At 40.5% G+C, this 230,743-nt stretch overlaps 5 protein-coding genes across 12 annotated transcripts; 3 read left to right on the top strand and 2 right to left on the bottom strand.

The window, feature by feature from the left end:
- The first annotated feature begins 22,174 nt into the window (after positions 1–22,174).
- Positions 22,175–44,079, top strand: CFAP300 (cilia and flagella associated protein 300). Its single transcript, XM_065645333.1, has 7 exons — positions 22,175–22,284; positions 22,759–22,840; positions 24,544–24,616; positions 30,415–30,581; positions 32,803–32,975; positions 39,557–39,623; positions 43,948–44,079. Exons 1-7 carry the CDS (start codon positions 22,175–22,177, stop codon positions 44,077–44,079), a joined length of 804 nt encoding a protein of 267 aa, XP_065501405.1.
- A 1,095-nt stretch (positions 44,080–45,174) lies between these two features.
- Positions 45,175–135,640, top strand: YAP1 (Yes1 associated transcriptional regulator). 8 transcript variants are annotated; one of them, XM_065650120.1, is made up of 9 exons: positions 45,175–45,782; positions 48,665–48,912; positions 93,009–93,124; positions 101,440–101,553; positions 114,210–114,391; positions 115,905–115,952; positions 126,503–126,633; positions 130,778–130,890; positions 131,518–135,640. In XM_065650120.1, the coding sequence occupies exons 1-9, from the start codon at positions 45,465–45,467 to the stop codon at positions 131,754–131,756; spliced, it is 1,509 nt and encodes a 502-aa protein (XP_065506192.1). In that variant the 5' UTR covers positions 45,175–45,464; the 3' UTR covers positions 131,757–135,640. The 8 variants fall into 8 exon arrangements, with proteins under 8 accessions (XP_065506192.1, XP_065506185.1, XP_065506227.1 ...); XM_065650113.1 differs by having other exon boundaries at positions 114,210–114,403; XM_065650155.1 differs by lacking the exon at positions 101,440–101,553.
- Positions 135,641–170,277: 34,637 nt separating this feature from the next.
- BIRC2 (baculoviral IAP repeat containing 2) lies at positions 170,278–180,724 on the top strand. The gene is made up of 9 exons (XM_065656338.1): positions 170,278–170,471; positions 172,022–174,102; positions 174,211–174,310; positions 175,531–175,609; positions 176,196–176,244; positions 177,267–177,509; positions 178,716–178,970; positions 179,115–179,156; positions 179,987–180,724. The coding sequence occupies exons 2-9, from the start codon at positions 173,229–173,231 to the stop codon at positions 180,178–180,180; spliced, it is 1,836 nt and encodes a 611-aa protein (XP_065512410.1). The 5' UTR covers positions 170,278–170,471; positions 172,022–173,228; the 3' UTR covers positions 180,181–180,724.
- Positions 180,725–187,557: 6,833 nt separating this feature from the next.
- Positions 187,558–205,979, bottom strand: TMEM123 (transmembrane protein 123). The gene is made up of 6 exons (XM_065626785.1): positions 205,840–205,979; positions 200,244–200,300; positions 198,112–198,177; positions 193,580–193,765; positions 191,983–192,136; positions 187,558–189,986 (listed from the first exon to the last, which is right to left on the bottom strand). The coding sequence occupies exons 1-6, from the start codon at positions 205,913–205,915 to the stop codon at positions 189,962–189,964; spliced, it is 564 nt and encodes a 187-aa protein (XP_065482857.1). The 5' UTR covers positions 205,916–205,979; the 3' UTR covers positions 187,558–189,961.
- Positions 205,980–222,334: 16,355 nt separating this feature from the next.
- On the bottom strand, positions 222,335–227,195 carry MMP7 (matrix metallopeptidase 7). Its single transcript, XM_065658310.1, has 6 exons — positions 227,088–227,195; positions 226,338–226,561; positions 226,083–226,231; positions 224,331–224,456; positions 223,640–223,801; positions 222,335–222,357 (listed from the first exon to the last, which is right to left on the bottom strand). The coding sequence occupies exons 1-6, from the start codon at positions 227,193–227,195 to the stop codon at positions 222,335–222,337; spliced, it is 792 nt and encodes a 263-aa protein (XP_065514382.1).
- Between the last annotated feature and the right edge of the window lie 3,548 nt (positions 227,196–230,743).

Genomic DNA, 230,743 nt, shown 5'->3' with positions numbered 1-230,743 from the left:
ATAGACATAATAACCCTTTTGTTTTTAGATTTCAGGATTTCAAGATAATGCATGATTCTGTATTGTTGCTACAAAAATACCCTGCTGCAAGGGGGTGGGGAGGTTGTCTTCATTTGAGGGGGGATCGTAGACCAAATATGGCCCAAGCCTGTTTGATAGTTCTCTTGTAAATGAAATGATGACAATCCTCTTGTGACTAGGAAACATTCCAGAGCCGGGGTGTAGGGTTACACAATGGTACAGTGTCTTGCCCTTGATTTATAATTTGAGAAGCAGATTGCGTTCAGACAGAATGTGAGCTGAACAATGAGGTTTCTAGTCCTGATCTCATTAACAGAGATTTATACCAAGAGGCTATTGTATCTTGTTCTTTTGGTTTGCCATGCCAGCAAACATTCATAAAGTTTTTTAAAAAAGAAAGCTTCTGTCACACACTTAGGTCAGAAAGTTCTCAGGAAAATAGCTAATCAAATATAGAGTGGTCTCAATCTGCACTTACTATGGCTTATGTTTCTGGCCTTGATAAGTCTCAGAATTATTACTGGATCAAACGCCACACTCAAGCTTATTACACGTAAAGATTTGTGGAGACATGGCTTAAAACGCCTTTTCACATATTTATGTTCACAGTTGTGTCACTCTAAGATACCTTATTATTTGCAAATCATACATAATCACCGCAAGAATGTTCTTTCAGTGCAGATGAACCATTAGTAGGCAGAACAACAGTAATATCCCGAGAGCTACTTTCCCTCCTGCCACTCCCAGAGCCTCTCTGCTGAATGAAAGGTCGTAAAGACGTGGCCTGGAACCTGCTCTTCGCTGACAGACAAGCGGTCGTTGTGCGCCCAGAAGAGGATGCATAGCACTTTAATTAATGTTTCAATAATGCTGCCAGGCAACTTGGCCTGACCATCAGTAAAAAAGAGAAGGGAGGTCCTTTTCCAGTCTCACCACGCTAGAAAACAGACTGGGCCCGCTGTGTGTGTTGACAACGCAGCTCTGAATAATCCTGCAGACCAATTCTGCTGCCTCAGCAGGAGCCTGTCTCGGAGCGTCACAGCAAGAGATGGAGTCGCACAGAGCACAGCAAAATCCAGCACGGCTCTCAGGAGATTAAAGAACAGTGTATCTGGAATACAGGAGGCATCAGATGCTTCAGAGCAACCAGGTGCCACCCAGCTGTCATCACCACTTTCTCATACTCCTGTGAAACATGGGCAGTTTATCATTATCAAGGCATGTGACTTCCCAGTTCCAACTGCCCTGACTTTCGTTGCTGTTGCTGGTATAAATAATCACACAGTGCCCTTAGCCCATTATTCACAGTCCTGTCACATATCGAGTGCTGCAGTAAGAGCCCCACAAGCTCTGTTCTCCCAGACAGCTGGTGCACAGGTCAGATGAGAGGCCACTCGAACCCCAATTCAATGGCCAGTTTACATATATCAAACAGCTGAGAGCAGATGAGGAGACAGGGCAGCAGAAACACATCAGGCAAATCTTCGGATGGCAACCAGCTCCACATCATGGAAAACTGCTGCTAAACAGCACCTACAGTTGCAAAGCACATGGGTCAGCCACATCATGTGTGGAAAGAGAGAAACACTGCACAGTGCAGAGTGGGGGCTGCGGAGATGGGCAGCGATGGCTGTGGGACACACAACTTTTGCTGTGAAAACAGGATGTGGTTCTCCCCAGTAAAGGTACAACAGCTGAGTCTGTTCAATTAGCAACAGAGATCATCCTTACACCTTGTTGTGGGACTGTAGCTAGACCTTCCTTCTGCCTGAACTCCTAGTAGAGATTAAAAGAAATAATGCAACATCCTCTCAATCAGCCCCTGGCCTCACTGCTATAGAAGAGAGTTGCACAGTATTTTTAACCTTCATTTTTTAAACAGATTTTGGTATGGATTCAGGTTCTCTCAGCTTCCTTTCCCCTCTGATGAGCCTGGGGAAATAGGAGTATCTTGCTCATTTTTCTGTCTTATCCATTGTTTTGCAAGTTTTTTCCAGAAGAGCTCAGACTGCACTGCAATAACAGCTTTTCTGTCTTGCTAACGACTTGTCGCTGAATGCCAGACAGCCCAAACATGGAATAATTAGGACAGTAATGGAAGACATTTTTTAGGCAATATATGAATGATAAGCTTTAACTAACTTTGGCAATCTTTGGCTTAATCCGCACCTTTTTTCCTTTGTCAGAACATTTGGTGTTAAGTGACAGAAAAATGTGAAGTGTTCCTTCTTTTTTTCCCCCAAATTTATTAACTATTCTTTATCTCCCACAATAGCCACACTTCCATGAATCTTATTGTCCATCAAGGAAGTTCTCCTTCACAAGTTTCCTATCCAAGTGTGATTGATTTCTAGCATTTTATGCTTCCTTTAGTATGAAGAGTTGGAAGAGACAACCCAAAGAATCTGTTCTACTCGAGCTACTTAAGTTCTGTCAAAGTGCAATGATCTGACAAGGCAATACTCACAGCAATTAATCCTTTGTTAAATCTTTGCAACCAAAAAAAACTTTTTCAAGTGTCTTCTGTGTTTCTCTTCTTGGAAAGCTTTCTCAGCACCATTCGCACCTTCTTATTGCAGTACCTACAACAGGATCACCGAGCCTTCCCTCAGAAATCTCCACTTTTCATGTTTCTGAGGACGTAACCCCAGAGTGAGAAAAACAGGGCTGGGTTTATGCAGGAGGACAGCATGCAAAATCTTCTGGCCTCACTTTGGAATCGCCTGGTGGATTCTTAAATCATATTTTGTATTCACACACTCCATCAAAATGATAAAAAAAGCCACATCATTACTTCCACACACTTTGATTTTGGAAAAGGTAACTTGAAGGAAGGCTCTTATTAGTAAGAGGAAATAATTATGGCAAACTCACTGTTCAAGAGACTGCTCTGACCAATAGACTCTTACACAAAAGGCAACCAGGGTCACCTCCTCCACCCCTTACCTTGCTCTGATGTGGGCTCCATGTTACATGTATCTGTCCGCTGTGCTTTAATGGTACCTCATTTTTTAGAGCACATATACTCAGGAACATGTAGATTTGGGCTCTCAAATGCCTTAGACCTAGGACTGATGCTCAGGTAGTCTGTTAACCTGAGGTAATAGCATTTCTGTGTGCGGGCAGGAACCCAGCTTTGGGTATGGATTAGGTACTGGACCATTGTCCTGATCTTATTTATCCACCTAGATATGTGCATGTCATTCTGAATGTCCTCAGATGTTAATATCCTTCAGAGAACTTCTAGTCACTCTAATATATTTATCAATAATCATAGCAGTTGTGCTATGATTATTATCTCAATGAAATGTGCTATCATTATCTCAATGAATTAGGACAGAGAAGAGGAACATAAAAGAATTCTCAAACCTTACAGAGGTTACAGCCTACCCTAATAAATAACAGCTGTCTCCAGCATGGTCCAACCCCATGGTCCAGTGCAGTTGAACACCTATTAAACCCCTTGCTCGTAATCTCTGGTAACTCATGTTGGGCCACTTAAGGAGTCACCGCCCTCATCCGTCCATCCTCCCCATCTCCGGAGATTTGCATCCCCATGGCTCAGCTCCACTTCAGAGCCCAGAACATATCATTTAACACCTGGGGTTGAGACCTGGGGCACCTTGGGGCTCTGACGCACAAGTCTCATCATGGATAGCACTGGAATTAGAAACACAACAGTGCTGTTGGCCAAGCTGTCCTCAAATGATATTAGACAGGGGACATTAAAAGAAGCAGTAACTACATAAAAAACACTTGCAGAAGGAAGAGCCCCTATATGTTCACAATACCCACCCACTTTCCCCTTTTCAGGGACGTGATAGATGTTTCATCCTCTTTCTGACCACGAGTACATGACAGGAAAGAAGAGGAGATGGCACCGTAATGAACAGTGCACAGAGACCACTTCCAAAAAGGAAACTGCACCTGGCACAGCATGTCAAGACAGTGGCTACACAGATACAGAGGTGATGGCTACATAGATGAATATCTTGAGGATTTCTCACTGCAATTAAAATAATATATTTTTCTTTTCAGTTTAGGTCTGTTTGGGGTTTTGTGGCTTTGGTTGTTTGGTTGGTTTGGATTGGTTTGGGTTTTGTTTTTTTGGGGAGGGGTTTGGGTTGGTTTGTTTGTTTGATTGGTTGGTTGGTTGGGGCTTTTTATCCTTTCGCTGTTATTGTCTTTAAATCCATTGCCAGATCAATACTTAAGGAAAATCATTGCAGTGCCAGTGGCAGAGACTTTTGGATCCAACCTTCATCAGGCAGGGAAGGGGAAGAGGAAAGGAGGAGGAGCTCCAAACTGAGCTGAGAATGGGCAGGGAGACGCAGCAGCAAGGTGCAGAGCTTGCTGGAAGCCATTTGAGCACTCCGGGTCATTTCAACAGCCAGATCTCCTGAACTGCCTCCAGCACAGCTGTGGTCTAAATGTATTACTTTATTCACCACATAGGGTCGAATGTAACATGTTCTTCATGCATGGAGAGAGAGCGTATTGTCTCAAGTTTTGCGTTATTTTTTACTGACATTTATAGGGGACTCAGTCTCATCTCTTCTGTCACCTGATTACTGAGAATGTTATGGGTTACATATTGTTTGAGAGATTCTGAACAAATATAACAATATTGCAGATAGCAACCTAAATGAGAACACCACCAGGACAAACGTTGCCTGAACAACGTACAGAAAGGTGTGCTGAAACTGTTTCAGGAGTGTCTCATCTCCACTCTTCATCTTGTACAAAACCTTTGAGATCAGTTCTAAGTTGTTGTGCATCTGTCGTTAGTGGAGGAACAGAGACCCCATACAGAAGAAAACCCTCGTGCTTCCAACCCGACACCAGAACAGCATGAAGGAACAGCAGTACTGTCTCTGTGCAGGTCTCAAGGGTCTGTTTTCTAAGGTCTTATATGGGCTCAATTATTCCAACAAGAGCAGTAAAAACTAAGATTCTTTCACCTCTATTTGCAAGTCATCTTTTCAGCTTGTATCATTTACACAAACAGGCTATTCCAGGAAAGTACTTTTCAAGTTCCCTATTGGTCACATCAAGCTTTTTAAAATAAACTATATACATGACAAAGTCTCTTGCTTAAAAGGTTAGATGAAGGAGATTATTGGAAGATACTGAATCTAAACAGCCATTTGTTATGTATGACTACATTTTAGAACAAATCAGGTAAAATAGATCAGATGCTATTTGGGGGTCTGGTATTTCCAGTAACTCAGAATCTGTTACTCAAAGATTTTTAAAACGTTTGGGATCAAAGTACACCACAGGGAGAGGGAGCATTATAAAAGCTACTGTGCAGTATTCTTATTTTATTACCTGAAAATATAGGTAATATATTTTATTACATGAAAATATATATAATAAGTATTATAGTGCACATACTATATTGTACACATAGAGTTACATGTAATATATGTTGCTAATAGTGTCATTACCTACTTATTTTTATACTGGTGTCTTCTGCAAGACGAGAAGCCAAGAAAACCCTTGAGTTTTGTGGCTTGCTGCACGCAGATAGGAATATAGAAAATATAGGAGGAGATTAATCGTCTTTTGAATGTAAGAGCTAGACAGTTCTGAAGGAAGTGGTACTAGTCTCTGCAGGATTGAATCATAGAATAGTTTGGGTTGGAAGGGATCTTCAAAGTTCATCTAGTGCAATCCCCTGCCATGAGCAGGGACATCTTCACCCAGATCAGGTTGCTCAGAGCCCCGTCCAGCCCGGCCTGGGATGTCTCCAGGGATGGGGCATCCACCACCTCTCTGGGAAATCTAGGCCAGGGTTTCACCACCCGCATTGTAAAAAATTTCTTCGTCATGTTGAGTCTGAATCTCCCCTCCTTTAGTTTAAAACCATCACCCCTTGTCCTGTCACCACAGGCCCCGCTAAAGTCTGTCCTCATCTTTGTTATAGGCCACTTTTAAGTACTGAAAGGCCACAATAAGGTCTCCCCAGAGCCTTCTCTTTTCCAGGCTGAACAACCCCAACTCTCTCAGCCTGTCCTCACAGCAGAGCTGTTCCAGCTTCTGATCATTTTGTCGCCTCCTCTGGCCCCTCTCCAACAGGTCTATGTCTTGCCTGTGCTGAGGGCTCCAGAGCTGGATGCAGGACTCCAGGTGGGGTCTCACCAGAGACTTTAATCTGACTGTTGTTTTATTGATAAAAATATGAACTCAAGACAAATATGCTGCCATGAAATCATTAAAACAAATGCCTTTGTTTTTTCATTTTTGAAGGAGAGAAGATCACAGAATCACAGAATGTCAGGGGTTGGAAGGGACCTCAAAAGACTATCTAGTCCAATCCCCCTGCCAGAGCAGGAACACCCAGATGAGGTTACCCAGGAAGGTGTCCAGGCGGGTTTTGAATGTCTCCCGAGAAGGAGACTCCACAGCCTCCCTGGGCAGCCTGTTCCATAAAGTATTCAGTGTACTGAAAGGAATAATTTTTTTGACAATGTTATAATAGTCCAAGGCTTTTAAAGGTAGTTCCAGAAGCTTTTGGTGGCATATGAAGGGACAGGGTTCAAACTTCCCATTCTTTTTAATGGAAATTGGGTGTCCACACTTTTCTAGCAAATTTTAAAATCTCAGGTATGATATATAAACCAAATACAAACACATCATTTGAACAGAACCTTTCTGCAAAAAGAGCAATACATGTACAGAACACAGTGAAGCAGACCAAGGTCAATCCAATGGAAATGCCTTGTTCAGCTCCTGAATACCAAAGTGTAAATCCTTTCCAGAAGTCATATAGAAGAGACTTTAAAAATAAAATAATTCTTAAAATCATAAAGATTTTTCCTGTCTGCCTGGGTCAAAGTTCTCTTTCAGTGGTACGGCGCTGTCAGCTGTATTACCTGAGAGCTGACTACAAACATATAACTTCAGGGCATGGCTCTTACAGTCCTGAACAGTCCTATCAATTTAGTTCGGTATTGCATGCAACATCTGGCCCATAATTAATATAGCATTTTAATATCCTTCTGGTACTATTAAATGCAAAGTATATTAAAGCCAACAAGTCTAAAAGTTACTCTGATTTTTTTTTCTGGGGAAGAGAAAAACTGAAGGGTTAGGGAAGATGGAGTTATTAACATACTTTAAAAAGCTGGAGTACCAGATTTCACATCTCTTCCTGTTCCTCAGATCTCTTTTGTCCTTAATAAGTCAGTACTCACCCATAAGTGTGTGGAGTATCAGATGGTCCTTTTGTGCTTATTCATTTCCTATAAAGAACATAAGTTCTGTGGCCGCTCACGTTTCCTTTGGCAGCTGAGTAGCCAGAGGTTTAACATGCTGTAAATGTGCAGCTGTAGCAGAGCGCAAGTCCCACGAGGTCCATGGCTCCTGTGGTTGCTGTGTGCTGAGGAGGTCCCCAAGCTGTCCTCCGGGCCACCGTGTGTCACCAACACCCCACTGGGGTCTATGTCCCTATTCTTCACCACCTGGCCACCATGGGGGGACTAAATGGAACCCAAAAGCTACCTCTTGATTACCCGCTGCTGTTATGTACGGATTTATTCAGAAAGGTTGAAGAAAATGTGAAAAATAATTGTAGGTACCATTGCAGAGAGGAATTAGAAGTTTCGTAGACATATAGAAGTTATGTGTGAGATAATTGCCATGTGCTTCCTTTGTAACAACTGGAGAGAAACAGACAATGTTAAGGTACGATTCATCTGTCACTATATACCTTAAAGAGGTCAGATAAATAAGTCCCTAACAGCACCTGTTTGTCTCGAATGACTTGAGAGCTTAGAGACTGGCTCAGATGCAACAACTGTGTAGAAGGCAGATGATAGGAATGCTGTTGTAGACAGGTCCAGAAGAGGTCTATTGACTAATTTTCTTCACTTTTTCTCTTGGCATACTGGTTTGTTGGTTGTTTTGGGGGAGTTCTTTTGTTTTGTGTTGGGGGGAGGAAAGAAGAGGTTTGTTTTGTTTTGTTTTTTAGCTAGATCTCAAGCTGAGATTACCAAAGTTAGTTACCAAAAGATGTACAACATGAGAACCTGATCATCACCAATTCATCCTGTGGCATATCCTGGACAAATTGGTCATGTCCCTGCAGATACAACTTTGTCCATTTGCAGTCAATTCTCCTTTATCTGAGTAACAGGATTCCATGAGTAAATGAAAAAATACGTTTCCAAACCTAAACTGAGTAAGGTTGAAATCTCTGCATCCTAATTCCTAACAAGGCCAGTGCAACCAGTACACTGAGTGTACAGAAGCTAAGCTGACTCTGCACAGATCAGTTTCACTATATCTCTATCAGTAAATAAAATGGGCCAGAGATGATTCTCTAGCTCCAAAAGCAAGTGGTATGCTACAGCTTGCAACCACACAGCTGAACTCTGTTTGCACATAGAGTAGGTGGCTCATATTGTGTTTGGGAAGAGTCCGAGGACTGTGCCAGGCCCTGAGCTGGGCTTGAACATTGTCTAGGAAAGTCCTAGCTGGCACAGGCCATACCATGCCAGGGACTGTGCCACCAGTTAAACTGTACAGACCATTAACAAGTCAGTGTCTAAACCCATCCCCTGCATTACTTATGTTTCCAGTGTAGCTATAGAGGCGGTTTGAGAGTCTAATAAAATATATTGGCTCAGACGTACTGAATGTGGATTATGGCTTCCATCAGGCAGCCAGATCATATGTCTCTCTGCCTAGGTTTAACCTCAACAAAGATAATCTGGCCATCAATATTGGGCAATTTGCTGTATTTTCAATATCACATCACATTGTGAGTGTGCCAAGGCAAAACAATATATTGCAGTAGCACGCTAAATACTAAACTGGAGAGGAGTTTTGATATTACACCTTCCTAGTCTCTAGACTCAATATGTGAAGGCAGATTTTTCAATGTTACCTAAATAATTTTCCCAATTCAACCACACCAACTCTGCTATAAAGGTTTGAGTTGCTCTAGGTGGAAGATTTAACACACAGGAAAAAAAGTTATTTCAAGTTTAGTAACCAAAAAGTACATCTATACTGTCTTGTTGGTGTCTGCTACAGTTTTGTGCCTGAGTCTTTTCTCCTGAATGTCCATGCTGCCTAAGTGTTAGTTTACCCTCAAGCTCCATTCTGGAGCAAGCTCAGTTTTTCTGGGCTGGGAGGAACTAGGCAGAGACAGAGGGGTGGTGTGTGCCCATGTCCCAGCCTCACACTGCATGAAGATACAGTAGGAGTGTGACTCATGTGGGATTTGGCTTCTCCCAGACTAACCAGTATTTCAGCAGGCCTCTCAATGGCCTCGTGTCCTAAGCCGCCCTTGGTGTTAAACAACAAAAACACACACCTGGCAGCCTGCGAAGCAGCTTCCCAAGAGCAGCCCAGGGCAATATCTTGAAAGGACCATACCCAGAACAATGGCTCCATTGTCAGGAAGATTTCTTAGCAGCAATTTAAAACTGAGTGCCATAGCACAAGCTGGTAAGCACTGGAGAGCACTGGAGAGCAGTGCTGGTCCTATTTCATATGTCTATCTATCTATGTTTATGCACATGAATTTTGTCTCCCATATGTATATGCATGTGTGCATACATGCAGGAGGGGTAACCAGCCCTTGGGTGCAGGCAGGTGATCCTTGTAAGCACGACTGCAGCAGAGTTCTTCATGAGCCGTGATTGCTGTGACCATGATCTCGAGAAGTAGGTCTCTGCTTTGCTTCTCCAGACACAAATATTACTGAGAATCCTAGGGAGGAGCCCTCAGCCCATGTACCCCTGTAGACTCACACATCTAATGGATTCATTGTCACTGTTCGTCTAGTCCCTTGTTTTTAAGTTTTCACAGCAACTGGGTATTTTTTCTTTAGGGTGTATCTATACTGCTAAAGCAAAGAGGACCACGGAACGAGCTCAGGCATCCACATTTATTGTCACACAGCTCAGTGCTCTCCTTGACACTGTTTTGGACCACTTCAGCTGTCACTAAGAGATGTCAGTTGTAGAGGGAGTTGACCCTCTGGAGTGTGGACACAGGCTAGTCGGTCCTATTCAGCCTCAAGGCTTGAATCAACTCAGCAATATAAACACAGCCAAACAGTCTGTATGTTCAATGAGATGAAAAGGAGCAAACAATTCTGATTCCATTTAATGCCAATTTGGGCCTCTTAATATCGCCTTTCCCACAAATCAAGCTGTTGTATTGTCTAGCTCAGGGCTTTTGTCCAATGACAGGATGAGAGTTTGAGAAATCTGTCTCTGCTGATAATGTTGCAAGGAGTGCTCAGGTTTACTATCAATGCTTCACTGGGATACAGCCAACATGTTGACTTTGGTAAAATAAAAGTCTGGAATAAGGAAGACATTCAAAATAAACAGGATCCTAGGAAGGGCACTCACTTTAATTTTATGTTTATTTTTCCCCAGAGGGGAAGAGGTAGAGCTTGCCAACCTTTAAAGTTGCTTGCTAGCTGCATAATGAATGAGGATAAGTTAACGCTGACTATGTTTTCAATTTCCTAAGGGAACTAGATGCCAATGCGTTTGAAGTTTTCTGCTAACATCTGAATACTTCTATGCAGGGGCCACCTTACGCATCTAACACAACCTTCGGTGCTTCCAACTTCACCAAATTTATAGCCAGATGATTTGCCAGAATTACAGTTCCTGGGATATCTGGCATCACTGATCAGTTATGAGAAATAAGAGGGTATAAATACGTAAGTATAAAAAATTGCTTCCTGAGACCCTTTGTTTATTCATTGAACACTCTACTGTTCCCTTATTAACTCTCAATGTGTGTTCTAAAACTAACTTTTAAAAGTATGTTCTTTAAAATTATATATTAAGTTTGAAAAATAAATTATCCACCAAAAGTTATATGCTTGCATCTTGAGATATTCACATAAGAATAATATGTATGACTCCAGTCCTTCTGCTGTTGAACTAAATGGCAGAACTCAATAACTGTAGTGGGAATAGCATGTGAAACATTTTCAGAGACCTAAAATGAAGAAGAGAAATGGCTAGCAAGAAAAGAAAACAAACAAACAAAACCAACAACAAACAACAATAACCAAACCCAAAAACCAATACAACCAAAACCAACCAAACAAACAAAATCACAGTAGCAAAGCTTGTTTATGAATTAACTTAAATTTACCTTTTAAAAAAACAAACACACCAACCAACAAACAAAAAACTTACAGCCAGTTCCAGGCTTGACAGGCACAGTAAGTTCTGTTACAACAGTCTTTTGGAAAAATTTTGCATCTCTTTCTGAAATGTATTGAGATTTCTAGATAGAATTATAAAGCATCAGATTGTGTACCATTCTGAATGCTTTCAAAAGATGATTTTTGTAAACTCTGAAGGAAGTGATGGGTTCATTAAGAGCACCTTATCCTTTCCCTTCTTGTTATGTCTTGGGTACAGGCTTGGAAGTCCTTAACACCTCTCCTTCAGATTACAAACTCTTTTATTGTATGCAGATGTCTGGCACAACTAGTCTGTATTTTGGCAAGGATCACTTGGTCTATTGTTATATAAATAATTTCTCTAAATGTTGCTTCCCTGATCCATTTTTTTTTCCTAAGAGGGCCTTAATACCCAAACATTTACCACTCCAGTCTAAATATTCCTCAGATGAACTACAGCGTGATTAGGAAGACAACTGCAAGTTTAGAGAAAATGGCAATGATCACATCGTTCCCCCTGGGAGCCCGACCGAGAACTGTAAATCATGCATCCTTCAGAAGAAAAAACCCTCACATCCTTCTGTCAGGACTTCTGATTTTGGAGTTTGTAGGTTGAAACCCGTAGCAATCACTAGCCCAAGCTCTAGCAAGAAGAATTTTAATTCAGACATTGAAATACAGAAAGTATTAAAATAAAAAATAAAATGTTGCCACTTCTCTGTCAGACTCATTGCAAGGGAATGAAAGCAGATTATCCATTCTTCATCATGTCAGCTGAACAAGAAGGACAATACAGGCAATTTTGCAAGGGATGGAACTGATTGGTTTCCATCAATTTTCATAGTTTGTGGCTCAATTTGTCTTCTTGTTATTCCAAGGAAAAGGTATATACCCTTGGAAATACTTTAAGAAAGTATTTGCATATCATTTTATTCAAGTGATACTGTGCAGAATAACAAATGAGTGAGACTTTTCTGGCCTGTATCTTGGCATGGCTTTGTCATTTCCTCATCGTGACAATACTGCTTTAGTGTCTGAGCCATACGCACTCATTTGGAAGGCAAGAGTAAGCTCATCTCTTTTATGCTGATTCTTTCAGAATGGAGTCAAAGGGAAGACGGGATTGCTGCTGATGTTCTTATTATACAGCATGTTTTATAAGACCTGAGGACTGAAAGGAGGTGGAAACACCTGGTAGGGAAGGAAATATAAGGAGAGATTCTAGAAAAATTTTTTGCACTTGCAAAGTACGCAATCCTGCTGTACTTACTGTGGATCTGCAGCAACCTTCTTGTTCAATTGTTTTGCAGGTGCAAATTTATTCTTACTAAATAAATTACAGAAGCAAACTAGTGTACATATCTTCTTATCTATTGGCACCTGTAGACAAAGTGGTGAGCTCTCTGATTTGGTTTCCTACCAGAGGACATGCAGAAGATTTAGGCCACGCATTTCATACCCATGAACAAGAGCTCCATGCTCTCCTTGCAGTCCTGGACCTGCATCTGGGGAGAGGAATTGCTTCCTTCAACATGGATTCTGAGGCATATCACTGTCAGAAGATCAGTATTTAACACTGAACAGCGAATCGCATAGCAGCTTAGAATAGAAAATAGAGAAGAAAAACACTGACTGATCCAGGAGGAGGAGTTTGCAAAGATAACATAGCAATCACATTCTCTGATGTGTTATTTCATTCTGTTTTATAACTGGAGGTTTTGGATAAGCAGGCTTTCATTAGATAATCCCAGTTTGTATGAATCAAAATGAACTTTACCAAAACTCATGCAGAGTTCTGAATAAAAACGCTGCTAGTTTCCTGCCACAAAAAAAACCCCACTGCTTGGTAGGCTAATCAGAAGCTTGATCTTCCCTGGCCTGTGAATTCAAGGCAGATCTATTGTGCAGATGAATCTGGATTTCTAGACTCTATATTGTTGTTCCCAAAGCATAAAATTTCTAACTCTAATGAGGGGCTTCACCCTGGCACTAAGGAAGAAGCCTGGATACTTGATGACCTCCATAATTAGCTGTGGAACCCAAGTTTTAGACTTTCAGCTCTGGCCTGGGAGACTCCACGGGGTTTTCTGGGCTGCTAGAATCCCTGTAGACTTCTCCGACACTGACAAACAGCCCCACATTCACCAACAGGTGAGAATTAACCACTGAATTCCTGGAACTCAAACCAAAATGGTTACCTATTGTCAAACCTATTTCCTGTTTCTTCTGTAGGAAATGTAGAAATGTCAAGCTTTTGTTGAAACTGGGTGACGGTTTTTGTTTTGACAACACCAGCATTTCCTAAATTGACTCTATATTTGTTGACTTCAGGCTGTGCTGCCTTAGTGCACCCAAAACAGATATCCTTGAAAAGCTACCCTCACTCATCTATTAGTTCAGATTGCTGTAGCGTGACTCTTAGTTGGAGTGGAATAACAAGAATCTTTTTCTTCAGATGTTTACATGGGTGCCAATCTGCTTCCAGGTACTTATTATCCCTAGGTCCCTAGACAAGTTTGTCTGTCCAAGAGTTGAATTTGCAGAGGTGAACAAGGACAGTCATAGTGCCTGATGCTTAGCGAGGAACCCATTATCACCAGCTCTCTGGCAGAAACTTAATCTCACTTTGAGCAGGTCAAATTGCATGAAACACCTCTCTTACTCTGCTTTTTCTATAACAGGAGGTAGTGGCATGACATTCATAAATAAATGTCTCGGCTGATAGTCTATTGGCTGCTGTGGAAGTCATAGTTGTGAGGAAAACAGCAAAACAGTCAGTTGGAAAATTTCAAATAAAATGAAAAAAAAATCCCCCCCCAAAAAACTTTTCTTGGTATTTCCTTTATTTTTGTGGACAAGATTACAATGACCTTACTCTTGACTTTGTGGAACACCTGTCCTACACCTACGTAGCATCAGGATTCAAAGCATAGACTTTTTTCCGTAACCTCCCAAGCCCAATTCAGTAAGCATCCCCAGAGCTGTCATGGTCAAGAGAATCCTGCACAAAATAAGAGAGCCAGTGGCTGTGTTGCCCTTATCCTTTCTTCTGTGTGGGTAAAGCTGAATTTTATCCATAAGGGAAATATGTATTCACGTATCACATTTTATAACTTCCAGATCAGAGGGCAGTAGAGGACAGATCTCCATCAGTCTTGCCATTGAAACTGTCTCTCTTCGCATACAAGTGTAATACTTGTTGGGCTGAATAGCATAAAAATGATCGTAGAATTAGTGGCCAGAGTATTCAACTGAAATCAGGGAGACCTCAATCCAAGGGCACGCCTCAGTAGTCATAATTCACATGGAACTTGTCCTTTTGTCAGATACTGTTTCCTGACGACTAGTGTAGGCATCTTTTTGCTTAGAGTGGGGCTTGTGTGGGGATATCTGTAACTATTCATGTTTTGATATCCCAGACATGTAACTAAGAATCTGGATCCCAATGAGTATCTCAGCCCAACAACACTACCTTCTATGTCCTTTGTGGGTCTAATGCTAAATTACTTGCTTAAATTGCAGTTGAAGCTTTGTGGTCACATTGGGAATGAAGTTCTGTTCTACATGGCCCAAAAGAAGAAATGCAGAGTGGAACTCAGCTTTTCGTCCCCTTTCTAGAAAAATAGACTAGATTTCCTTATGTCATTGAAAACAAGAGAATGAAAAAATCTGCACAGGAATTTAGATGAAATAGTTTAAAATAAACTCCCAAACACCAAGCATAAGGCATTTTATAAAGGTCAAAGAACAAATATTGCAGTTCAGGAAAGACCTCATCATCTAAGTAAGCAAATTTGAAAACAGAGCAATTTCTCCACCTTCCCAGGCTGGTTCAGGATTTAGATTGCCAGCCTCTCAGCTGGCCTAGGTTAAGATTCATGATTATGCAATGAAGGATGCTTGTCAGACTGAATGGAAGACGACATTTGGGTACCTTATTTTATAACGCTTCATAAACTTTGTTTAAACAGTATAAACACCAGACAAAGGAAACTGGATTTTGCAATAAAAGCTATTTTTATGAAAGCAAAAGTCACATGACCTCTTACCCAGCTTTTAAGAGAGCAATAGAATTTGCTTTGCCTGCCAGCCCTGAAAAAAGACTGAATTTAATGTCAAAGACAGAGGTCTTGTTAGGCAACCATACTGCATTCCAAATTCTACATGTTTATAGCTTCCCCCCTTGCCTTAACCCCACCCTCTTGATGAGAAAAAAAAATGCAGTTAGGCTTAACCCTTCGTAGCCTTTGACTTTTACAAAAGCTGAGACCACTCTGATTTTTCACTGGGTAAATTTTTCAAAGCAAAGTATGTTGCTGGGTAGCTTGCACACGTGAGACATGTTTGTAAACATTCAGTTCACATGCACTGCACGAGAGAAATCAAGGTCTCTGTGGGTCCTAAATATCCTCATTTCAAACCATTCACATCAGGCTACCTTGAGATTTGTTGCTGGTGAATCCATCTCAGTGTTCAAGTCAATACTGTGGGCAAGACCATGCATGTTGATAGATAATTTAAACACAGACACATTTCTCCAAAGTCACCCTAACAATATTTTTGGTAAATATATCCTGCTGGAAAACTGCACTCAGTTTCCTTCTGAAATGAAGCTGTCCTTTTTCCTCACTGAAACCTTTTATAAACTCCTCAAATGCTGTATCACTCCCTGTAAAACCCTCAGTCCTGGCTGAATTTTGTATTTGGTTACCCTAAAATGGAAACCCTATAAAATCCCATTCAAGAAGGAGAGCCAATGAATTTCAAGATGAATGAGTAACAGAATAAGCACTCAAGGAGTATACATTAGTGATACGCTTATAACTCATCTCTAATTCAGTAGTCCAATATAAAATACGTAAATCCTTTTAAATTTAGTAATAATTTTGTATATAGCCTTTTCAGAGAAGAAAAAATGGTGAAAAATATAGTGGTGATATTTCTGCTCATTATTTTTAATGAAAGTCAACAACTGTCTGGCCTTGGTATGTACAGTGAGGGAGCCGTGAGCGAGACACAAATGCTACAGCACAGGATGCACAGATCCCTGGGAGGAGAGGGGACAAAGAACCCAAGGTTGGGTACAATGTGGTGGGAGACAATCGGGCACAACTGGTGGGAGAGAGTGAGGAAATGTGCACTGGAACTGGGGTCCTGGAGACGGCTGTAATTTGCTCATAGGTAGGGGGGAGTGGGGCTAAACTGAGATGTACAAAATACTGGTGGGGAGGATAATAGTCTTAGATATTTTATCAAGAGTATAGGTGGAGAATAAGGTGTACAGAGCTAAAAGGGATAGTAAGTAAATGTACAATAGAAGGGACAGCTCTTCTTTCGCAGCCACTCAGCCAGCACCTCCACAGCTGGAATTCATCCCTGAACCCTAATTTGAAGTGCCTGATGGGTAGATGTATACATGTAACATGAACATTAGGTATACATGCAACCATACACTCAATAGAGTTCGAGTATGGAGTTCAGGATTATTTGAGCTCACCTTATGCTAGACATCTCATCAACTGAATAAATTTGTTGACTCTAAAGACAGTACTGACTTGGGACTCAATTCAGATGTCTGCATATGGCCACCAAGTTCCACCTGAGACAAAGCAGAGTCTCGCCTTTATGGAGCTGGCAGATATATAATTATGTAGACTCAGCCACCAGCTGCTGTTCCACAAAATCAGAAAAGGGGTATCTGGGCCAATCTGAAAGGTACCTTGGGCGTCTGAAATGCCTCTCTGCGCAACTAAATGGAGATCTTGATCTCCCCTGATGATAATGGAACCTTAGATGACATGTAAACATCTACAAGTAGACACCTAAAATTAAGTCTCTGAAGCTGAAACACACGCCCAGGTCTCAGCTCTCATCTCCAGGTCTAGTGCCATTTGAAATGCCCACCTGACCCCCAGCCATCAGTCTGGAGGAGCACAGGTCTCCTCTAGGTCTTGTGTCATATCTGACAGCCCCATTAAGATGTTCCAGTCCCTTGAGGGATCTTAAATGGTAGCAAACACCAAGTTCAAGCATCTAGAACTTCAGCCACTCCTACAAACACCTTGACCACTGTCTACAGAAAAACAGCACATCCTGTAGCCTCGTGCTGCTGTACTCATGCACATAGAAGGGAAAGGAACTGTTACACTTTAAAGGAATTTGTTTTCAGCACGAGAGGCGTGAGCATCAGAAATCAGTGAAGTCAAACGCATGTCTATAGGCAAAATTTAGTTCTGTGTTGGGTCACTAACAGAACACCTTGCAGTATGGCTACACAATTGTCTACAAATAATAATGAAAACAAACACTTTCCCCCTCTCCCCTTAGTCAGAATCAATAAAAAGCATCTAAAATTGGATTGCTGAAGCATTTCAATGCCTAAATCCAAGATTACTTCAATATTTCATATTAGGCAGGCAGTCACTGGATTAAAGCAATAAACAGTCCTTGGCCCTTGAATGGACCCCAGAGTTGTCCCTTTCTCCTAAAGGCCCTAGCCAAGAAGTTATAGAAACAAATTCATGTTTATGTTCTCCAACTACTATAGTAAAACTTTATTTTCTACAACAGAGAAACAGTTTCTGATATACAATTACCCAGATGCCTTGTAAGCTTTTGTATGTAAACTGTGTATGAGAAGCATGTATTACGTAAGCTGTGTGGTTTTGTATTGCAGTCTGAGAAGAAAGGGAGTATATTGCTGAACTCTCAAAGTGCAGGGTGAAATTGAAACTGGGCTTCTCAGTCACTACTAGTGTATATGAACAACACAGATATTGCTTGGAGAGAGGAACAGCAGCTCAGTAACCTTTCTCTCCTGGATTTAAAAGAAACAGCAACCTATATCTGATTTAGAGACAGGGTGTTTAGATACCAGCCTTCAAAGTAGAGATTTAAGGCAGTGAATCTCCAGGGAAATAGTAAATTGTAACAGCGAGATGAGACTTAAGTGCACAAATCCTCTTTGTTTCCCTCTCAGATAGGCCTGGATGGTGTCACACATGCTGTGTTGAGTTTCCTGGGACTCGCTCTAATTCTTACTGTGCATCTCCAGACAGCTCATGTTTCTTTTTCGAGGACCAAAGAAAATTTAGGCTCTGCAGTAGTTGTTGTTTTGATGCCCAAACTCACTTTTAGTGTTTAACCTCACATACTTTCTTTACTACAAATCTCCAAATACTTTTTAATATCCAAATTGTAAATTATCTGTTTTGGAATCACTTTTTGAACAAAACCTCATAATAGGCTGTAGCGCACATATAAAGCCATATATCACATGTCCTTCAGAAGCAGAGGTTGTTAATGAAACAGTCACTCAGATACACCAAGTTGATTAAACTGAAACAGGCAAGATGGACAAACCCAGTATAAACACAACTGTCTTTCTACCACACACGGTGTGTCAGGCAGCAGCAAGTGGGGGGCTGCTCTATAAGATGGGGTGAGCTGGGAGCTGAGGGTGACAGCCAGGCGGTAGGGCAGTGGCCTCCCTGACACAGTCCCGTCCCACAGCACCCCAGCCAGAACAGCAAAACGGGTCTGGTGACAGCGATCACATTCAGCCACGAGTCCAGATCACCAGGTCAGCCTGCAGGGATGGGACAGGCTGAGTCTGAGGTCAGGCTCAGGATCGGTGGAGGCCATGGCCGGGCACAGACATGTTTGCCACACTGCCCCAGCAAGGAGCAGGGTCAACAGCTGGGGCTGAAGCACAGCTCCCAAGCCAAGAGGACGAGGCTCCCATCGAGGTGCCTTGCAGCTCTGTCTCATCCAGCTCTTCTCCCAGCTGTCTGATCCAAGGTCACAGCAGAGCAGGCTCTGAGTGCAGGAAGCCACGTCACTGGGAAAAAGTAGATTCTGAGTCTCTACAGGGTCCTAACACCGTGATCCAGAAATAAGCTTGCTGGAACACTGTTGGGTTAACTCAGGGGACATGACACCAACCCTAGTAGTTGAGGCACTTTAGATGTAAAAGTTGTGAGCTTGGACTTTCTCATGCCAAAAGAGGCTAAAATCCCAATTGCCCTCTTCCTGGGCTCTAGTTGCATGGTATGAAGGTGGCCATCATGAGCGCTTTGGTTGTGTTTTAAAATAAAACCTGTGGCAGTCCTCTGCAAGCAGAGGCATTGATCCCTGTCTTTACCTGAGAATCCAGAGCCCAGCTCTGGAGCAGACAAGGACTCCTGCCTTGCAGCCTTGGTTTACTGAAGGACAACACTTGGGGTGGAAGGGGAGAAAAAGGGGGAATTCGGATATGCCACACTCTTTCCTATTTGCTAATTTAGAGATATTTTTAATTGGCTTCTAATTGGTTTCTGTCTCTCTCGCAGACCTGAACCTGAAGTCCTTTATCAGTGCAAGGGCCTAGAATTGGACATGGATACTCCATAAATCTTTAGTGGGATCTGAGTTTCACCATAGCGTACAGAGCTTTCTGTCCTGGAGGGGTCTAGTCCTCATTACAGACAAGATGCAGGATCTGGACTTTAATTTACTCTCCATCAGGCTTTTCCTACAGCATTTTAATACTGAAAAGACTAATTTATTTCACAGATGTATACTGATAATTATACCTTTCCTCCTCCATTTGGCTAATTCATATGGCTTAACTATCCCTCAGCGATGCTGAAGATCTCTGCAGGAGGGAGGGAGGAGCTGCTCTTCAGGTTCCCCACTGGAACCTGCTGCTGCTCCCTCACCAGCTGACCTTTGCCTTAAAGACTGATGCACTTTGCAAAGGTACAACAGGGCTGGTCCTCTGTAATTTGATTTTTGTTTACCATGGAAAGGCTAGTTTGTTTGCTCAGCACTTAAGGCCCACAGTTTATTCAGGACTGTTAAACTCTTCAAAATCACATATAAGCAAATATGTGAAAAACAAACAATGCTGAAAATTAGTCTGGTCAAAAGTGAGAGACTACTATTGCTTAATAATATGTACTTACAAGACTTCATTCTGCTGCAGAAAAATATATTTTCCATCCTCTGAATATTTTCTATGAGACCACAAAATCCTTAACTTCAAAAAAAAAAAAAAAAAGTTAAATGTTTGTGTTTAAGAGAGTACTGTGCCTGAATTTCTACTTCAGGCCATTGTGAATGACATCAGTGGATAATGAGGTCCGCGTTTAAACTGAAAGTCCCAGCTTAACTTTTATTGTTGTAAATTGCTTAAAACTGGAAATGTTGAATTATAAAACTCTGATAGGTAGATGGCACAACATTAAAGAAGTTAATTCCATAGTTAAGACCTTCCTGTCCTGATCCTCCTGAGCCAGTCCTGAAGTCCTTACTCATTTCCTTACTCCTGATTCATCAAAGCATTTAAATGCTCTAGATTTCAGTGGGATTTAAGCATATGCTTGTTGAGTCAACACTTTAATCAGAGAAAATCCTCACTGAAGTCAGTAGGAGTTTTTGCTGCAAAAGACCTGAAGTTTCACTATTTTTTTTTTAATCCTGTATTTGAGTCCACACAACTCGAAACTGAGAATTTATGTGTTTGTTAGTTGTTGCTACGCGTCACTCCCTGCCCAAACCAGTTCTTTCACTCTAGCTATTTAATCTCTGGCTAGTAATACTAGTGGCAAGAGGAATTTAGCACATGGGGTAGTGCAGGAGTAGGTAGAGATGTGCTGAGAATAAGGTTACAATAATTTGTTTCAGGTGTCTCCTTTTTAAATTGCATTTAAATACTAAGAAGAAAGGCACACTTTTTCTTTATCCTATCTTGTACTGTCTCTACCATTTAAACATCTTGAAGCATAGCATAACTTTATTTTCTATTGTTGTTTAGGTGCAAGGAAAATTTTTTGGACAAAAAATGGAAGTGTGTGGGAAAACACCCGGAGAAAACAGAATGGAGAAGAAACGGGGGAATGGCTCCTTAAATGTCACATAGGTGCTACACAATAACTTGATCTGCTGAACTGCAGCCCACTGGTGTAAGAATGCTATAGCAAGCAATGAATGCTACTGAAACTATGCTAAAACAGAGTTTCTTAACAGGCTCATGATATCTATTTCTTCTGGATTCCTTTGGTACCAGGCTATTTGACGAACATGTCTGACAAGTTAAATCTGCAGGATGTCTTTTAGAGGCTGGTGAGACCAAGGAGTGCATGTCAGGTGCATGTCAGCACTTTCGGCTTTGCTCCCCACCGCCGTGGCACACTGCATCTTTCTATTCTGCTTTCTAGTCAAATTGAATGTGATTCAGCTTATTTTTTGTTGGTTGGTTGGCTGGAGGGTTTTTGTTAATTAGAAACAAAAAAACCCACTGCTAAACTTCTTAGAAATGGGTCTGCTGTTCAGTCCAACCAGCCGATTAATGGGAAAATGATATTTCCGGATTTTCTCAGCAAAGCGAGAACTGGTTTTGGAGGAGGGGGTGGATTGCTAAAGGATATAGCGTGAGATGTGCCGCAGCCTTAAAGTCTCATTGCTTTCCCTGCAAAGGGCAGGAAATTCCCCACATTTTGCAAGGTGTCTCTTGCTTTACTGGACTTTTAAAAATAACTTCCTTAAGTAACAACGTACTTTCCTTAAATTTTCCACTGGGAAAAGCCTGAAAGCACGGCCTTGCTGCTCCCCAATGGCTCAACACCCTGGGAAGCAAGAAGCAGCCCTGATTCGTTAGAGCTTCGTAATTCATGACTTTGTGCTTTTCATAAGTGGTTCTGGCATCACATTATTGGAGGTGGCGTTGATTAAGCCGGCAATGGTGGTCTCCGCCTTTGCAGCTGGTCTGCTCGGCTCTCCTTTGACAAGCCTGGAAGAGTTTTCCTGCCGCACAGGCACGAGCAGAGGGGAGGGAGGCGAAGACCTATATATAATTAGGGGATTTTATAGGTAAAAACCAAAGAAATCCTGTCAGAAAGGGGACGGGCGTGTCTTGCGGCCCTGGCGGGGCCGGGTGAGCGGCGGAACGCGGGTGAGCGCCCGGCCCGCGCGGCCCCGTTTCCACGGCAACCGGCAGGGAAGATGTCCGCCGGGGACCGGCGCTGCGGCCAGGCCTTCGCGTTCCGCGCCCTGCCCCAGAAAACCTTCTCCTTCCTGGAGGACAGGGAGATCGGAGACCGACTCCTCAAATGGTGGGAGTGGGAAAGGCCGGTGCCAGCGGCGCCTCCCTGGGGGTGGGGGAGCCGGAGGGGCGGTGGGAGGGAGAGGCGGGCGGGGCTGGGGGCCGGGGGCGCCCCCGCCCTCAGGGCTCCGCTCGGGGCGGCCGCGGGCCCGCGTCTCTCTCCCCTCCGCCCCCCCCGCCGTTAGTGAGGAGCCTCCTCAGTATTTTTGAGGCACGTAAAACGCTTGTTCTGGGGTGCAAGGAGTTTAATCTCGTCTTCCAGAATTAGCCCGGATCCATTTCAGGCTTGCAGCGTTGTTCTGATGCTGCTTGAGCAGCGGTTGTGCCGCCCCCAGCCCTCCCTGCAGGCGGCTGAGAACGAAAAATAAAAAGAAAACGTAGATCGGTCAGAATAGAGCTTCATGTAGTGTACCTAGGCACATTTGCAGAGTGAATAAGTACCTAGTATTTCTGCAGAATATTTAATCTCATCTTTCCATTTCAGGTCCATGCAAGGCAGGATCACAGCACAAGCGTTCGGTTTTGACCAGCCGTTTAAGCCCTATCAAAAGGATGAATTTGTTATGGTAGTTCTAAGTCCTTTATATTTTAAGTTGACTTTTTTCCATGAAATTATAGCTGTTGGAAAACTGCGTAATGGCAAACTTTGTAGCAGTGTTAATTTGCTATTTGCCTGCTCACTGTCTGTTTGAAAGTAGGTGATTTAGTTGTGGTGGACAACTCTTGCTTTGTGGGTTATCTGTCAAGTAAAAATATTTTAATCTGTGCTAATGTCACTCTTTTTTAAGAGGCAACAATTTAGTCATTCCAGATTCCCAAGAATTGGAATCTGACCTGGATGCTGATCTTGGCCACCACATTTAATGCTGGGAAGTCCACCCGAGAGTAGACTTCAAATGGTGTAAATGCAGTCAGTACCTTTGCTCACAGCTATTACTGCTTTGTCACAGTAAATACACCAAGCAATTAGATGTGCATATACACCACATATCTGAAAATTCAAGATTTAAAAATTAATTGAGTACCATTGGCTATCAGCTTTGTGAGACTCAATTCTCTTGCTTATTTGTGTCCTCTGCTTTTGTCGTCTGTAAAGTCAAATTTGTTCATCTATTTGCAGACAGGAAGAAAAATAGTAATCTGTGGTTTTAAAAGCAGTACGGTTTTTACATCTGTTCTTGAGAGAAAATACTGGAAATGGGCTTACTTTGCTTTTTAGAAAATGACATAATCTAAGTTCATTCAAATACTGTATTTATTCCCTTGCAAGCAAAAATGTTAGGGTTTTTTTTGCGGGGGGGGAGATATTTTTGGATGCATAATGTAAGTGGGGTTTAGGTAGGTTCTTAGGAACCTCCCTTCTCCTCCTGATAAACATTTCAAATGATTGAAGTTTACAAGGTATGCATTTACCTTCTCAATGCTTGTCTCTTTTCAATTAAAAACAAAAATATCACTATGACCTGATCAACACTGAGTAACTGTGAATTAATTGAGAACAAAGGGACCATTGCATTATATAGTCTGATCTCTCCATATCCCAGAGAGGTGCTAAAAAGATTTGGTGATGCAGAGACTGAAAACCCATCATTTTCTTAGCAGCTTCTCCAATGATTATTCACTCGTCTTGTATGCACGTACATAACTGTGGGTTTTCTTAATTGGCTTATCTATCATTTAAACTTGTCAGCTACCAACATTACTATGCATGTCTCCTTTTTTTAAATTCATAAATCAGTAAGACTGAATACTTCAAAACTTACTGTGGGTCTTCTCCATCTCTTCAGTAACCTATGGATTTCTTCTGTATCTGTTTAATATTTTTGTGTGTCTCTACACTTCTCCAAGCTTCAAATTTATTTACAAAATGTAAATTTTACAATCATACTTAGCATTTCATTTTTTACTTCAACAACATTGCATGCAGAGATAGAATTGTTTCAATTCTTCTTGCATTTTCTGTACCCCCAAGGATCTAATACAACCTTTTTGTGTGTTCTTGGTCTAAAAAGTGCTCTGTGGTGAAACCTTAATACTGCCTATATAAATATGTACATGAAGATATCTTGAATATATAAAAGATACTTGCTACACAAACTTCCAAACCATGTATTTGGTGGTGTGATATTTAGTATCCAAGCTGAAAGATCATACAGCAGCTACTTAGTAACTGGATTCTTATAATTTGCTTTGAAAGTATCCAAAGCACTATAAATGATGATTCCTATTTCATTTTGTTAACTTGTATTCTTTTATTTGAATATTATAGGCATTTTTTAAGGATCAAAATGTGAACTCCAGTTTAAGGTTGCTCTCAGCTTCAGGACAATGGACTACATTGGGTAAATTTAGAATAAATTAATCTTAAATTAAAAAGTCTGTATTGTAACAATTTTTATCTAATTTATCATTTTGTAATAATGACAATTCATATACATGTATCTTCATATGGTGGACATATCTTAAAGAATGACTTATTTTACTAAATAATAAGAAAATATTCTTACCCAGTTTGTTACTAAATTGTCACATTTTGCACTTTTTTTTTCTTTGACCCCTGGATCAATCTATAAATCAAGCTACTAGAAGTGTTTTTAGTGATCTGTGACATCCAGTTGACCTGGTCATGTGTCCAGACATAACCAACTGCATTAATCGTGGAATTATAATATTATCTTATGCAGATAATATCTGGAGAAAGACACTCTTCTGTAGGTGCAACCCCCTTATTTAGGACAGGTCTGATTATTGCTGTGTTACAAATGCAAGTTGAGAGAGCAGAAGATGAGAAAGAGCACACCCCTGAGCTTGTGCGACTGTAGCGTCTGCCCAGCAGAACTGACTGGGGCGTAGAAAGAGCCATGCGAGAGGTTGCTCCAGTTGCAGTCACCGCACAAGGTTGACTTCTACTTTGTTGCCATATCTTTAACCACGTATAACACTCAATTATGTCTGTACATGGAGATGAAAGATTAAAAGCAAACAGCACATGAGTTTATGGCATCACTTTGAAATTGTATTTTTGATTATGTAAATGACACACAAAATTTCATGGAAATTGCATGTGATAATGTAATGGGATTTTATGTACAATGTGAACTCTGATATTGCCAAAGTGATTATCCTTAATAGAATATTTTAAAATGGGGTAGTGCGAAGTCCTCAGTTCTTTTGGTTTGTCTGCAAGTACTTCACTGTGTGTAAATATTTAATGGAGCTTTGGGAATTTTCTAACTTTTCCATTTCAACTCTCTGGAACTGACATAGGTTTTCCCCACTATATACAATGACACTAGACATTGCCACCTTTTTGTCAGCAAAATCCATTTTCCAAACACTGTATCCAGCTGTTAAAACAATTGAAATATATAAGATGCAAAAAAATATATCACGTTTCCCTTCAGGTACTTCTTTTTCACTCTGGCAAGCAAGAAGAAAATAAATATATTTCAAACCATGGGTAAACCTTTTCCTGCTTTAGGCAAGAAATTTTTTAGGCTATCCGTCTAGCCCATGACTTGCCAGTCCCTGTAGCAAAGGTCAGTAGGTTACATACCTCCTGTTAAGAGTGCAGGGTCACTTGCCAAGTATCCCAGCTTAGCTCCTGATTCTGCTCAATCGTCCGCTGCACAGAAGCAACGTGTTTTGTTCTGAGGACTGGAAGGGTTCCCTTGCTAAATCCTGAACAGCTGGTATACCCCATTTGCTCTTAAAATTTCATCTTCCCATTCTTTGCCTATTTTTGGTGAGGAATGTTGGCACATTTTTCTATACTTAGTCTTCATGTGCATTTTTTGAAAATATAGTAAGAATTAGCTTTGAGTAGGAGGAGGTAAAAAATAATCTTCTAGTATTTTCTTCTTCAGACATGCCCATATATGAATCCAGATATACCATTTACTTGTCGCTGTGGAGTAACTCTTTTAGAAACAAGTTCCTGTTCTTGAGAGAAAATACTGGAAATGGGCTTACTTTGCTTTTTAGAAAATGACATAATCTAAGTTGATTCAAATACTGTATTTATTCCATTGCAAGCAAAAATGTTAGGGTTTTTTTTGCAGGGGGGGGAGATATTTTTGGATGCATAATGTAAGTGGGGTTTAGGTAGGTTCTTAGGAACCTCCCTTATCCTCCTCACCGTGAGCTTGGGCAGAAAGTATTTACAGATCCACAGAAAGGTGTCAGCATTATATAAAGCATCAACATAATATTACTTTACGAGTGTTTGTTTTCACAATCCTTTTGTCTTTTTCCAGGCTGTGTTCCCCTTTTATCTTCTCACTAAGAATTTTTTTTCTTTTTATTTTAATGGGTGTGGTTTATTTATTTCTACCTCCTCTCTGTTACTCGTCTGTCTCTTTTTCCTAAAATCCGTTTCTAAAAGTTATTTATTACTTTTTTCTCCTCTATCTAGTGTCATTTTTTTCTTCTCTTGACTGCTTTTCATCTGCACCTTAATGTTATCAGACCTTACAGTTCTCAGTCTCCATCTGTTAGATCAAAAGGTGGTATAAAACATGCGGTCCCCGAGGAATGCGACATGTTCCTCTCTCCCCAGCTCCCCCACTTGTTGAGATTCCTGGTAGAATCCCACAATAGTACATTGTCTCAAGGACTTCAGCTTTAAAATTACTTAAAATTTAACATTTTAGGTAAACAATACACAAGGTTATTCTCTAGTCTGCTTCATTTGATCAGACAGATACTTAACTACCTGTTCTCACATCACTCTCTTTTTTGTGTTGTAGTAGGGTTATTTTTTCCTCTTTCCCTGGCTGCATGGCAGAGTACCTGATAGTTCTGACACGTGCTTTAAGTCCTCCCTTCATCTCTTACTCTCATATTTAACTAGAAGCAACAAGAGGAACAAACTTGATGCATACCAACTTACATCTTGAGTCTTGTATTTTTAAATAGCTGCAATGAAAGCTAAATAGTAGTTTTTCCTTGGACACATTACTGGTTTTGCACCTGTCAGCAGTCTTGGGGAAGCAGGAGTATATCTGCTTAAGCTCAATTAACACTTGAAAAGTTATCTTCAAAGGGATAGGATTACTGCCTTTTTTTTGTAAATAAAAATTTAGCATTTGCCTAAGAAAGATTCTTGACTTGCTATATGTACATGAAGATCTAACAATTGCTGACTTTGGAATGGAGTTTTAAAATCTGGAAGGTAATCTTAACTCAGCAATTTGTTAGGCTACTGTCATAGGTTATCATTTGAAAAAGATTTAGATGTCATTTGAACCTATAAATCATCAGCCTGCACCTTTTACTTTTGAAATACCATCTTTTTAGTACAGAGCACTGAACTTGCATTATGTGTGTTAAATATGAACTGTTTTGTAAATAGTAAGTTACAAGAGATTTCCCTGAGGTAAAAATCTTTCTTAAGCTTTGAAAGAATTCTAAATATACCTAAGCTGGGGCTTATCTGCCTCGTAGTAGATATGCAATGATTTAATTTAAAAGTATATTGGCAGCACTTTATAGATATTCCAGAGCTGGCTGTTATAAGAAGCTTGATCTGCTTCAGTACTTTTCAGCTCCTTGTTTTCCAATTGCAGAGTTGTGAGGGCATTTCTTCTTCCTATTTTATTGCTCACTTTTACAGCGTTATTAAAACTGGTCACTCTATTCCAGGAAATTCTGAATCTCCAATTTCAAATCTCACTACTGAAGTGGAGAATAGGAGCTTCCAGTATATTTAAACTTTTACATTTATAGTTTAGTTTTCTGAACTACTGAATAGATTACAAAGCTCTTGATTTCTTTTTCCTGATGAAAGTTTTCATAAAATCTTGCTTCAGAGCAGAAGTGTGTCTCCTTTCCTCTCCCTCCCACAATAAAATCCTAGCAATTCAAAGGCCTATAAATAGCTCAGTTTCTTACACTTTGAGCTCAATAACCAGGAAAATGTAAGATGTCTCTTTTTTCTCAAGTCATTTGACATCTGATTTTTATTAGTCTGGACTCAGTTTTTGAATCATAGGTCTTACAAAATCATTTCTATGTTAGAGGCTGATTTAGCTCTTATTAAATCTCTTATGAAATAAAAATTCTATCCCTTGGAAAGGAAGCTAGACAATTAGAAGAGTCTCATGATTGGGGGGGGGCGGGCAGGTAGGAAGCATAAATAAATAAAAATCAGTTGCAGGTTTTTCTTTTGTTTTGTTGTTTGGGTTTTTTTTTGTTTCTGTTGTGGTTTTTTTTGTGAGATTTTGTTTGGTTGGTTGGTTCGTGTTTGTTTTTTGTTTTGTTTTTTCCTTAGTTTGTGAGGCTGTAAGTCATGGGTTTTTTTGATTTATGATTTTGGTTACATAATTTGATTATTTTTTTGTAGTCACTATGTGGACAGGTAGAAGAATGTCCTTAAGCTTTTTTCTTTAATAAAAGGTACTCTTTTTCATAACCATATCTGTAGATGTGAAGCAAAGCAATTAAATGCCAGGATTTTCTTTATAGCCAATTTTCTTTACATCACATTGGCCCAATAAAATAATTATAAGATTTCGGTCCAGTATTTTTACCTTAACTAGACACACTTCCAAGCCATCAACTTGTAACTTCTCATGAATTTTTTTATTAGTGTTGATCAGGTAGGTGGTACTGTTTACATGGAGTTAGATACCAAAATGCCAGTCCAAATTCACCTATGAATAAATAATCTCTGTGTAATAATATATGGGAGAAGTCCCAAAGACTTTTTGGAAGTGTGGCGGCAAGAGAAATTTTAGGTTTTGCTATGCTTGCAAAGATTAAGATCTGAATGAAATGATAGGTGCTCTTGGAAGCATCATGGCTCATACATCACTTTTTGGCATGTTTCTATTCCTGAAGTAGTGTCACCTAGAGTGAAATTTGGATGTCTCCTAAATGCTAGTCTTCAGTGATCCTGTAGGTCAGTTTGTCAAGACACTGCTTAATTTTATCTTTAATTGTGTGGGCAGAAGCCTTTTGATATTGTGATGTTGTTGACCAGTCTCCTATCAAGGGAACCTACAGAGGAGAAAAGATAAGAGTAAAGTCATGTGAAGCTGGAATGCTGAGAATATGATTTCTGCCGAGACGCTTTGCCCTGGTGTTGCTTGCTCATTCTGCTCATGCTCACTCGTGGCCTCCTCCCCTCTCCCATTCAGAAGCACTTTGAAGGGTGTTCAGGGGGACTTGGAGATGAGAACATGGTGTAACGTTTGGTCTGAACACTTGGACTATAGAGAGCAGATAGAACTGGACTGAGTCCAAAGCTTCTTAAACATGGAATCTAATGCTATTTGAGATGCCGTAAGTTATCTAACACCATGCATACAGATTTGTAGATGTAACACTGTATAGAGAGAAGATATGTGCCCTTATGGACTGATACCCCACTAAGTAAAATACTGTAGGGTATCTCAAATGGCAATAGATGTCCATGAGCAATGGATGACTTCCAAGTACAGAATTTTTTTTTTTTAAATATATATATATATAGAGAGAAGTGCACTTAATGATTACAGAGATAATACTCATGATTCATACAGGAACTGCTGATAGCACCTTTTTCAGCTCCTGAAATAGCTGGTTAGTAAAGCTTATGGCTCCAAAATAATTTTTCAAGAACTTCAGATATAGTACTTAACAAAACAAAAATTTGGCTGGGCTGTGTTCAGTTTGATTTTCACTTTGTGGGGTGCTGCTAGCAGCTATTGACTTTTGTACTTCATCGTGCCAGATTTGGTCTTTGTCTGCAGACTCTGTAAGTCTTAAGCTGTGGAATATGATTTTCTAAGGGTGTGACATAATGTGACGTTGAGTTTCACATGGTGTTTCTTGTATTACTTGTTTCAATTGGTAGCATTGCCAACAGAGGGAGCAAACATATGAGCCTTAATAGAAGGTAGTATTCAGATTAATTTAATGTTTTCTTTATGCTTGTTTCTTTCTTAGCTTTCTTTTATTTTTGAGGGACCGTATGATTGAGTCATACTTATGTGACCTGTATTGTTTTAAAGAATGTGCCTCACACAAACATTTAGAGAAGTTGAATATTTCCACACTGTATCAAATTATGAATTATTGTAAAACTCTTAGTACATGGAAATTCTCCTATTTTATTTATTGCAAGAGACTTGAAGTGAAGGCTTCCTATATATTCCAGGTTCCAAAGTGACAGATATTGAAGCTACAGTGGTGCCCTGTACACAGACTTCCATGTCATTTTTCGATCGCCTATACTCTGAAGGAGTTGTTAGAGAAACTGGAGACATTGTGAAATGTTATGATGACTGTTACAATGATATTCTCATCTCTGATGAATTAAGGAAGGTCAGTATAGCAATGAATAATTTCTTACTCTGTTAGGTACCGTAAAGACATATTTTTCAGGGTTTGTTTGTTTGTTTTTTTCTGACGATGCATACTTTCCATGCTAAAAATGGGCATTGGTAATCATGTGATAGAAAAGACTGTGGCACTGCAGTGCCTGAATGTGTGAAATCAATGGCTGTTTTCTAGGTGGACCCTCTTTACTTTTTAGGTGGGAGAGAAAAGTAAAACATTCTTCTGCCCACTCTTGTCTCAAGCAGTCAGTGCTTGTGGGGGGCAGGGGAAATGCACCAGCTCATTTGCCCAGGAGGGGAAGACAAGTGGTGCTAATGGACATGTTCCATGAAACTCAGAGCTGTGGGTCCCCCCAGCCTTCCAGGTAGTGGATGACATGGAATGTACTCGTAGCTACATCCTGAAGTGTTCTTGGCCGGAATGCTGACCATATCATATGTGAAGGCGTTTAAGGAAAAGCATCCTCATGTATTTTCACTGAAACAAAGGAGAGGAAAATATGAAAAGTGAAATTATTTTTCGGTGTAACACTGGAAAAGGACTAAATATAACTCCCAAACAGGCCTGCAAGGTAAAGACTGTTTGTTATACTCCAGTGGATATGTTAGAGAGCAGATTATTCTGAAAAAGAATCTGACGGTGACACCTTCTTAATCAACAGATGTTTTCACTGTGTTTCTTTTGACTTCAGAACCTAAACCATTTTTTTTTACTTATGTTTGTTTAGCATTAGCATGGTGTGGGAGAACTGGATTTTGCTCTTCCTTGTATATATAATCATCATAAGTACTTAATAATTATAGAGTTGCACTCATTTTCACTTGGCAAAGCCTTTGAAGGCAACGTATTTGAACCAGTGACACTGGTTACAGGATGTGGCCTGAAATACTGGTCTGTCTTGTAAAGTTCTGGGAAAACGAGAGAACTCAAGCTCATGTTTGAATTTCAGCTGTGGTTTGTAGCCTAGCAATTCAAAATACTTTGTATTTATTTATAAGTTGGGTATGCGTGAAATGTTTTCTGAAAATTAAGTATATTGGATGTAGGAAAGTTAGAGGCAACATTTAAAATAAGCTATCATTGGAGTTTCGGTCTCTTTCTATTTTCCTTCCCTTGGAAGGGATGTGTGTGTCCGCATTTGCTAGTTGAAGGATTCACATTTGTTTGAAATGAACGTGATTCCTGCTTGTAAGACATAACTTGGCAGAAAGAATGAAGAGTGAAAATCTTCCAGGAACTATGTCAAAGCTTGACATTAAACCAGTCAGCGCCTCAGGAGGGCAGTCTGTAGGGGGCAGCAAACTGTCTGTCTCCTGGTGTCAGGGGTGGCCTTCAACCTGCGAAACTCCAGGTTTCTGCCCTACTTGCCACATCTTTACTTGCTTCAATGAAGAAGGGGATTGATATCCATACCAGCAGCTGCTGCCCAGATCCTTCTTCACTCAGGTTGTGTAGTGATGTTATGAAGAGGGCCAGAGAGTGGGAAGCTCATTTCTATCTTTGACCAGTTTGCCTGGGTTGGCATCTGCAGCTTGGCTGCTGTGACTCAAACATCTTGTAGCTGTACTGAGTTACAATTCCCGCCCACCCTTACAGCGGGCAGTGTTGGGACTGACCCAGCAAGTCCTCTCTGTTCACATAATACGTATGGAGGCAGCTGGACAGCACGTCTGATTTATCCAGGCTACAGATAAAGGCTCCCTAGAGTCTGCAGTGAAGAACGGTGTGACTTTGAGTGATCTTCTCTGGGAGATCGTTGGGATTCCTTCACTAATGTGAGATAACTGTGTAAACTTAGAGTAAAAAAAGCAAATGTAGGCAGAGTTACCAAAGACAAACTAATTGGCACTGTTTGACATACCAAGTGTAGCTAGATTATATTCAGATTATTGATTGTTTTGTTAGTGTGATGGGCAATTAACCAGTGAATAACAAGACTCTTGAAAAATCTTCCCTTACATCTTGTGGACACAGATCTGACAGTGATTCTTCTTTATATTGTATCTATAAATTTTGTACATAATTGCGTCATTGGAAGAAGGATTTAGAGAGAATTACTTACTTATTTCCATCCCTAGTTCATATATTTTATATGGATGTAAACTCTGTGTGACATATAGCTAAGTAGTTGCACTGTTTATAAACTTAATCTCAAATAAGAATTTTTCCTCTATTTGACTTCTTTGTTATTTTCTTGTTCCACAAGGTCTTGCTTCTGGAAGATTCAAACCATTATGACTTATTCAGTCAATTGGATCGCCAGGAATTTCTGTTCTGTCTTTTTAAGCATCTTTGCATCGGAGGAACTCTTTGCCAGTTTGAGGATGTAGTTGACCCATACTTAGAAACTACAAAAGCTTTATACAAAGATTTGGTGAGGTAAGCGATTTCTGTTTTATACAATTGTATATGTATGTGCTATGCATAGATACTTTGTGTTGATTTGTGTAAATGCATTGTGCATTATTGCTTCAAACATGGAGCTGTTATTTAATCAATCTACAAGCTTATTTGTGTTCAACTATCAAAATAACAGGTAATAATGGAAGTAGTACAATAACAAAATATATGCAATCTTAATGGCATCTATCCCACATAAAAACTTTTAAAATATTACATATATGAACATCAATGTTTTGTAATTCACTCCTATTTTAAAGATTTTTGTTTCTGTAATGGAAAACATGACATGGTGCTGGAACCAGAATATGTTCCCATTGCCATTGACAAAATATAAACAATTCAGTGTTGGATGTATAGTCTTGGACTACTTTCAAGCTGGTTTTGGCTTAGGATTTAAAAACTGGAATATTTAAGTTGACACACATTTTTTGACAGGTCTGCTGTATGGAGTTGTTTGGAATTTTTTTTTTTTTCCTTGAGATTAGAGGTGATTGATCAGGGGTTCTAGTTCAGGAAAAAAAAAAAAAAGGCAATTTTTTTTCCTGGTTTTGATATATCCATATGCTGATTCTCTGACTGACAACATTTCTTATTTCCTGGCCAGTGGGAAATGGAATGTAGTTGTTGGTTATGCAAAGACTCATTCCTAGCTAAACTAATGGCAATATGAAGATCATAAATGATATTACTAAAATTTTATGTTATATTACACTTTGCCACTAAGTACTTGTGGGATAGTATAAAGAACAATATTAACCTAAACAATGGAAAACAATTGCAGACCTCTGAAATGTGAGCTGGTACAAGAACTCTGATAGAGAAGATACTAAGTCATGCACCGGAATGTACACTAGAGAGGCTTCAAATTGCTTAATGTACAGATTGGTATTTTTCTTCCTTCTCAGCTCTCTTTGGAATGCCGTGATGACCAACTGTTATTTCATCTCCTATTTTAAGATTATACAAAAGCATATTAGGAAAAAAGTCATGTAAGATGTATTTGTCATGAAGTCTGTTCTTAAAATATTTTTGGTTAAACTTAGGAGTAAAAATTATATATCTGAACAAAGATACAGTGAAAGGATTAGACCCAGTGATTCTTAATCACCTGAATATTTCTTCACTTCTGTAGCACTTGTGTATTGCTTGCTGTATTCAAGCAAAATATTTAAAATATTTGGGGGTTTTTTTGATTTTTTTTTAATACTTAACAAAGAAGCTTACAAAACTTTAATAACTTCTAAGCAGCTTTCAGATTTTCCAGTGGTCAGTACTTTTGAGGGTCCAAGTTGATTTAGTCATAGGCTGTTTCCCAGGTTCATCTGAAATATATGATTTAAATAGGAGTAGAACAGTTTATACTTTCAGAGAAAACACTGAAACAGAGAAATTGAGCATTATCAGTATTCCAGTAAGTTTTTTTAGAAATAGCAAACTTGGATTGCTGCATTTATTCATTTGAATATTGTGGTTAGTCACCAAAGCTTTCCATTTAGTGTAATTAGTTTTGATATTTTCATATCATACATAGATGGAAATCAAGTGGGTGCTTTAGAAATAGAGTATGACGTAAAAGGATCTATCAGTGCTTCAGCTCTACCCTCCTTTTTCTCTTAAATTGTTCACCCTGCACTTGAAGCGAGCTGTTTTTTACCCTAATCCTTGGCTTTAGTTGACTCTGCATTGACCACAGCTGCTTCTGCTCTTGTGTTATTGAACTGACCTAGGACAAAGCGCAAATCCAATCAGTTCCTTCACTTCATTGCTTCCTGTTGCTGTTGAGTTGTTTTCTAACAGGTTCAAGTTTTGTTCTAAGCCACTCCTTTTCTTTACCTTCCTGTCTCCTTAAACCTTTCCCCTTCTTTTTCCTTTTCCTGCTGTAAAACCTGATAAGGATGTCAAGTAGTTCTTGTTAATTTTAAAAAAAAAAAAAGCAGCTGCCAAAATCTTGCCCACAATTTCATCCTGCTTTCAAGGTTTGCTTTCTCTATACCCTCAACCTGTTCCCTATTGGCCCTTCATATATTTCTGTGATTTTTTTTTCTTGTATGCTAACTTCTTTCCTTTATACAATATCACAGAAAGCTTTTCAAGTTTCAAGTCCATTCCTCTGTTTTTTGGTGTTTGGGTGGGGGTTTTTGTTTGTTGTTTTGTTTTTCCAGTTGACAGCTTGCTTCGCATCCTCCAAAGTTTTAAAGTACATCTACACAGTTCATGTGACATAACTGTTCCTCAATATTTATCTACCACGTGTCTCTCCATTTCCATGCCTATAAATGTCTGCTGGTTTCTCACTGCCAGTGGAGCTGGCATTAACACTGACTAGCAGCTGAAAAAGAAACTCAAAATTTAACTAAGTCTTTTATCTTGCTCCTTTGATATTAAGTTCTCTGTTGGTCCCATGAAAAAAGCTTTTCATCTTGACATTTCAGACTTTCTCTCCCCCTTCAAAATCATGGTTATCTCCTGCTTTGCCTCATTTCCCCCTGTCTCCAGTTTATTGAAAATGATGTTGCTGTTTTATTGCCATCTTCTTAAGAGAGAAAAGGCCAGTGAAAGGAAAAACAATGCAGCTCTGAAGAGGGACACTCAGGCCACAGTCTTGACTTAATTTCAAATTTCTAGTCCATGTCGTGCACTGTGTTACTTACTTCATTTTTGCACAAATTGCACCAGAAAATAAAGCAATGAAAACTGTTTACCAAACAGTTCACCTTCAAATTCCTGTTGAAAACCAACTATTATTTAAATTCTTCTATTCTAGACTGCTGTCCTCCATCTGTTTTCTTTTTATCTTGGATTGCAGTCTCATTGATACTTTCTACTCTTTATAATGCGATACTAAAAACTTTTTGTGGGATTAAAAACTCTGTATTCTTCTTAAGCTTTAATTATGTCTTGAGGGCTCAGAAAGCTGGGTGAAAAACAAATGGATAGTACATTAATTATTAGCTGCTAGCTGATATGCATTGAAAAATTAGCCCCCACAGATGAACTTGGACTAATCATTACAGACTCACAGAATGTTAGGGATTGGAAGGCACTTCAAAAGATCATCTAGTCCAATCCCCCTGCCGGAGCACGAACACCCAGATGAGGTTACACAGGAAGGCGTCCAGGCAGGTTTTGAATGTCTCCAGAGAAGGAGATTCCACAACCCCCCTGGGCAGCCTGTTCCAGTGATCTACCACCCTCACCATGAAGAAGTTTCTTCTCAAATTTAAACGGAACCTCCTGTGTTCCAGTTTATACCCACTGCCTCTTACCTTATCATTGGTTGTCACCAAGAAGATCCTGGCTCCATCCTCATGACACTCACCCTTTACATATTTATAAACATTAATGAGGTCACCCCTCAGTCTCCTCTTCTCCAAGCTAAAGAGCCCCAGCTCCCTCAGCCTTTCCTCATAAGGGAGATGCTCCACTCACTTCGTCATCTTTGTTGCCCTGCGCTGGACTCTCTCCAGCAGTTCCCTGTCCTTTTTGAACTGAGGGGCCCAGAACTGGACACAATATTCCAGATGAGGTCTCACCAGGGCAGAGTGGAGGGGGAGGAGAACCTCTCTCAACCTACTAACCACACCCCTTCTAATACACCCCAGGATGCCATTGGCCTTCTTGGCTACAAGGGCACAGTGCTGGCTCATGGTCATCCTGCTGTCCACCAGGACATGCTTGTAGAGATATAAATCACCACTGCTTGGTCCTGTAACAGTTTTTCTCATGGAAAAGAGCCTTGGTATGAAGAGTTCCACAAAGTGTCTCTAGTGCCAGAGTGGCAAACCTATTACAAGCTTTTAGCACTTCTTTTTCATACAGCCTTTTTTCTAGCCTTTCCTGAGTTCTAGCTCCAGGGCACTGGCAGTCAAAGTAGTTCCAAAAGGTTTGAGATTTCATTTTATTAAAGCATTTCCATGTATATTGCTTTATTATGAAAGAATGCAATAATCTTTTGAAATTAACCACTCTACATATTTTACAAGCACAGCTAGGGAATTCCAAATATAACTCTTAAAGTGCAGACATTTTCTCCTTTGTAAAAAAGATTAATAATTACTTCCTAATGAATTCATGCACAACTTTTTGTCTTTTGCTAATCCAGCAGTAATTAGTCTGTGACCAGTTAAATCCATCCAAAATGTTAGTGTTATGTCATGCTGTGTAACCTAAATAATTTCAAAATCCTTGTTGTAGAATTTTTGGTTTAGTTGAAAAATACATATAACCTCTGAATACATATAACCTCTGAATCTTTGCTGCTAAATCTTGTCTGTGCTTAACCCTCACAGTGTCTCTCCATGGCGACAGCCACTGTAGTCTCTTGTAGGCATTGTTGTCTTCTTCCTTCTGTGCCATCTCCATGGCATTTCTCCCATAATAAATGAATTTATATGAAAGCACTGAGTTGTTCTTTTAATGTTTGGAAACCTTAATAAAATATTGCTAGTAAGGTTAGGTTATAAATAGAACCCAAAGTGAATTGAGAGATGAAAAGGAACTTTGCTTTTCATAAAAAGAGAACAGATGCACATTAAAACGATGAAGAAACTACCATATTCAATAAACAGTTTAGAAGTTAACAGTTTGAAAGAAGAAAGGGGTGTATTAGGACTATTTGTAAGGAAATACTATAATCTTCAAGAAGGCAAGGTAGTTTTTTCTAAAACCTTTTTTTGGGGGGGAAAAAAAAAGGAAAAAGAGCAAATGAACTTGTCAAAGGCAAATTCCTGGTTTCTTTCAAGTCAGGAAGGGAAGAATCCCATCTGATTTTGGCAGATATATTATTTTGCCTTAGAAATTAAGAAAACTACTAGAAATAAACATTCTGAAAAATGGCTCAGAGGAAGCTAACGACAAGGGGAAATTTTCTGAAGGCAGTGGAATAAATAGGAAGCCTTATTCTCTGTCACCCCTTACTTGGGTATCCTAGATATAAATCATAGAAAAATTAAGAAACCAGAAATGAAAAGTTTTCATTTTCAGACACAGGAATGTGAAACCAGAGTAACTTAAACACAACTGTAGCTTTTGGGGGTGTTGATGTAGAGTAGAAAGTGCTGATCCCACTGACCCTCTCTGCCTTGTTCTGAAAGCTGTCACTCTTTCAGCAGAGACATTTAAACAGTTCCTGAACTGCTGCAGTTTACAGCCCGGTACGTTACCATAAACCCACATCCACTTTAGTTTATGTTAATGTGCTGGTCTGTAAACTGCAGTGGTGCAGGAGCTGAGTCATGAACCAGCTGAGCTGATCCCAGTTGGGAAGGCAGTCATCTCCAGAGGCATGGTGAAGCAGACAACTGTGGCCAGCACCAGTTTCAGCAATGCTGCCTTAATCCACTATTGAGTATATCAACATGTCAGTTCCAAAAAAAAATTCCAGGAAAGCCTCGTTACTGACTCACCACAAGAAAGACCAACTTCACAGTATAGACTTAATTCATACACGACTGTGTCATTACTTTAGAGATGAAATCAGTTAATCGGAGACTCAATTTCTTTTATTGGATGGAGAGATTGAATCAACAAAGAGAATGCTGGGTTGATTTGGGGTTTATTCTTATAAAAAGAAGCTTTGCAAAAGCAGCAGTAATAGGGCGGTTGCTGTCACAGACAGCTTAGAGCTGGTGTGATGCACAACTGGGCTGTGTTGGACACACATCTTCAGCAACCTGGCTACATTGGGACCTTTCCCGGAAACAGAACCTGTCTATGACAAGGCAGGTTTTGAGCTATGAATTTCGTGGAACTGTATCAGTATGGAATTCATGAGGATCAATGGCTCCTCAGTGAGTTAATGTAAATAGGAATCTGTGAAATTACATAAATTAATAAAAGTGACATGATCTAATTTATGAAGAAAAGTAACTATAACTTAAAGCAGACCTGTGGAAAAATGATACTTTAAAAATACTTAGTGTTATTAGTAATTGTAATGGAAGCAATGGCAGTCTTCACAACAAACACAGTCTAGAAATACAAAAATCCAGAACTAATACCATCCTAAATTGCATAGCTGTTTATATATACAACAACCCAGAGGAGGAAAAATGAACCTAAACTATAATTATATTCATTAAAAATGAGCTAAAGTCTGCATTTCTTCATCAGTACTGTTGCTGCTTCTTGTGGTCTGTATTAAGATGCAGTTCACTTTGCAGGTTTTTTTCTCAAATAATATGTGAAAAGTTTTTTACAAAACGTTTAGCTGAATAACTTTTCATAGCTATTAAAATGCAAACTTTATGTTGGAGTCACGTAGGCCTGGGTAATATTGCTCTGATTTAGTAGCTGAAAACAGTGAAACCAACTCAGATTACTAGATACATTCAATAGTTTTCAGTACAATGTCTTAATATTCACATTGTCTAACAATGGCCAACGTACCTTTTCATGGTCAATGTGGCTTGAGTTGAACTTTTAACTACTAATTTGAACTTGATCGTATTTGAGTGAAAACATGGTGCATATGTTAAAAAATTGTTTATTAAATGAAGGATTCTAATAATCAGTGCCTATTGTATGTATTAAGTATGCATTATTCCCTTGTATTTCAGTGTTCGAAAGGATCCTGAAACAAAAGAAATACATATTATTTCTACAGTCTTCAGAGTGTCTGCATATGTAAGTATGAATAATTTTTTGGTACAGGAATTTACTGGAAGTAACATGAATAACATGAAAATAACGAATTGACATTTACACAAAAAAAGCATAATATTCCATTTTAAAGGGTTATTTTTCTATGGTTGTTGTCATTTTTTAATATGAACTCTTTCCCTGATCTCATCCTTTCTTGTCTTCTTTACTAACTCTTCATCAGTAACCACCAACTAAAGTTGGCTCACTAACAACAGGTTTACTGGATTACACTTGAAATCATAATAGTCATCCAGAAACTAGTTTATGAAAAAAACATATATTTGGGTCTGAATAATTCTGGGGTTTGATCTACTTGAGATAGGAGGGAGGTTTAAGAATCCCCTCTTGACTTTGTATAGTTCCGTTTTCAGCAGTGTCGCTGGAGCTTTCTGAACAGTTTGTATTGCATCTGTTTCTGTAAAGACTGCAAGGAAGTTTAGTGCACAACAAGGCTGGGGGGTGAGATGACTGCTAGCTGCTTTTCCCCTCCCTTGCCAAGTATCACTCCTATCTATTTCTCTTGCAAAATCACACATTTACCATCAAGATAAGTTTGCGAACTGTCTGCATGTTTACGAGATTCAGCATATCTGTCATTTAATTGTTAGAGTAGGATGAACTACTACAAATTCTTCTTGAGTAACCAGAATATGTAATAATTAAATGCCAGATAATGTACCCGCTTTCAAAAGAACTGGCTGATGTCATTTCAGACTGCACAAACTTCCCTGTAGGTTGCCAATAGATGTGTTGTTCATCTGTGGGTCATCATCTAAGTACTATGAGTGATACATAAAAGGCTTTTGAAAGGTTTTGAAAATAAGCACTTTATGGGTGTATCAAAATGTACCTTTCTACTAAGCTGCAGACAGTAATAAAAATAAAATAAAAAAGCAAAAACCTGATAACTTGGTGTTCTTCCGTTATCACTGTTTCCTCCCTTTCTCTAAATCAAATGTATTGATGAGAGCTTTGCAGATTTCTATGTTTAGGTAGATGCATGATATTTTAAAACTCCCATAACTGTCTCTGCCACACATTTAATAACATCAAGATTAAAAACAAACAACCAAAGAAAAAAAAAAACCACAAACTTCAGCAACTTTTTTGAAAACAAAAAAAACGGGCAGACAAAACAAAATCCAGCATAAATACAGAGCATGGTATCCTCCCTGTAGCTTTGAGGGAAAATTGGGCTTTACTGCATATTCTGAAAACCTGTGAGGTGAAGGCAAGTTCTGAAATTCTGGTTTCCATTAAAGAACATCCTGAAGAATATTATCTCAGAATAGAGAAAGATTTAAATGGGTATGTCTAGATTGTGTGATGGCTATGTGGATCAAAACTCTTTAAACTCTACTTGGAAATTACATGAAGGGCATCTACTGGAGCATAAATGTCTTGTGCTTGTGATGAAAAGTTTCTCTCAAGGAGATAACTACTGCAGTAGGTTTAGTTTCTGAGTTCATTTGGTAAATAACTGTAGGGTGTGTTATTGTAATCTGAATGTTGAGCTGACAACTTTAAAGCCATGTTTTCTTGGTTTGTATCTGACAGAAATAGACATACCCTCTTAGCCTGATATAAAGTAACAAAACAACAAAAAAAGCTGTTCTGGTAGAAGTAATGTGAAGAGCAGCTGAGAAGCTGGAAGAATGCTCATTTTTGCCAGCTGGATTAATCAATGGACAAATAAATATATTTGTATATTTGCACAAGTACAAATGGCATCAGGAATTAAGAACTTTATGTAACACGATCATTTCCTTTTTATTTGGTTTCTAAGCTGTGGTTGAGAAACCCTTGTTTTGGAAACAGTATCTAAAAAAGCACACTATCAGAGATGTAAATATTGCAAGGTATTAAGGTGTAGTTGTAAATGTCTGTAGAACTGTTTAACATCAAAATTCAATGGATCTGGGCATTACAAGAGAAATAATTTAAAATCTTGTGACCAAGTAGTCTGTGGAACTCCAAGTACCCTTGAGAACTTTGAGGCTTGCACATAACGAAACATTGTTACAGCTGAAGTATTTGGATGCCAACTGGTATTTTAGAACTTTATTTACCTGAACCCTAAATCTGGCAGTTTTAGAAATCAGTGTAATACATAGTTTATGCAAAATGTATTTTGAAAAATGTTGTTTACATGATGTAAATTTGAGAGGTTCACCAGTATCTTTATTTCTGTATTATGCTATGCATTATTCTGTGCATACGGACTCTTGGATCATCAGCTGATTACCTGTGTTCCTACAAAGAAAAAATAAAATGACGCTACTCTAACATTAGTAAATCAATTATTACACCCCTGCATATCTGAACTGAAGCCCACACTGCAGATGGAATTTGTATGATTCCTAGTTCATGTACATGGACCTTATTGCTCTAAAAAACAGAGTACATCTGTGCAAATTCCAGAGCCTTTATGCTCAAGTATTTTAGTGTTTTCAAGACCTCTTATACCAATGAAAATAAATTTAAGAACCCTTTTCATTTAGTTAGATTAGATTTATTATTTTCCTGATACCAGGTTTGGTGTATTCTGGAGTTCCTTGAAGTGCCTCATCACCAGAACTTGACTCCATTTTGTTCTTGAGTTCCTGAACAAATTTTTAGCGAGCTAACACTGCCTTTGTGGAGTCAAAACCTTAACCGACATTGGTCGATTCCATAAGGACTGCTAGAGTGGGATCTCCAGTATCAATAGGAAAATAAGTTTAACTAGTAATCACATCTTGATGTAGGTCTTCTTTTGCTTTTTTTTAGTTTTGTGCATGAGCTCAAGTTATTTTTGGATCCAACTCCAAAAGCATTGTGATGCTGAGTACTGGAAAATCCTAAAGCTTGCTCTCCTTGCTGCAATTGCAAATCCAGTGTTTGTTACACATGTATCCCTAAAACACACCCGAAGAGAGCTAGGCATCTTAATATTGGACCTACAGAACTTGTATGCTGCGTTGCTTAAAAACAGAATGCTAGTTTTAGTTTGTAGCATTTGGCTGCCTTTGGAAAATGCCATGAATAAACATTAACAAAACTCTACCTGTCTTAAAGAATGCTTTTACGGTGGTGCTTATCTTAATTTAAGATCTATAATCTGGAACAATCCCTCGAAGGAAGAGACCAGAATATGTAGTATGGTGTTCATCCTCTTTGAAATAACAGGAGAAAATGGGGCGCTAGTAGCAGCTATTGGATAAATTCACAAATGGTCCTTGGGGTAGAAATTGGAACCCAGACCTTTTCCTTCTGAGCTACTTTAACCACTGAGAGGTGACAGTTTTTTTGTTTCCCTGGTCCAAAAAAATGATGGATTATTTTATGCAAAGGAAGACAGCTTCAACAAAAGAATGTGAGAGATGTGCCTCTAACCTAGAGTAGTCCGTAATCCAGGAGTTCAAAATTTTCCTGGAGAAAATGGACAATATATGCAATATAGCAATTTCCCTCAGGAAAAAATAATGGGATAGAACCTACATCTCTTCAACTGTTGTATAAAGTGTTGGGGAGCAGGAAGAAACTGTTACATGTTTTAAAAGAAAGGAGGTATCAGCTATGTATTTGTTGATGTAGATGTAAATCAACCCTCCATCTAGTATCCGGATCCCTTCTGGATTTGAAGTGTGTGTCGAGTTGCACTGCTCTGACAACACTGAAGATTTATTGACATGTGCAGACACAGGATGTCAAATTGAAGAGCCCCATTCTTGTGTTGGTTCTTAGCTGAGCCTGTTCTTCCAGAATGAGGATTTTGGGGCTAGGTGCCCAGATTCCCTTCAAAGCCTTTCTGAGGATCGGCACACAAACTGTTTTCAGTAACAGTTGAAGTTGTTAATAAGAGCTGTAATTAGGGTTTTCCTTAAATGCAAGTATTTAAAACTGAACAGATGCATTAGCAAAGGTTAAAAGAATTACAGATAGAACAGCTTTATGTATTAACATAGAATCCCTAAGTTATTTTGTTTCAAAGGAAATTATTGGACCTCTGTATACTTAATCATCTGTATTTTAGGCTCTAATTTTGTAAACACATACTTATATGTTTAACTTTACACTTTATATTAATATTACATTTACCTCAAGGTTATTGGAACTATTTAGACAGAACGACTGTGCATTTTGTAGTGTCAGGATCCTCATGGAGACATAATGCTACTCAAATAAACTATGACGCATTCATTCTATTTTGCCGTGAAAAACTGATACAATTGGAACAAAATGATCCATTTCATTCAGATGTTATGACTTCTCTCATGGGTATCCATGTTGTCTCTAATACTGGGGTGTTTTTACTTCCTCTCAGGATGATCATGGCCTGTGCTACCCTTCGAGCAAAAGCCACGAACAGACTTTCGCCTACTTGATTGTGGATCCCTGCAAGCGACACGTGCACACTCTCTATCACTGCTTTGGTGGAGGCTTATTTACTAAATAGATATCAGCCTGGCTCCTCTCCAGTTCTGTATGGAGGCGGCCTGCTGTCTGCACGGATTCCAGCAGAAGTTCCCGGGTGGCTCAGGAGGCAGGACGTGCTCCTCCATCACACGCCCGGAACGGCTACACCGTCTCGAAGACGTTGCGATGGGGGTAGCGATAAAAGTTTTGTGTAACTTTTCTGTATTGAAAAAGCATACTGATCGAAGCCGTTTTCCCGGCAGTTTTGTCCTCTCTTCCCTCACCCGTTTTATCTCATAAAAGGTTATTTCTCCGATGTCTCGTCCCTTTATGAACCAGCTTTTCAGATCCACAACACGCTAAGCGCGGGGGCAGGCTCTCGAGTCAACGATATCTCTGTGGGATTGCTACAAAGTGCGTCAGGCCCCGCGCCGACCGACCGACCGACCTCCATCCCTCTCCCCGGCCCCGCTTCGTCCCGCGCGGTGACAGCCCCGGCAGGCCGGGAGGCCGGTGCCGCCCGCGGCGCGCCCGCCCCGCCGCCGTCAGGTGAGGCGGGGGCCGGCAGGCCGGGCCCGGCCTCCTCCTCACGCCGCGCAGGGCCGGGCCCCCCCGACCACCTCCCCGCCTCGGCCGCCCTCGCTGCGGGAGGGCGCTGGCCGGAGGGAGGCGTCCCGGGCCGATCCCCCCTCACGCCCCGCGGGCGGGACGCGTGTGAGGCGCAGCCCTGCCCGGCGGCGGATCCCGCGGGGGCGGCGGGGGCACCCCCCTTCCGGGCCCGGGGGGGAGGGGAGCGCGGCCGCCTGGAAGTTGGGAGAGAAGTTCGGGAAGGAGAAAAAAGTTCTGGTTGGCGGCACCGCTCCGTGGCAGCCGAGGCCGGGCGGGCGGGAGTTGGGAGGGGTGCGGCCGGACGCGCAAGGAGGGGCAGCGGGGCGGCCGGCGAGCCGAGGCGTGAGGCGACTGCGGGCCGGAGCGCGGCGGGGGGCCGGGGGCGCCGGGCAGCGCCCCTCGCGCCGGGCGCCCCTCGACGGGGAGGCGGTGCGGGCGGGCGCGCACAGGAGAGCTGCGCGGCACAGGCTGCTTCGGTCGGATACGGTGCGGGCGGGCTCAGGAGGGGCGGAGCCGGCGGCGGAGAGTGATTCGGGCGGGCGTAACTGCGAACTTTTGTTTGGTGTGTTGTGTGAGTTAGTTTCCGCCGCCGGGACAGAGGCGCCGGCCGGGCTGGGCCGGGCTCGGGGAAGCGCCGCACGGTCAGAGTTGTTTTGCCAGTTGCTGCGGCCGGGTCGGTTTCCCTGCCGAGGGGTGAGAAGCACCGGCAACAGCAGGACGAGCCGCGGCCCGGGGAGCGGGGCATGCGGGGCTGGGAACTCGGGCTCTGAGCCGCCGAACCCCGCCAGGGAAGCGCCGGGGGGTCCCGACGGAGCCATGGATCCCGGGCAGCCTCAACCGCAGCAGCCGCCGCAGCCAGCGCAGCCCCCGGCCTCGCAGCAGCCGCAGCAGCAGCCCCCGGGCGCGGTGTCGGGGGCCCCGGCCGGCGCGGCGCAGCCCCCGGGCGCGGGGCCCCCTCCGGCGGGGCACCAGATCGTCCATGTGCGGGGCGACTCGGAGACCGATCTGGAGGCGCTCTTCAACGCCGTGATGAACCCCAAGGGCGCCAACGTGCCGCACACGCTGCCCATGCGGCTTCGGAAGCTGCCCGACTCCTTCTTCAAGCCGCCCGAGCCCAAGGCCCACTCCCGCCAGGTGAGGGGGAGGGGGCGGCCCGGCCGGGCGGGAGCGGGGGGCGGCCCGGCCGGGCGCTCGGCCTCCCTCCCCGCCGAGCTCCTCCCGGGGGAGGCGTGCGGGGGAGGGGGCCGGAGCGGGAATCCGCCCGCCGCGGGGTGAGCGGCGCGGGGGGCGCCCGGCCGGGGCTGCCGGGGGGCTCGGTGCCTTTCTTCCTCCCTCGCCTGGCGGGGGAGGCCGCCCTCCTCCTCCTCGCTTCCCCCCGTGGTTGTTCTCCCGAAGGGCGGGGGCGCCGGGAGGCCTCTCTCCTCCGGGCGCTGAGGGGAGCCGGCGCCGCGGCGGGAGGGCGGCCGGGCGGCCCTTGTCCCCGGCGGGGCCTCGGGCTCCACGTCCGCTCCTGGGCGAGACCCGCGGCCGCTTTCTCGGCTTGGCCGGGAAGGCGGCGGTGGTGGCGGGGGGAGCGCTTAAAAGTTGCGCGAAAGCGTTTTTCTTGGGATACCGGGCGGCTTTGTCTCTGGGCTCTAATCCTCCTGGGGCTGCCCGTCTGCTGAGGGGGTAACGAGGTTGTACCCAACTTCCCCCCCGCCCCGTGCCATCGCACAACATGGATGTGGCTCTTCCACCATTTCATTACCGCGCTGTTCCAGTGGGATCAGCGCCCTCCGCTCCCCGTCGCATTTCAGAGTTAATTCCCGAGCGGCCCTTCAGGTCCCACGGCGTCGAGGGGCCGCCGAGGTGCCGCTGCCCCCGGGACCCGCGGGTGCGGCTGCCCGGGCCCCGGGGATGCGGGCAGGGCCGGCCCGGGGCCTCCGGGAGCGCTCGGGCGCTCAGCAGAGTGACTTGTGTGCCAAGAACTAAGTGTTGGTGCGAATACGACTGGAGGTTAATGTTTAGGCTGCTGTTACCAACTTTTTGGAAGGCGCCTGTGCCTACTCGAGTGTTTTATTAAGTAATGAGCTTTGTTGCTAAGCTATAAAGTAGGTTTTATTATTGGCTATTGTCACTTTATCTGTGCAGTCAGTAGGAGTGAAACTTGCTCTGTGCGCTGGTGCCTGGTACTCCTGTTGTTAAGGGTCGGTCAACATTTCCATTATTAAACGTCCGTTTTGAAGGATTTATAAGTTGGCTTCAGAAGTTCACTGCAGGCTGAACCTTGGCACGTACTCGCTCAGCCCAGGAGTTAATTCACTTTCCAAATACTCGAAAAATCAGTCTGGCCTTCACATTGCAAGACTGAAAAGAAAATAGAAAGGGGTGGGGCCGAGTTGCTTCTGTCGTTTTGCTTCTGGTTTGCAGACCTTTAATGACACACTGAAATCCAGCGAGGAATAAGGTTCTTACGTATAGTTTTTTTCTAAACTGCAAATCTTACCGCGGTTCCATTGTGCACAAATGTGAACTGCTATACATCCAGCTAACACTTGGTGCTGTGTCTTGTTGAATACAATAACTGCAGTTAAATAGTTACCGTGTTTGAAATGCACTTAACGTGTGTGAAATTCATACAACTTGTACTTTTAAGCTTAGCATTATCTCGCTTGTGTATGTTACTCTTCATCTGCAATGCTTATTTAGTTGGATCACTGTTCCTTGTGCCAGTTGATGTTTCCTAAAGTATAAATTTGAAATCCAGCTGAAGCCAGAGAATCATTTGCTTCGCTCTTGGACTTTTAAAATAAGACTTTTTTCGTTTTCCTTTTTATATAGTTGTGCCATAAATATATTCTTTTCAACAAAAAAGGTCTTTTAAACTTCTGTCATTCTTCCCAATTCTCAAGAATGAAAATCCCTCACATTCCGTTGATTTGCAACTCGTGTGTTTTACTTAAATATAAATGTAAGGTACTTTGTTTCCCATTTAATATACAAAACTTTGCATGTGCTCCCACACAGATGTAGTGAAACAAAACTGTCAGTCTCCGTAGGAGTATATAAGTGGGGCCTCACGTATGGTGCAATACCCTTTGTAGAGAGGTGTGGCAAGGGCTGCTACGTGCATCTTATTATAGGTGTCCGTGTTTTTCTGGTGTACCTACCGAATCAATTAATTGGTAAATATATTTTTAAAAGTCAATCCGGTTTTCAGAGCTGCCTTTTCTGTTTCACGGTGGACACGTATTTACTACTGGCAAGGAAGTTCTGTGTACTTATGACTGGTAACTCTGATGAATGGTTTTGTGAGTCATTTCTGATTGACTGGTTCAACAGTTTGCTGAAGCTTTGCTTTAGATAAAGCATGGGCAGACTCTTCATAAGCTCCTGATACTCTTAAGTGTGGTTTGTGTGCAGGTTAGGAAATTGAGTGTTCAGTCTTGTAAAGGTTTTTTAGTTTTGTTTTTTGGTTTGTTTTATGGTTGAGTTCAGGAGTCTTCCTCCCCTGGAGCTCACTGCTGTTGGTTGGCATTGCTTTGTTGCTTTTCTCCTTGTGTAATCATTTGCAATTCTGCAGAGGGTGTATGCGTGGGTGTCCTTGCACCCCCATACCCTCATTTCAAAAGGAGAGTGAGAAATTAACTCCAGTAGAAAGTGGTGGGATGCTAATGGGTGGATGCAGTCCAGTAGTGACCCACGCAATATGCTGTATGAGGTCTGCTGACTGCGGGCATGTGTTTTTTCTAACCCTGCACCAAGGAGTAAAAGAATTCTAGTTTTCAAAATAAAACTAAAGGCTCTTAGTACATACTTATAGTTAATATTTCTTGACTTATGTGAGGGGTTTTTGTGGTGCTATTTAACCAACCTACTTGGTGGCTCACTTGCACAGCAATAACTGGAAAATAAGCAGAACTTTAGAAAGACTAACTTACGAATTTCTTCTGAAAGATTAAAGTGAAATGTCTTCTGACAGCTGCATTTCTGCTGAAATATAAGAATCTTAATGGGAATAATTTCACTCCTGGCAGGCCAGCACTGATGCAGGGACAGCAGGAGCCCTGACCCCTCAGCATGTCCGAGCTCATTCCTCTCCAGCGTCACTGCAGCTGGGAGCTGTTTCTCCAGGGACACTTACACCCTCTGGAGTAGTGACTGGACCTGGAGCTCCATCTTCTCAACATCTCCGCCAGTCTTCATTTGAGATCCCTGATGATGTGCCTTTGCCGCCGGGTTGGGAGATGGCTAAGACACCATCTGGACAGAGATACTTTCTTAAGTAAGTAAAAGTTGTTTTCAGTTAGTTTTGTCTCTGTGGTGTTGTTTTTTTACAGTCTTTGAATTTTAGTAAGGTTCGTTGTGTTTAAAATACCTGTTTTTAAAATTATGCTTCTGTTTTTAAGTAGGAGATCCTGCTCCCTCAGTATTTCTCCCATATCAACTCTCTACTGTTTCTGAAAAATGTATGGTACTCTGTCAGTATTTATCGTATTTTAATCTTAGTTGAAGAATGATATCTGTTATATTGTATGCTAAAAATCAGTGAAATGCACATAGAGATTTTCAAACAATATGACTTTTAGATTTACTGAATCTTGCCAGAGTTCTCATGCATGTCAAAATACATTTTACCTTGTTTTTATGATACAGATGTAAAAATATAGAGTAACTTTAGAAACTGTTGTAGTGAGACTTTTATCAGGACTTCTTATTTTTTGAATAAGGATAGTGGTGTAAGTATGCAGTCAGAGCATTTTTGCCTAATCTCTACTCATGAGGGAAATTAATATATGTGTTTGATTGCAATATTTGGGTCTGTAACTCTTAACTCATCTACATTCCCTGCAGTGAAAGGGAAATTGCAGAACTTCTAACATTGTTTCTTGTTCCTACAGCTGTAGCTTTTTCACACGGTGGAATTAGTATCACCTTTTCTATAACTGAAGAGAGGTTAAAAATGCCAGCCATCTGACACCTAATCCATCAGGGAGCATTTTCCTTTATGCTGTGTAGTTTTCTAAAACAGCAGGAGCTTGTCATTCTTTCTGAAAGTGTGACCACCAAGGCACATAACTGGCCCTCAAATGTTTTGACTATATTTTGAGCATTTTATTTAACTGCAAGTCTCTAAATAACCTGTTGTATGTCATTTTTGGGGCTAGGAGAGGGAAGGGGCAACACGGTGTGTTATTTATGGAGAACTTGTTTCAGCCAAGTAAAACTTCTTTATGCCTATCTTTTTTGCTAAAACATTGTCATTAATATGTGCATTTGATTGAAATAATTGAGTTTGTAGCTTCAAAAACAAATTTACGTAGTCTGCAAGGAAAATGGAACTTGCAGAACTTCTTAAAACTGTTTCTTGTTCCTATAACAATGGTGTTTCCATACAGAGAAATGAGCATCGTGGGGTTGTTTTGACCAAAAAGAGGTTACAGCAGTTGTGCGATGTTATCTGAGCCAGAAGGTTACTTTTCGAAAAGAATAATTCTGTCTTAGGAATGCAAAAATGAGCATTAGATATAGATCTTGGAGATGTGAGGTTACTTTGGTGAAGTTTAACAAATCAGAGTATTCTAGAATGTGAACTCTTCAGGGGGCACATATAAAATGTTTTTGGAACAGGGGAAGTTTATGCTACAGTTGCTCATTGGACCTTGAGGAGAGCACAAACTGAGTTTTGAAATGAAAAGCAAACTTTGTTTTGACTGTGCTAGTGAGAGCTCTTAAAGAGCAGCATATGAAGCATGAAAAATAGATATTTGATTTTTAAGTTTTACCATCACAAGTGTTTGTTTTCGATAATGCTGTCAATTTTGTAGAAAATAGAACAGTTTAAGGGATGTAAAACGTCTTCACGCTCTTATAATTTTTTTTAATTATGCTCATTCAGGTGAAATGGGAGTGAAAGATTTGTTCATGGAAAGCTTTTCTGCAGTTTCATTATTACCACAAAATATCTTTTTTTTTTCCTGCAAGTTTTTTTTGTCCTTTCTTGGTGTCCTGGTATCCATTTCAAAGGGTCAGGTTTCAGCAAGAACAATAAAGAGCCTGAGACTGGAAAGTACACACAAGTCTGGCAAACTCATCTGCATGAGCAAGATCGTTTGTTCTCAAGCAGACATCCAAAGTAAATGATTGAAAGAGCTGCTAGCTGTGAAGGATGTGTCTTGAAGGGGAAAGGAGTGGAAACAAACCAGGTTGTTAGGAAGAAAAATAAAGGCTGTACTTTTTGAACCTCTCCCTGCTGGGTCACATGCTGACCTTGGGAGATTTTAAACAGCTTAATGGGCTGTTTTCTTTTGGCTTTCCTTGGGTGGTGCTGTGGTATGAGAGAGTCTAATGAGGACAGTTCTGAAGGCTCCCTTCACACTGGAAGAACATTTCTTGTTCCTAAAAGTTGTTTAATACTGTCTGCCCAACTTCGTTTGAGTTCATGAAGATTTGTAAAAAAACATTTTAAGTACTGGCAAAATGCTGCTTTTGTGTGTTTAAGAAATCCAAAGAAATGTAAGAGTTATTTTTGAGTAGCAGGTTTGTATTTCAGAAGTTTTTTTCAGCATTGAGTGAGTTCTCTCTCATAACGACATGCCTGTTAAAACTCACATTTTGTGTAGTTATACCTTAAATATTTGCTTGAAATGTGAATCCTAAGATTTCTGATGCTAAATACATTTAACGTGGTTCCTTCCATCATATGCAGATTTTAGTGTCTCTTCCAAGTATTCAGGTTTTTTGTTGGATTGGCTGCATCACTCTTTGTTTCCATTTGCTCTGTTCTGTAGCGACTCCACGAACAGCCTGGTATTCAGGCTCTTGAAAGATCTTTGCAGAATAGGTAACAGTATTAGATTTTTTCCAGATGTCAGTAAGCCTTATGGTTATCATAATATACTACAGTGCAAATGGAATAATATAAAATTGAGTACCATATTTAATACAGCCTGGAATATAGTCACTTCCACTAATGAATGGATCAAGCACTGCAAGCATAGTAGTTTGCACAAAGAAATGAAAATAGTGTGTATGGGAGAGAAAATACTTGCCTCCATATACATAGATACATGCACGCAGTTATTTGGCCAGGTATTTTATATACACACCACACATGTATCCATACATATTAAAAGAGGGGGAGAGTGGTAGCGTAGAGTCTGAAGCAGAACTGCTCTTGTAAATCAGTCTGTCATCTAGATAGATAGATCCCTGTATGTATGAATGCCCAACATACGATTTTCCGGATTTCCACTCATTAGCGTTCATCTCACTGTTACGAATAGGGCTCCTGAGTATAGTCTTCCGTTAGTGAAAATGCAGATGATTTTGGCCAGTGAGTTAAGACACACTCACTGTACAGCTGGCAAAACTAATTTTTACTGAAACTGCTTCTTAAATAGAACTTATAAGTTCAGACTTGTCTGCTTAGTAAGCGGTCAGGTCTGAGTCATCGCAGCATTGCTGTGCGGTGCGCTGGAGCCCGATCTCCAGCGCGCAGTAAGAAAGACTCGCTTGGTTTGTGTGGCGATGTCAACGGCATCGCTTTGTAACCGCTTCCTGCTGGCCAGCTGCTGGTTGACATTTCGGTGAACTATGGGGAAAGACGGGGGATTGCTCTCAAGGCAAAAGATAATGTGCCATGGGAGTAGCAGACAGCAACGTGCAGAAAGAAAAAAATTAAGTTTAGCTCAATTTTAGCGTTCTCTTGTATCATTTTAACTTAGTGTTATGCTTTTAATTCTTACAAGGCTCGTGTAATACCTCTTCTCATTTCATAATGTGAGGAGAAGTTAACTGATTGTCCAGCAAACAAGTCTTGTAATTATTTTTCCTACAGGAAGTAGTTCTTGCAAGTGGTTTATCAACAACTTCCTATTTTTTTTCTGCGAAGTGTTGAATGACTTCCTGAAGGAGGCCAAGGTGGTTTTCGTTAGTATCTGTGGGTGTGCTTGAGGTGTTTACCCATCTGGCAGAAAGCTTAAAAATAGATTGCTGTTACACATTTCTTATGTGCTCTATACAGAAGTATGGCTTTGGATATTGTGAAACCAAATTGCTATGCACCTTCCGTGTTGGTTTTTTTTTTCCCCCCCCCCCTCATGTCACACTTGAAAAATATCCAGCAATGCTGTTAAATTTCTCTCATATCCCATTTTTGCTCTTGGTTGGGACTGTCCACTACATCAGTATCATCTATCTCTTTTCCCCAGCCCACTAAAGTAATTGTAGTCTTCCAGGGCAGATGATGTTTATTGGAAAAAAACTACTGCCACAATCACATATTTTATTGGTTACCTTAATTTACTGGGGAAATGCATATTCAGAATCTTCAGTTAATGTGAGTTCGTGTGTTTATGGTTCTATAGTTCAGGCTAGTTTGTCGCTAAAAGGGCTGTATTGTTGGAAACCCAAACTACAACCACTGCTTTTGGTGGGTTTGTCCACTTTTTTTTTTCATGCTTTTTATACTAAAAAGCAGTTGAAGATTTTTCTGCTTGCTAAATTATATTTGCAATGCATCAAACTAATTTCATTTTTATATTGATGATTTCTGACTATTTATGAAAATATTCATAAAATCGATGATCTACAAAAAAATGACATGAGGTCTGTGTAGGGATAAATGGGCACTGTTAGTTTCAGAATGTAACTGGAGGAAAGAAATATTAGTTAAAATATTCCTAAAGTAAAATATGCTGTGGTATGTTTTTGGCAACTTAAGTTTGGGTTGGTGGTGGGGTTTTTTTTGGTCTTCGAAGACATAGTACTACGAAGTGTATATCTTTCCTTCTACCTTTTACTTGAAGAGTCCTGTGAAAGAACAATGATAGAAACTATTTTGAATTTGCAGTTGTACTAAAGATTCCTGTATCTTTGAAAGAGTGGAGGAAGAACAAGGGCAAACCTGCCCTATTTGTGTTAGCGCCGAGACAGAGCTGAGAGCAGGATGAAAGTTCATCTTCAGCCCTTGGAGTACAGAGAACTTGCAGGCAGCTTGGTGGGTGGGTGGGCACCAGTGAGAGCAGTGGCACACAGCACTTTTCTAATATTTAGTTTTGTTTTGCTTAAGAAAAATGCCAAATGATGATATTAATGCATTTGGTACCCCACCATACAAGGTAATTTTATAAGACTGTTCTAAAACCAGTTTAGTAGATGTGATTTCAGCTTAACCAGAAATGTACCCTGAGGTTTTCACTCATATATTTTGCTTTTATTTGTAAGCGTATTGGCATTTGCTGTCTTCAGAAGAATATAGAACTGGGGAAAAATATAGGATCTATGACAGTTAGTTGTAAGTTAAAAATTAAATTCTCTCTTGAGGATTTTTTTTTTTTAAGTTGGCTGTTGATCTGTACCTTTCTTCCTCCAGCAGGTTTTGCCTTTCAATATATCTCTCATAAAACTAATCTTTGTGCTTTATAGTATCTGATTTGATGCCTATTGAAATATTTCCATATACTCTAAGAAGTACTGGAATAAACATCTATTGAGAGCTTCTAATACTGTAGTGGAGCCTGTGCAAACTGTAGAGAGTATAATGTGAATATAATTATTACAAATCTAAGTAGGATCTGAGTATACATGCAATAGACAGAGAAAGCAATGGCATACTCGAAAAAATAAGGTCATTTTAGCGCAGTGTTCATTGAGGAGGAAAAATATGGTTGTTTCGAGTAGCAAATGTATAAAACTAAACTTTTCAAATTCCCTTATTGAATTGGTCAAAATTGCTTCTGGTTTAGCTATTGAGAACACTGGTGTTGTTTTGGTTTGCTTTAAATACCTAATACTGTTTCATAGCAATGTTTTCCTATCTCCTGAATCAAATTTGAGATCAGTTTTATCTTACTGCGGTCTGAAAACTGCATTATGTTAAAAGCTGTGGTTATGACCAAGATCTTTATTAATTCGTCTTTTATAATGGGAAATCTTAGTGTCTCTCATCAGGAATGAGAAGAGCCTTCTGATACAGGTTTAATCAGAATTTAATGTTTAAAAAAGGTGTTCTGCTTATTAAACATTTTGTCAGGTTGTATTTGGTTAAAAGTAGTAGTGTCGCTCTGTGGGAGCCTTTACACCACTATGGAGCCACTTCTGTTTTCTCAGGTCTTGGCCTCTTCTAAAGACAAACAAGAATTTGAGATAAATCAAGATGAGTGTCTTCTGGACTCTCTTATCCTTTTGCCTCTCTACTTCTGTATGTTGAAGATGTCAAAGAATTACAGTTGAGAATTTTTTTTTAGTAGTCATCTGGTTTGTAGCATAGGGTAATCTGTAACCCATCAGTCACATCATGGAAATTCCCACTTGATAGAAAACAGTAGAATAATATGAGGATGTTAATTCGAAAGTTCCCATGAAAGTGACAGGCGCTACCTCACCAGTTTTTGCAAAAAATATTTCTAATGGGTGAATGCAATTGAACTGATCAGTGGCATATGTTGGTAAAATCTTACCTACTTTTACTAGGTTTATCTCTTACTCTCTTACCTTTACACTTCTGGAAATGAAAAAAATCAGTAGCTATAAAATTCCAAATATAAAATCTGCACTTGTAGTTTGCCCATTTTCCCTCTGCAATTGTGGCACAACAGCTGCAAATTCTTAAAAGCTGACACAGAGCAAGCAAAGTGGAATTTTCACTGAGTTTATCCATTTTTAAAGTAGACTTTCAGAGAAAGTAACTAATTAGCACTGGGAATGCTGAAATATTTAACTGCAGGACCTGATCTGGGTCACATGTAAAATTAAAGCAGAGGTCCTAGTTTGTTTGGTCCCAAAGAAATGTTTTAACATATCAGACATAAGCTGTTACTGGATTACGCCCAGGAGAGCAAGATGTGTTACTTAGGGTTGAGATACAACATGACCTCTTAAAACTAGTCTGATATTAACTACAAGCAATTTGTGTCAGGCTCTAGATTAAGACTAGACACCTCCCCCCGCAGCCACGAAAGAAAAAATTAAACTATAGTTGAACAGCTATAGAGAGCTGTCAGCCAAAACTAGAGATGTTTCTCCTCTTTTTATATGTGGCCAGACCACTGTGTGTGTTTATCTTCATGGCTGGAACAAATTCAGATGACGTAATTCGATTTAGTTTAAACCTTTTGAAACTGATAGCTACTCAGCTCTCCTATTAATTTTGTGTCTTTGTATTTTTATTAATTTCAACATATTTGCATTTATTTTTTGTGCAATCCAAACATATGTACACAGTAAAACTCATTAATGATGGAACTCACGGTCTTTCACTATTTCTGTAAACATTATCTGCTCTTTTAAGGTGTGGGGTTTTTTCCTTTTTTCTTCCCTCCACCCCCCAACAAGCTATGCGTGATTACGTAAACCATAATATTGAAATGACTCAGTTTTTCTTGTAAATTCCAAAGAAAATGTTACTTGGTTGAGTGCAGGAGATTTCCAGGAGATCTCTGTGAGTGGCAGTCCCCCGGCTGGTGGCCCTTGGACACGGCCGGGATACCCTGTAGTTGACCCAAGAGAAAGACAGAATTTTCGGGGGGGGGGGGTGGGGAAATTTGACAGCCTGAGGGTTTGAATAATGTGAAACAAAATTCTTGGGAGGAGGCTGTGTATTGGAATGTTAACAGATAGATGCCATGTAATGGCAGGACTTAGGAACAGCTTGCTAAACCTCGTTTTAATGTAAAGCTCTATTGAGGAATTTACCAGGTAAACTATATTTGTTAGGCATTTAAGTAGGGATGTGGAGCATGGGGAAACTTGTCCTTATTAAGAAAATGGTACTTAATAGCTATTTTTTGGTAAATAAAATTGGAGTTTTGCTTGGAAAGCAAAAGTTTTTGAAAGGTGTGACTAGGCTGCTTCGCTGTTTCATGGCCTCCTGAGGTACTTCTTGGAGTCTGTTTTCTGGGATTCACTGTGATGTTTTATTTGGCTTTTAACTAAGTTACTTCAGACTGTGTTTCAGACAAGTATTGCTAGGTTTTCTAAATTGCTGGTTAAGTCAAGGTAATAATGTAAAGCTGCCTTGTAAAGCAAGACTTTTGCCAGTATATTACCTGTCAGTCATGCCAGTTGCTACAGAAACAAAGCTGTCTTGAAAACAGTCTTGGACTTTGCTTTAATTTCACTAATAAGATTTTGCTACGTCATAGTGAAAGACCAGATGCTTTTCTTGAGTCTCTGGCATGCTGTTTGGTAACTTAGACCAGTGTTAGTGGTTTAGTTATTGATTATTACATTGAGGCTGTGAAGCCATTTTTTCTGCTGAACTTTTTTATAGGAAAGTCAAGTAAAGGTCATTTACTGTTTGTCTCCAATGGATTCTGATTTATGGAGAGCTTTGCTGGAAGTCTGTCTGCGCTACACAAGTTTATGTAAATAGCATTAATGCTTTAAAGATGCATTTCTCTTTCTAATTACCTGTTGTACCTGAAATGCTAAGTAAACTTCTCACGTTTTCTGGTTATGTTGTAAAATTAGACATTGATGACATAATAAAACATTATCTGAAAGCAAACAAGTATAGGTTGTATAGGCAAAATGGAATTCTTTGGGTAAAGGAAAGAAATGCAACTCAGGTATATTTTCTCATAGGTTCTCGCTTTTCAAATTTTTTTGATTTGCTGTTCCTATCTGAAAAGCTTGGTTCACAAGTCCTCTGCAATTACTTTCATTCCAATATTTGTATAGTCTCTTGAGAATGGTGCAAAACAGAGTAAAAGAGAAATTTCTTTTGGTATTTACTGTGGTGATGATATAGTTAATATAGCTGGTAGACCTAAATATCCAATGCACATATTCCACAGGGATTTTTTTTTTTTAATTTACAAAACCTTTGTGAGATTAACCAGCTTTGCGTAAGTTAAGGATATGAAATGCGATGTACTTAAAAAGGTGTAATCTGGCATATAAAAGGTTGTTAGAAGGTGAAAGGACTTGGAAGGATGTTCTGTGTTCAGCTGTATAGGCCATTTTTGTATACATATGAAAAAACATGTTCGTAGAGAAAAAAATTAATACTGTGCTTTAATTGGAGTTCAAGTGTCTATTGACTTCTGTGCTGGTCTTTAGGTCAGGTTGAATTATACTAGTTTAACAGTAATAAGTTTAAAATACTTGCTTTTCTGTGAAAACAGCCCATTCCTTGGTTTGGTTACAGCTAAAATTGCCTATGTTCTAGTTCTCGTATGGATAGATTTTTGAGAGCTTTTTGTTGTGCTGCTGTTGACATAATTATAGGTATGTTAGCATCAGCAGAGAGCCGTGTTTCATTTTCCTACTTTCTGTCCCTAAGCACATGCACACTTAATTTCCATCTGTGTATGTCACTTAAACTCTTCTAGCCAGTGAGTTTAACATTGGACTGAAGACCCTTTCATAACTGGTCTTACAGGTTTTCACTTTTTACAGGAATCTTATTCTGAAACTATTCTAAAGCAGACCCAAGACACTGGGACCAAATAATTACCAAATACTTTGAACCAAAAAAACAAGATAGGAACTTTCAGATTTGTAGTATTAGGAGAACTGTTATAATCTGAATGCTTGTGGGCTTTTGGTTTGGGTTGGTGTGTGGTGGGATTTTTTGCGTGTGGTTGTTTGTGTGTGTGTATGGGGGTTTGTTTTGTTTTGTTTTTTACCATAATGACTAATAACTGGAAAAAATCTATTGCATATTTCACAATATCCTAATAATTTAGTCACTGGCTAGGCAGAAGGAAGAGAAAATGTGAAACAGACCTTAGCATAAACAGTAAGTTAAGAATTAACATTTTAGCATCCCTGTTAACAAGGTCAAAGGAAGTCTTAATGATATTATTTTTAAAAAAACAGTTTGCAATTCAAATTTGTGCCCATTTTTTATTACAGTTAGATGGGTCTTGATGTGATCAGCTTTGTATTCTAGAGATTTCTTGAGGAACTTGGACAGTTCATTGTTTTCTTAATGAATTAAATGTCAGTTGTACATGGTAATGTCTCCAGGAAAAATGAATCTTAATTCAGTTTCGTAATTGTGGTACCCATTGTCCAACTTCTGGTTTCAAGGCTGCAGTAGAATAGGGAGGGGGGAAGCAGAAGGGGACTTTTTTTTTTCTTTCATTTGTGTGACTTTTGCTCAGGGCTACAGTTTGAATCCTGTTTATGCTGTGATGGTGAGCAGCTCGGAGATTGCATGTGAACTTTAATTGTCTCCTCCACTCCGAAGTCCTGTTGGAGTAGGAGTGTAGACCCTCGTCTGTGCCAAGTTTTGCCCTTCTAAAATGACCTCAGACGCTTGCTCTGCGAAACCGAAGGGGGAGGATTTTAAGTGCTTTCTTAAGCCAAGGTAGCAGCTAACTGACCAAATAGTTGAGGGAGTTGCAATGAAGTGAAAATTGCTGACTTTTGTAGTGGCTGAATTTTACGTAAATACATTTATGGGAAGAAGTCTTTTACCCTCACAATAAACCATTGAACTCTTTTTTTGTACATGCAGAACAAGTTCATTTGTATGGAATTTATTTGAAATACAGGAGATTCTGGTGCCGATGATTCTTTCTTTGCCAGGATCTGCACATCATTTGCCTATAACTTTATAAAATGCTTTATATGAAAGATAGAAGCAAACTTGTAATTTTGCTAATGCATGATGCTTTTACTTAACTAGCTGAAATAACTAGCTTATATCCAGTTTCTACAGATAAATATATTTGGTCGTTATTGCCCTTACCTGCAGTTGTGATACAAAGTTACGAGAGTTTAGAATACTAACCATTCAGTTACATACCCACTGTTCATTAAAATATTCCAGCCCCACCTACCATCTGTAGGTAGATATGTGTGTACTTTGTTCAGGTGGTCAAACTGCAAATACACCTTCTGTAGAAGAAGTAGATGCACATGTTCTTTTATTGTATAGGATGCTGTTCTGTTCTTCCAGCTGAAAATCTTTTGTCGGTTTTGCAAGCTGCAGAAAAATAGAGTGCAAATTCTTGCATGCAATTACTTTATCAAACTGAGTCCAAGAAGAAGTTATATTAAACAAAGATATGCAGGCTGCAGTGCAGTAGCATCTGGTGCAGTTGCATTTTGCTTCATGAAACAATACTTTTGTTTGCACTTCATTAAGACTAATAGCTTTTCATTTTGGTTAATATAGCACTCGAATACCATTTGAGGCAGTATTTCTGCTAAAGAAAAAACATTTATTGGTCAAAGCTATTAGACTGTTTAGCTCATGTTCCTCCTGCTCAGTGTTTTAGATCAGCTGAGAACTTCCCAGCTGTTACCCCTCCAGTGGATCCTGCAGAGCCAGTATTGGGTTTTGGTGGACATAACAAGGCTGAACTGCAGAATCGGATGATGATGGTGTGTTGTTTCATGTAGGTATCTTTTTGTGTAGTAGTTAAGGTATTCTTATACGGTGAAGGAAAAAATTCAGAAGATGATGTGTGGTTGAAGTAGAGACACAAATTAGGAATACTGGCAGTAGGGAGGCAGTAGAAGTAGCTGTACTGTTCTCCTGGAGTCTTCATCTGCTGTTCTTGATATGTTCAGTTTTAAAACCTGGCAACTGCTGGACCCTGCCAGCTTTGCTCTTGCAAGAGAGCTTGTTAGCAGCGTCTCTTTAAACTGTCCGTATTGATTCAAACCAAGTGCCTGTCTGGATCAGAATGTTGTTGCCAGCAGTGGCCATGAGCAGTTTTCTTGGAAGGACTAAGAACAGGGCACCATGTGTGATACTCTCTCTGAGAACTCTTCCAGCTTCCAGCTGTCCTCGAAGACTTGTGCTGCCTCCCCTTGAGGCCACAGAAACTTGGAGGCTTTTAGCATCTGCTGTGTGCTTTGACAAGGAGTCTCGCTGGCTGGCTGTCCACTGCATGAAGAAACGTCTTGTTCTGTTTTAAGCTTGGCTTCCATCAGCTCCATTCAAGGGGTGACCAGTACTTATTTTGGAAGTGAAAATGAACAGTTGATGCATATTTGTTTTGTTCAAGATTGATACCATTTCCTCTGGAAATGATCTCTTTTGAAACCCGAAGACTCCTAACCTGCTGGGTGTTCCTGGGATAGAAGCTTTTTTCAGTGATCCCTTCAGCCCTTCTGTAAGCCTTTTCCAATTTTTATTTTTCAGATGAAAGGTTTGAATGTTTCACAACATCCACCATACCGAACCTTTCATATAAAAAAACCCCCACAGTGTATTCCTTCTGCTGCTTGTCCTTTCATTCTATGCACTTTTTTTTTCAGTTAGCGGTTGACCAAGGGCAAATTTGTGTTGTTGAGAAACTTTGTGGTGCTACTGCTTTTTTTCTTTTTCTGTCATAGATCGTAGTGTATTAGGCCCCTTTGGAAGCTGACCAAAGGCCTACCTGTGTTGTAAAAGCTGCTGATTCCTACCTCCTGTTCGGTCGTTTTTTAAGTTTCTTCCTGGTAGTTGTTTGTTCATGTTATATCAGGACCTATCCTTATCCTGTAGCTGCTTTTTCTTTGTTTGTTTAAAAAAAACAACACTTGCTGTTGCTAATCAGGGCTCGCAGTCATCGGTTTCTGGAACTTAATGCCTGCTATGATTGCTGTGTCTCCAGAAGTTGAGTCTTTTGTATGAATTCTGGGATGCAAATACTCCTGTTGGTGCGTTCACTTTGAAAGAGAAAGGTTGTCTGCACTTGCTTCCGCTCTCTAAATTTGTGAGGTTTTTAAGATTTTTCAACCAGATGTAACTGATTTTGTGATAATGAATATGTTGTTTCAAATGTGTCAATCAGTAAATAATCGGATAATAAGGGACAATTGTCCAAGTCTAAAAAAAACTTGAGTGGTTCAAATGGCAGTTTTCTTTGCCTAGCAGTGAAAGCTGATTAATTCTCTGTAGGAGCTTGAGGAGTGTTAGGATTTTAAGTTGACTAGAATATTCGAAAAGCCATGAATTTGCCAGGTGATCTAGACATGTTGGTGTTGTGTTGTTGGTTGGTTGTTTCTTGGTTGTTTTTTGTTTTCTTTTTTTTTTCAAATTTTGCAAACACAGCTATTAGTGTCTTAATTATTATCTAGCCAACAGCTGTGGTTTAGGCCCAGCTGCAACTGAGCACCATGTGGCTGCTTGCTCACTCATCCCGCCCCCTCAGTGGGATGGTGAGGAGAATCAGAACAAAAAGGTAAAACTTGTGGGTTGGGTTAAAAACAGTTTAACAGGACAGCGAAGGAAGAGATAAGCAATAACATTAATAACAATAAAAGAATATACAAAGCTAGGAATACACGATGCAATTGCTCACCACCCAGAAAACCAATGCCTGCTCTTGAGCAGCAGTACCCTCTGCCAACCAGCTCCAGCAGTTCACATGCTGAGCATGGTGTCGTATGGTGTGGAATATCCCTTTTGGCTGGTTTGGGTCAGCTGTCCTGGCTGTGTCCCCTCCCAGCTTCCTGTGAAAATCAACTCTATCCAAGCCAAACCCAGGACACGAATCTAGTATTTAGTGGAGGTTGGTCATCCATCCAACCTTCTTCTTGAAGCATGAATGTTGCTAAAGCTAAATTAGGTCAGAAGTGATTGTTCAGCCAAGTCTGGAAAACCTCCAAGGATGGAGATCCCGCAGCCTTTCTTCTTCCTGTTAATATGCTGCTTCAGAAAACGGTTCTCTGCAGCAGAGCAAAACATCTAGTGTAGCTTCTCATGGACGGCTCATACGGAATGACTTTTAAAATGGGCTGGCATTTCTCTACAAGCCAAAAAAATGAAACAGCATGCTTTAGGTAGGATTTTCTGAAAATTAAAAAAAAAAAAGAGGAATTAAGAAACTTGCTGAGTCTTTTTCATATGTGTAAGATAGTCAGTGTGGTGACATCTCATGTCTAATCTTACATCGAGTAAGTTATCCAAATGACTGTGGTGTACTCTACAGTCTTGTATGTGTTCAGTAATTCATGTGGGGACTTACCTTCCTGGAGCGCCTGGTTGACGTACATCAGTTTTCTAGGTTATTGCTTACTATTCTGATCATATTTATGCAATTCCTTTTAATTTGCTTGAAGCTTTGACAGGTAACTGGATGCGTAATATAGTAATCACATTTAGCTAGCACACGCCATGGCTTCTTAAATGATCTGTATGCTTTGTGTTAAGTCATAACATCAGGTAATTCTCCTCAAAATAGAAGAAATTGCTGCTTGTCTCTGAAATAAATCATCCTCCGTATTTGTACTCTTGGTGTTCCGTAATTATGGGTTTCTGCAAGACAGATAGAACAGAGTTGAAAGAAATAGATAGAACAGAGAAAAACGTTTCTGTCGGGAAATTGTGTCTTTTATTTTTAATTTTGAATAAATGTCTTAAAATGCTAAATTCACGGGTGATTCCAGTAGCGGACATATGATGCGAGGTAGCCAGATTTACACACAGACAAGGTAATTTCATCAGCAATGGTTACTTGGTCTATTTTGGGTCCTACTCCCTGGTTCTTATTGTTACAGTTACTCTCTAATTTTTCCCTGCAAGTCAGTTGTTGGAGATCTTGTCATGGCACATGACATGGGAATAAGGAAACTAGTGGGAGGACAGCAGAGCATAATAAGGTTAAAGATGTCCTTACATGAGGTTAGGCTGGGTTTGGAAAGTGAAGGCAAGCGTTGTTTCTAGGCTTGGCTCAGGGCAGCTTCTCCAAGTTCCGTAGCTGTTGCTGGTGTAGTTACTTGTGTAGTTATGGCATGAGCCATATACCAATTTTGTTTTTTCTGCAGTGATTTTTTTTTTTTTTTAGACTGGATCAGCTCTCTGATCCAGTCCATGGTGCGACTGCTTGGAGGAGGCAGTAGAGATAAGTGCTGCATGAGAGTAAATTAAGCCTTGAGTCAGTAATGCCACTGCAGGGGGATGCACATGGAGTCATTCCATCTGACATTGGCAGTTTAGTCAAAACAAGCCACTACTCTGTACAGTATTGAGGATGGATTTTATTATTGTTAATCTAGTATTCAGTATTGTAAACTCAAATATGTTATTAGAGCTTTTAAAATAATTTGTACAGTGTTGATGATTTATCAGAACTGTAGTATATAATTTATTTATTTATTTATTTATCCATCCACATCTATAGTGATATTTTCCTAGAAGATCAAATGAAATTTTGGAGCTATTAAAACAGTTTCGATTTGCTCTTTGGGATGTATTGAATGTGTGTTTAGAGGAAGGGCTTGTTGGTTGCGTGATTTCGTGGGGGTTTTTTTTGGTTTATTTCTTTTTTTTAAGTTGCTTATTTTTTAGAATTACTGTGTCAATAATCTTCTCTGCAATACAAAATTGTATTGTTTACCATTTCTTATTGATAAATAGGTGGATTCTATGCTGCTATATCCTGGGCAGCTTCAGACAGGATTTGATCCACTTATATTGTCTGCAATAAATATATTTTATATTTAACTGAAACCTGTTTTTATTCCTTTTTACCCTGTGACTTACTCAAATGATATTTTGATCAACCTTGTAGTGGCCGAGTTGAATGATAAAACTACATTTACAGAAGAGACGATGTAGATATTTTTAAAAAGCTTTATTGAAATGTTACTTTTAAATTCTTGACTCAAATTTCTAAGCCACATTTTTCTGTTGCTACTTGCAAACAAATTCACTGTGGATAATAAACACTGTCATTCCAAGAGTAACCAGTAATAAGGCATAATATTTATTCTTATCTTTCTTGAATACAAATTCTATTATGAACCTCCAAAAAAGGGATCCTTTTGGTTTTTGGTTAATCTCTACCCATATCCTAGCAGCGATGGCGAATCTCAACAAAACTAGCTACTCCTATTCTAAAATTGGGAGAGCTGATTAACTGCAGTCCTCAAGAAAATTAGCTTTAAAAGCATACAAAATTTCACTCTTAAAATTGTATTTTGAGATATTTGATTAAAACCAAACCAAAATAATAAATAACTACACAGAGGAAACTTGTGTTTGAACTCCTGGAGATGTGTGATCGGCGTCCTCTGTTGTGGAATTTGTGTTCCCATGCTGTTTATATTGAAAGACCATCTTACACCATGTTTCAGATTACTCCTATTTCAGTGTCTTTAACAGAAAATTTCGATCTTCTACTAGGAATATGTAGCGCATAGATAAGGGAACAGTGGAAATGGTATAGATAAGTTTGTGCAACAAATCATTGGTTTGGATGGGGTTTTTTTTGAGGGGGTGGTGGTTGTTGGGGTTTTTGTTTTGTTTTTTTAGTAATAAACCCATGCATTAATATGAAGCTTAAGAACTTAAAAACCAGCAAATAAAATAATGGGGAAAAGCAGTTCTTAATGAGACATATGGATAAAAAATATATATATTAAAAAGCATTGGTGTTTGTCTGGCTTGTAAACCAAAATTGAAGAGATTTTATTGCAGTGTAGAGTTACAGTCTGGCTGTTGAACAGAAACTGAACCAGAGTAGCACAATGGTTTTTTGAATCCTACCAATGGACATCTTAGTTACTTAGGACTGGCAATAAATATATTAAAAAAAAAAAAAAGAAAAAGAAAAAAAACAACAACCAAAAAAACTACCACACAACAAAACCAAAAAACCTAAACATAAAAAATATATATACTTTAATGCTGCAATATATATATATATATAAATGTGTTATATATGTATATATTTTTTTATATATATATATATATATACACACACACACACTTTAATGCTGTAATACTCGGCTGTGGTTTGGTATGCATTCTGTAGCTGGTACTCCAAGGTCTGAGCTTAGTTTTAAAAAGTTCTAACAATATGTGTAAACTTGGCTTTGCTGCAGTTACAAATTTGATGTGTAAACTACATTTGACTGGAGTCAGCAAGGTGTGTGCATGATAGTTTTGTGGTTGCTTTTCTTGGGGTTGTTTTTGGGAGTCTTTTTGGTTAGGGGTTTTTATTATTATTACTTTTTTAAATAAAAAAGCAATCATTGAGCTGTTAGCCAATATGTGTTATGCTATCGTAGATAATATGCTAATAAAGCTGTTTTGAAATGAAATTTCATTGGCTTTATATAGAATCTTTTTTCCCCTTGTAATTTATCAGATGAAAAAACCTCTAGCTGAACTGGAAGACTGGAAATACTGTGGCTTTTGGGCAGAGTGTTGAGAGGGAGACAGCCTGGATTTTTGTCACTGCATATGTATGTGTGCAATTTTTAAGCTTACAGGCATTCAGAGTTTCAGCCTGTTCAAGCCTTTAACAGAGTTTAAAATCTGCACAAAATCAACACCTTAGTGTAGACAACTTTTAATGAGGGGTCAGAATATTAATTTTAGTTTATTAACAGTGTAATAAATTTAGTAAATTTATTAACAGTGTAAATTCTGTACATCTTGTATTCAGAAGTTACTACAAGAAAAACATACTGAGCTTCACCTCAAGTAATAAGGCATAACATTTATTCTTCTCTTTCTTGAATCCAAATTCTATGACGAACCTTATGGCTGACCTGTGAGTGACTTTTAGTGTTCCCATGAAACTGTCCTCAGTAACAGTTTGATCAAAGGATGCTACAAATAAAATGGGGAAAAATGCTTTTACTAAAGCAGAGTGGTTTAGATCTAAAGTGGAGAATTGATAAATATTCTGAGTTGTTCTATTTTAAAGTGGGATATCTAACACCAGAACTAGTGTACTTATGCAGTAGAACTCTTAATTAGTAGGTCTGTTGTGACTCTGACTGTTACTGGCACAGGTAAAATCAGAATAAGTACTTGTCTGTCTTCAGAAGTTTTGTAAGTACACCTGTGCAAGCAAAAATCTCTGATGATCTACATCAATAAAATAAATAATAGAAAGTACAAGCTTTTCTAAGAAAAGAGTAATCACATAATTTTGTTCATAACTGTATCCACACCACACTTTGGGTTTCTTGGGTGGTTTTGTTGTTGTTAACAGCTTGCAAGTTCTTGAAGCACAGCTGCCAGCAAAATTGAAGTGTAGAGCAAGGTACAAATTCATACAGCAGGTAATGCGAGGGAGGGCTTATAGGAAGACTGAAATAGAAAGGAACTGAAAAATAATGCAGAATTGGCATTTCTTAATTTCTTCCTTGTGTTGAAGCACAGTGTATTATGTGTTTTAGTGACACAACTAGTATGCTACTGCTTGATTTTCTGTAGTCAAGTTATGCTTGAAATAGACGCCTAGGAGGAGGGTTAGGCTTGTTTTGTGCTGTGTTTTTTGCTCAGGAAATACAGGTGGCTGGTTTGTTTGCCATAGGCAAAGCAGGATGATGAAGAACACTGTGTGTCTGACCAGCAGGAGTTGATGTGGGGAAACAAGGAACATGTAGGTGCAGATCTGCTAGTGAAGGAATTTGTCATGGTTTATTCTTGGAGGAACTGATACTAATAGAGAATTCAAGCCTGTACCATTGTCTGTCTTCAGATATTCTACTAGACATTTGAAAGTATGAATAACCTAGTATTTTACAAACTTTCTAAAATTCAAGGCTTTTTTTAAAAAAAAAAATTCTTCTCAGTTCCTTATGTAAATAGTTACTGCAGTTATGGTTCATCTCAAACACCAGAAGGAAAAATGAAGTTGTTCCTTGCTACGCACAGCTCCTTTTTGATTTACGACTTGTTCTTCCAGTTGTCCAGCTTGGTTTAACTGCTGTGCTGTGCAAAACCAAAGTAAACTTTGAATGCTTTAATTAACTTTCTTATTATATAATGATAGAGCAAATAGTTTCAGCATATGTGTTTGTTACAGAAAGCTGTATTCAACTCATTTGTGAACCTTTTATTCACCCGTATGTATAAAATCGGATACATAAATCCAAAGGTATACAATTTTATTCTTATCAGCAGTCAGAATTATAACACAAAAATGTGTTTTAAGAAATAAATACCATTAAAATTCTGAGTATTAAATATGGAACTTCAATGACTGACACATCCTTGGAGTGAAAAGCTAGCATAGTGAAAGTAGCATTAGATATTTTGAGTAAATCCAGTCAAGGACTTTGTATAGCATGAAATTTCTGTTCTTTCAAAGTAGAAATTATCAGCTGTGCCTGAGATCTAAGGTTGTAGTTCTGATTCTGGAAATGTTTGTATTGGAAGTTATTTCATGTGATATTTTTCAGTAGTCTTTAAAGAGTGACTTTACAATTTTTGTCACATTGGCTAAGCTGTGTAAAGTGACAGAAGAAGTCTCGATCATGAGTTTTGTGCTTTTTTCATACTTCAGGTTGTGATCTATTTTTTCACTCTAGTAGCACAAGATGTGCTATTGGTGGTAATGGCACCCAATAACAACAGCAACAAAGAGAGTAAAAATTGGTGGCTTTAATTTCCTTTTGAAACATTGCTCTGTATCAGGATACAAGCTTTTTGATTGTACAGTTGATCGAAACCAATTTTCAGGTTGTTAGAGACTGAATACTTTTCTTCTTTACTGAATTATTTGGAATAATAATATTACGATTGTTTAATGGAATCTAGTATTTTAATTCTTTATTCAATCTGCTTCTGTTCGTTGAATCCATTTTCATTCCAAGGTTATGTTTTGCTTCATTCTGAGAAGCATTGGGAACTGAGTGATGCAGTTTGGCTTCTTAAAGAAAATGGGGAGGGTTGAAAGGATAATTTGTTTAATCAGTGCTTATAGCATGCTGTTGAGAGGCAAACAGTGGATTTCTATTGATTGTACCAATTCAACAACTTCTTACAAGGAAAGCCTGTGTGCCTAAGATCTTTATTTCTGGTTTGGCTTTGACCTCTCTGATCAAGTCCATCAGTAGTTATTTGCTGGGCAAATATGTCTGTGCTCTAGAAGAAACTGGCGGTTAAGATTGCAAAAGCTCAAAGTTGCCGTAGGTTTGATTCTAAAAATAATGACATATACACAGCTCCATTGTGTGTGTGAGTGGTCTTATGTCTGTTAAGCTGCTTAGAGTTCATACTAAATACATTTTCGTTGTTGTTGCAAGCCTTAGAGCTCTTCCACTGGTTGCTTTTGCAAATCAAAATCACACAACTTGGAAGTTCAACCTGCTGTTGTTTTTACTAGTTCATTGGATTTTAGGCTGCACAAACAAGTCCAACCTAGCTGAAAAATTCAGGTGGTGTCGTTTTAGAAAGATGCACCCTCCAGCAAATGCGAGAGACCTTGGAAACAGTAGATATGGCTGTCAGCTAGTTTCACCTTTATAAAGTCCAGTTATGTAATCCATGAATTTCACTGTTGACAAGACATACATTTATTCTTACCAAATACTGTTCTGTTTAAATGTTTGCTTTCAGTGAAGTCATGCAAAGATGGTGCAGGAGAAACTGAATATTGTTTCACCATGAAATGGGGATAGGATTCTGAAATTAGTTTCCCTTTTGAGAGATCAGGCAGAATATTGGATTTGTTTTAGAGAAACAAAAGAATAACAGAAAATAAATGGAAATAATATTTAAAAAGAAGGAAAAAAGAAAGCATGAATACTCCAGTGGAAGTGAGATTTAAAATTTTTTTTTAATATGGTCAGAGAAAATGTGGCAGATAAAAATGGGTTCCTGCAGTCTATAAAGATAGCAGCTTGCTTAGTGACTTTCCAAAGCCAATGCAATCTATCCAAACACATTATAAAGCCGATTTTGATTCACATATAAGTATTAGTTTGAAACTTCCCACCTTCTCGTGGTGTTAATTAGTCATGTTTTATTAATTAATAACATTTAAACCAAAAACGAGTTAGTTACTTCACAGCTGTTTGTGATAGAGAGAGGCAGTGGGTTAAATTGGAGGCCTAGTTTTCTTGACAGGGATTTCATAACATTTCCCACACAGTACTTTACTTGTCTCAGGCTTCGGATAAATGTGTCTAGATTTCTGCAGCTTCAGCAATGGCCTGTTTACTGAAGCTCTGGTTTGTAACTTCCTTTAGTGAGACTTTTCAAATCTGAGAGGTGGGTTATGCAGTACATTATAAGAATAAAAGCTGCACTTGTATTTCTTTACCCAGGTTTAGTGATCAGTAAACATAATTGAAGATCAGCACCTTGTGGCGCTTTGGCAATGGTTGTAACTCTAAAAGATGAAACACTAAAAGCACGTATCAACTATTTGAAAAGAAAAAAGATGCAGGTGCCGATTCCGGAAAGTGAAACTGGGACTGATGTTTAAAAGGAAATTTGTTCTCCTGTGGTTGTGCCAGTCTGATAGGCATGTGATGATCCTTTCTTCTCCAGGGAAGCAAAGGAAAACAATCATATGAAGACGTGTTTTAACAGTGTCTTCCTAGGCACAGCTGCGTTCAGCCATGTTTTGAAGAATTCTGGCAAGTAAGACTTGGGCATTATCTGTGAAGCTGAATGATGAGAAATTTTGAATAAATGGTGTGGGGAAATACATGCTACATACTGAAATTATTATAAAACTGATTACTGCCTAAGGGTACACTTCACAACAAAAGCATTAATTAAAAGCAGTATTATCCTGGCAAGTCATGGAGAACAAGATCTGTTCTTGTAACAGAAGTGTAATTGCAGTCTTGTCAAAATATCATTAGACCCTGTGGCAATTGAAAGAACATATTTCCAACACGACTTGGCTTTTTGGAGTCAGTTTTTTATACTTTAAGTAATTTAGTAGTTTTCCATCTACAACTTTTTATTTTAATTTTTGCAGTCAGGTTGAATAATGGTGTTTTTGTGAAGATCAGAAAAAAGTGAAACAAATGGGACCTGATGCCCTTCAGCATGTTATTAAAGGGAGTGATACATTGTTTTTGCAAAGCTGGTTTATCCTCCTACAGTATAAACCTGATGGCTGCTTACTATGGAAAACCAGTAGGGAGAGATGCATTATGAAGAAACCATGTGATGGTCATTAATTTGACCCTTCTTTGTTTTAGAAGGTTGTTTTCAACTTGAGTTAATGAAGCAAGAGATATGGCAGGCTGTCTGAAACAGGTTTTACCAGCAGTGTGCTGGATGCAATATGCTCAGCAGTGTCATTCATACTGCTGGATCCAAGAAATGTTGCATGGACTTGACTCCATGCTTTTGAAGGCTGTCTTTCCAGTGAGGCATGGCCATTCTGAAGGGGAGCACGGTTGTTGAGTGCTATCTTGTCCAGATATTAGCCACAAAAAGAGTGAGTTCAAATACATTATTTTAGCTATAAAAATTCAAAATGTAAACTCATTAAACGATCAGTCTGTACAGAGTCTGTATGTAGATGTGTTTAATGTTGAGCTTGACTCGTAGTCTCTGTATTTTTGGTAACTGTTGGGGTGTATTTAGTTGTGTGGATTATAGGCATTTAGATCAGCTGATCACAGTTGACTTGCAGCTTCTTGAAGAACTCAAGTGTCCTTACCAGAGCCGCTTGGCGGTATTATGAAGACTTCAGTTCTGCTAGTTGCTTACATCTGGCAATAGTTTGAAAAGCCATAGTTTAATTATTTTTCTTCTTTATTTGTTATTTTTTCCTAAAGCTGCTCAAGAGCCTTTGAGATTTAATAGTGTTGTTCTCTAAGGCATTTTTTTTCATCAATTTTATGGGAGGTAGGAGGAGTATTAAAAAAAAAAAAAAAATTACTTGGTGGGTCTGAAGATATTGAACTTAAGCTTTCTGAAGCCTGTTATAGAAGTGACTGAGCCGGTTTGCTTTTTTAAATAAATAGTAATTGAATCACTTTGATTCCTAAAATTGAGCAGTTATTTTCATAGTTGGTATACAAATGTTGAAAAGCTTAAGTTCCCTTTCACTGCTGAATTATTTCATGAAACTTGTTTTCTGTGCAAAAGTTCGTATCTTCTGTTCTCTTATGTTTTTTTTCCTAAATGTGCTTTTTCTTTTGAAAGCATTTTTCATCCATATGAATAAAAAGGTAGTCGGCAGGAGCTGGCAGTTCAGTCTGACTGTAGAAACAAGGTAATCTTTGTTTAAATTAGTTCTTAATTGACAGCTTCTCAGACTTCAATTAGAAGTAGATTTCTTTCTTCCCAAAAACCTTATTCTTGGGGAGTAACTTGAAACAAATACGTTCTTAGGTGGCTTAGACAAAATCGAGTGTGATGAGAGAGCTGCTGCTCCATGGATCACATGATGTATATTGGTGACATGAATCTGTTTCCAAGCGTTTTTTTCCATAGTTCCTTCTGTCTTGGATGTCTGAAACAGGAACTTAAAGAACCCACTGGCTCCCATATTCTTTAAAATGCTTGGACTTTCTCATGACTCAGTTTGCATATGGATATGTGAATTTTAGTGGTAGTCAGTATAGAAGCTACCCAAATACATACTGTGTGTGTGTATGTGTGTATATTTAAGCTTTCTGGTTGTGGAACTGCTAAGAAAATTAAAATATATAAAAGCTTTCATGGTTTAGAAACTGTAGCCTGTAGGAAAAGATTAGTCTTGACAATGCAGCATTGTCTATTGAGTCAATTAAACATGTAGGTTTAGCTAGCTTGGGAACAAGTTCCAGCACGTGACATTGTAAATAGCACTTTCACATAACAAATGTAGGCTTACTAAGTGGGCCATAATTTCTCCTGCCACTTTACCAGTTTTTTTTGAGTCAACTGCACTGTTGCAGAATTTGGGTCCTGATGACTGTTGTGGGGTGCTACTGCTATGTGCTTGGGGGGTGGTCTTGGATCAAAATAAGGTGAAGTTGGTCAAAGTGTTGTCTTTCCTCTTGGTTTCCTGGGCATGTGCTGCTTTTTTTTTTTTTTTTTTCCTGTTTATCTATAGGTAGAAATGGAACCTTGTGGCCCAATGACTCAAAAATCCTTAAAATAGTGCTGAACTTCCAACCTGTCCCACTTCTCATTAGCTCGAATACATTCTGAACACCTAATTGTTTAATCTAGCAAAAAGTAATAACACTTAGAAGAAATAAGACCTGTATAGATTGTTATAGCTCTGTTTTGTTAATAGACCATCTCTCAGGCTAAGGTCAGCATCCTCTGAGGTGGTAGTTTTCCAAAGGCGACCAATGACTATCTGGTCGCCCTTTAGATGTGAATCGGTGATGTTAAAATTGTGGCAAATGAAAGGATTTCTCTGCAGCAAGCAGCGAGTGGGGGAAACCTGGTCTTTGTAGTAGCTTGTGCCTGTGACAGGCCTGGCTTCACTGTTGGCTGTGGTTTTGTTTTGTCTTCTGCATTCAGATTTGGTTTTGTACTAGAAAAACCTTTTTTTCCTCTTTTCACCTCCTCTCTCACTCCTGTTTTATATATTTGGTGGGAAACTGTTAGGACTGGATCTACTTCAGCATGAACTCCAAGTAAGATTTCTCTTTGCATTTTATGAAAATAGGCAACAGAAATTCCAGTAGCATTCAGTGTACTCTTAATTTCAGGTAGTATTTGTAATGTGCCTAAATGGATTTCCCAGTTGGAAAAATGAAACTATATAGTCTCTTGTAAAATATTTTGCAGTGTTAAATGCTGTCAACTTTGCTGTGTCTCCTCCCTGTACCACTAGAAGTCTCAACAACTTTTGGTAGAATGTAACAAGTGTGATCCCTGCTAAAAGTAAAAGTCTATTACAAGCAAATCATGTATGTTTTAGCTTTGATTTAAAGTATAGCTCTCATTAGCCTTTGCAGTAGTTGTACAACAGACATATAAGAACAGTGTGGTCAGCTGGCATAATTTACTTTAAAAAAGATTTCTTTTTTTTGGCTACTTTAGGGGAAATCACATTCCAAGTTTTGAAATTGAATGTCTTTCAGAAGGATGACATTCACCTTTTAGACAGTCTAAGCTGGTGGTTTCCACCATGGGGTGCCTGCAGTTCCAGGACTGTCTTAGTCCTTTGGGCTGAGGGAAGAAAGTGTTCTGTGTTTATATATATATATATATTTTTTTTTTAAATGTAGTTTATCTGTAGCTCATCCTTTTTAGTTTTCTGGTTTTTGTGTATGTTATACGATGTACCTAATATATTATGCATGTATATTATTTCTAAATATATTGGGGGTGCATACTCAAATCTTTTACTGGTAGGGTTTGTGGTCAAAAAAGTTAGGAAACCACTGGTCTAAGCTACTTTGTAACAAGCATTTTGGCATGTGCATTTTTGTTGAGTTCTCAGTCCTGCTTCCCTTTCCTATCAGAAAACCTTTATATTCTCCTATAACTTCATATTTAAAACATTAGGAATAAAGCATTTTGCAGTTTTGGTTTTAGTTGAACAGTTCTACCTGCATGGGTGCACACATGAACATTCAAAGTGTGGTAAGATTGCTCTGATTCACTTAATCTGGTGTAAACATTTTAGGAGTTACATTTTTACATGATGGCAGAATTGAAATCTCCAAGAAATACTGGCTACTACAACAAAATGTTAAGTTTACACGTATTTATAGGCTGAATACAAAAAATAAAGCCTGTCATAGTTTAAGCTAAACCCCTAACTTTGGAGGTCAGATGTGATATCTGATGGGTTGAGTCACCCATATTGCTGAAAGAGATAATGTAAAACTAGCTGATTTTGACCTGCAGCCTTGTTTTTGTTCTCATTCTTCTCCTTTCATGGTCTGTGTGATCAATTAATGTAATTTTATGTTAATTTAGAAATTAGGAGCTTATTGACCTCTTGGTAACATTGTAAGTCATAAAACTAAAAGAGACTGAGGTACATAATGAAATGTTTAAGCTGTTTGACATACATGAAACTCCTTTCAATTCAAATTTTGAGAAAGGTGTTCAGGCTCTTTTTTAGCAACTTGCCTGTAATTTTAACTTGCTCAAAAAAAAGGCAGCAGCTCTGGACATCTTTCTTTTATACAATTTCGGGATTGACGTAGGGCACTTCGTACTACATCCACTTGAATGATTCTTGTATTGAGTCTTGTATCCAGGAATTACTCATCATTTTCTTTAAAATATCTTTTTGAAGGAGTTTGGTTTCCAAAGCTGTCTTGGAAGTTCCTCCTGCATTACATACAGCAGAAAGAAGTGACTGGTTACAGTGTGTCTGTTCCTTGGCCCAGTTGTGTCATCATTAAAGAATTACAGCAATCTGAACTTTTAACATAAAAACTTACAAAACCATAGTCCTGAACTTTAGCCTTCTACCATGTTACAGGTTTGGGTGGAGTCTTGGTCCTTCTGCTTATGGAGGGGTTTTTTTGTTCATTTATTAGTGTCTCCTGTTGGTTTTGATACTCTTGGATATTTTAAGTATTTGTTTCGTTTGTTTGGTTTTTTGTGCCCCTTAGCTGTGGTGTGTATAAGAGTATAGGAGCTGTGGTAAGGTGATGTTGCTCCACCTTTTCCAGATACTGAATTTAATTCCTTCAATAGGAGTGAGTTGCGAAGTAACAACCTCTCAGAAAATGTGGTTACATCAGCAGAGCCCCCTTGTCTGGATTCAGTAGGTGACAGCTAAACGAAGTTTGTTGTCTTCTATCAACTGGGTGACAAAGGCAAGGCCAGAAGTGCCTTAATTTGCGCAGCATATACCATGGGAGACTTTTTGTCTGCGTAGCAACATCAGCCAGAAGGTTAAGAATTTTTGTCCCGTACTGACGTGGTCAAAGATGTGCCTGCTACCAAAGTACATGTTGTTTCAAAAAGATGGATCCAGTTTCAAAGACATAGCGATTTCAAATTGGGTCCATCTTTTTCAAACACGCTGTAGTATGTGTTATTGACTTTTGACTCAATTCTTTCTCTTGGGTTTTATCGTCATGGCAAGTTCAAAAGATGTGTGATCTGTTGGCACTATGAGTGTTTCAGGTAATCTGGCGACGGTGTCTTCTGCAGGCTGGCTTTGGTACGGGGGCTGAGGAGGCCTTAGGTCTGGTAGGCGTTCGGTGTGCTGGCCTCTGTGGCCACCTCCAAAGAAGCTTGAGAGGTTTGGTAAGGTTTTCAGGCAGAAGTGCTGTCTCCTATTACACCAGCTAAAAAAAAAAAAAGGCACGTGTTGGTCGTAAAAGCTTTCCTGCAAAAGAGGAAGAGAGGAATTTGGTATTGTGTTTTTTACAAGTGTCTCAAATATTAATGATGATCAGGTGCAGCTCCTCCCTATATATACTTTCTGCTTTTGTTATGGTATGGCTGTTGTGTGGATTTCTCCGTGCTCTCCTGATGCTTCTGCATTTGAATCTGGACTTGCAGGTGAAGCAGTTCTGGAGAACCCTTGAGGAGTCTGGACATTTCGCTATATATTTTCATAGGTGAATAGATCAAAGTAACTGGGTCAGAAATCTCACTTACAATTCTACGCTTTTATATGAGTTATGCTATTCCTTCTTTAACTATGTATTTTAGTGTTTTCAGCTTAGTTTCCTTAGGATTCTGGCATTGTCAGTTGTTTATTGCTGTCTCCAAATAGACAGGGTTTGTTTTTGTGAGCAGAGGTGACTGAGTAGGAAGAAGCAGCCTTTTGATTCCTCCTAGGAAGAAAAAGCTGTAGTATGAGCCTCTCTGTTACTGGGCATTGTTAAATCTTGAGAGTACTTAAATAGATTGAAATATCTAGTTAGTGGGGCTGTACAACTTGACTACTTCGGGAAGTACTTTTGACTCCTGGTAACACAATGAACTCAAAACAGCTGCAGAGATGGGTTCAGCATCAAACACACTGATGGCTGAGTTTTAATTGGTTTCACTTGTCCAAACATATGAGTGATGGCACTGGAGGCAGAACTTGACACCTACAGTTATACAGAGAGGAAAGGACCTCGCTTGACTTTCAGGGTGGTAAGAAGACTTTTGGGCAATGCTGAGAAAGTTTTATTTGTGAAATTGTGCCTCCAAAATATGAAGCCTCAAAAACCTCCTTCTTCAATATACAAAATTTATGCTACTTTCCCCTACTTAAGGTAACATTGAATTTGTTTCCTAGGAGTAGGTGCTTTGAAGTCGCTAAGGCTTTGAGTATGCACTACAGGTTAATTTTTTATCTTGAAGAAAAACCTAAATAGTTGTGGCTCTCTGTGGATTGGTAGGTTTCCATTTATAGAAAATGGGGAGTGTATTTAATCGACCATCTGAAACATAATGATTCTTTTGCTGGGTATTCCAAGATATCTTCATTACTTAACTTTAGAACCTAAAAGTAATTTGGGTCTGCTTATAAATAAGCTTTCATATATTCTGTAAGATTTTTAAAATGTCTCTGGTGTGATACTGCTCAGGAGCTGGAAGGTGCTACAGATCTGAGTCCTGATTAGTTGGCTTCATATCAGTCTTCATTGAGAGGGTGTGACCTGTGGGTTCCAGTTGATTAAATCCAGGGATGGGGCAAGTAAACATCTTAAGAAATAACTTCTTCCAAACCAAGGCAGACCAGTGTGCATTGGTTTGTATTCTAAGAAAAAGCGAACTTTTTTTTCCTTTGGAATTTTCAGTAGGAGAGCGTATGCTGAAATTTTTGAGGTTTTTTTCCAGAAAGAAATCTGATGGTTTAGAATGCTAGGTTTTCAGGCTGCTCAAACAAGCAAAACTTGGAGTGTTTTTGAACTGCGTCTCCATAGAAATTCTTGCCTCCCCCACCACGTTCTTTCATATTTAGTTTCCATAACCAGCGCACTATTGTGAAGGAGGGGAAATGCAGGGTAAGTGCAGGGAAGGCAGCCAAGCCCTCCAGCACCAGAACAGGCTCCAGGGCTTGTGGAGTGACCTCTGTGACCCTCACAAGGGGCCTCTCCGAGGAGAGCCATTTTTCCTGCCTTGTAATGGTAAAGAAAAAACTTGGCAACTCCTTTGATCAGCAAAGCAAAAACAAGGGGAGCAAGGAGCAAATGGGCAGCTTTGTGCACAAAACTGCTAAGTCAGTGCTGGCTTTTTCTGCACTGAGAGCAGTGTTACCACCTTACATGGAATAAATGCACATTTCTGTAGGGTCTTGAGATACTTGTTGCATGGTTTTAGAAAATTCTTCATTTCAAAACTAAGGGGAAATCTTGGTTGTTACCAGTTACAGTGAAATGAAAATGTTTCATCTAATTTGCAATGTGAGAGTGAGGGAGGTTTTCCTTTTTTTGAGGAGGGGTTGAGATTTTCAGGAGATAAGAAGGAACTACACAACACATAATAATTCTAGCATTGAGAAGTGGACATTTCTTCTATGCAGCTGGCCTGTATTTCTCACTGTAAAACTTAGTGCTTTGCTGCTTTTGATTTTTTTCTGTTTGTCAGTTGATGCCTACAATGCATTTCAGATGCTATATAGAAGGAACAGTTGTTTTGCTTTGCAAGTATGTAAAGTTTTATTTTGACTTGTGTGGATTTGGAAACAAACAAATCTGTTCTCATATTGGAAAAAAATCGTATCAGCTTTTATCTTCTTTTCTCCTTCATTATGTTCTTTTTACTGGTCTTCAGCTGCTGATGTTCAAATGCAGCTGTATCCTTCTGTTACAGTTCCTGGTCTCTCTTGATAAGTTGTGTTCCTCCTCTGTGATAGTCTTCTGCACAGCAAATTGACTTAATTCTTCCACCTGAGCTGAAGTGCTTTGTATTCTTCCTCTGCCTGAAAGTAGGAGGGGGTTCATACTGTTTTTATTCAGTACTTCCCTCCATTCCTGTGAGTCTGCCTCCCAGTTTAATCTCCCAGATCGATATATTTCTGTCCAGTGAACTCACAGCTGGTTCATTCTCAGCAAGAATTCTTCCTGTGGTTTGTAAACTTGTAGATTTCAGACTCCTTCCCTGGGCTACTTCAGCTTCTCTTCATGAAGCTTGGCTCCTTAGGAGATGTTGATATTACCGGATTGCCAGATTCCTCTGCAAGTCATGTTTCCTCTTTTAGACTTCAGCTATTCACTTTCTTTTGATGTTTCATCCTTTCCTCTGCCACTCCCTGATTAATCACCCCTAGTGCTGTGCTGAAGTGTTTCACAGTGATTTTTTTCTTCTCTCTTACGTGACTGAAAACAAATAATCAGCTCCACAGTTATGGAGCCAGGTAAGCTGTTGTTTTCAGGTCTGCGTTGTTTTGGAGTACTGCCCTTCAATTTTATGAAAATGCAGAAATTTTAGTGAGTTTCATTGTCTCACAAAATAGCTACAAGTTTTCAGGAACTAAACACAGTTCTGGATAGGATGCACATTAATTTTCTGTGGATATGATTTATTTTGTGCAAACAGTTCTTCAGCAGCTTTTACCTGCAGGATAGCTGTTACTCCAACATACACAGTGATTTTTCAGATATGATACTTGGCATCTGACGAAGATCCAGAGAACTGATTTGCTTGAAGTCCCTTATCACCAGTGAATTTCTAAACTGTAGCAGAGTGGCTCCATCAGCAGATCTGTTTGTCTTGTGTATACTGAGAGCGTGATATGGTCTCACTGCAGTTACTTTATTTAAGGGACAAACCTGACATCTGCCTACCACCCCTTGTATTGATAGCATTGACAAAATCAGCAAAGAGCAGTTCCCGGCTGGTTCTGAGAGCAGCAGTGTGCTGTGCCTCCAGGTCCCCCTCCTCCTCCTCCTCCTCCTTTTCTCTGATGGGGTGTTGGCAGCAGCAGCTTCCCGAAGGTGGTATTGGGCTGCCTGGATAATGTTTGCTGTCCAAGCAGCTGTTCCCTGTAGTAGAGTACCAGATACTCCGTGAGGTACCAGGTAGAACGCCAGATTACAGGACTAGGGCAATCAAGGTCCATTTAATCCTGAAAAGCTCAGAATATAAGTAGTAAAGTCAGGGAGATGAGGAGGAATGGGGACTATGAAATAGAGCCACTCAACTCCACTTTCTCAGTTTCATACTGGATGTTTTGTCCATCTTCTGCAGCATATTCTTTGCCCTTTTAATGCTGTCGTATTTTGTTCTTCTTGATATACGTGAAAATGCAAGTAGGCTTCTTGTAGAGAAGAACATGATATTGTCAGATCTCTAACAGTCCTTTTCAATACTCATTTGAACCTAAATATTTTGTAACCATTTTCTGAAGAAGTAGGTTTCTGAAAATATATTAAAAGGATAACAAGGTATGAGAGAAGAGTGACTAGAAGGTGTAATGTGCCAATTTTTAGAACTGGAGTCACTGTTATCTAAAAATAGATTTATTTCTTCTTAATGTATAGTTTACTTTTAAAAGGTTTTGAGATAAAGTTGAAAATTATGACCTGTGTAGTGATATAATGTGATTGCAGAATAAATCTTGAAGATAACACTAAACAGTGCATGTTTGCTACTGAACTTTGAGTGATAAATTCTGGAAGGAAGTTGCTGGGTAGGTACCTGGAGGTATAAAGTGTTAAACCACAGCTCAGAAAGCATTAGCCAGGTAAATGTTTACTTTTTTTGGTTTATTCAAGCCTCTGAGTTCAAAACTGAGAAGCTGGGAGCTGAAGAGCAGAGCGATTTGTTTCCTTCTTCTGTAATTCTGAATACAAAATTCATGTGAAAAAATGACATCTCTTTTAAAAGCTTTCAGTATATGGTGACTAGAAGCAATTGATTCAGGTAACTAAATATAGATCGGACATTTTATGAGAACGCTGGAAATTACTGGAGCAGGGCAGACCAAAGGGATTATACTAGCTCAGCATTAGGTTTTAGCAGGTTAATTGTGGATGACTATGAAAGAATACTAATTAGGAAAGGAATTGGGGGTTTCATTCTCCTCTCCATATGTCCTCCTTTTTTTTGCCTGCAGGTACTGATTTCCATCTCCTTCTGATCTGAAGATTACGATCTAGTTTACTGAGTTTAAAGAGCGAGAGCGGATGTATTCTGCAGATTGCAGTGACAGGGAGTCCCTGTGATGGAGCAGTGTTGTAACTGCGTGTTCGATTGCAGTTCACACAGCTCGTCCCGGCAGGTGTATATGGGGTAGCCTATATAAAGGCCCTCATTGTGAGAAGTTGACGTGGAATCGGGATGAACATTGTTCCATTAACTCTGTTCTGTAATTTACTGCTTAAAATTCATAAAAGCTGTGTCCTGTTACTCAGCTGTGTACGTATTGGCACTTCTGAGATCAGTAGCAGCATATCTTCCAAACACAGGTTATGAAACAAATATGTTTTGTCTCTGGCACTTCATATGTGAGCTGCAGAGTGAGCCAAACTCAAGCAAACACAAAAAAATCTAAACAACCTTCAGAGCTTGTGCTTACAATTGTGTTTAAATTGAAGGGTTTAAAACAATTTTGGCTGCCTGGTTGATGGGCAAAGCCCTGAAGAATGGTGATAAGAAGACTTCTGCTTATAGAAAACCTGTCTTCTAAAAGAGATTCAGAGAGCTCAGTTTGTCCAGGAGTTCAGGCTGACTTTAGCGATTTGAAAAAAAGCGTCTTCACCATCAAGGGAATCTCTGAAATGGTTTGTGAGTTTTGCAGGCAAAAAAGGAAAAGCTGGAAGTTGATAATGGCAGCACGTGGAACCGAAAGGGACTGGAGGAAAGGGACGGGTCACAGGGAAGTGCTGACTGATCGTCAGCAAACAGGGTGAGCGAGTTCCTGTGTTAAGAGCTGGCCTCAATTCCTGAAAGGAAAATAAACCTCGTACTGTTCAAGTGTAAAGGTTGGGTTGGGAAAGTCTCTCAACTGGAGGGACTATACTGGAAAGAGCTTGATTATAATGGTGTTGTTAGCCATTAATAGACACACAACTAACTTCTGGTGTGACCTGTGTTCTGATCTCTTGTGTGGGTTGGATGTATTCATATCTTTATTGTATCAGCGAGGCCTGCTACTAGTGAGCTTGGATTTTAAATGCTAGACATATCTTTTATGAGGACATGTTTTTTAAAAAATGTATGCCAATAAGTAAATACAAAGTTCTTCCCCCTTCTCCCCCTGCAGCAACACCCTCCCCCCCCCGGCAGATATTGATTAGTAGTAGGTGAAGACTACAGGGATTCTAAATCTTGAATTAACTTATACTAAGTTAAGGTGATAATTATAAGTTACTTAGGATTTATTGGAATCTTTAGCTCTTATTATAAATCTGCTGAAATCTAGTGCAACTCGGAGATCTGTGATTTTTATTTAGTGATCTGTTTTATATCTCTGGGTAGGGCAGTTTCTAAATAAGTAGTTCATTATGTTTATTGATAAAACATGGTAGTCACTGATTTTGACAAAGACTAAACTGTTACATGTCTCTAAATGAAATTTGTACTTTAACAACTGTTAGTAATTTAAGTGATGTGCTTTTAAACAAAGTCCTGTGCTTAACACATACTCACTATTTTTAATTCCCTCTGTACCAAAAGATACTCAGAAAGCAAATCAAGTACATAAAAGCTAGGGCATTGATATTTATTGTATTGATTTAATGAAATAAATTAAAACTTAGGACCTCTTTTAAATAATAGATAGGTCTTTATTTTTTATTTATAGAAAGTAGAGTTTGTTTTGCCGCTGGTGATTTCACTGCCAAACTTTAATTTTCTCTGTTACTTCCTCAAATTTTTAATTGTAAAACAAAATAGAAATGAATTTCCATTTGATAACTTCTGAAACTTGCAGTGAAATTTGAGTTCAAAATTAGGTTTACTTTGCATTATTTATGTAACGGTTGGCTTCTGAAATACTTTTTAAACTGATGCTCTTAAAACTCTGACTGGTGAAGAGAAACGTAGAACCTGAAAATCCTCAGGTTGAAAACATTTTTAGGTCACTTTAAAAAAATAAATACAATAGTTATTATATTTAAGTATACTATACCTTTAATTATTACAGTTGTCATTTTAAATTATATAATCTAAGTAGCTTAATCTCGCTTCCTGCTTTTACTCTCTATTGACTTTGCCACCCAAGTTAAATGGGTAAATAAGAATAACTTTTCAAAGCGTAGCCTTTAGACAACGTGTTGTATCTGGGTGCTGAGAAATCTGTTGCTTGTGGTGCAATGCAATGTGGGAAACCTGTCTCCGGGGGGCTGAAGCGTGGGGGGAGATAAAGAATAATTTGCTGGCGAAAAAAGACAGTGTGCAAGATTGCCCAGAGTTGGCTGAGCAGGTTGCTCGCAAGTACTGACTCAGGCAGCAACTTGCTGCTGGAAGATTTTTGTCTTTGTTTTATGGCAATCTGCGAAGTCGTCAGGGACAGGAATAATTGCCTCCAACCTCAGCAGCACGTAGTGTGTGTCTGAACCGTAGAAGTAAAAAGCTTTCCCTGAGATGTGTTCATAAGGAGGAGTCAAAAAGGGATGAAGAAAGCTGTAATACGGGAAGTGGAAGTGAAAAAGGAAAAAAAGAGGAGAGAAAAAACATTTAAGTATAAGGAAAGGAGGTAGAGGATTTGGTTTTTGGTTAAGCTACAGTCTCTCAAATGAGAGAGAAGACCGTATAACTAGAACTGAGAACATCTAAACAGCTGATTGATTTAAGGTGAGAAGTGTCAGTTCTGAAGCATACATTAAAATAGTTATATTGATGATTTTAATGGCAAGAAAAACAGGTTCACTTATTCCTTGTAGCAGAAAACTATGCCCTCATTTCCAGTAGGTCCTACCTAATGATTTCTTAGCGTCAGCCCATCCTGTCAAGGCCATCTGGGAGTGATCATTGCCCGAACACTCAAGGAACCAGTCTGAACTGCCCTCTGAGACTTCCTACTTAGAGCAATAAGGAAACAACCTCAAGCATCTTTTTATCTTAATATTTTGTTTTCCTTGGTGGTGGTTAGCCTCAGGGTTACTCAACAGGATTGCTAGGAACCCCCTTCAGATACTAAGGCAGCTGGCTATAGCAGCTTTTATTGCAGCGTGCTTAGGCAGGCCCCTCTGACTTGAAAACCTTCGGGCAACCAAAACCAGGGTATGTAAGAAGGCCTGTAAAATTGCCTGGCTCCTGTTCATGCAAGAAAGCATCTGATTTTTCTCTTGCTTCCTTTGTCTCCTTTTAAGAGCTAACTAGGGAGAGAGAAACGAGATAGAATCTCAGAGATAAAAGGGCAAGAAAGTGATAAAGGATTCTATGGCCCATCACTTCTGAAAATCATCTGCCCTTCTTTTAATAATGTGAAAGTTAATGTTGTGTAGTCTTCAGTGTTAGAGAAGACAGAATGGTTGCATCTTGAGAAGGTCTACTGTGTTTGTTAAGCAGGGGCGAAAGTTAAACAAATGCAGTAGTGTCATGTGAAATAGCAGTAGAGACAGTTCTTCCTTTAGATTTGCCCTCCTTGGTGAGATATCTTGATCTCTTTAATTTAAAATTAAGGAGAGAAAAAAAGGTGAATTCTGAAGATGCTGAGTGACAGAGAAGCAAACTTGTCAACTTTGGGGGCAGAGTAAAGAGAATGGGGAGGTTTTAATTAAATACAGCTGCTTATGCAGCTGTGGAACCAAGAGGGCAAGCTTAAAATTAAATAAATCTGGTGGTATAGAAAGTGATCACAGCATTTAGTCCATTACAGAGTTTGGGGAAGGATTGAACTGGTACAAGGACTGTAAGAGCAAGAACTTTTCTTCTTGATCTCTGCAACACTGCTGTTTCTTACAGTTTTCAAAGTAATGGAAAGAACCCTGGAAATGAAAATGCTCTCATACTCTTTTTTTTTTTTTTTTTGAAACTTGAAGAATGATTTTATTTGGGAAATCCACAGAGGAATCCAAGAACCATATTTGTGAGAATCAATTTAAATACTTCTTAGTGTTGTGATACTAGCCCTGTTTTTCTAGATCAGGTCCTTGAGTGAAGGGTGGGAAGAGGGTCAGGAGGAAAAGGAATTATAAATGCAAAATAAGCATGTTATTATTTCTGTTTCTGCTTTGACAAATGGCACATGTTTAAAGAGTACATCATAAGAAAAGTGGTAATACCCTGACAAACCTTTGAACATCATATCATGTCTTCATGTATTAGTCATGCATGTGTGGTTCGACTGCCTGCTGCCCTATGTCCATTTCAGCACGATACACTCTGGAGTGGGGACCTTTCTGAGCACTTTGCCAAGACGGGCAGTGCTGTTCTGCAACTCCAAACCAGCAAGATGTTTAGAATCAGAACAGTAAGCTTAGTATTAAGTCCTTGGTGTATGTATTGTGCACTGTCTGCATGCAGGCCAGTGCTAATGAAGGCTGCCTTTGGTTGCCTTAAATGCTATATTTTGTGTATCTGTAAAAATTATTTCATGTGTCAGTGTCCACGGCTTTATGGGCCATGCTTTCTGGAATTTCTGATAGCTCTTAGCAATTCGCACGCTGCAACTGCTTTAGGAATAAATTCCAGAGGGATTTGTAGAAGAACTTGCCTGATTGTTAGTGCAAAATCTATTTCTGCACCAATTAGACTTTAGTCAGAGACATTTAAGGCATTTCAGTTCCTCTTACTGCTTTGTTCTAGTTCAGATTCAAACCGTTAACTTGCTGAATGAATTCGTGCTGCCTAAGACTGTGGTTACATAGGATAGCATATATGGTTCTATTTCAGACTTGGATTAATGGGCTAAAGCTCTGACAGACCCTCTTCCCACCTGGCCAGCAGGATGTTTGTGCACACCGTTCTCATACATTTTCCTTGTGTTCTTTCTCAAAGTTAATGAAATCGCAGCTGTGGCACAACACATGAACACACACTGAAGCTGCATGTAGATTTCAAGGTGTGCTTTTGCAAGCTGTTGTCACATCACCAGCGTGCTGTCTGTCATCGTGTGCCTGTGGGGTATGGTTTGGTGAGGACATCATCAGTAGCATAGATGGAGTAGTCCAACACAAGCTTTGTTTATAGTTGATGCATAAAGACCTGTCAAGCAGAAGAAAGAATATGGAAAATTAAAAAAATACAACCATATTATGTATTGCAGCAGTATTCAGAAACTTTTATCTATGTTTCTGTTTCTTTGAAGCAATTAGGCCATGACTGGAGAACGTGACCGTCCTTAAAGAGACAAACTGTACTACGAATTTTAGACGTTGTTTTTCTGATATTTTTGGGAAATAGTTTGAGAGGCTATGAATTTTACTGCTATGTGCTTTTATATATATTAGGCTGTAATAATCCTGAAACCTAAGGAAATACTGCAAGTTAATATGGAGAGGACAAGTGGAAACACAGTGCATTCCCAAGCAATGAGTAGAATATCATCTCTCAGCAGACGAGATTTTTGTTGCTGTGTCACCAACAGCTTTTCCTTTTGTTGGATATGTTATTTACAAAGGCAGTTGAAAAGTCCTTAAAAGATCTTGGGCCATTTTAAGTGTGTCTCCTTGTCTAATAGTGGTGCAAACGTAGGGAAGTGTTTATGGAGGACTGAACTGGGGGTACAGATATCAGCTATCAGGGCTGTCTTATTGCCCTTCAGGCTTTTCTCTCTACTATTGCTGCTTGGAATCAAAATTCGTGTCATCTCAAACAATGTATTAATGCTATTAAGGTATAAATCTGTAACTTTGTTACACCATTTGCAAATAAATGTACTTCACTTTAAAGTCAGCAACACCTAATTAAAAATGGGCCATAGAGCTGAAGGCTCGGTTTCATGTTTTAATCTTTTCCAGTTCTTGAAATGGCCTGAATCGTGTAGAAAAAAGGGCACACAAAGAGTGTGACAGCTTCTACCTTCAGGCAAAGCTGAACCCACCCCATTGTGGGTAATATCCTAAGAGCATCATCAGCCATACCCCAGAAATCTCTGCGTGCTACACTCCAGTTTTTGAGAGTGGTAATCGGAGCAGTTCATGCCAAGGCTGTTTCTACTCTAAACTTTTTCTTTCATCCCATGTCTAAACTGAACTGTGGAAAATTCACCCGTGGGGTCCCCCAGCCCACCTGCCATGTTAGACTGACATTGGCTGCCTAGCTATTGCCAGCCTTCTCGGGGATTTCCCTCTAGCTCTCTTCTTTAGTAGATGCTGTCACTTTTGTAACTGCCCTGTGGTCACACCACCACATTTCTGGTTCTCCTGTAGGGGTTCAGCCTCTGCAGAAGTAGATATTCTGGTTTCTTCTCTGCCTGCTAGAATGATATGTGGGTGGATATAGTGCAGGTAGCTTATACTGCCTATGCACAGGGTGACTTTATATAAGATTTGGCAAAAACATTAATTTGAAGTTGGGGTTTTTTGTTTTGTGGTGGTTTTGTTTGGGTTTTTTTAGACAATTTATGGTAGTTTCAAGAGCAGAAATACTTTCTCCACACGTCACCTGTAACTTTCAGTTTATATATCAAGTCCCAATGTACTAAAATGTACTGGCGATAGCTTTAAAATAATTCAGTAATGGCATTTATGAGGAGAAACTTACTCTGGTCATGATTCATCTAGTCTCTAAAGTTCGTAGATGAAAAGAAGTAAAAAGGGAAAACTTTTCAGAAAGTTATGCATTATGTGGATTGAGGAAATCAGCTGGTTAGGAAGACAAAGGAAAAATGAAAGATTAGAATCTGTGGCTTAGTCATTTAAGGTAGAACAGAATCATAGATGACATACTTGTTGATGGAGCAGTTCATGTTTGGGATATAATTAAAAGTTGAAATTTCACACCAAGTTTAGAAAATAATTAGGTTTAGCTTCACTTGTGCACTTGCTTGTGTTACACAGAGACTTTCCTACCCATCCCCAATACCAGAAGTGTACAACACCAAGTCAACAGCTTGGTAGGTCTGTCATGATGTGGTCAGTGGTGTGTGTTTGTGTTTTGCTTTTAATAAAATAGGTTTTCCAGTGAATTCCTAAATTAGTCCCAAAAATCTGAAGACCAAAATCCAAGTTAGTCATCTCAACTTCATTAGAGACTGGAAAAAATTTTCTCACAGATGTAAAACATAAAGCTTGTCTACGTTGTAAACCACAAGCATTACTTTATTGAGAGATGCTCGTGTAGTTTTTTGTGGCGATGCTTTATACTGAAGAACAACTTGTCTTTCTAAACTTTTGTGACTCTTTTTTTGAAATGTACTTTTATGAAGAATCATGTCCAAATGCAAAGGGAAACAACAGGAAATTTATTCTGCCTTGTTTGTATTCTTTATGTGTAGATGAGATTTGTTGAGGTTTTTGTTGTTGCAGACATTTCATATAGTATGTTCATCTGGTACTGAAGCTTAAAGTATCTATTCACTGTCTTTTGCTTCCTAATAGCACATTTCTGTCACTCATTTAACAAAATAACCTGGCAATTTCTGACCTGCTTATGATGATAATACCTCTTCTGAGAAGATCCCTTCTTGTGAAAGTTCTCACTACAAATGCCACAGCAGATGTGCAGCATATATAAGGTGTCTTTATGCTAAAGGCAAAAAAAGAGGAAGAAAGCATCAAGGTTTTTGTAATGACTGAGAATTTTTTTACTATGAATGGAGTCCTCAGCATAACCTTGAAATGCATACCTACCAACAGGGGCACTGCAGTTGCAATAAATACTACGGAATATCAAAACTGAAGGGCTCCTAGATAAGACTTTCTCAAAGGATTTAAGTGATTTTTTGAGTGTCCTTGGTATGCTAATTTCTGATATGGCTTTCCGTAATACAGTTCATGTCTTCAGTGCAGCAACGGGAGTACAAATGAGAAGGTGTATCACACCTTGTGCAAAGGCAGATCAGTCCTCTGCTTTTAGGAATGATTTAATTTTATTAATCTGTTAGCATCTAGAGCTCGTTTTCTGTAAAAAGTTACAAATACGATTTTTTCTTCTTGTCTCTGGATTTCCTGCTGCTTTTCCAATGTAGTTTAAAAAACAAACATAAACAACTCCCCCTCCAACAACAACAGTAACAACAAAAAACCAGCCACCAACTGCAAACTACCAGCTCTTTAAAATTAGGTTAGAAATTGAATCTGACAAATCTTCTGGCATGTGATAGTGTTTAATGGCAATTAAGATTTCTTTCAGTTAGAAATTCCAGTTCTTAATAACTACAGAAGTGCTCTTTGCATGCATAAAATGAGAACATTTTTCTTTTTTTAGAGTTGTTCTTGTCAATGTGTAAATAATTTGTATATGACTGTGAAACTTGGAGTGGGTGGAAAGAGGCATCTTGATTCTCTTCATAATGCAGAGCACTTTGAAAGTGCTTTTTGCTGGGGGATGGTGTGGCTTGGGACAGTCACTCTTCTTGATACGAGAATTGACATAAGTTTGCTAAGAAATATTTAGCATGTTCAGGGTGTTCCAGCTTTGTTTTTCTAAGGCCTGTTACCATAGACATATATGGCACCTTATGGTACAGTCTAAGTTGATTTCCTTAGTTTATGCAACATTTGTCTGATTCTACAAGGATTTTCGTCACCTAGACATCAAGGAACAGTGATAGATAGTACCAGATAGCCAGATGTTGGATTTCAGAATTTATTCTATGTAGTAAGTCTTATGTTCCTTGATTGTTCTAGAGATGGTGATTTTAATTCCAAGACTGTTTAGTCATTTTGTTCTATGCACACAATTCAGAACTGTGGTTCTATTTCATAAGTATGTGGACTTTAAGTTTCATTTAATAGTACTGTAATAACTATCATGACTGAGGTATGGGTTTCGTTGATTTGATGTAATTTGCTATTCTTTTTTTAAATTGAGGTTGATAGTAGTGCTTTATCAAGATGTGCCCCAAGTCATGTAAAATAGAAGATACTAAGTGTAAGGACTGGGGCAGTTGTCATGTAGTGCAGCTACTCTGGAAAAGTTCAGGGAAAGATATTGTGGTGTTGGTGTCAGAGTTCCTGTGATGTCCAGTTAGATCTTTCCTGCACTACTGCTCAAAACAGGGGGAAAGATCTCTACCTGTGGAGAATGTCCTGTCTCCATACTAAAACTGATAATGAGAAATACATAGTGTTTATAGAAGGTTACCCTGGTGCACATGCTGCAGATATTGAAGAAAATGAAGACCCATATTCCTCCTTGTAGCACTAGGATTTATTTAACATTTCATCCGTATAAGTGGAGGTTTGCCTGCTTTGTATTCCATAAGCTGATGAGCATGATCTGGAAGTTGTGGAAAAGAACTGATCTGTTGTGACATGTTTTGGGTGATTTCTTAGTATGTGGCATTCAGAAACGCAGGACGTGGAGCAGGTGAGATCTGTGTAAGGGCTGTCGTGTGAGGGAGGCTGAAGAGAAAGGTGTTGAGGGAAATGGATGTGTAGGTCAGGAGCACAGAGCTGAGGGAGGGGTGACAAAGAGCTTGTCTTACTGAGCTGGCCTTATGATTAGCGTGATTTTAATGCCATCAGCCTGCTTACGCTGAGAATTTTATTCTGTGGCTCTTTGCTCTAAGACGATGACTGGTTGGAGTTTAGTTGGTAAAGTAAGGAACATGCTGACTTCTCAAGTGATACTCAGCTGGGGAAAAGCTGGAAGCTGCTGCTGCCTAAAATAGATGTTTATGTTAACAACTCCCTGTTAATGGGAGCCGTACTCTGCAGGGCAGGCTTAAGCATTCTTGAGGAATCCATAGTGCTGTCCCTGTGCTCGGAACTGGAGGTGCTTTTAAAGTTGCTTCTTCCATAGTCCATTCATCTATCCCGTATTCAGATAGGTTTGGAAAAGCTGGCGAACGTTGTTTCAGTGTGCTCCTACAGTTAACTGCAAAAACGGTTCTGTAATGTGGTGAGGCAACTTTTTTCCTCTGTTTCTTACCCTACATTCAAATAGAATATAAAAACAAAAGTGAAAAAATGTGTACTTTAGGTAGATATTTTATAAGTTCATAGTGTTACATGCATTTTTATAGGAGTTAAATAGAAATAAATGAATGTGTTATCATGGGTGCAGTTTTGTTTTCCCAGTTTCCACTGTTCCCAGAACTGAGTTGAGCAAATATAACAAATCAGAAATAGAGGGGAGGAGTAGCACATGCTGGTACTGTACTTTAAACACAGAGTCTGTGAAGCGTTACTGTGCAGTGTTTTTACATCTGTATTATCTTTAGCTGTTTTCATTGCTTTGCAAAATTGACCAGCAGAAAAGTGGGGGAAAAAAAAAAGTTCTCCAGTATGAAGATTTACGTATAGTCCAGTATATATTATATAAGGAAGTCTTTACTATGTTGTGCCCTGTTTTGTAAATAAATAGGCTAAGAAGGAAATAAAGAAGTGTTGCTGCATGTGGCATGTTTCTCAGTGGAGCTGAATACTGGAAAAGAGGTGAACCGAAGACACAGTGTGCTTAATAGTACCTGTGTTAAATGAGCTGTCTTGTGGAAACTAATGTGGCAGGGACACCATTTTAATTGACACTCTAGTAACGAGGGGTTTCCTGTACACAAGGGAAAACTGGCAGTAGTTGCCACATGCACACAAAGTACAGCTTTGTTTACTATTATATTTTTGTACAGATAACTTTCCTGCCTATTTTGTGACCCTGCTACAGTGTGTCTGTAACTCTGTGACCTGGAATTGTTTGTGTGCATGTTTTAGAGAGGGTAAAACATACATAACTTAAAACCTTTTAAAAAAGCCACTTCGATACCTTCTACCATACAACACACAGTCCCTTCAATGATTAGAGTGTGATACATAATTTACATAACTGATTATGTTGGAGAATACTACCCCATTTTATGATCATGTCAATATGCATCTATTCATTCTCACTTGTTTGAAATGAGGTAGTTACAGAATTTAGTATTTTTGGGAAAATACCAACTTTTTGAACATCAAAGAACATGTCAAAACGTTTATTAATTCAGGGGAGCCCATTTTTATTCATTGGAGTCAAAGGTTTTGTTGGTAAGTTTCTAGGCATAGCAATTAGTTGCTTATGGCAGGGAAAAAATACCATTCTGTTTTGTTTGTCCAGTTCGACCTATGATTAGGTCTTAATTTATGACCAGAGCTTTTGGATGTTGTGGTCATGCAAATATGTAAACAAAGTTAGGATTCATCTCTTCTGATGTCAATGTGTTTGACCTAGTTAACTTAGGTTCCCTTCTTCAAGGAGAAAATAGGCCTGATTTACCTTCAGTATGTTCCTTGAACTGATCAAATGAATTATATCCTAATGGTGTGGATTTAGGTCCCTTTCTTATTGACAGAGAACAGGGTGACAAGGTCAGATGTCAGTGTCCACAAAGATGCTGGTCTTGAGGTGACCCAATCTGAATTATTTATCCCTTTAGAATATCTGAAATAATACAGTACCAGCTCCTAAACTCAAATATACTTAACAAACAACCAACAAAAACAAACAAAAAGCTGTGAATTAGGAACAATTGCTGCACAATTATTATTTAATCCTAATAAAAAGATGGAAAATTTACAGCGTGATTGATAGTTCAGTACAGATACATGTTGATCAAACAAGATACATAAAAAACACAATGTAAGACAGGATACAAAGCAGAGGTATGAGTTGGAGTACATAGTTTTGAACAGAAATCACCAGAAGAATTTATATTGCAGCTTTAAATGTTGTGATTCTGCTGAAGTAAATGAAAATGGACATTCCTCATAATCCAGAAAAAAGTAACTTTTTAAGGATTATTAATATAAGGAAAGAATGGTACCAAGTTAGTGATGAGCTGGATTCTAATTGATAACAATACTATTTGAACATGAGCTTTAATTGATACCACTTCTAAGTGAATCAATAACAAGCTTTGTTGTCAAAGTTCAGTGTGTGTTAGTAGTCTCTTTTTTGTCCACATGTACTTCTTGGAGCAGCGTTGCTTAATGGCATCACGATAGAGTTGGTGCTTGCTATGATTAGCCCGCATTTGTTATTCATTAGCAAAACATGCTAATCACATACTCAGAAGGTGAAGTAATCATTCATTGCACTTTTGTATTTTCAGTGAATTGAATACTTTTGTGAATGACAGTGCTGGTTGTACTTTCCAGTTTTTTTCAAAACAGATAAACCTAAGCTCCCGAAGTTTTGTAGTTAGGCTCTGCAGGGGGCTGGTGGAGTTCCTTGACAGTCCAGCTGCCCTCAGGTTTTCACATGAAGTTGAAAGGCAGCTGCACATCACTGATATTACTGCTCTAGTGACTGGTTACTTAAGTTACCATGGAGAGATGGTTCACTTGTCAGTGGTGAGGGGAGCAGTCCATGAAATAATGTGAGGATGTGGTGGTCTGTGCACAGATAGTTTGGGAAGACTAACGATTACTCACTAGCCAGTTCATTACAACTCCGAGGCGCTGAATATGAACTCAGCATACCAAGTTACCGGACTGTGCTTGATATTCCAGACATAACTGGCTTGGCCTGAAAGACTCTGAAGTCACATTTCAAAATGCCAAGTAACTGATCAGCTAGCGAAGGAAGAGAAAATTTTGTTCAAGGATACAACATAGTTATGGTCTAGATTACGATATTCATGTTGAGCCTTATCTCACCATTGCTCCAGCTCTGATTGCTACAGCTGTTTGTTGGGAAAGTGGTGGTGGCCAGAGGAAGGGTTTGAGAATCTGACATACCCTGATGCTTGGAAAGAACCCAAACAGCTCTTGCTTGGTTTTGAATGTGGCTGTTGTTGGCAGGCTTAACCTCTTCTTGTTAAAACTTTCTGTGCTAGCAGGTCATTGTTGTGAATGCGTGGTTGTCCTAACTCTTGCTTTGTTTTGTCTTAGTCACATTGATCAAACGACAACATGGCAAGATCCTAGGAAGGCCATGCTTTCCCAGATGAACGTTACAGCTCCCACCAGTCCTTCTGTGCAGCAGAACATTATGAACTCAGCATCAGGTAAGCAAAATTTGTATTTATGAAAAAAGTCACACCAAGGAAGATACCACGAGATATTTTAATTGGGGAGAAGGAGTCCAAATCTCACAGTTGTCCTTCTCGTTATCCTGGTTTAAACAGGACAGCAGTGAAGTGTGTTTGTTCGCGCTGTAGAATCTGCTGTGTGCTTTCAGAGCTCTGTTGTCCCGGTGGTGCAGAGAGCAAGCAGCTGAATATGGTGCCACGCTAGTCTGACTGCTGCGCTCTTCCCTGTGCTTCGTCACCTTCTGTCTGTCGCTGAAGTTCATGTTTTATTTATTTTGTCACAGTCTGACTGTATTTTGTGTATGTCTGCTGTTCCTGTATTTCACAGAGGTTATTCTCTGGTGCTGCTTTTTGTTGTCCATTTAGACAACTTTGTTTCATGCTGCAATTCATGCTGTAGACAATACAAAAGATTAGCAGGCATGACCAAACTGTGCTGTTCCTGACTCAGTATTAGAGGGGAAGCTAGTCAAACTTTTTGCTGGCTAGGCCAGGAGGTTGGATTATTCTGAAACAAATGAGAGTCCTGTTCAAGTAGCCATGGTTCAAATCAATTAAGGTCTCGGGCTGTGATGTGAAAATACAATATAGTTTTTTCTGAAAAGACAGCCCCAGAAACCTGCAGCAGTAAAGATGACGTGTTTTTGCAGAGACTCTTCTGAAGAACAGGGAATAGGAGAAAGGAAACAGTTCCCTTGGTCTAGCTTGCCTTTTGGCTTGTCTTATTTGTGCTAAAACGGGCAACGAAGATGATTAAGGAAGTGGAGCATCTCCCTTATGAGGAAAGGCTGAGGGAGCTGGGGCTCTTGAGCTTGGAGAATGGGAGACTGAGAGGTGACCTCATTAATGTTTATAAATATATAAAGGGTGGGTGTCACGAGGATGGAGCCAGGCTCTTCTCGGTGACAACCAACAGTAAGACAAGGGGTAATGGATTCAAGCTGGAACACAAGAGGTTCCACTTAAATTTGAGAAGAAACTTCTCAGTGAGGGTGACGGAACACTGGAGCAGGCTGCCCAGGGAGGTTGTGGAGTCTCCTTCTCTGCAGACATTCAAACCCGCCTGGACGCCTTCCTGTGTAACCTCATCTGGGTGTTCCTGCTCCGGCGGGGGGATTGGACTAGATGATCTTTTGAGGTCCCTTCCAATCCCTAACATTCTGTGATTCTGTGAACACTAGGTGCTTATTGTATGAATATTGACATAAATTCTGTGCTTTAACGTAACTCTTCAAACCTTCAGTTGTACCAAGAATTAACAGGAAGAATTATTGACAGTGAAGTGGGTTTCATTTTGTGTACTTAGAAAGAAATGAAGGGTCCTTAGCAAAAAAAATAAACTGGTTAGCTGTAAGGGGTAAAAATCGAAAAGAATCTAGCAATTATTTTTAAAAGCAAATCAAGTATTTACATGTAATTCACTGATATGTGTGAGCAAGTGTTCCTGCATAAATATTGTTACTCATGCAATAGAGTTGAGACATTAAGTGGCTTGTCTTGCGACTTGAGAAAGCACTTGTTTGACTACAAATTCATTGAACATTTATTTTTAATTTTACTGATGAAATTTCACTGTAGTGCTCTGAATTTGATAAAGTGCATGAAGAAATCTGAACTCCTGTGTATATTGAGTTATGTGTTTGTGGCATTGCTTTTTTTAAGCTTAAATCAGTTGAGGTAGTATGACTTGAAACTGGCTCTTTGGGTGCACCTGCTTGTCCTTAACTTACTTGCATTTGACAATTTTTTGGTTTTGGTTTTAATTAAGTAATGCTGACCCTGCATTTATTGGCTATGATTCTGTTTCCAGTACCTGATTTGGCAAATCTTTGTGTATTAACTTTAAATTATGATTGTATATTTGTTTTTACTGAAGTCTCTTCTATCTGGTTCTGTTACTCGTTACTACTGAGTTCTGCTTCCTTGGTGGCCTTGTAAAGAATCTTTGAGAGAAATGGAAAAAATCAAGTACCTATGTACCGCTTCAGCACAGTGGAACTCAAATAACAATTGGTAATGTCTTAAATATAAGACTACTTCATGTTATAATTTGGATATTCATCCTCAAGAACAGCGAAATAAAGTTGAGATCTTTAAGACAGAAGTTTGCTGTCATGAACTATTGCTGGCGATGCAACATGCCTGAGTGCTTTGAGAGCCTTTCATGAAAGATACTGGGAAAAGCCAAGTGTATTGTGACAGCTGGAGGTCACTGACTTGCAAAAAAATGTCCGAAATGCCACAAGGGAGAATGTTTTCCTTTCTGTACGGTTCATCCTTGTATAGCGCTCATTAATTCTAGCCCTTAATCAGAAGTTAGCGTCCAACTTTTAGTTTATTTAATTACAGTCTGCCATAGGAGCTTGTGAATGAAGTTTTGTGGTATAATGTAAGAGATTTTTAGGACCTGTGTTGAAAGCCATTAGAAGGTTTAGCTATTTGGCCAGAATTAGGATTCTAGCCATTAGCTTGAATTGGAAACCGGAAAACAAAGCAAAAAGGGAGATAGAGAACAGAAAGCTGCTGTCTGCAGATTGGAGATAAACCTGTTGTCTTTTCTGTATAGATAGAATAAGTGAAGCCCAGGGAAAATGGGAAGAAGGCAAAACTAGGAGGTGTGGTAATGGTGAAGGCAAGTCAAAAGATTATTTAAAAAAAAAACAACAACACAGAGAGGATGTAGTTTAGTATGAAGTTGAGATTTGTAGGTGTTTTTTCTTAAGAAATCCCACCTCTTGAAGCAGCTATGCCTGGATGAGGATCCAGGTATCTTGCTGCAAGTTATGTTTTTTAAAGGAAATTAATAGGCATCTGAACCAGCTTCATCTGTTCCCAGCATGATTTAGTGAATGAACTCTTTTGAGTGTTGGTTGGCATAACTCCTTTACAGGAGGGCATCAGAATGTGAAAAGTGAGGAATTTTTTCCCCCTCGCTTGTGTTGGTTCTTTGATGATTTTTTTCTTTTTATTTCTCAGTCTTGCTGAACTTAACTTGCTACATGTAATCAACTAAAATGGTTTGGGTCATGTGTATGCAGAGAGACACAGATATCATTTGTTGGTTAATCTTCTGTGAAGTAGGATTGCATCTTCTCATCAATAATGGAAAGAAAATAGCCTGCTTTTTCTAAATATGCAACATATATATAAAAATCAGTGTTGACTGTTCTGATTTTGTGTGTGTGTTTCTAACTATTTTTCCCTAAAGGTGTTACAGGGAAAACTATGTTCTTCTGTCTTGCTTTAAAAAAAAAAAAGTAATAAGAGTGGTGTTCTTCTGAGGAGCCTGTCCTATACATTTCTTACTGAGGTAAAGTTATAAACTTGAAAGTAAACAATGCCTGTTTTTTATACAATTACAGTTGATATAACAGATGGGGGAATAACTGTATTTATATACTTCCATTCCTGAACCACGCTTGACAGCTCTGCTTACTTTAACTCTTCTGCTTGCACATAGATATAAGATAATTCACTCTGGAGCAGATGACCTGTCTGTGTCTTCTTTCGTGTTCCCTCTTGCATTGAAGTTTTGAATAGGGCTTCCTGGTCAAAATTTGTAGACTTGGTATAATTCTGTTGCCTCTTAGGGTAAGGCTGTAGTGCCATGTTAAAGGTGGTAGGAGAATGGGCACTTGAATTCCTAACTGTTGAGGTTTTTATCCTCCTTGTGGGGTGGAGGAGAAGGGAGGAATATGCCAATAACTAAAACAAGTTCTAGCTCTTCTGTTAGATTCTTGGTCGCTTCAGTTGCAGATTTCTGTGTAACCAGTCATACTATAAATCCTTCTTTGTGTACAGTCAACACTACCTATGATCTATTAGGAAAATCGAGTTTCTAAGTATCAGCATGACAGTGGTGCTTATTTCTTGCTTCATTGGCAAAAAAATGCCCCTTTTTTAATAGGATCTTGTTGGAAGTTTTGCAGATTCAACATAATAAAGGTGGACTCTTGCTCTCTGCAACTACCTGAAAGGAGGTTGTTGCATGGAGAGTGTTGGTCTCTTCTCCCAAATAACAAGTGACAGAATGAGCGGAAATGACCTCAAGTTGCGCCAGGGAAGGCTTAAATGGGATATTAGGAAAAATTTCTTCTTGGAAAGGGTTGTGAAGCATTGGGACTGCCCAGGGAAGTGATGGAGTCACCATCTCTGGAGGTGTTTAAAAGATGCATAGACGAGTGCCAGAGTTGGGTTAATGGTTGGACTCGATGATTTTGAAGTTCTCTTCCAACCAAAATGATTCTATGATTCTATTCTATGACTTTGGATAAATTTTGTAGACTTTGATGCTATTTTAAAAATTTTGGAATCACAGTGACAGTGATTGAAGGGAAAAATTTCATCTTCCCAGAGAAAGATCAGGAAGGTTCTTAACGATGACTGTTTGCATTATGTGAAGGTGATTCCTGCTGTTGAAAATAGGTGTTCCAGTTCCAAGGTTGTCCATGTATATTCTTTCAATATCTAGATACAGATGCCCTCTAATATGCATTAACTCTGTGATAAAACACAGCTCTATTTAGATTTATTTTACAATTAAATATTAGAAACTGTAGGGACTTGCAAGATTTACTTTGTATCCCAGCATAGCTTGAATCTGTACTATGTTTTTGCATTTGTTACTCTTTCTGTTGCTTTCTAGCTGCCAGCAGTGAGCTCTGCTTTGCGTTCAAGACTCTGCATTTGATGGCAAAAATGATATATTGAGAAGTAAAAACTCAAAAAAATGGAGGCATGCACCAAATAGAGACACACACAGACTTTTAAATTACAAGTATTTATGTTGAGTTACAGCATTATATAAATATTTAGTTACAGAGGTGGTAGGCCTTATGAGTAGCTCTGTAAGGAAGGCTTACATTTGGAAATTGGAATCTAATTTTTTTGATAACCTTGCCTTTAAAAGTACCACAGTAAATGATGAGTTCCTTAGAAGGGTGGTTTTTCCCTATGCAGATAATTGCATAGAATTGTGAGCTAATGGTTGTGATTGTGTTCAGTCGACCTAGGAGGCATCAAACAGAACTAGTAGGAGACCAGGTCACAGGGATATTGTTGGTACTAAGTGTTTACAAAGGTTCAAGGAGAGACTGCAAAAGTACTTGAAAGAGAGATTCTTTGGCACCTAGTAAGTAGAGAGAATCTGGCTCAAGAAATCACCTGAAGTACTTGGAGGCCAAGTGACTTTTCATAGCCACCATACTTCTTGGGTCTATATGTGTATTCAGTGCTTTATTTAAAAGTTTATAGAGTGTGACAGCCACTAAACGGACTGCTTTCAGCAGTAAGATCTGTCCATCACCCCTGGCCAGGTGCTTGGGCTAAATGGACTTTGGTTGGACCCAGCATGGCTGTTTTTATACAGCATGGGCTGCAGTAACTAAAAAAGTTTTAGTGAGGAGGTCTGAAGAGCAGCAATATAAATTAAGTCACTTAAAAACATAAGGTAATGTTGGGAATTCTGTTCCTGTTGAGCCTTTTTGGGGAAAACAGACATGTAATTGCACAGAAATTTTCCTAGATGCTCTGAGTGAATGTGTCTGCTATTCTTCACCATGGTTTTCCATTTTTACTCCATTACCTCTAACACAGACTTTGTCGGACAGCCAGTTACAAAATCAGACTTGAGAGACTTCTGGTTTCACAACTGCTCACAAAACCAACTAGGAATTACAGAAAGCAGTACTAATCAATTTTTGAGCTACCATTTCAACACATAGATGTGACAGCAGAAACACAAGAGCACTTTTCTGGCCAGGGAAGAAAGCAACATCATGATTAACGCCAAAAGTTTCTAGAGGGAAGAGTTCTGTTTCTGCAGCCATCAATGGCACTTGGCAAGGAAGACTTGTTACTGTGATAGCCAGGTGAGCTCGTGTGTCCTGTCCACAGCCGTGCATTTTATTTAGAAAGAGAACCTTGCCCAGGTTTGTCTCTAGTAAGCTAGTATTCATCAGATCACTGAATCTAATAAGCATGTTCTTCTACCAGGTAGGTGGACAGCTCAGCTCCTGGCATCCTGCTTCAAAGGCTTTTTTTCTTCTTATTTACTACACAGGAACATGCTGGACCAGTATACACTTCACTGAATGTTCAGCAGGACTGTCACCCCAAGGCTAGTTCTGTTTTTCCTAGAGCCAGCTGGGTTTTTGGGCTTTGCAGTTCAAAAGAGAATTTCTTGCTGAGTTTCATCTCTGAGGGATGTGTGGCTCAGAAGGACTCTCGGAGAACGGTAGCGAAGATCTGCCCACGCGGCCAGGGTGTTGGCTGAGCAGCCAAGGAACATTCTTGGTTCTTCACTGGCTTCTACACTTGGGTGATGTGGGGCATGTCAATGTGCTCCTGTGCCCCAGTTTTATGAAGTAGCATCTCACTGATTAGCTGGCTGGTCTTTAAATATGGTAAGAAAGTACAGGGTTCTGTGCACTTGAGCTTTCACTTCAGCATCAAAGTCCTGTTACAGTGTGAATATGTTAGCATTTATGAATGTTTTGCAGTGTTGCTGCTCTTTCTTGCCTGTTCTGTTCACTAGCCTCTGATAAAAGCCAAGGTACTCTTGTTACTTATATGCAGTATTTAAAGATTGTGAGTGTTAATGATGGGAAGGAAATGTCCGATGGTTGTATCACTGCTTTTCATCACGTGAAAACCTGTATCTCTAATGGTGGAGTAGTGAGGTTGCTAGAGAACGGCGTAGCTTTTGGAGCCAAAATGAAAGAGTTTAAATTAGAAATGTAGTTTGCAGGTGATCTTCATAGACCACAGCAAGAAATTCTTGTCCTGGTTGTGCCTTGGGATATTAGTGGAATGCAATCAAATGATTATTTTACTCTTTTTGACATTGCTCCAAGAAAATCTTCTGAGATTAAGAAAACAAATGTATCCTTCCCCCTCTCCCCCTCCAACGGGAGCAGGACTTTAGGACAAAATGACAGGCAAAGAGCTGAGGTAGTTTGAACATGGATACAGTAGGTACTTCAGGCATTTATCAGATACACACACATATTTTCAGGGGTATATCTGAATCTCGTGTGAAATTATGATGTTTGCACATACTTAATGTATCTTACGTCGTACAGAATGGTCTGTTAGTCCAACTCTAACAGCCAGGTGGCTTTTGGTAGTGTGGTATTGTATTATGCTGAGGAAGAGAGAAGAGGAGGTTGAAATTTGATGGCTTCCTGCAGCGGGTCTTGTTCTAATTTCTTTTACATTCTTAACATTTGTAGTGGATCTTTTGCCATATCATCTTAGGATTTTACTTAGATCTAAAGAAATACAAGTAAGATCTTCCTGTATCTAGTTGAGACATTTTTAAAAGTCCATACCTATGTGAGTATAAGAATTTAAAAACGTACATTTGTAAAGCATCTGCCAGGTAAGATCAGATGAATGTAACTATAAGGATAGTTTTCCATCTAAGCAAAATACAGATGAGCGTACGTGATCCTATAGGGATAGGAATGAGTGGTTTATGAACTGTATAGTGACAAAAGGTGGTTTTCTGAAAAGCCACCCTTTGGAACATGAGGGAAACACAGCTCAAGACTTTGTGTTCAGACACTGGCTCTCGAGTCCCGAACACCATCACCTCCCTCCCTTTTACCGTTCCCCGAGTGCTGGTGTCCCCGCCTGTGCCTCCTCCTGCTCGCAGGGCCGTAGCGCTGCTGCTGTGGCACCGTGTCTGTGTCTGCTCTTACCTTTTGCTTTTTCGTTGCTTGTTCGCCTCCTGTGCTTCAGGTCTGTGTTTTTGCTTGCTTAAGCCTTTAACGCTTTCACAGAAAGTTATGGTGTGAGATAAATAGAAAATGAGTTCTGTCACTTTTTAAATCATTTGTGAAAGACAGAGGAGTGTTTCAGTACCTTGTGTTACCTTGTTGCTGCTGCTGGGCCTTCATCACGAGATGAACTTTCCTGTGAAAGGTAGAATATCTCTGCGCTTATTCTTTTTCCTGGTGCTCATGCTGGTTTCATCCTGGCAGGCTTGACTTATTGCTGGTTTCGTACTATAGCGCTATAGCAAAAGAAAGCGTCAAAAGCATATGAAAGGATGCAAACAAGTTATAAAATTAAACTCCAAATCCTAAATCAAAATTATGGAAGCGCTTTCTGTTCTTTGATTTCCCACCCACCACTTCTTTGCCCTTATCCCAGAAATGTTAGACATGAGCTTGAAACTCTTCTGTTTCATGTACTGTTATATATGTAAAATGTTGGAATTTTTTTAAGATCAATTTCAGCTGGAGCAAACAAGAGCCCGCCATCAACTCCTTCCTTCTATATTGCAGGCCCACTCCCCGATGGATGGGAACAAGCTATGACCCAGGATGGAGAAATTTACTACATAAACCATAAGAACAAGACTACATCTTGGCTAGACCCAAGGCTTGACCCACGCTTTGGTAAAAGTTCATCTCGCTTCAGAATTTTTGATCCGCTTCAGTTCAATCAGCTTTAATTTTGCAGGCATATTTTGAAAACTTTTTGTAGTACAATTAAAATATATTTTCATTTGAATTATAGAGACCTTATTTAAATAATTATTTTTTTAAAAATATTAACAGGATTAGCATATATCCTGTAGAAGTGTTTGCCACCGAAGTTTCTAATGCGAGGGGTTGGGATTTTGCCGTGTGATCCATACAGTTCCCAAAATTGGTGGAGTTCAGAAATCTAGAGACAGTTTCAGCCAAGCTCACTCTTCCCTTTAAAATTGCTAAACTTTACAACAGAAGAACCTTTAAATTCCCAAACAAATATTTACTTTCCTTTGCACTATCCTAAAGAAGGCATTGTCAAATAATAATTAATGCTGTTTAAATACACTTGAAACCTATACCAGCTTATAATTCCAGCTTGTCACAGTGATGATCATGACAAAACTGTATGTTTTAAATGATATGGAGAGAAAATATTAGCTTTATTTTTTCTATTTTAATAATCTATCTGTGGGGTAAAGACTATGTAATATTGGAAACAGAAATAGTAACTTTAAATCAGTGATCACAAGGTCTAATGTAAAAATATAACAAAATAGAACTGGTATCTCATGTTTTGTAGTGGTTTTGAGCTATATGAAAAGCAGAGCTGCAAACATTTCAATAAAATATTGGCACTGGTGACTATGAATAGCAATAGCATATAATATTAAGAGACTCCAGACTAGTTTCTTAGATTGTCCAAGTGATTGTTCTGATGTATTTAAGGTGGTATTACAACTTCAGTTTCTGTATAAAGCCATGACCTGTGTGTGAAAGCTTTATTAGCTGTATTTATTTGCCCTTGATTTGTTTTCCTAATAACTTACTATTTTCAGCTCCTTTGGATTTCAGTTATTTTTCCAGAGCCATGGAAAAAAACAGTAGAAGTGAAAAAAAAGAAGAGATCATTGTGGTTTTCAGGCTTTAGTTTTGGACTTGGTGCAACTAAATGAAAACAGTGTGCAGATCACTGAGTAGGTCAGGCTGAGGGGATACACAAAGCCTTTGAAGCTTTACAGGGGCTGACCTAACAACAACTGTGGGCCCCTTTTGGGAGAGGCATTAACTCCATGAATGCCATGTAAACACAGAGCTGCAGAACTCAACAGCCGCTTGTTCTGTTTTGCTTTTCTGACATGGCTGTTAGAAATTTCAGCGTTTTTGGTTTGTAGGCTTGAGCACCTACTTAAAACATGTCTTTGCTCTTACGCAGAACACCAGGTTGTCACACTTTGTTTATAAACCGCTCACCATTTTGTAGACAGGTTGAACCACTGTGCAGCTTGAGCCCAAAGGTGGGGCATGTATTGAAGGCTGTCAGCTCTGGCAGATGTCCATGCTGGCTTTAGCACCAGCCAGAGCTGCAGACCTGTTTGCCTGTTGCAAGAGGAGTGTGTGGGTAATTTGCAACCTCACAATTACTTAATATGTGAATAAGGCTGAAAAGGAAGCAGTCATTTTGAAAACCAGCGTTGCCTTTTGCAGTTAAGAGGCGGGTCAATTATATTTACTTCAGTAATCTTTCAGGGTATGTATTTTTCTTTTCTTCGTATTACTTTATAGTTTCTAATGATGAGCTGGAATTAAAAAGGTGTGGAAAAGGCTTTAAATGGCAGAGGTCATGAGTGAGATGAATCTTTTTTCTCAGAACTGTTGTACTCCTGTAAACAGTATGGTCTAACTGTAAAGGCAAAAGCTACGTGCCCAGTGCATACTGAAGTTCCATCGATTGTTAAAGCTGTGCATTTAAACTGAAAGAAGTTAGAAATGTCAAAAAGGCTGCATAAGGGTTTCTTGCTGCATAGCTTCCCTTTTTGGGCCCACTGCGTATGTGTATCCCAGACAGGCTTGAGTACACGCCAAGGCTCTTTATTTTGTGGTTGGACTTTTAATCTGTTCCAGACCTTTTCAGTCAAAGAGCTCAAGTGTAACTGAAAGGGGCAGGGGAAAAAAAAAAAAAAAAAAAAAAAGGCATGTGGACTCTTCTGATCTAGAGTGACGGCAAATAGAGACAAGCTGTTAGCTGCTGTTGAGCTTGAAGGAGTTTTCCTTGAAATCTTAAATTGTGCGCATTGTATTGTGGTTTATGTTTTCATCATTTGAGCCAAGAAAATACAGAATCTTATTCCTGTTGCTTTCTCACTTGTGACCTCCTTAAGTCACTCCAGGAAAGAAGAAAATCTGTTTGACAGAGCTAAACTACTGAGTCTTGCATTATTTATCATGTGGAGATCCTCAACAAACACGTGCTGTGCCCCTAAATAGCATGTGAATGACTCACAAGTTTACCTTTCTGTGCTTAATATAGGCTGAAAATCCTGTTGGTTTGGGGTTTTTTTGTGGTTCTCCCCCCGCCCCGAGGATCACCATATGCTTTTCTATCACTGTGTTTTAATAAAAGGGCTTGGTTTCACTATCTTTTGACTGCCAACACTTTCACAAGCAATGCTATGTGAATTCATCTTTTGATTATTATGGTGGTACTAATGTTGATTGAAAATGAAGGAGAAATTAATTTCTTCCTTGATAGTGCCACTTCCACCAATCTGAAGAGCCATTGAAACGGTTGAATGGTATGTGCAAACATACTCTTCTGTTCCAGTGTTCAGAAACAGAAGGTTTGAAGGGTCTTTGTCATTATTGCTTCTGACTTCCCAGCTTCCAGGGAGACAGCCCTTATGTCTCTCTATGTTCCTCATCAGATGGAAGCTTTGCATTCATCTTTATTTTCTCTAGTAGGTGTGCATATACCTTGGTTTGGTTTTTTGTTTGTTTGTAAGTAGTGCAGGGAATTTTCCATGAATGTGGCTAGAAAAGAAAGAAGAAGGAAGATCAGTTTGAAGAAATTGTTTTAGGCAGCACACCTACTGACTGACCTGGTAAAGGGAATTTGGGTATTGCATTCTTGCTTTTAGACAGAAAATAAAAGGAGGCTTTTAATACGGATTCTTTCTTGGAGCAGACCTGTAAGACTAATGCATCAGATAAGAGTCCCTGTTAGAATACCCAGCTGTGGAGTAGAGTGGGTCTAAAACCCAAGTGCTCCAAGCTGAAGATAAAAACTTTCTTCCACAGCTCAGATCTAACATCTTTATAGTGGCTTTGAGGCCTTCAGCTACACAAGTTAAACGACAGTGAAGTCTTGTTGTGCCTCAGATATTGATCCTCAAAGTTTACGTATTTGACTTTAGAATAGTTTTGTGTTGGAAAAATTCACAGACTTTAAAATCTAGGAAAGAAGTATGAAAGAAGGGTCTTCTCATGCACAGGGGTCAAAGGAATGGGGAGATCCTTAGGCCTGTGTGAGCAAGATCCTTTGTCTAGTGGAGCATCTGGTACAAACATGCTGTCCTACCTTCTTAGTGCCTTTGCAGACCTCGGAATAAGGGGCTTCAAATTACCTTTTTAAATTTTTTTTTCTTGAAGTTTATTTCTTTACAAGAATTGAGCTGTCAGGTTGAGCTTGTGTTTTGAACGGTTTTATCCTTTACCAGCTTCTGCTATTGTCCCCTGGTCATTCTTCACAAATCTTACTGGTTTTCTTAAACCTTTGAGATAAGTTAATATGTTTTCTTGATAGTCAAAGACTGTCTGGGTAGGAAACAGGTCAGCTATGCATTCTAAGTGGCTGGAGTTAGTGGAGTAGAAGAACATCTGCTTTTGCTATAAAATTAAATTTTCTAGAACCAATTGAAGTTTGGAATTGTTCAACTTTATTGCTACAAGTTTCCAAGAATTGGCTTTTGTATCAAATACCATTAAAGGGATTTTAACTCTTATTTAAGTTTGCAGATGATATGACTTGTTTTTGAAATGCAACTTAAAATAACTTGCCTTTTGAGGATACTTGATTTGTTAAATTCGAGGAAGGGACAGTGGACTTGAAGTGCGAAAATACCGGAAACTGGCAGCCGATTGATGTCTGTATGTCTGTTGGGTTAATGTAAGTCTTGTGTTTAAACCAAAGTACTCCGTTAGAGTAGTCAGACAAGTCTGTCTGCAGGAATTGGAGTAAAACAAGATACTGTTTCAGCTTTCTTGTTATTTTATTCCAGACTTCAGTTTTACAGGTTCCTTACTAGTGATCAAACCAGTGTTACACACGCCCGGCATTTTTCCTTCTGTTCTTTCGGATGTCAGAGCTGCCATATGGGATATGAAGTGAAAGACGTGACCTCAGATTGAAATCTTTGCCATGACTTGATTTCTATGACTCCTACTTAGAGATTATATTAACATTTTTTTTAAGTTCTGTATGAGTTTTGGATGAGAGGGAAGGCAAGGCAAGACAGGGTTTCATTCGTTATGGAAAGTGCCACAGGGGCTCTGTGCACAGTGGCTGCTTCAACTACACAAGCAGGAAAAGGAATAAAACTGATGATAACAGTAGGAGTATAGAGGATGCACATCAGGATTTTCTGCTTCCTTTTTTTGTAATGTTAAGATAATTTTACCTTTGAAATAACGAAAAGGGCTTGTTTAGAAATACTGAAGTAAAATGCACCTGTAGACTTCGTTGAAACGTATTTATTATTTCCATTAAAAACAACAACAACAAAACACAACAATAACAATGCCAACCTTACAACAAGCTTGAAATGCACTTAAAAGCTTAAGCTTCGGAGCATCTGCTAATTTTTAGGTATTGGAAATGAAAAGGAAGCATTCCATAGTGTTACTTTCTTATCCCGTACCTATCTAGCACTTTAGTTTGAGTTCTTTCAAATTAATTTGTAGGAGCCTTGCCAGAGGCAGATTTGTGAAAAAGATTGAACTAGAACCCTAGACTGGAAAATGGGTTGTTTTGGCCTTTGGTCAAAAAAAAGCCCAGGCCTTTTGTCTGGTCACAATGGCATTTCAGATGGCATCAAGTTCCAGATCTGCCTTCCATTTTTGCACAAAAGCAGGGCATGAATCACAGTTGGTTTTGATCTGCAAATTCAATGGCATATCCTCTTTACATGCTCTCTAAACCCAAGCGGATTTGACTTATCTGAAAGGTCTGTTGGTACTGGATTTTTCATTTACCTGTCTCTGTTTTTCTGGAAGAACAGTTTCAGGAGATCACTCAGGATGGGGAAGAGACTTCTGTATTTCGATATGCGTGTAGGTAGAGCAGCATCAGTTTTCAGTGAACCACTGACTTGTGTCAAAGTGAGCTCATTGCAAAACTGCAGAGGCAGATGAAATTTCCCTGGTGAGCATCCCTTTGTGATAGGGGATGCTACCCTTAAGGTAGTGACAATAAATGCTTATTAGTTGATCATTGTCATATCAGAAATTGAAATCTTGTTTTGTCCAAAAGAAGGATGTATTTACACCTCTTTACTGTACAGCATTCACTGAAGAAATCGTTAGATCTGTCCGTAAGTATTGTTTAAGGATGCAGTTATCTGCCCTATGTAGAGTGTTATATACTTATAAAAAGGGGAAAAAACCCACTTTTATTAAGAGTTTGTCAGGGCAGTAGGTTTGTGTAAGTTTATACCTGTTTTGGGTTTTGTTTTGTTTTCAGAATAATCCCATTCGAGACAGGAGATTTGTTGGTGATGCTGTCTTTATGCCAGTAAAAACGTGTTCTTCCAGTGTTGTGCTAGAACAACTGTGACCGAAAGAAAACTGCGTTCCTAATAGGGCTGTTTTTTCTACCATAACCTTCTAACACGGTGGTTTGCATGTCTCTGTTAATGAGCATACTATGTTAAAAATTGAAGGTGCATAATTTCGAACACATAGTTCATTATCTGTAATCTAAACATAGGTGTACACACAATAATTATACACTGTACATCTAATCACATATAATCTAAAATTCAAAGCGCCAGCTTTTTTCCTCCTTGAATTCAATCATGTCAACTCTCGATTTCAGTTACCTGTATAGGAAAAACAATTTTGCTCTGTTGCTTGACAATATACTGTTTTTTTGTTTTGGTGGTTTTTTAAGTTGTTTTTTTTGTTTTTGTTTTTTTTAGTTTTTTGTAAGTCCTGTTTAGTCATTTCTAAAGGGCTTATGACAGATTAAAAAAAAATTCAGATGTGCACGTGTATATACACCAGGTTTGTTCCTGCCAAATAAATTGATGGAAATCTGCATTTAAAAAAAAAAAAAAAAAGAAGGAAAAAAATAAGAAAGCTTTTGTATTATTTTATAAGAAATTATACAGAAGCTTGTGTTTTGGCCTAGTTAACCCAGGAAGTATTATGTGGTGATTAAGCAGTGACACTGTTTGCAGCTAATATCCTTATGTACAGTCTTTGCTGATTAAACTTTGGTCTAAAATGTGGACTAGCTTTGATTAAATGTATTTTGCCAGATATTGGGTGGGCAGACATGGGGCCTTGATGAGCTCAGAGTCCTGCTCTTTCTGTAGTCTTCAGTGTTTCATAGGTACAATTTAAACTTGGATGACATTAATTGAGGTTTCTTCTTATAATCTGTCCTATGCAGTGTGAGCTACATAGTTCTCCTGTCATACTAAGACGTACACTGTCAGTTCCATTCTGTATGAAGATTTAAAAATAAAGTTAAATATTTAAGAAAATGTTTAGACTTCCAAAATTAATATTGATTTATTTTTAAAGAATGGAACATGCTTTGTTTTATATACATGCGCTGAGCAGAAGTTTCTTTTATAGCTATTTATGTTACTGCTGAATCTCATTTGTATTTGCTTTTCTGGCTGGCCAGAATATTTCAGTTCTTCTGAAACTGGCTCACATGGAGTGAAAATGCTTTCTAAATATTGCTATTGACTTTTATGAAGACAAAAGTCAGATCCATGAACAACTGCAACAGAATTTTATTCCAGTTTAATTTCTGATGTGTTAGGAGTCTGTCTGGGGATGCTACAGAGTCTTAGTGGTGGTCGATCAATCCAGCCATTGCACCTCAGCATTTTAGGTTACAGAGCGACTACTAAAAGCAATGGCAGCTTTATCAAAGACAGCAGAGAACTGTTTAATTTATGTTGCTTGAACCAGTAGGTACCATAGTGATAGAATAACAAAAAGAAAAATATTAATTTCATTTGAAATCAAGTAATTGAGAAATGCAGAGTAATCAATCTGTAGTTTGGACGTGCTTCTGTAATGGATAGTATTTTCATTGGATATATCTTGTTTAACCAAGAGTCCCAGTCAGGATTGTTTGTATATTTCTTTTACCTGACTTAAGATGCTGAGATTGGTTTGTACACTTAGGACAGCGAAATGAGCCCAGGGAACAGTCTGTTTCGCGTTTCTCCCTCACTCTTAAGCTCCAGGATTCTCAGAGTAATCAGAGGCTGACACCAATGGAATATTTATTGTCCTAATTTTTAGGTTGTTCTATAACAGCAGCATTATTAAACTGCAGTTGGGATTTTGTTAAAGTAATATAGCACTGCATTATAAAGAATGCACTCCAGAAGCATGACTTGTATCCTGATCAAACAACAAATTGTTGTACCAAGTCTCTCTAAAAAAGCCACTTGGAACAAGTTTTTATTACTTCCGAGACTCATTCTTTCAAATAGTGCTGGTAATTTTTTTTTTCTTCACAGCTCTTTTCAATTTAATCAAAGAGGATTTTTGCCTTTGTTGCCATGCTGCAAACAGGCACCATTCAAAAACCTGGCCATACCCAAAAATGGTGCACAAAAACCGACTAGTTTACAAATGAAGCTGAAGAGGACAAGTATTCTTTTTCAATTCCCTCAGTGAAAACATTGATTCTTACTATTAAGAACAGTAAGTTATAGTATGTTCAGATCCTGAGCTTTTTTGTTGTAGTTTGAACTTTGCAGGTTAGAATTCGTTTTGAAGGCCGAAATGATAAATACAAAAGCAGAAGCGTCAAACACTGAGCTGTGTCTGTTGCTCACTGGGGTGCCGCTCTGCGGCTCTGTGCAGGGAGAGCTGCCTGGGACCATCGCATCCTGGGAGGGAATTCGCCTTTGATGTTTGAGTTGTTAACAATCTGCTGGCCTTTTCTCTCTAGCACCCATGGTTGGTTTGTTGTTGTTTGTGGTTTTCCTTTTTTTTTTTTTTTTTTTTTTTTTCCCCTTAAGGCAGTCTAAACAGTCTTAAATTTGGGGGTTTTTTTAGACGTCAGTCTAAACCTTTTTCTGAAAGCGTTACCTGCTACAGTACAGAACAGGCGTTTTGCTGTTGAGTTTGGACAGTAGAAAATTCAGTATGTAATATTTGAAGACCGCTAATTTATTCTCAAAAGCATATTGCAGCTATTTTAATTGACTGTACCCTGCAGATTGTGAAGCTAAGCCATATTATAGGGCGGCAAGATCTTTTTTACTGTGTTAAGTTGCCCGTGTTTTTTAACTTGTCTGCCCCTCCTCCTCCTCCCTCAAATCCCCCTCTTCTAGAAACAAAGACGTGTTTGTTCCTTCTCTGCCTGTGAGGTCTCTGCAGCCTCCGCTGTGTGGGTGCAGAGCCCCTTATTTAAACGCTTTCCATACCCATGGAAGGTAAAGCACAGGACGCATCAGAAAACTGATAAGTCACAACTCTAATAGGTAAATGAAGCTCTTTGCCTTTGAATTCAAAGTACTTTAAAAGAGCTGTGCACGTCAGGATCATCACAAACCCATGAGGTGTGGGGAAAAATAAAATGTGCTTATCTGACATCACATTGATAAGCATATTCTTTAGAGTGCAGATTTCTGTTGTCATGTCCTCAGTAAGGTAATGGAGAATTGAGAGTAAAACTCTAAAATCCTCTCTTTTTTTCTGTCACTTGAAACAAGATGTGTTTTCCCTCTTTTCATTAAATATTGTGTTGGAAATTATAGAAAATGACATTTTTCTGCTTCCCTTGAAGACAACACACTTGTATAATCAACCAAGATGGCTGAAAATCATTCAGTGTTATACTGTTGGGTTTTTTTTCCATTGGTTCTTCACTTGGGGATGTTGTTCAATCAGTAAAATCCAGTTAGCAACATCTTTTTGAATACGCAAACTTCTACTTTAATTTCACAGTTAGAAGTAGTTCCCTTACATGAAAAGCATCTCCATGATCTGTTCTGAGGACAGTTTAAGATCTTGTTTGAAGTCTTTTGCACTTGCATTCTTGAAATAGCAAAAATGCTCAGAAAAATCCTTTTAATGGATTCCTGAATAAGAGTTTAGAAACTAGATTTTTTGGTTCAGTTTCTGAAGAGTTACCAAACCATATAATTAAATTCCCCCCTTCCCCCCCATACTTATTGGTGAATGTTAAGTATGCACGGAAGTCTCAATATCTTATGATATTCCTGGTTTAGATGCACTTTCAGTTAGAAGCATTGCTTTCAAAATGGACATTAGAAGGCATTTTAGGGGGAACTAGTTTGGTGGAATAAAATACAAAGCATCAGACAAACATGATTTGTTTCTTATAGTTTTAATTGCTAAGTCAGGGGATGGGAAGAACAGAGCAAACTGTGATCAGAGAGAACAGGGATAATAAAAGCAACTGTCAGAAAGGTACAGGTATATAAAATACGAGGAACTTGGCATGAGAGGGAAATTATTTCCAAAGCTGCATAGTAGTGGAAAAGGTGCCTAGGGAAGTAATACTTGTATGGTGCATGCAAGAAAAACAAATTCATAATATGTTGAAAGCGTGTTGGTGATGCTGCACTTAAGTGTTTAACTAAGGTTAGAAACTGTTGAATGTCTGCGAGGTTATCTGCAACATGACTTGGCTCTGAGCTGCTGAGACAGGGACTCGGAAACCATGATTATACAATTGGAGACTAGACCACAAAGGTGGCCTTTTTAACCTAAAGAAATTGACATTTTTCAGCTTTGGGTACTTAGTTTTTACAAGCTAGATAGTTTGCTTTTAACTTAGCTGTGTTTCTTGCAGGTGATGGTAATTTTCTAACCTTTGTCCCTCTTTACTTTCCACTGTAAGTGACCTTCTGTCTTGTTTAATAGCAGGGTTTGGTTCCTGGAACTTCAGAAGGGTAGCACAGACTTCTGCTTGAGTTGCAGAATTAGCTAACAGCAGGAGAAGGCGATTGTTTCTGTTGTCCCCTAGTAACTCCTTCACTGTCTGCTTTTAGGGTGAAAGAGAGTGAGAATAAAAGCAAAAGGTATGGTCTTAGTTCCAGCATTAGCAGGATTCTGAGTAAAAAGAGAAAAAGCAGGAGATACATTCCCCACTCCAGCAGTGTCACGTCTGGCTGGGCCGCCACCTTTTTGCATTGCTCTCTCTAGCTTCAGCTCCACCTAGTTTGGTAAATGCAGGTAATCTAATGGCTGTCAGTCTGCCAGCAGAGCTTGCCCAGTGGAGGCCCTGGAGCTTGTCATTACAGATCACTGCTCACATCACCTTACTGTGGCCTTTCAGTACTTAAAAGGGGCCTGTAAGAAAGATGGGAACAGACTTTAGCAAGGCCTGTTTATGACAGGACAAGTTGTGATGGTTTTAAACTAGAAGAGGGGAGATTAAGGCTAGACATGAGGAAGAAATTTGTTTACAATGTGGGTGGTAAAACCTTGGCCCAGGTTGCCCAGAGAGGTGGTGGATGCCCCATCCCTGGAGACATCCCAGGCCAGGCCGGACGGGGCTCTGAGCAACCTGATCTGGGTGAAGATGTCCCTGCTCATGGCAGGGGGTTGCACTAGATGACCTTTGAAGGCCCCCTCCAACCCAAACTATTCTATGGTCAGCTGTTTGATTTTAAGCTTTAATCCGCAGTAATGTCATCATCTCACTATTTTTTCCTTGCTGGGTCAGGATGGAACTTGCAGGTTGGAGTTGGACCTCCAGTCCTTTTTATCCACCCTGTTTCTATTTGGTATTGGGATTCAGTTTCTATTCCTACTTCACCCGTTCACCTACCATTACAGGAAGTTTTATCTTTTTTGTAATTATATGTATGAAGCTCTCTTGCAAGTATCTATATAAAAGACTATTTCAAATTACTTCAAGCTGTTTGATGCTTCATTCCATTTTGACTTGACTCATGAAAATGTGACCCACCTGTCCATTAGACTATTGACTCTGTGCTGGACCAATGGAGTAGTTGAAAGGGTAGACTAGAGAGTTGAGTCTGTAACTGCTTTCGACTTGTTTGTTTGTTTTCTATTCTCACTCCAGTGAGCATATGGTGTTTCTTCTTCATACGTTACCTCTCAGTGGAAAGACGAGCTGTGGCAAAGTGAAAAGGGAGCAAGGCTGTGAAGCACCAGCCATTTTTACTGCTGTTATGAGATAAATATATTTAGGCTTTCTTGGAACAGAAGAAAAACACTACTTTACCTCAAGTCGAACACTCTAAAGGCAGTGGAGGTGGAACAGCTTTTCAGAGAATAAATGATATAGATACTTTATGACATAATTCTCCTTTCATATGATAGTTAGAAGTGTTAGTGTTCCAGGAATCCTCTACATATGATGAAAACATTAATTTGAACTAATACAACAGATGGTTTTCTTTGCACCAAATCAGCCTGCCATCCTATAAGAAGCTCACTCCTTTTTTTTTTTTTTCCCTTGGTTCCCATAAACCATAATATTCATTCCCAGAAAAAAAAAAAAAAAAAAAAAAAATCGCTACCACTCTCCCATCGCTGCTTCGGCAAATGCATTTGGCAGCATACTGTGAATGTTAACAGATTCAGGATGCTCCAGACAACAAGATGGAGAGCTAATTCCAAAACTGAAAGCCTCTGAAAATAGTGCCCTTGTAATACATTCAGCCTTTCCCAGCCCTCCCTTTCACTATGGGAACTCCAGTGCCTCTGACTTCAACCATACTGGTCTCGTGTTTGGGAACAATCACGCCTGTCAGGTAGATGCATCCCAGTCATGCATGATTTTATAAAATAAGATTGTATTGGGTGTTGCTTTTATAGGGGAAGATGGGTTCTCACTGTGCATTAGGCATACAAGGTGACAACACTTTCTTCTCCACACCTCAGTAAAGATGTATCATATACTTCTGTGGGGTAAAAGCAAACAAAGCACTAGTAAAATGTTTCTGATGTTGATGGCGGCATTTTTGGCTGTATAATTCATCTGCCATTTCTGTACCAGCTCTAATTTTGCATGTCAAGATGCCCTAAATGGAGCCTGTAACACTCAAAACTTGATGTGACAGGATTGTTGCATGACCTGCACTACAATGGGAAGAATGGTAGCCTTTAACCAAATGTAGATTGATATAAGTGAGATGATCTGCTTTGTCATTCTGTTTTTGAGTTTATGGATTTCAAGATTTCACCCGAATAAGAAAAGTGATTTTGTATTATTTGTGTCTAAACTGAGAATAGTTTATTAGGGAGAAAGAGAGATCCTTCTAATTAAACTTGAAATATTTTAATACCACCAACTTACACGTATAACTGTTTTCATAAGCTTCTGGAACAAATATGTATTCTTAAACATGAGACTCTTGCATTGATTTCACAGGAATAACACGTGAGCCTACATTTCATACTCTGCACATCAGTGTAGTTGCGCGTTTTATACTGCCATGGCTTGTAATTTTATGAAGTTTTTAATATATGCCTTCTAAGGATAACACTTTCCTCGCATGTATTTGTTTGAATTTCATTTTTAAATGTTTCTTGTTTTGGTTCCTTAGCCATGAATCAGCGAATCAGCCAAAGTGCTCCAGTGAAGCAGCCACCCCCACTGGCTCCCCAGAGTCCCCAGGGTGGTCTGATGGGTGGGAGCAGCTCCAATCAGCAACAGCAGATGAGACTTCAGCAGCTGCAGATGGAGAAGGAAAGGCTGAGACTGAAGCATCAAGAACTGCTTCGGCAGGTGAGGCCACAGGTTAGACACCTACTTCCACTATTTCTTTTGTATGTTGTGTTTTGTTTCGGCTAAGTTGTTGTTCCAGTAAGTCTTAAAAACCGGTGACTGTACAAAAAGCTTTGGAACTAAAAAAGTCTAAATTCATTCGGTTACTGATATCAGCTTGGTAGCAAAAACATCTGACTTATCAGACTGAAGGATTTGGCCTTCCTCCCTCATTCCTCTCTCTAACAAAACTCTCCGAAGAGGCTTCTTTACGATTAGGATGACATCATGGACTGTTGATCTGATTGGATATTCCTCTTGAGAACATATTTCTTATTCATTGAGATCTGAGTCACGCAAAAAGACAAGAAGTTTGTTCCCACAGCTGCTTTAGTTCTCCCTTTTAAGTGGAGGAAAGTCTTTCACTTTTAGAACCAGTCACAGTCTGTAGGATTTCAAAATATTTTTAAAGTTTCTACAAGATACATTGAGGAGACACCTTGTTGCTAAAATCTTATCTGTTGAACAGTGGAGTACAGCATGGAACAACTGAACAGGTCATGCTGCATTTTCAACCTGTGGTTTTCTTATGCTGAAGAATTTCAAACGTCATAATTAGGCTGCAAGCTGTTCCTTTCAGTATTTTTCTACTATATGAATATAGCTGTAGCAAATGTTAAAGTGTAGGACTGGACGTTGGAATATCTGGATTTTGAATTTGGGCTCAACATCCTTTTGACTCTAAGCCTTCTGCTTCAATTTTTCCATCTGAATGTTTTAAGAGTTACTACCATCTGTGCTAGATATTTAGGGTATTCTTTGGTTCTTTTTGGCACTGCCAGAGAAAGCACTAATCTTTTCTCTGAGGAAAACCTTCTAAAATCTTACCCTGTTCCCTTTTCACTTTGGGTGATGGGCCTTGTGTCAGGAGAGGATAATATCTTTGTCCTCAAAGACAGCTTTTCTCTTTCTTCATCACCTTCTGTCCTGAAATCTGACACCCGTCATCCCCTTTGTAGTCAAGGACTGTTCTGTAGGAATCTTCAGCATCTCTTGGTGTAAGATGGGTCATCTTCACAGCTGTTACTTTTGATATAGTACTCTAGGTAGAATACTTTGCAAAGGTGGCATTAGGACTCTCCGCTTAAGCACCTGGGCTTCTGCTGTTCCTGCTTTGCAATTAATCCACCAACAAACATTTTACCCTGTGCTAGCATGCTTCTAGGTAGGCCTTCTAATCGTCTTCTTGCCTCAGTTGTCATTGAGAACCTGACTAACTTGGGACCAGGTGACAGCCAGTTTCCTTGATGGTGTTCTCCCTGGTCGTTAAGCTTATCTGTCAAATATACATCCTTGGTAAATCTGTGAGTTCTGTTTCACTCTGTCTTGATTTTCATAGTATCTTAACTCCCTTATCCTGTCTCATCTGGCCTGTCTTGGGGGCTTGATACTACAAGATGGTGTTTATAAGACAGCCTGCAGAGGCAAACCATGCAGCTAAAGTAATTTTTATCCATCTTATTTTTACTCTTAGGCATTGCGGAATATCAATCCCAGCACAGCAAATTCTCCAAAACATCAGGTAGGCTCTTAACTGATGTTTCAGCGTAACTAGAAAAAAATGAAAGCATTAAATTAGACTAGCAGGGGAACTTTTTGCTTTGTGAAGGCATTCTAGAAAAGAAAAACAAACAAACAAAACCAAGCTCTGCCATACACATTTTGGAACCACTTTTCTGGTCACAAACTTAATGTTGTTTTTAAGAGTGCTGCATTACCCCAACTTTATATCAATATTTAAGAGCAAATAAGGAATTCGTTGCACATTTTTTCTGCGTTGAAAAAACCTTCTTGTTTAGCATTCTTGAGGATATTGTTGTTCCAGTCCTGATGTCATCAAGATGCGTATTTAAAGCAAACCTCCCATTATATCTAAGATAGTTTGTGACTTAAGTACTGTTCATATGAATGTTCTTATCAGTTTGTTTAAACAGGTATGACCTTAAAGAAGGAGATCTGTAATCAGTTAATAAAAAGCCACTTGAAATATTTATGATTTTTAAGCATATAGAGTGTAACAGAATAGTTTACAATAGGTTAGACTAACAAAATAACTGCTATGGGGATATCAGTCCATTTTGACATTTAACAGGCTCCTGCACAGATATATTTTCTGTATAGCAAACAACAGTCTGTAAAGTTTCTCAAGACCAAAAGGAAATTGGTCAAAATGTGAAGCATAATAAACAGTTTAATGCAGACTTCTTTTAGGCTCTTAAAAAGTCTAATATGGAATGAAACTCTGAAAAGGTGGATTTATAGATCTACTTAGCTTCTTGCTTGCTATTGCTAACAGTATTCTTAATCTACTGGTTCTTAGCACAATATTTATATTGGCTTGTATTGTACTTTGTTTCTAAGAAAAAACATTATATGCACCAGGCAAGAAAAACAGAATAAAAGAAAGTATCTTGTGTTTGGAAGCCATGAGTACTGGTGTACTGTTGCATTCTGAAGAGTACTGCAGAATTTGTATGTTACTAGTTCCCCTGAGAATATAATCTTTAAAATAAGAACCTCAGACCTTAGAAACAGTACTGACACCCTGGAAAAAATACGCTCTTGTTTGGCAATATTAGTGCTGCTCTGACACTGAAGCATTTTAATTGAGATTTAATAATTTGATTCAATTACAGAGCGGGAACCACATAATGATCTTCTCGATCAATATTAGATCCTATTATAGAGGAGAAAAAGATTCCTGGTATACAAGGGAATAAACAGAGAAGCGCACTCCTCCACACCAGTTGGAAACACCTTATCTGCTGCCACAATTAGGTCATTCAGCAGGGATGTTTTCCTTATTGAATGCCAAAAGTGTATTCTGTGTTTTCTTGTGTGCCTGAAGCCCTATCATAGAATTGTTTGCTCTTCCACAGTAACTTCTTCCTGTTTCAAACTCAGAAACATGCAGCAAATAGAGAACACTGGGGTCAGTTTCATGCTTTATAAGATCAGATTTTTGGAACTTCTCAAAATTCTGGCTTAGAACAGTAAAAAGCTGAAAAATCCTCAAAGGGACCTTATGGATAATTCATTAAATGTGTATGTAGTGGTCATTCTGCTTTGTTTGGTATGGGAAATGATGAAAGCATTTATGCAAAAATCAGATTTCCAGTCACATTTAAACTGGTTTTTACCAGGCTTACCTGTGCACTCACCTGCCTGGGTTCAGTTTTATTAGTCTGCACTTGCTGATGAGTCAAACTGTGTCTGAGGGATCTGTTGGATACAAAAGTAGGCTATCTTGTCGACTTAAAAGTTCCATAGTACTAGATTGTTAATGTTGTATCATCTACATGTATTTTTTGTGTTTTCATGTGTCACTTCAATAATGTGGTGAGCAGCCACATGTGGAAGAAGGTGCTTAGAGAACTGCTTCTGGAAATTGTTCTCCAAATGCCTCTCGAGACCTTGTGCTAAAGAAGCAAATGTTGTCTATCTTCTCCAACAATGCTATTATTGAAGTCCCAATCTCCACATCGCATCAGCTCATAGTCAACCTAGTGAATCCGTGAAAAATCCGTAGAAATAATGCAAATCTTTTTGGTCAACTTTTTCTTTCTGACAGATCCTTTCTTTCCTTCGTGAATAAAATTAATGAAGTTTAGAGGAATTATTTGCTTTCATGATGATAAAGCTGTGCTTGGGAGAAGAATAATAGCTTATCTTGATGAATTTTAGATGTTCTTTTAAGAAATACTGAAAATAAAATCTTCATATGTTCAGTGATCTTAGTTCTGGAAGACTATCTGAGAGGGGGATTGTCAAAGTCTTTGTAAGGAAATGATAGAACACGAGCATTCTTGAAGATTGCCTTTAATGAAGTATCTTTCTTATATGGATTAAAAAAACCTGCGAAATGTTCCTTAACTTTTAACTGGATCTCTGAGCTTTTTCTTAATCGCAGAATCAGAGGTTGGAAGGGGCTGGTGGAAGTCTAGTCCAACATCCTGCATTCAGCTCAACCTCCTTTTCCTTCTTGGCATTTTTGTCCACGTACCCTGGATACAGTGTCATGGTTGTATTGATGTCTTTCCTCAGGTTTTTTTGGTACTCAGTGAATATTGTGTCTTTGCCAGTTTTTATCTCTCTGCCATGGTACTGTGGTGTCCTGTAGTGACACGAACACTCCAAGTGTTATGTATGGAGGCCTTAGCACTTGAATACCTCCTGGAAAGATTGAAATTGCTCAGCTACTTCTTCTGTAGGAAGTACCGTAAAATATGCTTCTTGTTTAAATGAGGATTTATTTTATTGTAATTCTAAAAATGTCGAAGGTTTTTGAAACAAAAATTACTACTTCCATATTTACTGTGTGTAAACAAGAGCTATGGATACATCCAGGGAACTTGAAAACACCAAGCGTCTGTCCAGTTACTTACACTCATCATCATCAGTTATCTGTGAACACCTCCCTGTCTTAGTTAAGAGGTTGAGTGACTTGACTTTCTCTCCATCCCCAGTAGCTCTCCTTCCATTTTCCTGCAGTTTAGCATCTGGTTGTCAACAATGTCTCACCTAAAATAAATGTCAGTCGACTTCTGCATGAATGATAAAATTGGCTAGGTGTTAGGTAACAGATTTCTTGCCTTCTAGTATACAATGAAAAGAGATTAAGGCAAATAATGTTGAGGCTCTGAAGACATTATTCTTGAATGTTGTGCAGACTACTTCCTTGTGCTAAGACTGGAAGATTTCTTATTTGCTGCTAATATTAGGGTATTTGCTAGTAAGGTCAGCATATACACAGCCATTTATGCGGTAGGCTATTCTGTGTGTGCTTGCTCATTCTGTATCCGCTGCTCGTTTCTAGCGCTGCATGGAGATCTCTGTCTGGGAATGAGATGCAGCTCTGCTTCCTTGCCACGCTGCTCCCTTGTGCTTTCCCACTGACCTTTCTCTTGTCTCCGTGCTGCTTTCTTGGTGGTTCTGCATACCTGGAATGTGCTTTCTGCTCATCGTCGCCATTCTGTCATCCCTTATATTTTATGAGGTACCTCTTATATTCTCTGTCCTGTTGTCCCGGACTTATTTCTTATCAACTTTTGACATTCTGGAAATTCCCATACTTGGTGAAGAATCTGCAAAGACATGACCAGTCTGTTCCTGTTTGCTCAATGGCTTGGTTTTGTTTCTTTTTTTTTCCTTCATATTTGGTCTTATTAATAGAATACTGAATAGTTACTGCATTTGAAATATTGTTTGTTTCCTATGATTCCTGTTTTTTTAAAGAAAGTTCATCTTTGTTGGTGTTTGACACCTTTCATCAGCTTAGTCAAGAAGATTTCCAGTGTTCCAGGAAACCATTAATTTCTTAGGACACTATTACTATTTTTCAATGAAAGATTTCTTCATTCACTTTGCATGTACACCAATACAAAGGTGTGTTACTGTCAAATTTGTGATGTTTTCTAGAAACAAGTGCAGTCTTGAATTCTGTGCTCTCGAACTTCCATGAAATTAGTGAAGCTGGAAGTTTTTAAATAACAAGATATACTTTTGTTCAGATCTTTGTGGAAACGGTGGGCAATGGTTATTTTAGTTTCTTAGTGAATCTCAGTGTTGTCCTTTGAATCTCTCGTTCTCCTGAAGCTTATTGCTTGATATTTGATAAAGATGGTCTGTGATATGTCTTATTCTGAAGAGATCCATTATGTGAGAAGTTCTGAGGATAACTTGCTAAGACACAGTGAAGAATCCTTCCAACAAAGCTTTTTTTTCCCATTTAAAATTTTTACTTCTGATATTTTTTTTTTAGTCAATAGTCACAATACCCAAAACTTCTCATTTTGGTGGAAGTAATTTTTTTTTTGTAGTGTTTTAGTGACTTAACTGTTTACTAATACTAAATTTTGCTTTGTCCCTCACGGTTTAAGCTTTCTGTTACATGTTTCCTTTGCAAAATGAACAGAAATTGTTTTTGATTTCTTATTCTCCAAAATCAATAACAAAATATTGCTGGAGAAGTGTCACACAGATAAAGGAGCTGAACAGCATGTATGATATTATAAGTAACTTGAAGATTCCAAGTAGGCAGAAAACAAAATGATTTTGTATGCATTTATCTCAGTTTTCATTGAACTGTTGATGTATTATTGCTAGCAGGAATATTTTACTTCATTAGGTAACAAACCATTGTTATTCATTGGACAACCTTCCAAAAATCTTTGTAATTAATGAACTGACTTCTTCAGTCTGTGGCAGTAAATTTTGCACATAATAACAAATTTTAGCACATTGCCTCTATAGGCATCTGTTTAGAATCATAGAATCATTTCGGTTGGAAGAGACCCCTCAGGATCATCGAGTCCAACCATAACCTAACTCTGGCACTAAACCATGTCCCTAACAACCTTGTCTAAACACCTTTTAAACACCTCCAGGGATGGTGACTCTACCAGTGCCCTGGGCAGCCTGTTCCAGTGCCTGACAACCCTTTTCATGAAGAAATGTTTCCTAATATCCAATCTAAACCTTCCCTGGAGCAACCTGAGGCCATTTCCTCTTGTCCTCTCACTTGCTACTTGGGAGAAGAGACCAACCCCCTCCATGCTACAGCCTCCTTTCAGGCAGTTGCAGACAGCGACAAGGTCTCCCCTCAGCCTCTTTTTCTCCAGGCTGAACAGCCCCAGCTCCCTCAGCTGCTCCTCATCAGATTTGTGCTCCAGACCCCTCACCAGCTCCATCACCCTTCTCTGAATTCTCTCCTCAGTGTCTTTCTTATGATGAGGGGCCTGGAGGTGGGGCCTCAGCAGCGCCAAGTACAGTGGCACAATCACTTCTCTAAAAAAAGGAAAAGGAAGGAAAGCATTTGGATTTTAGGTAGCTAAAAGTTAGTTCAGATAATCTCGCAAGTACCTGCTGTTTACTCTGCATCAGCTGTACAGAGCTTTGTTGCCAAGCACCATGAGGCTCACAGGTAAGGTAGCACACCTATGCAGTGCCATGACTTTAGAAATTAATTCAGAAAAGATAGCCAGCTCTCTTGTGGCCATCCGGAGCTGGGGCTGAAGACTGCAGCTGGGCAGGTGTGTGGTATTTTTTTAAGGAGAATATTTGCTCTTAATAAAATGACTTCTGACTGAGAGTCTGGTAGACATGCTCTGGCAAACTGAACTGCAGCAGTTTAAGACGTTAAACTCAACTGTCTTGCCAGAGTTTGCCTTATTTACAAGGCAGCAGGATGTGTCTAATGTTTTTTTCATAATCCAGTAGCTGAAGCATCGGTGTGGCTACACTGCAAGACACATCAGACACCTGATCGATCAGACAAATTATTTTTCAGCTAAATCTGTTTTCTGACTTGTCTTAGTGCATGACCATACACATGCTAATTCCTGCTGAAGGGAAGGGTAAGAATATGTAGTCAGAGGCCATCCATAGCAATAAGTAAAAAAAATCACTTTGGAATTGCCTGTGCGTTGTGACCCACTGTGATTAAGAAATTGAGACACTCAAATTCCTCTGCCCTGACCAACAGACTCTGCTGCTTCTAAACACTGCTAAATAAAACAAAGTTTTGTCAAAGCATCAGGAATTTCAGCTTAGAGTTGGATGTTCTGTAGAAATTGTAGAGATGTTCCTTGACCTAATTATTATTTAAGTCTTTAGTATTTCTGATGAGCAGTGCACTAAGGTAGTACTTTGAAGACCGCCTAGCAAATGTGAGCATGACTGGACATCAGTAGGAAGCACTATTGAGAGGGAGTCCTGTTTGGCTGGGTTTGGGGGGTGTGAAGGGTATGTTGGCTCCCATCAAAATATACAAAATGCGGAATTCAACCAGTTATACTGCAACAGTAACATTGACGATGTTCAGTCATCTTGGGAACTAGGTGCTTTAACTATTTCTCGGCTTCTGAAATAGTATAGCTTCATTCCTTATTGAAAACCATAGATCTAAGTGAAACTAATAGTTTGTCTGGCAAGAGGTGTAGAATTTGTTTCACGCTTGGTTAAAGTGAGAAATGCTGAGCATAGATAGCTAGAAGATACACAGTAGGAAAGATACTTGTATTATATGAGTAAATAGAGAAAGAATTCAGAAGCTGTGATGCCAGTTGCAGCACCTTAACTTTACAGATTAACAAAATAATTTTATTGCTTGTTTGTGAATGTAGATCTTTTTAGATAAATACTCTGTCTGAAAGTCTAGAGAGTAAATGAGATCTGCACCCCTTGCCTTTTGTCTGTTTTTTGTGCCCCTAACTGCTTCAGGACACAGTGTGTCTGTACAAGCTGTAGCTCACTGCAGTGCATTTCCGAGTCCCTGGTGCTGCTTGCGTTTGCAAATCTCGATCTCAGAAGGGCTGCTAAAGCAACTGGTCAGCAGAAGGTGCGAGTCACGTTGTCCTGAGTACTAGATGGCCGTGAAGAGCAGCATTTGCTGGAACTGAACACGAATTGGCAGAGGGACTGGAGGGGGCACGTACCTGCCTGATGGGTGCTCTGAGACCCTGCGCTGGGCCAGGGCCAGCGAGAGGAGGATGAAGCGGTGGCTCAGCAAAGGGCTGCAAAACCAGACAAGAAGCCAGACTTTACCGACCAATGTCTATTCCAATTTATGCTGCCTTATCTGTGCTTGCAATGCTCTGCATAGCACTGTGATTTTGCAAAATGTGTACAATACAATTAATTACCACTCTGTCAGCATCACCTCTTGAATTAATTTTGCTGGGTTTTGTGATTGCCACACTGAATGATTTGTGCTTCTCCCTTCACTAATTGCATAACTCCTCATTGCTGAATCCATTTGTCTTCATCTGTCCGTGTGTTTTTGCTGTGTGTTTTGTACATATGCTCTAACTTTCTGGCCCTCAAACAAGAAGTTAAATACTTAATCTGAAGAAACAACTGGTGCTGAAACTGCCCATAAGTGTCGTGGTCTCCTCTTCGCCCTAACACTTCTCTCGCATCCTGGTGTAGCCCGTGGATTGTGTGATAGTTGAGCAATGTTTGGGGGCAGAAATGTTACAATTGGCCCTTATAAAGTAAATTTACCATTTAAAAAAAAATATAAGGATATATCAGTTCAAGTTGAGTAGCATATCTTGTGTTTAACACAGTAAGAATATGAGACGTGAGTTGCACGATGGAGACTTTTAACCTTTCCTCAAAAGCACAATGAAGATAAAAACATTCTGCGAAGAGTAATTTTATAAAGTTAATTTGGACATGGTGTAAGTGACCTGGAACTTCATGTAAAACTTAATGTATACGCAATCAAAAAAAAAAAAAATGTGGTCAGCCAGATAACTTATACAATACTGACCTTATTTTAAAAATTGTTTTGCTTAAGGAGATGACAGACCATTTTGGTCACTTATATGCAATAATCAAAATTCAACTTTTGTGTTAACAATAGGAATGCTAAGCTTTTATTTTCCCAGAGATACTTAAAAAAAAGTGTGAGATACAAAAATAGGATGAGATCAAGTTGTAGAAATCTAAGCCAGGATTTTGTCATGGTTTTATTTTTGCCTCCAGACTTTAAATACTTCTAATAAAGGATATATTTTAAAGGGTGAACTAAAAGCCTAGAGTTCACATTGCTCTCTTTGGAGCTGGGAGGGGCTTGTACACTCCCATACATTGTTTTTTAAGTATAGAAAGCACAAAACGTTTTTATTGAAAATGAGTTTTATAAGGAAGAAGAAATAAAAGGATCATTCTTCAAGCAACACAATTTTGGTTTCTATTACATGCACCTTCTGGGAAAAATAGTCTTAATACACTCTGTAGGGTTTGTAAAACCTTTGTTTATCTTATGGAATGGTTAAAAATTGCTCTCTATTTGTTTCTGAATAGGTTGTCTTTTTTGGTAATTCCTTTTTCTTTCAGACTTCCAGATTGACATAAATTTATTACTTGAATGAGTAATGAAATAACATTCGTTCTAGGGGGAAGTGCTGTAGTTCTGCCTCCTGAATAAGGAACATTAATGCTACTTACAAATAGTTAAAAATAGTTGTCGTTTTGCACTTTTAGCACTGTTGTTGCTGAAACAAGGATCAAAGTAGTACTACGATTAAAAATATCTTTTTTTCTCTGTGTTGTGCGTGCCAAAGAATAGGCAAAATAAAATTCTCTCTCCAGGTTTAATACATTTCTTTTGAGTGGGCCTTCAGTGAAGTGTGATTTTTCTTATTTAGCTGGCTAGTATCTGAGCTACATTTATCTTTACTATACTTACCTACTGGCTTATGTTCATAAATTGATGAAACTTCAATCTCACCTACTTTCTAAGAATTTAGAAAATACGAAGGTAGCTCCCATTTTTCCACATAGGTTATTTTCTTCACGTATGGAAGAGAAATTGGTGGTGGAGGGTTTTTTGTTGCTTTTCAACCGGGGACCCAGAGGGATTTTTCTTTTCTCCTTTCTTCCTCCCCCGCCCCCCAATTGCATTTGCTTTGCTTTTTCCTGCATGTATATGGCTGACATGACTGACAGAAGTTTGTAAACTTATCTGTGGAGTAATACCTCGTTATATAGTCTTTGCACTTGGTTTTATTACATAAGCAAATGAAAATCATGTGGATAAGCCTATAGAAATGATTAAAAGGTGCCTACAATCCTAAGATCTCAAAATGGGGAGGAGTATTATTGCTATTTCTTAGAACAGTGGCCACATGAGTGGTGGTGAGCAGAGGACTGGATTTACTTGGAGTAGGCAGTTGGGTGTGATGAACACAAAAACCAGTGGTACGTTTGTACACTTTCTGCAGAGGTCTAATCAACTGGAATGAGAAAACCTTATAGTACAAGACATGAAATGGTATTAAAGGAATATGCAGAATAATTATCCACAGGAATGGGAGTGAAGCATATGCTGATTAGAAAAGGAAAAAAAAAAAACAGGTGGTAGGGAAGCATTCAAGATATGGTGCAATCTGCTGGAAAGTAAAATAACCTTAGATATTTTTTAAAAGAAAATAACTTTGAAGAAGAATTGGAAAAATATTATTTTTTGTATATTAAAAGTCTACAGTAGTCCTTAGGCTTATAACTGAGAATGGATGAAGACCTCATATTATACAAGTGAGAATTATTGAGTATTGTCAAGACTGACAAGATTTGTTTTGCCTGAGATGAGCTTCCCAGGCACAGCCTAGAAATCACATACTGCTAATAATGGTAACAAGAGAGTCAGTAGATTTCTTTACCAGTCTCTACATTAACAGAGCACAGACTTGGTGAGCCATTGATGATGTTTTAATAGAGTTGCTTGAAGCAAATTATTGTATTTTTCATATGTGTAACTCATGTTTAAAAAGGGAGAGAGGGAGCACTGGAAATTACATAAAATGCTGCTTATCTCCACCCACCTTTGATTTTGTGTATTTCATGTTAAAACTTATTTTCATTAAATAGTAATGACAAGCTTTATGGATGGATTGATTCAAGTTGGTACACAGGCAGATGCGTAAAATACGAATGTAATCTAGGTTTGTAATTTTCAGAAGTGCAGTGTCTTAGTTTTACTAAGAAATTACTGAGGATTTGAAGAGCTTTTAAGATTTACATGTGAGACAAATCACTGATCCGATCTGTCAGAAATTTCAAAATGCATGACTCAAACAGGAAGAGTGAATGGGAACTTGTAGGGAAAGACTTGACGCTTAGCTGAATGAAGCAGCAAGGTAAAAAGGAAACCAGGGACTTAAACAGAACTTAAAAGAAATGGAGAAAAAGTGCTAATCAGCAGAGCTAGACAGATGTATCTTAGGGGTCAGATAATGTTAACAATTCTTTTTTTGGTCCTAAGAACAGACTTAGCAAAAGGATATTGAAGTGAACTAGAAAAGTTTTATGTAAACATACAGATATTTATAGCCGTAAATACATTTACAGTGAAGTCTCTGTAGTACTGGGCCTGACTGGTGGAAAATTCATTGTCATTGAAGCCAGTAAAAATTCTTGCTTTGTCTTCAGAAACTTAATTTCATTTAAATCTTGTAACTGGAAACAGTAAAAGCATCAATTACCTGTAATGTTACGTGTTTATGTGTCTGAAAAGTGCATTCAAATGCCTAACACGATCTTTTTTCTCCTCCTCACCTGTTGTAGGAATTGGCTCTCCGTAGCCAGCTTCCCACAATGGAACAAGATGGTGGATCTCAAAATCCCGTGTCATCTCCTGGAATGTCTCAGGAACTGAGAACGATGACTACGAATAGTTCTGATCCCTTTCTTAACAGGTTTGTAGGGGTAGCTACTAGAAGGGAAAGAAACTGATTTAAAATTCTGTTTGGTACATGTAATAGTTTATTTTGAACATCTGTCTGTGCCAAAAGCCACAGCTGTAAATGAATCTTTCCTTAAATGGCAAGTCTAGTAAAAGTTGAGGATTAAAAGCTGTCTCCTGTGGGAGGAAGTAGTCTGTTCAGACTTGTAGGAAGGTTTTTATTCAAAGTCATAACATGTTTGCCTCTGCATAATCTGTTGACTAACAGTCATTTCAAATTACTGACTCAGAAGAATTTGTGAATAGCTCTCTATGAGATCAAATGGACTGTGAGGCACATTCAGGACTACACCTTGAGGTTCATTTTAAGGTTTCTCCATTCACCCCTCCCCTCCACTTCAGGTATTTAATTTCGCAGTATTTTTACTCTGTTAATGTTAGGTCTGCAAATAGTGGCATGTTTCATTTTAAATGCTGTATTATTTTAAAGTGAGTCTTTTCATTCAGGATTTAGAATTTTGCAGTATAGACTAGTCTTTTTCATATAATGTTTTCCTTAATCCCTCTGAGTTGGAGTATTTGTTTTGTTGGAAATACTGTTCTAATTTCAGCTTGCACATGCTTCACACAAACCATTATAACTTTGGAGAAACTGCTGCATCTTGAGAGAAGTCATATCTGTATTTTTTGCTTAGCGTGCTGGAAAGACAAGGTGAAAACAGTAAAACAGTCAAATCTCAAGCCATGTAAACTTTTAATTAATGGAGTAAAAATCTCCTAATGTTTCAGCAGTATTAAGTAGTTAAGTTGGAGGAGTTAATTTTGTAGTTCTTCATTGGAAGAACTTCATGATATCAGCATTCTAAGCTGATATCAACTCAGTATCCCCTACCATAAAAGAGAAAAATTATTCTGTCAGAGTTCATCACTACTTTTCTGCCTTACCTCGAAATGTTAGTCTAACTTTAGGATGCTTACTGTAAATGCTTATGAAGTATTACAACATGCTCATCCTTTTCTTTAATGATACTTTATATACTTGTGGAAAAGCCCATAAAATTAATCTTCCAATGGTTTTTGCCACCAATACAGTTTCAAACATGCTCATAAAGCAAGAAGTCCACATCATGTTAAAACTGGTGTGATTTTGGAGTAGGGCAAACTTAAATACCTGCTGTAATTTTAGATACTGAAAATTGTTAAAATCTTTGTAAACCTTTGCCGCAATTATAAATCCTTTCCCGTATTCTTCTAAAAAACTTGATGTTGCTGATCTCTTACACTTAGGTTCTTCATCCATAAAGATGTACTGGCGTTGTATGTAACTTTTCCAGTTATTGATATTCCATCAGCTCAGCCTACATTTGTTTTGTTTTCTGCCTTTTCCAGCAGACTTCTCCATCATTTCATATCCTCACTGTATTTCTCAAAATTAGTAAAGTTCAGTGGATATGAAGGATATGTTCTTGCATCATCTTGCCAGTGGAACCTGTTGTCATTCATATAGCTTAGGTGATGTAAATAACATCTGTTGCTCTTAGACTTTTTCTCTCTCTGCATGAAGTATTGTCTGTGCTATCAAGGTACCCAGTGCTTTTCACATATATATATATAAAAACTTCCTAAGGATGTAAGTAGTGTTTCCATGTTTTGGGTCAGCCCTTCACGAAGACTTGTCTCCTACACAGACAAATCTGATTAGAAAAGTTTTTGTTAGAGGGAGGGATTTTCCTCCATGGAATTCATGCTGGAATCTGGTGTGAGCCTTAACTGTGCTGGCTCTGTCCCAAGGAATAAAAAGGACAAGAAATCTTAAAACTGACCTGCTGTCCTATGAGAAGCTTATGTCAATAGAAAATGGCCTTGATGTGTTATAGTAACACCATAGCTTAGAATACTGTTGCCGTCATATGTTTAGCGCAGGCATATTTTGAAATTTGTTCTTAAGTGGTGTGGTGTCCTCCCATCTTCAAAACCTGTTTTCTGACCTGAAAGAACCGCAGGTTTCAAATGGTCATGGCAGTGGGCTAATGCAGTTTGTCCTTCGTGTATCTACATACATGAAATGATGCATCTTTACCTTTAATTAGAAACAGGAAGAAAGCTAGAAAGGAAAAATTCATGTTTGTAATTTTTGGCAGGTTGAGAATTAGCAAGGGCTGTTTACAGTAAAGCACAAAAAGTTACAGTTTGCCCCATTGCAAGTAGGTTTAACTATACTTTTTTGTAGCACTTACTGCAGGCAAATCTGTACCTCACTTGAGTTCAGAATATCTTAATTTCCATTTTGGTCTGAGCTTTGTCCCCTTCTAGGTAATTCTATGTACATCACTGCATTTAATTCTGACGTGTTAAACAGCCTATAAAAGAGGGCACTTTGCTGTTTCTGAGTTAGATACAGCAGTCCAATAGTTTTGACTTAAAGATCTCCTTTATGTCCCTTATGTTAAAGTTCAGACTTAAAGAAATGCTTCTTTCTGTCTTTATAGAGTATATAAAGTTCCTGGTGATACAGTCCTCCTAACTTTAGGTACCCAGGTTGGATATCCAGAGTTTAGATAGCAGATATTTTCCACTACATAATCAGAACATCCAAAAAGTCTTGGAAAACAATGCTACATTGGAGCAATTTGAGAAAAAGTGCAGTGGTGTTTTCATTTACATAGTCAATCTTCTGCTTGCTGTCTTCAGTATTTACCATCGTTGTGCTATGTTTTATTTTTTAAGTGGGACATGCAGCAATGCAGACTTCAGTGAATTATTTCACCTTTTGGTTTGCCACTCTGTTTATATATTTTTGTCTATTAGATTTATATTGGTAGTGATGGTAATTCTCTGTTTAACTCCTAAATATGGATTTCTTCTTTTGTATACACATATTTTAACAAGTAGTTGTTGAAGAAGCATCCACTCTATTTTGGGTAATGCAGTTCAATTGCATGCAGTAATTTTGGGTGGTGTGACTACCACATGAAGAAATCCTTGTTGAAGAAAGAGGAAACATGTCTTAAGGAGTGATTTGAAGAGAAGAGCTGGACATTCCAAGTGTGAGAGCAGCAGCCAAAAAAAAAGCCTTCTCAACGAGAGTGATTTAATTGAGCGTTCTCTCATTTCTGTTTTTAGTATATTGTCCCACAAAGTAAACCAGCATTTTTTTCACAAAAGTTTTGAATAGCTTAATTACTAGGATTGTTATCACATGTGTGGTGATACTATTTTAAAATCAATCTAGAAGAAGAGAAATATTTATGATTTAACTATAAAGAAATGTTTCTTTCTTGGATGGCAAAGATGTGTTTGTGAAAAACCTAATTGATGGCATTCTGTTTGCATCCGATGTTGAATAGCTGTTCAACCATCATCAGTTTGGTTCTTCATACTTGACAAAAAGGCATACACTACATATTTCAGGAGCACACTGCTTTGAAGGATCAGGTTGTCTTCAAGTGCAAATTTGAACAGTAAGTCAAGTTGATCTTCATTCAGCATTCAAGCTGGAAAATCAGTAAGGATTCTCAGTGAATGCTACCACAACCTGAAGAAATACAGATTTTGAAAATATTTTGCAAAGTTTGTATATTAAGAGAGGTAGGGGGGGCAAGGAATGGTCTCTTCCCACAGCTGTTTACGTAGGCTGCAGCTCCTGCCAGCAAACCTGCTTGGGCTCCTCCCCACAGGCCACAGCTCCAGCTGTAGGGTAGTTCCAACTATAGCTCATATCTGTAACAGTAGCGACCTAAAAGTAGACTTCAGTGGTTGATAAAATGAGGAGAAATGTTTAGAAATGTATTTTTAATCCTCATAGAGGCGTGAAAGGGTACGCCATTATCATTTTTATAATCATTAGGGACTATCTCTGACACGCTTCTAATTTTTTTTAGTTATAAGTAGGTGTGAAAAGTTTAAAACTATGCGGAACACAGGCTGCTTAAGTATGCTCTCATCAAGTTTAAATTGAATCTAAATAATATAGTTTTAATTGGAAAAGGTCTACATAAAATAAAACCTGGGTGTCTCACAAAGGTTTCAGTTTTTGTTAGAATAGAGCATTTCTCATGACAGCAGTGTTTTCAAAGCCCGTGAATTGGTTCAAAACCAAGCATTTATTTGAATTTCTTCATTACCCTACCCTCATTTTTTACTCCCTTCTATTACAGTGGAACATATCACTCCAGAGATGAAAGCACAGACAGTGGACTCAGCATGAGCAGCTATAGTGTACCCAGAACCCCCGATGACTTCCTGAACAGCGTTGATGAGATGGATACAGGTTTGTTTTTGTTTACATCCTTAGTGCGTGTTTTCCAAATATACTTGTGTCCATCAAATGCTCAGCCGCTTTGCAATGAAAAGAAGCAACTTTGAGGAGCTGTAATACTTTTCACATTGTTGTTCTACCCTCTATTTCTATAATAGAAATATTATAGTTAGATTTGTTCAAAACATACTTGTAATCAACTCTGTTGGGAGGATGGGGGATTGCTCATAAGTAGCATCGCTCCTGTTGTTATATGGAATTTGAGTGTCCGTTTGCTTTTTTAAGTAATGTTGTTTGTCCAGAGCTAAGAATAGTACCTTACCCAGTGTTGCTAATATTGCTCCAAAACAATATTTGACTCAGTATTGTCTTTTAAGCATAAAAATTAAAATATACTAAATGACATCAAAGATCAGTAGAGATTTGGGTCAGCAGGTGAAAAGGTTGAAACGAAGGCATGCTCTTTGTAGTTCTGCATGCAGTCAAATCGTCTTTGGGTTTTGTAATGGATTTCTATGAATCATGTTGCTTGTGTGATGCAAGAGATTCAGGATTAACCTTTAACCAGTTGTCCTGGTAAAATGTGGGTTTGGTACTTCAAGCATATTTAATATCCGTCTTGCTTTGTGTTATAACTAGGTGACAGTATCAGCCAAAGTAACATACCGTCCCATCAGAACCGTTTCCCAGACTACCTTGAAGCCATTCCAGGGACAAATGTGGACCTTGGGACACTGGAAGGAGATGGGATGAATATAGAAGGAGAAGAACTGATGCCAAGTCTGCAAGAGGCTTTGAGCTCTGACATCCTTAATGACATGGAATCTGTCTTGGCAGCCACCAAGCTAGATAAAGAGAGTTTTCTTACTTGGTTATAGGGGCCTCAGGGAGACTGAATTCTAAATCTGTGAAGGATCTAAGGAGAATAGGACATCTGTATCTGAAGTTCAGAACAAGCCAGTGTGGCACACTTTGGCTTGTGTTCAGAAAAAGTAAATGAACAAATATTCAACAAGATTATTTCATTTTGCTCTTCCTTGTCCGTCGCTGCTGTTATATATTGCTGACTTTTTTCCACAGTTGACTCTGAAGAACAGACATCTTGATCTTTTTCTATTGCTGTTGCAACTACTGTTCAAGGGGGGTGGGGAGGGATGATGAGCCTACTTGGATGACAAATGCCATTCCTTCTGTCCTAGTGTGCGCTTGCGTATCATTTTATCTAAATACTCAGATTTGAGAGTTAATTTCTGCATGTCACTGCTTGTAGTTTGCTCAGCTAGTTGTCTCCTGCTGCCTGTGGCAAGTGGTAAAACACGACATACTGAGGTGACAAGCCAAAAATGATGTATCTGGTCAAAAGAAGTCAATACTGATTTGGAGAAATGACTTAAAGGAGGGCTGAAGACTGTTTGGCATTAAGTGTTTCTACTAGTAGCTCTTTCATTAGTCACAAAGTGCTCTTGTTCATATTTTATGTTATAGTAAATCATGAGTCATTTTACATAGAAACATATATGAACTTTGTTGCCACATATTCTAGCCTAACTTTTGTTTGTCAAAAATAGTTTGATTATTTTTGTTAGTTGGTTTAACTGTAGCTGTAGGATGGGAGGTGATTATAGGTGTTCTTTTTTTAAAAAAATAGTGAAATCTAAGGGTTTTTTTCTGATTTCACATAGTCTTATTTAAATCTGAATTGTCTGCTTTTTTATACTTAAAACATGCCTATTGTAGCCTGATAAGCTAGTGAGTACATAAACCAGTATGTTTTGCCTGTAACTTTTTTATTTTTTTAAAGGCTAGCTTTGAATGTAATCCTTAGAATTCATGACCAGTGGCTTATTTTTCATGTTTATTTGCAACATTTTGAATTAGAATCTGATGGCAGCAATGTAAAAGTTAGAATCCTAACTGTCATATGGACAATTGTTAAATGCATTTTAAAGTAGCAGAAACCATTTTAAAATGACAGATGCATTTAATCTCTCTTCTGATTTTCAGTTTTGATAACTAAGCAAGTTTTGATTTTAAAGTCATTAATGGGAAAAAAACTTTTAAAAAGTTTCTCTTAAGTTAACATGGAAAAAGTCTGAACTATTAATATTGCTCTAAGTTGCAATGAAAAGGCTAGAACACCAAAAAAAAAAAAATCCTCAAGAAAAAACTCAGAAGTATAATAGTTATCAAGTTCTGTTTGGTGAAAAATAAGCCCTGGACACTATATGTAGAAGAATGTAAAGATATGTGTTAGATGGTGACATGAGCAGGTAATGAAGTGTATATTAGTAGTAGAGCTTAGCATGGGGTAGAGGAGAATATGAATTATCTTTATTTTAACAGGAAAAGGTGTATCACTAAGTTGTCTGCAGGAGTCGACACAGTTTCCAAAGAGTATTTTTAAATGAACAAAACGAGCATGAATCAAACTTTCAGTATAAGCTATGAAGTTTTGTCGGGCTCTGTGTTGTGTTTTTTTTTTTTTTTTTTTGGTCTGATGAAAAATAGTGTCACCAGTTAACACCTCTATAATTAAGGGCCTGTCACCATTCTCAACGTGAGCCTTTATTTTCAAGGGTGTATAACATGACGATAAAGACACTCTAAGTGTGAAACTTGGTTTTGAAAAAAATCTCAGCTAGCAGGGACTTCTCCTGGGGAGAGATTTTTGGAGGATTTTTTGTGGGTTTTTTTAAGACTGATTATTTTTCAAGTTAGGAATGAATCAGCAAAATGAGAAAAACCCATATTATTATTATCATTTGCATTTTTTTATTCTTCAGAAATAGTTTTGTTTTAGGATAATGTAGAGAATGAAAACTCTGAACCAAGTCTCATTTTAAAAACTGAAGCAGCAGAGGCAGAGATTTGAAATTTGCCACTATAAATGCACATTTACTACTTTATGTAAGGATATTAGTGTTTGAAATACACAATTATTTTGTGGCTTGTTATGGAATACAGGCAGGTTTTAAAATATCAATTTTCTGAACACATCCATAATAACAAATATATTCTGCTACACCAATAATTCAACGATTAATAGGCCACTTATATTGTGCAATGACACAGTAGCTCCTAAAGCGGTATATTGTGTCCAAGATAGGGATTTTAGTAGCATTTTTACAATTTCATTATGAATTCTTCTCTCTTCTTCCCTTCAGGAAAAGAAGACACTAAGTTGTTATAACTTGAATGGTCTGACATAAAACCACAACAGCAAGGAAATTCCGAGCTGATTCCAGTGTAGTTGTCTCCCGCGGTTGTATCCAGGTGTAACAGCACACCCCATGCACTGAGTGCAAACTCCTGACATGCTGTACCTTGCTACAACAGGGATGAGTACAAAACAATTTTCTTTCCTTGCTTTTGTGCGTTTGTCACAGCTTTAATATTTGAATGTTTTCTTCTCATTGTAGAAACACTACATGGTTTATACTGTATTTGGGTAGCACTGCTTAGGGTAGATACTGACAAACTGGGAATTCTTGAACTGCTCTAACATGAATTATGTTTTGTGATACTTATTTTAATTACTGATTTTAATACATTTCCGTTCTCTCATTTATTAGGAAACATACCATAGAAATGGAAATGCTGTACTGTTGGCAGTCAACGTTAATTTGGATTTTTTTTTTTTTTTTTTTTTTAGTTCCACAAATGCATTGTTTGATGAAGTGGTGAAAATTGTTTGAAATGCAAAAGCCTTTGGGGTAGTATTTTATACTGATGTATATATTGAAACAGAAATCATTGTAATAATTGTAACAGCTTTTAGTTATAAATACACTACAGGCAGACAGATGGGGCTGTACAGTTGTGTGCTGCTCAGCACCTGGGCAGGGCTGCTGCTTGGAAACGGGCTGCAGTGTCAGCAACCATACGGATCAAATGTTGTACCATTCAGTGTTGGCGCTCACCAATGCAAAAGGAGAAGAGACGATTTCAACGTGGTTAACACTACATAGCTTTCACACATCTGGTAAATTAGTACTAAAGTGACCTTTTCACTTACAAGCATGTTTTTTTATACAAATTAACAGGTGTGCCTGTGTAAAATAATTTGTTTTCTGTATCCTGGAAAAAATACTCTCCACATTTAGAATGTTGTGTGTTAGAGAACTCTTAAATGCACCCTTGTCAAAAATTATATATATTAGTTACCAATGTTACTTTTAGATATGAGCATGACTGTAAGTTAGGTACTTAAGTACAATCTGTTACATTATTTTTCTTTATGTAATACTTTTTCAGTTGTTTTATTTGGTATAAATATATACTTTGTGCTTAAACATCTTTGTTTGTTTTTAACATTCGGTAGTATGTAAAGATACTGGTTTCCTTCAGTAACATGGATGCATTGAATTGTTGGAATTGCTGTTGTAGTATGTCTGTTCTCGTCCCCCTTGTCACAGCTTTTGTAGTCACAAACTCCACTCCTGCAAACGTTGTGTACAAGCTCACCCGAGAGACAGAGGAGTCCCACTGAAGTCAGTGAAGGCTTAAAGTGACCGTATGCATCTCTGTGTGTTTGCAGTAACGAAGAGACAGTGACTCTACTGAGCCTTGTACAGTTCGTGTAAAACAATATTTTAATTGTGCATGGCACTATAGCGAGAGCTGGTAACAGAACGTCTGTTATCTGCTCTAAGAAAGCATCACTTTTTGCAGATGTGCTTGCATTGTTCAGGATCTTCCCATGTAGCAAATACATTTTTGGCTAACTAAGTTTATACAATAATTTGTGGCAGAATATCAATAAAGACACACTATTTTCATTTTCAAGTTTTGACTTATGAATTGTGAAATATGCAGTGACATACCTTGAAAGTGTCTGAAGGTTTTAGTTTAAGAAATCTGACAGGATTCATTAATTTTGACCTTGCGTAAAACAAATTCTGAAAGGTGGTTTTTTTTAATGTAATGCAATTGGTGATGGCTCGTCATACACTATTTGCATCTTAGCAGCTCCAGAGTTACTACTGTTCAGCACTGAAACGTCTCAACCCTGTAAAATTCATCGCAGTTGTATGTTTTCTTAGTTACAGGTCCAGGGCTCGATGCTTCTATCAGTTTGTCTTTTGCTTGTGAGTTCGTAGTCAGGTTTAGTCACTCAGATCCTTTAAATTTAAACCTAACATCACACCTTGCACCTGGGGGCAGAAAGCCAGCGCGTGACAAGGCACCAGTTCCATTTGCTGGTATCACTCTCCCATTTACGAGGTGGTGACACATTGCAAGCAGTTGAAGTACGAGTGACCTTCTGAGGCAGCCCTAAATAGACTGTTACAGCACAGCAGGAGATCTGGTCCAGGTGTTCCAGGCTCTCTTGGCAATTCTTTTTGAAATATTTTCAACACTTAGTTAAAAATAAGAACTAGTAGTTTCAGAGAGCTAGAAACAGCATTCTTCAAGGGAAGCTTTGAGTTGTCCCCATGCTACTGTGCAAGTTACCAGCTAAAAAAGCGTTTTTCACCTGGGATCGTTAACAAAATAATTATTTGGGGTCAGGCTATGATTTAGCTTCTCCTGTTCTGAAGATCCATTTGGAGATAAAGTGAGGCCATCAATTTTATTTACAGCATCAGCACCTGTAGTTTATATGTTCCTGTTGAAGAGTAAGGGTGCGCATCTTGCCCCTTGTCGCCCCTTATTATTGCTAACAATAGTTATCCACACCTCAGAATTTAATGTCATCAAAATAGGATGACATCTGTACAGCACGGGAAATCTTGGTTGATGTGAAATGGTAAAACCAACATTAAGGTACTACATTGTCTTTAGAAATAAGGCAGAGCTTTGTACCAGCGACCATATATCCAGTACTTCATGGCTCTTAAACAAAGAAGCCAGTCTGTTTAAAGAAAAAAAAAATGAGGAAGCATGTTGAATAAGAAACATATAAATACCAATACATCTGACAAATCTGCCTAATGGATTTTGTAGAAAAGTCACAATTTTTACTTCTGACATAACTCTTCTTTTTTCAACGCAACAGTTGTAACAGCAAGTGCTACAGATGTAGGCTGTTCTGGACAGGTATTATTTTCTCTATATGGGAATGAAGTTGGTCACTCTGATTATAGTATTTTCTAGATTAAACTGGCTTGTATTAGAACATGAGAGGCAAAGTAATTTTATTGGATTTTCCTGTCTTGTTATTAGCAAGTGAATTAAAAACAGGGGGAGAGGAGAGTCTAGAGCAGCCCAAGGGTTCTTCAATGTTATGCAGCAACAAAATCGAGGTACATAAAAACAGTGTGGTGTATCTTGCCTGAAATGCCCTTTCTCCTCCCTTATATGTTATTTCTGAGCTACTCTAGTGTGTTTTAAATTATTTGTCGTATTCACCATGTGCGACTTCTGCTTGTCCTAAAGAGGGGCAGCAGCACTAGGTGCTGTTGGTCCCCAAAGGACACCAGAGTTCCTCCTCTCCAGAATTCAGCTGCTGTCCTGTTTACAGTCTGTAATATTGTGCAGGAATCACAGTCTGGCTCCAAACAAGCCACGCAACCGCTATCACGGGATGGTTATTGGCAAGCACAATTTTCTGAAGGATGGTGGGTTCCTGTTCTGGTTTGACTTCCCCGAGACTGGAGAAGTTCAGCTTTTCTGTTCCATTACTTCGATTTCTGCAGCCACTGCCATGGCAGGGGCACGGAGTCCTCCCCATGCCACCTGGTCTGCTGTTTTTATTATTTTTTTTAAGCTGACAGTTTTATTCAGTGTTTCATTCATCGTTTCACTGTTAGGCATGCAAATACAATTGTCTCCGCTCCTTTGACTGACAAGTGACCCTTTTCAGACTTCACCAGGCGATATAATCCTTTCATACCCATCATCCGCTGTTGAAGAGCATGACCCAGAGGCTTCAGATAGGTCTGGCTGTAATTCTGAGCTTTCAACGTCCACAGTTAAAACAAGATACTGGTTGTATGGGTGTATGACAAAACCCCAGACCCACACTTCTAAAAAACTCCATGATTTAGGTGGTGATATCTCACAGCAAATGGCAGGAACTGTGAGATGCCTTCCAGTTAGACCTGTGGCCTCTGGTCTGCAGGGGCTGTGGTCAGCTGCCTAGTCCAAGAAGTTGCTGGCAAAGGCCAAGCCAGCGTGGCAGCCTTATGCTTGGTACCGGAGAGATTCAGATGGCTGCTCAGAACAGGTTCAGTGCCTGCGAAAGGTGACAACTGCTGGACTGGTTGAAGTTCCACTGCTGCTGCAGCCTGGACCTGTCACCACCTTCATCCCAGGTACCTCTGAACAGCTGCTTTAAAGCCCTGGCTTTTAGATTTATATACACCGGTATGTAAAACTGTGGCTTCCTTTATATCTTAATTTTGGGTTTTCACTTAAGACATGACTCTCCTTTTAAAGGTCTTTGTTGCTGTTAATGGCCTTTCAAGATCTTTCTGGAGTGCAAGATTAAAATAGCCTTTTGAGCATGAAGAAATGTTCAAGGGAAAGCTGAACTTACAAGGAGAAATACCCCAGAGTTTTCCCTAAAAGTATGTTTATTGTTAGACATTGAAACATGTACCTGGTTCCAGTTCAAAATAGCAAGAGAGAGGGAGATCATTCCTCTTTGCATTCTCAGCATTCTTATTCAAGTAGCAAGGAGTTTGACCCCCAGGCATTTAGCTCAGTCCTTAGAAGCACTTGATGAATTAAATCTGGAAATCCTTATACGGATATAGGTTCCTCTAAGAATTATATGAATGTGAAATGCACCAGCAGATCACTGAGAAATAGAAATTTCTCCTTGCAGCTTAGTGGCAAGAATGCTAGAAAACCTGTCAGCCAAACAGTAATATCGGTGTATGAATTCCTCTTACCCGCATGCTGGCCCCGACTTAGAAAATAAGCTGGTTTTACATGAAAATGCATGACTGGAATAAGGCTCAGGTTCCTTACAACTGCGATCTCTTGTCGGTGAAGTTTGCTGTTGTGGTATGTGGATTTTGCTTTTATTGTCACCTTGAAAATGCAGTAGTGAAGAGCGGTGAGGTCCGTGAGCAGAGGACAGAAGCCGGTCTGTACAGCTGCTGTGAGGCTGGAGCTTCTCAGCTGCTTCTGGAGATGTCTCGCTTCTAACAAAGTGGAGACGTCTGGTAGACTTGTCTCTTTGTGGTAACTGCCTTCACATTTGCTTGCGTTTTATTTTTAACGTGGCTGCCATCTAACAGATGACCACGTTATTGAAGCGAGTGCATTGGTGACAACTGCAACAAAGGGTAAAGGCGTGTTTTAAAATGCAGGCAGGGACACCCTAGCGGGTGGGCATTGCCCTGGGTGATGAGGACTGACCCTGCCTTGCAGTGGCTCAGCCGACTTTCTGCGTAGCCTTCAAGCGAGGTGTTTTGCCATTTCCCAGGACAGCTGTGGGGCACGGTTTTACTCGTGTCCTGGGAGCACTGAAACGCTAATGTCTGCAAAATGCTTTGAGGGTAAAGCATTATTTAAGTGCTTCCTATTAACTCATTCTCAACCTGTGCTATTTTGGGGGTCTTTTACTGAGTGACCTCACCACGTAAGAATGTAATTTTTGCAATGTAGTACAAGGTGCGCATCTGATTCTACTAGCTTAAGCTCATGTATGCATTACAGAAAGGCAGTACGTTAATGCACATCAAATGATAATTTTTACTGGCATGTAGACACAGTAGGAAGAGTGAACTGACTCAAGGTACCCTCTGCTCACCACATAACTTGAATTACCTGGTGTTTGGTGGAAGACAAGAGTGTATGGTTACCAATGACAGATTAATGTGCACCAGTTCTTCCTTCTCCGAAAACTTCTGTGCCTAAGTCCTTAGGTTTTTAGCTATTTTTCAGATTCAACTTTCCTATTGAGCTTTATCTGGTTTTCTTTCTGGGAAGCCAAAGTAACCTTTTAGGTGTAAAATTATGTTGATTAATTATCACAGAATCATAGAACAGTTTGGGTTGCAAGGTACCTTCAAAGGGCATCTGGTCCAACCCCCTGCCATGAGCAGGGACATCTTCACCCAGCTCAGGTTGCTCAGAGCCCCGTCCGGCCTGGCCTGGGATGTCTCCAGGGATGGGGCATCCACCACCTCTCTGGGCAACCTGGGCGAGGTTTCCACCACCCACATTGTAGAAAATTTCTTCCTCATGTTGGGTCTGATTATGAGTGGGAGGGGGGAAAAATCTTGCATCATTATACATATATGTGCATAAGAGTAATGCTGCATGCATTTGTGTGTGTATCTGTATATAGATGCACATTATATATAAACACTAATTTCCTACATAAGACAACTGAGGTTCTCACGAGCAGTATGATATTTACTCTAGGCTCATAGGGAAAAAAAAAAAGTGCCATCCCAGTTCTAAAGTCTGCATGGTGGTTGTTTATTTTTAAATCTACAGGGTTTTAGGTGTGATGTAGGACCATTTCAATCAGGGAACCAAAATGAATAACGAGAGAATGTGAATACACATGTGCTGCCTCTCAAGAAACCAATCTTGAGTAGTCATAGCATGCCATGTGCAAGTTAGTTTAGCTTTTTGGGACATAAAGACACCATGCACACACACACACACACACACACAAACAAACAAAAAAAACCACACCACACCAAAAAATCCCAAAACTAAAGGGGACGGGTAAGAGAAGATGGGCTGCCAGTCACTCCCCTCCTGTGAGAGTGTTTCTGTTGCGTTTAAGCTGCGCCAGAAGGGAGGTTGGCTTCGGGTAGGATTTGTCTATGCTGAAGTTTACCTTCGAGTTTAACGCAGAATCCACACTGAATCTCAGTACGTGCACATTCTGTAACTGCATAGTCGTGTATGCGCACACACAAAGAGGTGGGTATGTGTGACTAAGGAGACAGAGATCTGGTATATTATAGAGTAAAATGTTTACTCATGCAGCAGTTAGACTCCTAATGGTGCCTAATACAACTGAGTGCCGTGTCGCACTGATACACAGCACATACTGTGCTACTTGCTGGAGTTATTCTTTTAAACAGAGATTAAGATGTTTTTGGACTACTTCCTCATCCCCAAGATCCCATGACAGTTGCTGGGGTTTCTTTTGGTTTTGAAGATTTAAGCTGCCTCCATGGGTGGGCCTAGACTGTTTGCAAACCTGTTAACATGTGCAGTTATCCTGCACTCGAGTGTAACTATTTCTGTGCTACGACTTTGTTGCTTCCTATTTCTTTGGTAGAACAGTAGCACTGGAATATGAGATATCTAGGCATTTCAAGCCGATCCAGGGTGCTTTTGAAGTCAGAAGTCTTTGACCTTAGACTTTGAATCAGCCCTTTGGATTGCATGTTGTGCTTGCATAGGACCAAGGCTGCTACTGGAACAAAGAGGAGATTTTTATATCCCATAATAGCCAAAACTGAGTGCTCTAGCTGCTTCTAGCACTGACTCCAGTGGCCACTCTCTTAGGCTTTTTTTTTTTTTCTTTTTTTCCATTGTGCCATCTGTGAAAATGTACGATATAATTTCCATGCTGTTCAAATACTCTGATCTGATCAGGGATGTTTGCATGATATACATTTATATGTATTAATACATTCACATGTATTTGCGAATTCTATATAGAATAAACATACAAAATTTGGAGGAGCTGTGAGTGTGCTGTAAGACAAAACCAGCCAGTGTAGTGTTTGAAGAAAAAACAGGCAAACCAATAAAAACAGATACATGAGTATGCACTCCAGTAGAAACAGTCAACTACAAGAACTGAAGAATAGGAGCTGGTTGCTCAGTAGATAAAATTGCTTTTATGACTCAAGAGAACATAACAAAATTGATTGATCTGTCCATTTTTTGCTGTTATAAAAATGCATACGCTCGCGAGATGCACAAATGTGAATACAACAGACAGAGTAATTCTGTGTTGGTTTGTATTAGTGAGCAGCTGGAGTGCTGGGCAGCGTTTTGGGGCACAGCAATTGATGAAAGACGTGGACTGACGATGCTGCAGAGGAGAGTGCTGATGATGAGGGACATGTGAGAAGAAGAGTACGGTAGCTGGGCTGTTCATCAAGAGAAACAGTTGAAGCTGAACTTCAAGCAAAAAGCAACTGCTACTAAGAATGTGTTATCTGTGGTTCACAGGACAAGAGGTCATCAGGTTACTCTGCAGCAGGTACACGTAGGTCAGGAAAATCTTTTACTCTCTTGGGTGCTTTGTTGGGTGCCTGGGGAGGTTGTAGTAGCCCTGTCATGGAAGAATTCAAAGACGAAGTTAGATGAGCATCTCATAAATGGGGCAGAGCTGAGTGGCTGGGTGGTCTAGCTGACCACTGAGGTCCACTCCTGGGCACGACCTCCAAGAATTTGGGCCTGTTCGACCTAAAGCACTAGTTAGAAAATGCAGGATCCTAGAGATTCAGAGCAGCTGACCCCTTCCATCTGTGCTTCAACTGGTAACCCCTGTTGCCCCTGTAATTTGTTGTTAGCTAAGGTAAACAACCTCAGAAAGGTGCAATTTTGACTGTACCACTTCATCTGGTAATTCCTTACAATGGATGATCACACTAATGGTGTAAAAATGGAAAAAACAACAAACAAAACAAAGAAACTTGCTATATACATTTGTCCAGGTTTGGTTTCCAAACATTGGTTCTTTCTTTGCTTAAGAAGTCCTTTAGTAGCTGCTCTTTTCTCATATTGAAAATACTTACATGTTTTAATTAAGCTCAACTGCTTTAACGAACTGGACAAAACGTTTCCACTGTGGTAAAGGACGCTTTAGTGCTATCTGTCTTCTAACTAAATGTACTGCGTGTGTTCAATTAGGCTGTGAATTAACCCAGCTAGTTGAGTTTGAGTGTGGCCAAGATACAATAGATTGAGCACAGCTCCCACTTAGTAGGAGAAAAACCTCCTGCGGAGAAGCCAAATCATCCTGAAAATCATCCAGCCTTTGTAGAAAAGATGTATTTTTGGCTGAAACTCTAAGGGAACTACTGATGAGCTTGAAGCTAAGCCCAGATACCAGTCTTGGCAAAAACAAAAGCATCAAACTGGGTAAGAGGGGAAAAAATCCAGCCGAAGAAGTGTGTGGTCTTCTCTAATGGAACAGTCTTTTGCACGTTCTCCAGTGCAGAGCAGTGTGGTAAAAATGATGGCCTGCAGACTTATACATCATTTGTTTACTGGTATATATTTCCCGTAAGGGAGTGGCATATTTCCCACCCCCTTCACCTCAAAACTTTCTCTTTACAATATCTTTTGTTTTTCCTGCTGAGGAAGGTCTTCCTTGTAGTTGAATTTCCGCTGTTTGCAATTCTGCCCTTGAATAAATAAGCTTCATGAGACTTGAAAGAGTTGGTGTTGGTTTTTTTTTTTTAATATAAATCTGTTTGGGACTCTGAAGCAATTTTAGTAAGTTAAGATAAAATGCTCTGTGTTTGGCCCAGAGTCATTAAATAATTCACTGTACTTACTGCCAAGCAAGGACTATTTCATATGCTGTTTTCCTGGCTAAATTCCAATCTGGCTAATTCATGTGCCCACCTAAATTCCTCCTGCGTGTTTGAGTAGAGGAGATGATAGTCTTCACTTGCCTCTTTAAAACGCTCGTGCCCCATCTGGCTCGTGCCACCTGCCTTCCACAGGTGCCTGTTTCATAGCTGGGTAGGCGATCACCCCGATTATGTAAAATATTTCAGGCTCTCTCAGGATGAAAGGTGCTAAATGTATGCAAGTCATTTATTATTTTGCTCAGAGCCAGCTAGTTCTGCCTGAGCTGGACACATGCATGACTTGTTCTAACTTTTCCAAAACAGGTTTTAATGTGCACTAAACCCATTTGCCAGCCCTGCCGCGCTGCCTTTTGTTTCTAAATTTACCCTGTTGCACAGCTGATAGGGAGACAGGAAGCAATATATCTTGAAGCTTTCAGGAGACAGCCCCTCCCTGAAGATGTACTTCAGTGAACTAAACCTACATTGAACAACATGCAAGAGGTGGAGTTTCAAGCCCAGGCATGCCGGTTCGGGCGATACCATCAAAGAGTTTGTCGCTTCCTTCAGAAGTTCACTAGCGTTTTTTTCCCCCCCTTGAACGATTTTACTTTAAAACGCAGACAAGATGGCATTGCTGCCTCTCTCCTCCCTGCGTTGATGGGGTGGGACTTTGGGGAGTTTGGGATCAGCGATGTCAGCGCTGGAGCAGGCGAAGCAGCGCTTTGGTGAGCTTAGACTAGAGCTGTGGAGCTGGGAGTGGCTTTTGTTCGCCTCCCTTATCATTTTGGCACACGCCTGCAGAAGTATTGTCTCTCCCTCTCCTATTTTCGGATAGAGGGATGGGAACACTTTGTTCCCTTCAAGAAGCATTTGAGTCCAGTTAGCAGAGAGCTCCTCAGCACGCCATCCTGCTGAGGTCGTTAACCGTGTGGTGCCCAGCCCGCACCTGATGCCAGCAACCAAGACGCCTGATCTACCAAATGCACCGATTCTCTTGATTCCTTGGTACGGAAAATAAGAGGTTGAAAATATAGTCACTTTTATACAAACAAGCTTTTCTAGTTTGCTTTGCGTGGAAAGGCAAGCAGCAAACTCCGTCACTTGATACTTCTGACTAGTGACATAGTCACTGGTGCGTGGACGGGTGGGGGTATCGCACAGGATCACGAGCCAAACCCTGAACTGTCCCAGAGCCCAGGCTTAGGCAAACCTCCTCCCTTCACGTGCCTCACCTGTGAAATGGGTATAGTTAATTTGTTCTGCCTAGCGAGATGAGGCACACAGAAATCTGTAAGTCAGTCTCAGTACTGAAAAAAATGATTGTGAGGGTGTAAGCAAGCATGTAGTCATGCCCCGTACAATTACTTCAATGAGAGCACAGTCATTCATCTGTTATTTCCCACGAATTTTACTGATCCTGTAAAGCGACCTTAAAATGATTTTGCTGAAAGGTAAGTTGCTTGATTCATCCATTCAGTAGGTGCGTGGAGTCTCTACATCATTTCCAAAAGTATCATTACATTATCTGTGCCGTGATTCTTCAGTGGAGGGTGGGATGGCCAGGTGTCAGAAATGTATTGAAATCCCGTTCCCAGGGTCTAGTTCAATTATCAAAGCATGACCGTACTTAACACTTAAAGAACACTGAATTAAGTGCATCCTTCCAGAATATGGACAGATAAAAGCAAACATAGAGCCAGCTAAGCCAACATCCTTTTGGACAGCTATTGCTGTGCCATAAATTGCAAATTAATAATGCAATTATTGGTTTAGATCCTATTCTATTTTTCTGTCTGGGGGAAAAAAAATTACTTTGAAGCACAGCTGAGGGGGCATTAGGAGGTGCAGCCTCTAAAAGCGATTTCTCCATTTTGCTGGATTTTTTTTTCCCTGATTTATAGTAGGAATTCATTTATGTCTATTACTTTCAGATTGCTCCTTGGTTTTGGCTTTAAATAATGTAAGAGAATAGGTGAAGTTGATACCAGCAGAGCCCCCTCTCAGCAGACCTCGAGCTGTCCCCATGCCAGTGCAGGCCACATGTTTTCGGGTGGCTGAGTGAATCACCCTGATCATAAACCCGCAAATTGTACTTGTCTGCTGCAATTTTAAATAAGCTTGAGCTCTGCACAACATAATTAAGAGCTGTGACAGGGAACTCTAAACGTTGCTTCCAGCCTAAAGTAAATCACAGATCTGCATATGGGACCTCCAAGAAACTGAGCCCAGTTTTGCTTGATGAATACTTCTATGTTTTTAACCTTCCCTTTGCAGTGTAAATTCCTCCTTTGCCTTAAAAGATCTGGGAGGAACTGAAAAGTAAGCTGAATGCTTTGAACCACCCGTGTTCCTACCAGGGAGCCAAATATTCCAACAGCCTCTGTGCCTTGTACTCCTCTCAGCAGAGACCCCCAAAAACATAGGGGACTATATGTAAAACCTGGGATCTCCAGTCCCACTAGTGATTCGGTGACTCGGGCCCCAGCATCCTTGTCTGAGAAAGTCCTCGGAAACCCACGTGTCTGAAAGATCCTGTGCTGATGGGATTAACCCATTAAATCCAATAATAACATGGGTGCCCCCAGAGGGCAACGAAGCTGGTGAGGGGTCTGGAGCACAAGTGTGATGAGGAGCAGCTGAGGGAGCTGGGGCTGTTTAGCCTGCAGAAAGGAGGCTGAGGGGAGACCTTATTGCTGTCTGCAACTGCCTGAAAGGAGGTTGTAGCATGGAGGGGGTTGGTCTCTTCTCCCGAGTAACAAGTGATAGGATGAGAGGAGATCACCTCAAGTTGCACCAGGGAAGGTTCAGGTTGGATATTAGGAAACATTTCTTCATGGAAAGGGTTGTCAGGCACTGGAACAGGCTGCCCAGGGCACTGGTGGAGTCACCATCCCTGGAGGTGTTTAAAAGGTGTTTAGACAAGTTTCTTAGGGACATGGTTTAGTGGTGAACTTGACAGTGTGAGGTTAATGGCTGGACTTGATTTTAAAGATCTATGATTCTATGATTAAAAGGTGGTCTTCTGTGGCAGTGCTATGTCTGGGCAAGTGAACTTTTTTTTCAAGATACCCATATAGTTATAGGAAGGTCTGAAAAGAAGCGTGTGCTGAGAGACTTGGCTTGACGTGTTTGGAGAAATTACCAACTAACTCCTGCTGGTGAGATGGTCCTTGTGACATTAGTGCTGGAGAAACTGGCTATGAGAGTGGTTGCTCTCCAGCTGAAGCTGATTTCCATTATTTTGTGGCATTTGTGTGAGTAGCAGCTTTTAAGTTCATAGATGTCTGGGAAAAGAGTTCATAAACACCAGACTTGGGGTGAACTTTGCTGTTATCAGCTGGGAGAATCTCAGTTACTCCCTGATGGACAGAAGAAGCTAGGACTTCATCTCTTCTCCTTCACAATAAATGAACACTCTGAAACTTATAACTAATCTTTTTGTTTTGTGCTTTTTGGCCCTTCCCACTCTTTTTCTGGCCTAGCTCTGGTAATTTTTCCAAACCAAAGGAATTTGAAATGGATGCAGTCAATCCTGTCCTAAACAGTAGCCTTTCCCCTCCTTCTCCTGAACAGAATGGCTCCCTCAACCCATATTTATGGAAAACTGAGATAAATAAAACTGTCTCCCAGGAAAGAAGAAAATACTTGACAACTAGTATTTAAAGAGATGGAGTTTGCACCAGCTGCTTACATAAAAAAGGAAATGGATCCTACGCAGCAGTGTTAGGTAGTGCACCCACCAAACCATGGGCCCCCAGGTGAATAAGATGACTCCAACAGCAGTTCAGAAGCTTCGAGGCTTTTCTGAGGAGTGTTGGTAGCAACAACACTAATTCTGAAAAGATAATACATTCAGCACGGACCCAAAATGTACAACCTGAATATCCTCTTGCTGATGTTTCGAAAACCAGAAGAGATTCTCATGAAAGATTACATTTAATTGTGTGCTTAAGTGATATTTTTTACCAAGTATGAAGAAAAAGGCAGTATACGTTTCTTGGTTTCGTTTGAAAATGTCGTTATTCAACAAAATTCTCTTATGCAGAGCAGTGCTCAACTTTTGAATCGATTATGGCTTAAATTGAAGAATTTTGTTTATCCTCAGTGCTTGCCTCCTAAAAAATAATCTAGCCATAACAGTCAGTTGGGAATATTCATTTCTAAATACTTAATTACTTCATGAATGCCCAATGTTAAACACTTGTAAAGACCAGAATCTCAAACAGAAGAAAGTACATAGATAAGACATAAAAAAAAATCCTAGCTCAGTATAAATGCAAATAGTGTTCATGATCCTAAAATAACTTTTTAAAGAGTCAGAGCAAAGTGTTGGTTTTGTGTGTATTTTAGGTTTTTTGTTTGGTGGTTGTTGTTTTTTTGTTTTTAGTTTAAGATTTCCTGGATATTAATATATTTGATTTCTGTTAAATTTAACTTTAGCTTCATTATTTTTAGGTTGTGTTTGCTTTGGAAGGAATCTGCCGTCCAAAACTATTTTTATTTTATTCACGGTGCATACTTAAAAATTTAATGTGGTTGCTTTAGCTTTTTTTTTTAACTGTTAAGACTTCTATGCCACTTGTGTTGAAACAGCAAAAGGATGTGTCATTTGTAGTGATATAAAGAGAAGGCAATTTTTTTTTAATGATAGATTTACCAAATCCTTGGTAATTGTTTTGTTCTTCAGTAGTAGTAAATAAAGAAGAAATCTCTCTGGCAGGTTAAACTGGATTTTCAGCTGCTGCAGCCTCAGAAGCGGGCTCAGTTTTCTCCTTCCCTCCCTCTGTTTACTTGTATATGAAGAAGAAGGAGGGAATGAATGGCTGGAGAGGATTAGGAGACCTGCTCCCCTCCCACGTCCCAGGCAAACCACTGCTTGCCCACGTACAAAGGGGAGAAAAAGCCTTTAAAAGCACCTTGCAAGACAGGTGATGTGCGCTGAGCAGAAATGTTGCTCAGTTACAATGAGTCGATGCTGAGATGCCATGAAGAATGACCGTGCTTGGTGTTGCTGGAGGTGCACATGAGGGAAACCTGCAGAGCCCTGGCGTTCAGGTGATGCTTTTGCACAGGGACCTTCAGGCTCTTGGCTACATGATGTGCTCGTTGCAGCTCTCCTTGGGCACCATGTCACCTGCTAAGTCACCAGGCTGAAAGAGAATGGCTCAGGAGATGAGAAGGTCCTCTGTCAGCCTCAGTGCACCTCAACAGCCTCATCTCCCTGGGGAAATTTTGAGGAGATGTTGAAAAGTTTCAATGGTTGTTGATACCTTTGTAAAAACCACTGCCCTGGTGATCACAAGAGATGGGACAGCTCCATTTTAAACTAAACAAAGAAGATTTGCAGTATGAAAAAACCATATTGACTGAAACTTCGGCACTCTGACAGCACTTGGGACTTGAATGGAATTGAAACATGAATACATTCAGTACCGTGTAGGCAATGAAAGCCTTACCTCAGGATTATTTGGTTTATAATTTGTCCCACACAAAGAGCTATGTTAAGGTTGCCAATTTAGCAGTCATGGGAATGACAGATTGAAGGCTGCCAGGCAATCCTACCCTGCCTTCTCATATAAATTATTTATTCCTATTCGTTGTAATATAGTCTTCAAATAAATATGGCTACAAATCATCTTTCCTACAGAGGCACATAATGAAAATATTCAGTGAATGAGCAACCAACCTATACTATGTAAAAGGAGCTCAGAGCCAAGATTAATTTTTGAAAGAGGACATAACTTCAGATTTTCTTATTTCAATGAACAAGAAAAAAATCATTTTTAGTTTTTCTACTGTAAAACTTTGAAAGTAACTGTTCAGGATCGACTGAAAAGATCTTAGATATATTTCTCTTTGCACACTGCATTCTTTTTTCTGGATTTTGTTTCATGCTTAAAGATATTTTTGTTTCCCTAGGAACATCTCCGCTCCCTGGAGCAAGGCTCTGCCAAGGCAGGTGCCCCATTGCCAGCCATGGCCAACAGCAGAGAGGTTGTAAGCACAGGAGGATGCACATGTGTACAGATCTGTTTGAAGTCCAGAGTGCAGAAGTGTTATCACAGACTGCACTCTGAGTAGGGTGCAGAAGCCCTGAATGCTCTCCTGACAGGTGGTAAGCATTTCAGTATTCACTATGTGATATGGCAGAGTTACACTGTTCCTTGCCTGATTAATGGTTGTGCAAACAACCATTGCATCTTACTTGTCTTGAACTTGGTCCCTGCTAATTTCATTTCATGTCATCTGATTTTTGTAACAGAAGAGAGGGTGAGGAATAGTTTCCTGCTGACTTTCTTCCTATTTATCTTTCATCTTTTTCTCCTTAGTCCTCACTATTTTTGAGTTGAAAAACTAGCTTGTTCAAGTTCTCCCTGTGTGAAACTGGTCCCAAACCTCCATGCCTTTGTTGAACTCTTTGTGGCCTTTCCATTTCTACATTATCATTTTCAATGGAGAAAACTGCCCAGAGATTTCCAGACATGAGCCCACCCTGGATTTCTCCAGTGCCTAATGCTGTCATCTCCTCCATTCTCCAGTCTCTATAAGTTTCAACCCATTCTGGTCAAGCTGATCAAACTGGAACATACTGATCTTAACAACAGATATCACTTAAATGTATTCTAAACAATGCCCAGCTGAGAACAGCACTTTCTGCGAACAACAATGGAAATGATGGAAAAATTATTCCTGGAACTTTCCTTTATTCCTGCTTTTCAATAGCACTTAATGCCCTGGCATTTCTGTGCCCAGCTGTGTTATGAATTTTTTCTACACCATGCTTTGACATCTAAGCTCTTACCACTAGGTGGTGTGGTGTGGTATGGTACAGTACAGTACGGTATGGTATGGCACAGTACGGTATGGTATGGTATGGTATGGTATGGTACAGTATGGTATGGTATGGTATGGTATGGTATGGTATGGTATGGTTGTGTGCTGATGGCTGCTGAGCCACCCCTCCTCACTGGGCAAACTCGTAACATGAGACACTCACCTGGAAACTCGAAATGCTGTTTTGAAGGAAAATAAAGATCATCACTGAGCATGAATTAAGAAATAAGAGTAAACACCCTATGTTGTTTGGGGTGCAGTCATCTCAACACACTTTATAAGTCAACATGGGAAACATCTAAACTGAGCTAATCCTGTCTCCACTTAGAGTGATTAGAGAGATAATGGTGCTTTTGGGGCAGCAAAAATAAATGTCTAAATCGAGTTAGACCAATGGTGTCCTAACAGTGTCCAATTATCTCCACTCACTGTGGAGGAAACTGATGCTCACTTGGTTGGATGTGGGTGTTTAAGGTCAGCTGGAAGGAGCCCCAACCCTCAGGACTGAGTCAACTGTATCTAGATGAGACAAGAAAGTGTTGTGCTATTTTGCTGGTGAGGTCTGTGTCCAGGTCCCCTCACATGGAGAGAAGGAGGCAGGTGGAGATGACAGGAGTGTAAGGGTGCAGAGGCCACAGAATAACAGGGTTTAATGCAAGAGCTAGAGGGGGTCCAGGGTGCTGTCACTGGGGTTGAGTTCTCAGAAGGATGCTGGGATATTCAGATGATGCTGGGGCTAAGAGGCCCGAGGGATAACAGTCACTGGGGGCAATGGTTTGGGTTGGAGGAGACCTTAAAGATCATCTAGTTCCAAACACCCTGTAATGAGAAGGAACACCTTTCACTAGACCAGGTTGCTCAAAGCCCCATCCAACCTGGCCTTGAACACTTCAGGGATGGGGCATCCACAGTTTCTCTGGGCAGCCTGTTCCAGTGCCTCACCACCCTCATTGTGAAGAATTTATTCCTTACCTAATCTAAATCTACCCTCTATCAGTTTAAAGCCATTACCCCTTGTCCTATCACTACACACCTGTGTTAAACGTTTCTCTCCAGCTCTCAGTGGTACTGGGAAACTGCTGAGGTGCAGAACGAGGATGTGCTGGTATGACTGAGGCAGAGGTTTAGTTATGTGGGGATTGAAAATATTGAGGTGAGCAGCTGGTGTGTGTGTGAGGGGAGACTGGCTATTGACTTGGCTGGGGAATAAACAGATCATTAGGACATACAAGTAAGGATATGGTTAATGGCCATTCCTTCTCGCCTTTCTTCAGGTTCTTCCTCTGTAGCTGCTCCGTGTTATGCTTCAGAGCCTGCAGCAACACATGGTATCAGGGCCTTTTATCATCCCTGCAGCCCAGCCTGGCGACAGCTGCTCTTTCTTCCCGCCCAAGCAGCAAGGAAGGGAGCACAGACGGCTCGTCTGGCTGCGCACCACGTCTCGCTTCTCATCTCTCCCGCAGCATTAGAGGAGAGTCTGCATGACAGATGACAGAGAAGTCAGTCCGGATCCCAAGCTGAGGTGCTCCACCCAGGAGAACTGCTAGTGCATCTCCTGCCTGGAGGATCGAAGCTTTTGACATAACCAAGGCACAGGAGTAACAGGCAGGGCAGGAAGCCCCTGCAAGCAGGAATAACTGCACGTGCCAGTCAAAGTTCAGACTTCTGCTGGTAAAAGAAGCAGTGGGTCACCTCAGCTCTTCTCTGGGTTCTGGAAAGGACGTGGCAGCAACCACAAAGATATTTTTCTTCCTCCTTCTTTCCATTCTATTTCCTCCTCCTCCTTAGCACCCTGCTCCTCTTGTCCTGCCAGTCACCCCTCTTCAGGTCCTGGGCTCCTTGCCAGGTTGGGGCGCTAGCACTTACCTTTCCAGTTCTTCATGTCATCCCAGTTTTATTCTCACTGGTTTGTAACCAAGTGCCCTTCTACTTTGCTGCCTCAGCCCCACTCCCTGCCCACACGCACCCCCAGCCCTGAGCCCCCCTGGCAGCGGCAGCACCGGGTGCCGGCAGCGTCCAGCGCTGCTGCCCACTGGAGACAGTCCTGCCTGCCAGGGACAGTCCTGCCTGCCAGGGACAGTCCTGCTGCCCACTGGGGACAGTCCTGCTGCCCGCCGGGGACAGTCCTGCTGCCTGCTGGGGACAGTCCTGCTGCCCGCCGGGGACAGTCCTGCTGCCTGCCGGGGACAGTCCTGCCCGGGCCTGGGAGCTGGCAGGGGACGCAGTGTGCCCTGTGCTGACACAGCCCTCTGCAAATTCATCTGCCAAGCTGACAAGTCTCTGCTAAAGTACATGAGCTGAGACTCTTTAAAAACACATTTATAACTTGGCTACGTCTTCTGGCATCGGGGTGACCTCCCCCCTCATTTGCCAAATTTCAAGCTCTTGCTCAAATAAACAGTTGCCTAATCTTGCCCTGAAAACCACAGAACCATTTTTACTGAAACTGCCCTTCCCTTTCCTCCCCCTAAAAGAAAATGGAGGGGGAAAGAATCAGCCTGAGGCCAAGCGTTGGCAGAAGACATTTCAGCCTTGATGAGTAACATCTAACAAACTTATGAGCAACCAAAAGCAGGATCTTATAATGAGAACTGTCAGGCGGTGGTAATTACAAGCAGCGCTACCAACTCCATCGGCAATGTGCATCACTCAGAAAAGGAGGGAAGTGCATAAATGGTAAAGATAATTTTACATAAACTGAAGAATTGGATGTATGCCTCCGAGTGTCTGTTTCTCATCCTACTTCATCTATCATCAGCTTCCCTTTGTTGCTTCTCGCAGTCGTGCTCTTCCTCCTCTGCAGTTCCTGCCATCTGGAACAGTGTTCTTGTATTCTTCTATCAACTTGCTAACATCAGCTTTCGGTTAAATACATATCTGGGATCCCTTGACTTTGCTCTTACTTTTCTCCTCATTCTGCTAGTATTTATCTCTGAAATGGTTTACTCAGAATCTTTGAGGTTTATTTTAAAAAGAATTATGAAAAGGAGGAAAAATCTACAAATACATGTGATCCTGAATACATTAACATTTCTGATACTGACTTTCACTGGGCAATTTATGTAAAGCTATTTCCTGATCATGAAGCATTATTTAAAGTAGAAGGCGGCAAAAAACTCAGTGGGAAAAGGCTGTGGGCATCTTAGATTAGATTAGCTCCACCTTAAAAAGACACCATTAGTAAAATCTAGTCTGGTCCTGAAATCAGAAGTATTAATAAATGCTTCATTTCACTCACTGCTTATTTTATTTTTTAAAATGCTGATACTGAAAGAAATCTCCATGTGAGAAGCAAGAAAGAAGCATTAACTTACAATTTAGCATAGGAATGAGCTTCAGATAAAGCCAACCAAAAAAAAAAAAAGAGTCTATAACCTCCATCTGTGGACACTGAATCTCATTTATAGATTCATTCATACAATCTCCAGATATAACATTAAAAATAAGCTAATAGATATGAGTGACACACTTAGGAGAGTATGTGGCTCACCAGCCACACAGGATAAACTATCCACATGTCAGCTTGCTCAGACAGCTCTTTCTTGGATTACCAAGGGGTTAAAACTCTGCCCAGTTGTAGGAAGGATTCAGTCCTTTCACAGCTGTAAATCCAGGAGACAGGTTTGTTATCTAATCTGACATCTTGCATAACACAGGCTGTGGGGCTTCCCTGGATTGACGGTTTCTCAATTAGGCTATAACCTTATTGGAAAAGCAATACCCAGGCACAATTTTATGGTACCTCTAGGTACTTCACACACTGATCCCCCAGTTATGAGCTCCCAGGTTTTGCATCTGTAATGCTTCAGTCCAAAGTTAACTACGGGTGTAACTTGTGGGCACTTAAAGTTACCTAAATAGTTGGTGCCTTCTTGATGGTGATGAACCCCTGTGATGGGGAGTTACCCAACTGCTGGGAAACACCAGTATTTAATCACAGTCATACTGATGGACATCTCTGTCACCCAACAGGAAAACTTTCTCCTCACTGGGATGAGAACTGTTCCACCAGCTGCAGATGTTAAAAAGGAACATTTGTTTTGAAAATAGCGTATCGCATGTCAACAGCAGGCTTGTTTACATAATTTGCTGTTAAACTAACTCGCAATCTACTAATCAATGCAATTGGCTGGGTTTTCTGTAAGTGAAAAATCTCTTTCTCCACTGTCTTGGAGCAAAGGGAGCACACTGCACTGAGGAGGTGTTTGCCTTTGCACAGCTGTGGAATCCTGCTCCGGAGATATTTGCAGACGTCATCGGAAAGGCGACTGAGAATGATCAGAATTGCAGGAAATTCCCTTTTTTCTTTATCTGTAGTTTTTGTGATTGAAGACTCTCTTTACACACTTTACCTTTCTGTTTTCTTCATTCACCGTCTTCTGGAGAAGGCACATGTAATTGGGTGGTCTGGTAGGTGGCACCGTGGGTTAGAGGGATGTGGTGTGATGCGCAGGGGGTGCGGGGAGCTCTCGGCTGGGTCTCGTCCTGTTTCCTTTCCATGTCTGCTTTCTGTTACCCAGTTATTCAATGGTGCTTGTGAGAAACTAGCTCAGAAACAGAATGGTTAATTGCTCCTCTGGGGAGGATCAGAGCGCAGAGAGGGTCAGGAGGGGACAGGGTGACAAACCAGAGGCCAGAGGCAAGCAAGGGGCAGGGAGATGGTGGGTGCTGCTGAGCCAGCCGGGTTTAGCTCTCCAGGCTGTATTTCCATCGAAGTTCAGCTGGGAAATAGAACACATTGCTGCATCTCTGAAAAGCACTGCAGCGCGTAAGTCAGCCCGAGGGCTTGAGCCAGCCCCATGGCAAGAGGGGTAAAAGAGACTCGAGCAATATAGTGTATCTGCGCTTTTTAAAGCCTTTGTGCTCCTAGTACGAAAATCATGGCACAACCTCTTCGGTTTCCTTAATATCATTGCCACAGCTGGACGAGCTGGAACAATATCTTCATTGTATTCAAATGAATGAATACATGGTCGTGCATTTCTGTATCCTTTTTCCCATTACTGTGAGGTACTAGGACAGCTGTGGAGTAGTTCAAGCTCTCCTTTAATCAGCCTCAGGGAAGCCTGAGAATGGCAAGGTCACAAACTGCGTCTTGTGAAACTGTTGAATGAATCAGGCAGGAGCAGGTTTGTTTACACAGAAAGCTGGTACACAAACAGCTGGGCAATGCAGGATGAGGAGAGACGAAATGCAGACGTTCTGCTCCGGCCAGAACTGAGATCAAATGTACTTTCTGAACAAGTTTGGTAATACATCTCCCAGATGCTGAGAACCAGATGTAAAATATTATTTATGTGCTTACAAGTTGAAGGTTGCAAAGCTGGACTTTAAGGAGCTTCCTGTGTGGAATGGACGCTGGACCCTCTGTTAGGCACCCACCTTCCCTGCATGCAAAATTGAGGAGGACTCAGGTGATCTCAAAGTGATCCAAAAGACCAACATGTAAAGCAAGAGCCACCTGATACTAAGCTGTTTTGTGGGAAGCTACTAAGACAGAACCAGCGAGAAGTTTGTGGACAAGCAGAGATTAAAATTTTGCCTTTCAAGGTTTTCACTGCCTTGCTTTACTTAGGGTTCAGAGCTCAGAGGCTTTCCTTGCACCCAGCTGTCTTTGTAATTCATTTATTTTATGGAAGAAAGACTCAAGCTTATTTTAGAAGAGATAAGGTGGTTGAAGTTGTGACAGGGCATATTGCATGGGATCTAACCAGCTTATTCCATATTGGTTTTGAGTAATTTCTGTGTCCCCATGTGTTCAGGTCTTCAGTCCCATGAATTGCTGCACTGCCCATGCACAAGCAAGAGGTTGTGCTCTGGTGACTGCAAATCAGTGCCACCAGCTGAAGGAGGTGACCCAGCCCTGGCACCTGGGCCATCGCACTGGCCCACATGATCTAATTAACCAGCTGCACACCTCATGTGCCTAGGATGCGAGGGACCTGTTGTGAATTCCCTCCTATACTCTAGAGGGTTAAACCAGTACAATCAACATGTTGGGTTATAGATAACTTGGAATAACACCATCATTTACCGATATTCCTATCAATGCTTGGGCTATGGAGCAGCCAAGGACCAGAGAGTGCTGGGCTGAAGATGTGAGTGCCTCCGCAGGTGTGGGAAAGTGGCAGGCAGGCAGGAGGCTTGTTCTTCCAGACCAGCTTAATATCAAACACAGGAACAACCATCAGGTACAACAGAAATGGTCATGAGGGCAGGGACTGGAATTCAGGCCTCCAAGAGAAATTTGGAAATATTAGACTAAATAACAAGCAAAATAGTAGCCAGGCTCCTTCTTGCTTTCCTTAGATCCACAACTGGTTGTCCTTGGTAACTGCATTATTTTGGACTTAGGTGCTCTGGTGTCTTATAAACAGCTGAGAAAGCTACGGCCAGACCTGGCTCTGAGCATTCCCTCGACCTTCAGAGGTGTGTGGGTGGGATGAAGGAAGAGAAACACGGAACAAAGGTTAGCAATAACTAGAATTTGTAGCCTTTGATTCTTTGAAGAGGATTTTTTCCTCCTTCATTCTGAAGGGGACTGAGGGGAGACTTCATTGAGGTCTACAGCTTCCTCACAAGGGCAGGAGGGGCAGGCACTGGCGCCGATCTCTTCTCTTTGGCGACCAACGACAGAACCCAAGGGAATGGCAGGAAGATGTGCCGGGGAGGTTTAGGTTGGACATGAGGAAAAGGTTCTTCACCCAGAGGGTGCTGGACACTGGAACAGGCTCCCCAGGGAGGTGTCATGGCCCCAGGCCTGACAGTGTTCAAGAAGAGACTGGACAACACCCTCAGACACACGGTGTGAACTGCGGGGTTGTCCTGTGCAGGGACAGGAGTTGGACGCGATGATCCTTGTGGGTCCCTTCCAATTCAGGACATTCTATATTAAGCAGGCTGTGTGTGATAAGCAAGCAGCAAACACACTGTTAAACATGGGATCTGCAGAAAAGGTGTGTGTAGTCCACCCTGCGCTGGTTCCAGGAGAGCTCTGTTGGCTGCAGAGCTGCCATCAGGGATCTCAAGCGACAATCAGCAGTCATCCAAGTTTCCACCTTTTACAGGATGTATTTCTCCTGGTGTCTGTCTCCTACACCAGCACGCAGATCCTCTTTTGGAAAGGAGCCATCTCTGCCCGCTTCCACCAGCTCGGTGTGGGAGGACACCAAGGCCCCGTGCACGGCGCAGGCCCTGGCGGTGGCCCTGCTGCGGAGCTGCCGCGGCAGCGGCCCGTGCTGTCCCCTTCTCCCCAGCTTCTCTTGGTTGATGGTAAATGCTTTGGTACAGACATGGCATGTGCATTCGTGGAGCAGCGCAAAGGGCTCTCTAGGCTGCAGTGTAATGCAAATAATAGATCCATAACAGCTAAGTCACAGGAGACAGAGCTGGCCCAATTTTAGGCAGAAGTATGCCAGTAAAGTATAGAGAATATAGCTGGGAAGTGACCATGCTTTTACCTAATTCAACAAACTATCTTATCTGGTGCTGGGGAAAGCAGTGCTTATGTAGCTACAGCTGCTACATATCATGTATCTTCTGTGAACAGCATCAAAAGCCATCCAAGCCCAGCCACCCACAAGAGTTACTGTCCAAAAGCCCCACAGAACAGTTGGGGTATAAGAAACACTGAAACATTACATTAAGGTTGTTTGTTTGTTTTTTCCTGTGATTTAGGGAACCCGACAGGGCATTGATTTCAAGGGAGGCAGAGAACTGGCAGAAAATACTGATAAGTGTCTGAGTTATTGCTGAGGCAACTGAAATTCTGTATCACAAATTACAGATTTTGTTTGGGTTTTATATTACAATTACATTGATTACAGATATTACATTTGTATTGACAGATCTAGTGTTTTCTGGAGTTAATTTCTAGCCTCTGAGTCCCTGCGCAGTGTGAAAAAAAAAGCTTGATTTGCTGGCAAGGTGTATGAACGCTTCCCGAGATACCTGTCAATAAGAACATGGGTGATGGTGAGGCAGTGTTTGGGGCTCCAAGGTGTGACCTGGGCCTGCTCAGGACACCCGCGCATCCAGTCTCAAAAAAAAGCTTTTTTTTCCCTTATTTGTCCACTCGGTGGTGCTAAAACAACACCAGCCCTTTTTGGGCATTTTCTCACCGCCCGTGTCAGGCAGACCATGTCTGTGCTCTTTGGGGAACGTTCACGTCACTGGTTGAAATAACTAGCTCTGCAAAGCCAATAACCAGGAAACCTAATTAGCTGCCTGGCTCTCTGCGGTGTACCTCGGCTCTTCAATTCCAATGGAATAGAGATAAGCAACACAAAAGACTCGTCATGCCTAATTACATAGGGAAAGATAAGCAAACCCATGATATTTTTCTCTAATGTTGATTATAATTTAATTCAGGATTCTGTGCTGTTTTCAGAGAAAAAGTGAAGGGGGTAACATCACTACCAAAACTACTTTTGTTTTCAACAATTGCTGACCGAGAAGAATTGACACTGCTAGGCAAGGTCTGTTGGAAAAATAATTTTTTCTGTCAAACAACTGATAGGAAAAAGATGGGTGAAAAAACCCCTGAAGTTTAATCTGCAACGCACAACTCTCTTCGGGTTCAATTACTCTTAAGCTAGCGTGTATCACTAAAGGAGATGTCCTGCTGGGAAAGGCTGTGTGTTTGGAGTGCTGTGAAAGTACCTCCAGTTCCAGATCAACTGGCTGTTGGGGGGTCTCTCCCCTTCTCTGGGCAGAGTAACTGGCCATGGGGCTGCTCGAGAAGGGATGCAGTGATGCCAACCTCACTGAAAGGGTCTTCAGGGCAACGGGTTGAGCTTTTACTTTTACTTGAATGCCAGTGCTGTGTCCAGGCTTCTAGGTCAGGACTCAGGCACCTGGAGGGGAATTCAGCCTGCCCAAAATCTGAATTGCCTTGTGTGCTGCCTCTGGGTATTTACAGGCAGGTGAGATGAACCCGAGCCTAAGCATCCAGCGCAGAGCCCGTGTGGAGCGGCACAAAGCAAGAAGGATCAGGATTTGAATAGCCAGAAAAGTTTCCTAACCCTGACTGTCAGAGTCAACATGCACAAAATGTCAGGTGGCTCAGTATGTTTGAAGGGGAGGATTCTCTGAAGTTAAAAATCAGTGAGAACTGAAGAAGTTTTTTACAATGAGTGTGGTAAAACACTGGCCCAGGTTGCCAGAGAGGTGGTAGATGCCCCATCCCTGAAGACATCCCAGGCCAGGCTGGACGGGGCTCTGAGCAACCTGATCTGGGTGAAGATGTCCCTGCTCATTGCAGGGGATTGGACTAGATGAGCTTTGAAGGTCCCTTCCAACCCAAAGTGTTCTATGATTCTATGCCGAGAAAAACCAATATAGCATGTGATTTTATTACATTTATTGTATTAATTCTTGTAATATAACTCTGTGTGGACAGTTGCAATTGCATCTCTGAACTCTGGCTTTATGAAAAACTCCAGGCATTTCCAGCAGTCACTGGCACAGGGGCAGTTAAATCCTTGCAAACAACATTGTACTTTGTTCTCTCTCTTCATACTAATTTTTAAGTTATTAACTTCCTGTGACAAGAAACAGTGTTGGGGGTTAATGGCCTAATTCACAGCTTATGACCTGCTCATGTGCACAGACCTCTTATCTGTTTAAATTCTGTGTGAAGAGCTCAGGAACCAGCTCATGCTCCAGGAGCGTGGCCACATGCCAGGGACATGACCCGGTTGTCCTCTGCATCCAGTGCCACACCGGATGCGTGTGGGTGACTGACTTGTGCAGTGCCTGTGCTTGCCAGGACTAGACCTCTTCCAGTCTACAGGATGCCTGGGAAATACGGATTTACCTGAATCCTGGCTTCTCCTCTTTCAGGAACAGAGACAGCTATTTGCGGCTCCCTGGTCGGGCACAGATGAGGGAAGCATGGCCTCGTGGGCTCTGTGGTGGCCGGGTGCAGGAGGTGCAGGGGTGAGGGATTCAGGGGTAAGAGGAACACCAAGGGGAAGGCAAAAGACCAAGTGTCTCACTGTGTCACTGCTCTGTCTTCGCAGCAGCTTTCTACAGAGGTGCGTGCTCCGTAGTGCCTATGATGACTGTAGCTACTCTGAGGAACCACAGGAATGGACTTTCCCTGCCGAATACACTTCTGCTGGAAAAGCAGATGATCACCACAGAAACACTGTGGCTCTGCAGCAGTGGTGTGCCTCTGTCTTCCGAGTCCTTGGCTCCACAGGCTGGGGAGATCCATCTTCAGTCCCTGAACTCTCACATCCCTTCAGCCTCAAAGATCATTCACACAAACTCTGAAGGGAATCCTGCCAAATTTCCTGCTCCCCCGGCAGGCTTTTTCCCCAGAAGGCAATCTGAAATTTCAGTGAGAATTCCACTGAAGCCTGTTTGGCAATAGAATCCCACTGTCATGCTGCGTGATAGATCACACTCTGGAAAACGCAGCCCTTGGTGGGAACAGCCAGATCATTTTGATTAGCTCGACTACTTGTCTTGTGAAATTTGGCACTTTGTAAGCGTGTCAAAAGTTAAAAGTTTCTGTGTGTCTGAACCCACTCATAGACTGCTCAGCTTTCCAAAATCCTGATGTGTGAGACACAGTGCTGTGCTCTTCTGCCGGACCAGCCTCCCCATGAGCAGTTTGTCACTGTGCCCTCTCTTCCCATCAGGCCACAGGCACCCACTGCACTTGAGTTGTTGGATGTACAGAATGACGATGAGATGGCAGAACTGCTGCTGACGTGTGAGATGCAGCTGCCATGACCAGCGGGTACCTGGATTTTCACACTCAGAAGCGGCAGTGGGGACCGTGGTGCCCTGAGCCGCAGGGAGGAGCAGCGCAACCCAAGAGAAGGTGCTCACTGCTGGGAAGAGGCTCTTTGGGATTGGCACATGTGGCTGCCCAGCCTGGGCCTTCGGGGCTGGTGTTTTATGAGCTCAGGCCTGCCAAATGGACATCTACAGATAGCTTTTAGTGTCCTACTAGGAATCTGTTATTGTCATAGTTCATTCTGTGTAATTATTCCAGTAAAACAATGACCCTTTCCTGATTATCTTCTAAAAAAACCTCCAAACCAAACCAAAACAAAAACCCCACCAACACCCCAAAGCAGTGCATTTTCTTAAAAAAAAGCTTATGGGTTGTAGTCCCAAGCCCCAGAAGGGAACATTTCAGTTTCATTTCTCCGCAGTTCTATCAAATCCTGTCCTTGATGAAACAAAAGTGAAAATGGACAGAAACAAAAAGACAAGCATATCTGAAGCTCTGCTGTGTTCACCCACAACTTCCTGCTGTAGAATTTCTTGCACCTTCTGCTGCTCCCAGGAACAGCAGCAGGATGCCCCAGCCAGAGCACGGGTCTGCTTCACGGGACGAATTGTTGGGTTCCTGCCTCTGATACATAAACCACGCACTGAAAAAGCACGTAGATCTGGAGCACCCGTTAACTTGCTTACCATTTTCCCTCATACACTCATTTTAGTTACATTAGACTCCTATGATGTTACAGAAATGTGAGATTAAAAACAGATTTGTTTTCTGTTATCTGTCCTCATAGCCTTGGAACAGGCTCACTAGTGACTTAACACTCTCGCCTGCTTAGTGATTAACAGAGACAAAAAGGCAATTCAGGGAGGTGCACGTAATCCGTTTTAAACGCCTGTTTCAGGATTCAATAACAAACATATTCGAATTTGACTATAAAGACTGACCAGCTCACATATATAGGTATATCTCTACACTTCTACATTTTACTACATTATTCTGTCTTGCTAATTGCATCATTGTAACCTTTGGCCTTCTCTTGCCTGACACTCAAATTCTGCACCCTTTTCTGGTGTTTCCTATGAGTTTTGCTGGTCAGCAGCTTTTTTTGTTTTCAGTGCTGCTGTAGCATGTCTGCCTTCTATAGCTTTCCGTAGTGCCTGTCATAGTGTTATATTACAGAAGACAAACATGCTTTGCTTTGCAGAGGCTTGTCTTTTTTTCTGCTATTTACTGAATCGAAGAAACTGGTTTCTAACGAATTTTGTAGCTTATCTTTCTCTATGAAAAATCTCGAGTAACTCTTGCTGGGGCTGGGCAAATATACTGTAATGTGGGAGGCCTGAACACCTGCAAACGACGTAGCTGACAACTTGTCAGCAGAAGAGCACTCGTGTGTAAAGGGACAAAACAACATCTGAAAACCAGAATATTGTATAAACGGGCTCATTTTCTGTGTGCAGAAGATTAGCATTGGCTAGAAAGGAGCTGACTGGAGGGGGAAAGAATGATTTCGAAGGCCAGAAACAAGAGAATAGCACTCACAATGTATATGTATTTCAATATACAGAGTCTTGGCCTACATGTCTGGATGCAGGATTGAGCAGCTTCATATGTACATGCAAAGTTTCCCTTCAAAACAAGTTAATTTTTTAATTAGTCTATAGGAGCCAGTGGAAGGGAAATCACTGTGGTAACACTGAATGTGCAAAGGTCTGAAGTATGCTGCATCTTTTATAGCAATTGCTGCATATTGGGAAACGCAGCTTCAGAGGCGGTAACCTCATGAACTGCCGAGGCATGAATACCACTATTGTTTCCAAGTAAGAAAAACAGAGCCGCAGAAAACAGAAAAGCTCCTATAGTCCTGGGTTGGTGCCAAACTGTTGTATATTCTTTCAGAGGAAGAGAACCTGCTTAATTTCGGATAAGCTCTCATAGTAGCTTGTTTTATGCTTGTAACTAAGTGACCAAGTGAAGGAGGAGGCATTCTGGAGACCTACAGCATGTGTTTGACAAAGCTCAGACACAAACCAGGTTCATAGTTAGATAACGGTTCAAAACTACTAGGAAGAGCTTAAAAGATAGGGTGAAAGTTAACCCTTTCTAAAATAAAACTAAGGAAGCCATAAGGAAGTGGCAAGAAGCCCGGTATCAAACCCCAACACGTTGGTACTTTATTCCGACCCTTGCGTTTGCACTTCTCGACATGCAGATGGTGCTAGAAACGATGCTGTATGCTTAGGGCTTTCAAACATTTCATCCTGAGACACACAGACTTCGCCTGTGTGGGCCCTTAGCCGGTAATTTAGTCTCCACTATCACCCGGGCCAGAAGAGGGTACAGCACCTTGAATCTCAGAACCGGTGGTCTTGTCCTTTTTAAATATGTGCCTTACTTTCAGAGCAGGATAAAATCTGTCTCATGCCTACTTATGACATTAATGTCTTCTAAAGTAATGAATTCTTAAAGCCTTGGAGGCTGGGGCTTCATTTTCCAGATGCTGTACAAGCATATTTTACCAGGTTTTCCTTTTTGTTGAAAACACGCTCTCATTCCTTTTGTGCGTTAGCAATGCAATGTTTCTTTAATTTCACATAATGGAGGAACAGGAGAATCTTATTTTGTCCCTTCTCTTAATATTCTTTGGTCCCAGTGATCTTTAGGACAGTGCCTTTCCAGCTGAAAATGGTCTGTCTCTGAGGAAATTACCCAACACAGTCACAAAGAACCCTTTGCCCCTCCAAGGCCGCTGTGTCCTCTATCTCAGCAGCACCGTGATGAACTCAGTGTCCAGCTCCTGCCCCCAAGCCAGCTGTGCTCGCTGGCACTCTCAGTTTCTGGCCCAAGAATGCTTCTATTCGGATGCAAACACCTTTTGGATTATCACTATTACTAACGCAGAACTTCAGACAAATAATAGGCCCAGATTGTTGTGTCAGAGATCCAGATGGCTTCCATTGCATGAACAGATTATCTGCTGCCTGGGCTGGCTGGTACTGGGATAGATGGATTTTAGGTCAGTGCAGCCACTGGTTGATGCTGAATTAAACCAGGTCAGTATATTCTTTGTCTTCCAAGTCTGAGGTAAAGGTCCTTCTGAACGAGTGCACCAAGAAAGGAGCAATTTTCCTTCCTACTCCACTAAAAAAAAGGATTATCCAGCATGACATCTAGAGTGTGGTTTTTAGCCTGATTTTGGCATCTCCTTTATGCAATCTTTTTTTTTTTAATAAGAAAGCATCTGTCTGTCCACTCTACCCCAATACCTTTTCAATTGTTTTACTGATTTAACAGCAAATTTGTCAAAATTTGACAGCAACTCCAGCTGCTGGAAATCCAGTCTTGTAACCTTTTCACTAAATAGCAATTCATATTCACTCAGCACTTCTTGTCTCCTCCTCCAGTCTCTCTCCCTCCCCTCCTTCGTTATGTGTATCCAATGGGTATGGGTAGGTGGGTTAACATTCAATTCGTAGCTGCTAGCCAAAAAATACTAGCTTAACTCCTTATCATAGGCTCATCACCCTTCTTCCTGTTTTCACCGTATTTTTCCTTCTAATATTCTCTCATGAAAATATTCCAAATTTAGCATAAAGTCTAAAGGAAACATATTTTTTTCAGTAGTGCACATTAGATTACTTAAAATTTATTTACTCCTATAAGTGCTAAAAAGACAAAGGCTTTTCAGTACAACTACAATTCCTCTTATTTCTCAAAATATTCTTAAGAAACATAGTATTGCACAGCAGAACGCTAAAGGAAAAGCCCAGCTTCTCTAAGGCTGCAGTTTTACTACCATTTGGCAGCAGGATTAACCTCAGCAGCCCCCGCTCCTGTCACTGAATCCTGTGTCTGCTACAAATGTTTGTGCCATCATTGTTGAAGCAGAGTTGATTTATGGCTTTTTCAATTTTGCACACAGGGGCTTTTTTTTTTTTTTCAGTTTTGCTGTAAACCACAGACCGGTTCCCCATTAGCTGCATTGGGAACTCGGGCACTGAGCTCAGATTACTGGTTTTGCTTCTGCAATTAGGGCCTTGTTTTGCGTTTGGCAACATAAGACTTACACTCCTTTTCGCACGCAGGTTTTGAAACTTAGTGAATTCCCATGTGCTTATGTGCCATTTGAAACTGTGCTGTAGGTACTTTGGGAAACTTCACCTCATATCTAAAACCTCTGAATGGGTGATTTGATTTCTGAAGTAGTTAGCATTTTAAATGAAACGCTTCATCATGACAATGACCAGTTCCTTGGCAAAGTGTGATATAGTCACATGTAGCGTGATCCACAAACAGCTTGTATCTTCCTGACCCTAACAGTAGTCTTAGTAGTAAACCTCCAGTATAATTCTCAGGAAATCAGTGTCACATCTGATTCTCTTTCAATGGAACAAGTACTGACATAAAAGATTCCTCAGGAACGTGAGTAGCAACAGCTAGTTCTACTCACACTAAACACCTTAGGAAGGATCTAAAATTTGCAGAGGGATGATGGGGAATAAATGAGGGAAAGAAGATCCAGAGAAAATTTCCTACTACGACAACAGGAAGTAGCTTGGAGTCAAAGCAGACAACCTGATACTTAGAAAGACAACTCCTTTGGAATAACCAGGAATGTGGAGCTTCCAATGTGCAGAATTTGATGAATAGCAGCCTTTTGATTTCCTTGATATGTAGGTGGTCCTGTTCCCACCTAAATATGGCTTATTTTAGTCCAATCATCTCTGCTTTGGCATTCTCCACATTCCTATCTCCTGCTGAATGTAATGTTTATTATATCATCAGGAGAACAAAATTGTCTTCCTAGCAGCAGAAAATAAAACTTAGAAAAGGGAGTAAATTCTCAAATCTAAAAAGGGAATTGCACTCAATATTTACCAAGATCTTCCTGCAACTCATTCCAACTCTTTTTTATCCTCCAAGTAAATAACAATGAGTTTCTGATTGACTTAAAAACCTCAACTTACTTAGTGCGGCTTTGATATGTTCTTGAAACTATTTATGGCTTATGGGAGAATTTATCTGAACACTAAATGTGAGAAAAGAAAACCCACAAGTGATCTAGGTAAACTTTAACATTTGTACTTGTGATCCTTTGTGTAGGAGGGTGTGGAAAACAAAACTCTGTCTGGGTGCAAAGGGAATGGAAACTTTCCAGATTGTGAATGTACTGACCTTCAGTAAGGGAGCAGCAAGATGTGTGCTCTGGGTTTGGTTTTTTTTTGGTTGGTTGGTTTTGGTTTTTTGTTTGTTTGTTTGTTTTTTGTTTGTGGTTTTATTTTGTTTTGTTTTTGTTGTTTTATTTTATTTTTTTCTTGAACATTTTAGGTTATTACAATGAGTCACAGATGCCTTTTATGTCTAGATATGATAGTTATCCCTTGTGAGCTTTTTAACCTCTTTTTTTTTCTATATGCCCCAAAGCAATTTTAAAAGTTTAATTTAAAAAAAAAAAAGAAGTAATAGTTATTGCTGGTCTAGAGGTGGGTGCCCTGTTGCTGTGTTTAGTCAAAACAAAGCGGGCAGTTTGCATCCACCTAGATTATCAAAACATGGTTTGCCTGATCTCATGTTTACAGGATGTCAGAACTACTCTTCTCTTGGGACTTTACTTCATTTATAAATTAAATAGATAGTAAAAATTTGTCTACAGTTCATATTTTCTGTCTCAAGCTGGCTTTTCCTAAGTTTTCCTTAATATCTTTTTTTTTTCCTATTTCTCTCATTATTATCCTCCTCATGTCCTGAAGGAGTTGATAAGCCATATTTTCCAAATAGAATTTGGTCATTGTTTTTTTGTGGAATGCTAATTGCCATTTTAGATCAGTTTAACAGACAAAACCTACCTCTTTACTGCTGGAAAGGGGGTTGATGCTCGCAATGAAGCTAATGTTCTAAAGTTCCAAATAAGTAGATCATGTTCCATGGAGGCATTTGATACCTTTGGGAAGCTGAAAAATGTGGGCACTAGCCAGTGATAACCATTTTTATTTTTTAATACAGGTTTTATAGGTGGGTTTAGATTTGTGGGAGAGAGTATACAGGATTCTCCTTCCATCTCTCAGTTCACTAGCTGAGTTGCGTCGCTCCCCGATGAAGCCTCGTGAGGCCTTGCAGAAACGCCTTGTTTCTCACTCCCAAAAGCAGCTTGGAACTAAGCTAGTTTCTATTATTTCTATGTATCAACAGCCAGGCAGGCTACAGATACAGCTGAAGCAACACATTTAATGTTCTAGGGAATACTTTTTCTTCACCTAACTTAATCTGTGTCCCTGAAATACAACTACAGGTTATGTTCTTGGCTAGGATTAAAGATCAGAGCAGTACTACTGAAACTGCAGAATATGTTCTATCTTTTCCTTGGTAGCACTGATGTGATGAATTTGCTACTCTGAGCTGGTTTTATCTCCAAAAAACATCTAAGATAAAAATTATGGTTAATATTTGTACATCTCAGGTTGTTAAAGTTGTGTGTGTGTAATTAGTAAGGTTGAAATAAAAAGTGAGATATTCTGACAGTCACTTATGGTGGTGAGTAACCAGGTAACAGTACATTTATGGGAGAGAAGAGCAGTAGCAATGGAAAGACAAGTAACAGTGCTTTGTCTCCATCTCTCCCTTTCATGGATGTTTAGGGGTGTGTTACAGAGGCACCATTAAAGCCAGATGTTTTAATTCTGTGGAAGACAGTAAACTGGAGGAGGCATCAGAGAAGCATGACAGCACAGGGAGACTGACATTCATCGGGCCTCTGGGAGAAGACTTCTGGGCACGCAGTCACATCAGGTACGCCAGGGTCTGTGGATGCTGGTGTTGATAATGCCTGCACGCTGCAGGGTCGCTCCACCTTCAGAAATCTGCTCTGTCGCTTTTGCTGTTTCAGTCAATACTGCCATGAGGTTTATTTTTGTAAGCACTGGTAATGTGGCAGCCTCACTTTTATGAGTGCTTTGACCCCCATGATTAGATGGGACTCCTTAAGAAAGCAGTTTCCCTGGCTTGAGGACAGCTTTATCTGAATGCAGCCTCTTCCCCCCTCTCCAGAGCCAGGGTCTGCAAAGTCCAGTGCCTTGTTTCAGTTTATCAGTCCTACTGTTTTTTAGGTCAAGACTGTGATCCTGGAAGCTTGCTGCAGCAGGTGAAAGGGCTGGAATAAGGATCAGTCGCACTGTGATGTGACACAGCCTGAGAACCGAAGCCAAAGCCTGTATTTAGGTTGGGTAGGACTTAAGCATCACTGTCGTTCTCTGTCTCTGGAAAATTACTTTGGTCCTGGGTTGAAGCCAGGCTCGGGATGCTGATGATAATGCTCTGTTCCTCAGGAATTTCCATCCTAAGGAGAAACCTTTAGTTATGTTCTTACTTCATGTTCTTTGAGGAAATGACTATCCACCATTGCAGCTAAGTAGGTGTGGAAAGTTCCCTCTTATCTCTTTCTCTGAAAAGCAAAGTAATTGCTGGGAATGAAGAACTGGTGGAGCTGCCACTATACTCGAAGAGACAAAGCAAGCAGAAAGAGCCTGGCAGCTCAGGGCAGCTACACCTCTTTTTCTGCTATTGCAAATATTTTAGCCCGCTTTTTGTTCCTTCTCCTCCCTTCCTCCTCATTGCGACATGAGCTCTTGCCAAGCAGAAAGGGAGGGCCTGAAACTGCTGCCTTGAGGCCTGGGAGGGGAGGAAAGAGCAGTTTATACAGCCACACTGGGAGGAGAAGGGTACAGAGGGGCAAAGGGCAGATCCGTGGCTGGGGGTGGAGTGGCACAAGGAAGGGAGCCATGCGGGCTGCGGGGAGTTAAGGAGGAACACTGGATTAATTAGCGTTGGGAAGACACATGGTAAAAAGTCAAGAATCTGTTACAATAGATTCAATGAAATTTCAATTTGGGGAGCCCTGCTTGAAGTTCCCAAACTGAGAGCATCCCCACCTCACTCTGTGAAAGTTAATCTTCGAGCAGTTGCAATTAAAGCAACACAAATGTGCGTAGACAGGGCTCAGTTCCTTATGTGACATTACACAGTTCCCTGTATTGAATTAAACCCTAAACTCCACATCCCATTACTCTTTTGATAAGGTATTCGGAGAGCTGACTCAATTTTTGAACCTGTAGCCTTGTCTTCTTCATGTCAGCAGCTTCCTTAGATGATGCATCAGTGATCTGATAACCATTTTAAGCTTTTAAAAGGAGTTTTTAACCTTTTTTTTTTTGTGCAACTGCCGAAACAGCAAACATTTCTATATCGATGATTATGCCAAGTTAAACATTGTTACAGTAGTGGCTATACTATACTAGCTGTCACAGCAGCTACATGTTTGAGATTTGTCAGATAGTATTGTTATATATGATAAACGTCATCACATATGACAGGAAATTGGAAACAGTTTTAGAAAATAATGAGTCTATTGAAAATTCATCTTACTGGAACTCTGTTACAGAAAATTACCCACTAGTGTCATAATACTCTGTTCAGTTACACTTTATTTTTACTCTTCAGTTCTCAGTTGTGCAAACACCCTATTACCATTCTGTTGTCACAAAACGGGGCTTTTTTGTAAATCTTGTATCTGCTGTTTCCTTATAGGAAATGCCAGACCATGACCGGGAGATTTTGAGCTTTGGTCACTGCTCTGGTACCTGCTGTGGAAGTTTTTCAGGTTTCTCTACGCAGACATACTGCCTTAAGCCCCTCCGGTGGAAATTTATATTCTGTTTTACCTCCCTCCTGTTCTTCCCCGTGACCTTAAAGACTGAAGTATTTCACCAGTTATGTTTCCCCTCTTGCAGTCTGCAGAGCTGCCTATATTAGATGTGGCCAAGCATCCGTGTTTTACCCTGGTATCGAGGAGAAAAGGTAGAACCGCGGGGTGGGCAGCAAGTCCCCTGCTCGCCCAGGACGGAGCTGCAGGAGCGGCTGCGGCCGATGGCTGCGGGCAGCGCAGCGCCGCGCAGCTCGCACGGCCACAGAAGGGCCGCGCTGCGCCAGCCGCGCGGCTCCTGCCAGCGCCGGGGCCCGCAGGCCCCTCCAGCCCTTCCCCTGCCCGGCGGCGCGGAGCAGGGGCTGGAAATCCCCGCCGGGCCGTTCCCCGGGTGAAGCGCGCTCTTCTGGCGGGTTTCCCCGGCCGGCAGGAAAGTCCCGAACATCCCCGCTGCCGCCGGGGCCGCGGCCGCGCTCACCCCGCAGCGCAGCTACCGGAACGAGCGAGGGGGCGGCCCGGCCGCACGCAGGAGCCGCTGGGCGGAGGCCGGGGCCGCGGGGCGCAGGCAGCCCACGGGAACGCTCCGCCCGCCGGCGGCCGCCACATGAAGGCGCTCGGCCAGCAGGGGCCGGGCTCCCGGCGGGACAGACGCGCCAGGGGCAGCCCCGCCCGGCTCCGTCAGGCCGCACATGCGCCCGGGGCGCCGGGGCTTTCCCGGTGCGGCGCTTCCCCTCGGAGTTTCCAGGGCCGGCGCCGTACCGGCCAGGGGCGCTTCCCCCCGCCGCCCCCTTGTCAAGCACCGTATATAGGCGGGGGTGCGCACCAGGCCCGCCCGCTGCGGGGGGCCCGACCGGAGGCCGTGAGTACGGGGGGGTGCGGCGGGGGCCGGGTCGCGGCCTGCCGGGGCCCTGCCGGGAGGTGCTGCTGCGTGAGCCGCGGCGGGGCTCGGCGCCCGGCTGAGGGGGCGGCGGGCGGGGATGCGCCGCGTCAGGCGGCGGCCGCACCTCTCACCGGCCTCGCGTCGCCGGCCAGCGGCTGGTGGGCTCGGCCGGCGGCAGGGGAGCCCCGGCGGGCTGAGGGGCCTGCCCTGCCCCGGGCCGTGCTCTCCGCGCTGGAGGGGAGCGGGGCTTGGGCCGTGCTGGGTCAGGGAGCGGGGCTTGGGCCCTGCGGGCAGCCCGCGGTGCCGGGGGGGGAGCGAGGCCCCGCCGTGCCGGGCGGGGGGCGCGGGGCTGTCGCTGGGGGTGTGAGACCCGCGCATTTCGGTGCTCGAGATCTGTAGACTTAGCGAAGGGTGCTCAGAAGGTAAACTGGTTTTGCCTCGTTTGTGACACAAGAGCTTTGAGTTTCCTATGCTTTAAACATCACTATTCTGGACTTAAAAAACTTCTTAATGTCGCCGCAGGGTAATGGAAGAAAAAACCCATGAGATTCGGAGCAGTTGGGTGGCTGGAAATCAAGGATATTCAGGGCTGTAGTGGAGTATAATATTAGAAGAAGAAAGTTTGGCAGAAAATGACCACAGGATCTGAGGTTTAACTGATCGTAAATGTTTTAGGATTATCAGGGTCGCAGTTTGCTCTGATATTTCTAGCATTTGCTCTGACTTTCTCCAGTATGTCAACTGGCTTACCTTCTCAGACTGGCATGGTTCATGTACGTTGATAGCTTAGTCCCACCATTTGCGTTAAAGGAGTGGGTTGGTGTAAGGCATTTGATTAAGAAGCTCGCAGTAGTAATAGTGTGACCGTATCAAGAACAAATCTTCTAAGAGCTATCAAGTAGGAAATGCTCTGCTGTTTTCCAGTAGCTGATTTTTCTAATGCTGTGTCATCATGACAAGGATATCTGTTTTGAGTCTCTCCTAGAGGGACTTTTTAGGAACTGATACTGTAAAATAGAACGCTATCTATATATGTGAATAAATATAAGTTTATATATTTAAAAACTTTTGAACTTTGTCTTTTCCCTTACCTGGAGTTTCTGGTGAAGTTCAGTTTTGCCGGTGTTCTGTGCTTCAAGTATTTAAGTCAGTGTAACAAAACAGGATCTCTGTTGTTTGAAAATCTGCAGGCTTAAATCAATTTAAATGGATGTAACTTGTTTAGTACAAGATCTTACCTTTAGTTACACAGCTTGTGGTCAAGCAGCCTGATTGATCCGTCTACCAAAAGAAGTTCTGTTTGTGGATTAAACAGTTTTGCATATGTGTCAGTAACAGGGAAATTAAGTGTATGAGATCCAGTCCATGTGACAGTGTGTAAAGTTGACTCCCTGAAACTTTCTAGCTAACATTACAAAAAGCTTACATTGAGATTTTAGTGTTTCAATTTGTGCAGTTTCTGTTCGTATAGCCATAACACGCACCTCATTTTGTATATTTTGAAACATTCCTCTCTTTCTTCCCTACAGGTTTTGTTCTGCAGAAAAGAATTAAATGATTGAAACTATAGATTCTTACAATTTCTTCTTGCGAACAGTCAGTATCAACATGGAGGCGTAGGCACCTTAGAAGGGACTTCAGTCTGAACTCTGGGAGGTAGTTCTGTGCACGAATAAAGAAACTAAGGCTTCAAATTTTCTTTTTTTTTAATCTAACGATTTTGTTTGCTTCTGTATGCCATAAACATGGCATACAGAAAAAACTTAATTCAACAGTATAAAACATTAGAATGTCCCGACACAAGGAAATTCATTTATGTTAAATTTAATAACTCTATACTTGTAACTAAGGCACCCGGTTAAAATTGAAATGCTCTGTTCAGTCTGTGCTGACAACGTTATAGAGAGAAAAGCCTGGAGCTATTCCAGTCTTGTTAATTAAGAGTTCCTCCTTGTCAGAGACAGTGTATTTGTTTATAGGTCAATACTCAATATATGTGGAGTTGAGTAGACACTAACTTCTTCAGTCTTTACAATTATTACAACAATATGCAGAAGTTGAGGGTTTTTCTGGAAGTCTAGTAGTAGCAAGTAGATCAGATCAGTAATGTTAGTTCAGAGGCTCTTTTTTCAAATACCTTTTGAGCATGATAAACCATTATTTTCAGCCTCCTAATGTGGTTTGACAACTAAAATCTTTACATGTGTATAAGCTGTATATTTCTCAGCTGTCTAGGGTGAAATAGTTCTTAAATCACTTAACCACATCATTTTTAACCAGAATATATGTTTTAATTGCCCCCCATTTTAGTTTCTTTATTGACAAAGGATTTTGATAAACCCATTTGAGATTTTTTTTCCCCTCTGGATCCCACCTCCACTAGCCTGACAAATTGATGCTGCTCTCCCAGATGTACAGTACAAGGAAAAGCACGTGGTGCCTGTATGATTCAAGGGAAAGTCCTTTTTTACATGCTTCCTTCAATTGTAAAAATGGGATGAAGCAGCTTTTGTCCTGAAAGCAGTTGTGTAAACTAAAGTACAAGAACTTCTCAAATGTTTCAAGGCTGTTGATCTTGAGGCTGATTCTATTCACATACGAATTCAAAGTTGCACATTAAAGTTTCATTTTCAGGTTCTTACTTTTGTACAGGCAGGGGTTATTCCAAATTGCCTTTAATGCACACAACTACCTCCCAGAGGAAGACTCGTCCCATTCATCCAAAAGTAGTCCATTATGAACATAATGGAGAATAGCCCTTTCTTGGCTAGCATCATGAAGCAGAGTGCTTTCTGTGGTGAGCTGAAGTATGATTTATCCTGTGAACTCTACAGAATGTCGACGTTTTCTACTTTCCCTGTTAACGTGCCAGTGTCAGAACGGAGTCTTGCCCGGGCTGGGTTTTATTACACTGGTGTGCAAGATAAAGTGAAGTGCTTCAGTTGTGGCTTAACATTGGACACCTGGCAACCAGGAGATAATGCTATGGAAAAACATAAACAGCTGTATCCTAGCTGCAGTTTTGTTCAAAACATGCTTTCAGTTAACAACCTTGGGCTGTCCTCTCATTCGGCCTTTTCACCTCTGGTCGCAAACAGTCTCTCACCATCTCTACATTCCGTAACGCTTCCTCCAAGTTTAGAACAAGTTAGTTATTTCAGTGGCTCATATTCCAGTTTTCCTCAAGACCTAGTAACCACTAGGGCAGCTGAAGACCTTTCCTTCTTGAGACCTAAACTTCACAATCCTTCTATGAGTACAGAAGATGCTAGACTACGCACTTTTCACTCATGGCCACTGACGTTTCTGTCACCCACTGATCTGGCAAAGGCTGGACTTTATTACTTGGGAACAGCAGACAAAGTTGCTTGTTTCACCTGTGGTGGTCGGCTGAGTAACTGGGAACCAAAAGACAATGCTGTGTCAGAGCATCGGAGACACTTTCCTAACTGCCCTTTTGTGGAACACCTTACCCGTGACCAACCATGTTTCAATGTCTCAAATGTGAGCATGCAAACCCACGAAGCACGTGTTAAAACATTCATAAATTGGCCAACTAGAATTCCAGTTCAGCCTGAACAACTTGCAGATGCTGGCTTTTACTACGTAGGTAGGAAAAACAGACATCTCCAGTTTTATTCATATTGCTATGTCAGCATTTACTTCAAAGTAGATTGTGTGAGTGTTTGCTAAATATTTTGCCTTGTTTTATTTAAAGGACGCAATGATGATGTCAAGTGTTTTTGCTGTGATGGTGGGTTGAGGTGCTGGGAATCTGGAGATGATCCATGGATTGAGCATGCAAAGTGGTTCCCAAGGTAACTTGCAAATCTTTATCATAATTCGTACACATCCTTAAATACTTCTAATTTTGACAGATATATATTGCACTTAATAGTTTTGTTTTAACTTCACCATATGATGTACAAACTCACTCTTTCATTTGGATGTATTTCATGTACTTCTATTTAAAAGCTCTGAAGTGCTAAGGTGGCTTTAATTAAAACATTTCTTCATTAAGCATGATATTTAATGCTTTCTGTTTCATAATCGAAAGCTGTGTGCATCCCCAAATTGCTATTAGTGAGTGAGGCTGTGTTGTTAATGAACATACTTACCTAAGAGAAGCAGTCAGAAAGCAGACTGAGGAGAGAAAAAGCTGGTGAGAAATGGAGTAGAAGGAACACCTGGCTGCCTTGGTCTAGTTCTGTGCCCACACTGAATGCTCTTGAACCAGTTTTTCAGAAGGTGTGGTTTAGTTTCTTAGGTGTGGAAAGGCTTGTGAAGAGGGTTTCAGTGGTTGTTTAACATGTCTCTTGGAAAAATGACAGAAGTAACTTCTTTAAATGTCCCCCATAATTAAATGGCAATTGCATACCTCATTGCTATCTGTGCTTGTGGAAATCTCCATCTACATTAATGACAGAAATAGCTTCACTTAGTTTCAGGAAAGCTAGTAGTAATTCTTCACATCGTAGATCTCCAACTAGTCTTTCATGGGCAATATACCAGGTACTGTTGGACTACACGATGTGTGTAGAGTTAAATGACACCTTTTTTCCCTTCAGTGTTATGCCTTCCAGAAAATGTACTTGAGAGATACGACTCTGCATTAATGAAGCAGATCTGGCTTTGATAGCGGTGTTAAATTTTGTTAAATTCTTTTGAATGATTTGAGTAGGAGATGAGAATGGTGAGGTGCAAGATGGAAACAGTTTATCACTGCAGTTTGTAGTGACGCTGACAGGGTATCATTTCTCATGACATGCCATTTTCATTAGAAGTGCTAGTAGAATTTAAAGCTGCTGCATTTATGTGTGTGAGCCTTCTGACTGCTGAACATCATGGGAAAGCTTTATCAAAGTGTCTAGACTGCTAGGCTACATCAAGCTTCCAGTTAAGAGAACCTTCCCTTCTGAAGGAAGAGAAACATGTATTTAAGTTATGGTGTGTTGTTGTAAACTGTTTCATTCTTCTGTATTTTTTTTAATTTGGCAAGTAGAAAGTATGATTTAGTATACTTTTGTCAATGTTTCAGGTGTGACTATCTGCTTCGTGTAAAAGGAGTGGAATTTGTAAGTCAAATTCAGGCCAGGTTCCCCCATCTTCTTGAACAGGTAAACTTCACTCTTCTATAACTTTGTCTTTTCCCTTGTTGCAGAGTGCTATGTTCTTTCTGGGAGTTCAATCCATCCTTCTGCCTCATTTCTGCATGTATTTCTGCTGGGTTTCTAACACAATAAATGCTCTTCATGAGAAATGAAACCAGTGCTGAACCATGGCTAGTGGACTTGGACTAGTAGAGTTTAACATATACCAATTACTTATGGAAAGTGTTACGGGGCAGTAAAGTAAGCTCCTTCATGTCAGGAGAGGGAAATTCTGATTATGTGTATTTCAGTGAATAATGTAGATCAGTAATTGTTATTTCAGAAATGCGTCATGGACAGCCTGAACTATTTCTCTCTATAACTCTTCTGGCAAGAGTAAGCCAAATTTCTCTCCGTGGAAGTGGCCAGCACTAACTGTATGTTGATTACAGAGTTGCATAAATTTGCAGACGTGTAATTGCATGTAAAATATGTAACGGGTGCCATTCAGATAAAGAGCTTTGCATGGTTGATGAGGGAAGAATGTGTTAGAGAGGCATGCAGGGGGAAATGCAATACTTTGAAACTAATGTAGTTCTCTTTTGTTTCACAGCTCTTATCAACCTCCGATATGCCTGTTGATGAAAATATTGATCCCCCAAGTATGTATATTCAAGCATGTTCTTAAACTTGTATTTTGCAAACTTAATGATTTGCTATCCAAAGATAATTTGTTTAATAAGTCTTAGATTTTTATTGGAAACAACAATATTATAAGGGTTTTCTAACTAATGATAAAAGTTAGGTAGTTTTGGCATTATATGGACAAACTTCAAGGAAGCACCTGTAAGAGTTCTGCTCTTTCATTTTCCCAGTTTCCATATTAGCAGATCATATGAAGATTTTTGGTTTTGAATATTTGGCATCTGCCATATTTGTGGATTTTAGTTTTGTGGTTGGGTTAAACAAAACAAGTCGATTTGGCATTTGTTAAATAGACCTATGGTATTGAACTTGGTGGCAACAGTTGCTAGAGGATGTCATGACTATGCAGTGATGCAACTCCACTTTTAGGCACATAGCTAGGTAAATGCTCCAAGTTCAGCAGTGCTGGTCAAGGAGAGGGCAGGACAATCTGATGAAGTGAAGTCTTTCTGAGCTCAGAAAGACACTGGAGGTGAGTGGGTTACGCTGTCATGGTCCTTCCTAATTGAGGACAGTGAGTCAGAATCCCACGTGTCTGGTGCTTAGTAAGTTGAATGGAAAATACAGAGCAATTGTTTGTACTAGAAACTGTGATTTTTTTTTTTTTTTTTTAAATTTTCTTCCCTCCCCAAGACATTTTTCAAGGCTGAAGTTAGAAATAACTAAGTGTAAAAAAAAAAAAAAAGGCTGCTAAGACATAATGGCATTCTCTGTGGTTTCTCTAGATTATTCTAGATTTTACTGAAGGCCTGACATGGACTGAAGTTTTTCATGGATTCAATCCAATTGAATCTAAGTAACTGGCTTCTGTTTTTAAAACTAACTACTTTTTTAAAAAGGTCTATTTAACCATTGACACTTTTTAATGCTAGGTATTCATGTATTCATGCATGTGTGTAGGTAATATCGATGTGCCCAACTTCTGGGTTGTATAGGTATTTCATTTATATTATACACGGTGATTTTCCTCTTTGATTAGTTATTCATTTTGAGCCTGGAGAGAGTCATTCAGAAGATGCAATCATGATGAACACGCCTGTGGTTAAAGCTGCCTTGGAGATGGGATTCAGTAGAAGGCTAATAAAGCAAACAGTGCAAAGTAAAATCTTGGCCGCTGGAGAAAATTACAAGACTGTTAATGATCTTGTGGCTGATCTGCTCACTGCTGAAGATGAGAAGAGAGAAGAAGAGAAAGAGAGACAATTTGAAGAAGTGGCATCAGGTACGCATAAGGCATGAATAAAAGCAGTGGTTTGTATTATGTGTAGGTTTTATAATTGCTTTTATAGGGTTAGTGATTTAGTTTAATTGCTATGAGGTTCAGCTTCTGTAAAAGCATTGTCAGGATATCTGTATAGAAGTAGCAGTCTGGGAATCGTTTCATTGTTTCAGGAACAGGTTCATACAGGTGTCAAGGGTTCAGAATCACCTGATTCTCCCCACAGGAACAAAGCCATATTTTAAAAATTTGTGGGCCTTTATATTGCGGTTAATAAAATAAATGGAACGAAAATACTTTATTTGGCACACTCTCTTTTTTTTTCAAAATTTGCCTGCTCTTTAAGCTACTTGAATTGGTGAGCCACCATATCCACCTCCCAGAAGAGGCCATAAACTTTTACAAATTTAGATTCTGTAAGATGGCCAAAGATCTGCTTTGCTGTGTCTGACTCAGCCATGTAGGTCAGCTATTTAACAGTGTTTATTTGATGTGTCTTTAACATTTCCTATTGTTTTAGTACCATATAAAATTTGAAGCCTAAAACAATCCTATTTTTGAGTCTGTGAAGCAGTAATGAAACTTCTCAATTATAAATTGAATTAAGACCGCTTCTTCCCTACTTGCATATTCTATCAAAACATGGATTCAGCCATTAAATCTTAATGGAAATGACTTTTTGTTGTTGTTTGTGATAGACTATTAAAAAAAAAAACCACACACCTCCCAAGTCTGGTTGTGCTCTACTTCTGGTTTTCTTGCACATATAATAATTCTGTTGGACACTTCTTAGAAAAGCTTGATTCTATCCACATTTCAGACATGATTTTGACCGCCACTGCCTAAAGTGAACCTGTTGATTGTCAGCATTGGTATTATGCAGAGGCTTTGTTTTTTCTTTGCAATTCTGCAGAGAACATAAGCCTTGCTAGCATGAAGTTAGACAAGATCCCCTCAGAAAATTTAACCTAGACATGGGAGGAGGAGGTTTCATTGGTGAAAAGGCTTCAGCGCAGAAGCTGCTCATATTGTGGTTTTATTAAGTCTGTTCTTCATGTACATACCACTAAAACTTACTGAGGTCTTTATTAATGCTGCGTAGTAAGCAAGCGTTTCAAGTAGAGTTTAAAGAATGTATCAATTGTTTTTAAGCACAAAAACTTGGAGTAGTGTATTCCTAACAAACATCTAATCCTCTTTGCATTCCAGATGATTTGTCCTTAATCCGGAAGAATCGAATGGCTTTATTCCAACGTTTAACATGTGTACTTCCAATCCTTGGGAGTTTACTATCTGCTAAAGTGATAACAGAACTGGAGCATGATGTTATTAAGCAAAAGACTCAGACACCGTTGCAAGCAAGGGAGCTGATAGATACAGTTTTAGTGAAAGGAAATGAAGCAGCCAGCATATTCAGAAACTGTCTACGAGATTGTGACCCTGTCCTGTACAAAGACTTATTTGGTATGTCTTTTTTTTTTCTTAAAGGCTATAAGTTTATAGAAGTCTAACCAGTGTTGTCATAGCAACCTAAAGATTAAAAAAACCTCAGATGCTGTTTGAATATAGATCAGTCAAATGACTAGGATTTTTTTTCTCTTATTTTAGTGGAGAAGAACATGAAGTATGTTCCCACAGAAGATGTTTCAGGTACCATAAACTCTGCCTTCTTACTTTAAAGGGTATTGTGGGACGAAAAACTAACATCGTAAAAAAGAAAATTACTTTGGTTAAGAAATAGGTTTTATGCTTTACTCTCTCCCTAATTGTGCTTTGGTGAGATGGACTTACCTGAAAAAGTTAAGTGCATGTGCAGACTTGCGAGCAAGTCTATCAGCTGTAAACTATACCCTCACACGTGCTTCGCCATACGAGGCAGAGCTTTCTGGAGCTTGACAATTAAAGCACACGCTGGATTTGATCTGGCCACAAGCTCTCACTCAGGCATTTGCTGAAGACTGGACGGTGAATAGTAGTTTAGCATTCCACAGCATCATCTCTACTTTTTCAGAGTGGGTTATAAGTGTCCTAAGGTCTAGCTTGACCTCATCAACAGCTGGGTAGATAAAAACTTGTCAGGCATGAGATTGAGTTTGCTCTGGTTCTTAGTTCTGTAGTTTAATACGTTAATAGACTGCAGAAAAGTATACAAGCCTGACTATAGCTTATTTCCACCAGTCAGGCTGTGCTCTGTGCTTCCAATATCCAAGCAAGAAAAGTGCAGCATTTGCTAAAATGTAAACATTGGTTTGTCTGAGGAACTGCAGTTGGCCTCCAATCTCTGAGCCGTTTGTCATCTCATAGAAGTGGAAAGTACAGACTAGTGCCTTGCATGCCACTTTCTGAGCTCTGGAAAATGTACTTATTTTCTCACTGCCATCTATATTTAGTGAATACAGACAGGAAAGTACAGGGTGAAATGGAACATGGCTTTTTTTCTAATTTGAAGGAATCTTAAAAAGTTACATATTGTTTTCCAGGTTTACCTATGGAAGAACAATTAAGAAGACTGCAAGAGGAAAGAACATGTAAAGTTTGCATGGACAGAGAAGTTTCTATTGTTTTTATTCCATGTGGTCACTTAGTGGTATGCAAAGAATGCGCACCCTCCCTCAGAAAGTGCCCAATTTGCAGGGGGACAATAAAGGGCACAGTTCGTACATTTCTTTCGTAAAGAGGGAAACTTGCAAAATGTCTTTGTGTCTGTCATAATCCAACTGCTGAGGCTTAAGCCAGCAGTGTCTTAAGAATGGAAAATTGTGATGCAGAAGATGATTAATCCACTACCAAACACCATATGCTAGATCTTCCTTGCCAAAGACTATTTCTGTTGATAAAACTAACTCAATACTAAGTTGAGGTTTTTGTAGTTTTCTAAGTAAGGAAAGCAGTTTTACTAGTATGCCCTTTTGTGGCTTTGAATAAACTTTCCGGTTGAGTTCCTAAAATGGAGTTTGGCATAACTCTTCTCATGAGTTTCCTCCATGTGGAAGTGAGGAAGTACATTAAGATTGTTGTTTATTTGTATTTAATATTAATTAACTTCAGCTACTATTTTGATTTTGTTTTGGCTTTTTTGTGGAATTGAGCAGAAAAGAGGCCAACTGTTGCAGGAACAGCAGGACTTTTTTAGAGTTTTGTTTGTGTCTAGATACTTGTGTAGTGTGTATTAATGATAGTCTATATGAAGACTGAATTAAAATATTTCTACTTCTGAAGTGAGTGCTTTATTACTCTGTTCCCATTATTGCCTTTTCTCTGTAGACTGCAGTGACTGGAATTCTGTCTTTTCCTCACAAAAGTTCGGGGTTGGTGGTTTGCCCACAAAAGTACAATAAAACTTAATTCTGTGTGTCTATCATTCATTTTTTTGAACAGTGAGCTTCTGTGCTGCTTCATGATTCCCTCTGGTAAAGTAGGGGGTTCAGATTTTTAACATTATTTTAAAAACAAACCTCCAAAAAATCCCTAACAGCATCTGGTACTTCCTTCTGTTTTGATTTTTCTTAAAGGATAGAAATCCTGGCCAGGAATGGTCCTCATCACCTTAGAGATGAGGCAGAGGGAAGCTATATAGCAATACAGCTTTTATGCTAGGGATTAAAATGTAAAAGCTACTTTTCTGTTTGGGACTTGTAGTGATTGTGCAATTGAATAGTAGGATCTTGCAGTCTTGGGTCTTGTTTTGTAAGCTGGTATCTAGGGACTCCTGTTTCCTTACTGGTTGACTCTCAGTTTACTCCTTTCAGCTCTGGATCCCTTGCATAGTAGATACCTACAGAAGGAAAGTGTTCATAGGTATTTTTCAAGGATTTCAGGTCAAAACAGTAGAATACTACTAGGATAATGGCATCTAAGTCCTGCTGGGGTGCTGTCAGTTTGGCTCTAATTGCCAAGTCAGTCATAGCTTAATGACCAAGTGTGGACCCCTCGGTCTTCAGACCTGCCAGCAAAAATATGGTTTTGTGGTGAAAATACCATTTCTTGAAGTTTTAGGTTGCAAATATTTGCAAGTTGTGTGCATATAACTGGCTTTCATCACTTCACACGTGACTGTAGCTATACTACATGAGTTATCTCTTCTAAAAAGAAAGCACCCTATGTGCATTGGATTTGTGAAGTGTATACATGAAAAATAGTAGCTCGTGACTTACTCTGTATAATGGTTGCCCAGTGTTTAGAGCAAAGCTTGTATTAAGCGGGGGAAATGTTTGTCACTAGCAAGTAAATAGTCAGTCATACTTACAGGTGCTGTATATTCCCTCTAAGTCTGTAAAGAAGCCTCTGGGTCTCCTGCTATAATCACCTGCCATCTTGGGAAATCTGTCCACTGAGTTTGGAATTTAGACTGCGTGGAATGAACAGCGTGTTATATTTCCAGCAGAATTGCAGTTGCAACATTGGAACAAAGTTTTGACAAGCTAAAAAGGGCCCAAACATGTACTTTTATTTGTTAATTATGTGATTGAGGTCGATTTGTTTGCAGATTCAGGATGTTTCCAGTAGTAGTACTGATCATTAAATTCAGTGAGCACAATTGTGCAAAAGAAGGTACATTCCAGTCACCATCTGTTTGTCTTTGCCCTCTATCTCTGAGCAGCACCTCCTGGGCTGGAATCCCTTTTGAAATAACACTGGAGATAACAAATTTTGCAGAAGTCTTGATTTGCTGTCGGGGGGAGGGCAGGGCGGGGCAGGGGTGTCAGAATCTGGATTGGTTTGTCGGTAAACATTTATAGTGTGAATTCAGCAACACTGATGTTTGGTTTCATCCATTCTTTCATAATTTCTGCAACACTGTTCAATGCTGTGCATTAGCTGGCACTATGCAATTAATTTCATTAATGCTTTGGTATACATTCTTTGCAGTACATAGGATTCTTTAACTGTAGATTGGCTTGCTGTAATTCTTTTAAATGTAGACTTTTGTCCAACTTTATTACATGTACATCTCTTCCCTTTAATTTTGATGTTTAAAATGTAAATGTTTCACACCTAGCATGTAGTTTTAACAGCTTTGATTAACATACTTCTGCTTTTTTGGTTTTGAAAGGCTCTTCTGTGTAACAACTTAAGTTGTCAAAGATTATGAAAGCTTCTTAAGGAACAAAGTGCATGGCTTGAAATTTGATGCTCAGACCCAGAAATTAGCAGTATTAGAACCAAATGTATTTTCTACAGATTAAGATCAATCTGCAGGGGAAGCTGGAGAGTTTGGGCTCACCTGAAGAGAGTGGCAGGGTTAGTGTGTAAGCCCTGTTTCAGAACAGGGAAGAGGAGAGGGAAAACACAGTAGTGGGCACACTTTTTAAGCAATTATGGTTTTTTTCTTTAGAACCACAGGGGAGTTAGGGGGTTTTGAACATGGCAGTTAGATCGGATGACAGGTTATACAGGGCTTTAGTGTCATTTGTGATGCCTGGGGGTATCTTGGGACCTGCAACACACCTGTCAGCCCTGGTTGGTGTTTTGAATGTCCTGGGCAACTTCAGACAGCACTGGCTGCCTCCAGCTGGGCAACTCAGCCACTTTCTGATCTTTCGAGGTCCCTTCTGATCCCTAACATTCTGTGATTCTGTAAAGTGGAAGAACTTGGTCTAGAAACTACTGGGTAAAGTCTCTGACCTAGTTCTGGCAGGAAGGCTCGTCTCGGTTATGGCTTTCCATTACGCCCCACTATAGTGGTTATGGTTGCCCTGATCTATAACGCTGCACATGTGAGCAGTTACGCTCTCCTCAGTGCTATTCTAAGAAAGCTATAATATAATAAAACTAGTTTTCTGTAGCACATGGCAAACAGAACCCTCGCAAAATGTTAAACCACAGAGAAGATTGCCTGCAAAGCGTTCTATTTGGAGAGGAGATCAAGTGACTTTGGTTACTTGTGAACCAGCTGACTGTGTTCACACTTTGTTCTGTGTCTGCTTCCTTCTTTGAACGCATTTTCCAGAGCTTTGACTGGGCTAAACAGCATAAACAGCCTCCCTGCCCCCAGCTTCCTGCGCAGCGCTGCTGATCAAGCAGCTCAAGTTCTCAGACGTCAGCGTTGCCCGGCCACAGCTCTTCCGGGCCCGGCGCAGCGGGTGTGCGCGGCTTCGGGGGTGTAGATCACGGGAACTTCGGTATCATTGCAGTTCAGTGTCAGACTTGCTCTAACATGACAATAGGAGGCAATATTCCCAGCTTCTGTAAATGAGCAATTTCTTCACTTGAAGGAAGTTTATCCCGTCGGCAAAGGATCTAACCTGGAGCAGTTGCAGTTTCTGATACCGGTTTGAGATACTGGTGGCTTCCCAAGTAGCAGCTGTATGTTTACTGCAGCAAGTGCCATGAAGTTTTATTGTAATTATTTAGCAGTTTCCAGCGTGTTTTTTTTAATGTGTGTTCTATTTAACTGAATGCGTCTCTTTCTCTTCTGTTTGCTTTTGAGCACTGACCGAGAACCTCAGTGCTCTTCCAATTGAAGACAGCGTGCAGTCCTGGCATCCACAAGTGATCACACCGCCACCAGCCATTGTAACAGAGCAGTGTTCTGTGAATGGCCACATATGAAATATCTAGGAGCTCCATTAGCATGATATAAAAGAAAAATCTTTATGTTACTGGTTTTTGTGACAGTGCTTGTTCAGTAACAGCATAGTGCCATGCTGTCAGAACTTGGTTCTTTGCTGTATTCCTCACAAGACACCAGAAGAAGAGAAGCAAATGAAATTGTAAACAGTGAATTCATCTGCCTTTAATTTTGGGCTGTGGCAATCATCGTGTAGTGAGGCTGGGGTATGTCGTATTGTGTTTAATGTTGCAGGTGGACTGAACTTGCAAATTTCAGTTTTCTTGCTGTTAGTTATTCCTAAGGTGACCCACCTCAGGTATGTGAGGCCAGGCAGGAGATGAATTCTGGACACAAAAAGGTATTCTCTGTTCTGTTGAACTACTTAACATGCAACTGTTTGCTCCAGAGCTTATTAGTGCAGGGAGTAAACTTCCTGAGATAATACTAAATCACCAGTCCTTTGTTTCTTTAATTGAGAGAGTGTTCACAAGGATTACTGATGCCCCAGCCCAGCTTCCTCACTGGTGGCTGCTGGCATGGGGCCCTCCAAGCCTGAGAGTTTGGGGTATTGCATACGCCCTGTGTAAGGAAGGGCAGAACTCCAGACAGCGGATCCTGCTGTGCTATTTTCAAAAAACAAACAGGTAAGGGTTTTTTTCCCTCTTTGAAGAGATCAAAATATACTGGAACACAGCAGGAAATTGCCTGCACAATGGGCAGTGGCCTAGCAGTGGCCTACACGTTAGTTTTGACCTGGTGAAACATCTTTAGCGAAAAGCTGGAGAACTTGCCAAAGGTTTCTAAGCTGTGTTAGAAGGTGTAGACTTGGTCAGAACAAAAATATCTTTCTTTTGGATCCGTATAGCTTGACTTACTGATGCCCTATTCTTTTGGCAGATAGAGAAATTAAATACTCATGGAGTATAGGATATTGAGTTGTGACTTGCCCAATGGATAGCTTCAATTGTAATGGAAGGATAAAGTCTTTAGAAAACATTGTCTTACATGCAACAATCAAAAGAAGAGTGCTTTTCTTTATGAACCCTGTCAAGGAAACAAGTTACACAGTTTTTCTTCCAGCACTTTAAAGCATCCATCACCTCAGTGCTGGCCTGGTACAGCACCCTGGTTTCCAAACTGCTTTAAACTTGTTGTGGAGAAGGTCAGAACAAACAATAGACAAAAATTTGATTTTCAGAGTGAAAATGTATCTCCTTGTGGTATTCTGAGAGGACACTTGAGAGTCTCCAGAATTTGAAGTCCCTTTTATTCTTTCAGTTTTCAGAGTTCCTGAACTGGAGATTGAAGACACCCCTATACTTCACAAAGTAGTGTTTTTATAGCAAACCAGACATGAAATTCTAATTCAAGCTAAAGCTTAGACACTGTAGGATCAATAACAGGAACAGGCAGTCTCTGTGTCTGTGTTGTGTGCGAGAGCTGTCAAATGCAGATTCCTAAATACATTTAACTTTCCTGTCAGTCATACACACATCAGGATTCCTTCAGCAGTGTCTCGAGAACATGTTTACATTCTGCACAGGTCTGTTCTCATTCTGTCTGCTTCCGTATCACAGCTAAATCCTTAACCCCTTGAGTTATCTAGGCAATTTTCAGTCTCTGATGCCATTCCACTTTGCTTTTGGCAATATTGTCAGCAGCATTTCTAGACTGCTTTGAAGCCTTTGATGCAGTGCCCCATCAAACCAATTAAACTGGAAGAGCTGTACTTTTGTACTAGAATACAGGCTAAACGGCTGTTGCATACAAGTCCTATGAGGAGCAGCTGAGGGAACTGGGGCTGTTCAGCCTGGAGAAAAGGAGGCTGAGGGGAGACCTTATCGCTGTCTGCAACCACCTGAAAGGAGGCTGTAGCATGGAGGGGGTTGGTCTCCTCTCCCAAGTAGCAGGACAGAGGACGAGAGGAAATGGCCTCAAGTTGCACCAGGGAAGGTTCAGATTGGATATTAGGAAACATTTATTCACAGGAAAGGTTGTCAGGCATTGGAACAGGCTGCCCAGGGAAGTGGTGGAGTCACCATCCCTGGAGATGCTTAAAAGACACATAGATGAGGATGTTAAGGACATGGTTTAGTGCTAGATTTAGGTTATGGTCAGACTTGATGACCTTGAGGGTCTCTTCCAACCAAAATGATTCTATGATTCTATAAAAAGGAAAGACCTTTGAGGTGGGAGGAAGGCAGAGTGCTGCAGTCCTGAGGTGTGGTTTTATGGTTGATCTCGATGTGTTTGAAGGGCAAAAGTAACATTCATGGTATCTGACCTAAGGTACTGCTGTGCTGTAGCCATTGGGTGACTTCCCAGGCCTGCAGTACTAATGAAATAAATTTTAATATGAAGCACAAACCCATTAGTTTTGTGGATTAATAATGAGTATAGGGGTTGTGTGAAAGAGCTGTAATAATCACTTGAATGCTGGTGATGAGCTTAAAACGTGATAACTATAAATGCAGTTCTGTGATGTGTCACCAGAGGGGTTCCTAAGCAAGACAGAAGTATGAACTGCATTGCTCAGCCAACAGTACTAGTAAGAAAAGATATGCAGTCCTGTTGAGAGGGTGAGCTATAAACAGTTGAATCATCTTTACAATGTTAATAAATTCAGTCAAGGAACAGCTGAAAGACTGACTGTCGCATAAGTATACCTATAGAAGGGGAGGAGCTATTTATGCTAAAAATCTATTGCATAAAATGAATATAAACAGATCATAAAATTATCATTGAATTTAGAATAACTAGTCACCGAAGAAGTGAGTGGGAAGAGACTTGTATAAGGAAAGGATTATATTTAGGAAGCATTTCTTTACAGAGAGGGTGGTCAAATGCTGCAACAGGCTTCTTAGAGAGGTGGCCAGTGCCACAAGCCTGTTGTTTAACAGGCACTTGGACAATGCCCGTAACAACACATTTTAACTTTTCGTCAGCCCTGAATCAATCAGGCACTTGGACTAGATGACCACTGTAGGTCCTTTCCAACTCTTCTATTCTATATTCTACTCTCCAGAGTTCAGTCTATGAGACAGACGACCTTTTTCTGTCTTTTGCTGCTACTTCAGCTTTATACCTCATATTGGTCTAAAATTGGGTAGATTCCTGTGGCAAACTCTCAAATACTCTTTCCTTACAGAAACTAAGTGCCGGTTTTTAGTTAACGTAATTTTTGAATGCTAAATTAATAGTTATTAATACAGCCAACTCCTCTACATGTGCAGAGCATAGCTAAATTCAGGTCCACTGCTTGTTCCAAGCCTGTATAGCAACCTCCAGGAATGAAGCCTAAATATGTATTTAGTGGTGGTACGATACACTGAAAAGCTGTCGTGTTCATCCCTCTTCATACACGTGTAACTTAAAGGTGGGATTTTCACTTACTGTTGGAAAGCAAATGTAAAGGTACAATTGATCAATTGCACCTCACTTTTTCTAGTATCCAAACACCTGAAAGGAGTTCAGGTTTGCACGGACGCCTCTGAAACCTTAAGCACATAATTTTGCTTTATTGTAGTAACACCATTATAAAATATATTACAAATGGTTGAGCTGGGCAAAAATGCACTAGGTCTGGTATTCTAGCATTGAAAAGTAGATACAGTGAATGCTTTTTATTCAATGGTTATGACTGAGGGAAGGGTTGAGGGAATTATGAAACCTAATAAAATAAAAATCCATCTGAAATTGATATAGTAACTCCAAAGATTGAATTTTATTTATTCATCTGTACAACAGAGGTGAGACAATCCCAATAATTGAGTTGCACTTAGTTGTCTTAATTTCTACAAAGTAAGGAATTGCAATTCTATGAAAGTATTGTTTCCAAAGTCTTCAAGTCAAAACCAGAAGTTTTCTACAAAACAATGCATTTAAGAAAAATCACAAAAGTTAACTTCAAATCACTCCTCCCCCCTGTACCTCAGTCTTAGTAAAAACAAAACAGCCCTGCTACCCCGTTTCAGGTGCATGGCTGGTGCTATTAAGGACTGTGCATTTGCCATGGTTTGCTGGAGCCGGCTGTGCCTCAGACACAACAGTTTTACTGCTCCATGTGAAAAAGGAAAAAACACCATCCATATGGCCATTTTAACATTGCATGGCAGAATAAACTATTGCTCAACAAAACAATTAAGCCATGCCAGAGCTGCAGTCATTACCCCTGACGCGTTGTTCCCCAGCCCTGACACACCTGCACTACATGCGGTTCCCGTTGTGACCTTCCTCAGCTGTCACCACCTCCTGTCTGTGCCCTGAGTGACGGACTCATGCCAGCAGCAACCAAGATGGTCAAGTCCCACCATCTCAACCCTCTTCACCACAGAGAGGTCTATACAAGTGGAGCCTGAGCAGGACTGAACGATTGTTCAGTGACATAAGAAGATATGGGCCTGTATTTCTTGACCTTGATCCTTGCTATAGTTTTCCCTGCACCGGTGTAAATCAGGAGCCCATCTACAGAAGTCAGCAGGTTTACCTCAGTGTAAACGCAGAAGTGATATGGAAGCAGCGTCAACCATCTTGCACAGCACCCCCAGTGTATTTGGGCTTTAATCATGAACTGGTTTGTGTTGGAAGGGATCTTAAAGTTCCAACCCTCCTGCCACAGGCAGGGACACCTTCCACTAGACCAGGTTGCCCAAAGCCCCATCCAGCCTGGCCTTGAACACTTCAGGGATGGGGCATCCACAGCTTCTCTGGGCAGCCTGTTCCAGTGCCTCACCACCCTCATGGGGAAGAATTTCTTCCTTATATCTAATCTAAATCTACCCTCTTTCAGTTTAATCAAAAGGCCTTCTGAGAGATGCCCTGTTGCCTTCAGTGGGCTTTTGACCAGACCTCTGTACACATGTCCAGCAGTACCAATTCTGAAAATAGTTGTAAAAATGCAGATTATGTTCTTCTAAAATTCTGTCTTGCAGATTTTCCACTTCTCTATGTAACTTTCAATGTTTAGTAAATGCTGCTAAAACATTGCATACAGCTTCATAGTAATAAAAACTAAGAGTGAAGTGATTGCTACATTCAACTTAAAAAGCCAATTTTTAGAAGAGATTTTCATATCACATTTATGATGGTGCAATTATTTTTTCCACTTTTATCTTCAATTGCACATGCTTCATAAGGACATGCTAGAAAAAAGCAGCTATGGATCACATAGCCTGCTTTCTTATAAGGACCCATTTATAGAAAAGGGTTGTGGATGGGTATCTCCAGTCTGTCCATGCTTCCTGCAGCTCATCTCATGGTACAGCCTGTTTAGGGAAGTCTGTGCAGGTCACTGGTGAGCTAATGACTGACGTTAAAAGTACTCATTATTATTTTCTATACAGTTAGCAAACCATGTCTCTTTACAGCCTAATAAAATTAACTGAACGGTTCAAAATCCAAAATTTCTAAAGTTCACATCAAATTTCAGAATAAATACAATTTAATACAAAATATTAGGGAAAAAAATTACTTGCAAAAACCTATGCCTGGTCTCAAAGACATCCTATTTAACCTACTATATCCATTATGGAACACAATGGATTTATGCAATATGTGAGAAATAATTGAACTTAGACTGGCAATGATGCTACCCACTGTGCTAGTAATCAGTTATTTCAGAGACTTCTGTGTGTACCTTAAAATGACTCAATAGGTGTATTTCTTTAAATTTGGTTACAAATACTGGAAAGAGAGAATACTGTCTCTACAAAGTGCTGGGTTCCTCTTCTTACGAAAGCCAATGCAAATAAACCCAGGATGTTTAAAGAGCTTCTCAACATTTTGCAGCATCATACCCAAGACAGGTTTAGAGACCGTGATCATCTTTATGAAAGGAATTATTTCAGAAGTTACAACAGTTGCGATAGGATGGGTTTCCAACACCGTCTTCCCTGAAGTCTCTTTAAATGATGGCATCATGTTCATCGCTGTAACAGAAACACAGTAATTAACATTCTGCAGTAAAGCAACAGTCAACATGACAAACAGCCACCCAGCTGCTGCCAAGAAGGTTATTTTGTGAACCAAGTCCATCTTGCTGGGAAGGGTAAGGGCACAGTGATCTGGGAATTGCAGTCCTCTCAGCCAAGCCTGAAGTCAGCAGAACAATCTCATTTTGTCAACACTCCTCCAGCCTCACCAGCCTTATTAACATTTTGGCTTTCACATTTCATTCAAGTAAATATTTTTAGATCAGCTATTGCTCAGGCATTTTTATCCTATCTATCTTACCTATATCCAATAGTAACAGTGAATCAAAGCCAGTTTACAAGCTCAGCAACAGGTTTCCTTTGTTTTAAAGATACTGTTGACCTGAATTCTACAATACCCATTCAGACACTACCGTAAGTAAACATGTACAGCAGGGACTGGTTGAATCCTATTAACAGCAAGCAGGAATCAAGATAGAGAGAAAACACAATGCTAAACACTAGCATTCCAGCAAGTCTAAGAACATCACCTCACTTAAAACAAGCTTAGAATAATTTTATGATTCTTTGAAGCTTCTCAGCTGAGATGGATGATATGGAATGAATGAAATCAATGCTGCAAAGGAGAGGAAAAGAGCAGCTCCACCAAGAAGAACCATACCCAAGAAAAGACCAGACTTACTACCTCCTGTCCCCCAATCCAATATCATAAAGGATGGAGATCAGTTGCCTGGAAGAAGCTGGTGGCAGAGAATCTGTTTCAATCAGTGTTTTTGAACTTGTAGTCTACAGACGGTCTGAAGTCCACAGACAACTTCTAAAGGGTTTTGAAATTATAACGACGAAAAGCAACTTTACTCTCAATAGGCTTGTATTTATTGTACAGCACCTACGCTCTACAAGGAAAATATCAGCAGCCTGCAGCTCCAAGGTCACTGGTGTACACAGAGTAAACAAGTGACCTGAGGTGGGAACCAGCCTGTACCTTTCAATATCCACAGCACACACTTCTGTATCTAGGATTCTTAGCTGCCCTCACAGTGAACATAAAAATGCATGGACAGGCTCATTCTTCTGACAGATTTACCCTACTTCAAGGTAATATGAATGATATGAAATGAGTAGTTCAGATGCAGATGCCGGCATTCAGTTAAATGAATTCTACTTCTCATTTCCTGGACTTGTGAAAAATACTTAAAGCAGGTTACGCGCATACAAATTTATAGACGCATTTCTGGAGTTGAGACAAGATAATGCACCAAATTAAATATTAGAACTCAGCCAGCTGGCCTGCCTATGTTGAAAGGTAGGGCAAAAGTCTGAGTTCATATATTGACACCAATCAAATACTGTGCTTTAAAAAAATGCGAATAATGGCCATTTTGCCTTGAATGTTTTCTGTGAGAAGAAATAAATGAATCAATTCAACAGTGCTGACTTAAGAATGTGGAGTATTAGATGTCTAGATTTAAAACTGGCTGCTCAAATTAGACTTGAAGGTACATAAAAGGTGATACAAGACACATGTTAACAGAGTTCCAGCAAGACGTCATATAGGTGACAGAAAATAGAGCTACTACAAAAAAACTAATGGCAAAGCAGAAGAAAATGCCAAAGAGTGAATAAACAAACAGAGCCTAGGAGAAAGTGTCAGGAAAAAACCAGAATTTTTGCAAATTGCAGCAAACATTTCAAGGAAATGTTTTTAAGGAAATATTAGCTATTCACGGAATAGCTAAAGGACAAGGATCTTTTAAAAAAAACAGAATAATTTAAAATAATATATCAGAGAAAAACCCACACAGAAGACAGCCATAATGAGGAATAGCTGAAGTGGTGAAAGACAAAATATCACAGTTAAATCTCTTAATGATATTAATAGAATGCACATTAAACAAATGTATATATCAGAGTTCATTCTCCTTGTTTTGTTTGTCCTTGCTTCCCTCAAGAAAATCATACACTGACAAGAGACAATCCCTTGGGAACTTACATGGTTCTGTACTGAATGCCTCTTCTGGAGTGATAGGTTTTGCATCCGAAGTAGAGAATAACTAGGAGTCCAAGCGTCAGCACAATGCCACCTACAAAACTGCCCAGATCAAACCTGGAGCTTTTGGTTACGACAGCCTCAGATTTTGATGTGGCTGCAAAGAAAACAGAAGGCACTTTTTACAGAGCTTGCAAAACTGTGTTCTGAGGGACTCCTCTATAACCTGCCCTCCCCATCGACATGTCATCTAAAGACTCAACCGGACAAATGTAACATAGATCAGCTCAGAAGATACCAGCCAAGCACACTGAAACCTAGAGCTCCATTCTTAAGTGCCAGATTCTGGTGGCGCAGAAGCAGCTGATCCAGCTGCTTGCTGCCTCCAAAAGACTGACTGTCCCTTCTCCCCAGCTCCCTCTTTCCCCCATCTTTTCCCCCGGCTCTCCCCTCCTTCCACACATGCAGCTCCTGCCCTTCTTGGGCCAGTTCTAGTGTTTTTCATACCCTCCATCATCCAATTTAACTCACTAAGCTAGCATGAAAGTAATCCAGCCAGAAAAGGAGGTGGTTTTCGGCCAGATGAGCACACTGAGTCAGCCTGCACACGGGTCCAACAACCACCAGGTCAGTCAGCATAGTTACGTGGTGGGAGTAAAATACTTTTGGTGATGAAGAGCTGTTGAATTGCTTTACCTTGTCTCATGGAATTGTACCCTCACCCTCCAAGTGAGATCGGCTCTGCAGCCCAACACAAAGACTGACAGAGATAACACGACCTCAGATAAGCCACAGCAGTTTCCCTGTGAAAACTGGTTTTATCTGCTATAAGCTCCCACCAAAAGACCCAGTCTGTGCCCATCTCTATTTGTACTTGCCACAGGGAGTGTTGTGTGGCCAACTAAAAGTCCTGCTGATGACAGGTTCACCTACCCAGTGACGCTTCACTGACACGTGAGCAACCCCGACACGTTTACAAGTGTAAGCATGAAGTGGTGTCAACAAGCAGCTAAACACAAAGATATACTGAACTCTACACTTGCTGGTTTTGTATTAAAGGGTACTGTCAAACTGTATTTGACAACCGTTACATAAAGTGTGACTCATTTATAGTCATACTCCGGCCTTCATTAGCGATAAAATTCATTACATTGCTACAAATGTAGTTAACGGAACTCAGTCTTTCTAGGAAGCCAGTAGACATATTCTGAGCCACGGGTCAGCTGTCAAAAAGTAGAGATGAGTTCAAGTTCAGTTGTAGAAGGAGAGCTGAACAGATACAGAAGTTGTATTCAAAAGCTAGGCTTTCTCCTAACATTGCTGGTCTCCTTGCTGGTGGCTGCTGGTTCAGACCACCCGCTTTTTCTTTTTGTCCTAAGTATGTCAGGTCTCTCAGGTTAAGTGAAGCAGTGAAGTCCTCAGAGCAACATTATTGTAGCCAACTTAATAATAAAACCCCACCTTACTTTCATTTCAGTATGCAGACATCTTCTTTCTTTGTTATACTACCATACTACTGTAAAACTAACAATTTTACAATCGTACAACACATGTCAACATCTATACAAGTCTTTATAAACTTCTTGAAATGTGAACTCACCTGTAACAGAAGTGAAAGAGGTCTTGGAAGTGGTCACCACTGTAACATTGAGTTGTGATGATGTGACTGATGAAGCTGTGGTGGATCTTGTTGTCTGGTTGGTTTTGGTGGGCTGAGTCGTGACAGACACAGTGGTGGTGGTGGGCTGGCTGGGACTGGTCAGATGAGTAGTACTGGTGGACACACCTGGGAAATTTTTATTTGTGATATCGCAGAGAAAAAGAACACAGAAATAATAAACTGTATACTCACTGAATGCGCTAGCATTTATCATGCCCAAACAGAATGACAGAGTAACAATGAAAATGCCACTTGCACACAGACCCTTTTCCTGTGCATCTCCTTTGGAAAGGCCCAACTTCTGATTTCTGGGGCTCAAGGTCAGGAATGGTTTTAATAAAAGGCTATATAGAAAACCTGGATAATATCTGATAACTTTTAGAAGGAGCAGAGAATCACACCTAACTTACAGTATTTTTAAATGTGATAAAATTCTGGATCAACAGTAACTTTCCATTTGAAGCACACAACTTTTCAGATAACTAAGCTTTTCTGATAAGAACGGATTTTGCACGAAAATGCCCTCCCTATTTTAGTAATGATTTAATCTTTAATTTGCTTTTGAACGAAACACTGGCTCTACTAAGGTTGCATGTATATTCAACTTACCAGAGAGAATTCTGTATATATGTTTAACTTAAGGTTCAAAAAGTTTTCCACATGTAATAGAAGTTCAACTAAATAAGTCTACTGGCTTGTATCATTTAGTAGTGAGCTGTCTTGCCAAAGTTAAAACAAAGACTGGAATGCTGTTTCACAAGTTTAATTGACACCTAATATCTTTAACTTTTACTCTGCTTTTACCTAACACTTCCTCTTCCCTCCTCAGAAAGCAGTAATGAACTGTTCAGAATAAAAATACCTTGAAGCAAAATTCAAGAATAATAGAGATTGATATTTATAGCAAAACCCTTAGAACCTAGTAGAAGGCAGCCAGCTAGAATGATCTTAAGAATAATTACTTATTTTTGCAAGAGGGAACTAACAAGAAAGCGGCCTGTCATGGAGCTACACATTTCTCTAAGAAGACAACTTGAGGCAAATATCTTTTATGTATGAAGGAATTTCAGGGAGAAAAAGCTCCCTTTGCAGTTGTCTACTTCCGTATTATTTCTAGAACCTCACACAAGGTAGGTTCATATTAAACACCACAAAAGCTTTTCATTATGGACATTCAACTGTCTAATGTTTTCTTGAAAATTGTCTAAAACTAGAACAACTGAAGAATAGGTAGTTTCATCTTAATTCCACAGAAAACTTGACATTCAATTCCTGCTTCTTTCATACAGCACGTAAAATGCTTCTATAAAATAAACTTCCTGTAAGCGTGGTTTAAAATATGAGTAGCTACACACAGAATGGTGTCTTTGCTAAGACTTAAGTATCATTGCTTCCCGTACAGATGCGAACAAAAACTTCAAAAACCCAACAATACAACAATGTAAGCATTCAGAAAGGAACTGGCTTACACAATACTTTTAAGAGACATTCAGCATTAAACCTACTGAAACAGCCCAATACAGTCCCCATAGTAAATGTTATTTAGTTTCCTGTTCTTTGATGTTATAATTGTATTGTGCCATAACCCTCGGAAACAGTTTGAAATGAGCATTCATTGAGATGGAACAGTTGGAGTACTGTATTAATGTACTTACCTTGTTACAACTAGGAAATTCAGTTCCTCTATGAAGCATGTGTAAAATACATCAGATAAAATTCAGGGCACATTTTAATACTGACAGGTAAACTCCCCAAAGGCACAATGATCTATAAATATCAAATGGTTCCTCATTGTAGGAAACGTCTATATGGAAACCATCTACAGTTATGTGACATGAAACCACACCTGGTAACTGCATAATATAAAATATAAAAGATACCAGAAGAAAGACAAATCTAATGCAAATGTCAACAGTGAGTTTTCCATGGGGGTTTTTTGTTTGGTTGGTTTTTAGCCATGATTTCTGAGTGTCAAACTGGCTTGTGTTTCTGAGCAATATAATGGCTAATTGTTCCATGTGTAAAATTATTAAACAATGTTACACAAGATGGCAGTTATTCCATGTGCATCAAATTACCCTACAGAAAACCTGAGCCAGCACAAAAAAATACCCAAGCAGCTACCATGAGGAATTTCAGCAAACCTGCACATTAGTTTTCCCCCACCTCTTTCCTACTAGTGATCCTTTTTTCTTTATCAAGATTACAACACTTGGTGATGTAATATTAAGACTAAAATCTGGTTAATCTCCTACAGATTTATCTTTCATGATGTATTTAGCATCAGTCATTTCAAAACACCAGCGGGAGGCTGAGGCAGCTGGAGAATACGGGAAGCTGACAGGAACTGGGCACCAATCTGTTCTGCTGTGTCTTTGAAAAATCTTACCTGTACTATTTTACCAACAGAGTTAAGATGAAAGAACAGTTGCGAGCAACATCTGTACTTTTATTTGCCTAATTACTTTCCCCCTAAAAGACCAGCTGGGCTTATCGGACATTATGCTAAACAAACCCAGACTGTCTGGGTTAATTTTTATTATTTAAAAAGGATGCATGGCAGTAATACAGTTCAGGTTTATGAAGCTTTATTTTTAAAAGAGACAAGAAGTTTACTATGTATGCTATGTGTGTTTAAACATTAAATACATATGCTATATCCACCCATCAAATTACAACAACTGAAATTGCATAAGCAGCCTACTAACATACAAAATAATTATCACTGAATGTTCTTCCTAAAATAAATAAATATTCTCCTTTGCATGGAAGATGACTTAATGAAACAGACTTTTGCTTCTGCCATGAAAAGCTTCCAAGAAAAGAAAACAAAAAAAAAAGGCAGAGACCCTAAGGAAAATTAAGTACATATACCCAATAGTCACAATTCTGAAGAGGCTGAGACAGATAATCAAAATAGATGAATATTGTATTAAAATCTAAGTAGTTTCTAACAGGGGAAAAAAAAAAAGGAAAAAAGAGAAGGATGTAAATAATAAACCGTGTGAAGCATGGCAGAGCTGTGTGTTAGGTTTGTGCTGTGCCTAACAGCAAATGGCTCAGACTTCTGCAAGAAACCCATGGTCAGGGCTGGAGAAACACCTGTGCTTAAAACCCCACAAAGGCCCTAAGGCAACAAGGGGATTACAAAAACCTCTCCACTTTCCAGGTTGGACATGCTTAAACTGGTACACTGCAAGCAATGGAATGAGAAGCTGCACCACTTCCTTGCTGTCCAAAGGCCTTTGCAAAGATTTTTTTTTTTTTTCCTGCTGAGTATTTTATTCTTAAATGAATAACAAGCAACTTCTGAGCATGGTAGATTACAGAGACACAAAGTGAGAGTTGCACTGGAAATGGAACAACATAGCTGAGACCTTATGATCAGCATAAAACTTCACAAATATACAAAATATCTTAAGGTAGGAACAATCTCTCTGCCCTGCTTTCACCTGGCTCTTAGCACAAAGGGGACACAGTTCATGGATGGAACCAGCTTTTCTTCTCCCAGGTACAACCCTCTATCTGTCCATCACAGACTGAACAACTGCATGACATTAATTCTTACCCAGTCTTCATGGATGTGGTAAAATATGGCTGTGCGAGTTCTTCCAGAAAATATATTTTTAAACTTCTTTTTAAAAATAATCTCACATGGACATAGCCAATGGTTTGAACACTGCAAATCCAAGTGGACAAACTGTCCCAGGTTAAACAGCTGCTTTCAAACTCTACCAGTTGGTCTAACATAGCTATTTCTTCTTTCTACAAAGATGTGGTTTGTAAACATGCTACTTCTGTTGGAGCATCGCAACCGCAACACTGCTACCTTGGGAAATCATTCTTACCTACAGTTCTTCTGCCAAGTTGTGAAGGAAAGACAATAGTGCTAGAACAATGCAAGAGTACCTGTGACAGATTGTCCCAGATCTGCCAGTCGTGTCTTGCTTGAACGCCACTCTTTTGTGCTATGAGCTCTATAAGGACTATTTTCTACGGTACGAGGTGCCATGATTCTTATCTAAAAGGAAATAGAGTCTCACTCTTGAAACTCAAGCACCCAGGACTTCATTATACCCTAAATCTATTTACTGTAAAATAACATTAAAGAGAGATGCATTGTTTGCACAACAACCTATAAAGCTTTACTCCATGAAAATGGAAGAAGTTTGCTTAGAGACAAAGAAAGAACACTAAAAAGACCAGCTTATTTCAATTCTCCCTTCAAGTTTTATTCCTGCTTTTCAATGGCACAGCAAATGTTATTGCTTCTACTGATGAAGCATGCTACTTAAAAAAAAGTATAGCTTCATTTCAGGGTTGTTTTATAATTTTAGTCTGGGAGGCAACATGTAACGCCTCTCTCAAATACCCACTTTTGATGGATATTTATTTAGAATTTGGTATGATCTGGGGTAGGTTTGGAGCTAGCTTCTAGGTTCATAGTAATGGACAAATGAACAGATACATACCCTCTGTAGATATTGCCGTAGATTGTGTGGATGATATAACAGTAGAAGTGGATGAACTGCTATTGTCTTAATAGAAAAAAGAAAACAGGAAAAGAAATATTATTCATTTTCATTTTAACATACTACAATTACAGTACCCACAACACTCTCCTCAGAGTATCTATGTTTTCAGGCTAAAGGTGAGGATAGAGCAGAGAGTATTCCATCCCAAAGCAGATGCTTTTACCCCGCTGCAAAATGCTTCCAGATCTCAGTGCAGCAAGAACACAGACTGTAAGCACAGCAGTGCCCAAATGGTCTGAGTCTGAATTCTTTACATCTTTTTTTGCTCTCTTCCACCTCTATGTCACACTCATATTTCAGTTCCTGTATCAGCCATACTGTCACTGACTTTCTTGGTCTACTTAACGCTGTGTGGGTTTTTTCTAGCTTTTATTTGTCTATTTCAGTTCCATTTCCTATCCCTCAGTCTTTAATTTTGCTGCATATGTTGCAAACTGGGCTCATGCCCGGAACATACCGTAGTCATGTCAAGTAGACCAATACCCCATGAAACATACTTCTGTGGGCTTACGCTCTCGCTACACAAAAAGGGTCCTAAGAATGTATCTGTTTCCAAAGACTTAAACTAGAAACTACGTTTCAGTCTTAATGGTTTTGTCCTTCCCTCCTTTCTTTCACTTCTCTTTTCCAGCTCTCTTGTTACTTCTACGTTCTCAAGCACCCTCCCGCTCTCACTTCTGTCCTCATTGCTACATCACTCCTCAATGTTTCTTACAGGTTAGTGGTCTTTTTCTCCTGTCAAAGATCTACTCGGCTGTTTGGTAACTCCGGCTCCTGGAAGCCAACATGCTTCCCTCCTTTCATTCTGCACCGTTGTCTACGCCCATTCTGTGATCATTCTTTCCTCAGAAGTTACTGATCTTTCACAGCATCCTCCCGCATTGCTAGGGCTATGCGCCTTGCAGCAGCTCTATCACTTTTCAGCATGGCTCGAAAACAAAGCCCATAACCTCAGAGATAACAAGAACAGCAACACAGCTACCAGAATCAAGGAGTAGGCTTATTTTCTTTGAACAGATCTGCTGTTCTTACCAGTGGAAAAGTCTAGTCTAGAACAGTTTTGGCAACCTTCTTTGCAATTGCACACATATTATGAGCGGGCCCAGGTTTAAGAACAAATGTAACAAATTTACACCTTCATACCACCTACCAAAAAGGGAGAAAAAAAAATTACAAAGAGAATTACTTTGCCTTTTCCTTGGTATAATCATAACAAACTAGCCCCACCACTGAGTACTGCGCACACAACCCTTTCACTGACATATCTGTGATATTAAGTGGCAGATATAATTGCCTTTGAGAAACAGCCTGTGATTGTACAATTCCAAACACATTCATTTTTGGATAGGGTGACTTTCATACCAGTGTAAGCCACGGATATGCCCGGGGCTAAACCTTTCCCACACCGGCCCAACACTGCAACCAGAACACAGCTCCGGGTTTCCCCCAAGTTCCAAGTGCTCGCATCTGCAGCCCTGGGAACACATCTGGATATGCACTGCATGCTCATACAGGTGAGAAGAAGCCACGTACACTGCCTGGAATTTGGGTGTGAGTCAGTGACGCAACCAAGACAAGACAGAGAGAGTCAGTGAGGAGAGTATTGGCTATATACCCCACTTGTTGGCCAACAGCAAATTACATGAGTGAAGTAGTACAGGTCAAAAAGGACTCCAGGATGGCACATGCTTAAAGGTATACAGATTAACAGAGTCAAAATAGGATTACACACCATGAAAAAAACATGTACTTTAGCAATGAGCTGAAGCACAGTGGACCTAGAATCCATTTTGACATTAAAAATCAAATTTAAAAGTGCCTTGCCTTTTTCTCAAGAGCACTGAATTCTAGTCTAGCAGACTTATTGAGCTGGTGGTTCTCTTTTTAACTGTAAATTCATGTTGGCAGGTATTTCTAGGTATTTCAGAATATCTCCCACCCTACAGCTGTTCACAATTCAATAAAATAAAATAAAGAGCAAACTATTAGAGATTTTAAGGCATACAATAATACGTATTACTTTTTTCGATGCTACTGAGGAACAGCAACAGAAATGCTAAGAGTATTACCTTGCTTATGGCCTGGAATCACAGTAGGGGGTGCAGGACTGCTGAAGTTGTTTGTCTCTTCATTTCCCACATAAAAACCAAGAAGAATAAGATAGTTTTAGGTGCTTGATTACTAAGAAGCAAAAAAAGAAGTTAGTGCAGCATCTGTCACTTGCTTTGGGCAGCTAAATGACTAAACTACCACGGACAGGAGTTAGGTATAATGACGATATAAAAGCACAGTGCCACAACAGCCTGCTCTTCGCACATTAAAAATGGCGTTTGCACTACCCAACCATCAAATGAACTGGAACTCCGTCCCATCCTCAGTTTTATCTTCCTCATCATCACCACCCCAAGTTCTCTTCTTCCTTGAGATGAAAGGAGACTGAAAAAAGAGGCAGAAAATCAGGCACCTTCCTTCAGTAGTAACATATGACCCACACCATGTACAGCAGAAGGAAAAGAACTTCTCACATAAATATTTTCCTCTGAAGTCTGCAAGGCCTTTGCAGGCAGATGAGCGCTTGTTCTGCCCCTGCATGGACAGCACGGTAAGACAATAAGCTCCACTGAGAAGATGCATTACTCAATTTGGAACTATCAGCATGTTAATGCATCCAGTGAGCATTTGGCAGGTGGGAAGTGGGACAGAAGAGGATCACACCACTGTTAAATAGTCATCATATCTTAAAGACTAATTGAGGCTTGAATACTCTGTCCTCAGGCCTGGTCTACAAAACAGTGGTAATATGCAAAGATAAACCACACAGGCTGAAAAGTCTGGCGTTCACATGCATGCAAAAGGGTCAGTTGTGGAATCTGCCTTTGCCCAGGACAGTTTAGTTTTGATCACTTGTAACAATATTCTGCTAAAGTCAAGCGAATAACCTGAACTAAGTGTAACAGAAATAGGGTATTAGTAATTACAAAACCCTAGTGAAGATCTCTGAATGGTAAAGTTTCCAAATACAAATGACAAAACCACTCATTGTATCTTACCCCTGCAATATCAAGACTGAGGGCAGCAGGCAAGATATGTTAAGACTGTTTAATTAGGAAGCTGAGGGAAAACAAACAAAAAAAGGAGGATGGGACACAGCTAAACTAAGCTTCCCACGGAAGGACCCAATCCTGCAGAGGGTGGTCGACACCAGAGCTAGTCGCCCCACATTTAACAACGATCCAGTTGAGGAAGCAAAGTCAACAGAAAACTTTCATTGCCCCCCTCCCCAAGAGCACACGTTTTTGCTGCCTCAACCAGCAGAATGGGCTCCCTGTAGGATGAGATGAAAGAAAGGGGCAGGAACCAGAGGTGGAAGGAAAGACAGGACTCTATTAGTCCTAGTTTGGATCAGCTTGGACTGCACACCTTCAAAGATGTCAAGGACCTCATCCAGATTAAAAGATACAAGTTTTCTTTTTTCCCCCCTCAAAAAAGACCCCCAAAACCCCAAACATTGATAAGTTTCTTAACTGAGATCACAAGCAGTGGCTCCAAAATACAAATACATCCTAATATGGGGTACTGCATAAGCGTAATCCACATTGGAACATGTGGCAGGGAATGGGGCAGGTGAAAAAAAGTACAGCTTAAAATGATACTATTCCCAAACTGTTCTATCCTCAGACTGCAGCTCTGGATCTGAAGCCACATGGATCTCTGCCGGGATCAGCAAGAGACTTCAGCCGGGGAGGGAGGAAGGACTCCTGGCTTAAGGCAAAGGGAAAAGCAGCACATGTTTTTATGCAGCGATGAGACTCTCATTCGAGACCACGGACCGCACAGTGAAACCAGCCCAACGCAAACGGGGAGGGGTTCAGGGGTTCCCCAGGGAGCAGCGGGGCGAGGGGCACGTGTGCGGGCAGCAAGGGGGGAAAGCAGCAGCCAGCTGCAGCATGGCAGGGTCTGTGCAACAGCAGAGGCAAAGCAATTCGGGCCACAGGATCAGTTGCAGTGTTGGGCCTAAAAATGTTGAGTGGACAAACTCTGTGCCGATGCTTGCTCCCACCGTGACCCAGAGAAGGTGGCGTGGGGGGAAGTGTCTCCACCTTCATTTTTCACAATGATACAGAACCGAACCAAGGAAACAGCCAACTCAAAACAATGCACTGAAGAACCAAATACTGGTAAAGGTCAGGGAAAGGGGATCAACAACATTTTTGTCAGATGACTCTGTTTTCCCCTGTTTAAGGTCAGGCGCGGATGCAGCTAAAACCAGCACTGCCTGTGGCTGGCGGGCGGCTGGGAGGCAGCCGCGCATCCTGCGGAACCCCACTGGTACCCCCCGTGCTTCCGGGGCCTCTTGTGCTTTTGTTGCTACAGTGCATAAGAAGCCATGAGTTGGAGACAATTTCGGATAAGCAAACTTTCAAATCAGCAAAATCAGGCCAGTTCCTCCAGCTTTATAGCTGGAATTCTGCTTCCAGAAGTGCCATTCAGCCACAGGAGATGAATATCGGTGTTTGTGCCAGATACAGAGGTAGATGCAGGGTAGGTGACGGGGGTAGCTCTGCTACTTGTTGAAAACGAACCGGACAAGATTTTTAAATGGACTTGATTTTGCCAGATGCTGCAAAAATCAACACAGTAGATAAGACCCATGAACCTTAACATTAGGAATCTGTAGTCTCCAGCTCAGGCATGCACCAAATTACTATTCTCTGTAGAAGCAGCCTGGTAGAAGAACCATACACGGGTGACTGGCACTGCTCATTCAGTTCCCTGCACGTGACAAAGGTCAATTTGCCCACTCCCACAATCACATTTAAGATGAACTAAGGACTCACAGGTTTTATGCCTAGTCTAACTAAACCTTATGCTGCAGAAAGATGTTGGTACATAAACTCACATTTACACATTCATTTTGGGGACATTTCGAAAGTTGTATAAAAAATTACGCCTGGCATCTTCTCAAGTTTGAGAAGGTAAGTAGGAGAGTTTTATGTCCCCATTGCACTTTTGCTGGTTTAAAAAGCAAGAAGTACAGAAGCACTGACAATGCACAGTCCACCAGAAAGATCTCTGACTTGCACAATAACCTCTGAGCAACCCAACTGAGTTAACAGTTGAGGTGCTGGAATGGTTACAGCAGAGATGTTAGAGAAGCAACATGAATATAACCATTCCCTAGATAGTCTCCACCATCAGGATACTTGTTCTTCTCAGTTGAAACGGATGAAAATCAAATTCTGGAAATTAAAACAAAAAAAACCCCCTGGTCCCAAATATTTTGTAATATTTGCCAGGCAATTTTGACAAACTATAAATTCAACCCCCTGCTATGTATAAATATTATATTTCTTTTCCCTTTGACACAACAATTTATTTTGGTGCCTATTTTTTAAGTGACATTCTTGAGCTACCAAGAAGGCTATTGCTTCATCCTGACAGAGGTCAGGCAGGATTATCTCAGCAACCTTTTGGACAGGTCCTCATGCCTTAGTATTGTGAAATTACCTCACAGTCTTGCAAAGAAAAGCATAAACATTGTTGCATATATGCTTAAGGAAATAACGTGGACCCAAGTAACTGATTTTCAATCCTTGTCAACTTGAGATTGAAAAAATACTACACCTTTTGCCATCATCCAAGAATCTAAGAGGAGATACACTGAAATCAGAACACCATGCCTGTTTTCAGGTCCGCAGGCTGCTGCTGCTGCCCATTTTTTGTACTGCGAGTGGTTTACGGCCAGGTGAGCTCCTGGCAGACGCTGGTAGCTATCTTAACAGAGCAGGAAGGGCTGGGAGCAGCGGCCTGCCAGGGAACGTGGGTTCTCCTTACTCGCTCAGGTATCAGGAAGGCAGATGGATTTTACACGGGAGTTTTCCTAAACCATAACATTTTGGTGATGTTTCTGCCACTGATTTCACCAACACATAGGAACAAACTCTCCAGCAGAGTAAAAGAACAGCATTATATTGAAATAACCAGCCTGCCCCAAAATCATGGCTGGAGCGAGGACAAACCTACTGCCACTTTCCCTTTTTGCAAATCATTGTATTTGATGGGTTTCACGCTTTCTCCTGTAGTGTTCATTAGTGAATCACAAACTTTTGCTGAAACTAACACAAATCTCAATAGTAGGTTCTGGAAGTTTCCGAGTAAGCGGGCAGAAAAAAAAGAAGATACTTCAACAGATACATTAGACTGAGCCTTAAAAGGGCAGAACTTCTCTCAACACATGATAAATGGGGTCTAGACAATAAATTCATATGTAAAGCAAGATCTATATTTGACTGTCAAAAGTTAGATGAGATCATCCCTGCCCCAGGAGGCAGCACTGCCTGGAGACTGAGTTAAACCAGCATGTACACTCAGGAAGTAGCATGATAAAAGACAGATCAGGCCAACCTTATATCAAATGAAATGGCAGCCTAGTGTTGTAAAATGGAGGCCATAAAGCAGTAAACAGGTTATATGTAAACTTCTTCAAAAAAAGCTTGTGTTTTTTGGAAGGGCAATTATAAAGCTGTTTACGTTCCTAATTTTACTTTTTTTTGGTATCCATTTATATTATAGTTTCACCAGATTAAACAACAGCATATTAACACTGCTAGTTTAACTGATATTCCTCAATGTTATTTATGAGAAGTTAATTTTGATACCTGTCTTTTGGCTTCTTTATTTTGGAAAATTGTGGGGCATTGTATGGGACAGTTTGCTCTTCTGAAGAGGCAACTGGCATCTCAGACTTTTGTATCTCTCATTTTATTTGAGTGCATGTTGACGACTATCCCCTGAATCTGTTCTTCTACTAGCAGAGTTAAAGCACAAGAAAACAGGAGGCTGCGTATCAGTCACTAGAAAGAGGCATTGCTGCAAATCCCTGACAGAAATGTGACAAAACACACCATCTGTCCCAACAGTAAAACCACGATGACCCCAAAGCTATTAAAAGCCACACGCCACAATTACAGCACGCCTCGGAGAACGGCATCCAGAAAGTTAAGGAAAGCGTTTCCACCCAGTCTGACCCTGTTTGGGGTCCCGTGGCTTCCCCGGCTTCTCCGTGACCTGCTCGTCCGGACACCGACGGGGCCGCTCCCCGCTCCGCGACACGCGGGGCTTCGGGGCACATCTGCGGCGCCGCACCGCTGGGACACGGCACACGGGCCGCGGGTGAACTTCGGGGTGCGCGGGGCGGCCGCGGGGCGTGTCTGTGCATCCCTCCGTTGTGTGCAAGCATTCACATGCACGCTCCAAAACATTTTTTTTTTTTTTAGTATTATTGTTTCTACGTCAAAAACATCCTGAATATTAAGCTTCTCACTCCGTTCCGGTCGCAGGTCCGCACTAGAAAAACCGGCCATGTGCACGGCGCAACCTCAGCTCTTGTTTCAAAGAGGGAAAGAAAAAAACCCAGCAAACCTCCCAACTTCCTCGCAGCTGCAAACCCGAGCGAAGGGGCACCCGGCGGGGCAGCGAGGGCGCAGCCCGCACCCCCGGCCCCGCTCCCAGCCCCACGGCGAGCCCGGCTCCGCCCGGCGGGGACGCCGCAGCAGCCAGCGGACCGACCGGCTGCCGCCTCCGCGCCGGCGGAGAGGAGCCGCGGCAGCGCCGCCGCCCGCTGTGCCCGTCCCGCCCGCCCGCGCCCCCGCGGCGGCTACTCACGGGAGCCGGGGACGAGCAGCAGCAGCAGCAGCGCTGCCGCCCGCAGCGCGCAGGGAGCGCCGGAGAGGAGCCGCATGGCCGCGGAGGAGCCGCGGAGGAGCCGCGGGCCGCCGGGCTCGGAGCACAAGCGCGGCGCCGCCTGCCCGGGCCGGCGCGGCGGGAGGGGCGGCGGCGCGTCCTGCCCGGAGGCGGCCGCTGCCGGTCCCGCCTGCGGGGCGCAGCCGTGAGCCCCCGCCCCGCGCGGTGCCGCCCCCTCAGCGCACGCCGGGACCCGCCCGGGCACCCGCGATGGGGTCTCAGCGCGCTCCTCCGCGGGGTGTCCCTCCGGGGTCCCCTCTCTGCCGGCGGTGTTGCAGCAGGCCAGGCGGCACCGTGTCGCGGTGTCCGTGCGGAGGGACTGGTGAGCACAGAAGTCGGCGCTCCACGACGCGCAGGCGGGGGTGATGCCCGAGGAGCGCCCCGGTGGGTTCGTAAGCACCCGCGGAGCCGGGATCGAGCCCCGGGAGCGCTGCCCGCAAACAACGCTCGTGGTCCTTGGCGTGAGCCAGCACGTTTTCTGAAGAGCTTTTTAATATCTCCGACCAGAGCCTCAACAGTGCGGGCTTCTCCTCCTCGTTAACAGCTGAACAACACCGGGTTACCGGTGCGCTCCCTGTGACTGCAGCTCGCCCTGCACGGCTGCGTTACATGATGCTGGAGGCTCTAACTATCGTGGTGTTCCCTCTCTGCTTAAGTGTTGCTGATTATCATACAATCTAGTTGTGTTTTATGCTGTTAAGTCACCAGAGCTAACGCTGTAGAGGTATTCTGAAATTCCCCGTGCACTTAGAAAAGTTTTATGTGTCGTTAATTGTGAAATAAACTACAAAGCTAGTAGGGAGAAGCGAAAGGTAACAGCTACGTTCAAGTCTTTCAAATTTTTCTTGTGTACTTCTAGTATAAAGTTGATGTTAGAAATTTATTTTCCAAAGGGAATTTATTAATATGTTCTTAAGCATGAAAACAACCAGAAAATTATTTATCAAAGGAAAGGAAAATAAGCACTGCTTTCTAATAAATTAGAGAAAATTACTTGTAATGTGGATAACTGCAGGATTCTCATCAAAGCCACAGGAGCATATTTAACATTTATCACTGCATTGAAGTTGCTGCGGCACACTGATGTTTCCACATCAAGCGATGCATCTGCGCCAGAGGGAACACGGCTGGCCCGAGAGCGCACGGGCAGGCTGGGAAACTGTGCTTGGGCACTGTGTGAAACCTGGTTCCCTTCCCTTATGACAGAATTACCCTTTTATGTGCATTTGCTCTGTAAGTCTCAGCAAGCAAATGATAAACTAAAATGCTGAATAAACATTTTTTTTGTTGTTCTAGCCTAATTAGGCCCCATAGTTTGCATTTTCTGAAAACAGGTGCTTGCGTTATACTTCTGACATTTTCTTATGCCTTTGTTCTGCGTTGTTTCCTGTGCAGTTCTTGTAACTAAGGTACCTGAAGACCAGCATGCATTTTTCCTGTGAATTTTCTGATATGATCCTTCAAAGCTTTTCTTTCTTGATGGCAGTAGGAGTAATATCTGCAGCAAGCCTAACTCTTGTAAAGCTTAGAAATACTAATAATCCATATGTTACTAAGTATAAGGGGCTCCATTTGGTTATAGAGCCAAAGCTTATAGGGAGAAAGAATATTTTTTATTAAACTAACATATATTTAGAAGATAAAGATATTAATTATGTAAGTCCTTCAGCGTTTGCACAACTCCAGTGAACATCAGGCTTAGAACAGACTGGAAGCAATTTATTTTGGAGTAGCCTAGTTAACATTGCTCAACTTGTATATCTGCAGGAAAAGAGTAGTTAAGTTACATGGAACAAGGAGAAGTCAAAGGCTTCTGGGCACTAGCCTTGTAACTCCTGTAGAAGTGATGAGTTAGTAGGAACTGAGATGTGTTGCAAAATAGTACACACTCTTTACTGCATAAAGGCAAAGGTGTTGTAAGGTCTTGTGTTGATTGCTTTGCCGTGATCTTGTTCCATTTGCTGTTTCTAGTTCTGTGGGAGGAGAATTTCTGACAATGTATCTGGAGGTGGCTGGGAGTTCTTTGTATGCTGAGAAGGAAACAATCTGGGAAAATTTAGTGGAAGTTATCACGTCCTTTTGATATATGGTGTAATTAATTATTTCCCGTATGGATTTCTACATAAAAATGGGTTTGGAGAGGGTTTTTTTTTTCTTCTTTTTTTTTTTCCTAATTTTGTATGGGATATTCAGTGTCAGGGAGCAGCAAGAATGGAGCTGCTCCGCAGTGCAGATGAGCTGGGTGCTGAGGGTGACCACAGGAGCTCACCCACCGGGGCACAGTCCCACAGGACCTGGCAGCATGGGGTGGTGATAGTGGCAGAGTCCACCAGCAGTCTCAGACAAGTCAAGGCGATGAGCCTGATGCAGGGAGTCCAGCTGGGAACAGCAAGAGATTGCTCAGAAACAGCTCCAGAGCAGAGTTAATTCCCAAAGATGATCAATAAACAACAGAAACACCCAGTGGGAACAAGGAAATGTCTTATTCAACAGCTCCAGGGCAGAGTTAACTCACAAAGATGATCAACAAAAACGAGAAACACCCAGCTGGAATAAGAAAACCTCTTTTTATTCACATTTGAAACCTGATCCTCAGGAAGGACCTGTAAAGGCAACCCTGGGAAACAGAAGTACCGATTGCACTCCATATTGAAAACTGTGGACTCAGTATTTACTCAGTGAAAGTTCTATGACTGCTGTAGTTTTCCATGCATCTCATCGACTATTAACCCATTGTTGTTCCACAGATATTCACTTCTGTAAGATGTAATCCCTTCTAGTGGACATACTTGATCAGCTGTCTTCCTATCTTAAGGTATTTGAGGAATATTAATTTAGGTTACACCCAGAACAGTCATTCCTGCCTGTACCTAGCTTGGTGTCTGCCATGTATGGATCCAGCTTGCAAAAAGTTTTTATTCCCCACATCAATATGTCTTATACCAAAAATTATAGATGACACCTTGCTTTACAAATCATGTCATTTTTATATTCTTAGACATCAAAGTTAAATCAACACTGCTAGCTAGCAGCAAAGTATTTCTAATCAGAAAAAGACAGGAACATGCGACATGTTTTGCTGAAATACTGGCAAGGGTAGCTTTAATTCATGCTTCTTAACAATGCAAAGTTAGCACCTGAGCTTTGTAGAAGGACAGATAGGAACCGAGGTTCACCAAACTGGCAATCTACTTCATCAGGCGCATTAGCAAATCTACATTTGTTTGGATTTCTTCGTGCGTACTTTTTAAAGAGTAAGGAATTAAATTTTAAAATATATTGCCACTACCAGGATTAGCCGTATTTTGTTAAGCAACAGCACCCCGTGAACTAGCATTTCTTTGAACTCAGTGTTGGCCCAGAAGGGAATAACTGAATGAAAATCAACCATAATTCAAGTATTTCAGTCGGAAAGATCTGTTGTTTGAAAAGCTTTTTACTCTATGAACTTTCTATTCCTGAACAGCTTTAAATTTTCCGATCCATACATCAGAGTTTTTATCACTGTATTGTACTCTCTGTGTGAACCTCCTGATGACTTTTCTGTTCTACAAGCTATACGAGACTAGCTCCTATAGTGAATTCTGTACTATAACTCCGTAGTGGTGTATTTCTGTGGCTGCTGTGCCTGGCACACGGTTTTGCCTGCAGGTCCTGAGGAGAGCACCCGTTCAACCAGGGATCTGGTGAAGGATCAGTCCTGCTATTGAGTGTGCTCAGGAGTCTGGGGTATGTATGGTCAGGAACATGGGAAGCGTACCTGCCTAGTCCTTAGCTGCCTTTCCCTGTTGTCTTGCACTCAATGAGTATGAAACCGACTGCAACAGCTACCTGCTTCTCACATAGCGTAGTGGTTATCAGAAGTAAAAAAACTTCCAGTCATAATTGACCTGATTTGAGTGGGTAATTTAAATTGTAAAAGTAGAATGCTTTCCTTTTATACAGCAGTTTTTCCACACACGTAAAGACACTTTATGAAAATTGAGTGAATTAAGTGTAGTGGACCTTTTGACTACTGAGTTTCCAGTGGAAGTGCACGGGTACTTTAGTGAGTGGGAGTTTAAGATGCTCAGTGAGACAGCTAACTTCTTGCTGTTGTGCTGTGACAGAAAGAGGAGGTTGTTGGCTGAGCGCCATGCAGCTGCCTTACAGAAGTGACACTAAACTGTTCGTAATGGTGTAAACTAGGAAAAAGTAAAACCAACCAACCAAAACAAACCAAAACCAAACCAAACAACAAAATAACCTAATTGGAACTTCAGGTGAATTTCAGTGATCCAGAAGTGAGTAGTTGATTTTGGAGCCTGACCAGTTTGATGGGATAAAGAAACAACTCTTCTGACAAAATCCATTACAGGACCTGAATGGCACAGCCCTTGGTGAAGTTGTCTGTCAGTTTTACACTGTCCTAGACAGGGATATTTATATATTTGGCATGAACAATGTTGCTTCCTCCAGCATTTGGCAGGTAGCACTTGGACATCTGTCCTAGTTTTGATGAAGGCTGACCCCAGCTGGCTTCTGTGATTTGATTCGGACTTGGGTATTACTGTATGTCTATGCAGAGAGAAAGAGAGGGAGCTCATAGCAATAGATATGAACCCCACTGCAGTCTGGTATATTAGAATTGTAGAATCATAGAACCATTTTGGTTGGAAGAGACCCTCAAGGTCACCGAGTCTGGCCATAACCTAACTCTAGCACTAAACCATGTCCCTAAGAACCTCATGTATATATCTTTTAAACACCTCCAGGGATGGCGACTCCACCACTTCCCTGGGCAGCCTGTTCCAATGCCTGACAACCCTTTCCGTGAAGACTTTTTACCTAAATCAAATCTAAACCTCCCCTGGCGCAACTTGAGGCCATTTCCTCTCATCCTATCACTTGCTACTCAGGAGAAGAGACCAACACCCTCCATGCTACAGCCTCCTTTCAGGTAGCTGTAGACAGCGATAAGGTCTCCCCTCAGCCTCCTTTTCTCCAGGCTAAACAGCCCCAGTTCCCTCAGCTGCTCCTCATCAGAGTTGTGCTCCAGACGCCTCACCAGCTTCGTTGCCCTTCTCTGAGCTCTCTCCAGCACCTCAGTGTCTTTCCTGTAGTGAGGGGCCCAAAACTGAACACAGGATTCGAGGTGCAGCCTCACCAGTGCCGAGTACAGTGTGAACAATCACTGCCCTGGTCCTGCTGGCCACACTATTCCTGATACAAGCCAGGATGCTGTTGGCCTTTTTGGCCACCTGGGCACACTGCTGGCTCATATTCAGCTGCTGTCAATCAACACCCCCAGATCCGTGTCTGCCAGGCAGCTTTCCAGCCACTCTTCCCTGAGCCCGTAGCGCCGCCTGGGGTTGTTGTGACTCAAGTGCAGAACCCAGCTCTTGGCCTTGTTGAACCTCATTCAGCTGGCCTCAGCCCAACGATCCAGCCAGTCCAGATCCCTCTGTGTGGCCTTCCTACCCTCCAGCAGATCAACACTCCAACTTGACTAGGTGTCATCTGCACACTTACTGAGGGTATAAAGGGCTCAGGGAGTTTCTTTCTTTTTTTCCTAAGATGGCTTTGAAATGCAACCGAAATCGACATTGAAGTGCTTATCACTACATTTTCATGGGAGAAGGTTTGATCATCAACGACTCCAGTGAAATTAAGGATTCTGGACAGTATCAGTGTTTAACCACCAACGTGTTTGGTGATACGTTAAGCTGAGACTGTTCTTCAGTGTTGTTGTTCTTGCATGTGTGTAACATTTTTTAATAAGTGCACATAAATGAGGCCATTTCATTGCTTGATAAGGCTCTAAGTTGTAATTTGAATATGTTACACAAAAATGACGCTGTCCACTGACTTTATCGGATGAGGATCTCAGGATCAGAAATAAAATGCTTACTGGGAAAGAGTGGTTTTCTGTGGACTTTTGACTTTGAAAAGAAATTGAAGCAACTAAAAGGGAAAGTGACTCCAGTACATGATCCCAAATGCTGTCATTTAATTATGTACTTGGATACTCTTCAGTCGTACATTCACTCATTGCTAGTTTCCTGTAACAGATACCATTTTGCCACACTGAGCAGGACACAAAGAACTTCAGACTTAGGCACAGAGTGGGATAAACTGCTTCTATATCTGCAGGATGCTCTGCATCTGTTACACAAAGAGGTGTGTGTGAGCAGAGCTCAGTATTTGTATATATGTTTTATGTCCATGTTTATGCATATCTATGTTCATACATGATGAGACCGAGATGTTTTTGGTAGCTGTTAGTGGGCAGGATGGAAACTGAAAATATCATAGCTTTTGAAAACCTTCACTACAACACACTTCCCAGAAGTTATCAACAGTTCATAAGTAAGTGTATGTGACCTACATGTCGCATGCTCTTTTCCAGACATACTAACATGAGAGACAGGCCCAGAATTTAAGATATTCTACCTCCAACCTTGACTTCCCTTCAGCACTGTACAGGAAGGCAATCAACCTGTTTCTAGTGCTTTATGTAGGTAAACCTCACCATAAGGGGAGAAATACTGAGGTTTATCAAAATTTCCTCATCCCGGGGTAGTATGTTTGAACTCTAAACATTGCAACAGTCGTCTTATTGCTGCATGTTACTGACACACTGAAAAAAATTATTTAGCTCAGAGAAAATGATTTAGCTCTGACGAAATTCTGCTACAGACAAGACAGATGTCCTGAGAGAAATGCTTGGTTAGAGAATGTGACAAGTGGTATCACAGATTGTTTTAGGGCTCTGAACATCAGATTTCTTTTCCCTTTTCAGGAGCACGGCTAACAGGTGGCCATTTGACCTCCAGCTGAAAGAGATGACAAGAAAAGTGAGGGCCTGGGGTGTATCGTTGGCTATACTCCATAATTTTCTAATAAAAATTAATTTGTAAATAGTTGATTGAATTACAGCCCTCTATACATGAGAAGAACCTTGATTTCTCATGTTAGTTCCAGAATATACAGTATATCAATATGCTTGATCGCATTACAATAGCCACATTTCCTTCTAAACCACACAAAGCTAAACGGTGTTAAATACTATAAAAGAAAGATTAGAACAAGCTGAAGTGGGAAAAGAAATCAGAATGCCACCAGTGATAAACACTGCAGAGTGTTTTTGCCAAAATCCAACATTAGGCCAAAATATGAAGATGGGCAATGTAATGGGGGAGGGGGGTGGAATTTGTTGGGACTTTTTCTAATGCTTAAAGGTCAGAGAGGACATGGAAAAATGGTTGAACTGACCTAGCAAGCAGCAAAGATGCACACGGTTGGCAGAGGCTTCTAAATAAGTGGTCACATTCTTCAGGTTACATACACATACACAGAGTATGTGCAAGGTGTTCCACATGCGAAGTGTTTCTATGCTGTAGAAATTGTGCTGTGGGAGCAAATAGCCCAGCTGAAAGTACTGACCAACATTTATCCATCATCTTGAACATGATTTGCAATGTGTGTGAACTCTGAGCTGTTTGAACTAGCCCAATAGTGATATGATAGCAGCATTTCGCTTTGTAGCCATAGCAAACACAAGTAAGAGAAGTGATTTTGTTCTTGATTATTCTGGCTTCTTATAAAAACTGGTATCTTCCTTATTATCATCAGATATTCTACTCGCTGCTAAATAAAAGTTGGATCTTTTTACATCAGGACTAGATAATCATATAATGGTTTGGAAAATTATTTCAAAGAGAAGTGTAAGTGGTTGGGTTTTATTTGCAAAGCTAAGGCATGTTTAAAAGAGTATTGTGCTGATACTAGTGCTATCTCAGCATTTTGACTTCTGCTCAAATTATTACTTAAATTCTCATTCCCAGGAGGTAAAATCTTAAATCTTTTTATGCAAAGAAGCAATCCTGATTCCTGTTTCTGGCACCGAAAGTAGGAATGAAGAAAACAATATGACTTGAGAAAAGAAGTTACACCATTTCTTCACCATGATTCTTTCTCACCTCTTCTACTGCCCTTTCCATTCATATTCAGAACCACTAGGAAATATTAAAGGAAGCTTGAGTCAAAAATGTTTCTGATAAGCCCAATGAACGACAAAGGCACCCTTCTAATATAGTTTTCTACTGTTAATTTTTTTAAGCACTGTCAGTTCATACTGCATTTTTCCACAAGTATTAAAAAAATACAGCCTCACTGGGAGTGTTAAAGCAACACCTGGCAGTCTTTTAATATATTTTGCAATAATTTTCCCTTTCATCCTTAACTGCTGTGAGTTGTTGTTGTAACCATCATGACAAAGAAAGGCTCTGCTAGTTATAAAGATTATGATTATAATGAGAACATTTTTAATGTACGTTTTCAACAGCAGCTTATTTTCTTTTTTTCTGTCTAACTGTAGGATTTCCCATCTCACACTTAGCAGGACCAGGATTTCTGAGATTCCTTGTCTAATATGATGAAAGCGATCTTGTATTACTGGCACTCATTAGCTTTAGGATGTGGAGAAGGTTTCCTGGGGCGATGTTATTTGTTGCTGCTTGGTGGCTCACATTCCCCTATGGATCAGCCCCAGGTAACAGTCTGTCTCTTCATGACACTTCTCATGTAAGGGAATGACTATTTTGAGTTATTCTAGGCTTCATTTTATTGGAGCACTTGATTATAAATCTAGGTTATTCTTTCCATACTGACAGTATGAAGATTCTTGATCTTCCTCTCTCCCCTGTCATTTCTCATCCTTACTTAGATTCCAGCAGTTTCTATCTCCATTTTTTGACCATTGGTAGTTCTATGGAATAGGTTCTGGGGAGTCTGCAGAGTTGCTTCTGTCACTTCAAAAGGGAAAGATGGAAATGTTACCATTTTACCATGCTCTTACGTTACTGTGCACTCAACTCAGTTGTGAATTATTTTCAGTTTACTCTATAAATGCTGAATATTGCAAATTTTGTAAAGAATGTGAGACTACACTTGCAGTAAGTCTAAGAGTACTAGTTCAGTCAAGCAGACAAGGAGGAGTGCAGGGCCACAGCAAAACAACTCAGTGTGAGAAACACTTAGGAACAACCTAAACCCAGTCTTTTTTAGGTAGAAGAAAGAAATTTTAGCGATGACCTGAAGATGACTGGGCGGAGTGTGTTCAACTCAAGAATTCACCTAAAGTTCCAGGATTGGAGGGGTAGAATTCATTTCAGCTATTTCTAGACATTGGGAAACAGTGAATATATGATTTCTGCTGGAAGTCTGCATTAGGATGAAATTAACTGCTCCAGAAAGTACCAAATAGAGAAAGAGTGCATCCTTGGTTTCATTCTTTAAATGCACTCTTTATTTATTCTATTTATCATTTGTGTGTTAGAGCTTACCTCTAGTGATTTCAAGCTTTTTGTGTCATTTGGCTGATTCCCTTCAAGGGAAGATGGAAAAGTCCTGGTTCAGGCTCTTCCTGACCCTACATCCAATCACAAATGACAAGAACGTTGTGATTGATCTTTTGCAAGGCTCATTTTCATAAATAATAAATTGTTTGTTTATCAGGTAACCATTGGTTTCAGATTAATGGTTGAACTCTGAATGATTATTTGTGAAAAGTAGTACGTAATCAGGAATGCCACCACAACACTGTCATGTAATTGAAAATAAAAGATACTTAACATTAGAGACTCCAATTTATCTTCAGAATTTTTGCATAAACAGCAGTTAATGAAATGGGCAAATGCTTTTAGCAATACACTGTATTCCGTAATTCATGTCTGAACTGATTGGCACTGAATGCAAAGTGGTTTTTTGGCACCATGTTACTTTGCTCCTGGATATCTCTGCTTTGAGTGCAAAGCTCCATCTAGAGAAAGCCCATCATAATACCACAGATCACTTTTGCCCTTTAGGGCAGGATGGTGTCCCTAGGTAGTGGGACAGTGATTCTGAAAAGAACTTAGAATTCTTCATAGATAATTAGTTACACATGATCTTCCAGTGTGAGGTTCAGTGCAATCCTTATATGAATATGTAAGGATGTCTGAGAAAGGAGCAGGAGGGGTTGATGGGGGTTCTCTGTTTTTTTTCACCCTTTTATTTGACATTATAAATGGCTGCTGGAATATATCTGTTCTACAAATTAAAAAGACTGTCGATGAGCAGTATATCAGCTCGGTCAGATCCCTTCTTGTGGCCAAGCTGAAGGCCTGTACTGTTTTCTGTTTTTCTAATGTGAATGTGCTTCCATATATTTCTATACCCCTGAGCAGCCTGCTGTGTTTCTCTATTCTTCTTGTTTTATTGTCTGTGAACATTATTTTTAGGGCTGACAGAAAACAGTAACAATTTCCACCCCCAAATAATTTTCCTTAGTCTTTTCCAACAAACAGTGATTATCTGTAGTTCTCTGGCTTGTGGTGGTTCCTGCTGTAACAATAATCAAAACAGAAAATATTTTCTCTAGTCCTTTGCTAACATTTTTACTCTTATAGATAAATCCAAAATAATTCCATTGACGTCAGTGGAGCTACTTCAGATTGACATTGCTGAAACTGAAAACATAATTATGATACCATTAAGAACATCCTGTTTGAGGTGGGTTTTGTTAAAGATATAATTTTATAAAAACAGAAAAAAAAGCATCTTCAAATTGGATGAAATTTGCAGTTAACACTATCAAGGAGAAGCCAAGAGGAAGGTACCGTGACAGGCCATACTTCATACTTTTGCAGCTCATCAGCTCTTTCCCATGATGTATCTGTGAGTTTTTTCCTGTGGCAGCTTTAATATACATTGCTAAGGCTGGAATTGCTGCGGATGTCATTAAATTTATTCTCCAGAGATCCTATCCCCTGTTAACACGATGTATCGCTGGCCCTCCTCTAGGCTATTAACAATTAAGCCCCATTATAGAATTAAAAGCTGAAACCGCAGGAGCCTTTGTACGCAGCCAAATTCCTGTGCAGAGCTGGGGTGGGAGCTCAGCTGCCCCATGGCTGAGTTTTCATCACGGGCAACAGGGTGCTGAGGGCAGTACCCTCGTTTCTCTTAGGAACAGCAGCCAGTAAAGGCAAATACATGTTTTTATTATTCATCTGAGATGGGAAAAGGACCCTGGATGGAACTGTATACAAATGAGAAAGAAAACAGAGAAATATTCTGAAAGTAGTGAGATAGTCATTAAATAGCCAGGCGAAGATGGGGTTGGCAAAATAACCTTGTAAAAGAAGTATAAGAGACAGCACTTGGGCAGATTGCAGAGATTGTAAAAGTGGATTGGATTTAAGAATATATCCTGTAGAAAGGAAAAAAAAAGTCAAACGTAAGGATGGCTATACTGGATCCAAAAAAAAGTCTATGTAGCTCAGTGTTTGGTCTCCCATAAGGACCACCTAGACAAGAACATAATAATAGGATAAACATGCAGTAGTAATTCCCAGGAAAAACATGCTAGCTTTTAGTGATTTGTAGGTCAGGAAGTCCAAGAGGCAGGCAGTAATGAGGAACCATTCAATGGCTTTTTTTTTTCTCCATGAATTTGTCCAACAGTATTTGAACCATAGAAACTTTAAGTACCCAAACTGTAAAATAAAAAGACATACACTTTTTATTATAAAACTAATAGATAATAATGTAATTATTACAACTATTACAGCACCAGGAGTGAATTCTCATGTGGTGAAATCAGACAAGCTCCACCAAATGTCGCTGTTAACACAGAACGTGCAGAAATACCTTATTGCAAAACAAAACAAAGCTCTAGGAGCATGTACTGTTCATGGCATGACCTCTATTTTTTATGTCTTTGATCTCAGACATGGAGATAAAGAAAATGAAGAGTTACAGGCTGCTATATAAACTTCAGAGCAGGACTTACTGTCTCTTCATGTATTGAAGGACCATTTTCCTGTAGCCGAAAACTCGAAACGAAGGTGTATTTCTTACCTTGTCCATCCTTGCAGTGTCAAAATGGCCATCTCACTTCATTCCTGATGCACTATTCTTTTACTATTGTTTCTTTTTTTGGTGGGCTGTTTGTTGGTTAAATGAATACATTAGAAGATAAGTGAAGGTGTCTTTATGCTCAGTATAACCTTCTTCCTGGCTTTATCTGTATAATTAACTGTTTTCATTTCCAGGATTCCAGAAGAAATTAATCCCAAGGACATCATGCCATGCATTTCACTGAGAAGCTCTGGATTAAAGATGATCCTCCTGAGTTGGGCAGCAGAAATGGGAGACCAAAAAAAAGGACTGAGATCGTGTTTGAATGTGTATTACCCCAGCACAGCCAAATGCTGTTACAGTCACCCAGGAGAAAAGGAGACAATGTGGACACAGTAATTTAAAAAAAATCCAAAAATATCTAAAAAGAAGGAGGGATGTTATGTAAAGAGGTTGACATGAAAGGAAAAAGCAATGATTTAATACTAGAAAAGGGGAGTTGGTAAGTCCCCCCTGTGCACTTCTAAATGGTGTGTATTTAAACTGTAGGAATAGCTAGTGTTTTGAGTAAAATGCTGTTTCTTCTATATTTGGCTGATGAGAAGAGATGGAGATTTCCTGCAATATTTCTGATGGCTCAGAAAATAACAAGCTTCATCACTTTTTTGATGTCTTCAGACATACAAGCTGTTTATTATAAAATAAGAAACTTTTAAAATTCAGATAATGAAAAAGAGCTAGAGCATAAGCTCTGTACATACATCTATATGGAGAGATAACTTTATACAAGTCAATTATATTTAAAAGCACTTCTTAAAAGAAAGAAAAAATAATGAATACTACAACTGAAATTATCCAAACGTGTATTTTGTCTTAAACTTTTATTAGACAACAGATGAAGTAGAATCAATAGTGTAGTGTGAATTGAAACTAATATTTTCCTACAGGTCCTGTGCACCTCTTGTGCACAATTCTGTCACACATACAATGACTTTGCCCACTCAGAATATCACTCTGTGTTTGACGGAGTAGGCTCAGGAGACCTGAATAACTGGGTAAGTCCCAATAATAGCTTCTCTAGGGTAGTAACCATGAGTTTTTGAAAACAGGAGTAAAGCTTATCCTTTATATGTGTATGGTCAAAGGACTCACCGGAAATGTTGATGCATTTGGGAGTTCATTTGTTGCTCGTTGTACTATCTGGAACAGCAAAGCGGCATTTAAATATATTTTTATTGAAAAGAGCAGTAGTACAAGCAAGCAAAAATTCAAAGCCCTACCAAAACAAAATAGTATGTGATTACTCCTTTCTTCTGGATGGAAGACGAGAGAGCAGATGCTATTTAAGTGACATAATGCACTTAGATGTCCTCAGATATCTCCCAGAGAGAGCATGTAAAATCTTACACAGAATGCAGTAGAATAAAGTGAAGAAGGAAGAGGCAGCACCACACTTGCTAGGTTTGCTCTTGTCCCTCCCTAATGATGGGAGGTACAGTAATAACTGCTGTGGGCTTGTGGACAGGTGGGATGTGCTTTACAGCGGGGTGTAAAGCCAGTGCAGTTTGCCGAGCTGTACCACTAGATGGAGGCAGATATTGCACAGTTCACATATATTATAGTAAGCAGGGGGAGGTGTGCCAGTGGCAAGCCACTTTCCCCAAGCGAGCGGTCCCGTACACGAGGGGGAGCCCAACAGGAGCTTGGCAAGAGGTAAGAGGCTGCCGACAGCCCATCAGTGATACCATTGCCCTGTCTGAGGACAAAAATCCTGCTCCTACTTTATTTCGTGTGCTGTGGAGATGCCAGCTGAGTGCTGCTGCCTCTTGGAGATGCCTCCTTCAAGACACGAGGGTGCCTCACTCCGTCCTTGTGCTGGCCTCGCTGCAGACCAGTCATCTCCTGTGCTCACTGGAAGCTGTCTCCTAGTCGTGCCCCATCATCAGGACAGTTTCCTAGGAATACACCTCTGGAGTTTTATCCCATTCATCCCAGTTCATCACTAGAAAACAGATCTGCTATTTCCGGTCAAGTGTCTGTTCTCATGCTTTCCTCATTTGTCAGTACCGTGCCTCCTCCAGCATGGTGCATGGATTGTCCTCTGCATTCCTAGAAACGGTTCTTTCTGCACAGTCTTTCCTCTGATGATATCTTCTATGTCTGTTTTCTCTTTAAGAAGTACTAGTGAGTGACTTGAGCTCCATAAAGACCGGGATGTGTCTCTCTTTTTTTGCTATGTTCCCTGTGGGGACTTTGGCCAAGAGAACAGGGTGCTTTTGGTCAACACTGCATCTTTCCAGGATGCTCCAGGTTGACTCAGATTGGTTGAGCATCCACATAGGCCGTGGAGCTCAGTAATCCCATTCTTTGTAGTCTTCAATGCAGTCTGGGATCTGACCCTTTATTCTGGGACTTCCTGTTTTTCTTATACCTCAAGACACCTGTGCCATCAGAGCAATATCCACTTGGCACTAGCTGCTTCATCTTTGAGCCTTATGTGGAAGAAATGGCTAGTAACTGATGGGAGTGTTTCAAACTTCCGTCTTACCAGAGGTGAGGAACCTTTCTGAGGGGGAAGCACTTGAAGGAACCATGCTTCATAGCCTATCCCTATTCTTGGCACTCTGGGTGTCTGAGTCAGGGACTTATTTCAGCCATCCCACCATCTGGTTGCTGCTTGCAGCAGGTATTAGGTTAGATGGACTGGACTAACAGGAATTCTTTATTATGGAATAAACTGCTATCTGTCTGGGAGGTCAGAAGCTCTAATTCTCTCTCCTCCACTCTTTAGCTGGTTGCTCCCTCTCCTTCTGGAGGAGGTAGCTGTAGGGTTGCTGTCTTGCTATTGCTGGAGGCACTTCCAAGGCTGTCACAGAGCAGTGGCAATCCCATGGATGGTGAAAATCCTTTTTCTGCTGCAATACCTTGAAGACAGAGTGTCAGCTAGGAAGGGAGTGATTAGAAGAGATCGGAAGGAAAGCATAAAAAGGTAGTTTTCCAATGTGACAGGGAGGAATTGACATTCATTCCTTACAACTTGTTTCACATCCCTTCCAGCTCCAGGAAGCCAGGAGGAGCAAACTCCAGAGACCAGCTGGTACCCAGAAACTTGACTAGAAATTAGGCCTGTCCTGGCAAGTGTATTAGTGTTTAGATGCTGTCCTAGGAAATGTGTCTATCTGGTGGCTGAGAGAGCGGGACACAATTTTTCTGAGTACAGGTAGATTAAAATCACCTCTTTTCCTTCCTGGCCCTTGAATTGCAAAAGATGCCACCAGTTCCTTTTGCCCCACATTAGCAATCAGCAGATATCCTTCTCTCAGATGTCCTGCACCAAACCTGGGACTGGGCAAAACCTTTTCCCAGTTGTCTGTGGACTCAGAGTCCTTGCACCACCAGGCAGCAGTTCTTGAACTGGAAAAGGCTTTTGGGTAAAGACTGGGAAACGCTGTCAAGCTTTTGAGAGACTAGACCTTTGTGTACATTTGGCAAATGTGTTGAGGTAGAAGAAGCCTTCTCTTCTCATCAGGGAGCATAAAAACCTCCTAATGGAGAAATCACTGATCCCATAAGAGTTTATCCTGTTAAATATGCAAAAAGCTCTACTGTTTGTAAACCACTGCCTGCGTGCAAAATAAGCTATGCTCATCACATCCTTCCCACCCTCTCCAAGGACTAAGCCCAGTGGAGGCTTTGAAATTTCTCAGGTGATGTTTTGCTCAAGGAGCCAGGGAGGCATGGCCATTTTCTCCTGGGACTGAGCGACATGGATGCGTTTTCCTGTGTCATTTCAGCTCCTCAGTTGTGGCAGGAAGACAGGCATCCCGCATCCCACCCTGCAGCAGGGGGCAGCGCAGGCCCCCAGGGCAACTGAGCAGCTCCAGAAGCCCAGAGGTCATCCTAGTTTTTCTGGGATTATGCCTGTCTGTACTTGTTTTTATTTTCTGACGATGTGGAATAAGTCTTCCAAAGGAGGAATCCAAGTCCGCTACTTAAACCTGCCTCTGGCAAGCCAGGGAGGACACAAAGTTGAAAAGCTGTTCCCTTTGGGAAAGCATCCCAGCCCATGCTGAAGGAAGCACTGTCAGACCTTCTCCTCCACGTGTGAGCTGTATGGGGATCACTTTGATTCTGAGGAGGCAGCAGTAAGTACTGTGAAGGTCAGGACATGCACAGGAACTGAAAGTGAGACAGGAACAGGGTTTGTATCTCCAGTGGTAAATGCACATAGGCTCTTTAGGTACATATGCCTCTATTCGGAAAGGTATTTGTCTATCTGTCTATCACACATGCAGGAGTTATTTAATTCCCCAGTGAAATACCAGAAGAAAAAAACACATTAGAAAAGTGTGGTGATATATGTTTTTTAATTGTTAAGTGAAATTGTATAAAGTGCAAATAAATCAATATAAAATTTCAGGGAGAGAAAGTGCAGTCCAGGAGTTTACCACTGTAGTTAGCTAGAGGATTAAAATTGTTTTGGAACACCAAAACAAACAGGTGTGAATTCTTTGGTCTTTCTGAAGGACTTTCTTCAAGAGTTTGATGGCTTTTTCCCTGTTGGAAAGAAACACAAAACATAAGAGTCTGTACTGGAAATAGACAATGCAGATAACTGTGTTTTATTCCTAGTGTTCCTCTAGCATGCCTAAAGAAAAGCAAACCTGGCAAAGTTTACCCCATGGGGTCAGTTCTGGTTATGCTCCACTCCTCCTGCTGAGTAGTTTCTGCCTTCACTGACCTGTCCCACTCGGTCAGTGGCAGAGTATCTCTCATTTCCCTGTCGGTAGCCCCACTCGCTGAAACAGCTCATTTGCAGAGCAAGGTCCATGGGTTTGGTTTCACCCTATGTAGGTGTGCAGGAAGACCATGTGCCAGAGCACTGCACTGCTGCTCTGTCACCTCTTGGTTGCAGTGGGGACACACTATAGAACGAACATAGTGGACAAACTATACAATAATGTGTTTTTCACAAGTTTGTCTCCCTTCTTTCTTTACGGTAATATAGAATCATAGAATAGAATCATAGAATCATTTCGGTTGGAAGAGACCCTCAGAATCATCGTGTCCAACCATAACCTAACCTAACTCTAGCACTAAACCATGTCCCTAAGAACCTCATCTATACGTCTTTTAAACCCTCCCGGGGATGGTGACTCCACCACTTCCCTGGGCAGCCTGTTCCAATGCCTGACAGCCCTTTCTGTGAAGAGATTTTTCCTAATATCCAACCTGAACCTCCCCTGGTGCAACTTGAGGCCATTTCCTCTCATCCTATCACTTGCTACTTGGGAGAAGAGACCAACCCCCTCCATGCTACAGCCTCCTTTCAGGTAGTTGCAGACAGCGATAAGGTCTCCCCTCAGCCTCCTTTTCTCCAGGCTGAACAGCCCCAGCTCCCTCAGCTGCTCCTCATCACACTTGTGCTCCAGGGCCCTCACCAGCTTCATCGCCTCCTCTGCACTCTCTCCAGCACCTCAATGTCTTTCTTATGATGAGGGGCCCAAAACTGAACAGAGGATTCAAGGTGGGGCCTCACCAGTACTGAGTACAGTGTGAACAACCACTGCCCTGGTCCTGCTGGCCACACTATTCCTGATACAAGCCAGGATGCTGTTGGCCTTTTTGGCCACCTGGGCACACTACTGGCTCATGTTCAGCTGCTGTCAATCAACACCCCCAGATCTGTGTCTGCCAGGCACTTTCCAGCCACTCTTCCCCAAGCCTGTAGCGCTGCCTGGGGTTGTTGCGACCCAAGTGGCCTTGCAATCAGGGAGAGCAGTGAAACCTGTACTCCAGTAGGTTTTATCTTGAAAATCAAATCTCATCATGAATTTACCATATAATTTCTGAATTCCTCGTTTATCATCCTCTGAAAGTTTGAAGGTTGCTGGGTTCACATATGCATAGATAGGGTACATCAGAGCTCCACGGACATTTGAATGATTGAGTCCCAAAGAATGGCCAAATTCATGAGCAGCAACAAGGAACAAATTAACTTCTGCAGAACAGAAGCACCAAAAATTATGTTAAAGGTATAGCATTTATTTTTAGCATGCAAAGAATCAAAGTAGCAGGAGAATTTATATCTTTCATTCCCTTGGAATAAACCTCAGAGTTTTGATTGGTTATTACTGAACTTTCTTATGTAACTATAATGTTTTAATAAAAACATTACTGATCCCTTGCATATGCATCCTGAGACCCTGAGTCTCTTTCCAACTGTGCTTTTAGTCAACTTTATTCCTACAAGCAAGTCATCTTAACTTCTCATAATTTATGTAGAAAACTGAAGCTCATAATCTTTGTTTAGCCGCTGAAAAGTGCTTTAAAATATGGATAGAAAAGGCATTATGCAGCTGCTAATTATAACGAAGCACAACTACTTAGAAAGGTAGGTGAAAATAACAGAAATGTTGGTACTGAAATGCTACTGAAGCATGAAAAGTTATGGAAAGCATTTCCTATGGCTGTGGTCTTCTAATGTACAATATTTGTTTTTCCCCTTCGTACACACATGGGAGTTTTACCTCGATTGGTCTCTGACCATATTTCATCATCGTCAAAATGAGTATCTCCACCAAGCCCTTCTCCAGGTGCAAATGCATGAGCTAGTGTGTTACCTCTTCCATCAAAAGGATGTCCATCACCATGCGCTGTATTTGAAAAGAAATAAATGTCATCAGATGGCATTAGCTTAATGTTTAAATTCAGCAAATTGAAGCATTTTGCTTGTTTGTGTTAGTTTTGTTCATTAGCAAAAAAATCTACCTATGATAGCAGCAAGGCTGTAAAAACAAGGAGCGAGGTTTATGAAGCACTTTCCAAATTAATGACCTAAGTTCAAAACTTCTATTTGATAATTCAGGCTGTTGCATGGTTCAGAAAGAGCTGAACATTTTTTCTGGGCCTTTGTCAGAAGTGTGTTTCAGAGAAAGCAATCAGGGATTATTTCAGAATAAATACTTAGTGCTTGACATTTTAAGCACCTGAATGTTTTCAGCATTGGAAAGTGCTGGGCAACATTAGTTGTAGACAGTCTCACTTGCACTGATTTTGGTGAAAGACAGTGATTTGGGATAGACAATGATGTTCCTGAAGAGCTGAGTTCATTTGTCCCCAGCCTTGGGGCACAGTCTATTACCTACTTCTGTCACAGTGCACCTGGAGTATTAATGTTTCTTACCTCAAGTGCAAGAGCTGTAGGATGGTGCATTTGTACCACCTCTGAATATTTCCCCCTACACCTTAATGAGCCTCTGACTTAATAGAAGAGAATTTGGGGACTCAGATGCCATTCTGTGTCCTTTCCTTCAGACCATGTGGAAGGATCTTGGGGCAGGACTAACACAGGCAGAAGAGACCTAGTCCTGGTGCAAGATGGAGGATTGAAACCCATTCCAGCTTGCAGATTCCTTCTCACTTTGACCTGCACATTAGTCAGCTCTTCATGGCAACATAATATGCTTCCCACCAGTGAAGCATGAGCTTGGAACATTTTGATTTTTATATGCAGTCATCTACTTGTAAGCCAGGTGTCTGGTCTTCACTTAGAGTCAGTGGAGATCTAGTAAATATTGTAAATGGATCGAGATAACAAGTCAGCTAACTTTGAAGCAGGCATTTAGTTTGGCCAAGTTGAGTGAGTTTAGGTTCCAGGCACAAGGAGAAGCTATGTCTACATTGATGTTATTAGTCTGGATCACAAGAGAGCTTCTAAAGTGACTCTGCTGGTCATCTGCATTTACCATGCTGTGGTTTGCACTTTGATGCAATCTTGGAGTGCACCAGTGGGCCACCTTCTAGAAGAAAACCAACCAGAAGATATTTTCTATGGCCAAACCTAATGCATCCCAGCTGCCAAAGACTGTTCAGTCCAGGGAACCAGACTAGACCTAGACCAAAGTAAACCTGCCTGAACCTGCCTGAATCTGTGGATCTTCAGAACCAGCTGTTGTGCTCTACAGATCTGTTACTATTAGTTTGCACCGTTTGTCAAGACAGACAGAGCCCTGAACATCTAAATTTAGGTGTCTCATTCTGGAACTAAATTCTCCCTCCATTTCAGAGCTGTAACTCTGAAAGGGTTTTCTTATAGTTTCATAGGAGTAAAATTGGATCATAATATATAAATTTGGTGTCATGATAAAGAGAAGATAAAATTTATACAGACTTCAGAATAATTCCAAATTCTGTGTTCTTTCTTAAACCTATGGCTATAAAAATGCGTGCTTTAAATCAAATACGTAACATTGCGTTTTAAAAATGGCAGGTATTCTCACCACGACGTGCAAATCCAATCACAATGTCTGCGTGTCCATAGGATACTTTTTTGAACTTCAGTGGAGTCACATCACTCCAGACCATAAAAGCCCTTCTAATTGCATCATCCACTTTCTTTTGGGATAGATCAGGTGTATAATTGACAATCCTGACAGCAAAAGGAAACAGATTAATGTCATTTAGGTTGTGAAGGAAACCCACAAAGTTAAATACAAAGCAACCCCTTTCCCCATAAAAGTTTAAACATCACTTACTTGTAAGTCAAAAGTGTCTTTTTCCATCTTGGACTTCCAGAAAATGTTGAATATTCTGCTATATCGGGCATTCCACATCTGGGCCGTTTTATTGTTGCTTCTGTTTCTGCATCTAATTTTCCAGTTACAGTCAGGTGGAAAAACCTCTGCATTTCTTTAATCCTCTCTTCTAAGCTGAGATGTTTTGTTTTTGTTAAAAGAGGAAAGAATTTGTCAAGATATGCCTGGAAGAAGAAAAGGAAAATAAAAATTAATATGTGTATCTGTGATGTTTAGTCATTGCATTTTTCATTTGATTGAATTGTTTCATCGTCCCCCAGTCATGGCTAGCTTTAGATGTATTTTTTCTTCCCATTTCAGTTTACCAAATGCTATTCTCTCTGTAGTATAGATTAGCATATATATAAAAAGAATTGCAATAGCAGTGAAACACTGTAAGCAAGCAATCCTTTTAAGTAAGCACAATTTAATGAGCATTCAAATCCACAGCCTTCCAACGCAGTATACATGATGTTTTTTGATGTTTTAAAAATGTCATGCTCTCCTTTATTTACCAGTTGTAACTTTGTCTCTTATAAGAGGGTGTCTAAGCTACTCAGCAAGTTTAAATTGTTTTACGTCCCCTCTGCAAAAACTATTGTGCTAATGTAAGATAAGAAGATAATATCAACAGATAGGAAAGGAATGTGGAAGCCAAATAAAAAATCAGGTTATTCATAATGCAGTTATGTTGTCCCCCTGGTAACATACCTTTACATTCTCAAAGACTGTGGTGCTCAGTGTTTCTGGCTTACGTGGTGTTGGAAATGCAAGACTCTCAGGTAGGAGGATGGCAGCACAAAGTAGGAGGTATTGCATAGTGCCCAGCTTGCCAAGGAGCTTTACTACAGCAGAAAGTGTTTGACTTTCTGTCTCCCAAGATCACAGCTTAGATGCTTTTATACATCCTGATAGCTCCAAGCAGCAGTTACGTACGTGACTCACTTTTTGGTGGTGTTAATGTAATGTCATCATGATTCTAAGAAGTAAATGAAAGCACATTAAACAAATCTTTCCTTTGACTTCCCTGTTGATGTCATGTCACAGCTAGCAAGCAGCTTTGGCTCTCTCTTTTCATATTATTTCGGTAGAGAAACCACAGGGTCATAGGGAAGTTCACTTTCTGTAATTTCATCAGTACAGTTAGCGTATAACCACTTCTTAGTGCAGTTCCCCCAATTTCCTTATACACAAAGACATTTTGCAACAGCCTTTTGGTCAGCCAGCCTGCCTGCATTAGTTGATGTGGAGGCAGAGATGAGATGGATGGGAGCCCTGTCTCACTGAATCTACTGGCATTTCCCAGGGAGCATGCACAACACTGTCTAGGTAATATTTCTGATTCAAATTCTCTTGTGAGGTATCCTATGCTGCAAGAAATCCAGTTCAGTAAAGTTAAAGAGGTTTCTGTTGTTTTTACAGAGATCAGAAGAGAGCTCTTTCAATGTGCTCTCCACAAATAGGAGGCTGTGGGAAGACTTTGTACCTTCCCTTCCAAATGAGATGGCCTTTCAGGAGAGTCTCTGTACATTGGAGAACTAGATATAAAACATAATTTACAAGAATAGGTGGAAGCCCTCCAGAAAAAAGAGAGGAGCTTATCCTAACAAATGTGGAGGTATCTTCTACCTCTGGCTGTACCAGCGCAATGTAGTGGAGTCCATGAAGCACTGGCAGAGAAAACCAAAGTTGAGCAGGGCAGCCACAGCTTCCCTGGTCCCCTGAGACCAACGCTGGTCTCAGGTCACTCCACCAAACCCCACTGGAAGTTGAGGACTGGAAACACCAGTCCACAGGCTGGCTTGTGATTTTTTTCAGTCTTTGCAGTTTTGTGACTGTATTGCCACTAATCCAAAAGGAAAGACACATAATAGGAAATGACCACTACTGCTTCTCACAGTAGGACAGCTGGGAAGGGTACAGATGAGTGTGTATGGAAGAATTTGTGTGTTACTGGCTGAAGTCCAGTGTACTTCTGACTGATGTGAGGAGAAAGACTTTCATTTCAGAAAAAGACAATGTATACCAAAATGCTGCTGAATTATTCAGGAGAGGACTACATTACACAATAATGCCTGAAACAGTTGGTAAAGGAATGAGGCTTCTACCTAATACTGAAAATAGCCCAGGTACCCCTCATGTGATAATTTCTGTACATTTTGGCAGGCTTACAGGAAATCTACCTATTTACAAATTTTAAACATGGATGCAAAAAAACCTGTTTTATTGTTAGGAACAGGTTCATCATTTTCTGCCTCAAGAACTGACTTCATGTCTGACTGTGTCAGTAAGGTAGGATCTGGAGCAGGGTCTGGGTAGCAGGAGATGAAGATGTGTTTAAACCACTTTGAACTCCATGACTCTAGCATGTGGTACTGATTATTTCCTCATGCACACAAGAGGAATTTGAAAGCCTCCAGAGCCCCATTCCAGTTGACTCACTGGAATATTGAGCAACTCACATGTATCTTTGACCAGGCTGTGGGCAAAACTGAAAAGCAGCATTTAAACATGAGAGCTTGCTGAGAAAGGACAGGCATCCTTTTCCAAAAAAGACAGAGGGTTTTGAGAAATGTTGGGCTTGAATTGAAATAAAACACTTTCAGTGAAAAGTCTTTTCATTTCTTTGGGCTCAAAATCATCAGGAATCAATCTAATTCTAGTAAGATCAATATCAAAAAGAAATGGATGCTGATTTTTAGATTTAGCTGTGTGAATTTTGCAAACTTTATATTTTGATCTGGAGTGACAAAACTGTTGTGAGTCAGAATAAATAATTTCTTCATAGTCATATCATTTAAATTCAGCAGAGAACCTGTGCCAGAGTATGGCCTGTGTAGAGAATGTTCAAAGACATCAGAAGAAAGTACTCCATGGCGTAAAATTCTGTTAAGAAGACTCACAGTGTTGACACTCTGACATTTTCTGAGGTAAGTAACCCTGTTGTGAACAAGGATGCTTCATGAAACTGTCCTATCTGGAACTCATTGATGGGCGTCCGAGCTTTTGTGATATAGAGGAAAATACAGATACAGAAACTAAGACCTGAGCCTTCTTTGGACATGAGTGGGAGGAAAAAGTGAGGTAGAACTGAATGATTCAGTGGTGAAAGATCACAGTTTCTTGGTCATTTGATTTAGACAGGAGGCTCAGCTGGATTCTGCTCAACCTGAATGCAGCCAACAGTGAAGCTGCTCAAATGTCTTTGTGAATGTACTGGGTCTAGCTGGGATGGAGTTAACTTTCTTCATAGCAGCCCCTATGGTGCTGTGTTTGGATTTGTGGCTGAACCAGTGCTGATAACACACCAGTGTTTTGGGTATTGATGAACGGTGTTTGCACAGCGTCAAGGCTTTCTCTGTTTCACGCTCTGTCCCCACCGTGCATGGCAGCAGGTGGGTGGGCAGGAGGCTGGGAGAGGACACAGCTGGGACAGGTGACCCGAACTCTCCAAAGGGATATTCCATATGATATAATGTCATGCTCAGCAATAAAACTGGGCTAGCAGCAGAAGAAGGTGGAGTGAGGGTTTTCCAAGGTAGTCATTGCCTGGAGACTGGCTGGATATCAATCCGCTTGCAGGAGGTGGTGAGCCTTTGCATCACTTCCCTCCCCGCTGCCTCCTTTCTCTTGTCAAACTGTCTATATCTCAGTCCATGAGTCTTCTCTCTTTTGCACTTCCTAACCTCTCAACCCATCCCACTGTGGATGGAGAGTGAGCGAGCAGCTATGTGGGTGATTAGCTGCTGGCTGTGGTCTACTCACTGCAGTAAATATCAAGTAAAAAGAACAGCCAGAAATTCCTGTGAAATATTTTGTTTGGGTCGCTTGTGAATTATGCAATATTGTATTTAAGGTCCTACAAAACTAGATAGACCCGGATCCTTATGGCTCCAGGACACTGGATTTGTTTTGTTCTGTTAACTGGTTATTCAATTTAACAAACAAAAAATGAAATTCAAACATGGAAATTATTTCTGCAAAGTCAAATGTTTTGTTTGCAATGCAATTTCTTGAGGCTAAGCCCAGTGAGGCACAGTCTGCTTTAGAATCTTCCTGGTATTTTTCCACAAAATGAACCTTCATCCTCCTTCTTGTCTCATCTTTGCCTGGCATGCTCTTTTGGGATGCAAAATGGCCTCTGAGCAACACAAATTTGAAGTCCTCTCATGGTTGTTATGGGCCATTTTTCTTGGCTGGGGCCTGGACTGTAGAGGGGGGCACATCTCCATGGCTTCTGCTTTCCGTTTCCATAGATTTTACCCCTGAGGGAGCTCTCTTCAAAGGAGTCCCTTGGTGCTGGGAATCCAGGACTATGTGTCCCTTTTGCAGGCTGTGTGAGGTAAAAGCCTCCAGCCAGGCCTGCC

The sequence above is a fragment of the Caloenas nicobarica genome, chromosome 1 (genome assembly GCF_036013445.1).
Source record: "Caloenas nicobarica isolate bCalNic1 chromosome 1, bCalNic1.hap1, whole genome shotgun sequence".
Taxonomy (NCBI): domain Eukaryota; kingdom Metazoa; phylum Chordata; class Aves; order Columbiformes; family Columbidae; genus Caloenas; species Caloenas nicobarica.
Note: the sequence above shows the minus strand (reverse complement) of the source record. Positions and strands in the feature narration are given on the sequence as shown.

What these genes read in the sequence shown, in the direction of transcription:
- TMEM123 (XM_065626785.1), bottom strand. Translation starts at nt 205,915, where the DNA reads ATGCGGCTCCTCTCCGGCGCTCCCTGCGCGCTGCGGGCGGCAGCGCTG. An exon ending in GATTCCAGGCCATAAGCAAG is followed by an intron (nt 198,178 to 200,243) that starts GTAATACTCTTA and finishes TTTTCTATTAAG; the next exon opens with ACAATAGCAGTTCATCCACT. An exon ending in GGCATTCAGTACAGAACCAT is followed by an intron (nt 189,987 to 191,982) that starts GTAAGTTCCCAA and finishes TTTCTGTTACAG; the next exon opens with CGATGAACATGATGCCATCA.
- YAP1 (XM_065650113.1), top strand. Translation starts at nt 45,465, where the DNA reads ATGGATCCCGGGCAGCCTCAACCGCAGCAGCCGCCGCAGCCAGCGCAG. An exon ending in GGACAGAGATACTTTCTTAA is followed by an intron (nt 48,913 to 93,008) that starts GTAAGTAAAAGT and finishes GTTTTGTCTTAG; the next exon opens with TCACATTGATCAAACGACAA. An exon ending in TCTGATCCCTTTCTTAACAG is followed by an intron (nt 126,634 to 130,777) that starts GTTTGTAGGGGT and finishes CTTCTATTACAG; the next exon opens with TGGAACATATCACTCCAGAG.
- CFAP300 (XM_065645333.1), top strand. Translation starts at nt 22,175, where the DNA reads ATGTCCGCCGGGGACCGGCGCTGCGGCCAGGCCTTCGCGTTCCGCGCC. An exon ending in GGAGACCGACTCCTCAAATG is followed by an intron (nt 22,285 to 22,758) that starts GTGGGAGTGGGA and finishes TTTCCATTTCAG; the next exon opens with GTCCATGCAAGGCAGGATCA. An exon ending in TTATACAAAGATTTGGTGAG is followed by an intron (nt 32,976 to 39,556) that starts GTAAGCGATTTC and finishes CTTGTATTTCAG; the next exon opens with TGTTCGAAAGGATCCTGAAA.
- MMP7 (XM_065658310.1), bottom strand. Translation starts at nt 227,195, where the DNA reads ATGCAATACCTCCTACTTTGTGCTGCCATCCTCCTACCTGAGAGTCTT. An exon ending in AAGACACTTTTGACTTACAA is followed by an intron (nt 226,232 to 226,337) that starts GTAAGTGATGTT and finishes TTTTGCTGTCAG; the next exon opens with GATTGTCAATTATACACCTG. An exon ending in ATGGTCAGAGACCAATCGAG is followed by an intron (nt 223,802 to 224,330) that starts GTAAAACTCCCA and finishes TCTGTTCTGCAG; the next exon opens with AAGTTAATTTGTTCCTTGTT.
- BIRC2 (XM_065656338.1), top strand. Translation starts at nt 173,229, where the DNA reads ATGAACATAATGGAGAATAGCCCTTTCTTGGCTAGCATCATGAAGCAG. An exon ending in TGAAAATATTGATCCCCCAA is followed by an intron (nt 176,245 to 177,266) that starts GTATGTATATTC and finishes CTCTTTGATTAG; the next exon opens with TTATTCATTTTGAGCCTGGA. An exon ending in TCCCACAGAAGATGTTTCAG is followed by an intron (nt 179,157 to 179,986) that starts GTACCATAAACT and finishes ATTGTTTTCCAG; the next exon opens with GTTTACCTATGGAAGAACAA.